The 218,833-nt window shown below is 47.0% G+C and overlaps 2 protein-coding genes, 1 long non-coding RNA gene, 1 other non-coding gene and 2 pseudogenes across 7 annotated transcripts; 2 read left to right on the top strand and 4 right to left on the bottom strand.

Moving 5' to 3' along the window:
• The first annotated feature begins 72,698 nt into the window (after window positions 1-72,698).
• EFR3B (EFR3 homolog B) lies at window positions 72,699-187,816 on the top strand. 4 transcript variants are annotated; one of them, XM_065527340.1, is made up of 23 exons: window positions 72,699-72,962; window positions 122,081-122,157; window positions 123,751-123,878; window positions 134,408-134,558; window positions 153,911-154,032; window positions 157,791-157,940; window positions 159,545-159,679; window positions 160,112-160,190; window positions 160,910-161,045; window positions 161,284-161,445; window positions 162,364-162,475; window positions 162,848-162,899; window positions 164,919-165,091; window positions 165,957-166,032; window positions 166,717-166,878; window positions 168,427-168,558; window positions 170,643-170,710; window positions 172,415-172,542; window positions 173,649-173,740; window positions 178,828-178,876; window positions 181,066-181,172; window positions 182,859-182,908; window positions 183,387-187,816. In XM_065527340.1, exons 3-23 carry the CDS (start codon window positions 123,772-123,774, stop codon window positions 183,490-183,492), a joined length of 2,349 nt encoding a protein of 782 aa, XP_065383412.1. In that variant the 5' UTR covers window positions 72,699-72,962; window positions 122,081-122,157; window positions 123,751-123,771; the 3' UTR covers window positions 183,493-187,816. The 4 variants fall into 4 exon arrangements, with proteins under 4 accessions (XP_065383412.1, XP_073868310.1, XP_045225617.1 ...); XM_045369682.2 differs by lacking the exon at window positions 72,699-72,962 and adding an exon at window positions 73,197-73,441; XM_074012209.1 differs by lacking the exon at window positions 134,408-134,558.
• LOC141408367 (uncharacterized) lies at window positions 74,190-75,379 on the top strand. Its single transcript, XR_012422598.1, has 2 exons — window positions 74,190-74,406; window positions 75,291-75,379. It is a non-coding gene; the product is annotated as an uncharacterized lncRNA (long non-coding RNA).
• On the bottom strand, window positions 110,566-113,677 carry LOC141408366 (succinate--CoA ligase [ADP-forming] subunit beta, mitochondrial pseudogene; annotated as a pseudogene).
• Window positions 187,817-190,414: 2,598 nt separating the features above from the next.
• On the bottom strand, window positions 190,415-197,999 carry POMC (proopiomelanocortin). The gene is made up of 3 exons (XM_005576403.5): window positions 197,915-197,999; window positions 194,009-194,160; window positions 190,415-191,248 (listed from the first exon to the last, which is right to left on the bottom strand). The coding sequence occupies exons 2-3, from the start codon at window positions 194,138-194,140 to the stop codon at window positions 190,583-190,585; spliced, it is 798 nt and encodes a 265-aa protein (XP_005576460.2). The 5' UTR covers window positions 194,141-194,160; window positions 197,915-197,999; the 3' UTR covers window positions 190,415-190,582.
• A 12,490-nt stretch (window positions 198,000-210,489) lies between these two features.
• Window positions 210,490-215,510, bottom strand: LOC141408365 (peptidyl-prolyl cis-trans isomerase A pseudogene; annotated as a pseudogene).
• LOC123568533 (small nucleolar RNA U13) lies at window positions 210,694-210,796 on the bottom strand. The gene has a single exon (XR_006691904.1). It is a non-coding gene; the product is annotated as a small nucleolar RNA U13 (small nucleolar RNA).
• Window positions 215,511-218,833: the final 3,323 nt, after the last annotated feature.

Genomic DNA, 218,833 nt, shown 5'->3' with positions numbered 1-218,833 from the left:
GAGATGAAGACCATCCTGGCTAACATGGTGAAACCTTATCCCTACTAAAAATACAAAAAATTAGCCAGGCATGGTGGCACGTGCCTATAGTCCCAGCTACTCGGGAGGCTGAGGAAGGAGAATCGCTTGAACCTGGGAGGTGGAGGTTGCAGTGAGCCAAGATCCTGCCTCTGCACTCTAGCCTGGGCAACAGAGTGAAGACTTTGTCTCAAAAATATATATATACCAAAAAACAAAACAAAACAAAAACTGAGAGGCCAGGCGTGGGCACTTACAAATGTAATCCCAGCACTTTGGGAGGCTGAGGTGAGTGGATAACTTGAGGTCAGGAGTTCGAGACCAGCCTGGACAACATGGTGAAACCCCATCTCTACTAAAAATACAAAAATTAGCCAGGCGTGGTGGCAGGCACCTGTAATCCCAACTACTCGGGAGGCTGAGGCAGGAGGATACATTGAACCTGGAAGGTGGAGGTTGCAGTGAGCCAGAGATCGCACCACTGCACTCAGCCTGGGTGACAGAGCAAGACTCCATCTCAAAACAGCAACAACAACAACAGAAACTGAGATGCTAAAAGCACTGTGAACCAAGAAAATTTGGGAAACTTTTATCTAATCCACAGTTAATATTCAAATTTCACCGTTTGTCCCAATTCTTTTTTTTTTTTTGAGACAGAGTCTCGCTCTGTCGCCCAGGCTGGAGTGCAGTGGCCAGATCTCGGCTCACTGCAAGCTCCACCTCCCGGGTTTACGCCATTCTCCTGCCTCAGCCTCCCGAGTAGCTGGGACTAAAGGTGCCCGCCACCTCGCCCGGCTAGTTTTTTGAATTTTTTAGTAGAGACGGGGTTTCACCATGTTAGCCAGGATGGTCTCAATCTCCTGACCTCGTGATCCGCCCGTCTCAGCCTCCCAAAGTGCTGGGATTACAGGCTTGAGCCACCGCACCCGGCCCCAATAATATTCTTTATAGCTATGTCTGACTTGGTCAACTGGTCTAGGATATAATCTAGGATCATTTAGTTATATATCTTTAGTCTTTAAGCTGGAATGGTTCTTCAGCTTTTCTTTTTCTTTCAAAATGACAGTTATGTTTAGAATATTCCTCAATTTGTGTTTGTGTATTCTTGCAATTAGATTCAGTTATGTTATGTTTGGCTGGAAAGCCACAGAAGAGATGTTATGGGCCAGGCGCGGTGGCTCACACCTGTAATCCCAGCACTTTGGGAGGCCAAGGCGGGCAGATTACCTGTGGTCAGGAGTTCGAGATCAGCCTGGCTGAGATGGTAAAACCCTGTCTCTACTAAAAATACAAAAAAATTAGCCGGGCATGGTGGCACGTGTCTGTATTCCCAGCTGCTCAGGAGGCTAAGGCACAAGAATTGCTTGAACCTGGGAGGCAGAGGTTACAGTGAGCTGAGATCATGCTATTGCACTCCAGCCTGGGTGACAGAGCAAGACTCCATCTAAAAAAAACAAAAAAAGATACTATGTCATTTTTTGGGCATCGTATCAGTTGGGATGCCAATTTTTTCCATTTATTAATGATGCTTTAGTTCATTGGTTCAGGTGGGGTTCATGAGGCTGATCTACAGTAAAGTGACTTTTCCCTTTGTAATAAGTAATTTTTTAAGGGATGCTTGGAGATACATGGCTATCCTTTCTTCACTGAACTTTCATCCACAAATTTATAGAATCCGGTGATTACTTATGGCTGAAGAGATTATTACTATGATGGATGCAAAATGCTGATTTTCCAACTCCATCGTTCCATTTATATTTGTTACTTGGTATTCTACCATAAGGGAAAGCTTACCTTTCTCATTCATTCATTTATATCAGTATGGCCTTGTCTATGCTTATTTTACTCCATGAATATTGTTATTTATTTTGATACTCAGGTTGGCTCCTATGTCCTTTTGATGTCTGCACCTTTTTTTTTGTTGTTGTTTCTGTTTGTTTAGCACTTTCTTACTTTTTTTTTTTTTTTTTTTTAAGAGACAGAGTCTTGCTCTGCCATCCAGGCTGGAGTGCAGTGGCTCGATCTTGGCTCACTGCAACCTCTGCCTCCCAGGTTCTAGCAATTCTTCTGCCTCAGCCTCCTGAGTAGCTAGGATTACAGGCGCATGCCACCACGCCCGGCTAATTTTTGGTATTTTAGTAGAGACGGAGTTTCCCATGCTGATCTCAAACTCCTGAGCTCAGGCAATCCACCCGCCTCAGCCTCCCAAAGTGCTAGGATTACAGGCTTGAGCGACCACGCCCAGCCACTTTCTTACTTTCTTAGCACAGCAACAAGCCCTGCTTCCAAGGATCCTTTTAATAGAGGATGGTATTTAGAAACCAAGATCTGGGTGCTAGGTGTGCTCATATCTTATTATGTACTTTAGAAGGTGAAGCTCTTAAAGTACAAACATAAATGAAATCTAACTGGCATACTGTGGTAAGCCAAATTCTAAGATGGCCTCCAAGATTCCTGGCCCCTGGTACACACATACCTTTTCCCAGTTAGTTAATCAAACATGAATTTGGGTGCTGCTACAAAGGGATTTTGGTAATTAAGTTCCCAGATCAGTTGCTTTTACACTAAGGATATTATCCTCCATGGGCCTGACCCAATCAGATGAGTCCTTAAGTAGGATAGGGCTTTTCCTGGCAAGAGATATTAAAAATGTGAGAAGCATTCAATAGGAGGAAGGTTCTCCAGGATGGAAGGGGACACTTGGCAAGGACCTAAGAGTGGCCTCTTGGAGCTAAGAGTAACCCTCAGCCAACAGCAAGAAAATGTGCACCTCAGTCCTACAACCAGAAGTAACTGAATTCTGCCAAAAACCTGAATGAGCTTGGAAAGAGCTCCTGAGCTCTGATGAGAACCCAGCTTTCTGCTACCTTCATTGCAGCCTTGTGAGACTTTTTTTTTTTTTCTTTTTTTTTTTTTTTTGAGACAGGGTATTCCTCTGTTGCTCAGGCTGGAGTGCAGTGGCACAATCTTGGCTCACTGCAACCTCTGCCTCCTGGGTTCGAGTGATTCTCCTGCCTCAGTCTCCCGAGTAGCTGGGATTACAGGCGCCTGTCACCACACGCAGCTAATTTTGTATTTTTAGTACAGATGGTTTCACCATGTTGGCCAGGATGGTCTTGAACTCCTGACCTCAAGTGATCTGCCCACCTCAGCCTCCCAAAGTGCTGGGATTACAGGCGTGAACCACCATGTCCGGCCTACTTTTTTTTTTGTTTGTTTTTTTTGAGCTAGGCTCTCTCTGTTTCCCAGGCTGGAATGCAGTGGCACAATCATAACTCACTGCAGCCTTGACTTCCTGGGCTCAAGTGATCCTTGTATCTCAGTCTTCCTAGTAGCTGTGACTGCAAGTCTGTAGCACCACGCCTGGCTAGTTATTTTTGTAGAGGCAAGCTCTCACTATGTTGCCCAGGCTAGTCTTAAATTCCTGGCCTCAAATGAACCTCCCACCGCGGCCTCCCAAAATGCTGGGATTACAGGCCTGAGCCACCATCCTGGCCCCTTGTGAGATTTCTGGGCTAGAGAACCCAGCCTCTATGCCTCATTTTCTGACCTACAGGACTGCAAGATGTTTAATGTCTATTGTTCAAAACTGTTAAATTTGCAGTAATTTGTTATGCAGCAATAGAAAACTAATATACATACTGAAAAGTTGGTAATAATTCCTCTCAGTGACCAAGTTTTTGTGGGAAAGGTTTTAACTATAAATTCAATTTTTAAAGGAGTTCTGCTTCCAGTATGGTAGTGTAAACCCTTTCAGATAATTCTCCCACTGCTTAAAAAACAGTAACAGGGCTGGGCGTGGTGGCTTATGCCTGTAATTCCAGCACTTTGGGAGGCCAAGACAGGCAGATCTCTTGAGGTCAGGAGTTCGAGACCAGCCTGCACACAACATGACAAAACCACATGTGTACTAAAAATACAAAAATCAGCTGAGTGTGGTGGTGCACACCTGTACTCCTAGCAACTTGGGAGGCCGAGGTGGGAGGAGTGGTTGAATCCAAGAGGCAGAGATTGCAATGAGCCAAGATCATGCCATGGCACTCCAGCCTGGGCAACAGAGTGAGACTCTTCCTCAAAGAGAAAAAGGGAGAGAGAGAGAAAGAAGAAGGAGGAGGGGGGGGAGACAGAGGGAGGGAGGGAAGAAAGGAAAGGAAGGAAAAAAACAACTACTGGGAGATTCTGAAGAGTAATAGAAACCAGGCAGATGGCAGAGGGGAGTAAAAATCTTGGAGAAGCACCTGGCATGGGGACGAGTCTCTCCTGAGCAATGTAAGAACCTTAGAACCCTGACTCTGCTGAGCATTCCTGCCTTCCTTATTAGGGGTAGAGGGTCTTAGTTTTGAGTCTGCGAGCATGGATATTGTGCTTCCATGTACACATCCATGTATTCATCCTACTACAGACTATCCCAAAGAGTGTGTGGTAGTTCATATTTTCCAAAAATGTCTGCGACAACATCTCCCATTCCATATGACCTTTTTTTATATAGTGGCAAAATACACATAACAAAATATATCATTTTAGCCATTTAAAGATGTACAGCTCAGTGGCATTAAGCACATTCACATTGTTGTACAACCATCACTGCCATCTTTCCCAGAACTTTTTCATCTTCCCAAACCGACACTCCATACCACTGAGCACTAACTCTCCATTCTCTCCTCCCCGCAGCCTGTGGGACCCATCATTCTACTTTTGTCTCTATTAATTTGAGTACTCCAGGCACCTCATATGAGTAGAATGGCTGGCTTATTTCACTTAATATCTTCAAGGTTCCCGTATGAAATTCTTACAGTGGGATTGAGACTTCTCTCCATAGGTCTATGTTCCTCTCCCTTGAATCTGGGTGGAATTGTAACTATGGTGTTAGTGACGTTATGCCACCTCCAAAGAAGTCATAAAAGGCAATGCGATTTCCTTCTGGAAATGCTCACTTTTGGAATCCAGCCACCAAACTGTGAAGATTCCAGCTCTTCATGGAGAGGACCATGGAGAGAGAAACGAGCTCCCCACTCACACCCACAACCACAGCTGAGCTCCCATATGACAAGCAGCACCAACTTGCCAGCTATGGGATTGAGCCATCTTGAAAGTGCCAAGACAATGAAGCAAAGATGCCAACAAGCAGTGGAATGTAGCAATAAGGAACACATAACAAGTGATATTCAGTAATATGGACAGGTAGAAAATTGTCATTAACCCCGCCAAGAAATTTGAGCTCAGAGCAAGGTGCCAATTTCTTAGGAGACATCCTGCGGTACCTAGCAGGTTACTAGAAGTGCTCAAATGCTATCTTCCTTCTGTTCTTTGAATGCCAAGTTCACTTGCAGCTCATGGCCTTTGTATATAGGCCTCTGCCTAAAACACCGTTCTCTAGATCTTGAGGTTCTCCAGCCATACTGGTTTGGCTCCTCATGGAGAGGAGATTTTGGCACAAACCAGTATTTCCACCTACATATCTAGTTGCAGTTAATGGCACCCAATTGCCTAATAAAAATGTAGGGCAGGGGAGGGGAGGGAAGGGAAGGAGAGGGAGAAGGGAAAGGAAAGAAAATAAAGGAGGGAAATCTTTAGAGCTATGGCACAGGGCTCTACTTTTTAACCCAGCTCTCTTTAACAATTTGGGTAAATATATAGGAGAGATATATTAAAAAGTTGTGAACTGGCCGGGTGCAATGGCTCACACCTGTAATCCCAGCACTTTGGGAGGCCGAGGTTGGTGTATTGCTTAAGGTCGAGAGTTCAAGACCAGCCTGGGCAACATAATGAGATAATCTCTACCAAAAAATACAAAAATTATCCAAGTGTGGTGGCAGGCACTTGTAGTCCCAGCTGGTCTGGGGACAGAGGTGGGAGGATTCCTTGAACCCGGGGGGCAGAGTTTGCAATGGGCTGGGATCGAGCCATTGCACTCCAGCCTGGGTGAAAGAACGAGACCTTGTCTCAAAAAAAAAGTTGTGGATAACAATTCAAAATTGCGAACAATGTTGGTTTTTGTTTTACCTTTTTAGGCACAGGGTCTTGCTCAGTCACCCAGGGTAGATTGTGGTGGTATGATCACACCTCACTACAGCCTCAACCTCTTAGGCTCAAGGAATCCTCCCAGCTGAGTCTCCCAAGTAGCTGGGACTACAGGCACATGCCACCATGCCAGGCTAATTTTGTTTTATTTTTTGCAGAGACGAGGCCTTGCTATGTTGACCAGGCTGGTCTTGAACTCTTGGCCTCGAGTTGTCCTCCTGCCTCAGCCTCCCAAAGTGCTGGGATTATAGGCATGAGCTACCACATCTAGCCAACAATGTTGCTTATAATGGACAACTGAAATAAGTTGTTGTTGTTGTTTGAGATGGAGTCTTACTCTGTCACCCAGGCTGGAGTGTAGTGGCATGATCTCGGCTCGCTGCAACCTCTGCCTCCCGGGTTCAAGTGATTCTCCTGCCTTAGCCTTCCGAGTAGCTGGGACTACAGGCGTGTGCCACCACACCCGTTTAATTTTTAAATTTTTAATAGAGACTGGGTTTCACTATGTTGGCCAGGCCCGTGTTGGAACTCCTGACCTCTGGTGATCCACCTGCCTTGGCCTCCCAAAGTGCTGGGATTACAGGCATGAGCCACCATGCCAGGCCCTGAAAGAATATTTTAAATGATCAGTCTGCTGCTGATTGATTATGCATATTGGCAGCTTAACTCAATTTTAACATTTTGCAGTAAAAGTCCATCAGCATTACTTATATAGTACTCACATTTCTAAGAGGTATATACCTAGGAGTTGAATTGCTTTGTCATAGAGTACGTCTGTTCAGCTTTGGTTGGTACTGCCAAACAGTGTTCCAAAGTGGCTGTCAATTTACACTCCCACCAACAGTGAATGAGAGTTCCAGCTGTTCCAAATTTTCATTGGCCCCTCAATTTTGCTAGTCTTTTAATTTTAGCCTTCCTTAGACATTTGTAGTAGTATCTAATTGTAGTTTTAATTTGCATTTTCCTGGTGACTAATGAGGTTGAGTGCCTTTTCGTATTTTTAAAGGTCGTTTCTTCTTATATGAATTACCTGTTGCCTGGCACAATAGCTCAAACCTGTAATCCCAGCACTTTGGGAGGCCAAGACGGGCAGGATCACTTGAGCCCAGGAGTTCAAGACCAGCCTGGGCAACATTAGGGAGACCCTGTCTCTACAAAAATTAGCTGGACATGGTGGCGCGGGCCCGTGAGCCCAGCTACTTGGGAGGCTGAGGCGGGAGGATCACCTGAGCCCAGGAGGTTGAGGCTGCAATGAGCCGTGATTCCACCACTGCACCCCAGCCTGGGTGACAGAGACAGACCCTGTCTCAAAAAAAAAAAAAAAAAAAAAGTACCTGTTCAATTATCTAATGTTTTATTGAGTTGCTTATTTTTTCTTATTGATTTGTAAAAATCTTTATGTATTCTACATATATATTCTTTATCTATATTCTTTATCAGATATATACACTTTGCACCAGAATATTTGTAGCACTACTATTAGTAATGGTAAAAAACTGGAAACAACTCATTTGTCCGGCAGTGGAGGAGTGGATAAATAGTGGTATATTCGTCCAGTAGAATACTAAATATGCTATACAATGCTATGCTACTGCTATGAATCTCACAGATGTAATGATGAGTTAAAGAAGCTAGGCACAAAAGAGTATTACTGTATGATTCCAATCATATAAAGTTCAAACCAGATCAAACTAATCAATGAGCAAGGAGTCAGGATTCTGGTTATATTCGGGGATAATGATGGAAGAGGGCTATAAGGAGGGTGTCTGGGTGCAGGTCATGTTCTAGATCTTGATCTGAGTGGGGGTTACATAGGCGTATTCACTTCATGAGAATTCAGAGGGCTGCACATTAATGATCTGTATAATGCTCTTCTATAGTATGTCACACTTCAAAAAAGTTTATAGAAACAGTTCCTTCCTAATTTTCACAGGGCCTAGGAGCTAAATACGCAGCCCCAGCCTGATGTTTTCTCTGCTCAGGGTTTCTTGTGCTGTGCCTGTGATAGCTCTTGGTGTCCATGGAAACCAGACGGAGACAGCATGGTGGGGAAACAAGCCAAAGGGAAACTGGATCCGTGAAGCTTCGCGCATGCGACAGAGGAACAGACCCCCGCTCCCGCACCCCTCACGAGTCTTCCCTTCCTGTACTCTCAGATCTCAGTCGGCTATAGCCAGTTCCCTGCCACCATGACTGTCCACCTAGGACAACTCTGGCTGCTGCTTGTCATAATTTACACCCATAACTGCTTCCAGCCCACCTTCTCCGTCCCTGGCTTTCATATTCCCCAACCCAGCGCGAAAGCTGGCCTGGCAGGGACTGAAAACAAACAAACAAAAAAGGCCTTCCTTGGATCAGGAGACACTAATGCCTCATTAACCTTACTGAGGGCATAAGCCCAAAAAGGCCTTTGAGTATCCATGGTGAATGTTACAGACTCCGTGCGTAAGAGCATAAGCTCTTTACTCACTGTAGTGTTCTCCGTATCCTTGCTCCAAGCTTATGAATCCCTATTTTAAACAGAGTTGTATCACCTTGTTATCTGATTTTTTAGGTCTGCAAAAACACAGGGTAGAAGTGAGTGGGTGAAATTCTCCCAAGGGTGCCCACGTGCCTGGCTTTGTTAAGTTTGGGAATTATTCTGGATATATCTGGGTACAAATGTGCATATGCAAGCATATGTGTGGGGTCTCTGGGTATACTCATGTGTTGGTTATAATGACTGTGTGTGAGAGAGTGTGTGCATTAGCATCTACTGCATCTGTTGGCTTTGTGTGTGCATATTGAATGTGTGCTATATGAGGACGTTTGTGAATGAATTTGTCGTTTTGTGGGTTTATATGTGTATATGTGATCAGATATAAAATATGTAAATGAGAATTTACACTTTTTTGACTCTGTAGGAAATATGACAGAGCATTCGTAGGGCTGCTTATAAGTTTATGTCTTCAAGCTAAACTGTAAGTTTGTATGTGGATTTATATAGGGATAGCTCTAGGGAAAGTTTCCAAGTCATATGGTTGAACCATATGGCATTGCCATTTTTGTGGGCTAAAAATGGTTAAATATTCTATACTTTTTGTATGATTCAAATTAATGGGTGTGTATGTACATGTGTATACACACATACATAAATTCAAATTAGCATAGCCCCTGCACCAATTAGTAATGCTATCAGAGCTAAGAAGATGACCACCATGAGCATGAGATCCGAGAAGAAACTTAACATAGACATTGAGGGAAAGATAAGATACAGAAAGAATAATGAATAATGGAACAGAAAGTTGCAAAAGGGAAATAGTGGGAAACGAGGTTGAACGTTCCTTAGCCGGGAAAGCCTTCTCTGACACTTGTTTTGTATCCACGCACCCCAAGTTTGGCTCTGCCTCGAGCTTGTACAACCCCCATGCAGTGACTCTATGACAACACTTGTCACCCTGAACTGTAATTGTTCATCTAATTGGCTGTCTTCCCCACCAGGCAGCAAGTTCACTGAGAGCAATGACTGTCTCTGTAGTTCACTTATATTCCCAACACTTAGGACAAAGCTTGGTACAGAATGGAAACTTAGCTAGCATTTGTTGAAGAAACGGATGGCTGAAAGCCAGGTCTTCTGATAAAGCAGTACATTGTCAGGCTAAGGAGTGCTACTTGTTCTGGTCAGTGCATGTGACTGTCAGTTCTTTGGCAACCGACAGACATTTTGGAGAGTCAATTAACATGCACAAAACATCATTTAAAAATACTAATTTAGGAGTGGTATCAATAATACACAGAAGTAGGTCAGGTGAGGTGGCTCACATCTGTAATCCCAGCATTTTTAGAAGGCTGAGGCAGGATCGCTTGAGACTAGGAGTTCAGGACCAGCTTGGGTAAGATAGAGAGACCCTGTCTCTTAAAAAAATAAAAATTAAAAAAAGGCCAGGTGTGGTGGCTCATACCTATAATCCTGGAACTTTGGAAGGCTGAGGTAGGAGGATCACTTGAGCCCAGGAATTCAAGATCAGCTTGGGCAACACAGGGAGACCCCATCTCTACAAAAAAATAAAAAAATTAGCCTAGGCATGATGGCTCACACCTGTAATCCCAGCACTTTGGGATGCTGAGGTGGGTGGATCACTTGAAGTCAGGAGTTTGAGACTGGCCTGGCCCAAATGACAAAACCGTCTCTACTAAAAAAATAAATACAAAAAGTAGCCAGGTATGGTGGTGGGGCAGAACAAGTCACCCTATCCACTTGTGCATGCCTGTAATCCCAGCTACTCAGGAGGCTGAGGCATGAGAATAGCTTGAACCTGGGAGGTGGATGTTGCAAAGAGCCGAGATCGCACCACTGCACTCCAGCCTGAGCAACAGAGGGAGACTTTGTCTCAAAAAAAAAAAAAAGCCCGGGATGGTGGAACACATGTGTAATCTCAGTCACTGAGGAGGCTGAGGTGGGAGGATCGCTTGAGCCAGGAAGGTTGAGGCTGCAGTGAACTGAGATCACACTACCGCACTCCACCCTGGCTGCCAGAGTGAGACCCTGTCTAAAAAAAAAAAAAAAAAAAAGGAAACAAAACAAAAGAAAAAATGGAATAGAAAGAAGTAGGTTATGGTTAGCCATTAGAAGCCCAGTAGTTCCTAGGCATGTGGTAATAAATACCTAGATGACAATGGCAATAGGAATGGACAGCAAGGGAGAGATGAAAAAACTACAATAGGAACAGCTTCTTGGTGACTGCTAGGTGTGGAGCAAACTGAGAAAGTGGAGTGAAGGCTGACCCCAAGTTCTGGAACCTGAGTGGCTGAAATGATGACAGTCACTCTGACAGAAATAAGGAGACCCCAAAGGAGAGCTATTAAAATAAGATCTGTTTTGAACATGTTGTAATTTTGGATATTGATATGGTTTGGCTGTGTCCCCATCCAAATCTTATCTTGAATTGTAATCCCCATAATCCCCATGTGTTGTGGGAGGGACTCGGTGGGAGGTAATTGAATCATGGGGGCGGTTTTCCCCATGTTGTTCTCGTGATAGTGAGTTATCACAAGATCCTGATCATTTTCCCCTTCTGCAAGATATCACACTGGTCCATTACATTGATGACATTGTGCTGATTGGATCCAGTGAGCAAGAAATAGCAAGCACACTGGACTGATTGGTGGATCATTTGAGTATCCATGGTGAATGTTATAGACTCTGTGCATAAGAGCATAGACTACCACCTGTGGACTCATGGAATGCCTTATCCACCGTCATGGTATTCCACACAGCCCTGCCTCTGACCAAGGCACTTTATGATTGAAGAAATGCAGCGGTGGGCTCATGCTAATGGAATTTGGTGGTCTTACCATGTTACCCATCATCCTGAAGTAGCTGGATTAATAGAGCAGTGGAGTAGCCTTTTGAAGTCACAATTACAACGCCAACTACGTGACAATACTTTGCAGGGCTGGGGCAAAGTTCCCCAGAAGGCTGTATACGTCCCAAATCAGCTTCCAATATGTGGTACTGTTTTTCCCATAGCCAGGATTCGTGGGTCCAGGAATCAAGGGGTAGAAGTGGAAGTGGCACCACTCACCATCACCCCTAGTGACCTACTAGCAAAATTTTTGCTTCCTGTTGCAGCTATATTACGTTCTGCTGGCCTAGAGGTCTTAGTTCCAGTGGGAGGAATGCTGCCACCAGGAGACACAGCAATTATTCCATTAAACTGGAAGTTAAGATTGCCACTGGCCACTTTGGGCTCCTCCTGCCTCTTAACAGGCTAAGAAGGGAGTTACAGTGCTGGCTAAGGTGATTGACCCAAACTATCAAGATGAAATCAGTCTGCTACTCCACAATGGAAGTAAGGAAGAGTATGCATGGAATACAGGAGATCCCTTAGGGTGTCTCTTAGTATTACCATGCCCTATGATTAAGGTCAATCAGAAACTACAACAACCCAATCCAGGCGGGACTACAAATGGCCCAGACCCTTCAGGAATGAAAGTTTGAGTCACTCCATCAGGTAAAAAACCATGACCGCCTGAGGTGCTTGCTGAAGGCAAAGGTAATAGAGAAGGGGTAGTAGAAGAAGGTAGTTATCAATACCAGCTATGCCCACATGACCAGTTGCAATAATGAAGAGCCAAATGTTAATCACCAAGATAGTGGAGAAAATGTCTCCAGGACATGTCAGAGGTCTTCATGGCAGCTCCTCCCATCACAGATCTGAAGGTTTAGGAGGGAAAAAATGGTTTTATGGGCCAGGCCTGGGGCTTTGCTGCTTTGTGCAGTCTCCAGACTTGGTGCCCTATGTCCTAGCCATGGATAAAAGGGGCTAATGTACAGCTCAGTTTCTAAACATTGGTTTAGAGGGTGCAATCCCCAAGCCCTGTGGCTTCCACATGGTGTTGGGCCTGTGGGTGCACAGAAGTCAAGAATTGAGGTTTGGGAACCTCCGCCTAGATTTCAGAGGATGTATGGAAAGGCCTGGATGTCCAGGCAGAAGTTTGCTGCAGGGATGGAGCCCCCATGGAGAACCTCTGCTAGGGCAGTGCAGAAGGGAAATCTGGGGTTGGAGACCCCACACAGAGTCCCCACCAGGGCATTGCCTAGTGGAGCTGTGAGAAGAGGGCTACTGTCCTCCAGACCCCAGAATGGTAGATCCACCAAGGCTTGCACCATGCACCTGGAAAAGCTGCAGACACTCACTGCTAGCCTGTGAAAGCAGCTGGGAAGGGGGCTGTACCCTGCAAAGCCACAGTGTCAGAGCTTCCCAAGGCCATGGGAGCCCACCTCTTGCATCAGCCTGACTTGGATGTGAGACATGGAGTCACAGGAGATCATTTTGGAACTTTAAGGTTTAATGACTGCCCTTATTGGTTTGTGGACTTGCATGGGGCCTGTAGTCCCTTTGTTTTGGCCAATTTCTTCCGTTTGGAATGGGTGTATTTACCCAGTGCCTGTACCCCCATTGTATCTAGGAAGTAACTAACTTGTTTTTTTATTTTACAGGCTCATAGGCAAAAGGGACTTGCCTTGTCTCAAATGAGACTTGGGACTTAGACTTTTGGGTGTATGCTGGAATGAGTTAAGACTTTTGGGGACTGTTGGTAAGGCATGATTATGTTTTGAAATGTGAGGACATGAGATTTGGGAGGGTCCAGGAGTAGGATGGTATGGTTTGGCTGTGTCCCTACCCAAATCTCATCTTGAATTGTAATCTCCATAATCCCCACGTGTCATGAGAGGGACCTGGTGGGATGTAACTGAATCATGGGGGCAGTTTCCCCCATGCTGTTCTCATGATAGTGAGTAAGTTCTCACAAGATCTGATAGTTTTATAAATGTCTGGCATTTCCCCTGCTGGCACTCATTCTGTCTTCTGCCACCCTGTGAAGAACTGCCTTCTACCATGATTGTAAGCTTCCTGAGGCCTCCCCAGCCATACGGAACTGTGAGTCAATTAAACCTCTTTTCTTTCTAAATTATCCAGTCTCAATTATTTCTTCATAGTGATAGTGACAGGAGGCAGACAAATGCCTAAGCAGATAGGGGTGGGTCCCTGGTGAAACCCAACCTTCAAGCCAAAGACAGTTGCAGGTAAATTCTCAGACCAGATCGAAAACCTGTCTTCCCATTTGGTGCACTTTCCTCTGATGGATCCCACCCTTCACCTATTTTACGTATACCTACCCTTCCCTAATTGTTTTTTTTACACTGTCGTGCCCACCTTTGAGTGGTAACTTTGTTTTAATTCTTATTTGCATACTCAGAAACCAATCAGCATGCACTCACCTATTCTGAGCCCATAAAAGCCCTAGACTCAGCCACACTGAGAGAGAAACCAACAGACTACAGGGTTGTGGGACCACCCCACATCCCCTCTTTGCTGAGAGCTGCTCCATCACTCAATAAAATTCTTCTCTGCCCTCCTCATTCTTTGAATCATCAGCATACCCTCATTCTTCTTGATTGCAGGAAAAGAGCTTGGGAACCACCATATGCTGCTACAAGCTATAATGCAGGTGGACCAAATGAGTGGGGCACTCCAGCAGTAGGCCTGGGGCCCAGCAAAGCCCAGGCTGGGGGTGGAGGTTGGGGCATCACTGGCCATGGAGGTCCCTGGGTGGCAGAGTAGCTGAGAAAAATCCTGCGTCATATCTGGGGGCTCATCTGAGATTTGTCAGAAGGGTGAATGAATGTGAACATATAACTTTTTTCTGAGGCTTCTTGTCCTTACACTGTTTTTCTGAAGGTAGACAAAGCATCAAACCTCTGATTAGCTAGTTAAGAGCAAATAGCGTAGCCGGGGGTGGTGGCTCATACCTGTAATCCCAGCACTTTGGGAGGCTGAGGTGGGTGAATCACCTGAGGTCAGGACTTCAAGACCAGCCTGGCCAACATGATGAAATCCCATCTCTGGCCGGGCGTGGTGGCTCAAGCCTGTAATCCCAGCACTTTGGGAGGCCGAGACGGGCGGATCGCAAGGTCAGGAGATCGAGACCATCCTGGCTAACACGGGGAAACCCCGTCTCTACTGAAAAATACAAAAAACTAGCCAGGCGAGGTGGTGGGCGCCTGTAGTCCCAGCTACTTGGGAGGCTGAGGCAGGAGAATGGCATAAACCTGGGAGGCGGAGCTTGCAGTGAGCTGAGATCCGGCCACTGCACTCCAGCCTGGGCGGCAGAGCAGGACTCCGTCTCAAAAAAAAAAAAAAAAAGAAAAAAAAAAAAAAAAAGAAATCCCATCTCTACCAAAAATACATACTTTAAAAAAAATTAACTGGGTGTGGTGGTGCACACCTGTAATCCCAGTTACTTGGGAGACTAAGGCAGGAGAATCACTTGAACCAAGGAGGAGGAGGTTGCAGTGAGTTGAGATTATGCCACTGCACTCCAGCCTGGGTGACAGAGCAAGACTCTGTCTCAAAACAAACAAACCCCAGCAAATGGCACAACTGCAGAGGACAGGATGCTGAAGAGGAACCCTCACCGTCGCTCTCAGGAGTTGAGAATGTTGGCCTTGTTCCAATCCAGTCTTTTCTAGGGCATTTCTCTTCTTTCTGTTGGGGCTGTCATGGCACCCATCTCTGCTTTTACAATGCTGAGAGTGTTGTTGCAAACTACAGAAATTACTGTTAAGAGTGGGCATTTGACCCAGTCATCAAAAATGTAATTCAGAACAATGCAGTTTCTGCCTTCTTAGAAGAGGGGAGGAAGCAGTGATTAGGAGTTTCTCTCTCTGTTGGAGGAACCTATTTGCAGAAGATCAAGAGGCTTTTTCCCCCAGGCACCTTCCCCTCCCTGCACTTAAGATGCTTTTTTTTTTTTTCTTTTCTCCACGATGTCAGGAGTTAACACAGCCCTGTGAATACAGGGAGCTTTTCTATGCAAGAGTGTTTTTTGTGTTTTTGTTTGTTTGTTTGTTTTTCTGGAAGGGGGAAGGCATCTTACTAGGCCAGGACACCAATTCACAGAACTCCTTTTTCACCGCTTTGTTTGAGGAGGACCCAATTCCATAGCTTCACCTTAGCATTTGGCTTATGATAAGGAAGCACCAAAGGAGCGGCCCTGCCATCTCCTGGCTACAGTCTAGCAAGGGTCTCCTGGGACTTAATGCAAGAGTCCATGTACCCTTCTGAGGTACCTTTTTGTCCCAAACTCAATTCCAAGCTTTTGGTTGAAGTCCTAGAAAGGAAAACTGGATCTAAGGGATCCAGAGACAGATGACAACAGAAGTCAAGGGGCACAGCACAGCTGAGTATGACTAATTCTTGCTGATTAGGTCTCCCTCTATTTCATGGATGAGGGTCATACCTGTATCCGTGGCATAGATGAGGTTACCGACAGCAGGGAGGACAGACCAGCGTGTAGGTTAGTGTGGATAGTTCCTACGCTCTAGACCTTCCTGTTACATGGGTGAAAGCCATGTTGGCACTCATGGGTGGCACTCTGCCGAGGTTGCTGGAACTTGGGGATATAAGGATGGAAGAAAAAAGGGGATGTCTTTTCTTTCTCTCCCTTACATGCCCCACATATTCACTGGGAAAAGAAAGGAAAAAAGGGACTCGTTTTTCCCCTCTTTCCAGATGGGTAACCAACCATCTTCAGTCTGTATTTCTCTCTAATGCATCCTGAATCACTGGGACTCCTTTGGGGGAAAAAAAAATGCTTTCTTTTTTCTTTTTCCTCCTCTGTCCTCTCTTCACGGATGGGTAATTGTGTCCCCATACCGCAGGACACTCCACTCGGATGCATCTCCCAAATTGGAAAAAGTTTAATTTCCCCAAACCTTAAACTGTTTGGTTTAAAAATAAACCAGGGAGAAATTACAGATCAAGCAGAGCAAATCTCCTGAGTAGGGACTACTTTTACAGTATGCAAAAAACTCTTTATCTGCTACCCCATTAGGGGACTCCAGGGTCAAAAGGGCACCATAGCTCAGGGGAAGGGAACCAAGAAGCCTGACTTGCCAGCAAAAGGGTGAAGTTTTTTACCAGTCAGACTTTTGACCTCTCTTTCTCTGTGCAGACCAGTTGAATGAATGATAAAAATCATTGTTTATATCCTCTGCAAAGTTTTGATTAGTGGAAAAAAGTATTTGTGAGGCTAGTCTTAAGCTGTATTAAGCTAGTTAAGAGAACACACAAAGAACTTCGTGTGTTTTCCAGTATGGTTCTGTCATAAGGAGGAGTACCTCAGGATAAAACATGGGTTAACTGCTCATGCCAGCCCATCAAACTGATCAGTAACAAACTTTGCTGCAGGTCTCTTAAGAAAAAAAACAAAAAGCTGAATGAGGTCTCTATCTTGTTTTACATCCTTGGAAACGACCTTGTAACCATGTGGCAGTACTTTCTTTTGATCTCTGATCTCTGCCATTTTACAGTGGTGACGTGAGTTCAATCCTGGCTTAGAGAATGAGTACTTTCTGATTAATATTTGTGTGACTTTTACCATTTGCTGATTCTCTTTTCCTCCATGAGCAACTTCTAGCTTCCTTTCTTAAATCTTCCTTTCTCTGAGCTACCTTTAAAGATTCTAAATTTCATAAAAACTGCTTACTACCTGTTTGACAATACCTCGTACACTCAGTTAAATCATAACCTTAATTGAGGCTTGTTGGTTTCATCTGTGAGGTTACTTTTGGTAAAGTTCAAAAGCCAGAAATATTGGCTGTTTGGCATGGTTAAAGTCAGGTAATAAGGGATTTACAAGGATTTTTTTTTAAGAGCACAGTGGTTAAAAGTCAGCTTAATTGAAAGTGGATATCCAAGCTATAGGTTTATCTGAAAGGCCTTTATGGGGTTTTTTTGTTTGTTTTTTTGTTTTTTTTCTCGGATCTTGTTTTGCTGGAAAAGGGTTTTTTTGTTTGTTTGTTTGTTTGTTTGTTTGTTTTCTCGGATCTTGTTTTGCTGGAAAAGGGTTTTTTGGTTTTTTTTTCTCAGTTGACTGAATTAATTTTCCCATTCTGCCTTGCCACTCTTAATGCATATATGAGAGGCCCTAAGATAACTTCTGATAGTCTGGGACTGCTTGGGGAAAACTGTTTTCCTCATGGAACCCCAGGAATTAAAAGTGAATAACTCCATTTCAAAATCTGTTTTTGTCTTCCAGCTATATCTGCTTATTAGGCCCTAGAAACTGCATGATTTTCTAGACCTGCTTCTTGAAGTGCTCCACCCTGAGGCCAGTAACCCAATTAAGAAACCAGCAGATGACAAATCTTACAACTACTGGATCTTCTTCTGTTTGTCTGTGTAGTTATATATGTGTATATATGTGATGTTTATATAAAAAAGAGCTCTAATTAATCGGCTTCTAAGAAAAATAAGTACTTAGATCAAATATTTTTTGAAGAAAAAAAAGCTGTAATGCCTTTTAGTTCATGTGACTTTAATCTTTGAGAAATAAAAACAGTTTTAAAGAGTATTGGCAAAATACAAACGTCTTGAAAATGTAGACATGTAGTCTAAATTATATTCACATATTAGGTTTGCTAAATGCTTTAAGATCATGAATTACTTCTTTGGCTTTTGAAAATTGTTTGAGTTGCTTGCTTTACAACTTGGTGAGGCCTGGGGACATATGGAATTAACCACACCCTTAACTATTCTGGAAAGGGCCAGGCCTTATCTGCACCTAGCACGTAATTAAAATAACTTGCTAGGTTTTACATTAAAATTAAAAATTGCTAACAGTCACCATTATAACATGCAATTGAGACTACTGAAAATAGATTTACATGCAAGGTATGTAAGGGAAGTAAAATGTGTTTTTAGTAAAAGACTATAAGAAGGCATGGGAATGTAAGTTTTTGCCTAGTTTAGAGGGTTAAAGGACTGTTTCTGATTAAATAAGATAAAGCTAAAGGTCTAAACAAGTTGTGAGAGGTTTGTAAAAATTAATCTTACAAAAGAAATTTTATGTGAACATATTGACTAAATTCAAAAGGGTATTATATGGTTTTTCCATAAATTGAGCATTGGAATAAAAGCACAACAAGGATTTCTTAAGGCACTGATCTGCTCTTTAACAAAAATTCATACAGGGTTATAAAAGGTTTTTAAGAATCTCACGTCACAGTCAAACTGGTTAAGATTGGACAGAATTATCTATGAGGACTCATTAAAAAAATTGAGGTTGTCATTAATAGTAGACTAATGCAAGGATGAAATTTGACTTTCTCTCCCTTGAACAAGGTTTTCATGTAATGGTAACACATAATGAAAGATTTTTATTGGCCTTGTGAATAAACTACCCAAAAAAAGAAGGAGAAGACAGGAGGCAGATTGTTTGGAAAGCTAAGTCTTCTCTCTTAATGAGTAAAGATTTTTGCCTTGTAATTTTTGAGTCATTGTTTTAGCTAAATAAAATGACTTACGGTGATCTGGAATTCTGTTCCATAATATCAAGTGTTTTAAACCTCTAATGTATTTAACATGCTTTCTAAAATCAAATTTCAGCTTCAAAAATTGTCTTTTTTGACCTCTATCTTTTGAGTACTACAGAAAGCCCCTGGAGCATCCAAAAGAGAGGTAAACAGGATTATTTGACATGCTTAGTTACATGGAATTGCCAAAATAAAAATAAGATTCAATCCTCTTCAGGTCATATGTTAATGAATAATATTAATATATGTTCCAAAATTGTATGGGATTTCTATAATTCTAATGTCTGAGTATATGTGATCAATCATAATTAAGGTTATTATGTTAAGTTGTTGTAAACCACAGAAATAACCAAATTTATTTGTCAATCGTGTTTTTGACTGTGACTACCTGAAGACATCTTGTCATTCACAGACAATTGTTGTAATCTTGTTTTGATCCTCTTCGAAAGATGGTTTATAATCAGCTATAGGACTTTGACAGGCGCTCTTAATTGCAGGTTTCTGATAACTTTGGAGATTTGGAATGGAGGAAAACATACAGGACTCATGAAGAGCTGAAATGTTCATGAATATCAAGCAGAACAAGAGTTGATGGAATGGCTGAACTAATAGAAAACTGAAGTAATCTTTTATAAATTTTTGCTTAATATATTGCTGATCCTGCCGGGTGCGGTGGCTCAAGCCTGTAATCCCAGCACTTTGGGAGGCCGAGACGGGCGGATCACAAGGTCAGGAGATCGAGACCATCCTGGCTAACACGGTGAAACCCCGTCTCTACTAAAAAAATACAACAAAAAAAAAAAACTAGCCGGGCGAGGTGGCGGGCGCCTGTAGTCCCAGCTACTCGGGAGGCTGAGGCAGGAGAATGGCATGAACCTGGGAGGTGGAGCTTGCAGTGAGCTGAGATCCGGCCACTGCACTCCAGCCTGGGCGACAGAGCGAGACTCCGTCTCAAAAAAAAAAAAAAAAATATTGCTGATCCTTGTTCTGTTTTTCAAAGTCAGGAAAACTTATTTTGAACTATTTATAGCTTTTAACAATTGAGTAAGGTATACTCCTGTGAACAAAATTTGCTTCTGTAATGGCTGGTTTCTCCAGAATTTGCAAACAAGCTGTAAGGTTGTTTTTTTGTTTGTTTGTTTTTTGTTTTTTGGCAGAATTTTGCTCTGTCACCAAGAGTGCAGTGCAATGGCATGATCATGATCTTGGCTCACTGCAACTTCCATCTCCTGGGTTCAAGCAATTCTGCCTCAGCCTCCTGAGTAGCTGAGATTACAGGCACCCACTACCACACCTGGCTAATTTTTTGTATTTTTATTAGAGATGGGGTTTCTTTGTTTTTGTTTTTTTTTTTTTGAGATGGAGTCTCGCTCTGTCGCCCAGGCTGGAGTGCAGTGGCTGGATCTCGGCTCACTGCAAGCTCTGCCTCCTAGGTTTATGCCATTCTCCGGCCTCAGCCTCCTGAGTAGCTGGGACTACAGGCACCCACTACCTCGCCCGGCTAGTTTTTTTGTATTTTTTAGTAGAGACAGGGTTTCACTGTGTTAGCCAGGATGGTCTCAATCTCCTGACCTCATGATCCACCCATCTCGGCCTCCCAAAGTGCTGGGATTACAGGCTTAAGCCACCGCGCCCGGCCGAGATGGGGTTTCACCACGTTGGCCAGGCTAGTCTTGAACTTCTTACATCAGGTGATCTGCCTGCCTTGGCCTCCCAAAGTGTTGGGATTACAGGCATGAGCCACAATACCCAGCCTATTTGTGAGTTTTTTTTAACTTATGGCAATATACTTATTTGCATCAGTGCAATAAGAATCCATTTTATTTTGCAACGCGATGCAATTGGAGAAGCTAGTTGTTTTACCAAGGCTTTGACCGGAAGGGTGTGCTCCCCTTTACAGAATCAAGCTTGACTTGTAGAGTCAATAAAAGCCCTTGGGAAATCTGGCCTAATACCTTGTCTACACAGTCCCTGTACAGGGTTCCTAACCTGTGGTGAGTAAAAGTTGTCACTTTCTAACAGGCCCAGGATCCCCGAGTTATCTTGGCACCTCAAGAGGAGAGAAATTTACCCAACTCATAGGTATTTGAGGGTACAAACCCATGGCTGAGCTCAGATTTAAAAAGTCTTATCTGAGATTCCATGTGGAACAGAGTTCCATCAAAGCCAATTTTAAAAGCCTATGTGACAAATAATTATTCTTGTACTTTATGCAAATCATCAGGCCAAGTACAATACTAAAGTTTATTTTGCAAATAACTCAGTCCTATTATGATTTGTTTTTAACAAAAATGAAGACTGGAGAGGGAAAACATCATACACTTGTCATTAAATTATAGTCTCATTAGTCATTTTTATGTTTTGCCAGGTTGGGTGCCTGCCAGATTACAGGCACATGCCTGTAATCATAGCACTTTGGGAGGTGAAGCAGGCAATCACTTGAGGTCAGGAGTTCAAGAACAGCCTGGTCAACATGGTGAAACCCCATCTCTACTAAAAATACAAAAATTAGCTGGGCATGGTGGCAGGCACTGGTAATCCCAGCTACTTAGGAGGCTGAGGCAGGAGAATTGCTTGAAACTTGGGAGGCTGAGGTTGCGGTGAGCTGAGATCATGCCACTGCACTCCAGCCTGGGCAACAGAGTGAGACTCCCTCTCAAAAAAAAAAAATAGTTTTTGCCTACATTTTAGACTAACCCTGCTTATTCCTGCAAACCAACCAGTGATCTCCAGCTGCAGCTCAGAAGAAACAAAAGGGCTGGGTAATGTAAAAATCTGGATCAATATTCTAGTTCTGGGCAATTATCCTTCAAATTGTGCCAGGTGATAGGAGTAAATAGGTTGCCCATAACCCAGGGATTTCTTTGTTTGGGAATATAAGACCAAGGGAGCTAACCAAACCAAGCATCATGCACCCAAATCTTAACAGGCATAACTATAGCCACCAGTTATCTGGGCATGTTGGCAGCCTTGGGACATTTTAGCTGTTCTTACCCCCTTGTTTCGTTTTGGTACACATTTGGTACAAGTCTTCTAATAACTGGTTTGTCTCTTCTTGCCTTCAGGCCATCAAACTCCAAACAGTCATGCAACCGGAGCCTCAGATGATGGCTCCATTTTACCAGGGACCCTCAGATAGGCTCTGAGAGAGATCTGACTCTGTCTTTCAAAAACAGCACTCCCTGTCAGCAGGAAGCAGTTAAGATCAGTCACCATCCTTATCCTAGTGGCAGTCAGATGTACCTCTTCAGAGTGGGGAATTGATAGTGATGGGAGGCAGACAAATGCTTAGGCAGATAGGGGCCAGTCCCCAGTGAAACCTGACCTTCAAGCCAAAGATAGTCCTGGGTAAATCCTCAGACCAGATTGAGAACCTGCACACTTTCCTCTGATTGATCCCCCCCCTTCACCTATTGTACCCTTCCTTAGTTGGTTTTTTACACTGTCATGCCCACCTTTGGTGCCCTTGTTTTAACTGTTTTTTTGGGTTTTTTTTTTGCATACTCATAAACCAATTAGCATATACTCCCCTATTCTGAGCCCATAAAAGCCCCAGACTCAGCCACACTGGGAGAGAAACCACCCCCACATCCCCTCTCTGCTGAGATCTGTTCCATCGCTCAATAAAATTCGTCTCTGCCCTCCTCACCCTTTGAATTGTCAGTGTATCCTCATTCTTCTTGGATACAGGACAAGAGCTCAGGAACCACCAAATACAGGTACAAGCCATAACACAGATGGGCTGAGTGGGTGGGGTGCCTCCAGTAGCAGGTCTGGGTCCCCAGTTGGCAAAGTGGCTGAGAAAAATTCTGTGTCAATAGCAGCATGAGAACAGACAAATACAGTAAATGTTAGATAGGAATTGAAGTTAGCAAACAAAAGGACATCCTAATAAAGATGACCAATAGGCAGTTAGATATGTGAGATGAGCACAGGCAGGAGGCCTCAGGTGCAGATATTCAGTCACTCCCTCAAACTTACTGTGTGTTCAACAATGGTCTAGGTACTGGGCATATACCAGTGAACAAAACCAAGTTTCTATCAACTTTTAGAGTTTCCTCATCTCTGAAAATATTTTTCAGCTATTCCTTTACTTACTTACATATAGTAAGCATAGTTATGTTATGATCTGCATCTAAAGAAAAGTTTTATATCTGAAGTCTTTGCTGGTCTGTTTCTACTGTCTGTTGTTTCTGCTGCACCTCACTCATATGATCTTATTTCTTTGCATGCTTGGTTATCTTTGAGTTTAGATTTACATTTTACTCATAGGGATCTCCTGAGAATTAAAATGAAGCTATCTTTCTCTAGAAAAGATTTACTTGTTTTTGTATATGGCAGTTTAGATAGTATACCTTTAATTCCAAGGCTTGTGGTTACTTGGCCTACCCTAAAGATGTGAATTAGGCTTCAAGTCTATGTAAGGACTGGCTCATGGTTTCAACCAATCAGAGATGATTTTCTTTTTTATCTTCCCCTGCTGTCTTCAGCATGCAGGCAACTCATCCTATAGGATGTGAGAGGGAGAAGGCAGTTTACTTCTATACATTTATCCTAATGGTGTACCCCTTTTGGGGTCCAGCTTTATATGTGGGTCTATTAGGTTGCATTGGGCTTTGATTTTTTTGTCCTCTCCCTTGTGAGTCTGTCAAAATTGCCATTTGGTTTCACAGTTTATATAAACAAATACTCTCAAAGTATAAAATGGCTGCTTGCTTCTTTGGGTTCTACCTGTCTCTTAGATTTTTTGCTTAATGAATTATTTCTAGATTTCGATATCTTTGGTGCTTTTATGAAGATATTTAAATTGTTTTATTTAGCATTTTTGTTGTTTTCAGCAGGAATACTGGCCAAATAATCCAGTCCATGGTTATCAGAAATCAGAAATCTTCCCAATGTGATTTAATTTCTGTCCTGAGATGAATTTATGTTACACTTTTATTTGGAACCGAGTCATGTGGGGAGAGAGGCAGGGAGCATGGCATTCGTTTTCCTGGTATAAATTATGAAAGAACTGACATGGTTCTGGAGCTAGCTGCTGTCATGGTGATTTTCTGAGGCAGTGTCTTCTGGGGCCAGCATTTGTAGCAGCAGCTTTCTGTTTCTGCAGTTTCCTGATCATGGAGGAAGTAGCAGCCCATTTCAGTGGTATTGTTTTGGAAGTTGTTTGTGTGAAACCTCAGGATGCTCTTTATTTCTTCATCCTACCCATTGATTCCATGAGCTATTGCCCTTAATAAATTTCTTCCATTTAAAAATGATTATAGTTTTAATGCAATAATTTAATTGCATATGCCAACATTATACATTTTAATTGCACATGCCAAAATTATACATTTTTTTGTATAATTTGTTTGAGAAAATAAGACTAAGGGAGCTAACCAAACCAAGCATGCATTTTGGCATATGCAATTAAAAACTGTAACCAAAGTAGCAATCTATTAAAAACTTTTAACAAGCACCATTCTTAATGATAAAACATTTTAAAACATTTCCTTTAAAAAAGACAATGGTATCCAATATTGCCACTTCTGTTTAACATTGTCTTGAAGAACCCAGCCAGTTCAGGAAACTGTGGAAAAGAAAAAGAAAAAAATGTATAAGGATTGAAAATGAATGTACAAGAGTATCATTATTTTCAGATCATATGATTCTCTACATAGGAACCCCCCAAAGTCTATAGATAAATTTATTAGATATAAAATCAATATTTACAAATTGATTCTAAAATAGCGATAGACAGAAAATATAATTTGAAAATATCATTTACAGTAGCAACAAACTACAACAAATATACAAAACATTAGTAAAACCTCTAAGAGAAAATAAACTTTATTTAGAGCTGTTAAAGAATACCTAAGCCGGCCTGACACAGTGGCTCTCGCCTGTAATCCCAGCACTTTAGGAGTACGAGGCTGGTGGATCATTTGAGGTCAGGAGTTCAAGACTAGCCTGGCCAACATGGTGAAACCCTCTCTCTACTAAAAATACAAAAATTATCTGGGTGTGGTGGTGCAGGTCTGTAATTCTAGCTACTCAGGAAACTGAGGCTGGAGAATTGCTTGAACCCGGGAGACGGAGGTTGCAGTGAGCTGAGATTGTGCCACTGCACTCCAGCCTAGGTGACAGAGTGAGACTCTTGTCTCAAAACAAAACAAAACAAAAAAAAAACCTAAACTGGGTGCAGTGGCTCACACCTGTAATCCCAGCACTTTGGGAGGCTGAGGCAGGAGGATTGCTTGACCCCAGGAGTTCAAGACCAGCTGTGGCAACATAGTGAGACCCTGACTCTACAAAAAATAAACACAATCAGCCAGGCATGAAGGCATGTGCCTGTGGTCCCAGCTACTTGGGAAGCTGAGGCGGAAGGATCATTTGAGCCTGGGAGGTTGAGGCTGCAGTGAGCTGAGCTCATACCACTATACTCCAGCCTGGGCAACAGAGCGAGACCTTGTCTTAAAAAAAAAAAAAAAAAAAAAAAAAAAAGTAAGTAAATGAGAAGATATACCATGTTCATTGTTAGGTAAAAGTGTAAAAATGTCAATTCCCCTTAAATTAATCTATAGAACCAATGCTATTACAGGTACAATCCCAAAGAGAATCTAACAAGATGATTCTAAATTTTATGTGGAAGAACAAAGAATCAATAATAAGTTAAGGCACTCCTGAAAGAGAACAATTTGGGAATACCAGATATCCAGACTTATCTTAGACCCTCTAAGAGTAAATATAAGCTTGCCATCCATGTATTCAGATCCTCCGGAATCACACTCCGCCTTGTCTATCCTACCTCATCTGCCTCTGCTCCTCAGCATGAAATGTTTGTTCCAGTCTGCTTGATCTCATGGTCTGCTAAATTTGAACGGTGGCCACCTCCCTTTGCCTTTGCGCCTTCTGTTTTCCTTGCCTTTAATTTACTAACTCCTCCTTTCTATCAACCCCTGGCCTGGCCCTACTCAAATATTACCTCCAATATATTTATATATTTTTGGTTCTCCAGTTTACATAAGTCTCTTTCCTCCAAACTCTTATACCACTTTTTGTCTTTGCTATTTATTCTTGTATTTTTTCATATATAGCATAGAAAGAGAGGAGAAAAGGGAGAGGGGAACACAGAGCTGGGCATTCAGAATTAGCCATATGTATGCCTGATACAGCTGATTAGGAGCTGAGCATGAATCCAAGATCTGACAGAAAGCTTGCCAAGAGCCATTGAACACTCACCAGCTGACTTATATGGGAAGTGTCTTACAGCCTGACAGGATCTTACAGAATCGATGGTAACCTTGAAGTTGTTTTCAGGACGTAGGAGCTATTTTTACCTCTCTTCATCTGGTTAACAGTTTGTCCATGAAAACAAAAAGGCCAAAAACCCAGACACAACCTGAATGTCCACCAACAGGGGTTCTGGCTACATTACAGAACAACCACGGGCAGCTAGTTTTTTTTTAAAAAAAAAAAAAAAAAAAAAAAAAAAGGAGACAACCCCATGTCACTGACAGGGAATTATCACCAAGAGATAGATAAAGAGAAAAAAATCAAGGTGCAAAACAACATCACCATGTGTGGCTTGTTTGTTTGTTTAATACTCATGGTTTTGAACATACAGAGAGACTTCGGTAATTGTGGGTGCCTAAGAAGAGGGACTGAGAGTTGGAAGATAAGAGTAGGAGACTGGCTTTCCACTGAATATCCTTTTACACCTTTTGTATTTTGTACCCTGTGTAGCTTTGACTACTCAACAAATAAATGTTTAAGAGGAAATAAAAAGAAACAAAGATATTGGAAACAAACCAGCAAATTAGATGGTGTCAAAGGACAGAATTTTGACTTTTGTACTATATCTTAGAAGACCAAAAGCAATGCCTAGCCAGGACAGCATGGTTCCCATTAAAACTAAGATAACCTTCTATCCTGATCGCAAAGACTTTCATCTAAAGTGTGAAGTGAGGAAGCACAGAACTAAGCTACAGCTGCAAAATTCAATACCTCTAAAAAGATACTTTTATCAGAATTACAACTGGGAGAGAATGGGTTGCTTAGCACTGGTTATTCCAGAAAGAGAACCAAATTACAAACCACACCTGTAATCCCAGCACTTTGGGAGGCCAAGGCAGTCGGATCACAAGGTCAGTGACATGGGGTTGTCTCCTTTTTTTTTTTTTTTTTTTTAAACTAGCTGCCCGTGGTTGTTCTGTAATGTAGCCAGAACCCCTGTTGGTGGACATTCAGGTTGTGTCTGGGTTTTTGGTCTTTTTGTTTTCATGGACAAACTGTTAACCAGATGAAGAGAGGTAAAAATAGCTCCTACGTCCTGAAAACAACTTCAAGGTTACCATCGATTCTGTAAGATCCTGTCAGGCTGTAAGACACTTCCCATATAAGTCAGCCAGTGAGTGTTCAATGGCTCTTGGCAACACCAGCCTGGCCAATATGGGGAAACACTGTCTCTACTAAAAATACAAAAAAAAAGTAGCCAGGCATGGTGGTGCGTGCCTGTAATCCCAGCTACTCAGGAGGCTGAGGCAGGAGAATTGCTTGAACCCGGGAGGCGGAGGTTGTGGTGAGCCGAGATTGCGCCACTGCACTTCAGCCTGGGCGACAGAGGGAGACTCTATCTCAAAAAAAAAAAAAGAAAGAAAGAAAGAAAGAAAAAACAAAACAAAACAAAAAACGAAAAGAAAAAGCCAAAAAATAACACTTTGTAGCTGCAAACCACAAGCTAGTTTTTTTGTTTGTTTGTTTGTTTGTTTGTTTCTTCTTGTTGTTAATGGCACAATGAAGTCAGGAACTCAGGTTCTTTTTTTTTTTTTTTTTTTTTTTTTTGAGACTGAGTCTGGCTCTGTCGCCCAGGCTGGAGTGCAGTGGCCGGATCTCAGCTCACTGCAAGCTCCGCCTCCCGGGTTACGCCATTCTCCTGCCTCAGCCTCCGGAGTAGCTGGGACCACAGGCGCCCGCCACCTCGCCCGGCTAGTTTTTTGTATTTTTTAGTAGAGACGGGGTTTCACCGTGTTAGCCAGGATGGTCTCGATCTCCTGACCTTGTGATCCGCCCGTCTCAGCCTCCCAAAGTGCTGGGATTACAGGCTTGAGCCACCGTGCCCGGCTCTTTTTTTTTTTTTTTTTGAGACAGAGTTTCACTCGTTGCCCAGGCTGGAGTGCAGAGGCGCGATCTCAGCAGCTCACTGCAACCTCTGCCACCTGGGTTCAAGCGATTCTCCTGCCTCAGCCTCTCCAGTAGCTCGGATTACAGATGTGCGCCACTACCCCCAGCTAATTTTTTAATGTTTTTGGTAGAGACTGGGTTTCACCATGTTGGCCGGGCTGGTCTCAAACTCCTGACCTCAAGTGATGCGCCCACCTCAGCCTCCCAAAGTGCTGGGATTACAGACGTGGTTTGTAATTTGGTTCTCTTTCTGGAATAACCAGTGCTAATTAACCAGTATTAATGGGCTTCGAAATAGAAAAGCTGTTTGCTGTGAGACTTCTTGTTTCATTTTTTATTTTATTTTATTTATTTATTTATTTTTGAGACAGAGTCTCGCTGTGTCACCCTGGATGGAGTGCAGTGACACAATCTTGGCTCATTGTAACCTCTGCCTCTGCAGGCGATTCTCCTGCCTCAGTCTCCCAAATAGCTGGGATTACAGTCGTGTGCCACCACACCCAGCTAATTTTTGTATTTTTAGTAGAGATGGGATTTCGTCATGTTAACCAGATTGGTCTCCTGACCTCAAGTGATCCACCCACCTCGGCCTCCCGAAGTGCTGGGATTACCGGCATGAGCCACAGCACCTGGCTGAAGCTTCTTTACTCTCTAAGTAAAATATGGCAGGATGGATGGATAATTTTTGGGATTCAAATGTCAGATTCATAACCATATTCTTCAGCAAGGAGAGGAAGCAGATCCACTGATGTGTTCGTGCAAGAGCAGCTATTAACAGGGGTCCATGGAACAAGGTCTGGAGGATCTCGGCACTTAAATCAAGATAAGGATTTTTTATATTAAAAATAGTTAATAAAGACATTATCACAACCTCCACAGTCCCAGTGAATTCTCAGAAGTGGTGAATTATACAGGGCTAAAGAAGAGAAAAAGAAACCAGAATGTCCCTTAGAAAATGAACACATGGCAGAATTAAGGTCTGAAGTAGCAAAACAAATGGTATAGATGGGCCTCTGCCGCTTATCCAGATCTCTGGCCAATGAGTTTCAGTGCCTGGCAGTTGATCTCCAGCCCCAATCAGGGAGCTCTGGTGAGCCAGCTGGGCTCAGATGAGAGCCTTCACAGCCCAATTTGCTTTCAGCGTGTGAGAGTATGTCATAAGCAGTATCACTGTGAATATTTGGCCACTTATTTTTTGGTATTTTTCACACCCCAATTTATTGACCACATTTGAAGCTTGGGGAGATGAGAGATGACCCCATATTTTCTTTTGCAAAGAAGACCATCTAATGGGAGCGTGCAGTCTTGAGGATTTTTGCCCAATGAACGTACCCCTTTTTGTCTGTGACAATGCAACTTCTCTTAGAGAATTTCCCCATTCTTCAACCTTAAGGATTTCAGGCACAAATTATGAATCACTAAGAATCTAGCAAGCAGCTCTAGAAGCCTCCAAAGAGAATTGCACTTCCCCAACAGAGGGACAGGAGGTGGAGTGTAAGTATAAAAGAACAGTGGATGGCCTAAATCAGAATGTGTCCCTCTTTGTAAAGAGCCACAAGTGTTTGACTAGGGGAAAAGAAAAAGAGGCGAGAATAACGAGAAAGAGACACCAAGATCAAGAGGAATGGGGTAAAGGAGATTTCTATGAGGTGCTACTGGATAGGTCTTTATTAATAGACACTGAAGGATATAATAGAATTGGAATTCCTTTTATTTATTTTTTATTTATTTATTTATTTATTTATTTATTTATTTATTTATTGATTGATGGAGTCTCACTCTGCTGCCCAGGCTGCAGTGCAGTGGCACAATCTCGGCTCACTGCAACCTCTGCCTCCCAGGTTCAAGTGATTCTCCTACCTGAGGATTACAGGCGTGGGCCACAAAGCCCGTCTAATTTTTTTATTTTTAGTAGAGATGGGGTTTCACCATGTTGGCCATTCTGGCCTTGAACTCCTGACCTCAGGTTATTCGCCCGTCTCAGCCTCCCAAAGTGCTGGGATTATAGGCGTGGGCCACCGCGCCCAGCCTGGAAATGTTTTTAAATACTTCCTGTTGCTGGCCACTGTTTATTTGACTGTGACATTATGCAGAGACATGGGACCATGGAGCTCAGGCCTCCCTTTGGGTCACACCAGCCTCCTGAAAGGTGACAGTGTTACAGTAGTGTAGCAAATGGGCAAGTGGGTTCATTGTTCTTGGAGAATGAGAGACTGGATTGAAATAAAGAATACAAATGAGCTGGGTGTGGTGGCTCACACCTGTAATCCCAGCACTTTGGGAGGCCAAAGCAGGAGAATCACTTGAGGTCAGGAGTTCAAGACCAGCCTGGTCAACATGCTGAAACCCCATCTCTACTAAAAATACAAAAATTAGCTAAACCTGGTGGTGCATGCCTGTAATCCCAGCTACTTGGGAGGCTGAGGCAGGAGAATCACTTGAACCCAGGAGGCAGAGGTTGCAGTGGTCAGCGATTGCACCACTGCACTCCAGTCTGGGCAACAAAGTGAGATTCCATCTCAAAAAAAAAAAAAAAAAAAAAAGAATAGGAGTGGTTGTGTGGTTTAAAAAAGCAAAGTCCAGGAGTGTGGAACTAGACATGACTTTATGCATAGGCCAGAGAGAATGTCACGAAGGTACTCTCTAAAGGCATAGCTCTGTGTTGGATAACAAAGCATTTGATTCATCCACTCATACATTCATTTATTCAGCAAACCTACTTACTTGGCAGGTATTGTATTAGGTGCTGAAGATTAATTATAAACAAGGCGCACACCCTGACTGTATGAATCTTAAAGACTAAGACCAAGCACAGCAACTACGGCTCATGGGCCAAATCTAGCCTGTGTTTGTAAGTAGTTTTATTGAAACACAGCCACACACATTCATCTACATATTTTCTTTTTCTTTTTCTTCTTCTTTTTTTCTTTTTTTTTTTTTTTTTGAGACAAGATCTCACTCTGTTGCCCAGACTGGAGTTCTATCACAGCTCACTGCAGCCTGGGCCTCCCACACTCAAGTCATCCTCACACTTCCGCCTCCCAAGTAGCTGAACTATAGGTGCTCACCACCACACCCTGCTAATTTTTTGTTTTTCATGGAGATGGGGTCTTGCTATGTTGCCCAGATTGGTCTCAAATTCCTATCCTCAAGTGATCCTCCCACCTTGGCCTCCCAAAGTGCTGGGATTACAGGTGTGAGCCACCGTACCCCACCTTAACCTTTATTTCTAAATGTTAAATACAAAGATAAACGATGAGGCCAGGCACGGTGGCTCACGCCTGTAATCCCAGCACTTTGGGAGGCTGAGGAAGGTGGATCACTTGAGACCAGGAGTTCAAGACCAGCCTGGCCAACATGGTGAAACCCCATCTCTACTAAAAATATAAAAAATTAGCCAGGTGTGGTGGCAGGTGCCTATAATCCCAGCTACTCGGAAGGCTGTGGCACAAAACTCGCTTGAGCCTGGGAGGCAGAGGTTGCAGTGAGCCAGGATCACTCCACTGCACTGCAGCCTGGGCAACATAGTGAGACCCTGTCTCAAAAAAAAAAAAAAAAAGAAAAGAAAAAGAAAAGAAAAAAAAAGATAAACGATAAGTACCTTACTTAAATCCAAACTTATTCATTACAAGTAGGCACGAGCATCTGCCTGTTTATTATGTCTTCTAGTTTAGCTGGACCTTAGCCTTTATGTATTAAAATACAATTGATTTCATTCTAAATTACTCTTCTTTATTTCTCTCTATTTTACTTATTTATTTATTTATTTTGAGACCGAGTCATACTCTGTCACCCAGGCTGGAGTGCAATGGTACGATCTTGGCTCACTGCAACCTCCACCTCCCAGGTTCAAGTGATTCTCCGGCCTCACCCTCCTGAGTAGCTGGGATTATAGGGGAGCTATATGCCCAGTATAAAAATTAGCTATATGCCCAGCTAATTTTTGAATTTTTTGTAGAGACAGGGTTTCACCATATTGACCAGGTTGGTCTCGAACTCCTGACCTCAGGTGATCCGCCCACCTCGGCCTCCCAAAGTGCTGGGATTACAGGCGTGTGAGCCACCATGCCCGGCCTTATTTCTCTTTTATATCACAGGTAAATATGAATTTTAAGAAATCATGTGATTATATAGGCTATATCACTTGTGAATTTCATTTCAGCAAGTTAGAAATGCTTTTTAAAAAAGCTAATGGTGGGTTTTATAGGATTAGAACCCCTGTCTTGGAACATTAAATGAACTTTTTTTTTTTTCTTTTTTGAGACAGAGTCTCACTCTGTCACCCAGGCTGGAGTGCAGTGGCACAATCTCAGCTCACTGTAACCTCTGCCTCCTGGGTTCAAGCGATTCTCCTGCCTCAGTCTCACAAGTAGCTGGGATTACAGGCACGTGCCATCACGCCCGGCTAATTTTTGTATTTTTAGTAGAGACGGGATTTCAACATGTTGGACAGGCTAGTGTTGAACTCCTGACCTCAGATGATCAGCCTACCTCGGCCTCCCAAAGTGCTGGGATTACAGGTGTGAGCCACTGTGCCCAGGCAAATGAACTTTTAAATATAGCTGTAGACCTGTAGTCTACACATATAAACCCCTGTGTGCCCATATATACTGCACATACAAAGCAAATCTCTTTTTATAATATAATTTGTTATTATAAACCATCACATATAATGTATGTCATAACTACCTCCCATGGACATAACAACTTCCTATGGAAAGAGTGAACCTCACTTGTCTTTAAATATCCTTCCTGGCCAGACTCATATTCTTGGAACAGGACCAAACTAAAACAGTTTTGGCATATATTATTACCTTTCTAGTGTGAAAAGATCCATGGTTCTTGTCCTTAAGATTTCACTGTCTATATAAATCTGAATTTGGATATGCAGTATACATGATACTGTATTGCAAGTTTCAGTAGCTGCAATTACGCTAACATCCTCATCTAATGTTCATCCTCTCTTCCCTTGAAGTAACATCCAACAAGACTGCAGGACTGTTGTAGAAGATGTTATCTCATCATTTTAATCACTGCGGAGGCCACAGTGGGGAGGGCAGCTTTGCAGATTTCAAGAATCTGAGGCCTTTCTTCCTTTGCTTTTTCTCTGCCTACTCCCCCTCTTCATCTTTGTTTTCCTCCATGTTCCTCTCTTCGCCCTCCCACTCTTGCATTTGCTGAGCCTCCACAGTTTGAGTCACAGGCTGCATCCCGTCTTGAAGGCGTGATCATTAGTCAGGGATGCAGGATCAGCCTTCCCTGGGCTTTCTATGGACATCTGGGAGGCTGCAGGTCAACCAGGGCTGCTGGCACAGCCCGTGCACCTCCAGGGTTTTTGCTGAGACCAAGGGCAGTGACAGCCCCAGAGCAGAAGGGATGCAGGAGAATCAGTACTGGACATAGACGGAGGCTGTGCAGGTGAAGTGGAGAGGGAGTGTTGCCATCTGGGGACTCGACAGGGGCACAGATGGAGTGGCAGATAGGGCTCAACGTCCCTGCCTGATCTCTGAGGAGAAACCTCTGGCCGAATGGAACCCAGAGTACAGCTATTAAGCTGGTCATCTCCCTGGGGTGTCACTAGGGATAGGCATGACACAGAGTGAGTCCCCCGACCTGTAGCTGCACCTGCACCTGGGACCAGCCTTTAACCTCCCTTGTCTCTCCTCTGCCTCGGTTCTCATCCCTGCTCCCACTCCCTCTAGGCAAACAGCATTCTGGCGCTTCCTAGCATTTGCTATGAGGTAATGCTCTGGAATCCCCAGTTATTCAAATTATATAAACCAGGGGACTCAGAGGAAGAGAGGGTGCTCTAAGAATCCAGTCCTGCAGCCAAGGAGGAAGTCCTTCCTTCCTTCATTTCACCAGGCTGTTTCAAACTGGGTTTGGAAAGGCGCTGGGTTTGTTTTTTTCTGAAACTTATGGTCAGTCCTCTTTCATAGCTTTTCAACTTAGAGTCTGTGTGAGAACCAGGACACCTGTCTTGTTGAAAAGGGAGACACAAAAGCTGAAGATGCCCGGAAGGATATGGCTTCCTGGAACTGCGGGATGTGTAGCTGCGGCTGTGGGGTGGACCATGGAAACAGGTTTGAAGAGAGAAGCTTTGTTCTTCTCCATCTCCTGTCATTGTTCTGAGCCAGGGTTCTGCCTCCTCCCTAGGGATGAAATTTGGTAGCAAGGGCCAGAAAAAGTAAAGTTCAAGGTTGGCACAGGTTCCCAGGGAATGAAGGTGGAAACCACTGTCTACCTTTCTCCAAACTCAAAAACATGAAATAATGGATTCTTTGTGTGTGTGTGTGAGATGGAGTCTTGCTCTGACGTCACCCCGGCTGGAATGCAGTGGCATGATTTCAGCTCACTGCAACCTCCTCCTCCCAGGCTCAAACCATCCTGCCACCTCAGCCTCCTTTGTAGCTGGAACTACAGGCGCCCACCACCATGCCCAGCTAATTTTTGTGGTTTTAGTAGAGATGGTGTTTCACCATGTTGGCCAGGCTGGTCTCAAACTCCTGACCTCAAGTGATCCGCCTGCCTTGACCTCCCAAAGTGTTGGGATTACAGGCGTGAGCCACCGCACCCGGCCAAGATGGTCTCAGTTTTCACCTTGGCATCTCTCGAAAGGGAAAACTTGGGGAAAATCCACACCTCTACCCTTGAGTGAAGATGCCGAGTAATTATTTTATAGTTGGTCTTGAGCATCCTTTTTTTTCTGTGCCTCTCTCATCCCTTCTTGTTGTTCTCTTCTTCCAATTTGTTTCTGTCCAGGGCATTATGTGCTCTATCCAGAAACGCCCCACCCAGGCCTCTGGGGCAGGAGCTCATGCTGTAAGATTACTTCCCCTTCTCCTTCTCCTGCACTTCATCACAACTCTGGTTCCCTGGAGGGTGCAGTTTATCTTAGCTAGTAGTTAGGAGAAAAGCATCTAGTTAAGTTAATTCAAATTAAAACCATGAAAATACTCTTCTTAAAGAGCTTGGCTATTTCCCCTTACTCCTGAAAACAGTCACACAGGATACCCAAGTGGGCTGACATGAGGGAAGCATCTTTAAACCAGGATGCTCCTCTCTCCCTTCCTGTAGTCTATGAGCTCTGTAGGCTCCTTTAAAGAAGGCGGGGCTTGCTTTCTTCCTCTCATGCCTCTGAGACATTTTCCAGAAATTTAAGGTGAAAGATGGAAAATATCCTTGTCAGGCCTCTGAGCCCAAGCTAAGCCATCATATCCCCAGGGACCTGCACGCATACATCCAGATGGCCTGAAGCAACTGAAGATCCACAGAAGTGAAAATAGCCTTAACTGATGACATTCCACCATTGTGATTTATTTCTACCCCACCCTAACTGATCAATGTACTTTATGATCTCCCCCAACCTTAAGAAGTTTCTTTGTAATTCTCCCCACCCTTGAGAATGCACTTGGTGAGTTTCACCCACTGCCCCCAAAACATTGCTCTTAACTCCACCGCCTATCCCAAAACATGCAAGAACTTGTGATAATCCCACCACCTTTGCTGACTCCTTTTTCGGACTCAGCCCGCCTGTACCTAGGTGACATGAACAGCCATGTTGCTGACACAAAGCCTGTTTGGTGATCTCTTCACACGGACGCACGAAACAATCCTCATTAATCGTTCTCTAAAATGCACTTGACTTTTTGTTTGTTTGTCTCACTCTCATCCAGGCTGAAGTGCAGTGGTACGATATCGGCTCACTGCAAGCTCCGCCTCCTGGGTTCAAGTGATTCTCCTGCCTCAGTCTCCTGAGTAGCTGGGATTACAGGCACATGCCATCACTCCTGGCAATTTTTTTTGTTTTTTTAGTAGAGACGGGGTTTCATCATGTTGGCCAGGCTGGTCTCGAACTCCTGACCTCAGGTGATCCGCCTACCTCCGCCTCCCAAAGTGCTGGGATTACAGGTGTGAGACACCATGCCCAACCTGTACTTGACATTTTTAACACCTAGGGTCCTTGGGCAGATATCCACGTCTCTGTCTCAGGAGGCAGTCCTGGTTCTTAGCTCCCCACCCCAGTCCCCTTGAATCCCTGAGAATTGAGAGCTGCCAGGAGCAAAGCGGATTGTTGCTGACCTCAGAAGAACAGAGAGGCAGTTAGCCATTTGTGAGGATGAGGGATTCAGTAACCTGGAACAGAAATAATGAAGATGAGGCCAGTCCTTCATGTGTGGCGTGTTTTCTTGGTGTGCTTTGCTCCTTTGGAAGAGACTTAGGGGACAGGAGCATGAGAATGGGGCCCCCAAATATCCCTGTTCCTTCTGAGGCAGGTGAGAGGCAGCCCAAATGAAAGCCCTCTTCCTGGCTGGTAAGGGCAGCAGAGATGGTGCTGAGACAGCTGTCTCTACATCATTTCTCAAAAAGCAGCAAAGGACTACATGGAGGTGAAATTCTTCCCCATCTCAATTTGCCTGCTTAGCCAAATGTGGAATGTTGTAGAAAGCATATCTTGAATATTAGTCAGGATTTTGTCAGCTTACAAGGCAAGAAGGAAGGGATTCGTTGACTCCAGTACTGGGAAGTTTAAAACATGACTCTTCAGATGTGACTGGGTTTAGGGATTTAAATAATGTCATTAAGGCCGGATGCGGTGACTCATGCCTATAATCCCAGCACTTTGGGAGGCCAAGGTGGGCAGATCACTTGAGGTCAGGAGTTTGAGAGCAGCCTGGCCAAAATGATGAAACCCCATCTCTACTGAAAATACAAAAATTAGCTGGGCGTGGTGGCACGCACCTGTAATCTCAGCTACTGGGGAGGCTGAGGCAGGAGAATCGCTTGAACCCAGGAGGTAGAGGTTGCAGTGAGTTGAGATCATGCCACTGCATTCCAGCCTGGGTGACAGAGTAAGACTCTGTTTCCAAAAATAAATATAAATAAATAAAGTCATTAGTTCCCTCTCTCTCCCTCGGTTGACTTGCCTTAACATTGGCTTTTTTCTCAGGTAGGATCTGCTGAGTGGCAGATGGCCTTTGGGCAGCGATGAGTATTACAGTGTTTTCCCTGCATGTCTTTCCCATCAACTCCATCGAAAGTCCCAGGGAGGACTCTGACAGGCCTGGCCTGGGTAAGGTGTCCTTACCTGAACCAATCATTGCAGCCAGGAGGATGAAGTCCTCTAATTGACTAGCTCACATTATGACCACAACATGTGTGGGGAAGACCAGGCAAGGAATTAGCCATCTTGTTAGGTAGAGGAGGAGCAATTCCCAAAAGAAAAATATACTAAGCAGATAAAAAGTAATACAACTATACACCTTTATAAGTGTCAACTTACTCATTACTAATGCAAATTAACCAGCAATAGGGTGAGAGATGTGAGCAATGCCAAGATTTATAAGACATGGCTTTTGTCCTTAAAGATCATATAATCTGTTTGTTCCAGTAGCTAGTCACATTCTCTAATAATTTGAGGAAACATGAATGAATTCATTGGAAAATATTTGCTAAGTGCTTACTTAATGCCAGACACAGCTCTAGATTCCTGTTATACAAAGATAAAAGGCAGCTTTCTTCCCGTAAAAACCTTACAATCAAGTGAGAGAGACAAGCAAACTAACAAACATTTAAAGTGCAGGACTTGGCTGGGCGCAGTGGCTCGCACCTGTAATCCCAGCACCTTGGGAGGCCGAGGCAGGAGGTTCACTTGAGCCCAGGAATTTGAGACCAACCTGGGAAACATAGGGAGACCCTGTCTCTACAATATTTAAAAATTAGCTGGGCATGGTTGTATGCACCTGTAGTCCCAGCTACTGGGAGGCTGAGGCAGGAAGATCACTTGAGCACAGGTGGTTCAGGCTGCAGTGAGCTATGATTGTGCCACTGCACTCAGCCTGGACAGCAGAGCAAGATCCTGTCTCAAAAATCAATCAATCAATCAATCAATCAATCAATCAATAAAGTTCAAGGCTACAGTTGCAATGACAGAAGTGTGCACAGTTACCATGAAAGCCCCCAAAATGCACCAACAAAACGTTAGGCTCAGAGGAAGTGATTTGTAAGCCAGAGCTTGAAAAACAAGTGGGAGTCAAATGAGATTGGAGGGTGGGGAAGGATCTTCCAGACAGAGGGACTAGTTTGTGCAGAGGTACAGGGTGTGGAGTAGGGTGGTGTGTTTGGAGAACTGTAAATACTGACACGCATCACTTAACAACAGGGTTATGTTGTGAGAAATGCATTATTAGGCAATTTTGCCCTTGTGTGAACATCAGAGTGTACTTAACGCATATCTAAATGGCATAGCCTGCTGCGTACCTGACTATATGGTATAGCCTCCTCCTCCAAGCCTACGTGCCTGTACAGCATGTTCCTGCACTGAATACTGCAGGCAACTGGAATGCAACGGTAAGAGTTTGTGTATCTAAACCTCTAAACATAGAAAAGGCACAGTAAAAATGTGGTATTTTAATCTTATGAGACCACTGTTGTATATGAGGTCTGTTGTTTACCAAAATGTCATTCTGCAGCACACGACTAGTTTGAATGGAGTACATGAGGGAATACTGGGAGAGATGAACCCAAAGCAGTGGGCAGGAGCCAGATCACAAAGGGCCTGGTGTCAAGTGTACAGATGTTAGCTTGCCCCGATTTCGAACAGGGCACAGACGTGTCCAGATTTGCAATAGAGCATGCTCATTCTGGCAGCATGTGAGTGGAGTGAGCCAGACTGGAGGTAGGAAGGAGGTAGGAAGGAGAGTCAGGAGACTGCTTCCTTCTGTGCAGGCAATGTCAGCTGATAAAATAGATAATTAGAAAAGTCACTGTTCTGCAACCCCAATTCAGGCAAGGATTCAGATTATCAGATGCTAAGATATTCACATGTTCTTAAAGAATCACTCCCTAGATTTTTAAAAATAATTTTTTTTTTTTTCGGCCAAGTAAGGTGACTTTACGCCTGTAATCCTAGCACTTTGGGAGGCTGAGGCGGGTGGATCATTTGAGGTCAGGAGTTCAAGACCAGCCTAACCAACACAGCAAAACCGGGTCTCTACTGAAAATACAAAAAAAATTGGCCAGGTGTGGTGGCCTGTAATCTCAGCTACTCAAGAGACTGAGGCAGGAGAATCACTTGAACCTGGGAGGTGGAGGTTGCAGCGAGCCGAGATTGCACCACTGCACTCCAGCCTGGGCAACAGAATGAGACTCTGTCTCAAAAAGAAAAAAGTTTACTTTTAATTTTTGTGTGTACATAGTAGATGTATATATTTATGGGGTATGGGAGATGTTTCTACACAGGCATGCAATGCATAATAATTGCATCATGGAAAATGGGTATCTATCCCCTCAAGTATTTATCCTATGGATTATTATTATTATTTGAGATGGAGTTTTGCTTTTGTTGCCCAGGCTGGAGTGTAATGGCGACATCTCGGCTCATTGCAGCCTCCGCCTCCAGATTCAAGTGATTCTCCTGTCTCAGCCTCCTGAGTACCTGGGATTACAGGCATGTGCCACCACGCCCAAGGATTAATGACAAAATACAAAATTTTGTATTTTTAGTACAGACAGGGTTTTACTACGTTGGTCAGGCTGGTCTCAAACTCCTAACCTCAGGTGATCCACTAGCCTCGGCCTCCCAAAGTGCTGGGATTACAGGCATGAGCCACCACGCCCAGCCATTCCACTGATTATTAACTACACAGTGGAAACTGTACCTTTGCAGTGGAAAGATCTGGTGGACATCATCTTAAGCAAGAGATCAGACTCCACATAGTGGGACAACCTGATGTTATGGACCTTCCAAGGGACGTGATAAGCGATGGGTAACATCTCCTGTACAGTATTCTTTCCAAAGAGCTTCAACCTGAATCTAATAATGAGGAAACAACTAGACAAATCCAAAATGTGGGAGGTTATATAGGAAAACAGGCTGGAACTGTTCAAAAACTCAGTGTCATAAAAAACAAAAATAAAAACAAAATGGGAGGAGAATGTTCTAAATCAAAAGAAGGAGACGCAACAACCACATATAATATGTAACCCCTGATGAGATCCTTGGTCAGACACTTAAAGCAGCCTGAAAGTTGGCTGGGCACAGTGGCTCACGCCTGTAATCCCAGCACTGTCTCAAAACAAAAAACAATAAAAACAGCATGAAAGACACTGGGGGATAATTGGGGACAGTTGAGTTTGAACTAAATATGAGGTATTGGTTTTCTTAGGTGTGATAATGATATCATGGTTATGTAGGAGGATGACTTTATGCTTAGGTGATGCTGCAGAATTGAGGGGTGAAGTGTAATGATGTCGCCAACCTATGTACAAATGACTCAGAAAAATATGCGTGTTATTATGTACCTACATGACATATGGATGTTTTTGCATATATATGATATATGGAAGCTATCATATATATGACAGCTATGGGTGTTCTTACAAATGTGGCAAAATGTTAACAATGTTTCTGTTTACGTGAAGGATCATGGGAATTCTTATATGATTCTTTCAGAGTTTGGGGGGTTTTTTTGGTAGTTTAAATACCATGAAAAAGAATGAAAATAAGAAGCAGAAGGAGGAGAAGGAGAAGAATTAATGACAGTTTGACCCAAGACAGTGGCAGTGGTTTTGGGGAGTGTCCTGGGCTGCTGTAACAAAGTATCCCAGCCTGGGTACTTATAAACGACAGAAATGTACTTCTCACCGTCCTGGATGTTGGAAGTCAGATCAGAGCGCCAGCACTGTTGGGTTCTGGTGAGGATTGTCCTCAGGGTTGCAGACTGCTGACTTTTGGTTGTATCCTCACATGGCAGAAAGAGGGCTAGAGAGCTCTCTGGGGTCCCTCTCTCTCTCTTTTTTCTTTTTCTGAGAGAGGGTCTCACTCTCTTGTCCAGGCTGGATGGAGTGCAGTGGCGTGATCCTGGTTTGCTGTACCTTTAACTTCCCGGGCTCAAGCAATCCTCCCACCTCCCTAGTAGCTGGGAATACAGGTGCACTCCACCATGCCTGGCTAATTTTTGTGTTTTCTGTAGAGATGGGGTCTCACTATGTTGCCCAGGCTGGTCTCAAACTCCTGGGCTCAAGCAGTCTGCCCACCTTGGCCTCCCAAAGTGCTAAGATTACAGGCTCGAGCCCCTACACCCAGCCTGCTTTCTCTCTTTTTTTTTTGGTTTTTAAGGCTAGTCAAGTGAAGCAGTGGGAGTGGAAAAGGAACAAAGAAGTCTGTAACTAGTTGTTATCAATTAGGTGTAAACACCACTGCTCTTGGCCCAGCCTGGAGTCTCTTTTATAAGGCCCTAATCCCATTTATGAGGGCTCCACTCTCATAACCTAATTACCTCCCAAAGGCCCCACCTCCTAATAGTGTCGCACTGGAGGTTAGAATTTCATATATGAGGCTGGGCATGGTGGCTCAAGCCTGTAATCCCAGCACTTTGGGAGGCTGAGGCAGGTGGATCACTTGAGGTCAAGAGTTCAAGACCAGCCTGGCCAACATAGTGTAATCCTGTCTGTCCTAAAAACATAAAAATTAGCCAGGCGTGGTGTTGGGTGCCTGTGGTCCCAGCTACTCAGGTGGCTGAGGTGCGAGAATCGTTGAACCTAGGTGGCAGAGGTGGCTGTGAGCTGAGATCGTGCCACTGCACTCCAGTCTGGGCGACAGAGAGAGACTCTATCAAAAAAAAAAAAAAAAAAAAAAAAAAAAAAGGCCGGGCATGGTGGCTCACGCTCGTAATCCCAGGACTTTGGGAGGCCGAGGCAGGCAGGTCACTTGAGGTCAGGAGTTCGAGACCAGCCTGGCCAACATGGTGAAACCCCGTCTCTACTAAAAATACAAAAATTAGCCAGGCATGGTGGTGCATGGCTGTAATCCCAGCCACTCGGGAGGCTGAGGCACAAGAATCGCTTGAAACCGGGAGGTGGAGGTTAGTGGTGAGCCAAGATCACACCATTGCATTCCAGCCTGGGGGACAAGAGTGAAACTCGGTCTCAAAAAAAAAAATTATGTATGATTTTAGAGGGACATAAACATCCGGTTCAGTTCATTGTAGGGAAGAAGGTTGGAATTAAGAGAAATACAGGAATATTGGGAATCTGTCCTGATGTGGAATAATGTTTGGGGATTCAGCTAGCGTGAAGTTAGGGAAATAAGCCCAGTCAGGGGTTCCAGTCCTGGACATAGATTATATGACATACTTTCCTAATGCAAACAGTGACAAAAACCACCAGGAATCAACAATCTTACCACGCCAAGCAGAGCGCGGTGAACAGCGCTGAATCCGGAGTCAGGATGTTGGAGTTCTGATCCCGGCTCTACCACTGAGCTGCTGTGAGTGAGGTGAGCTCTTCTCGGGCTCTTCCTGTGAAAAATGAGAAGATTGGAGCAGACCTTCCCCGAGGCCCTGTTCAATCTTTCACAAGTACACAGTTGTAGTCACCCTTCCTTATTGACGTTACTGAGTCATCTGAGCTGTTAATGAGATGTTGTCGCGTCTGCCATTTCATTCTCGCGGTCTTCATTTATTTCTCCAACCCTCTTGGCCACCCTCTCATGAGAGCCTGTCCTTGACTAAACCAGGTCCTCACTGAACGCTGTGCCCTACGGGGGAGCTGTAATAGTTACCAGTTCCTCATTCTGTCTGCCCTAGATTTAGTGACGAGGTTTCTTCCTGGACTCTTGGATGTTGCTTTCTATTAATAACACATCTGACTTTGTTATGAAGCTAACACATACTTACGGTTGAAAATTTATAACATTTGGGAAACTCTGTAAAATAAAACTTTTTTTTTTTTTTTGAGACGGAATCTCGCTCTGTTGCCCAGGCTGGAGTTCAGTGGCACAGCCTCAGCTCACTGCAACCTCTGCCTCCCGGGTTCCTGTTATTCTCCTGTCTCAGCCTTCCAAGTAGCAGGGACTACAGGTGCACGCCAACACATCTGGCTAATTTTTTTGTGTGTGTGTATTTTCAGTAGAGATGGGGTTTCGCCATGTTGGCCAGGCTGGTCTTGAACTCCTGATCTCAGGTGATCTGCCTGCCTTGGCCTCCCAACGTGCTGGGATTACAGGCATGAGCTATAGTGCCTGGCCTTGTAAAAGAAAATCTAAGTTACTCACAATTCCAATTTGTCAATAGCCACTATTAAATGTTTTTCCGAATGGTGTGTGTGTGTGTGTGTGTGTTGCATAGTTCGTCTCTTAGCATATACATAATTTTGTATTTTTTTCATTTAATAATATATGTTGCACACTCTTGGGAGGGAATGGGACAGACTCCCATTCTATAATTTCTTTTTCAGAATTTTACAAGCTTGGAGCGTCATCATGGCATCTCATTTTAACAGCCCTCCATATATGAAACAGCTCTCCATATATATGACATTATATACCCAAGAAATGTAATGTTAAAATGTGTTTCTTTATCATATCTTTTTCTATATAATTAAAATATTCAATATTTTCATATAAGAAATTTTCCAGGCCAGGCCAGGCATGGTGGCTCACGCCTGTAATCCCAGCATTTCAGGAGGCCAAGGTGGGCAGATCACTTGAGGACAGGAGTTCAAGACGAGCCTAGCCAACATGACAAAAACCCGTCTCTACTAAAAGTACAAAAATTGGCCAGGCATGGTTGCAAGTGCCTGTAATTCCAGCTACTCAGGTGGCTGAGCCATGAGAATTGCTTGAACCTAGGAGGCAGAGGTTGCAGTGAGCCAAGATCGCACCACTGTACTTCAGCTTGGACAACAGAGCAAGGCTCTGTAAAAAGAAAGAAAGAGAGAGAGAAAGAGGGATAAAGAAAGAGAAAGAGAGAAAGAAAGAGAGAAAGCAAGAAAGAAAGAGGGAAGAAAGGAAGGAGGAAAGGTGGGCAGGAGGGAGGGAGGGAAGAAAAGAAAAGAAAAGAGAAAAGACAAGACAAGACAGGACATTTTCCAGGCGGGGGGGCGGTGGCTCATGCCTGTAATCCCAGCACTTTGGGAGGCCAAGGTGGGAGGATCACTTGAGCCCACGAGTTTGAGACCAGCCTGGGCAACATGTCGAGACCCTGTCTCTACAATGTTAAAAATTAGCCAGGTGTGGTGGTGGTGCCTGTGGTCCCAGCTACTCAGGAGGCTGAGATGAGATGGGAGTATCACTTGAGCCCAGGAGGTTGAGGATCACAGTGAGCTGTGATCGCGTCACTGCACTCTAGCCTGGGTGGCAAAGCAAGACCGCAATTAGAAAAAAAAAAGAGAGAGAATTTTCCAAATAACTGGGCAACTCTTTCCCCACCTTCTCTTGTTTTGATGTAAGGCTGGCCTGTTACATCATCAATACTACTGGGGAAATACCAGGACACAGACAAAACGAAGGGAAGAAATACAGTACAATGTCTTAGTTTATGATACTACATTGTTAATGGTGGATCCATAGAAATACATCTGGGTGGTGGTGGCATTTGGAGGGTGTGTATGCGGTGAGTGGTTGGTAGGGGAGAGGCAAGTAGAGAGAGCAACAAAAAAGAATTAAACCGGATGGGTGTTGAGTGAGGCATGGTAACTACTTTGGGAATTTTTTCTCTTCCTTTGTTACTAATGCCAAATAGCAAAGGCTAATTTTAATGTAATGGGTATATGTGTGTCTAAGTGGAGGGACAGACAGACAGACATCATGGAGGGAATGCATCCTAAAGTCCTTTTAAAATCAAAACCAGCACTAATGAAGAGCATTTTCTAATGTCATTATATTAATTCAAAAGCATCCTAACACTCAACAGATGGATATTCTTAAATGTCTCCAAGGAAGAACCTAAACCATTTGCTCATGCTAGCATCTCATATTTTGATCCGAAAATTTCTAACCACTTAATTCATCCTCATGGCTCTCATGGGAAGCAAGGAGAAAGAAGAAATTACTCTCCACTACCTCTTTTATATGATATATGTCTATATACACTTACATTTTTATTACACACTTAACTTTACAGGAAAGGAAATCCCATAAAGTAGGTGCGTCTCTCTGAAATCACTTTTAACCCTCATTAGCTTGGAGGCATTCAACTGAAACCATTGCTTACATACTCTCTGTCTCTCTGCATTCTTTCCAAATATACACATTTCAGTGACCATCACACTTATTATTATTATTATTAATTGAGATGGAGTCTCGCTCTGTCGCCCAGGCAGGAGTGCAGTGGCACGATCTTGGCTCACTGCAAGCTCCTCCTCCCGGGTTCACACCATTCTCCTACCTCAGCCTCCCGAGTAGCTGGGACTACAGCACCCACCACCACACCTGGCTAATTTTTTTTTTTTTTTTGTATTTTTAGTACAGATGGGGTTTCACCGTGTTAGCCAGGATGGTCTCGATCTCCTGACCTCGTGATCCACCTGCCTCGGCCTCCCAAAGTGCCGGGATTACAGGCGTGAGCCACCGTGCCCGGCCACACTTATTATTATTAATGACTGCATATCATCTTGTTGTATCGGTATATCATTGTTTACACAATTATTTTATTGTGAGAGCTTTTGGGGTTGTCTTTGAATTATTTGAAACATCATAAGTAATATTATGAATGCATCATTGTGCAAAATATTCTTTTTCCTTTTGAATTCTTTGAGTCCCATTGATGCTGGCTTTTATTATTATACACTTTGCTCGCGTGTAATAATAAAAGGCAGATAACAGAACCGCTAAGCTGTTTGTGTTTGTCTAATTTCTATGAATGGTTTAGGTTATGGCTTCTATTTTCCTGTGTATAAAATTGTCTATTCTTATTCTTTTACACTCTGGCTATTTGCCAAGTAGAAGCAGCTAAGGATTAACCGTATACATTTTTATTAAATCTAGATTTTTTAAAGAATCTAAGCTTTTTTTTTTTTTTTTTTTTTTTGAGATGGAGTCTTGTTCTGTGGCCCAGGCTGGAGTGCAGTTGCATGATCTCCGCTCACTGCAACCTCCACCTCCAGGGTTCAAGCATTCTCTGCCTCAGCCTCCGGAGTAGCTGGGATTACATGTACTCACCATCATGTCCGCCTAATTTTTTTTGTATTTTTTTGTAGAGATGGGGTTTCACCGTCTTGGCCAGGCTGGCCTTGAACTCCTGACCTCGTGATCCACCCGCCTCGGACTCCCAAAGTGCTGGGATTACAGGCGTGAGCCACCGTACCTAGCCTGTGCCCTTCTCTTTAAACTTGGTTCCACTGCATTATTTTGTATGATGTAGCTTTAGATGTTATAAAGGGAGTGTAACAGGACTCACTCATGGACTCTTTTCCAAGAATTTCTGCAGCCCTTGGAAACTCCCACATCACCAATGCAAAAACCTAGTACCTGAACCCTCTGGTCTCAGCAAAAGAAAATAGCCTTGGCTTATGGTTGAGATGGGGCCTGGGATATCCTAGGAAATGGCCTCCTTTGTGGGAGTGTGGCGAGAGCTGAGTTGTCAGTCTCCAGGGACACTGCTATCAGTATCCTTTTCCACTTTATTCTTTGTTCCAAAATAATAATTGTAATATCTCAGAATTAAATCTCTGGCTGTCCTTTCAACAGTGTGGTTAGGGCCAGACTGATTATTCCCAGAGCTGCTCATGGGTCATGGCGAAGGCAAGGACCGCGTGTTTCCTTGACTTAAACATGTTTGCTCTGGGCCACTGTGATCACACGGTTGTCTTTCTTCCATTATCCTGGGCCTGAATGCATCACACGTTTTCCTGGCTTGAGGCAAGAGGTGCAAGATAACTGAAGGTTATCTTCATGGTCATCTCGAGTATGAGCATTTGGGGCAGGGGTTGTTTGTGCACGTGCACGTCTGTGCATGTGTGCACGCTGCTTGTCTCTCTAGGTATCTGTTGGGCTACACTTGCTATGCTTGTGCAGCAGCCCCTCTTCTACAGTCCTGGCTGGAGGATGGAGGCGAGATGGCTGGATGATCAACATGGCTGCTGAGCTACGTTCGCAGGCTCAGGCCATTCTGCTCAGCTGTGCACAGTTGGAATACAGTAGGCTATTGTTACTGGAACTGAGCTCCCTGTTCTAAATTCCACCAAAGTGTAAGTAACATGACCCAGGATGAGAAGTCATCATGATTTGGCCAGGCGCGGTGGCTCACACCTGTAATCCCAGCACTTTGGGAGGCCAAGGCCAGAGGATCACTTGAGGGCAGGAATTCAAGACCAGTCTGACCAACATGGTGAAACACTGTCTCCACTAAAAATACAAAAATTAGTCAGGTGTGGTGGTGCATGCCTGTAATCCCAGCTACTTGGGAGGCTGAGGCAGGAGAATTGCTTGAACCTGGAAGGCAAAGGTTGCCGTGAGCCAAGATTACGCTACTGCACTCCAGCCTGGACAACAGAGTGAGACTCTGTCTCAAAAAAGAAAAGAAAGAAAAGAAAATGCCACTAGGATCTCTGAAACTCCTATTACACAGAAGACTGCAAAAGCCAGTATTGAGGAGATGGTGAGAGAAAGCTGTTCATGTGTAGGCAGAGTGAGAAAATTCAAAAACGAGACAAAGAAGGAAAAGAGTGCAGCAAACATGGTGTAAAGAAAGGGCTGAAGAGGAGAGGGTAAAAGGAAGGAGAGGGTCTGTTGTTACCAGCAGGGCTAATCCCGGGCAGTGCTGTGTGCCCGGCAATCTTCTAGCCCAGCTTCCTACTGGTAAGTCTCTAAGTACAATGCCACCAGTATATAATGTGCTAAATATTTTTAATCAACTTTCTTTTCAAAACAAGTATCTAATTAATCTTAAATAATACCATGTGGGAAACAATAAGTTTGATATCTAGTTATATGTTTTCCAATACATGTTAGGATAAACACACAATTAGTAACAGTATCTGTCCATCTATCCACATATGAAGCGCCAAAAACAATCCCAGTTGCTGCGCAGTGGTGTGCACACAATCCCATGGAAAGTCCATTCCCTCCTCACCCCATAATCCATTCCTTAGCCATCATCATCTCTTACTGGAATTATCCAAACAGCCGTCTCATAGATGTCCCAGCCTTCAGTATTGGCCCCACTCCAATCCTGACTGTGACCACAAACTAAAGCCAGGGTGATAAATTCTAAGGTGAAAATTATATTATAATTAAAGATGGTTGATGAAATGCATATATTGAGCACTGTTCTCTTCTAATACTGTTAAAACCACAATAAAGAATTTTATTGAGGTGTGAAGTTGCAAGAACAAAGAGAACAGGGGAAGCTACCAGAACCCACTTGGAAGAAGCCAGCAATCAGATGCCGAAGTGGTCCTAGAGAACGTGGGCCTCAGAAATAAGAAGTACACCAAGATGGGAAGAAGATGTGGGACTCAGGAAACAAGAATCCAACCCATGAGACAGCATGATGGGCAAAGGAGATGCCAAGATCACAGCTGCTGGTCCAGACTGGAGCAGGTGAGCAGGTTCAGGAGAGATTCCAACACAACAGGAAACTGAGAGAATCCCTGAGGTGTCTGAAGACATTGAGACACCTGGAAGTGGTGGTTCACACCTGTAATCCCAACACTTTGGGAGGCCAAAGTGGGAGGAGTTCAAGACCAACTTGGGCAATATAGTGAGATCCCATCTCTACAAAACATTTTATTTTATTTTATTTTATTTTATTTTATGAGACAGAGCCTCTCTTTGTCACCTAGCCTGGAGTGCAGTGGTGCGATCTCCACTCACTGCAGCCTCTGCCTCCTGGTTTCAAGTGATTCTCCTGCCTCAGCCTCCTGAGCAGCTGGAACTATGGGTTCGCGCCACCATGCCCGGCTAATTTTTTTGTATTTTTAATAGAGACGGGGTTTCACCGTGTTGGCCAGGCTGGTCTCAAACTCCTGACCTCAAGTGATTACCCTGCCTTGGCCTCCCAAAGTGCTGGAATTACAGGCATGAGCCACCATACCCGGCCTCTACTAAACATTTAAAAAAAATTAGCCAGGCATGGGCGTGCATACCTGTGGTCCCAGCTACTCAGGAGGCTAAGGTAGGAGGACCACTTGAACCCAGGAGGTCGAGGCTCCAGTAAGCTGTGATCGCACCACCGCACTCTAGCCTGGGCAACAGAGTGAGACCCTGTCTCAAAACAAACCGAACACACATTGAGAGGAGCTTTACACAACTAGAGGGGACTCAAATTTGTGATAGCACATAGAAAAGTGGACAACCAATGAAACAACAGTCATTAACTCTAGACAGAATGCTGCATAGGAAACGTGATTCCAATGCATGACACGGCTCCACTGTGAATAGGTCCCGGAGGATGTGGGACTGACTGTAGTTCTATAGACCAGCATGTGAAGAGAATGGGATAGCAAGTGAGAACAGCACAGAGGCAGTAAGGGGCCAGTGCTCATCCTCCCTGGCAGGAGTGGATGGATAATGAGGAAACTGGAAAACCACGTTTGAGATACCTGAAACTGAAAAGCTGAAGTATTTGAAAGTGGCTGGCTGTGGGGAGGAAGTAAGGATATGAAACAATTTGCCTCTTTTTTTTTTTTTTTTTTAAATGAGATGGAGTCTTACTCTGTCACCCAGGCTGGAGTGCAGTGGTGCAATCTCAGCTCACTACAACCTTTGCCTCCCAGGTTCAAGTGATTCTCCTGCATCAACCCACAGCCCACCCACACACCCCCCACCCATCTCCAACACTCACCCCCGGCCCCCACCTCCAGTAGAGGCTAATTTTTGTATTTTTAGTGGAGATGGGATTTCACCATGTTGGCCAGGCTGGTCTCAAACTCACTGACTCAAGTGATCTTCCCGCCTTAGCCTCCCAGAGTGCTGGGATTATAGGCAGGAGCCACTGGCCACAATTTGCCCCTTGAAACTGTAAACAGTGCATATATTTGAATTTAAAACACCATATCATGTTACCTCCCTGCTTAAAACCTTGTAAGCAATCCTTGACTTACAATGGTTGGACTTAGGACTTTTCAACTTTACGATGGTGCAAAAGTGATATACACTCCATTGTATTACACATTCCGGAAATTCCTCTACACATTCAGTAGAAACCGTTCTTTGAATTTTGATCTTTTCCTCCTGGCAAAATGTGGTATGATGAGATTCTGGGAAGAATGGTGAGCGATTCTGGTTTTTACTTTCAGTGCAATATTTGATAAATTACATGAGACATGCAACACTTTATTGTAAAGTCGGCTTTGTGCTAAATGGTTTTGCCTAACTGTAGGCTACTGTAAGGGTTCTGATGTTAGGAGTACTAAATGCATTTTCAACTTAATGATATTCACAACTTACAATGAGTTTATCAGAATGCAACCCTTTCATAAGTCAAGGAACATCTGTAATAGCCTCTGTAAAATTGCTTTCGAAGCCTCTTCTGGGTAAGTCCTTCCTACTGCCAGGGCCTCACCTTTCCCTGGTCCATATTGCACACTTCATGTCAAGATACACTTTGCCCCTAGAGCCAGCCATATCCTCTCATCTCGCATATCTAGAATTTTGAACATATGCCCCCAGACCCTCCCCCTCCTCTCCATTCCCTTCTCTGGGCAAACTCTGATTCCACTTCAAGTTTCCATTTGGCCTTCACTTTTGAAGGAAATGCACCTCCACCCCCTAAACTCCCACCCTGCTAGACTGGGGAAGATTTCCCTCCCATCTGATTCCGTAATTCCCCTTCTTTCCTTATTCACTTCCCAAACTTACTGCTATTGCTTCCTTAATTATTTTCAACCCTCCACTGGAGAACTCTGCCAGGGCAAAGAAAAGAGTCTTTTTCATCATTATATTATCAGGGTCTAGCACTATACCAAGGACATTGTCAAACTCGACATAGAGTTGTTGAATGAATGAATCCCACTGTCTAGACTCTGGGGCAATTTTTTATCAAAATCTCTGTTATAAAAATGTTTTCTCAGCTGACTTTTTTTTTTTTTTTTTGAGACTGAATCTCAGTCTGTCACCCAGGGTGGAGTGCAGTGGCACGATCTTGGCTCACTGTAACCTCTGCCTCCCAGGTTCAAGCAATTCTCCTGCTTTAGCCTCCCGAGTAGCTGGGATTACAGATGTGTGCCACCATGCCCAGCTAATATTTGTATTTTTGGTAGAGAGGGCGTTTCACCATGTTGACCAGGCTGGTCTCGAACTCTTGACCTCAGGTAATCTGCCTGCCTCAGCCTCCCAAAGTGCTGGGATTACAGGCGTGAGCCGCCACGCCTGTACTGACTTTCAATTAGAAGAGTATTAGGCATCTAGATATGAATGAACCATATAAAGCCAAATGCATAATTGTCCTGTTTGTATGGTCCAGCTAGCCAGTGAGATATTTCTCTGTAGAGGATCCTTTCAGAGTCCCTCAAATCACACTCAGGTGGTGAAGTCACCTGTTTGGCTTCATATTACTCAGACAAGCAATGTTGTGTGGTGGTTGACCAGGTAGTCGGTAGGACTTTCTTATCCCAGCTTTCTTACTTATACCTTAGCAAGTGATTTAGCTTCCCGTGACTCAAGTTCTCTATCTGTAAAATTGGTATAAAATAAATAATGCTTACTTCATAGTTTTTGTTCCTTTTTGTGTTTTTTTGTTTGTTTGTTTGTTTGAGACAAAGTGTTGATCTGTCGCCCTGGCTGGAGTGCAGCGGCGTGATCTCGGCTCACTGCAATCTCTGCCTCCTGGATTCAAGAGATTCTCCTGCCTCAGCCTCCTGAGTAGCTGGGATTACAGGCACGCGCCACCAAACCCAGCTAATTTTTGTATTTTCAGTAGAGACAGGATTTCTCCCTGTTGGCCAGGCTGGTCTTGAATTCCTGACACCAGTTGATCCGCCCACCTTGGCCTCCCAAAGTGCTGGGATTACAGGTGTGAGCCACTGCACCCGGCCCTTCATAGGTGTTTTTACAGTGTTTTCAGCATGGTGCCTGGCACATAGTGAGCTCTCAGTATATTATCGTTATAGCTTCCAGATACCTTTCTCTATATGCACTCCAGTTTGTTAATTTTTTTTTTTTAAGTGTAACTGGTCAAAATTAAACCCAAAACTGTTTTGTCTGACCGGGGCAAAAGGTACAGGGTGCTAGCACTGTCCTAGATCTACACATTTTACTTCTTTTAGTGCAGCCTAAAATTATACTAGCTTTTTTTTTTCTAAGCAGCCATATCATACTGTGGAGTCATATCACCCTTGCATTTAATAAACCTCTCAGACCTTTTAGTGTGAATCTCTCTGTCCAAATAGCACTTACCCTTCCTGTATCTGGGTAATCAATTTTAAAAAATATTTTAATTTTATTTCTTAAGATGGAGTCTCCCTTTGTGGCCCAGGCTGGAGTGCAGTGGTGTGATCTCAGCTCACTGGAACCTCTACCTCCTGGGTTCAAGTGATTCTCCTGCCTCAGCCTCCCAAGTACCTGGCATTACAGGCACCCACCACCAAGCCCGGCTAATTTTTGTATTTTTAGTAGAGACGGGGTTTTACGATGTTGGCTAGGCTGGTCTTGAACTCCTGACCTCAAATGATCTACCCGCTTCGGCCTCCCAAAGTGCTGGGATTACAGGTGTAAACCACCACACCCGGCCTAACTCATCCATAAAGTTGCTGGACAGGAGGCCAAGGGCAAAATCAGCGTAACTCTAGCAAAGCTCTTCAAGTCAACAGCAGTCAATAGTCCAGCAACATTCTTCACATGCAGTCTTTCAGCCTGCAATTCCTCATCTCCGTCTGTAAGGATGTCATGACGAACGTCCCAAATGACCATTTCTTAAAGATGTCTGCAAAATATGGGCTCTGAGGGTGTTTGTTTATAACAGCAAAAAACAGAAAACAACCTTAATGTCCAACAAGAAGAGATGGATTGCATCCATGTTTGTACCTATTTTCAGTGGACAGCTTTTGCATTACAAAAAATTTAAAATTCTGCGCATTCATGTGGCCTAAACTTATTTTTAACCGTAGATAGTTGTGGCTATTTGGGGTTTAGCTCCTCCCTAGTTTTCTTTCCCTCTTCTGGTAGTATCACTCTGACTTTCTTCGGGTGGAGGGAATTTCCCTTTCCCACTGGGTTCCTTTTAGTGAAACTGTCTAATAAAGCAACTCTTGCTTCCCTAACCAGAGGGAGGATACCTGACCCAAGCTAGGACATTGAACTGGAACTGTCTCTTCAAGGACTTTAGGGACTAAGAAAAATTGGAACTGATGTGTCACAGCAATTGTGCCGTGATCCAACTGGCTATTAATTCCTACTGCCAGAAGCCCAGAGCTGCCCCGGCTCCTGCTCTTTCTGATTCTGATTTTCTATCTCTCCCTTTGATGTGGTGAACTCCCCATAACTCCCAATGAATGGCATTTTGCTTAAATTGTCCAGTGTTAGTTTCTGTTGCTTACGATAACAAACTTTAATTGGTTCTGTCAAGTCCCTTAAAATATTTTAGAACTGTTTTTAAAATCCCAGTACATAAAACAGAGTGCAGGCTGAGTGCAATGGCTCACATCTGTAATCCCCAGCATTTTGGGGGACTGAGACAGGTGGATTGCTTGAGACTGAGGCAGGCGGATTGCCTGGGCAACACAGTGAGACCTCATATCTACCAAAAAAAAAAAAAAAAATACACACAAACAAAAATTAGCCAGGTGTGATGGCACATGCCTGTAGTCCCAGTTACTCCAGAGAATGAGGTGGGAGAATCGCTTGAGCCCGGGAGGCAGAGGTTGCACTGAGCCAAGATCATGCCACTGCACTCCAGCCCGGGTGACAGTGAGACCCTGACTCCAAAAACAATCATACAGGCCAGGCGCGGCGGCTCACACCTGTAATCCCAGCCCTTTGGGAGGTCAAAGTGGGCAGATCACGAGGTCAGGAGTTCGAGACCAGCTTGGCCAACACGGTGAAACCCCGTTGCTACTAAAAAGACAAAAATTAGCTGGGTGTGGTGGTGCGCACCTGTAATCCCAGCTACTCAGCAGGCTGAGGCAGAGGAATTGGTTGAACCCGGGAGGCAGAGGTTGCAGTGAGCTGAGACCATGCCACTCTAGCCTGGGTGACAGAGTAAGACTCTGTCTTGAGAAAACAAACAAAACAAAACAAAAACATACAAACAAAAAACCCAAACAGAAAAACAAGAAAAAACCAGAGGGCTCTTGGACGTGGGTGGTCTGTCCATTTGGCTAATTCTTACCTGTACAGTAAACTCCCAGAGCTCTACGAATGCAGTGTAAAGTAGAAGTCATCTTTTGAGAATGGAGTGTCTCCTCTTCTCTCTGTGGTGATATTAAAGGTATTCACTTGTTATTTCCTACAAATCTTAATGTTGGTTTTGTGTGTTGTCCTGTCTTTCATGTTAGAAGCTTTTCCCAAATGTCTGATGATTTTTGGCTGTCAGTTTCTATTTAAAACCAACCCAGTAAAATGATGACCAGAAATGTACAAGGGCAGGGCTTGTACCCAATTCTCCTGTTTTCAACTCCACTCCTTGCTTCTGAGGTCCTCGGTGCTTCGGATTCCTAAGACTTCCTGGTGTTCTGTTGCCCAAATTGTCTTCCTTCGTTGGCGTCTCCTTTTGGAGTCATTTGCTTCCAGCTTTCTCTGTTCTGCCAAGTCAGTTACCACTCATCCATTTATTTTCCACCTTCCAAAAATGCGTTGTCATTGCTGGTCCCGTCGTTTCCTCTCCTAATCTCTTTATCTGCGGATTTTTATCTTTCTTATTCCTTTCATATAATTTTAGTGTTTTTTAGTGAGAAGGAAGTAGAGATAATTTCATTATTGGGTTCATTATTTCAGTAGAAATCTCTACCTTTTCTGAAGTTACCCATTTTATTTTTATACTAAATATAAACAAGAGTATTTTTAACTTTATAAAGACACAGTCCTATAACATTTGTTTGTTGTCTACCAGTAGTCTACAAATCTATTAGTCAAATCAAAAAGGAAATAAAGACAGTTACCATGATTTGTCCTTAATAAATTCATTGTGGCTCCAAGTATTGACTTAATTATTTTCTGAGTGTTCACAACAAGCAACCCTGTTTAACCAGGTGATCCTATTAATTGTCAATATTCAACACCAAGGTGGTGATTAGCAGAACCCACTATTTTCCTACTCAATTGCAATTCCTTTCTAGTTTCTCATGAAATTTTAAAGCTTATTGATACTTTACTTTGCAATCCCTTTCCCAAGTCCCCTTAGCGTGTTATAAATAAATGTGTCTAGACATGAAGTTTTTATTTATTAAAATAATTACTTTAAATAAATTACTTCAACTACCGTAGACTTTAATCCTCTTTTTGCAATGTTTGCCTTAAATCTTTTTAGTTTGAGGGCTGTACTCGATTTTTTCTGGGAGAAGTGGGACTGCCTAGCATCTAAACGCCCTTCTTATCTGGGGGAATCCAAATGTGTGGAGAAAGGGATCCACTGTGAAAACCAAAGGGGTAGAAATTCTCTCTCCTGTCCTCTAGCACGAGAGCATGTGATCTAGGCTCAGTGAATCAGGATTTTGAATACTGGGGGAACGATGTAAAGACACAGAAGGTGGGAGTTTTTTCGCTGCAGTGGTAGAGGAGTGAAGAGTAGGCATGTGTGGGAGTGGGCACCCTTTGCCAGTGATGCCTAGAGTGGAAGCACCAAGTAGCCACTGGTGGCAGTTCCAGCCATGGTGGTCCTATTCTAGTGGCAGGACCTCGATAGAATTTGGCTGCCCAACCTCTCTTTGTCTCTGGATGGGTTTTTTTGTTTTGTTTTGTTTTGTTTTTGAGAAAGAGTTTCACTCTGTTGCCTAGGCTGGAGTACAATGGTGCGATCTTGGCTCACTACAACCTCCACCCCCTGGGTTCGAGTGATTCTCCTGCCTCAGCCTCCCAAGTAGGTAGAATTATAGGCCCCCGCCACCACACTCAGCTAATTTTTGTATTTTTAGTAGAGACTGGTTTCACCACGTTGATCAGGCTGGTCTTGAACTCTTGATCTCAGGTGATCTGCCCGCCTTGGCCTCCCAAGTGCTGGGATTACAGGCATGAGCCTCCACGCCCGGCCTCTGGCTGGGTTTTGATCTTGGTGTTGTGGACTTCCCCTTGATTCTGTGAACTGTCTTACACCATTCCAGCAAATTTCTTCTCTGCAGAAGTTAGCAAGAGTCAGTTTCTGATATCTGGACGAAGAACCTTGACTGGTACAGAGAAATTGCTACAAGGAGATGGTTGCAGATGACAGAACCCTGGAGAAATGGATGAGGGAGGGAATATGAGCTGTCTACCTAGTTACTTAGGACTGAGAGCAGTAAAAATTCCGTTAGTATGTAGGGATAATATGTGCTTAATATTGTATAGTGGCAGAAAAAATTAAAAGATAAATATTTTCCAGATCACTACTTATTAGCAATTATTTGCCCCTGCAAACTATAGGAAAGTCAAAAGAAATTCAAGGACTCGAGAGTGGTGTTCACTTCTTTTCTTGGCTCTAGTCTGCTTCAACAAAAACAGATGACAAGCTCAGCTCCTTAAATTCTCAGATCATAACACAGATTGACACACAGGCACTTTCTAAGACCGTACTAAAAAGGATCTCATTTATCACAATCACAGGACAGAGGTAACTGAAAGCCAAACTCCAGGAATTACCAAACTACAAAGTCAGTTGAATTTTTAGCCTCACTAGGACCCGTATGTGAAAGAGCATTGATCAGGACCGTGTTGCCGCCAAAGAACTGGAATGAGAAAATATGGGGATATCTGAAAAACTCAGGGAACTCTGTACCTCCAAGCCTCACTAAACCTTCATCACCAGCCAAAACAGAGCCTGCGCCTATGTGTAATGAGGCTATTATTGCTTTACATGAAGACGCACCTAAGAGAGTTATCTTGTAAAAGGAAGCCAATTATTTTCCTGTTCTACTCCCCTCACTCCTCATTATCTCCAAACATATAACTAGAACTAGGTACCAGCATGTCCAAGAGGGCCAATTATAAAGTACAACCGGAGAGTTAATGATTAGCACACACTGGACAAGACGTGCGCACACACACACACCCACACACACACCCCCCAAGATTTGCTAATTTACAGTAATGTGGAGGAACATACATAAGAATGGATTTTCTGAGGAGGAAAAAAAAATTTTTGATTCTGGCTGAATTTATCAATGCAGATATACTTTCTAGAAATTCAGATTTAGTAGATTGACTCGAGTAGCTGGAAATGTTTCTAAATATTTTCTTGGTTGGTTGCCTGAAACCTAGTCACCATGAAGGACAATGCCAAATGAAGTGGAGGCACAAAGTGCTGTCACGTTGAGGAAGGAATTCAGAAACGCTGGAAGACAGAAATACTGGAGGGCATTCATATGTCCTCTTTTTATGTCCCCAAGGTGGCCCAGAAAGCCAGTGAAGAAAATATCCGCATCTTTGAGAATGCTTTAGTGACTGTCTAAGTAGGCCAGGAATGCCTATGGGAGAAGCTGCAGCTGCCGTGGCTTCCCTTATTTTAATGGCAATGGATAGATCCCGGGTCAGCAGAAGCCAAATGGTGGCACTTAACTGCCAGTGGTATGGGGACACGACTTTCATCTTAGGCAGCAAGGCCAGCGTGATGATCAGAAGCTTCAGACCTTCAAAACTCTTTGTTTTTTGTTTTTGGGGGTTTTTTTTGGTTGGTTGGTTGGTTGGTTGGTTTTTGAGACAGGATCTTGCCATGTTGCCCAGGCTAGAGTGCAGTGGCACAGTCATGGCTCACTGCAGCTTCCACCTCCCAGGCTCAAGCAATCCTCTTACCTCAGCCTCCAGAGAGTAGCTGGGACTACAGGCTCAAGCCACCATGCCTGGCTAATTTTCATATTTTTTGGTGGAGACGGGGCTTTGGCCTGTTGCCCAGGCTGTCTCAAGCTCCTGGGCTCAAGCTCTCCACCCACCTCAGTCTCCCGAAGTGCTGGGATTACAGGCATGAACCAGCATGCCCAGCCCCTTCAAGGCTTTTTGATCATAGGTCCTCAGTACTAAAACAAGTGATTAGCCGTTAGACATCCTCAGATTCACAGAAATGGCCTCCTGACCTGTGGAATAAGGCCTATATGTAAACAGGGTCATTTGGAAGTACCTGCACTTCCCCTTACCCATCCAAAATCAGTCAAAATCAAAACAACCCTACATCCCCAGGGAAGTCATCACCAGGATCTCGTTAGGCACAAGGTGCAGTTATATTACATTTCCATTAACGATTTAGTTTAGTACAGAAACTGGCTGGATCTTGAAAAATCACATGGGTCCTCAGTGCTCTTGTATCTGCTGTTCCAGATGGGGTCTCCTAATATAGCAGTGGCACCTGGAAGACTGCAATGATCCCTAATGCCTTTGTTCGCTATCCCAGGAATTAGAAAACACCAGGAAAAGGGTTGTTTCCACCTGGAAGAGAAATGCTAGAGCAACACGCCATCTTCCTCCGCATTATCATCTGTCTCTGGACAACAATGAAATTCACAGGACACTGATTGTCTTTTTATCCCATTGGACATCATGCTAGTCTACAATACTGATAACGCCACGATGATAGGATCTGAAGACCTGGAAGCTGCAGGTACCCAAAGTACCTTGATAAAACACATGCCAGAGTATGGGAAGGAGGATGGGAAGGAGAGAGATTCTAAGAAGATGCAACAGTTGGCCGGGCACTATGGCTCATGCCTATAATCCCAGCACTTTGGGAGGCTGAGGTGGGTGGATCACCTGGGTCAGGAGTTCGAGACCAGCCTGGCCAACATGGTGAAACTCCGTCTCTATTAAAAATACAAAGATTAGCTGGGCGTGGTGGCAGGTGCCTGTAATCCCAGCTACTCAGGAGGCTGAGGCCGGAGAATCACTTGAAACTGGGAGGCGGAGGTTGCAGTGAGCCAAGATCATGCCACTGCACTCCAGCCTGGGCGACAGAGCAAGACTCCATCTCAAAAAAAAAAAAAAAAGACAACGCAGGAGTCTGTCACCTCAGCGACGTTTCTAGAGGTTGGTGGGGGGTCTAACTCCCATCAGAATAGCCCATACAAAATGAAGACTAGGTTGAGCACCTTTTACTCTCATCACTAAGAAAGAGGCACTAGTGGCCAGGTGCAGTGGTTCACGTCCATAATCCTAGCACTTTGGGAGGCCGAGGTGAGTGGATTACCTGGGGTCAGGAGTTCGAGACCAGTCTGACCAACATAGTAAAACCTTGTCTCTACTAGAAATACAAAAAAAATTTAGTCAGGCATGGTGGCACGTGCCTATAACCCCAGCTACTCAGGAGGCTGAGGCAGGGAGAATTGCTTTGACCTGGAAGGCAGAGGTTGTAGCCAAGATCATGCCACTGCACTCCCGCCTGGGCGACAGAGCAAAACTCCATCTCCAAAAAAATAAATTAATTAATTAAATAAAGAGGCACAAGCTTTGCTGCTTTGCTGGCCTTTTTAGACTTTTTTTTTTTTTCTTTCCCGAGACAAGGTCTCCCTCTGTCACCCAGTCTGGAGGGCCGTGGTGTGATCTCGGCTCACTGTAGCCTCAACCTCCCAGGCTCAGGCAATTCTCCCACCTCACCTCCCAAATAGCTGGAACCACAGGCATGTGCCACCATGTCTGGCTAATTTTTGTATTTTTTGTAGAGACAGGGTTTCACCATGTTGCCCAGACTGGTCTCGAACTGGGCTCAAGCAATCCTTCTGCCTTGGCCTGCCAAAGAGCTGGGATTACTGGCATGAGTCATGGAGTCCCGCCCTATTTATTTATTTATTTATTTTTGAATTCTCTTGCCCAGACTGAAGTGGCACCATCTCGGCTCACTGCAACCCCCACCTCCCAGGCTCAAGCAATTCTCCTGTCTCAGCCTCCCAATTAGCTGGCATTACAGGCACGTGCCACTACCACTCAGCTAATTTTTGTATTTTTAGTAGAGATGGGGTTTCACTTTGTTGACCAGGCTGGTCTCGAACTCCTGACCTGAAATGATCCACTGCCTTGGCCTCCCAAAGTTTTGGGATTGCAGGTGTGAGCCACCGCACCCGGCCCGGCCTTTTAGACTGTCCAGGTAACACATACCACAGTTTGCTGTGCATCTCCAGTCCCTTTACCAAGTGACTTGAAAGGCTTCCCAGTGTTCAGCAGGGGCCAGGTTGCAGCATGTGTGATTTGGCCACTTAACCTTAACAACCCAGTGGATCTAAATGGTGCTTGAATTATCAGTGGCAAACTGGGTTGCAGCATGTAGCTTGTGGCAAGCCTGATTAAGAGAATCACTGTAGAGACCTTTATTGTTCTGCATCAATCCGTGACCTCTTCAGTAAGTGGCTGTTCCCTTTGTAAGAGATACTCTTGGCCTGCTACTGAGCCTTAAAAAAGACAGAATGTTGCCCATGGAACATTCCATGGAACATTGCCCATGGAACAGTGAGATCTTGAGTTATCCATCGTGAATTTGGTAATGTCTGAGCCACAGTGCCATAAAGTTGGGTGTGGTTAGCAGCTTACTAGAAAGTAGTGAGAACAGGTTCAAGTGGGTCCTGGAGGCACAATAAAAGAGAATTTGTTCACACATCTAGTACACCAACTCCTGACACATTGCTGCCCCTTCCTCAGCCCACATCTGTGGTCTCATGTGGAGCACCCTACCAGCCGTATCTACTAACAACCTCTAAAAGGACATGAGAGATAGGACATCCTCTCAGTAGGCAGAACATATAGCATATCTCACTGTCCATTTTGTCTTGAAGAATTGATAACTTGAGGTAAGAGTTTACAATGAGTGTCTGGCAATGTCTGGTGTTTTGGTTGTATAACAAGGCACTTGGAACAAGATTGCAGAATAGTTTTAGGGAAGAAGTACTTTTAATGACCTGTTGGTCAGAAATGATGTTGTCGTTTCAGAGCAAGACATTTGGGGAAGGAGAAAGTGAAATGAGCCAGGCACGGTGGCTCACACCTGCAATCCTAGCACTTTGGGAGGCCGAGGTGGGCAGACGACCTGAGGTTAGGAGATAGACACCAGCCTGGCCAACATGGTGAAACCCCATTGCTACTAAAAATGCAAAAATTAGCCGGATGTGATGGCTCTCGCCTATAATCCCAGCTACTTGGAGGTTGAGGCAGGAGAATCACTTGAACCTGAGATGTGGAGGTTACAGTGAGCCAAGATCATTCTACTGCACTCCAGCCTGGGCAACAGAGTGACTCTGTCTCCAAAAACAAAAAGAAAAGAAAAGAAAAATGAAATGACCCAGTAGAATGAACCCAGTTAATCAGATGAACAGATGGTTACCTACTCTGCCATTCAACTTCCTTCCCAAACTACCCTAATGTTTGTCCAATGGGATGAAGCAAAATAGAAGCTCTGCATTAACACAACTACAGGGAAATTCCTGCTACTGAGTCCATTTTATCTGTGTTTCCTTTCTTGGTATGCTAAATACTTTTATATTTCTACTTTAAAAAGAAAAGAATTGTAGGCTGGGGGCAGTGGCTCACACCTGTAATCCCAGCACTTTGGGAGGCCAAGGTGGTTGGATCACCTGAGGTCAGGAATTCAAGACCAGCCTGACCAACATGGTGAAACCCTGTCTCTTCTAAAAATACAAAAATTAGCTGGGCATGGTGGCGCGCACATGTAATCCCAGCTACTTGAGAGGCTGAGGCAGGAGAATCAATTGAATCCGGGGATGGAGGTTGCAATGAGCCAAGATTATGCCACTGCACTCCAGCCTGGGCAACAGAGCAAGACTCCATCTCCAAAAAAAAAAAAAAAAAAAAAAGACTACATTCCTTTGCTGCTTCTACTTTTTGAAGAGTTTACATCATAAGGCAAGTAAGGAATCCCTCATATGATTTGCTTTAAGTTGAATTACACTCATATCTCAAGATCCCTTTTTGAAATTATTGCTTCTCTACAGAGAGAGAAACAGGAAATAGAGGAAATAGAGTTGAATATTTGAAAGGCAGGACATCCTCAGGGGGTAGGCCTCAGTAAAGTCAGCAATGGACAGATGTGACTATGCTCTTGGGGATATATCATGCTAAGCAGATTCATAAGAAATGGATGTTTCCAGAGTGCCCACTTACGGTTAGAAATGTAAGTACATAGAGGACTGAAATGTTCAAATCGGCTGATTTGCCAGCCTCGGAGATAAGCTAAAATATAACCAGAAGATCGTGGTGAACCAGGGAAAAGAACAAAGGGAATCAGCACGGTATTAAGCTTGATCATCGGATGCATCCATCTTCCCTATGGGAATATACCTGCCAATGGACCTGAAATATCTGGGTCTGCTGGTCAGGGATGCCCATCCCCCAGAGAGGCATTTGCTTCAGGTCCACTGCCAAAGTCAGGCTCCCTGAGCACGCCTTTCCCAGGCTTCCGTCTGATCGTCTGCATTATTTTCATACACATCTGCTTTTAGGGTACAGGTCTGGCACAGTGGCTCAAACCTACAATCTTTGCACTTTGGGAGGCCAAGGCAGGAGGATCACTTAAGCCCAGGAGTTCAAGACCAGCATGGGCAACATAGTGAGACCTCATGTCTACAAAATAAAAAATAAAAAAGATTAGCTGGGAGTGGTGGTGTGTGCCTGTAGTCCCAGCTACTCGGGAGGCTGAGGCATAAGAATCACTTGAATCTGGGAGGTGGACGTTGCAGTGAGACAAGATTGTGCCACTGGACTGCAGCCTGGGTGACAGAGCAACACCCTGCCTCAAAAAAACACAACAACAACAACAAAGCAAAAAAGAGGGAGTACAACATAGTAGATGAGGGCAGAGCCTGAGATATGTTAATACTGTCCTCTGAAAGTGTGACAACACCCACACACTCTGTCCCTGGTATTCCCCAATGCCTGGGACTCCCATTGTGAATAGTTACCTCCCCCATTGGCTTCTCTCATTGACAGTTACTGTGTTAATTGAAGTTGTGAATTACTTTGCCCTTACACACACCCACCATTATATTCAGTTGTACTGCTAGTTCCATCTCTTTATTACAAAACCAGCTCCTTTTCTAGAGTTTCATGTTGCACGCATTTCTGTTTCCCCTTAGCGGTGTCCCCTTTTCACCACCACTAAAGGAAACTCCACATCTTTATCCTGTGACAGCCTCCTCCTTGCTCTATGATCTGGGGCTCTTACGCTGCCTGCTGTCAACTCCTTGCAGTCACGTCCACCAGTTCCCGCTACCTGTGGAACCCAGGCTTCTTCCATGAGTCTGGAGTGGAGCTCAAGAATCTGCCTTGTAGAAAGCTCCCCAGGGGCTGCTGGTGCAAGCTGAAGGGAAGCCTGCTGTGAATCACCTCCTTCAGTTCCCCAGCGAGCTTCCTAGAAGAGTGACATTGGCCAGACCCATCTGCTACCTCATCTGTTGCCACATCACAAACCTGCGGCTTAGCTACTTGCAATCTGGTGAGAAACAGAAGATAACAGAGCTTGGAGAAAGGCAGACCGAGACTGGAATCCTGCTTGTACCATTTATTCTTTTTGTTGTTGTTGTTGTTGTTGTTGTTGTTGTTGAGATGAAGTCTTGCTCTGTTGCCCAAGCTAGAGTGCAATGGCATGATCTCGGCTCACTGCAACCTCCGCCTCTCGGGTTCAAGTGATTCTCCTGGCTCAGCCTCCCAAGTAGCTGGGATTACAGGCACCTGCCACCATGCCCAGCTAATTTTTGTATTTTTTGTAGAGACGGGTTTTCACCATGTTGGCCAGGCTAGTCTCGAACTCCTGACCTCCGGTGATCCACTCGCCTTGGCCTCCCAAATGTTGGGATTACAGGCGTGAGCCACCATGCCTGGCTGCTTCTACCATTCATTGTGTGACTCTGGGAATGGCTCTTTTAAAAATGCATTTCCTAATTCTAATCTAGTTCCCAGGGTTGTTGTGAGGCTTAGAGGGAGAAAGATGCTTCCTTCAATGAGTATGTGTTGAGCCCCTCCTACGCGCCAGGCATTGGGTACTGAGCTAGGTGTGGTGCCTAACACCGAGCAGGAGCTTGGCAAATACTCATTCCTTGCTTCTTCCGTCTCCTTCTCATTGCCCTGAAACCTGAAGGTCACCACTGGAGTTCTCCCCTCTCTTGGCTGGCCTTGTATCTCGTCCAGCTGCCTCCTGCCACGCTTACATTCCTGAGAGGTGACACAGGGCACATTGCTGATGAATTCCTTGTCTTGATTCCTGATCAAGGCATTTCTGTCTCCAGTCTCTGGATGGGAAACCCAGTATGCCAAGCTAGGCAATGTGGAAACCAGTATAGACCCATTTCCCCCTTACCAATGCAGTTGAGAGCCAGAAGAATCTTCCTCACTGAATAGAGGCCAAAGTCCTTAGGTACCCAAGGCCTTTTGTGACTGTGCCAAAGCCCGCCTTTCTTACTGCATGTCTCCCCGTATCCCTTCAGTTAGCATATGTTCCTCTCAAATGTGCCGTTTGCTTTTCTTTATACATAGCTGTGACTTCCCAACACCTGCCTTTGCTCAAGTTACGTTCTCTCTCCATGTCTGGCTCCTTCCCTAACTCCCTCCCAGTCCACCCAGGTGGAGCCTCTCTCCTAGGCTTCTGCCAGGACTCCATTTTTCTCTCTCTCTGAGACGTCTCTCTATCCTGACTTGTCTTCTCGACTGGACCATGAGTTTTCTGGATGGCAGGGACTTTTTACTCTCTCCCCACCGTGTCTTGCATGTAGTAGGCTCTCAATAAACGCATGTGCCATAATTTAGAACATGAGTGAGTCCTAACCTACCAGACATCAGATACAGACTCAAACTTCAACTCGACTTTGTCTGCCACCTGCATGTTGGCGTGTAGACGTCTGAGCTTCTCTATCATGTTCACTGAGAATTAATGAACATCCTCTTCCTTGGGCCATCGTCATGAGACTGAAGTCAGCTGTCATCCTTGAGCCAGAAAAGTGGGGGTTGGGCTAGAGATTTGGAAGCTGAGGATTGGGGCTGAGTATCAAAGAGGAGTCCTGTAGCCAAGAAGAGTCCAGAAAAGGGAAAGCGGGCATGGCCAGGGATCCTTAACTGCAGAGCTGCCAAACCCTGAGGGGGCTCGGGTGAACGTAAAAAGCAGCATGCTGGCCGGGCGCGGTGGCTCAAGCCTGTAATCCCAGCACTTTGGGAGGCCGAGACGGGCGGATCACGAGGTCAGGAGATCGAGACCATCCTGGCTAACACGGTGAAACCCCGTCTCTACTACAAAATACAAAAAAACTAGCCGGGCGAGGTGGCGGGTGCCTGTAGTCCCAGCTACTTGGGAGGCTGAGGCAGGAGAATGGCATAAACCTCGGAGACAGAGCTTGCAGTGAGCTGAGATCCGGCCACTGTACTCCAGCCTGGGTGACAGAGCAAGACTCCGTCTCAAAAAAAAAAAAAAAAAAGCAGCATGCTTTATTGGGAAAGGGGTGATTTCAGGGTCCAAAGCCCATATAAGGCAGTGGCTCTACAAGGCCTGGAGGGCAGGGTTTGGCTTAGGTGGGCGAGGGTGACTTCCCCAGAGAGGTTCCATCTGGCCCTATGGAAGAGCTGGGGCTCTTCCCACACCAGTAACAATTTTCAGGTCTTAGGGGTTCAGCATCTCACATGTTCTTTTTGTATTCTTATCTATTAGCCAGGTTTACAATTTCCTGGAGGCATTTTTCTTTTTACATATTTAGTTTTTTGAGACAGGGTTTTACTCTGTTGCCCAGGTTGAAGTACGGTGGCGCAACCATGAGTCACTGCAGCCTCAACCTCCCAGGCTCAAGTGATTCCCCTAACCTCAGTCTCCCCAATAGCTGGGACTATAGGCATGTGATACCATGCTTGGTTAATCTTTTATTTTTTATTTTTTGCAGAGACGGGGTCTTACTGTGTTTCCAGGGCTGGTCACGAACTCCTGGGCTCACGCAATCCTCTTGTCTCGGTTTCCCAAAGTGCTGGGATTACAGGTGTGAGCCACCACGTCTGGCCCTGGAGGCATTTTTCTCCCTGTCCTTTCATTTTGTTTAAACCATTCTTTGATTGGGCTGGCCAGTTTCTGGGCAAGCCTATTTCTTGGCTGTGGTGAGATGCAGGTTTCCTCAGCTATGGCGAGGAGAGCCACATCTGACTTTTTGAGATCACCGGTGTGACCAGCTATTCATTTCCTATCTCTCCTTTTCTCTTGCGTGTCATGTAGATCAGCAGGAAGAAGAGATGGAAGCAACGCCATGGACTTTCGTGTTCTTCAGAGTGTGGGTGGGCTTGGGCCTTGCAGTGAGAACAAGTATCACCCAGGATGGAGATGGGAGATAATGGGTGGGCGACAGGTGCCTCCTACTGCTGGCAGCAAGGAGAGAGTGAAGAAGCAGAATTTCCCTGGTCTAGACTAGAGTCTGGGTCATGGGCATGGCAGTGCTTGAGCTTTTGACCAGAAGCAAGTGGACGTGGATTTGAGCTTCGGGTAAGAAAGGAGACTTCTCTCCAGGGGCCATAGGGGCTGGCAGCTGAAGAAGGTGACTTGGCCCCTGTCTAGAGGGTGAATATAGGGTCAACCCAAGGCCATGAACTAGATGGAGCTGGGAGAGCCTGCTTGGTACTTTTAAATCTCAACATGTCAACCACAAATACCTCAAACACTGCTCACACCGTCATAAAATCTAGTTGCGAAATTTGTCCTGCGGCAGCCTTCTCCATCCCAGGCGCCCAGGCCCCATCTCCTGGCAGCAGGCAGCTCTCCCCATCCCCCGTCATGTCCCTCCTACAGCCCAAGGCAACAAGGCAACTCCCAGCAACCTTGGTGAACGAAGCACATCCTGCTGCCTGGGCTCCTGAGCTGTTTGCCGTGCTGTGGAGATGCAGCCTTCAGCCTTGGATACCCACCCACTCCTCTACTTGGGCGTTGTTTTCACAGGCTGCTCTTCCCTGTAGCTTCAGAGAAGTAGGTCAAGTAGGTTAACTTGCTTTGAGGGAGAAGTGCCAGGGGTTCAAGTCACGTAGCCTGGAGGCAGGAATCCTGGGTTCTATTTCTGACTTCACAGCTAATCCTCCGTGTGACAATCGTTAGGGGCCCATTCTCCCCTCTGGGTCTCCCTGGGCCCTTCTCTAGGTCCCACAATTTTTTTTTTTTTTTTTTTTTCTGAAACTGTATTCCCTGGACTGTCATCTTCTTCCCTCTTCCCTCCCTCTGGGAGTTGCTCTAAAGCCGTTGGCTGCTCAAGGCTGGCGCCCTGGGCAAGAGGGGCTGCAGTTGTTGTAGTTGATGAGGAGGAGATAAGAGGTTTTTGTGTAGACACAGTTGAGCTGATGGGGCCGTGTGAGGCTGGAGTGTCAAGAAGCCAGACTCCTATAACTACAGGACAGGCCCTGGTGATGTGATCACGAGGATGTGACGGGGATGCTGAAGCCCGGAATGCGAATGAGAGTTCCTGGGTTTTATGCAATGGATGTAGATTCCCTCCCACTTCTAAGCCTCCCTTTCTGTGTCATGCAGGGAAATTCAGTCTCTGGTTCATATGGAAACTTGGGACCTCACTGTGCTGCTTGCTCTTGGCAGAGGATATCATTTGAGCTGTCACAGCAGAGGACCACGTTTACCAGGGTGCACTTTGGCCAAAGAATAATAACCTTTCTAAGGTTTAGTTCCTCTGGCCTGACCAAACCAGTCCCAGGAGGCCCCTGGGTTCCAGTCAAGGTCACGAGGGAGGCCCACCATGGATGAGGCCTGGGGGAGCAGGGTGGAAATTAAGTGTCCAGGTGTGGTATGGATAGCCTGCAGCCCTCTCCAATCCCTACCCTCCAAACCCAGTGATGGGGGACATGAAACAGGTGAGGCAGAGGAGCAAATGCGGGTCAAGGGCGGGAAGGGGCATGAGGCTTTAGACTGCCAGGAACTCCGAACTGTACTTGACTTACAGCGCAGTTGTGATGGGCACATCAGTGTGTGCCACAAGACAGCATGGTGTGCTGGAAAGAAAATGGATTTTGGACGGAGCGTCCTGGGTTTGAATCTCTGCTTGCCCATGTACTAGAGAGTTGTCTGACCTCTCTGGGCTTCACTTTCCCAGATGTAAAATGGGAATGATAGTACTTACCTTGCACAGGTGCTGAGAGAATTCCATGAGACAGACAACCTGTGTAAAGTGCCTGGCATAGACCTACCATATTAGGACACTCAGTAAATGTGATGTCCTTTCCACTTGCCTGCCTGTCATACCCATCACCATGTTTTGGATTTCTGCAGCTAAAGTTAAGACCCTTTTTAAGATAGGAATCCCAATTCTCACTTTGCCTCCTTCTCATAGTTCACCTAAATGGCTGACTTTTGTTCAGTGCCTCTTCATGGGCGCACTATTCTGGAGAGCGGGACCCTAGAGTTCCGCCCTTCGGGTTTTTTGTTTTTGTTTTTTGTTTTTGGTTTGTTTGTTTTTGAGACAGAGTCTCGCTCTGTCACCCAGGCTGGATTGCAATGGTGTGATCATGGTTCACTGCAACCTCCGCCTCCCAGTTTCAAGCGATTCTCCTGCCTCAGCCTCCCGAGTAGCTGGGACTATGGGCGCCCGCCACCACACCCAGCTAATTTTTGTATTTTTAGTAGAGAAGGGGTTTCATCATATTAGCCAAGCTGGTCTTGAACTCCTGACCTTGTGATCTACCCACGTCGGCCTCCCAAAGTGCTGGGATTACAGGCGTGAGCCACCGTGCCTGGCCAGCCCTTCTGTTTTAGACTGTGAGCCCGAAGACTGTGCTCTTTCCCAGGCTCAGTTTCCTCATATACATAAAGCCACCATCGTCAACTTCTACAGCACTATTTCCTGCAAATATTTTGTCTAAACACCTTGACTGCACCTCAGAGAAGCTGGGTATGGGCCGGATTCCTTTGCCACTGAATACGTAGAGCCCAGAAAACAATGTTGGCTGCTGAGCCCCGGGGGGAGAACAGAGAATCAGAGCCTCTTTTCATGGTTCTCACAGGCCATATGACACACAGATGGGAGAAGCTGGCATCTGCAGGGCCAAAGGCCTCTGGCCAAGGCACCCATACCAAAGGGGACAGACTGGCCAAAGTGGCCTTATCCCTGTCTCCTTAGGAGCCACATTCTAGTGGGATCTGTTTGGTGGCACAGGTTGGGAGCATGGATGTGGAGGCCTGCTCCAGGCCTGGTTCAGTCATGAGGATCCGGGAGCACCCTCCAATGGCTGGTGCTAACTACAGTTGCCAGATAAAACACAGGTGGAATCTGAGTTTCAGAAAACAAACAAAAAATGTTTTTAGTATGTCTCACATACTGCCTGGGGCGTACATTAGAAATCAGTCCTTATATATTTGAAATTCAAATTACATTGGGCATCTTGTATTTTTATTTTTTTGAGACAGAGTCTTACACTGTTGCCCCGGCTGGAGTGCAGTGGCGCGATCTTGGCTCATTGCAACCTCTGCCTCCTGGGTTCAAGTGATTCTCCTACCTCAGCCTCCTGAGTAGCTGGGATTACAGGCACCTGCCATCATGCCTGGTTAATTTTGTATTTTTAGTAGAGACGCGGTTTTGCCATGTTGGCTAAGCTCATCCGCCAACCCTAGAGCTGACAGGAAGGCTTTTGGGTTGGGCGGTTTTACAGGGAAAATTTTCTCTAACAGCATTTTTCCTTTACTCTCACATCACAACAATCAACGCAGAAGAGTTGAGACCAAATGTGTGGGGGGTTTTCTCCACACACCAAGCAGCTGGGTGTCCTCTAATGCCGTTCTGACACTGAAAGATACTGTCAGATCCCACAGTTGAGGGCTCCGTCCCCAAGACTGTTCCCCCTAACACCAGTTGTAAGTCCAGACCTCCAGAACTTCTGACAAACTGGCTTCAAGTTGGGGTTCCCGTGACCCCCTCTTCGGGTTCAATTAATTTGCTGAAGGGGTTCGGAGGTACTGAAATTTGCAAAGGTCAGAGATGGTAGAGGAAAGAGTATGGTAAGTGTGGTGTGCAAGCCCATCTGGTGGGAGCACAGTTGAGGAGGGAACGGGAGGTGGAAGCCAGGTAGGAAAGGAAGTCTGGGGCCCTGTTGGGAGGACCTTGAGTGCTGTGCTGTTATGATAGACAGTTTTCCTCCACGATTCCTGGCTCATAACTCCCATAGACCTTGTTACAGTCTTTTGTTGTAATATTGAGTGTGTTAGGCCACAGGAAACAAAATCTTTCCTTCTCCTGCCCTCCTTTCAACTGCCCCAAGGCAGGACTCTAATCTTTCCTGGACTTTCCAATGGTCGTTCTTAAGATAATTCCCGGCCGGGCGCGGTGGCTCACGCCTGTAATCCCAGCACTTTGGGAGGCCGAGGCGGGCGGATCACAAGGTCAGGAGATCGAGACCACGGTGAAACCCCGTCTCTACTAAAAATACAAAAAATTAGCCGGGCGCGGTGGCGGGCGCCTGTAGTCCCAGCTACTCAGGAGGCTGAGGCAGGAGAATGGCGTAAACCCAGGAGGTGGAGCTTGCAGTGAGCTGAGATCGCGCCACTGCACTCCAGCCTGGGCGACAGAGCGAGACTCCGTCTCAAAAAAAAAAAAAAAAAAAAAAAAAAGATAATTCCCAGAGAGGTTCCCACCCTATACCCTGGGGGAAGGAATGTTGACGTTATGAAGCTTTCATAATAACCCAAGAGGACAGGGTTCAGGGAGCTTTTGGATACCTGAACATATCGAGGTTCCTGGACGGTGGCGCCTGGGGGAGGGCCTGGAAGCCCTGTGCCCCTCCCCCCACACCTGAATGGTTGTTTTTTCTCTTTCCCTTCACGAAACTCTTCCCTGCTCCTTATTTGAGCCTCCATAGTCATTATAAGATTTTATGATAATTTTGACATGTCTCCCCGCTCCTAAGTACCTTCTACAGTGTCTAGCGCGTCATAGGGAGTGATCGGTAAATGACTGATAGAAAGAACAAATTAAACCATCAGCCTTATAAGTCATCTAAACAGAGATCTATACTTCTCATGCAGAATTGACCATGTTTTTTTCTTGCCCAGTTATTTTTCTTTTTTTCTTTTCTTTTTTTTTTTTGAGTTGGTGTCTCGCTTTGTCACCCAGGCTGGAGTGCAGAGGCACAATCTCAGCTCACTGAAATCTCTGCCTCCCAGGCTCAAGGGTTTCCCCTGCCTCAGGTTCCCAAGCTGCTGGGACTACAGGCATGCACCACCATGCCCGACTAATTTTTGTATTTTTAGTAGAGATAGGGTTTCACCATGTTGGCTAGGCTGGTCTTGAACTCCTGATCGCAGGTGATCCTGCCTTGACCTCCCAAAGTGCTCAGATTACAGGTGTGAGCCACCACGTCTGGCCTCAAGTAATGTTTTTATCAGTATTCGTCTGGAATTCCTTGCTAGACCTTTCATTCTTTGAAGACAGACACTGCATTTCCTTCTGTACTGCAGACACCAATGTTTCATGAGTATATTTTGTGTTGAGCAGAATTGTGGGAAGGGAGTGTCTCTGGGTGATCATATCAAGTTAGAGCCGAGATTATTCTTCCTACTCCGGTTCAAGTCTGACTCTCAGTCAACCTCAAAGCCACCTGGCCTGGTCCTGGAACTGAAGAACAGAGACAGAGCTTATTTGTGAGATGCAGTGAGTGTGTGCCCAGGGGCGGGGGTCTAGACTAAATGTGTGTTCCAGGAACCATCCCAGGGTTTCCCTTGGGGCTGGCATGCTGCTAAGAGAGTCAAAGAGGTCAAGGAACAAGAAGAAAACCTGGAAACAGCAAGCGAGTGGGGCACGGGCAGGAGGTGGAGGCCCAGACCAGAGAAAAATAGGAAACATAAGTTTTGAGGGCAACAGACTGAGCACTGTTTCAAGAGTCTAGCAACCTGGATTCTTTCTCTGGCTCTGTCCCTGCCTTGAGCCATGAAGGAAGGAAAAAAATATTCATGAGTGCCCACTGTATCATTTCATGTAGATTTTATTCCAGTTTCCCAACAGTCCTGCAGGAAGCTGGGGTTGAGAGAGTAGATCACTGGCCTACAGACACACAGCCCAGCATAACAACATAAATTAACCTCTCAACATTAAAAGAAGTAAAATGAAGTTAAGTTCAGTTCTTAAATATCTTTAAGTTCCTTTCTTCTCTAACTTCTACTAGTATAATATTTCTACCAGTAGAAAAAACAAAACCAAACCCAAACAACTCTCAACCATGGGGCAAGAAGAACTAAGAAATCGATGTTGAAAGGCCAGGAGGGTCAGGAGAAGTGTCTCAGGCCTGTAATCCCAGCACTTTGGGAGGACGAGGCGGGCGGATCACTTGAGGTCAGGAGTTCCAGACCAGCCTGACCAACATGTTGAAATCCCTTCTCTACCAAAAAATACAAAAATTAACTGGGCGTGGTGGCATGCACCTGTAGTCCCAGCTACTCTGGAGGCTGAGGTGGAAGAATCGCTTGAACCCGGGAGGCGGAGGTTGCAGGGAGCCGAGATCGCTCCACTGTACTCCACCCTGGGCGAGAGTGAGACTCTAGGTCGAAAAAAAAAAAAAAAGACAGGGGAACGTGTTCAATGTAGAGAAGGCTGGATGAGAAGCCCAGGAAAGTCCTGAGCTAGCTTAGGAGAGATCTTCAGGTGTGGGGCGTAAGCATGAGCCCCTGCCTCTCTGTGCCTCTTCCTCACAGGGTCACGGCAGGTGCAGAGCTGGAATTCAAGTCGGCCCTGGGGCTCAGCTAGAGAGGATCCTGGCGGCAAAGCTTGCGAATTACACATATAAATCGGGGAGAGGAAAAGCAAGCGGACTTCCTGCAGCCCTTGGGGGTTGGGAGTGGGGTGCGTTTCCTGCGTCCCTGACCCAGGAAGGACGCTGTTTGGTGGTAGCAAGCACCTAGCCAGAGTGGCTGGGCACCTAGCAAGAGAGTAGCTCGTAGGGCGCAGCTGAGGGCTGGAGGGCTTCATCAGAGAATGGCGCTCAGCTAAGGTAGCCAGGAGAGGGTGGAGGTTATCCCCCAATTCCCATCCTTGCACCCCCGGCTTAGCCCACGCAGCCTGGACAGAACTGGAGGAGGGGTGCACCTGCAGCTCCCAGCGCCCCGGCTGACCTCGAGGACCCCAGGTTAGGGAGAGCTTCCGAGCGCTCCGACAGGAGCAGGGAGTTGGGATGGGTAGCTCCGCAGGTGCACGCCGCAGCCCTTAGGGCGACAGCCTCGGAAAACGCGCATCTCAGGCTGTGGGTTTCTGGGGGGCGGGGCGCAGGGGCGGGGCGGGGCGAGGGGCTCGCAGCGGCCGCGGGTTGGCCGAGCCGGGAGGGAGGGGCATTATATTAGCATAGCCCCCGCCCCCTGCGCGCAGCCGGGCCCAGCAACCCGAGCGGAGGCGGCCGCGGCCAGCCCGGCGCTGAATGGGCTGGCTGTGCCCGGCTCCGTCCCGCCCGCGGCCGGCCCCCGCGTCTGCTCCCTCCCCTCCCGGGCTCCTGTCGGCCGCCGCCAGCCCCCGCCCCGACTGTGAATGAAAGGCGGGCGCCGCAGAGGGCTGGCTGGGAACGCCGCTGCGACGCCGGCCTCCCGGGAGGCGCGCGCCCCGCCGAGATGTACGGTAAGGAGGGCTCCGCGCCCGGGCCCGAGCCCGCGGGGGCGACTCCGCAAACTTCCCGGGCGCGAACCATTGTCCCCCTGCGCGGCCCCGGCGCGGGGCCAGGCAGCCGACCCGGTGCCCGGCGGGGCTGTTGCGGTTGCTCTCTGCGCGCGCGTCTGCGCTGCGAGGACAAAGATGCCTCGGGCCGGGGACCCTGGGGTCCTCTCCAGGCCCGGCGCGTGTTGGTGCTGGGCGGTGGTCCTTCGGGGGGCGGAGGCTCAGGGGAAAGCGGGTCTCCCGAGCCGAGCAGACCGGGAGTGCTGGAGGAGGTGGTCGTGTGGCAGCATTTGCGAAATTAACAAAAGCGGTTTGTGCCTGGTAGTTTTCTGCGGGAAGCCGGTCCAGGGCTGAGGGAGACGCCCGCGGCCGGTCGTCTGCGCGGCTCAGAGAAGGCGGGAGGCGGCGCCGAGGCCCGGGAAGCAGTCAGTGGCCGAGTCTCGTCTCGCCGGCCTGAATGGACTCGGCCTCTGCCTGCCCCTGCCGCCCTGCGGGATCCAGGTTCCCCAACTTCCAGATTTGTCCTCCGCAGTGATGAAGGGAGGAGACGCTGCTGAGAGTGCAGCACAGCCCTGACCTCTCCCCGCCTCCACTGCCATCCCCTCAACTGCCGTGCAACAGTTAGCCAGACCCTCACGATGCACGGCTCTGCTTGATCATTTGCCAGGAATCCTTCTGGTTTTGCAGGCAGTGTGGGTGAAGAAGAGAGAGGGCGTTGGGTCCCACAGTGCAGCTCTGATGAATGGAGCACTGGAGACCTAGACCAGTCTCAGAATGGACTGCATTCCCGAACCTGCAGCCCATCAAGGGCTGTGCGTGAGTGTGTGATCCCAGTAGACGTAAGTCCATTGAAAACCCAGGTCTCTGGCAGCTCTTCTAGGGCCAGCAAAAGAATTGAAGCTGTGCTCACCTCCCACCCCCACTGCAAGGTATGGGCTCAGGCTGCACTTGAGGGGTCAGTGTTTGGAGAAGATTGCTTTCCCAATTTAACCCATCATTGAGGCTGCTCGGCTGCTCAGCTGCCTCGCTCCTGGAACAGACTGTGAGTCACAAAGTTTGTTAGAGGCAGAGGAAACTGAGAGCCTGGTGGAAAGGCTCAGCAATTGGTGGGCCCCCCTACTGAGAGAGAGAGAGAGAGAGAGAGAGAGAGAGAGAGAGAGAGAAAGAAAGAGAAAGAAAGAGACTGACTCAACTTTTTCATCAGTCTCCTTCCCTGCCCAGTTGCTCAAAAATACATTTGCATTTCTGATCCAGGGTGAGACATCAGCAGGTCCCCTCAGCAAGTACCATTTCTCTTGGACCAAGTGGGGGGAGGGGGAGGTTGGCCTGAGAGGCTGTGCTGCTGACCACTGGGGACTCTGGGGAAAGGTAACAAGGCGGTTGTGCTTTATAAGCCAGAGGTTGTGAGCTATATATATATATATATATAGATAGATAGATAGATAGATAGATATATTTTTTACTCTCTCTGTTTTACCCCTATTCTTTTCTGCAGAGGGAGCAGCCTGAAGCTGCAGATCATTTGACAAAAGCATGTGACTGCAGGGGCACCTGCAGTGGGGAAGGAGTTAGGACAGGCTCATCAGAATGGGTCAGAATTAGGAACTGGGTTCTGCTGGACTGCCTCATTGTACTTAGCCCCAGATAATTTGAGATATCTGAAGGTGGGGGTCCCAGGCTGCCTCTGTTGTATGAAGCAAGACAAGGAAGAGCTGGATAGTCAGAAAGGTGAACTGGGGAGCCAATGCATCTGGGTGCTATTTTCAGACACATCACAGATTTTCATTTTTCTTTTATATTTTTATTTCCCCAGATGCAAACAGAGATGGTATTTACCCTGAATGATTCATAGAAAGATTGTAATGGAGGAATCCTCTGGGCAGTTGCCTGCGGCAAAGGAAAGTCACACCAAGCTTGGGTGGGAAATTATTACTGAGTTGCTGGGTGCAGAGTCTGATCTTAGGAGGTGTGGGAGGGAGCCCACTCCCCCGGTGAGGACTCAGCTGCCTGGATTTTAACATATTCCTGACTTTCATGAAAAGAAAGGGTTTGTGTGATATTTAAAGTCATTTTCTCACCAGAAATCAATAGTGATGAAAAAAAGTGAGTAAGGAGGTCGAGGGGGAGCATGGAATTACGGACTTCTTATAATTGCTATTTTCTTCTTGTTTTACAAGTTATTTTTCCAGAGTGACACAGATGGAACAGGGCAGAATGAAAACAGGGGCCTCCTGGCACTGTGCTTCTCCCCCTCCCACCTCCTAGCCTCCCCCATGTGTCCTATAAAGGCTCATTAGAAAAATACCACCAGGGGTTTTATTAACTGATGGGCAGAGAGGCCCCCCTGTGGAGCCAAAAGTCACCTAAGAGCTTTAGGTAAAGGTGTCCCTTGTCCACCCACCTTGGTGACTTGTGCCACTATAAATTTGTCTTCCCATCTTTCCAGCTCTGGAGGATCTCCCATCCTTCCTCCTCCTCACCCTGCCTCTGCCCTCCACAGCTCAGCCTTCTTCATTCTGCTTATGGGAGACTGGGAGCCCCATGTCTTTGCTGAAGGACACAGTGCTATCCAGGATAGAAGGAATCCTTGTTCTGGGGTCATCCCATCTTAATCCAGGAGCCCTTTGATGGCTGGGTGACTTTAGGCAAGTGGGATTGTCATTCAGAATTAAATCCCTGTATACAAAAGTGAAATGCATGTCTGTCTACCTTCCAGGTCCGTTGTGAGCATCACAAGAGGTTCCGAGCTCCTGAAACTGGTTGCTCAAGAGCCTGTCCCCTTTGGGCCCCCTTGGACCTGTTCCCTCCTCTCTTCTCTGCCAACTCGGGCACAGGCCTGTTTGTATCACCTGCCACCCCCGCTTACACTCGCACATCACCTCGACTGTGCCAGTGCCAGGCCGCTGAGCCACTTCTCTTTCTCAGACTCACCCCAGCTGTCTCCTCACCACTCAGTCATCCCTAAACCCATCGCTTTCTGGAAATGGCTCTCCAAAAGGACACAGTGACTGCCCACAGTTTTGTGTGGGAATCCTATGAAGGCAGATTGACAAGGGACATGAAAAAATGAAAGCATTTTTACTGGGGTGGGAAGATCATTAGCAAATTCTCTGCAAAAATGGATTCCCATGAGCTTTTCCTTTTGTTAGTATTATACAGCTAAGGCTGGGCGCGGTGGCTCACGCCCGTTATCCCAGCACTTTGGAAGGCTGAGGTGGGCAGATCACCTGAGGTCAGGAGGTCAAGACCAGTCTGGCCAACATGGCGAAACCACGTCTCTACCAAAAGTACAGAAATTAGCCGGGCATGGTGGCAGGCACCTATAATCCCAGCTACTCAGGAGGCTGAGGCAGGAGAATCCCTTGAACCCGGGAGGCGGAGGTTGCAGTGAGCTGAGATTAGCGCCATTGCACTCCAGCCTGGGAGACAAGAGCGAGACTCTGTCTCAAAAAAAAAAAAAAAAAAAATTATACAGCTAAGAGTTTCCCTGTTGCTCTCATGTGGGCTGGAGAATCCCATTTCCCCACTGAGGTGAGACAGAGCTCTGAGAAATGCCACCCTCTGAATTAGGGCAGCCAGCTAGGAGGGACATTTGGAAAGGATTTCCCCAACCACAGTCTGCGCACCCCGATCCCACTAACACCAAAGCTGCCCTAATTCTTCCTCACCGCTGAGTGCTGCCTCATCCTCAGCAAATGCCTCTCGTCCCGCTTAGTGGTTGAGAATGCTGACTGTAAGGAAATAGCAACAGCAAACAACTTTTTGAAAATGTGCTTGGGCTGGGCACAGTGGATCAGGCCTGTAATCCCAGCACTTTGGAAGGCCAGGGTGGGTGGATCACCTGAGGTCAGGAATTTGAGACCAGCCTGGCCAACATGGTGAAACCCCATCCCTGCTAAAAACACAAAATTAGTCAGGCATGGTGGCACACACCTGTAATTCCAGCTACTGGGGAGGCTGAGGCAGGAAAATTGCTTGAACCTGGGAGGCGGAGGTTGCAGTGAGCGGAGATAGCATCACTGCCCTCCAGCCTGGTCAACAGAGCAAGACTCCATATCAAAACAAAACAAAACAAAACAAAAAACCACACCAAAAATGTGCTTGACGGAATCCTGTTTGGTGAGTGAGACTGATGCCAGAAGGGTGGAGAAACTACAGGGCAAGGCAGGCTCCCCCTGAGGGGCAAAGTCTTACCTCTGCAGAAATCTCCATGGATGCCCTGCTCCTCCTCACGGGCGATCCCACAGCACATGTGCGCATGTGCACACACATGCATCAGCCTCCTCCCCCAGATCCTGAGGTTTCTGCAGCCCCAAGATGCCAGGTATGGTCTGTGCATGTGGGAGCTGTGTGCCCTTCCCCCTCCTACCCACCACTCCAACTCTTTTATTCCCCGTGAGAAGGGGGCCAGGTGAGCCTGTTTTCTCTCTTGCTGCTCACAGTTCAGTGAATACAAGTGGTCACAGTTTTTTCTTGTACATAAATAAAAATAAAAAAGGTAATATTATATTACAGAAAATCTGGAAAAGAGTGGAGAAAAAAAATCATCCACAATTTACCCATTTAAAGCAAACTTCTATATATGACATCAATTACCGCTCTGGTTTTATGTTCACCTCCTCCAGCCCTTTCCTTGCTATTTCTTTTTGATCCTGGCTTCAAGGAGCACCAAGAACCCCACAGCCTAGGTCTGAACCCTAGCTCCGACCCTCGGGTAATCTTGAACTCGAGCATTTCTGAGCCTCTTTCCTGCCTCTGGAAAGATGACAGCAGTGTTTATCTCATGGCAGAGATGAATTAGGATAAGAGAGCTGCCCCCACTTTCCCTGCCCCTTTTCTTAACTCTCCTTTCTCTGTTTCCTAGTTAGTTTTTTTAAAATTTTTTAATTATTTATTTATTTGAGACAGTCTTGCTCTGTTGCCCAGGCTGGAGTGCAGTGGCGTGGTCTTGACTCACTGCAACCTCCACCTCCCAGGTTCAAGCAGTTCTCCTGCCTCAGCCTCCCGAGTAGCTGGGATTACAGGCGCGTGCCACCACGCCTGGCTAATTTTTGTATTTTTAGTAGAGATGGGGTTTCACCACATTGGCCAGGCTGGTCTCGAACTCCTGACCTCACACTGATACGCTCACCTTGGCCTCCCAAAGTGCTGGGATTACAGGTGTGAGCCACCATGCCTGGCCCTTAATTTTTCTTTTAAAGGCAAAAATAAAACAAATAAGAATTTTTGTTCCATAAGATTAAGAACAGTACTGTGATACCGTTCCTTGTATCAAACAAAGGAAAAATGTAAACAATCATCTAATCCCTCCAGAAAATCTAGAAAATACAGTAAACTATAAACATAACGTTTACTCTTCTAGTATCTTTCTTTCCATGCGTTTGTTTAGGTGGTTGGAACCATTCATTATTTTAGAGACAGGATCTTACTCTCCCCCAGGCTGGAGTGCAGTGACACTATCATGGCTTACTATAGCCTTAACCTCCTGAGCTTAATTGATCCTCCTGCTTCAGCCTCCTGAGTAGCTGGGACTACTCAGGAGCATGTTCAACCATGCCCAGCTAATTTTTTGTTTTTTGTAGAGATGGGGTCCCACTATATTGCCCAGGCTGGTCTTGATCTCCTGGCCTTAAGCATTTCTCCCACCTCAGCCTCCCAAAGTGCTGGAATTACAGGCATGAACCACCACACCTGGCCTGAAATCATTCATTTTAAAACGTTTCGTATCCTTTTTTTTTTTTTCCACTTGGCACTAGAATATAAGCATGCCCCACAAGTTAGTATGCTCGTTGGCTATCATTTTTAATGTCTATGTAATGGTGCACTGAAAGGATGTATAATTTTGTTATTGTACATTTAGGGGTGTTTCTGTATTACTGCCCCTGGAGAAGTACTTGGTACTCAAAGCTTTCTGTGAACTTTGGAATTTTTCCCTAGACTGTAGCCCTTCTAATGGATTGGTCAAGGTATATAAACATTTTAAGACTAGTTACATATTGTCCAATTATTTTCACTTTGTATCCATTATACTTCTCCTAGCAGTTATAAAATCACCTATCTCCCTGTACTCTCAAGAGCATTCAAGATTAAGATTTTTTTCCCCAGTACTTGCTAATTTGATAGAAAATGTATATCACTTTAACTTGCATTCTTTATTATTAGTGAAACACTTCTTTATCTTCTAACTATTTGCGTGTTAGTGAATTGTCATGGGAGTATGAGTTATTAACTACTTGCTTGTCTTTTGCTGTCTGCTCTGTGTTTGGAAGGGATATAGACTAGGGATATAAGCTATCAAGTATTTATGGAATAGCAGCTATGTATGATACTACAGAGGCCATCATGAGGGATGGAAGAATATGCAAAAGTAGTTTCTGTCAAGAACATTAGAATTTAACTGGGCAAACAAGTTATAAAACATGCAAACAATTAAATGATACAAAGTTCGGTAAAATTGTACTGTTCTGCAAAGCGGAATGGAGTTACTCATCAGGTGTTCAGCCAGCAGTATCTTGAAGTGGAAGAGACCCGTGCTAGGTGGAGTCATCTGGGCAGGCTTCAGAAGCAACAGCCATTTCTCCTCTACCGAGGAGTAGAGGAGAAGGGAGGTGGGTGTGGCTGGTGGAGGCACCAATGTGAGGAAGTGTGTGTGGAGGTGGGGATGGAGAAGACCTGTCCAGGGAGAGTCGGGGGGCTCGCTGGGTTTGAGCAGAGTTTAAGGGGAGAATTATGTGATAGATGAAGAGATAGGCCAGTTGCGGTGGGTCACACCTGCAATCCCAGCACTTTGGGAGGCCAAGGCAGGCAGATTACCTGAGGCCAGGAGTTCGAGACCAGTCTGACCAACCTTGTGAAACCACATCTCTACTAAAAAAAAAATACAGAGGCCGGGCGCGGTGGCTCAAGCCTGTAATCCCAGCACTTTGGGAGGCCGAGACGGGCGGATCACGAGGTCAGGAGATCGAGACCATCCTGGCTAACACGGTGAAACCCCGTCTCTACTAAAAAAAATACAAAAAAAAACTAGCCGGGCGAGGTGGCGGGCGCCTGTAGTCCCAGCTACTCGGGAGGCTGAGGCAGGAGAATGGCGTAAACCCGGGAGGTGGAGCTTGCAGTGAGCTGAGATCCGGCCACTGCACTCCAGCCTGGGCGACAGAGCAGACTCCGTCTCAAAAACAAAAACAAAAACAAAAACAAAAAACAAAATTAGCGGGGTGTGGTGGTGCATGCCTGTAATCCCAGCTACTTGGGAGGCTGAGGTAGGAGAATCACTTCAACCTGGGAGGTGGAGGTTACTGTGAGCCGAGATTGTGCCACTGCATTCCAGCCTGGGCAACAAGAGTGAAACTCTGTCTCAAAAAAAAAAAAAAAAAGATAAGGCGATAATGTCAAGATAAGGAGTTTGCACTTATTCCTGTGAGCAGTGGGAGCCATTGATGGTTTGAAACTGTCGAAGGACTGATTTGCTCAAGTGATGTGAAGTGAAATCAAGCTGGGGGCAGCTGTGCAGGGTGGTGGGAGGTGATATGAAAATGAAGAGAAGCAGAGGAGGAGACAGTTATTGCAGCCACAGGTGGTGGCCTAAGGAGCAAGAAAGCTTTGGACCACAAGTTTCTGTGCATATGCAAAGGATGATGTTGGCTCCTTTAAAAAAAAAGCTCTTTGTGGGGGTGCAGGGGTAAGGGTGAGGAAAAGGTGAACTGAAACTTAAAAAAATTTTTTTCCATGGTACCTAAAATGGGGGTTATATAAGCAGTTATTTTTAAAAAGTTGATTTTAAAATAGAAAATAAATTACCTAGAGTTATACATTTATTCTGAAGAAGATTTGGGGCATATGTTTTACACACACATGACAATACATAAAGAGATCAAAGCAAAGAAAATCTTAGACAAAAAAAAAAGCCAGGAATAAAGTCATTTCAGAGAAAAAAATGCATATAAGCAGGCCATGTTGCAAATTCCATTTTGAGCTTACTGTAGGCCAAAATTAAGAAGGGGAAAGTCATTTACAAGATTCATTAGCATTGTAAAATTAATGAGATTGCCTAGGACGAATACAGCTTTTTTGGGATGCTAAGATTTGAGAGGAATTCATCCTAGAAGAGGAGATACTGCCTAAACCTTGGTCTAAATTAGATATTTCTTTTGAAAATATAGTCATCTTAATCTGCTCTTTATCTATTTGCATGGTATTAGGATTGGTCCAAATGCGAGTTTGTGGAGAGGTTGAGTGACTGATTTCCCTCGGTGGAATTGCCACTGACCCTGCTCTCGGCTGCCTCCTGGTTTGCTCACAGAGGCTCCAGCCCCTTTGCAATTGTGGATATGATTTCTCTTTTTTTCCTTCTTTTTTTTTTGAGACCGAGTCTCACTCTGTTGCCCAGGCTGGAGTGCAGTGGCGCGATCTCAGCTCACTGCAACCTCTGCCTCCTGGGTTCAAACGATTCTCATGCCTCAGCCTCCCAAGTAGCTAGGACTACAGGCGTGAGCCGGCATGCCTGGCTAATTTTTTTGTATTTTTAGTAGAGACAGGGTTTCACCTGTTGGTCAGGCTGGTCTTGAACTCCTGACCTTAGGTGATCCACCCCCCTCAGCCTCCCAAAGTACTGGGATTACAGGCGTGAGCCACCGTGCCTGGCCTGATTTTTCTTTTGATAGATGATGTGATCTTCTGAGATCTCTCACTGAGAAGCTGTTCTTGCTTTCACCATCTCAGGAGGCCATCTGGTCACACTCCTTTGCATACCATATTTTAATTCACCGTATGGCCATTCATCACTAATATTTCTCTTGTTTGTTTCCCCTAGTAAACTGTAAGCTCCATGAAAGCAGAGAATACATTTCTCTTTTGTGGTTTTTTTTGAGACACAGTCTCGCTGTGTCACCCAGGCTGGAGTGCAGTGGCGCAATCTCAGCTCACTGCAACCTCTGCCGCCCGGGTTCAAGTGATTCTCCTGCCTCAGCCTCCCAAGTAGCTGGGATTACAGGCGCGCACCACCATACCTGGCTAGTTTTTGTATTTTTAGTGGAGACGGAGTTTCACCATGTTGGCCAGGCTGGTCTTGAACTCCTGACCTCAGGTCATCCGCCCACCTCGGCCTCCCAAAGTGCTGGGATTGGCTGGGTTTGGCGGCTCATTCCTGTAATCCCAGCCCTTTGGGAGGCTGAGGTGGGTGGATCACCTGAGGTCAGGAGTTCGGGACCAACCTGGCCAACATGGTGAAACCCTGTCTCCACTAAAAATACAAAAATTAGCTGGGTGCGGTGGCACATATCTGTAATCCCAGCTACTCAGAAGGCTGAGGCAGGAGAATCGCTTGAACCTGGGAGGCAGAGGTTGCAGTGAGCCAAGATCACACCACTGCACTCCAGCCAGGGCAACAAGAGTGAAACTTAGTCTCCAAAAAAAAAAAAGAAAAGAAAAGAAAAGAAAGTGCTGGGATTATAGGCATGAGCCACTGCACCTGGCAGAGAACACATTTCTCTTGTTCTCTACTGCATCTTTAGGGCACAGAACACTGCCTGGTCCTCAAAAACCATGTTGAATGGTCCTCAAAAACCATGTTGAATGAATGCATTCTGAGCGAGGCATCATCGTTTTCATTTGCTTCTTTGTAACTTCTGACTCACTGTATATATTTCAGCCTCAGGTGGGTTCTGAATAACAGCACGGTTTCTGTTAATGTGGCTTCCATTCATTGGGCACCACTGTGTGCCAGGCAGAGTTCTTTTTTTTTTTTTTTGAGACGGAGTCTCGCTCTGTCACCCAGGCTGAAGTGCAGTGGTGTGATCTCTGCTCACCACAACCCCTGCCTCCTGGGTTCAAGCGATTCTCCTGCCTCAGCCTCCTGAGTAGCTGGGATTAACAGGTGCACGCCACCCTGCCCGGCTAACGTTTTTGTAGTTTTAGTCGAGACAGGGTTTCACCATGTTGGTCAGGCTAGTCTTGAATTCTTGACCTCATGATCTGCCCGCCTTGGCCTCCCAAAGTGCTGGGATTACAGGCATGAGCCACTTTGCCCGGCCTGTGCCAGGCAGAATTCTAAGCACTTTTTTATGGGGATAAACTTGTCTGTACTAAGCAGTTTTTATGTCTTATATAATCTTCCCCAAACTCTATGATGAAGGATTAGTATTCCCATTTTAGAAATGAGAAAACTGAGGTGTTGAGAGGTTTAATCACTTCTCCATGGCCACCCAGTTATGTGAAAAGTCTGGGATTTGGACCTCAGCATTCCAGCTCCGGAGTGTGGACTCAGCCTCCTGTCACACTGTCCCTAGAACATTCTGAATAGTCCAGAGAACACAGGTCTTTCTCTGTGGAGCTCACTGCACTTCAGACTCATGCATTATTAATAATTTGGGAAGGGCAAGAGAATGTAAGACGCAGGGCTGAAGGTCCCAGGCCAGTCAACAGCGAGGCTGCGAGCTCTCACTTCTGGATCACTTCTCTCACTTCTCACTCTTGGCACCTTTCCCACCTCCCTTTACTTTGTCAAAGAGAAAGAAGGGCCCCAGGAAGAGCTTTGGGGACCATAGTGAGGATAGGTCCTGAGAGACAGGCCAGAGGGCAGGCTGAGGAGGGCGGAAGACAACGCAAGCACCGACAATGGCCTGGAAAGAAAGCGTGGGCATGCCTTTCAGAGACAGGCAGACTGCAGAATGGGGTGTCACCACCAAGGCTGGGTCACACACACCTGATGGGCAGTGTTCTTAGAGATGGGTTCCATGGTCAGTCAGTGCTTGGCCTGGAGAAGAGCAGAAACCGGGAACCTGGCATTGCAGGAGGAGCTTCTGCTCTTCTGATGGTTTGGGTGTGAATTAAAACTCCTTCCCTGGCCAGGCGCAGTGGCTCACGCCTGTAATCCCAGCACTTTGGGAGGCTGAGGTGGGCAGATCATGAGGTCAAGAGATTGAGACCATCCTGGCCAACATGGTGAAACCCCATCTCTACTAAAAATACAAAAATTAGCTGGGCATGGTGGTGTGTGCCTGTAGTCCCAGCTATTCAGGAGGCTAAGGCAGGAGAATCGCTTGAATCCGGGAGACAGAGGTTGCAGTGAGCTGAGATTGCACACTGCACTCTAGCCTGGTGACAGAGCGAGACTCTGTCTCCAAAAAAAAAAAGAACCAAAAAACACACAAATGAAAAATTCCTTCCCTTCATCTTCAGGTCCAGGCAGCAACTGGTGCTTCTAAGAGGTGGAGCTGGGACCGGGCTGTGTGGTGCAGGCCCAGTCCTGTGCAGATCCCTTATCCCTAGACAGCAAAGCTGTGCAGTCCATGGGTTAGGCTGGAATTGATGGACACATGGTGGTCCAAGTCCCAGATGACCATCTTCCAGCCAGAGGGCCCTGGACATTTAGTTCGTCTTTGTCTGAGCTCATTCTTCCCCCTGGAGAGGTGGGATAATTAGTCTGCCCCACTCGTGAGGGTGTATGAGGGGGATCAAATGAGATAATGTCTATGTACATGGACTTATATTGCAGGACACCATACCTGTGAAAGGTGACATTATTACCATGCAAGTAATTCTTTTTTTTTTTTTGGAGATGGAGTCTCCCTCTGTCACTCAGGCTGGAGTACAGTGGTGTGATCTCGCCTCACTGCAACCTCTGCCTCCGAGGTTCAAGCGATTCTCCTGCCCCAGACTCCCAAGTAGCTGAGATTACAGGTGGCTGCCACCATGCCTGGCTAGTTTTTTGTATTTTTAGTAGAGACGGGGTTTCGCCATGTTGGCCAGGCTGGTCTCAAACACCTGATCTCAGGTGATCCGCCTGCCTCGGCCTCTCAAAGTGTTGGGATTACAGGCATGAGCCACTGCACCCGACCCATGCAGGTAATTTTTATGGATGCTTCTGGAATATAGCCATACCCTTTCCAGAAAGTGACAGTCCCTGCATACAAGGATGAGTGTGTCATATATAGGCTGTATTTGTTAATGAAAATCCTTAGAAGGGTCTGGGTAGTAAGAACATAGAAACAGGGCTCCTGAGATACTAAGGAGCCTGCCTCAGTGCTGTCTATCCACCCTGAGAGGGGACAACCATGAACTGATTACCTTGAATACGTCCTCATCCTCTAGAGGGCTGCCCGCAGGTCAGCAGTCCATGACTGTGTCCCTCTCATCTCTGCACTGGAAAGACAAGAAAATCTCTTAAGCCACAAAGAGGACAGAGGTGACATCTTTATCTAAATCCTTATGCAATTCTAAATTCGTATGCATGACTAAAATTTTGCAATGTTTATTCCATGCCATTCTATTCATTATCTCAATTCAGAAGAACTCTCTGGAGGTGGATGTCATCATCATTTCTGTGGTTGGGTGGAGAATGCTGAGATTCAGGAGTTCAATAACATGCCCAAGGTCATGCAGCTGGTTCAAGTCTGTTCACTCCATTGCCTCCTAAGCAAGCATTCACAGAGCTTCACGTGACATTAAAACACTGCTTTGTGCCTGACGGCAACTGCACATGTCTTATGCCAAACAGCAAATTTTACTATTAGAGAACTCCAAATTGAATATTTTCATAGATTTTACATAGATAACTTATGGCCTTACGTCTAGGACTTGGGTTATACAAGTCCCTCATTGGGGACCCACAGGGCCTTTTAAGCTCGGTGCTCTGTAGTACGTCCTTTATCCTGACAAAGTGGTTTGTCTATAATCTGAGAATTAGGATTCCTAGATTCAAATGCTAACTGTCTTATTACCATGCAGAAGGTCCCAGATAAACTCAAGCATTCAGAAGCCAGGAGTCTTGAATCTTAGCTTGGCCGAGCTCCCATCCCACCCTTGTCATAGCTATTCATAAAGACTTCTTTCCATTTCCTCACTTTCTTTTTAGCTGGGTAAAAAGAAATACTGTTTGTGCATTGCATGAAGGATAATCCCTAAATTACGAGAACATTTATGAAGACCTTGCCTGAAGATCTCATAGAAATGAACGACTTACAGTGAAGGGATGCATCCCTAGCACCGTATAGCTGCTCACAGCGTGTGCAGGAGGGATGCTTCTAGAGCAGAAGCATACAGGGTGGATGCTGGGAAAATCTGGAGCTCTGCAGGCTCCCTCCAGGTCTCCTCTACTGTATCTTAGAGTTTACTATTGTCATTTATTTCTTTACACAACAGATCAGTGAACCTCTTGAGGACACTAGCTTAATCAGCTTTGTTTTTCCTAGCATCTGACAGGGAACTTTGGTATGTAGTAGTAAGAGTCCAAATGTTTGCATCTGACTATAAAATAATGATACATATCATCCATTAGTCTACACCTACATAGCAGCCGGTGTTTCCAGGGTATCAATGAACATGGGCTGGGGATTTCTCTAAGGTCAGAGAGAGTCCTGTAGTGACAGCAATCATATTTTGTCATCTCAACATGTCTTTTCATGGATTTTTGTTCCAAATAAATAAAGAATGTATTAGAATACAGCCGTTTGAGTTTTCCTCCATACTTGGAGGTGTTGGTTGCCGACACAGCCCCTCGGCCTTCCTGCTGAAACGGTTAAGGCTGTTAGAAGGACTTCTCATGGATTTCCTCCTTGGTTTGTGGCACTCAGGATAAATGTCACAGTCTTTTCTTCTGAAAGGAAGGTCATTTAATGGTATAATTATGGATAAGTCTCTATTTTGATTTCCATTCATATTACTTGTGCTTTTTTTTCTTTACAAAAAAGAATGATGAAAAGGCCCTTTGAGGCAGAGGCAGTAAATGTCTGTATCTCGTTGCCTGGAAGCAGCCAGCTGGAGTGTTCCTGATAAACCACTAAGCAGCCTTGTGCACCTTCAGCTTGTGTGCAGTAGCAGGTCTTCAGGTCATATACAGACAAAGCAGAAGAGGGAAAAACAGCAGGGTCTTCCCATTGCTGTCATCCAGCTCCTAAAAGTGCGTGATCCTACAGGCAGGCCTGGGCCCAGCAGCTGGCAAATACAGTAAGCACGTCTGACTGTCCAAAAGCTTTTCCACAGGGCTGCTCAAAACGTCCTCCTCTCCCCCAGACAGCACTCTCAGAGAGTGGGCTGAGCGTTCTGGAGAGGCATGGGTGGCACTGGGAGGCGCCAGCACCGTCCTTCTATTTTATCAAGGACATTTCTGGACAAGGGGGAGAGTTGGCCATTAGAGGTGATTGCTGTGTAAATTTGGGCAAGATTCTCAACCTCTTTCAGCTTCAGTTTCATCATCCGTAAACTCAGAGAGCTGGAATGAACGGGCTGGAAGGGTTTTCCAGCTCTTCTGTTCTGCAGCTGAGGCACCCGGGGCTGGTGGTACAGCCAGAGTAGAAGTTTTCAGAAGATCCCAGAGGGAATGCAGGTGCTGCCATCTCAGGTTCTTTATGTAACCTGGCTATGCGTAAATTTCCTCATTGGTAAGACAGGGATAATGCTCCCTTTGTGAATTCAGTGTCTGTCTGTCTAATGGCATGACCCCCACTGGTGTAGCGGTAGGTAGGAGCCGTGTCCCTTCCAAGTGCTGGTGCTACAATTCTTGCTCTGCATGCATTCTGGTTTCACAAAACTTCTGCATGGTGGGTATGCCTTTCCCTGCTTCCTCTGCCATTTTCGGATAAGTTAAATGCCTTGTGCAAGTCACCCAGATCGTTAAGTGGCATGGCTAAGAAAAAAAAAAAAAAAAAACAGGTCTGTTTTATTCCAACGCTCTTCTCTTATATCCCACATAGATTCTTATTGAAAACACCATTATCAGGTTAGACATGGTGGCTCACGCCTATAATCCCAGCACTTTGGGAGGCTGAGGCAGGTGGGCCACCTGAGGTCGGGAATTTGAAACCAGCCTGACCAACATGGAGAAACCCCATCTCTACTAAAAATACAAAAATTAGCTGGGCACGGTGGCACATGCCTGTAATCCCAGCTACTCAGGAGGCTGAGGGAGGAGAATCACTTGAACCCGGGAGGTAGAGGTTGTAGTGAGCCGAGATTGCACCATTGCACTCCAGCCTGAGCAACAAGAGCGAAACTCCGTTTATTTAAAAAAAAAAAAAAAAGAGACCATTATCAATTGAGCTACAGTAAAATTAAAAACTTTTGTGCATCAAATGATGCTTTTCAACAGTGAAAGGCAACCTACAGAATGGGAGAAAATATTTACAAATAAATATTTACAAATAATATCCTGGATAATAGGTTAACCTCCAGAATATATAAAGAAAAGAGCACCTAAAGCTCAACAAAAACAAGCAACTTTGATTAAAAATGAGCAAAGGATTTGACTAGGCATTTCTTCATAAAAGATCTATAGCTGGGCATGGTGACATGTGCCTGTAGTCCCAGCTACTCCAGATGCTGAGGCGGGAGGATCACTGGAGCCCAGGAGTTCTGGGCTGTAGTTCACTATACCAGTCTGGTGTCTGCATTAAGTTTGGCATCAATATGGTAACCTCCAGAGAGCAGGGGACCACCAGGTTACCTAAAGAGGAGTAAGCCAGCCCAGGATGAAAACGGAACAGGTCAAAACTCTCATGCTGATTAGTAGCGAGCTTGAGCCTGTGAATAGCCACTGCACTCCAGCCTGGGCAACAGCGTGAGACCCTGTCTCTTTTAAAAAAGAAGTGGCCGAGAAGCATATGAAAGACTCCCAACATCACTCATCATTAGGGAAATAGGAATCAAAACCACAGTGAGATACTACTTCACACCCATTAGGATGGCTATTATCAAAAAAAGCAGAAAATAAGCAAGTGTTGGCCAGGCGTGGTGGCTCACGCCTGTAATCTCAGCACTTTGAGAGGCCGAGGCAAGCAGATCACCTGAGGTCAGGAGTTCGAGACAAGCCTGGCCAACATTATAAAACCTCGTCTCTTCTAAAAATATAAAAATTAGCCAGGCATGGTGGTAAGTGCCTGTAATTCCAGCTACTTAGTAGGGTGAGGCACAATAATTGCTTGAACCCTGGAGGCGGAGGTTGCATTGAGCCGAAATTGCGCCACTGCACCCCAGCCTAGGCGACAGAGTGAGACTCTGTCTCAAAAACAAAACAAAACAAAACAAAAAAACAATAACCAAGTGTTGGTGAGGATGTGGGGAAATTGGAACCATCACTGTGTACGGGTAGTGGGAAAAAAAGGTGCAACCACTATGGGAAAACAGTATGGTGACTCCTCAAAGAGTGAAAAATATAATTACCATATGATCCAGCAATCCCACCAATAGACATAAACCCCAAAGAAATGAAAGCAGAGATTTAAGACATCTTTACACCCATGTTCACAGCAGCATTATTCACAATGGCCTAACCATAGAAGCAACCCGGGTGTCCATCGACAGACGAACGGATAAACAAAAATGCAGTATCTACGTATTATTCAGTGTCTTTTTTTTTTTTTTGAGATGGAATCTTGCTGTGTCTCCCAGGCTGGAATGCAATGGCGTGATCTCGGCTCACTGCAGCCTCCGCCTCCTGGGGCCAAGCCATTCTCTTGCCTCAGCCTCCCGAGTAGATGGGATTATAAGCATGCTAATTTTGTATTTTTAGTAGAGACGGGGTTTCACCATGTTGGTCAGGCTGGTCTCAATCTCCTGACCTCAGGTGATCCACCTGCCTGGGCTTCCCAAAGTGCTGGGATTACAGGCATGAACCACCACACCCGGCCAACATTCGGTCTTAAAAAAGAAGAAAATCTTGACACATGGTACAACATGGTTGAACCTTGAAGATATTATGGTGAGGGAAATAAGCCAGTCACTCAAGGACAAGTAGTGTATGATTCCACTAGTATGAGGAAGCTAGAGTAGTCAAATTCATAGAGACAGAAAGTAGAATAGAGGTTACCAGGAAATGGGGGGAGGGAGAATGGGGAATTGTTGTTTACTGGTTAGAGTTTCAGTTTTGCAAGATGAAAAGAATTTTGGAGATAGATGATGGTGATGGTTGTGCAACAGTGTGAATGGACTTCATGCCACTGAACTGTACATTTAAAAATGGCTAAAATGCCAGGCGTGGTGGCACATTCCTGTAATCCCAGCTACTTGGGAGACTGAGGCAGGAGAATCGCTTGAACCCAGGAGGTGGAGGTTGTGGTGAGCTAAGATCGTGCCATTGTGCTCCAGCCTGGGCAAGAAGAGTGAAACTCTGTCTCAAAAAAAAAAAAAAAAAAAAAAAGTCTAAAATGGGCCAGGTGCAATGGCTCACACCTGTAATCCCAGCACTTTAAGAGGCCGAGATGGGCAGATCACAAGGTCAGAAGTTAGATACCAGCCTGGCCAACATGGCGAAACCCCATCTCTACTAAAAATACAAAAATTAGCCAGGCATGGTGGCGCATGCCTATAGTCCCAACTACTCAGGAGGCTGAGGCAGGAGAATTGCTTGAACCTGGGAAACGGAAGTTGCAGTGAACTGAGATCACACAATTGCACTCCAACCTAGGTTACAGAGCGAGACTCTGTCTCAAAATAAATAAATAAATAAAAAAGGCTAAAATGGCAAATTGTATATTGTGTATATTTTACCACAATTTTTTTAAAAAAGGTTTTCATACACACATTATCAGAGTTCATCATACCCTTTGCCAATGGCATGGATCAGACCACGTTGATGGCTTTGTGTAGTCACCTTATTGCTCAGGGGTGTCTATAAAAGGAGACTCAGAAGCTGGCATCTTCATATTCTTTGGATCTCTGGAAAACTCTTCCAACTCAAATTAAGACTATCATTAAAGTGCCATTTTTTTTCAGTAAAGAAAGTTTAAATAAAATTAAGAGAATGTCTGCTACTGTGTTTTGTGAAAGTGGCTGGAGGAATAATTGTCAAAATTGGAGTACCTGTTAGGGGTGGTCTGAGTTAATGGCAAATGGACTATTCACCTTGGGGAGGGGGCAATATCAAAAAACTAGCTGCTGTCTGCTGGGCGCAGTGGCTCACGCCTGTAATCCCAGCACTTTGGGAGGCCAAGGTGGGCAGATCATGAGGTCAAGAGATCAAGACCATTCTGGCTAACACGGTGAAACCCCATCTCTACTAAAGATACAAAAAATTAGCCCAGTGTGGTGGTGGGCGCCTGTAGTCCCAGCCACCCAGGAGGCTGAGGGAGGAGAATAGCGTGAACCCAGGAAGAGGAGCTTGCAGTGAGCTGAGATCATGCCACCGCACTCCAGCCTGGGTGACAGAGCGAGACTCTATCTCAAAAACCAAACAAACAACAACAAAAAACCCCAAAAATCTAGCCACTCTCCTTCTGAGTGACAAAACCGAGGTACTGCGAGAGACCCATGGTGACTGCTGATGGAAAGAAGAGAGCCAAGCATATTCCACAGAAGAGAATAAATGTGAATTCCGATGTTGGCTCCAACTCAGCCACAGGGGTTGACACCTTGAATTGGAGGATTTTTTTTTTTTTTTTTTTTTGAGATAGTCTGACAGTCTCACTTTGTTGCCCAGGCTGGAATGCAATGGTGCAATCTTGGCTCACTGCAACCTCTGCCTCCTGGGTTCAAGTGATTCTCATGCCTCAGCCTCCCAAGTAGCTGGGACTACAGGCGTGTGCCACCACACCCAGCTAATTTCTGTATTTTTGGTAGAGACAGAGTTTCACCATATTGGCCAGGCGGGTCTTGAACTCCTGAGCTCAAGTGATCCCCTTGCCTCAGCCTTCCAAAGTGCTGGGATTACAGGTGGGACACTGTGCCCAACCTGGAGGTTGATTTTTGCTCAAGCTGCCTCTCACACGGGCAATGTAGATGGCCTACTCAGAAGTGAACAGCAACGAGCTTTATTTACTTACTTATTTATTTATTTATTTATTTATTTATTTATTTATTTATTTATTCTTGAGACAGAGTCTTGCTCTGTCCCCCAGGCTGGAGTGCAGTGGTGTGATCTCAGCTCACTGCAAGCTCTGCCTCCTGGGTTCATGCCATTCTTCTGCCTCAGCCTCCTGAGTAGCTGGGACTACAGGCACCTGCCACTACGACCGGCTAATTTTTTTGTATTTTTAGTAGAGATGGGGTTTCACCATGTTAGCCAGGATGGTCTCAATCTTCTGACCTCGTGATCCACCCGTCTTGGCCTCCCAAAGTGCTGGGATTACAGGCTTGAGCCACCGCACCTGGCCCTTACTTTTTTTTTTTTTTTTTTTTGGAGACGGAGTCTTGCTCTGTTGCCCAGGCTGGAGTGTTGTGGTGTGATCTGGGCTCACTGCAGCCTCCACCTCCCAGGTTCAAGTGATTCTCCTGTGTTAGCCTCCCAAGCAGCTGGGATTACAGGTGCGCACCACCACGCCTGGCTAGTTTTTTTGTATTTTTAGTAGAGACGGGGTTTCACCATGTTGGCCGGGCTATTCTCAAACTCCTGACCTCAGGTGATCCACCCGCCTTGGCCTCCAACTGCTGGGATTATAGGCATGAGCCATCCTGCCCAGCCTACTTATTTTTTTAAAAAAAAATCTAATGCCACACCGAGGAGCCACCCTGTAATAATTGCGGATGTACTGGCCCTGAAAGAAACCCACTAGAACACAAACAGTGGTTATTTCTAGGTGGAAGGATCATGGGTGATTTAAATTTTCTTTTAATTTTTTTTTCTTTTTTCTTTCTTTCTTTTTTTTTTTTTACTGTTCCTTGAGGAGCAGGGCCACCTCATAGGCCATAGGCAGTGTATGCAATGGTTTCAACTTTCTTTTAAAACGTATTTTGTATTTTCTACACTTCATGTAGTGAGTGCGTATTTTTAATTTTTAATTTTTTTCCCTACAACTTAATGCTCAGAAGTGAGCATGTATTTTTAATGGCAGAACGTAAATATAATTAAAAGTGTTCTTCATCACCAAGGGCCTTGTGGGTAGCTGTCTAGACTCTTCTAATTACGTTTCAGAAATCATTATGTAAGAATATATGCAAAAACAAATCTATGATAATAGAAATCAGATAGTTGGGCCAGTGGGTTGACTGGAAAGGGGGACTTTGTGAGGGGATTAGCAATGTCCCACCTCTTGTTTGGGCGATGGTTACACAAGTGTAAAAGCAGTTGTCGAAACTCAAGGTACTGAATGCTTAAATGTGTGCATCTTACTGCATGTTAATTATATTGCAGTAAAACAGGAAACCCTGAAAGAGAAGAAAACATCCGTGCAAACAATCCCAGGGCTGTTTTGCAGTGCTGGCAGTGGGTATACTAGGAGACGGATGGTCAAGGGCCTGTGCCAGCCCGCACCAGGACTCTTACCAGCAGCCCAGCACCAGTGAAAGGGCTTATTGAGAACTGCTGGTCGGGGCTGCAGGCTGGGGCTGCAGGCTACAAGACAACTTATGTGCAGAGTAGCAAGCAGTGGAAGCTAACCCGGGAAGTCCATCCAGTTGGCAGCTGGGAGGCTGATGGTGCCGGCAGGGCAGTGGGTGGAGGCCTTTACAGCAGGACCATCTGGGTGTCAGACCTGCCTTTTGGACACTGCCATTAGCATTGCTGACTCTCAGGGGACCTTCAATGACAAAACCTGACTCTCCTAGGCCTCTGGCACTGTCTCAGCACAATCACAGACATAGCTGAGCAGATCTGGATATGGATTGATTTTTCTTTTTTTCTTTCTTTCTTTTTTTTTTTTTGAGACAAATCTTGCCCTATCGCCCAAGCTGGCATGTAGTGGCATGACCTCGGCTCACGTAACCTCTGCTTCCCATGTTCAAGTGATTCTCCTGCCTCAGCCTCCCGAGTAGCTGGGATTACAGGTGCCCCCCAACCTGCCCCACCCACCAGCCTCGGCTAATTTTTTTGTATTTTTAGTAGAGATGGGGTTTCACTGTGTTGGCCAGGCTGGTTTTGAACTCCTGACCTCAAGTGATCCACCCGCCTCAGCCTCCCGAAGTGCTGGGATTACAGGCGTGAGCCACCACGCCTGGCTGAAGGATTGATTTTTCCATTTCCTCCTTGGGGCTTTTGTGACCTCACAGCTCACAGTAATGTCATTCTCCTAAGAACACAGAGGCTTTAATGACCTTATTCACCTGTTCCTTAATGTGCTGGCTTGTGACACCTCTGTGTAAGGACCTATACTCCCTGGCTAGGAATAGTATATTTTTTTCTAATGGCACACTGAAATGGATTAATCTCAGTGTGTCCTTTGCGGGCCGGGGGTTAAGTGTGAAGACCCTGCAGTCAGACAGCCCTGGGTTTGAATCCAGCTACCCCGTGTAGCAGTTAATGTGACTTTGGAAATGTTACTTAACTGCCCTAAGCCTCATTCTGCTCATCTGTAAAATGGAGATAGACCCCACCTCAGTGTTGTTGGGAGGATTAGGTAAAAAATGCATTCAAACCTCCTAACAGTTCCTGACCGATTGTGAGAGCTTTATAGATGTTAGCTGATGCTCTGATGCTGATGTTAATTACAGAGCTTGTAATACATATTTTACCATCAACCGATCCTTTTAATGACGGTGTGGCAGTAACAGGGTCACCCTCTCCAGGGGCCTGAGGGTCTGCATTGGAGGAAGGGTTTTCCACTCCTCATTTAGAGCTTTTCAGGAGCTGTCTCTTTCCAGCTGCGTTCTCACTCTGTCTGCTCCTGGCTTCTTGCGGTGGGCAGAATCTGCTTGAGGGACTTCCTTCCTCATGCAGGTGTTCCCAGAAGGCCCATGCGCGTTAGAGCTGCTTCATTAAAAATGGGTCTTGGCTCTGCTTGGCCTGCTGCTTACTTGGCATTTTTAGTAGGGCTCAACCTAGTACTTGTTTTGCATTTTTGCAGAATTCTGGTGCTTGCTTCTGATTCTGTTTTGCATTTCAAAAGTGTTGCTTCTGAAATTTCTCTTTGGCACCATGACCACCCTGGCCCTGGCTCTACGTTTCGGAGGCTCTGGGCATGGCGCCTGTCTTGTGTTCTGGCACTACGTGCATGCTGCAACAGTCTCTCTGATGATATATTTGGGCGTTTGAATGATTGATCTTGGATCTTTAGCTTTTTCAGAATCTGCGTCTTAAATCTGTGAGTTCGTCTGTATATTTAAAGCACTTACACTTGATCTCAATCAGTTTGGCTCCATAACAATAAAGCTTCCTCTGTTTCTATATTTGACACTGTGTGTTCATTGAGAAAGCTGAAGGTGAGTAACCCTGCTTTTTATAGGCTGCCTGCTGACCACAATAGGAAACTGGGCATATTTTGGGAAAGGGGAAAGCATAAATGTGTTGTAAAGCCCAAATCCTGATTTCTAACACTATTGTCTTCATGTGATAGATTCTACTCGCTATGATGCAAGCTCTTTGAGAGTACGAGTTATTTATTGGAATGCTTCTTACCCCCAGAGTCCACATGCACTTGAAAAAATCAAATGCCTCGAGGTGCCAAATAGTAGGTATTCAGATGAATGAATTTCCATGAGGAGCTTAGATCACCTTAAAGAAAGCTGTATACGGAAGCATTAACTTTTTTCCCTTTGCTCCCATTTATTGGGATTGCTGGAGCTTAAAAGGCTTACAAAGCACTTCCTTCCAAAAAATGTAACCAATACATTACTTACACTGATAAATAACATTTTTAAAGTGAATACCAATCAAGTTATAAAATACCAACAATAAATTAACAGTAATTTTATCATCAAAGCTACAAAACACATTTTGGATTCTAAGGACACAACTGGAGTCAGGTGTCAGGACCACCTTAGCAGTTCACCCCTAGCCTGGGGTCACTGGTTCCCAAAGACCTGCACTGCTGGTGTTAGAAGCAGCCTGCATCCCTCAATTGTTCCCATCTAGGGGTTGGGGGGGCACACCAAGGTGGCACATCTGCCCCGATCTATTCAGAGACAAAGCAACAACAGCTCCCGTTGTTATTGTTGTTAAATAAATTATTCCTATAACATTTATTTATTTATTTTGAGACAAGGTCTCGCTCTGTCACCCCAGTTGGAATTCAGTGGCACAATCATAGCTCATTGCAGCCTTGAACTCCCTGGCTCAAATGATCCTCCCGCTTCAGCCTCCCGAGCAGCTGGGACAACAGGTGTGCATCACTATACCCAGCTATTTTTTTTTTTTTTTGGTTCAGATGAGGTCTCACTGTGTTGCCCAGGCTGATCTCAAACTCCTGTGCTCAAGCCAGCCTCCTACCTCGGCCTCCCAAAGTGCTGAGATTACAGGTGTCAGCCACCGTGCTCAGCTGATTATATAATATTTTACAGTGCTCTTGAGCCCGCAGTCATTGAAGCTGAGATTGTACCTTTCCCCCTTTCATAGTCATTATTCACTTCATGCTATTTGAAATTCGAATGTCACCTCCCCACTGACAACTTCTCGGGAAGGTCACCAGTGCCAGGCCCTGTGCCTTCACCTGCTTCTCAGTTTTCACTGCTTCTTCCTCTCTCAGCCATTTTTTCTTCTCGAAATTCACCTCCCCTAAGCTGTCAGGACCCAGTGCCCTGGGGTCCTTGTCTCCTTTTGTGATGATGGCCTCTGCTCTGGGCTGTTCCCAGCCCACCCATGTCACACACTCACCCGGTGTGAACGGGCAGGTGCTGGGAGGCTCTTCCTGAAGCCCTCTGCTGTCCTCTGCCTCTGAATGTCTCCTTGGAAACCCCTCCCACATGAAGGGAGGGAGAGCAGCAGATGTAGCCTGTGTTCCACCCACCTCATCTCTGGTCCTCTACTCCGATCCCACATGTAACCATTTGGCTATGGGGCAGGTGGACGCCAGTCAGAAGCCTCTGCTTTCTTTCTGACTTTCTTTTATAATTCCCTAGCACTTCACTGCAGGCTGGAGACCAGATATCCCCCGACCTCCCCACGTCACACACTAGCCCAGTATGACGCCCCCAAGTTTGTCACACTTCCAGCTGGACATTTATAGTTCAGGGCCTTGTCTTGCTCTTCTTCCAGGAGAGAGACATTCTTAGTGGCCTCCTGGGAGGTTCAGAGCTTGCTCCATTTGTTTATCCACTGGAAGTAGATTCCTTACGCATTCTAAGAGCACCATAGAAGGTGATAGTGGCTGTTATTTAGTCATAATGACAGCACTCCCCTCTTGGCCTGGCATTTAAGGGCCTTTCACCATCAGTCCCCTCCCTGACACCTGCAGCTTCACCAGTGCTACTCTAGACAGGCTGGCTAGCTGATATCTCTCAGAACATTCCCTTGTGCTTGGCACCCCCACACTTTTACTGATGCTGTTCCCCCTGCCTGGAATGCCTTCCTTTCTTGTCTTTGTCCACCTGTTACTGATACTTCATCTCCATGGGGAGGCATCTAAACCAAAACAATGTCTCCACCCTCTGAAGGAAGTCCTAGCACGCTGGCTGTCTGACCTCAGTGACGCTTGTGCTTCCTTTCATTATGGCCTCATGCTGTCACTCTAAGGGGACAGGGACTTGTGCATTCTATTTCTTTTCACCTTCTATGTCTAAAGGACTTGATGCATTTTGTGTTGCATGCCATGTGTGCATGAATAAACAAAATGACTTCTAGATCTTCAATCAGCTCCTTTGGTTCAAAATTCCAGCAAGAACAGAGCCGAGCAAGTTTAGAAAACAGTTCCTGTATGTATACGTGTGTGCATGCGTGCTTTAACTCCAAGATTCCAAATCTTTAAAAGACAACTTTTGCTCATCAGATTTGTAAGGAGTTTTATCCTGAAGAGAAAATGGGAGAAATAGTAAAAATTACATTTATTTTAAATTACATGAGTAATACTCCTGCAATGATGTCAGTGCTCTGTGTCTGCACTGTCCAGTGTGGTAGCCATCAGCCACAGGTGGCTAGTAAGCACATAAAATGTGGCTAGTTTGCTGGAGGAACTGAATTTTTTAATTTAATTTAATTTAAGTAGCCACAAGTGACTAGTGGCTACCATATTGGGTAGTGCAGTTTAACTCGTTCCTCACCCCTCCATCCCTAGGCGCCCCCACCCAGCTCTACGCGGTAACCAGCGTTAACACTGTGCTGTATATCTATTACAGATCTTTCTTTGTTCATAACAGCATATTTCACGCACATAGTTACATACACACCCCGTTGGTTTGGCCTGTGAGGGTGCACACAAACGGAATCATATCATAGGTGTTTTACAGCCTCCTTTTTAGTTTTTGTTTTTTTGTTGTTTTTTGTTTGTTTTTTTTGTTTTGTTTTTGAGATAGACTCTCGCTCTGTCACCCAGGCTGGAGTGCAGTGGCATGATCTTAGCTTACTGCAACCTCCGCCTCCTGGGTTCAAGCAATTCTCCTGCCTCAGCCTCCCGAGTGGCTGGGACTACAGGAGCCCGCCACCATGCCTGGCTAATTTTTTTGTATTTTTAGTAGAAACGGGGTTTCACCGTGTTAACCAGGATGGTCTTGATGTCCTGACCTCGTGATCAGCCTGCCTCGGCCTCCCAAAGTGCTGGGATTACAGGCGTGAGCCACCGCGTCCAGCCGCAGCCTCCTTTTGAATTAACAGTATGTTTGAGAGCTGTCTGGGGCGGTGCTCAGAGCTCTGCTTCATTCAGTTCAGCTGCTGCCTAGTGTGCATTGCATGACTGTTTCCTTCCTTATTTAGTCAGGCCTCTGTCTTCTTTTTAATATTAAAACATTTTTTTTCTTTTGGAAAAACAATAGAGATGGAGATATTGCCATGTTGCTCAGGCTGGTCTCAAACTCCTGGGCTTAAATGATCCACCCACCTTGGCCCCCAAAGTGCTGGGATTACAGGTGTGAGCCACTGCACCTGGCCTATGCAGTCCTCTATTGATGAGCATTGTAGGTTGTTTCCAAACAAAGGCACCAGATCCATCTCTTACCTGCTTCTCTGTGCATACGAGCAGGTGCAGATACCCAGACACGGGCTTTCTGAGCCAAGGGGAGGAAAAGCGTCCATATTTCTCCTGTGGTGCTCTCACCCCTGGTTCTCCTGGACCGTGTATGCAGGGTCAGGGCTGACGTGTGTATGAGCCGTAAGTCTGAGATGCGGCTGGGGAGCCGTTATTTATTTAGTTTTTTTAAGGAAACTGACAGTTGTGTCCTACTCTGATCTGTTTCCACTCCCCACACTGAGGAGCTGAAACTTAGATTTTATCAAACAGGCTGTGATGGGCCCTAAAAATACTGAGACATTAATAACAATTTGAAGCTGACAGACACAGACAGCAGGCATCTGCAAGCTGAGTCAGTGCAGACTTGAGCAAGATCAGGAAGGCTCCACGCCTCGTTTTCTAAGTTACATTTCTCAAGCCTCGTTCATTAAGCTTATCCTGGGGCACAAGCGTAAGATAACTGGGTTTAAGGACCTATGTGTTGGCTAGCATTTGAATATTAGGTGTCGAGCAATGAATAAGACAAAGATTCACCATATGATCTGTACCAGAGTCACTTTTCCTTTTTTTTTGAGACGGAGTCTCGCTCTGTCGCCCTGGCTGGAGTGCAGTGGCATGATCTCGGCTCACTGCAAGCTCCGCCTCCCGGGTTCACGCCATTTTTCTGCCTCAGCCTCCCAAGTAGCTGGGACTACAGGCGCCCGCCACCGCGCCCAGCTAATTTTTTGTATTTTTAGTAGAGACAGGGTTTCACCATGTTAGCCAGGATGGTCTCGATCTCCTGACCTCGTGATCTGCCTGCCTTGGCCTCCTAAAGTGCTGGGATTAGGGATGAGCCACCGTGCCCAGCCTCTTTTTTTTTTTCCTTTTTGAGACAGAGTCTCACTCTGTCACTCAGGCTGGAGTACAGTGGCATGTTCTCGGCTCACTGCAACCTCCGCCTCCCGGATTCAAGTGATTCTCCTGCCTCAGCCTTGCCACCCCACCCAGCTAATTTTTGTATTTTTAGTAGAGATGGGGTTTCACCATGTTGGCCAGGCTTGTCTTGAACTCCTGACCTCAGGTGATCCGCCCGCTTTGGCCTCCCAAAGTGTTAGAATTACAGGCGTGAGTCGCTGTGCCTGGCCTGTACTGGAGTCACTTTCTAAGTAAGCAAAGGAGGCCAGACTTTGGGCACGGCAGAAAAGCCAGGGTCAATTAAAGCGAGGTGAGAAGCCATCACTTGTCTCTGGTGGCCACAATGTATCTTGTCTGATGCTTTTTTTTCCCCTCTTTCTGATTTCAAACCATGCTAAAAAGAAGATTATTAAAGATTCAATACTAATGTAGGCTAGGCGAGCCCCAAAGTGAGGCTTAGTCTGTGAGGGTTCTTGGCTTTGCCCAGGAAAGAATTCAGGGGCAAGCTAGTGATAGAGTAGAAGAAAACAGCTTTATTGAAGTGGCAGCATTACAGCTCCAGTGGTGTTCCAGCTCCATGACTGCTCCTGCAAGGCAGGGCTACCGCGTAGACAATCTGTCTGAGAATGGTGGCTCAGGGCAGCTTTGCAGCGGTATTTATACCTACTTTTAATTATATGCAGATTAAGAGGCAGTATGTGCAGAAATCTCTAAGGAAGGGGTAGTAACTTTTGATTCATCAGGTCATTGCTGTGGAAAGGGACAGTGACTCCTGGCTGTTGCCATGGCAGTAGTAAACTGACATAGCACACTGGTGGGTGTGGCTTATGAAAAGATGCTTCTGCCTTACCTTGTTTTAGCTAGTCCTCAATTTGGTCCGGTGTTCAAGGCCCCCCCACCCCCAGAGTCAAGTCCTGCCTCCTACCTCGTTACACAATATTTTTCCTGTGATTATTGGGGGCTTCTAATGAATTTATTTATTTATTTATTTTGAGACTCTGTCACCCAGGCTGGACTGCAGTGGTGCAATCTTGGCTCACTGCAACCTCTTCCTCCCGGGTTCAAGCAATTCTCCTATCTCAACCTCCTGAGTAGCTGGGATTACAGGCACGCGCCACCATGCCTGGCTAATATTTATATTTTTAGTAGAGATGGGGGTTTCACCATGTTGGCCAGGCTAGTCTCGAACTCCTGGCCTCAAGTGATCCGCCTGCCTCAGTCTCCCAAAGTGCTGGGATTACAGGCGTGAGCTACCGCATCCAGCCGGCTTCTGATGATTTTAAAATTCCACTCTGGAGGAGCTAGTGATGGCTGATAAGAAAATGAAGGAGGAAAGCAGTACACAGCAAGTGACAGCCTTTCCATTTGAAACGTCCCTCCAGCAGTCGGGAGTGGGAGATATTTGGCAGGAGTGGGCCACTGTCAATGAAGAGCTGAGGAAGGGAGAAAGGTGGAGTGGACGTGGGAAGAGATGGAGGGCGCAGAGGCTCAGAGGGACAGACTCTGTTCATCTGCTCATCTGACAAGCTGTGAAGGCACACACACAACATTGGAAGGGTGAAGATATCCATTCGGATTAAGGCAGAGATCCACACGTGTTAATGGAAATGAAAACAAAGGAGAAAATTCACTGATGTTTAATCCTCCACAGGCCAAGCTTTTTTTTTCTTTCTTTTTTTTTTTTTTCTGAGACAGTCTCGCTCTGTCGCCCAGGCTAGAGTGCAGTGGCGTGATCTCGGATTCAAGCGATTCTCTTGCCTCAGCCTCCTGAGTAGCTGGGATTACAGGTGCATACAACCACACCTGGCTATTTTTTGTATTTTTAGTAGAGACGGGGTTTCACTATGTTGGCCAGGCTGGTCTTGAACTCCTGACCTCGCGATCCACCCATCTCGGCCTCCAAAAGTGCTGGGATTACAGGTGTGAGCCTCCACGCCCGGCCAGCCAAGCTCTTTTCTTTTCTGCACATCCCCTGTCCTAATGTAGTCGTAACTTTCATAGTTTTGGTCCTACTTTGGATGCAGTTGAGTATATATCTTCCTCATTAAATGCTCTAGCCTAGGAATGTTTCCATGTGGTTGCCTAAATTATGTCTTGTTTATTGCTGAAATTATTTTGTTGTCTTCCAAATTATGTCATGGAGGTTTGTACTTACTTAATCGATACCTTTCAGCCAGCTGGCTAAGATCCCCTCAGAGTTCCTTTGTTTACAAACATCCTGGTGAAGTATGTCCTGTGCCTGTGATTGGCAGGTGTGAGAGAAATAGATGCTGGTTCTGGAAGGCTCCTGCCTGTGGCTTTCCCCCCTGAGTTTTCATCAGCTTTTCAATGTATCTGTTTTACTGGGCAGTCTTCAGACTCTGGCCCCAGTTCCTCTTGTTTCTTATGGCTGGTATCAAACCTCGCACATCACCCTGGTGGTGTGGTTTTATTGGTGCCAACCTTCCTTAGTGGTGGGATGAGTTTCTAATCCAGTTTGCATTGCCAGTGTGGCTATGAAGCTCCGGGGGTGGGGTCCCCGCTTTCGTCATCAGTTCCAGGCGCTCAGCTTCTCCCTCTGGGTGCTGGCAGTTGTGGATGTGGGTGGCTGTTACTCAGTGCTTGGGCCATCTGGCCCTTCCTTTCTGTTCTCTTTTCCCCACCACCCAGGCTCCGGCCGTTATTTTCTCTTCTTATCTTTATTTTTTTTGAGACAGGGTTTTGCTCTGACACCCAGGCTGGAGTGCAGTGGTGTGATCTCGGCTCACTGCAACCTCCGCCTCCCGAGTTCAAATAATTCTTCCACCTCAGCCTTCTGAATAGCTGGAATTACAGGCACATGCCACTGCACTGGGCTAATTTTTGCATTTTTTGGTAGAGACGCAGTTTTGCTATGTTGCCTGGACTGGTCTTGAACTCCTGGGTCCAAGCGATCCTCCCACCTCAGCCTCCCAAAGTGCTAGGATTACAGGCGTGAGCCCCTGCACCCGGCATCCTTATTTTCTTATGCCTTGACTTCTGCTTCTTCTCTAGATGTTCTCCCTTCTTCTGAGCTCTTTAAACTCAAATTCAACCATAGCCAGACCCATGGCTACCCATCCTAATACACCATTCTCATCCTCCAGTACCTCCTCTTCAGAAAGACATCAAATGACTCCCCGCAGCTGCAGAATGCCACCGAGTTCCTCACCTGGGCAGTCAGAGCTTCTTGCAGCCTTGGGGCCCACAGGACTGCTGCTTGAAATCTGCCCTCTAGCTACTCTCAGGCCTTTCCTGCTCCCGAAGAGACCATTGAAATTGTTGAGTCTTAAAAATATGTGTACCTTTTGACTCCATTGCTGGAAATCCAGTCTAAGGAAATAATCCACAAAATGGAAACAGCTATAATGTTTACACACTCTTTCCAGCATTGTTTTAAATAGCACGAAAGTGTAAACAAGATATACGTCAAACAATATGGAAAAGATTTGATGCATTATTGTGGATCTTCTCACTGGAATTTGAAGCACACATTCAAAATGATAATTATGATGACAATTCAACACCAGGATAAACACTTAAGAAACAGAATGAAGAGGACTAGGGAGCTGCCAGCTACAGAGCCCAGTGTGTGTCCCAGCACATATTCGGTGTTTTGCTCACCTCCCACAGACAAGGAAACCCACAGAGGGTGTGGCACACCTGCCTGAGGTCACATAGCTCATGGTCCCAGTTTTGCTGAATTCCAAGGCATGTTCTTCTTATGCTATAAAATACAAAACTGTGTATGTAATTTAAGCTATTTAATACTTTATTTTTAGACAGAGTCTCGCTCTGCTTCCCAGTCTGGAGTACAGTGGTGCAATCTCAGCTCACTGCAACCTCCACCTCCCAGGCTCAAGTGATCCTCCCACCTCAGCCTCCCAAATAGCTGGACTACAGGTGTGTGACACCGTGCCTGGCTAATTTTTGTACTTTTTGTAGAGATGGAGTTTTGCCATGTTTCCCAGGCTGGTCTCGGACTCCTAAGCTCAAGTAATCCACCTGCCTCAGTCTTTATTGTGCCTTTTGTCTCCAACTAGACTGTAAGAGCCTCCAAACCAGTCCTGTCTTGGCAGTGTCTCATATTGCCAGGTAGCTCTTGGCACAGTGGGAGGACCCGTAATGGATACTCAATATATGAGTCAGCAAATCTTATTCTCCCTCCAGTTGTGACCAACCTGGTGTGGGGCTGGTTGGTCACTCTAGGGGGTGGCAGGAGAGGCTCTGGCATGATGCTGGGATGCTCTTGTGCTCCCATGGCTCATCAGGCTCCTGAGCCAGAATCCTCCACCAGTTACCACCTCTACTCAAAGGAAGCATCTTTGGCTGAGCACAGTGGCTCATGCCTGTAAACCCAGCACTTTGGGAGGCCGAGGAGGGTGGATCACTTGAGGTCAGGAGTTCAAGACCAGCCTGACCAACATGGCGAAATCCCATCTCTACTAAAATACAAAAGTTAGCCAGGCATGGTGGCGTATGCCTGTAATCGCAGCTACTCAGGAGGCTGAGGCAGGAGAATTGCTTGAACCCGGGAGGCAGAGGTTGCAGTGAGCCAAGTTCGCACCACTACACTCCAGTCTGGTTGACAGAGTGAGACTCCATCTCAAAAAAAAAAAGAAAGAAGCATCTTTGCCTTCACTATCTGCCAACTTTTTTTTTTGAGACAGAATCTTTCTGTGTCGCCCAGGCTGGAGTACCATGGCACGATCTAGGCTCACTGCAACCTCCATCTCCCAGGTTCAAGTGATTCTCCTGCCTCAGCCTCTTGAGTAGCTGGGACTACAGGCGTATGTGCCACATTAGGCTAATTCTTGTATTTTTAGTAGAGATGGAGTTTTACCATGTTGGCCAGGCTGGTCTCGAACTCCTGACCTCAAGTGATCCTCCTGTCTCCACCTCCTAAAGTGCTGGAATTACAGGCATGAGCCACCATGCCTGGCCTATCTGCCAATTTTTTAAAAACTTTTTATTTTGAAATATGGATTCATGGGCAGTTGCAAAAAAAGGCACAGAGAGGTCCTGTGTACCCTTCACCCAGCCTCCCCCAGTGTGAACATCTGCATAACTATAGTTCAGTATCCACACTAGGAACTTGATGGTGGTACCATCCACAGAGCCCATTCAGATTACATCAGTTACACATGACTTTTCAAGAATAATCTGTTCTGGAAATTGTCCTTTCCTACTTGAGCACATTTTCTTCATATCCCCACCTGGAATATTTACTCTTAGTTCAAATCTCCCACATCTCCGAAGTCAGAGGGCCTCCCTGGCTCTGTTCCTGACTCTGTTCCTCACTTCCTGTGTGATCGTGGGCGAATCAGGCAACCTCTCTGAGCCCTGGTTTTCTCTTCTGAAGACGGACAATACTAACCTCATGGTATTTTATTTTTTTAACAAAGTGCTCAAGTTAGGCAGTTAAAATAATAGGCAGTCAGGAAATGTCTGTTTTCTTTTCACCCTTTCTGACATGGAAAACCCTCTTTCTCACCAAACAATGGAATCCTTCTCTTTTAAATAATGTTCAAAATTAGTCTCCTCTGACACCTTCTGTCCCATCTCTAGTTTCCTCAGCAACCCTGCTCTGTGTGTGTGTGACAGTTAATTCGTATGATCCTGATTATATGTTCCATGTTCCTGGTGAATGTATTTTCAATTCTATTTTTTACCTACCAACAATACAAGGTATTTGCAGGCAAAGACCTCAGTTCTTTAATTTTACAAGTCAACATATGAGATAAGAGCCTAGGTTTAGTGCCATCTGTAAAACAAGGATAACTGTATCAACCTCATAGGCTTTTTGTAAAGATTAAAATGAAAGAATGCATAATGCCTGGAACAGACAAGCTCAAAACACGTTAGCTGTTGCTGACGGTCATCATGACGCCCTTTCACTTGTGTTTCCTCATGGAGCTTTGTCCTTGGGCAGGGTCTCATTCTGTCACTCAGGCTAGAGTGTAGTGGTATGCAGTGCAGTGGTATGATCACGGCTCACTGCAGCCTTGACCTCCTAGTCTCAAGCAATCCTCCCACCTCAGCCTCCTAAGTAGCTGGGACTACAGGCATGCGCCACCATGCCTGGCTGATTTTATTTTTATTTTTAGAGATGAGGTCTCACTTTGTTGCCCTGGCTGGTCTCAAACTCCTGGGCTCAAGTGATCCTCCCACCTTGACCTCCCAAAGTATTGAGATTACAGATGTGAGCCACCATGCCTGGCCTTGGATTTAGATGTCTTAACCGTGATTGGTACTTCACATCCAAGAATAAAATAAAGATAAAGGACATTAAGGGCTATCGTTGCTCCAGCATTCCATTTTTTTCTACCCTGCCTTTTTTCTCCTAAGTTGGGAAAAAGATTTTAATAATAATTATCATAGTAATACTGATGATGATGATGATGGTGAAAGCTAACAATTACTGAGTTCTTATTGTGTGCCGGGAATAGTTGTAAGAACTTCACCGTGTTAACTTATCTAGTCTTCACCACAACCCTATTAAGTAGATTCCCTTCCTCCCATTTTGCAGATAAGTAGACCAAGGCACACAAGATTGTACAGCTTGCCAAAGCTGGAACTGTATTTGAAACCAGGCTTTCTATTTCCCCAAAATGGTTGGGATAAAATTTTCCTGCTGTTAGTGGTCCCGAGAGACAGAGAATGGAAAAACATTCTGTTTATTTTCATCTATTCTTTGCTTGAAGAGCATATCGAAGCCGAAAGAAGCCTGTAGTTCGTGAAGAATTGAAGCCCTGACATTAAATCAATCAGACACTTTTCTCTCCTTTTAAATTCCCATCCTCAATTAAGGTGGCAATCAGATTAACCAAGATTGGCCGGAAACGGGTGAGCATCTCGGAAGCTCCAGAGCTCCAAAAGGTCAGGCCACTGACAGCTACTGATTTGTCTGTTACTTCAGGCAAGTCTCACCCACACTGTCTCCCCAGGGAGAATTCAGCTGCTGTTTAATTCTACTCCCAGTAAGATCTGTTTGGAAACTCAAATCCTGCCTCCTTCCCCAAATTCATTTTCATCAGCATTTCTTCTTGATCTCTTCAATCCTGAATCTTTCCCAGACGAGATATAGGTCCCGGCCCCTGCAGATGTGCCCCTCTGCTGCACACCAGTCCTGCAGCCACGTGGTGCTGTTTGATTTCCTTATCACCAATAAAACAAAACCAGGCTCTGCCTGTATGATTCCTGGCTTTAATAACCAAAGGCAAATTGCTGCGTCACTCAGAATAATGAAAAACTGGAAACAACAGAGAATGATTAAATAAATCAGGATCCAGTCAAAAGATGAAATAATAAGTAGCCATTAAAATTAAGTTTAGAAACATTTTCTTTTCTTTTCTTTTCTTTTTTTTTTTTTTGAGATGGAGTCTTGCTGTTGTCGCCTAGGCTGGAGTGCAATGGCACGATCTCGGCTCGTTGCAACCTCTGCCTCCTGGGTTCAAGCGATTCTCCTGCCTCAGCCTCCTGAGTAGCTGGGATTATAGGCGCCCGCCACCATGCCCAGCTAATTTTTTTGTGTATTTTTAGTAGAGACAGGGTTTTGCCATGTTGGCCAGGCTAGTCTTGAACTCCTGACCTCCTGATCCACCTGCCTTGGCCTCCCAAAGTGTTGGAATTACAGGCATGAGCCACCATGCCTGGCCAAAAAATCTTCAGTAAGAAAGTAAGTGCTCACAATATAAGAAGAAATTAGGTTTTAACACTATCCTGTAGGATCCCTATTTTATGCATATATATTTAAAAATATACATAAACATGGACACAAAAACTAGAACAAATACACTGAAATTCTAATAGTTATCTTTGAATTACATGATTCTAAGTGATGTTCATTTTCTTTTTTCCCCCGTTTTATAAATTTATACCTGTGAGCATCTATTCCTTTTAAATTCAGAAGCAAGGAAAAAGGGAAAAGAAAAGAGGGAACATTTTTGTTTTTCTTAAAATTGTCCCTATTGGAGGGTTATTGATTTTTTGTTTCATGGATTCACCAGTACTTACCAGCTGTCTCCACCCCTCACATCTCACATGTCACCTCTTCCAGGAAGCCTTCCTAGATTCATTAAACTCAGAGATTTCTTCAGTTTTATGGACTCCTTAGTCTCATTGTGACATATCCTTGACCTTAAATGTGTGCAGGTTTTGTGTCCCCAGCTAGAGAGTAAGTTCCTCGATGGCAGAACCTGTCTATTTTAAACTTCCTTCTCTTCCCCACGCTACCCAGCAAGTGCCCTGCAAACTGCTGGGGTCCATTAATGTCAGTGAACACAAGTGCCTCGTGGAAGGCACTTGAATGAGACGCACCTCTCTCTCTGAGCTTTGTTCCATTTCCTCCAATTCATTTGAAGGGGGTGTCCATGCCATTAGCCCTGGGTCAGATTTTATTGTAAATTGTTTAAAAAGAATTCCATTTGCTTTGGTAGGAATGATCAAGTCCAGCCCTTGTCTTTACAAGAAGATTATAAAGCTGAGAAAATAAATACAAACTATATCGAGCAAAAAGGCATTTTTCTTGGTGAATGGGGATGAAGGAGTTGATGTTTATAAGAAGGAAAGGAAAGGCCAGGAGGGGAGGTGACTTCCCCGAGTCTCACGCTGATCAAAGGCAGGTGAAGTCACACATCACGCCAGCTTTCCTCCAGCCCTGCTGGGCTCAGGATACTGTATTGAGGTCAGAAGAAAATGAGACCTAGGAATTTACAGTTTATCTTGGGAGAAGAAACGATGAGTCACTGAAATAACTTCGCCTGAACAAGCAGTGGGAGAAGATTATATAAGGTGATACAGTGCGAAGGATGCACAGAGGTTGAGCTGGCAGAGAGCACGCTGTGCCTGTGGTCGGAGGGTGTTCTTCATGGAAGGCTTCCAGGGAGCTCAGCAGGTGTCAGGATCCGCCAGGTGTCAGGTCCGTGGCGCTGACTCTCCTGCTCTTTCAACATCTCCAGCTTGTGACCGGTCCCCGTCACCCAAACATCCTCTCATTCACAGCTACGGGGCTGTGTGGCTCCCCCAATCTGCTTCTCTTCCAGCCTCCCAGACCTTCTCACTGTGGATTCTGGCTGCTGGACACAGAGTATTCCAGGAGGCAGGGCATGGGTGAGAGGACCCCCTACAGTGGAGGAAGGACTTGAAGATGAAGCAACTGTCCCCACCTCTATTGGGGCATCCCTTGTTAAATCCTAAGTTGAAGGGTTGACATTTAATGCAGCACAGGCCATGCTACCTGCTTGACCATGAAGCAAACTAAATTAAATATTTGCCTTAGAGCTACATAAAGAATGAATTGAAGCGATGAGACTGGCCAGGTGCCCGGGACTGAGTGGCAGGTGTTAAGGAGGCTTCCAGCAAGGTGGCTGTGGCAAAGGAGAGCACAAGATAAACTTGGGAAATTGTTAGAGATATGTTTTTTCGAAAGTGATGGAAGAATTAGGGAAGTTTCATGGCAGAGAAGAACATGCTATGTGACCTTGGGCAGGGCACTTAACCTCTCTGATCCTGCCTTTTTATGTGTAAAATGAGAATAATAGTATCTACTTTATGGGGTTGTTACAAGTCTTATATAAAATATTTGTAAAGTGCTTGTCCTAGTGCTTAGTGCAGAGCTGGTGGTAAACCCTGGAATTTTTTAAAATTTATTTTATTTGTAGGACTCTTATCAATGAAGAACTTTGTATCCAACAATAATAAACAGACATATTGCAAGTTACATTTTGTAGAAGAAGCAAATAAGACTGGCTGCAACAAAAGAAATTAGATACCTGCATTCTAGATTCTTTATACAAACAGTCCGTTCTATAAATAGTAGAATTAAATGCAAACCAAATGCTTTTAAAAGTTTGTATACCTACATGGCAATTACAATCTCCACATGCTAAAAAGAACAATAACACAGAACACAGCATTCTTAATGATTATAGCGCATTTAACACCTTCAGCCATCCTCTGGGTTTTCAGATCATATTGGCAACTGAAATTTCACATCCACATGCGCTTGCTTGGCTAAGGTCACTGTTTCAGAGAGCCTTCTGACCATTCTAGCAGCTTCCTCCAAGTGGTCACAAGCAAGAATTTTAAGCCCACTGTCTACTCTCGGTGCCTTAGCATCATCAACTCGTGTACCTTGTAACCCCCACAACAGGTATTTTAATTTCCACATCTTTTACTGCCGTGACTGTACCCTGTGCAAAAACACCACACTGCATGATTCCTCCAAAAATGTTGACCAGAATAGCCAGTACCTTTTTATCTGAAGTGATATGCTTAAGTGCTTTTGTTACTTGATGGACTGTAGCACCACCACCAACATCAAGGAAGTTGGCTGGAGTCTCTCCCCAAAGCTTTTTTTTTTTTTTTTTTTTTTTTTTTTTTGAGACGGAGTTTTGTTCTTGTTGTCCAGGCTGGAGTGCAGTGGCACTATCTTGGCTCACTGCAACCTCCGCCTCCCGGGTTCAAGCGATTCTGCTGCCTCAGCCTCCTGAGTAGCTGGGATTACAGGTGCCCGCCATCACACCTGGCTAACTTTTGTATTTTTTGTAGATACGGGTTTCACCATGTTGGCCAGGCTGTTCTCGACCTCCTGACCTCAGGTGATGTGCCCACTTCGGCCTCCTAAAGTGCTGGGATTACAGGCATGAGCCACCACGCCCAGCCCCTGAAGTTTTATTACATCCATTGTGGCCATGGCCAAACCAGCACCATTTGCTAGACAGTCTATATTTCCACTGAGGTCAATGTAGTTGAGATCTGCCTTAGCAGCATCTTTGTCACTTTCATCTTCCTGGGTTCAGTTCTATAAATCAAAGATTTTCTTTTGGTGATAGGCTGAATTAGAGTCAAAATTGATCTTTGCATCCATCACAGCACAACTCCATCTGAATCTTCCACTGTTGGATTTATTTCTTATCATGGTTGCATCATATTTCAGAAAAAGGCTGTAAAGCTTGACCGTGTTTTCTGCTGCAGAATCCACAGTATTAGGTGGAAATCCCATCTTCTGTTCAAGCCGGAGAGCTTGTTCCTTTTTGATGCCTTCTACGATATCAACAGGTTCTTTAATTGCATCAGGAGTCTCAGCAGCAACATCTGCCATGTTGACATCACCATGTGAACTTCCTATTAATACAGGACCTTGAAATGACCTTTCCATCACTATTGCAGAGTAGTCTTCTCCCCTGGGGTACTTTCACTCCAATGCTTGATTGCATATTCTGCCCTTTTCTCCCATTTGCTTTTTGAACAACTTTTTCCCAATCATTTGTGAGGAAACATCTTTTGCTTCTTCTGGAGAGAAAACTGTCTTCACTCCTCCTTTGAGGCCACTATCAAATGTTCCTTTTCCTCTACCATCCACTAAAACCTGCGCCTTCATCTCAACATCTTTTGAACCTGCTTCTTACTACTTGTGAGTCCCAGAGAACTTGCCAGCAGTACTCATAGTTACAGTTTATCCTGCACATGTTATTTCTTTCTTCCGTACCTACTTTTTTGGCAATTGCATAAGCTTCATCTGGTGACTTTGCCACACATATCCTTTGGGAACAGAGATGCCAGCTTCTTGCAATAATTCCATACTCATGTATTCATGTAGTGAGAGATTCCTGTGCTGTTTTTGCTGTACTTGGAGTCCATGGTTATTCAACAATCCAGAACCTCCTAGAGCTTGAGCAGTGGCCCACAGGGCCATCCAGAGCAGGTGGCTCCGAAGGGTGGCTGTAGCCAACAGCCGCCTGTAGAACATGGAGGCTGCCATTTCTGAGTCAGACCCATCCCTTCGGTGCCTTCTGCAGCCATACAGGCCCCTGGAATTTTTTTAGATTTTAAAATCAGCATGAGAGAGACCAGAGTGGCAATGAAGAAGAGGAAATAAATCAAAGGAAATAATGTATCTCAGTGGGCCTGGCAGGTGATGCTGGTGGGAGTTTGGGGGAAGGGACCTAGATTTTGAAAAGTATGATGTAGTGTTTGAGACTTTGTTTGTTTCAAACCACCAATCGCCCTGAGTAGGGGGTTGCTGTGATCAAGGGGACAGCTCAGTCAGGCAAACAGGATCCAGCAAGCAGGCCAAAGAAGAAACAGGGCTGCGACACCTAGGGGTCATGGGGACCCAGATGCTGCTGGTGGCCCAGGTGAGGGTCCTGCGTCCTCTGTGGTGAGGCTGCCAGCAGCTGCAGGATCTGCTCTCACATGTTGGACAGACAAGGAGCTGGTGGCATCTCACCCTGGCTGTGTGCCGGAATTGTGTTGGAGCATTTTAAACACCTCTGGGTCCTCTTCACAGCACAGGGGTCATTCTGATGAGCAGCCAGGATTACTGCCACAGGCCAAGCCAGGAGCCAGCTAAGGGGGTTGGGGGAGTGAGGACAAAGCAGTCTAGAGGCCTTGGGCGGACAGGAGGAACTCTGACCCAGGCTCCCTGATGTCCGGCATGTCTGCCTGGAGAGAGACTGGTGCCAGTGAGCCAGGCCTCAGGAGCTACAGGTGTTGGCAGCCCTAGAAGATGGACTGGGCACCAAGTTCAGGAACAGGAGCCAACTGTTCTATAACAGGAACTTTTCCCCAGAGCTACCCTGGGAGCACTATCTTGCAAGCACCCGGAGATCCTTTGCTAAGTGCCTCATAGACTTTGACTTACTGACTTTGAAATTACTGACCTTGAAATTCATCATTGCTTTTCTGCTCAATCACACCGTCGTCCCTTCATTTGACAAACCTGTATGAGCACCCCCCGCCGCCACCACCCGTGGGTTGGACCCTATTCCAGCCCTGGGACACAGTGGGGACAAATGGACAAAGGTCCCATACTTGAGGAGCTTACCTTCTAGTGGGGAGATGGAGTGTAGACACGATGAACTGTGTCCATTGGTAAAAAGCACTATGAAAAGGAATAAATCAGGACAGAAAATTAAAGTGGAATGCTGGTCAGGGAAGCTCTTTCCAGCTCGGTGACATTTGGGCAGAGACCTTAGGGACATGAGAGTGGGAGGCCAGAGGACATGGGAAAGAACATTCCAGACAGGGGGTTTGGGGCAAAATGAGCCATTGAGGGAGGTCTCACCATTCTTATGGTTTTAAAGGAGGAAGGTGCCAAAATCATGTCATTGAACATTTGGTTTATTCCTACCGATTTGCCTTTTCAGTGGCAGTGCAGCTACATACTAGGGAATTGGCCATATCACGTTTCCCTCTCTTCCTTAAAATAGGTATGAAAATATCAGGTAAGACAGCTCCTAGTGACAGAAGAGGATCCTTCATAAATTTACCTTCGGCTACTGTGGTTGGATCTGCCAGACACGATCCCCAGAGAGTGAAAGACGACCCGTTGGAAAGTGCTTCTGTCTTAGAAATAAAATGGCTCAGAATTAAATGATTCTTTTATAAGCATATAGTTGTGAGTTAAACTCCACAATTTGTATTATGAATACTAACATTAAGAATAAATACCTTGGCCGGGCGCGGTGGCTCACGCCTGTAATCCCAGCACTTTGGGAGGCCGAGGCGGGCGGATCACAAGGTCAGGAGATCGAGACCACGGTGAAACCCTGTCTCTACTAAAAATACAAAAAATTAGCCGGGCGCGGTTGTGGGCGCCTGTAGTCCCAGCTACTCGGGAGGCTGAGGCAGGAGAATGGCGTGAACCCGGGAGGCGGAGCTTGCAGTGAGCTGAGATCGCGCCACTGCACTCCAGCCTGGGCGACAGAGCGAGACTCCGTCTCAAAAAAAAAAAAAAAAAAAAAAAAAAAAAAAAAAAGAATAAATACCATCAGAGTAAGATTGAAGAAATATATAAAAACATATTACTTAGTGTCTAGTTACAATGAACTGTTTTTAGTTTCTTTTTAATGTCTATTATTTGTTTCTTTCCTAGCTGGGTTTTGTGGCTACTTAGAATTCACCATTGTTGGGTTGGAAGCTTTCTAGGGGTGCTTGTGCTTGTGGGTTCCCAGCGCCCCCAAGCTGCTTTGGGACCCAGAGGCTGGGCACTCCTGACCAAAGCTCCCCCAGCTGTCCTCTTGGAGAGGAGAACTGGGAATCTCCTGCCGTCAGCTTCGATTACCTACCCAGGAAGTGTGGACTATTGCACAGGGCCAGAGAGTAAGAAATGAGAAGAGCTAGGATTTCATCCTAAGCCTGTCTGACCTCCAAGCCCAGATTCTTAACCACCATGCTCTGGTGGTTTGCAGACTCAAAGAGTGGTCCTAGGACCAGGGGCATCAGCATCCCCTGGGAACCTCAAAGAAATGCAGAGTCTCAGGCCTCACCCCAGAGTCTAATCGGAGCTTGCATTTTAACCAGATCCCCAAGGGACTCGTGCACTCTACAGCCTGAGATGCACTGGCCTAGTGGTTCTCTTTCCACATAGGCCTCAGTTTCCCTAGCTCTGTGACAATGGTAACGCATCGCTTCCCTGGTTTTATATTTCAGAACATGGACTCTGAAGGTAGATTTTTGGGGTTCAGATTCTAGTCTGCCATTTATTAGCTGTGTGGCTCTAGGCAGGTAACTTAACCACTTAATGACTCAGTTTTCTCATCTATAAAATGGTGATAAAAATAGTACCTATGCTGGGGCTGGGCGCGGTGGCTCACGCCTGTAATCCCAGCACTTTGGGAGGCCGAAGCGGATGGATCACGAGGTCAGGAGATCGAGACCATCCTGGCTAACACGGTGAAACCCCGTCTCTACTAAAAATACAAAAAAATTAGCCGGGCGTGGTGGCGGGTGCCTGTAGTCCCAGCTACTCTGGAGGCTGAGGCAGGAGAATAGCATGAATCCGGGAGGCAGAACTTGCAGTGAGCAGAGATTGTGCCACTGCACTCCAGGCTGGGCGACAGAGCAAGACTCTGTCTAAAAAAAACAAATAGTACCTATGCCCTGGGTTTGTGAACCCAGAACATCTGAGACAGGTCTCAGTAAATTAATTTATTTATTTATTTTTACTTTTTATTTATTTATCTTTTTGAGAAGGAGTCTCACTCTGTCATCCAGGCTGGAGTGCAGTGGCGTGATTTCGGCTCACTGCAACCTCTGCCTCCCAGATTCAAGCGATTCTTGTGCCTCCGCCTCCTGAATAGCTGGGATTACAGGAGCACGCTGCCATGCCATTCTACTTTTTTTGTATTTTTAGTAGAGACGGGGTTTCACCATGTTGGCCAGGCTGATCTCGAACTCCTGACCTCAAGTGATCCACCTGTCTTGACCTCCCAAAGTGTTGGGATTACAGGCGTGAGCCACCATGCCTGGCCAGTCTCAGTGAAATTAGAAAGTTTATTTTGCCAGGCTGAGGACGCTCTCATGACACAGCCTCAGGAGGTCCTGACGACATGTGCCCAAGGTGGTCGGGGTACAGCTTGGTTTTATCCATTTTAGGGAGATATGAGACATCAATCAATATATGTAAGATGTACATTGGTTCAGTTCAGAAAGGTGGGACAACTTGAGGCGAAGGCAGGACAACTCAAAGTGGAGAGGGGGCTTCCAGGCCATAGGTAGATAAAAGAGAAATGGTTGCATTTTTTTGAGTTTCTGATTAGCCTCTTCAAATGAGGCCATCAGATATACATTTATCTCAGTGAGTGGAGGGGTGACTTAGAATAGAATGGGAGGCAGGTTGGCCCTAAGCAGTTCCCAGCTTGACTTTTCCCTTCAGCTTAGTGATTTGGGGGCCCCAAGATTTATTTTCCTTTCACAGGTTGTTGTAAGGATTACAAAAGTTGGTGCTTGTGAAGTATTTTAGAGCTGTGCCTGACTCACAAGGAATAGGACCCACTGTCTTTTTCACTGCCATGAACCCTACCCCCTGTCTTCTTGTACCTCTCTTCTGAGAAGCCTTCCCCAACCATCAGAGCTCAAGATAAGTTCTCTCTTTTTAGATTCTATGGCAAATGATCTGGGATTTCCATCATAAAACTGTAACTTAGGGAAAATCTGTTATTGTATTAATAAGGAAACTTAAGGTCGAATGACGGAATTGGGCCTGGAACTCAAAGGTCGAGTGACTGAAGCAGGACTTAAACACCACTACGCTTTAAACTCTAAAATTAGGGCTGTTCCTAATGTGATACATTTATGGTATTATATTCCTTACTATTTCCCACCTGTTTTTAAAGTAGGTAATAAATGTCTTGAAAAAAGCATAATAAAAATATTCATCACAATGATTTGATTGATTGATTGATTGATTGATTGAGACGGAATCTCCTTCTGTTGCCTAGGCTGGAGTGCAGTAGCACAATCTCAGCTCGCTCCGTCCTCCACCTCCCCGGCTCAAGCGATTCTCCTGCCTGTCTTCCGAGTAGCTGGGACTACAGGCCTGTGCCACCACACCTGACTAATTATTATATTTTTAGAAGAAACAGGATTTCACCATGTTGACCAGGCTGGTCTAGAACTTGTGACCTCAAGTAATTCGCCTGCCTCAGCCTCCCAAAGTGCTGGGATTACAGGCATGAGTCACTGCACTTGGCCAAAAGGAGGGTGCTGGTGGCTGTTGACTTTTCAGAATATATTTGTTTGTGCTACGAATCTGGTATAGGGGGATTTAGTATGCCTGGCTTCATATATTTATTTGTCCTTGGAGCCTTTTTCTGGGAAATGCTTGTTAGCATCACACAGCTAGTGTTTCATGGAACACAGTTTGGGGACTGTGGCTCTGCTCTCCAGAGCATCTGCTCTCCTACCCCATGTACTTTTTCTTTTGAAGACTCTATTTTTTAGAGTATACAGTATGTAGCTTTTTCAGATTGGCTTCTTTCCCTTAGTAATATACATTTAAGTTTCCTCCATGTCTTTTCATGGCTTGATAGCTCATTTCTTTTTAGTGCTAGATAATATTCCATTGTCTGGATGTACCACAGTTTATTCACCCACTGCAGGACATCTTGGTTGCTTCCAAGTTTTGGCAATTCTAAATAAAGCTGCGGTAAACATCCATGTGCAGGTTTTTGTGTAGACATAGTTTTCATTTCCTTTGGGTAAATACCAAGGGGTGCGATTGCTGGATCGTATGGAAAGAGTTTATTTAATTTTGTAGGAAGCTGCCAAACTGTCTTCCAAAGTGGCTGTACCAGTTTGCATTCCCACCAGCAATGAATGAGGGTTCCTGCTGCTCCACATCCCTGCCAGCATGCACTGTTGTCAGTGTTCTGGATCTGGGCCATTCTAATAGGTGTGGAGTGGTATCTCATTGTTCTAATTTACATTTCCTGGATGATATATGATATGGAGCATCTTTTCATAGGCTTATTTGCCATCTGCATATCTCCTTTGGTCTATTAAGGTTTCAGGCCATTGACGGATGGATTGATTGATTGATTGAGACAGAGTCTTGCTCTGTCTCCCAGGCTGGAGTGCAATGACGTGATCTTGGCTCACTGCAACCTCTGCCTCCTGGGTTCAAATGATTCTGCTACCTCAGCCTCCCGAGTAGCTGGGATTACAAGCATACACCACCACACCTGGCTAATTTTTGTATCTTTAGTAGAGACAGGGTTTTGCCATGTTGGCCAGGCTGGTCTCGAACTCCTGACCTCAAGTGATCCGCCTGCCTCAGCCTCCCAAAGTGCTGAGATTACAGGCATGAGCCACCCTGCCTGGTCCCATTTTTAATTGGGTTATTTTCTTATTGTTTAGTTTTAAGTGTTTGTATTAGTCCATTCTCATGCTGTTAAGGAAGACATACCTGAGACTGGGTAATTTATAAAGGAAAGAGCTTTAATTGACTCACAGTTCAGCATGGCTGGGGAGGCCTCAGGAAACTTACAATTATGGCAGAAGGGGAAGCAAACACGTCCTTCACATGGCAGCAGCAAGGAGAAGTGCAGAGTGAAGCGGGGAAAAGCCCCTCATAAAACCATCAGATCTCACGAGAACTCACTCACTATCACAAGAATAGCATGAGGGTAACTGTCCCCATGATTAAATTACCTCCCCCCAGGTCCCTCCCATGACACGTGGGGATTATGGGAACTACAAGATGAGATTTGGGTAGAGACACAGCCAAACCATGTCCAGAGTTCCTTATGTTTTGAAGACCACATACACACACACACACACACACACACACACACACACACACACACACACACATTCTTTATTAGCTGTCTTCTACAAATACTTTCTCCCAGTCTATGACTTTTTATTCTCTTGATAGCACCTTTTGAAGAACAGGAATTTTTTTTTTTTTTTTTTTTTTGAGATGGAGTCTCGCTCTGTTGCCCAGGCTGGAGTGCAGTGGCGTGATCTCAGCTCACTGCAACCTCCGTCTCCCGGGTTCAAGTGATTCTCCTGCCTCAGCCTCCCAAGTAGCTGGGACTACAGGCGCCCACCACCATGCCCAGCTAGTTTTTGTATTTTTAGTAGAGATGGGGTTTCACCGTGTTGGCCAGGCTGGTCTCGAACTCCTGACCTCAAGTGATCCACCTACATCCGCCTCCCAAAGTGCTGGAATTACAGGCTTGAGCCACCACACCCAGCCAAAGAGCAGGAATTTTTAAACTTCATGAATTCCATTTTATCAGTTCTTTCTGTCATGGATTGTGCCCTTGGTTTTTTATCTAAGAAGTCATCGGAGAAAGCAAAGGTCATCTAGGCTTTTTCCTATGTTATCTTCAAGAAGTTTGATAGCTTTGTGTTTGACATTCAGGTGAATGATCCATTTTGAGTAAGCTTCTGTGCAGGGTGTAAGGGCTGTGTCTACATTCATTTTTTTGCATGTGGATGTCCAACTGATCCACCTGTCAGTTCTTTCACTAGAAGCACGCTGCCTTGATTGCTGTAGCTTCCTCATGCACTCGTCAGTCCCTTAAGGTTCACCTCCTCTTCCCCTACCATACAGCAGCCACTCCACTAGTGGCCTTCCAATGGCAAGTCCCATGGATTCTCTGCAGCATGCCTCTTGTTTGTGACTCCATTCTGTTGTGTGACCTCATGTTGTGTCACCTTTGCATTGGGGTTTGTAGAGTTGGTGCTGAGGTTCTGGCTTTGGGAAGGTGGCCAGACAGGAATGCAGGTTGGGGTCAAGGTATCATTACTTGCAAGTGCACAGGGCTGCCTTGGGGAAGTGGCACGTGTTTCAGACCCACAGTATTCTGAAGGGGTGTACTGTGATTCTCACTTCTTACGCCTTTGGATGGGCCTTGGTCACTGTGGCCAAGCAAGTGGTCAATGGGATAGCCCTGCTAAGATGTACCAAGCCTGCATGGACCAGCTGGCATGGATGGAAGGGCTCAATGGCACTGGGCCTGGGGGAAAGCAGAAAGGGGTGGGCAGCTTCCAGAACCTTCCTGAGGCCTGACAGTCCTGGCCCTGCTGTAAGTGCTTTGTAGCCCTGGACTGGCTCTGGACTCCTACCAGCCCTGTGGGATAGCCCTAGCCCTGTTATAGAGATAGGACACCCATGCACAGACAATGTTGTTACTTGCTCCAAGTCACAGTTTAGGAAGTGGCAGTGCCAGGATGTGACCTGAGAGCCCATGCTGTTGGCCACACTGCCTCCCTAGCCCCTACCCTCAGAGGGTCTGACGAGGTTAGGAAGAAAGGAAAGACAAGAAGGAGGTGTTGGGGAGTAAGCCGGGAAGACCTCACCTTCCCCTCTTGTTCTTTAGGCCTTCTTACCTCCTCTCTACTGGTCCAGAAGGGCCCTGGGACTGGTTCCCACCATGGGCCCTGTGTGGTGGCAGCTCCTGGAGGCCTCTGTGCTGGAAAAGGTGCCTTCCCTGGAGGGCCTGTGGACCAGAGAGGAAGGATGTAGCAAGGAGGGGCCTGAGGAGCTCCCCTTCTGGAATACAAGAGAGCAGGAGGCAGCAGCCTATCTGGTTTTCATTTGAGAAGAACAGAGTTGCTGTCCCCAGACCAGGACTGTCCTGGCCTGATGCCTCAGGGAACCCTGTCCAGCTGGACTAGCTGCACTGACAACCCCACAGCCCCCTTGGGGCGCTATGTGGAAGTTTCTATTGTGAGAACCCAGGATGGTATTGAGCTTTCTCCTTGACAAGCCTGGGTTCTAGAAGCTGTGAGCTTGGCCTCTGTCCAGTGCAGGCCTTGGCTCACAGGCCCTTCAGAAAGTTTCAAGGGAGGAACTAACACTACAATTTTTTTAGTCCTAACTTCCCCATGTTCCTATTTCCTCACCCCTTGAAAATGCAAAGGGCCAGTGTTCCTGGTTTAGGGACTGTGACAAGGGAGGCTGCTGGGAAAGCGTGGAGCATGTGCTACCTGGGCACCTTGGAAAGACGCATCCTGGCAACTGCGCCAGGCAGAAGACTGGGCAGCTGCAGGTTTAAACCCTGGGCTTCCAGGCCCGAGAAGGGGGACTGGGCCCCGGGGAGCTGTCCCATCACAAGAAATAACCCTGGATGCCAACCACCCAGAACCCTAACACCTTTTCTCAGGCAGGGGCAGGGAGGGGTGAGGAGATGCCAGGAATGAGGTCGGGCAAGGAGGCTAAGCCTGGTCCCTTCCATGCTGGGGTGGGCAGAGGCTGAGGGTGGTGGAGGGGATCACAAATAAGTTATCTGCCCCTGGGCTCTTGCCATCCTCTTGGTGCCCCATGGCTACTCCAAGGACGTGCCCATCCCCAAACCCAAATCACCCCAGAGCAGAAACTGCTGCTCTTTCCTCCTGAGTGGCACCCACCCCACCCCCTCCCAATCAGAACTCCCAAAGAACTCTTTTCTCTGCCCTGTGTAAACCTCTTTTGTGATTAAAGTAATTCCCAATGAAGGAACACATTCTTTTCTGAATGATCTGTAGGCTTAATCTTCCCAGGGCGTATTTGCATTTCAAGTGGTGTGCTTGTACAGATAGAATTCATCTGTAATTGGCAGAATGAAGGGGTGCTTACTGCGGGGGGAGGGAGGAGGTGGACTTTCCCAGGCCCCCAGGCCCCTCCCTGAAGTCCTCCTCTCTCCTCCTCCACGCCCGCCCCCTCAGTGAGGGGTGGAGCTGGGTGGATTTGGAGGTTGACTGAAGAAGCGCAATGGCTATTATTCCTTTACTAATTGAAACTTTTTATGGTGAGACCTAGAGTTGCCAACTTCTAATTTTGCGGGTTTGTTTTTATCACTGGTTTCCTAACACCATCACTTCACAGCAGCAAAACATGAAGGAGGAGGTCACTTCAGTCTTCTCAATGGAGTAAATTTAGCTTTACACAAATATACCACAGGGTTGTCAGATTTTTCATGTTGCTACAGATTGGTGCAAACCTCACTGGGGTCCGGCATTTGAGAACCACAAACTGGATGGCCCTCAAGGCCCTGCCCAACTCTAAAAGGCTGCAGTTTTCAAATTCCACCGTCACACTGCGTTAAAGATGCATCGTCAAATATGAATCATTGATAATGATGTCAATTTATCATAGTTGCACATAACTTTCTATAATGGAAATGGCTCCAGGAGATAGGACAATAGAGGGAGACTGAAGAGCAGGGAATAAAGAAAGTTAGGAGCAAACGAGGGGGCAGATAGGAAAGAACACCTGTCCCCCAAACCTGTGTCCATCTTCCCAGGATGCTCTGTTAGATTCTTGAGCTGCAGAAGGCACTTTCATATTCCTGTCCCGGAAACGTGTGTGTGTGTGTGTGTGTGTGTGTGTGTGTCTGTGTGTGTGTGTGTAACAGCACAGTAGGTGGGCACAGCACCTGACCTTTATGTAAGTTCCCACCCACGAAGCCTCACCCCTGAAAATGCTCCCTGTGGCCTGGCCTTGCATTTGACACTGTGCCCAACCCCCAAGCAAAAGACATGAAGATGCCAGAATGGCACATGGCAGATGTCTTAGAATGTGGGGACGGGGGACAATGAGAGATGCCAACTCTGAGAGGACAAGGTCCCGAGCCCTCCAAGGAAGGGGCCTGTTTCCAGCCTTGGTTTGTTTCCTCACAGGCCGCCCTGGCCCTGGCTCCCAGCTTTTCTGGACCTGACCAGGAGGCTTTGCTCACAGTTTTTCCTGTTCTCATTCCAGGTGTGTGTGGCTGCTGCGGTGCCCTACGCCCCAGGTACAAAAGGCTGGTTGACAACATCTTCCCTGAGGATCCCGAGGTGGGTCACGTCTCTGGCAGGCGTCGTGGCTCTCACGGTCCAGGCAGGGCCTCTGACGGAGGCAGCTTGGAAGCCAGGCCTCCTGCCGGGGGGGAAGGCAGGCCCTCTCAGGGTCCCCGGGCGCTGAGCCTTCCCAGAGAAACTGGAACCTGGGCCACACCACCTGGGCAGTGGTGAGAGGCTGCTAGGGACATGAAGGATGAGGGCATTTGGATCCACGGAAGGCAGCTGAAAGTGCATCTCGGTATGCTTGTGGCCATCACTGTCCAACCCAGACATCTTTCTCCTGCATGTCTCTGCGTGATTGCCCCTGGAGCTGCTAACTCTGAGTGATCGTAGCTCCCTGCTGCTCAGTGTGAGGACTCCCCTGTCTTGGGTTGGGCTCAGGAACCCAGGTCTTTCCCCCTGGCTGCCACCCTCTGTGTCTGCTAGGTGTCTAGGGGCGTACACACACAGGGCCTGGCCTCCAAGCCACCTCTCCACCCGTCAGGCTGCTTTGTGAGTTATGGTCTGGGAAACATTGGGATCTGATGTACTTGACTTGCTCTCTGGGAACCAATGGCCTGTCTTGATGGGAGCATCCTCTGTAGAGTTCCCTAAGAGCTGCAGAGCTGCCTTCATCCTGTGTGTGCCTTGGTGCCGGCTCTCCAACATGTTTTAATTTGGGGTGTTTTTTGTTTGTTTGTTTGTTTGTTTGTTTTTTGGGGGGAAGGAGTCTTGCTCTGTCACCAGGCTGGAGTGCAGTAGCACGATCTTGGCTCACTGCAATCTCTGACTCCCTGGTTTAAGAGATTCTCCTGCCTCAGCCTCCTAAGTAGCTGGGATTACAGGCACGTGTCACCATGCCCAGCTAATTTTTTGTACTTTAAGTAGAGATGGGATTTCACCATGTTGGCCAGGATGGTCTCGATCTCGTGACCTTGTGATCCGCCTGCCTTAGGCTCCCAAAGTGCTGGGATTACAGGCGTGAGCCACCGCGCCCGGCTTGGATGGCTTTTAATGACGCTGTATCATCCATTCCTAGACACATACACACACGGTGTATATATATATACACCCCCATACGCACATACACATATGCATTCATGTATATATATCCATACACATGCACACACATATATACATTTTATACATTTGTATCACTTGCTATTCTTTTTCTCCCCACCTCTGAGGTGGAGTCTCGCTCTGTCGCCCAGGCTAGAATGCAATGGCGCGATCTCAGCTCACTGTAACCTCCACTCCCCAGGTTCAAGCAATTCTCCTGCCTCAGCCTCCTGAGTAGCTGAGATTACAGGCACTCGCCACCATGCCTGGCTGATTTTCAAATTTTTAGTAAAGACAGGGTTTCACCATGTTGGCCAGGCTGGTCTCAAACTCATGATCTGCCCACCTCAGCCTCCCAAAGTGCTGGGATTGTAGGCGTGAGCCTATAACTAAAACTATGTTTTAATCATCTGCCTGTCACTGAAACCCACATGTGGCCCGGCACATCCATAAAGGGCACTCTGTAAATGCTGATTCAGTCGAATGATTATTTTTCTCTAGACTCGAACTCGTCTAGCCGTAGTGAGCACAAGTTGTTTTCTCCTGCAGGATGGGCTGGTGAAGACCAACATGGAGAAGCTGACCTTCTATGCCCTCTCAGCTCCAGAAAAGCTTGATCGTATTGGCGCCTACCTCTCTGAGAGGCTCATCCGTGACGTGGGTCGCCATCGATATGGGTAAGTAGTTTGGAAGGGAGAGAGGGAGAATGTCAGGAACTATATTGTTAGGCTAAATATAGGGTCCTTTTAAGAAAATGATGGCCAGGCAGAGTGGCTCACACCTGTAATCCCAGCACTTCGGGAGGTCAAGGTGGGAGGATCACTAAGTTCAAGACTAGCCTGGGCAACATAGCGAGATTCCATCTCTACAAAAAAATTAAAAATTAGCCAGGTGTGGTGGTGCACACCTGTAGTGCCAGCTACTTGGGAGGCTGAGGCAGAAGGATCACTTGAGCTCAGAAGGTCGAGGCTGCAGGGAACCATGATTGTGCCACTGCATTCCAACCTGGGTGACTCTCAGAGTAAGGCTTTGTCTCAAAAAAAGAAAAAAAAAAAAAAGAAATAGATTATCAAACAGACCAAGAAAACTGGGGACTGGGGCTAAGGAGTGTATCCCATGTGATCTTCCAAAGGCAGGTGATGCTGCTGCCGAGGTTTGGGAAGAAGAAGGTGTTGGCTTCCTACAGCACCTCTTCCAGCATCCATTCTCTCTTGTGTTTCCATACAGAAGCCCTCATACAGTCTGGGGCCTTAATAAAAATTGAGGCTATGATTGCACCACCATCCTCATCCAACCTATCCTACCTTATCCCACTTACTGTCCTGAAAACTAAGGAGGAGTCATCTACATTCTAATAAGAAGACAGAGTTAAGGGCAATTTGTCCATTAAAAATACACTTAGGTGAAATATTTATCAACCTTCTGAAAGAGAAGGGCTTTCTATGTGTAAAGAGAGAAGAACTCTTAAAGCAAGTGACTGATCAATAGACTTAACTGTTGAAAAATTTAAATATTTTGATGTCAATAAAGAAACACTCAGACCAGGCACGGTGGCTCACGCCTATAATCCCAGCACTTTGGGAGGCCGAGGGGGGAGGATCACTGAGTCCAGGAGTTCAAAACCAGCCTGGGCAACATACTGCCCATCTCTACAAAAAATAAACAAAAATGAGCTGGGCGTGGTGGTATGCACCTGTAGTCCCAGCTACTCGGAAAGCTGAGATGGGAGCATGGCTTGAGCCTGGAGGTCAAGGCTGCCGTGAGCTGTGTGTGCGCCACTGCACTTTAGCCTGGGCGACAGATAGAGACTCTGTCTCAAAAAATAAAAAAGAAAGAAAAGAAAAAAGAAACACTCAAAGTTTAAGAGACAAACAACAAAAAAGTATATTTGAAAATTAAGACAGGCCGGGCGCGGTGGCTCAAGCCTGTAATCCCAGCACTTTGGGAGGCCGAGACGGGTGGATCACGAGGTCAGGAGATCGAGACCATCCTGGCGAACACGGTGAAACCCCGTCTCTACTAAAAAATACAAAAAACTAGCCAGGCGAGGTGGCGGGCGCCTGTAGTCCCAGCTACTCGGGAGGCTGAGGCAGGAGAATGGCGTGAACCCGGGAGGCGGAGCTTGCAGTGAGCTGAGATCCGGCCACTGCACTCCAGCCTGGGTGACAGAGCAAGACTCCGTCTCAAAAAAAAAAAAAAAAGAAAAAAAGAAAATTAAGACAAAGGATTCAAACTTATATATTAGTAGCTCATACCAAATAGTGGGTGGAGTGGAGAAACTGAGACACTAAGAGATTTGAGGCAAGGGCCACAGACAAGCGACTTACAGGAAAGGAGAGAGAGCTTGCCACACATGTGGGATGACATCCAACAGACTTGTGATCAAAGGTGCATAATGAAATACTAAGATGCTAACTTATTAAATTCATCACAAAGGAAATATAATTACCAGTATTAAGCAATAGATGGCAAAATGGGAGGCATTTTCATTCTTTTCTAGAAAGAGTACAAATTGGTTGAAACTCTCTAGAAAGTAATTTTGAAATAATGTGTCAAGAGCTTTAAAAACACTTAGGCCCTTTGACTCAGTAATTCCATTTCTATTTGTTGATCCCAAAGAATCCTTTTTTTTTTTTTTTTTTGAGACAAGGTCTTGCTGTGTCACCCAGACTGGAGTGCAGTGGCATGATCTTGGCTCACTGCAACCTCAGCCTTCTGGGCTCAAGCCATCCTCCCACCTCAGCCTCCCACATAGCTGGGACCACAGGCGAATGCTACTATGCCCGGCTCATTTTTGTATTTTTTGTAGAAATCGGGTTTTACCATGTTGCCCAGGCTGGTCTGGAACTCCCAGGCTCAAGCAATCCTCCCGCCTCGGCCTCCCAAAGTGTTGGGATTACAGGCATGAGCTACTGCGCCAGGCCCCAAGGAATCAATCTTAAATACAGTCTACCTTCACACACAGAGATGTTCGTTATCTTGTTATTTATAAAAATGAAAAAGTGGAAATGAAATGTCCAGCCGGAGGAGAATAGTTCAGTGAATCATGGTGTGTGTCATTTGATAAAATGTTATCTAGTCAATAAAATTGGTGTTTATAAAGATGCTTTCCATATAATTTGGAAAATGCTTTAAGTAAATGAAAACCAGAATCCATAATTATGTAGACAGTATCTGCAATCAAGTTAAAAAATCAACAACAACAACAACAAATCTAAATGGCTAGAAAATATAGTAAAAACGAACATACTGGCCAGGTGCGGTGGCTCATGCCTGTAGTCCCAGCACTTTTGGAGGGCTGAGGCGGGTGGATCACTTGAGGTCAGGAATTCAAGACCAGCCTGGTCAATATGGTGAAACCTCATCTCTATCAAAAATACAAAAATTAGCTGGGTGTGGGGGCATGTACCTATAGTCCCAGCTACTCAGGAGGCTAAGATGGGATAATCGCTTGAACCCAGGAGGCAGAGTTTGCAGTGAGCTGAGATCACACCACTGCACTCCAGCCTGGGTGAGAGAGCAAGCCCCTATCTCAACAACAACAACAACAACAACAACAACAACAAAGAACATACCAATATGTTAGGAGTATTCATTTTATGAACAGTGTGACTGGGGATTTTTGGTTTGTTTTGTTTTGTATCTATTTTTTCTACGTTTTTCCTAAATATTCTTTATGTGGATGTGTTACTTCTACAATAAAAAACATGAATTGCAGGGCACATTGTGTTGCTGCCCAGACATCATGCCACAATTCAGAGACTGAATGTCAGGAGAACGCTCAGATATTCCTGGTGGCGTTGCTCATGGGGCTGAGGGTTGGGTGGATTCAGGATTCAGGCCGTGGTTCTCAGTCCTGTTGGTTCCATTCTCCACTGAGTCTTTTTTTTTTTTTTTTTTTTTTTTTGAGATGGAGTCTCACTCTGTCGCCCAGGCTGGAGTGCATTGGCGTGATCTTGGCTCACTGCAACCTCTGCCTCCTGGGTTCAAGCGATTCTCCTGCCTCAGCCTCCTGAATAGCTGGGACTACAGATTCGTGCCACCATGCCCGGCTAATTTTTGTGTTTTTAGTAGAGACGGTGTTGCACCATGTTGGTTAGGCTGGTCTCGAACTCCTGACCTCGTGATCCACCTGCTTCAGCCTCCCAAAGTGCTGGGATTACAGATGCGAGCCACCACACCTGGCCTCCACGGAGTCTTTTATAGCCATCCTCTACTTTCATCGACTCTAGCCTTTCTCCTGGTCCAGGCTCTTCTCTTTTCATTCAGATGATGGCAGTAGCCTTGGACATAGTCTTCCTGCTCCCCATCCTGCTCTTGTCCTTCCGGGTTAATACTGCTATGTATGATCTTCAACACGCAGACCCCAAGCTGTGCTTTCCTAGCTCTTTGAGAAAAAAATCCAGCATCCTCAGCTTGACTTCTGGGGTCTTCCACAACCTGCCTGTAACCCAGCCAAGCCCACCACCCCCGCCACACCTGCTGTAGACCCACTCCACATGGACTGGCTGACCACCCGGCTGGCTCTGTGGGTCTTTCTGGTGCTCTCCCTCACTTTGATCTCTTTGATGGGCCTCCCCCTGCAGCTGCCCATCAGCCCCACTGCCATCCAAGGCCCCTTCCTCCTGGCAGGAGAAGACAGAGCCAGTCTTGAACTACAGTGAAATGTGCATGGTGCTGATGGGGTGGAGAAGTCTAGAAAGCACAGGCCTCGCCAGCGAATCTTAAATCAAGCCACCCTTGGTGTAAAAAGCAGGATCCAAATCAATATGTTTCTGTAATCATTTTATATAATAAAATGAGGTTACATCCTGAATAAGAGCAAATCTACCATACATGCTGATTATATTAAGGGCCTTGACATATTGTAAATTATACTCAAGCAAGTAAAAATGACTTTATCCTAGGTTGAACCTAAAACTAATATGCTAGCTCTAACATTAAACACTTAATACTAATTTCACCGGCTCTCTCTTCAGTGATGGTTCTCTCAGTAAAAAATGTCCTAGAGCCAGCAGAGCCACTTAGAATCATTCTGCTGCCCTTACAACTGCAATTCAAATTTAGTACCATTCTGTTAAAAATAGCCATTGTAGCCTCTAAGTATTTAAAACCTGAAGGCCTCACTGACGGCTTTGTTCATAAACATTTGGAGAAGAAAAATCTGTTAGATTTGATCTCTTATTCTGTCTCTCTTTGCCCTCCCCGTCTTTTTGTACCCAATGCCACATACATCATCATTATCTTCCTCATCACTGATGGCAGCTTTGGAAGAGTAAAATATTCCCATGCAGACAGGGTGAGGGGCTGTGTCTTCCTGCCGTGATGCAGGTGTCTGTATTTGGCGTTTGACCATACGGACATGAACCTTGGATGCTGGACCCAGGGGCAGAACCACCCTCATCTGCCCCACTGCCTCCCCACATTGTCACCCCATTTCAGTTGTGTGTGGACTCTGGCTCATAGGTGTTTAGCATAGGGATGGTGGTGGGCAGCCAAATGTGAACAGAGAGAGGATGAGATGTGAATTTCAAGGCATTGTTCATGGGCATGCAGTATGATGGGCAGTGATGTGCAGAGCAGCGAAAACCGAGCAGTCCTTCTATTTTCCCTTCTCTTTACATTTCCCTTCCAGTTCAACTCTAATGTCAGCACATCCCCTAGAAACTAAGGGAGAGCAGGGGAGGGAACAGCAGTGCTGGGTAAGACTCACTCAGTCGACAGTGACCCCTGAGCATTGACAGATACAGAATGCCATGTGAGACACCGTCAGGATCCCCAGTGCCTGGAGCTCTCACCCAGCCAGGACCAAGCCCTGGTGGATGGAGATGGCCACGCCAGAGGGTTGGGCTTCTCTAATCTGAGGACCCTGCCCCTGGAGCTGACCCGGAGGCACTCCTAAGAGATACACATTCACCAGGAGGACCCTGAACCTGGTTGGAGGATGGCTGACCTTGAGATAGGGATACCGCAGACCCTTACTAGATGAGGAGGGTCATCCCTCCCTTCCTTAGCTGAGGTCAGCCCTCTCTCCCTACTTCTGGACTCCTAAAACCCAGAAGGTTCTGTCTAGGAGTGGGCTGACCAAATGCACTCAAACCACCTGGAACAAGAGGTTCTTTGTCCAGGCCACTGCTCTTGAGCAATTCTTGCACAATGTCTGGCCCTACTAAAGCTCATCCTGCCTGCTGACCCTAATCCCTGACCCTGGATCTGCCTTTCCTCGCCAACTAACCCTGGTTCCCAGACTTTACTCCCCACTCCTCCTTTCTTAGGCCAGTTCAGATTCTCAGACCTGTTTTGACTTTGGACCCCTTCAAGGACACCCACCCCAGATCAGATCTCTGCTGGTAGTAACCTTCTGACCTGGGGATCCCAGGTTCTGTTCCTTTTGAGTGTGTAACAGATTAGACGTTTACAATAAAATAGCACAAACACGGAGAGCATTGGACTCGGGGCTTCCAAGGTCCCATTGACTTTGAATTATCTAAGATGCTTTGAAAAGCTCCAGTTCATAATTATAAACATTCCATCCTTACTATTGGATCAGAGATGAGGAACAAAGGATCATGTGTTCAGAGAACTGGGCCTTGTACTCCTTTACTTTTCAGTTTCACTTCTACCATAATTTTCGCCTTCTACCAAAATGGAAATTTTCCACTTTCCACTGTTGGTAAGTAGCCAATTTATTTTTTTATTTATTTATTTTTTTTCATAGCAGATGGTTTTTCCATATCAGGAATTTCTGGAATTTTTTGCAGGAAGAGGAAAAGCAGTAATCTAAGCCCTGGGGCTCGCGAGGCCTTGAGTTTCTTCTCTTGCCCAACCCCACCCCTTCCTTTACGTCATTTAAACACCGTAATAATGGTGAAATGCCGCAGATCCCTTCATACAGAAGGATGCTGGGATGATTCATAAGGGAAGAGATTCCCAAGCTGACTGCCCTCATTTCCTACCCGCCATGCTTGGCTGCCTGAAGGTGTCCAGGTCTCTCTGCAGGGAAAGCCTGTCCCCTTTGGAAGGGCTCCAGCCCAGTCTGCTTCCCCAACCCTGTGCAGAATTGAGTCTCTACACAGTGGACCTGAAACATACTGGGACTGGGTCTGCAAGGCACGGCAGGTTTCCTGGATGGTGATTGTGATGGCCTCTGAAGGGTGAGGCTGCAGAGCCAGGAATGGCTGTCCCGGGAGCAAGGAGGAATGGTAGGCGTGGCTCCCGCTCACCAGAGGAGCTCAAAGAGCCAAGGCTGCCTTTGTATTTGAAAAACACTCTGTGGATAGAGCATGCCTTGATCCCTTTGTGAGTGGACCCAGAAAACTATTCAATAATACTTTTATTTAATATCATTAAAGAATCATTTAATAATAGTTGACTCAGCTATTCTAGATAAAAGAAATAAACATTTTGTAAAAGTGGAAAAGAACATTTCAGCATTTAAAGGCTGTTTTATTTTCTGGTTGCTTGGTATAGAAGTTAGCTCAAGGGTACGTAAGAAGTAGCTGATGTCTTTTTAAAAATTTAGAAGTCATGACTGCTGTTAATTTTTTTTTTTTTTATGTTTGAATTTGCAAAGCTAGCTTAAGTATGAGGCAGTCTGACTGCAATATCTGAAACTGGGTAGCTGTCCCAGGAGGTATTGTGGAGCCTTGTGTTGTAGCCTTGAAACAGCTCCTGAAATTGTCCTATTGTCATTCTCCCTATGCTTTTTGTTCACCCAAACTTTGTTAAAAAAAAAAAAAAAAAAAAAAAAAAAAGACAAAGACTAGCTAATCAAGAATTTTTAAATAGGCCAGGTGTGGTGGCTCACACCTGTAATCCCAGCACTTTGGGAGGCCGAGGCGGGAGGATCATCTGAGGTCAGGAGTTAAAGACCAGCCTGGCCAACATGGTGAAACCCCATCTCTACAAAAAACACAAAAAAATTAGCCAGGCATGGTGGTGGGCACCTGTAATCCCAGCTACCTAGGAGGCTAAGGCAGGAGAATCGTTTGAACCTGGGAGGCAGAGGTTTCAGTGAGCCAAGATTGCGCCATTGCACTGCAGCCTAAGCAGCAAGAGCAAAACTCCGTCTCAAAAAAAAAGAAATTTTTTGTTTTTAAATATCTGCCTAACATTCAATGATGGATATGATTTGGGTCAAGACATAAAGAAGAACGAATCTTTTAATTCATCCTTTATTACATTTATAGCATGTGAACCTGACTTTAGAGTTTCAGGCACCTTTAACATTTTAAAGTCCTGTGGTGGCAGCTTTGCTGCGATCTTGCAGGAGAGGCCTTTTGCTACTTTATTTTGACTTAGGGAACATCAACCTGATTCCTGGGCACCTCAAGTAGGCTTTACAGTTTTCTGCTTACTTTACCTCCCCTGTATTTTCTTTGTATCAGGAGGTACTTTTCCATTCCACATGATTTGACATTACAAGTAGAAGGATCACCATCCTGTAATGGGCACATGAGCCCAAACTCTGAGTTCATGAAGCCTTGCAATGGTCTCCCATTTAGCAGGATAGGAAACATTTCTAGCTCTTGCTTCCCTTTCCAATGAGGCCAGTCTTTTGGTTTGCTTTGGATTGCTCAGAATTCACCTTTATTGGTGCCATCCGGTTTCTAAAGCACTCCCAAACCTGATTATTAGGTGCCTGTGCTATTTAGAGTATAAAGAAACTCAAAAGACAGTGGCTCCAGCAATATGGAAGTGCTTTTCCTCTCTCTCACATCAGTCTGGAGTGGGCCAGTGGGCTCTGCTCCATGAGGTCATTCAGAGATCTTCAACACATGGCTTTCCTCTCTGGGTCTCCAGTTGTTTCCACTTCCCAGCTGGTAGGAAGAGGGAGAGAGAGAGGACACAGAGGGCAATCGTGTCTTATAATCAACAGATGCTGATGTTGTTCACATCACTTTCTCTTAATTAATTAATTAATTTGTTTGTTTATTTTTGAGACAGGATCTCACCCTGTCCCCCAGGCTGGAGTGCAGTGGCTTAATCATGGCTCACTGCAGCCTCGACCTCTCAGGCTCAAGTGATCCTCCCACTTCAGCCTTTGAGTAGCTGGGATTACAGGCATACACCACCACGCCTGGCTAATTTTTGTATTTATCATAAAGAAGGGGTCTCGCCATGTTGCCCAGGCTCTCTTGAACCCCTGGCTCAAGCAGTCTACCCACCTCAGCTTCCCAAAGTGTTGGGATTCCAGGTGTGAGCCACCATATCCTGGCCACTTCCCCTCATTTTAATGGCAGTGTTTTAGTCATGTGGTCTCACCTCATAGCGAGAGAGACTGGGAAATGGAGTCCCAAGTGAACAGCCACATGCACAGCTAAAATTCTGAATTTCTAGGGAAAGGCAAAGGGACATATTTTAGGGGAGACATCTAGCATTCTGCCTGGGAAATTTAACTCCAAAAATGTAAAGGTTTTAACCAGAATAATTTCTGAAAGGTTTGCAGCAGCTTCCTTGTTAGAAGTTCAAAACAAAACAAAACAAAAGCAAAAACAAAAAACAAAACCTCTCTTTCTTTAGAATGCAAATGCTTTGTAAGTGAAGGATGTATGTTTTATGATGTAGACATTACTAGTTATGTGACACTCTTGGAACAAATATGGAGTTTGAGCTTAGAGGTGCCATTCTCCTTCTCATTAGGAATTTGATTCTTGGCATTTTTCTTGGGATTTATGAGAAGCATTGAAGAAGACGACTAAGATAATCGGGGGTTGTCCTGTGAAGGCTAGTTTGGGAGAGCTTGGGTATATTTAGCACAGAGGAGAGAACAGCAAGAATAACAAATGAGACTGTTATTTTCAGGGGTTGAGGAGCTGGAGGTAGGAGATGGCATGTCCCTCTTTTTTGCTTCTTCTGAGAGTAGAATTGTGAATAGAGAGTAGAGGATATTAGGCTTTAGGCTGACATTTTATTTCGTTACATTAGTCCATTCTCAGGCTGCTATAAAGAAATACCCAAGACTGGGTAATTTATAAAGAGTTTTAATTGACACACACAGTTCTGGAGGGCTGGGGAGGCCTCAGGAAACTTACAATCATGGCAGACGTCACCTCTTCACATTGCGGCAGGGGAGAGAATGAGCCGAGCAAAGAGGAAGCCCCTTATAAAACCATCAGATCTCATGAGAACACACTCACTATCACAAGAACAGTATGGGGAAAACCGCCCCCATGATTCAATTCTCTCCACTTGGTGCCCCCCTCAACACGTGGGGATTACTACAATTCAAGGTGAGATTCAGGTGGGGACGTGGAGCCAAACCATACTAGTTGTCAGTCATCTAGTGAGAGGACTTGGCTCTTTGCCATTGGATGTTGCGTATTCCTGGTTTCTGACGTTGTTCACTCAGTCTTTAGACTTCAGAGGAATTGTTTAAGTAGTTTAAAGACTGAGTTGACATAGGGAACATTCCTCATGGGAAAAAAGTTTATTCTGTGTCCATTTTGTCTGTCTTATTCCCTAGGTAGGGAGTATCATCCAAACATAGTAATGCTGCTAACCATATTGCTTGCATAGTACTTTATCATGGAACTTCTGAGGCTTCCAGACACAACACCTACAAATTTTCTATTCCATAAAGCTGGTCCTCAGGCCTGTCTTAGATTCTTCATAAAGATCTTGACTTCTTCCCCACTCGAGCCATCTCTCTCCATCCTTGGAAACCTCATGGGACATCATGCATGATTTTCTTGTAGGATTTATTTTCCCTTTAAAGGAATATCTGTGTATTTATCTCAGCTCGTTAAGTTGAAGGACTGCCTTCTTCATCCTTATGCCCCCTGCACTGTCTAGGACAGAGCCTTTCCACAGTGGGCACTCAATAAACACTTCTTGACTTCAATTGGATAATTCCCCAACCTCACAGAGTTTAGACTTAGAGTTTGCTATTGGGAGCATCAATCTTGCTCTTTGTGTTGACTCATGAAATGCTCTATCTCATCTGTCCTCCTGTTCTTAATCTGTAAAATGAGGGGCTGGATGAGTTGGTCCCTAGGCTTCCTTCCAGCCCTGATTCATTCTGACTCAGTTCTGGGCTGGAGCAGACACTTGTTGGAAAGGCTATCCAGACGTTGGCAGCCTGTGGGGGAGCCTCATAACCCAGATGCTGCATTGCCCAGGTCACTGCACTGACACCTTTCATGCCCCGGTCGGGCCATGGGGTGGCAGGGCCACAGCCGGTGACGGCGTGTGCTGCCCTTCCCAGGTACGTGTGCATTGCCATGGAGGCTTTGGACCAGCTGCTCATGGCCTGCCACTGCCAGAGCATCAACCTCTTCGTGGAGAGCTTCCTCAAGATGGTGGCCAAGCTGCTGGAGTCGGAGAAGCCCAACCTGCAGATCCTCGGCACCAACTCGGTAAGGAGTGGCCCAGGGGGCTCCAGGTCTCCCAGCCGCATCCTGGGGATTGGCAGGGGAGAGGGAGACCTTGGGGTCGTCACTGTCATGTTCTGTTTCTATTTGGTTCCCAACCCTAAGTGTGACACACTGCTTGTTTTAGGGTCTCCCTTTGTGTGAACAAAGGGCCCTTTCATTTTTTAATTTAAACAAGTATATAATTTATATAGATATATAATAAAATAATTTTTAAAAATAAAATTCACCACTTTCAAGCATCCTATTTTAAACCCTGTGGTGGCCGGGCGCAGTGGCTCACACCTGTAATACCAGCACTTTGGGAGGCCAAGGCAGGTGGATCACTTGAGGTAAGGAGTTTGAGACCAGCCTGACCAACATGGCAAAACCCCCATCTCTACTAAAAATACAAAAAAAAAAAAAAATTAGCTGGGTGTCATGGTGCACACCTGTAATCCGATCCCAGCTACTTGGGAGGCTGAGGCAGGAAAATCACTTGAACCCGGAAGCAGAGACTGCAGTGAGTCGAGATCGCGCCACTGCCCTCCAACCTGGGCAACAGAGACTCCATCTCAAAAAACAAACAACAACAACAACAAAAATGTGGTTTTAGTGTATTCACAAAGTTGTGCAACCATTATCTCCATCTAATGTGTTTAGCGCTAGATTGATGATCTCCAAACTTTTTACTAATAGAATTTTTTCCCCTCAAATAATTTTAAGTGGGGCCCCAAATGGATATAAAAATCGATGGAAACAGAGGCTTTCTTTGGAGGGCAGGAAGAGCCCAGGGCCCCCACCACTCAGCACTCTATGGGGGCATATCTTGAAAGCTATCCAGGTTATGCCTCTTTCAAAGATAGAGCAAAGTGATGTCCCCAGGACAAAGGTACCAGATCAGTGGAAAGACCACGGGGAAGCAGGACACAGGGCTTCTGGCTTAGTTTTGCCCTTTCCTCACTGTGAAGCGTCGAGGAGGTTACCTTTTATAGGCCTCAGTCTTTTCATCAGGGCCATGAGCAGCTTCAGCTTGGTCTCTGTTAGTCCTCCAAGCTAATGCTGGTCTCAGTGGAAGTGGCTGCGGTCGTGGGAGAGTATGATATTGTTAGAGAAGAGCTATCAGATATGTCAGAAACTCCCTGCTTCATGTGTGCGTTTAAACATACTCCCACACCCTGGTTGTCTTTAATATCTTGCCATCTTTCTCATTCCTTCCCCTTCAGGGCATACTTTAAGCTCCAGGTCTTCATGCAGCTTAGATATGACTATTTTACAGATCTTAAGTGAAGCCTTTATCTATCTGCAGATATCACAAAAGTTTAAGGTTTGCCCCTTAGCCTCCCAACCTGAATTTTTATTTTTTTATTTTATTTTATATTTTTAGACTGAGCCTCTTTCTGTCACCCAGGCTGGAGTGCAGTGGCACGATCTTGGCTCACTGCAACCTCTGCCTCCTGGGTTCAAGTGATTCTCCTGCCTCAGCCTCCTGAGTAGCTGGGACTACAGGTGCGAACTACCACACTCAGCTAATTTTTCTTTTTCTTTTTTTTATGTTTTTAGTAGAGATGGGGTTTTTGCCATGTTGGCCAGGCTGGTCTTGAACGCCTGACCTTAACTGATCCACCCACCCCAGCCTCCCAAAGTGCTGGAGTGCAGTGGCACGATGTCGGCAAAACCCCATCTCTACTAAAAATACAGAAACCCTGTCTCTTGTAAAAACACAAGTATTAGCCAGGTGTGGTGGCACATGCGCCATGTTGTCCAGGCTGGTCTCAAACTCCTGGGCTCAAGTGATTCACCCACCTCAGCCTCCCAAAGTGCTGGGATTACAGGCGTAAGCCACCACGCCCTGCCCCCAGCCTGAATTTTTATGGCATGGGTGAGAGCTGCGTTCCTGTTCTATATAAGTTGATTTAACCAGAAGAGAGTCTTCCAGCTTTCCTTCCAAGGACCAAGAGTGGCAACCTATACAGATTCCCTTCTCTTTCCTCTCCCTGGGAGCCAGCTGCCTTCGACACATTACACATATTATAGCTGAGGGGAAAGTCCTTTGTCAAGTTGCCCTGGCAACGGCTTCAGATACTGTTTTAGTTGTCCTGTTTAAGATAACTCCAGAGAACATCTGAATGGAAAATGAACCAGCCACCATGCATCTGTGGGGGCCACTGGAAGCAGGTGGCCGCCAGCTCTAGCTTTGCCCACAGGAAATCCTAGCCCAGGGTAGGTGTTTTGTTGGCTACGGCCTGGAAAATTCAGTGTCCTGCAAATTCCCCATCGCAGTGAATCATCGCATCAGCCAGAGCAAGTTAACTAATGATTGCTGTACTGCAGACAATGATGATGATATAAGGACAAGCTCTTGTCAGTGAGTTAAGTCAAATATTTGCAGTAGCTCCAGAGTGCAACTTGGAAGGCAGCCTTTTCTCTTGCTGTCCCTGTCTGATGCTCTTTCCGGCTCTCCGAGCCCAGACCTTCTTGAACCTTCCTGAGAAGAGTGTTCTTTTGCTCCTCATCATTTTAGACCTGCCAGCGTGCTAGTGTGTGACATTATCTTAGAGTCTAGCCCAGGAGTTCCAAACAGGTCTTCACAGGGATTCAGGGCTTTGTCGGGGGAAAGGGGAACTGAGGGAAGAGGAACAGAGTCTCTAAGCCCTTTACTGCTACTTCATCCAGTAGCCACCTCTGGGGTTTTGTTTGTTTGTTTGTGTTTTGTTTTACTGAGGCAGAGCCTTGCTCTGTCACCCAGGCTGGAGTGCACTGGCGTGACCTCGGCTCACTGCAACCTCTACCTCTGAGGTTCAAGTGATTCTCCTACTTCAGCCTCTCCAGTAGCTAGGATTAGCTGGCCAAATGCCCAGCTAATTTTCTTTTTCTTTTCTGAGATGGAGTCTTGCTCTGTTGCCCAGGCTGGAGTGCACTGGCATGACCTCAGCTCACTGAAACCTCTACCTCCGAGGTTCAAGTGATTCTCCTACTTCAGCCTCTCCAGTAGCTAGGATTAGCTGGCCACATGCCCAGCTAATTTTCTTTTTCTTTTCTGAGATGGAGTCTCGCTCTGTTGCCCAGGCTGGAATGCAGTGGCACGATCTCGGCTCACTGCAACCTCTGTCTCCTGGATTCAAGTGATTCTCCTGCCAAAGCCTTCCAAGTAGCTGGAGCTACAGGCACCGGCCACCATGCCCAACTAATTTTTAGTAGAGATAGGGTTTCACCATGTTGGCCAGGCTGGTCTCAAACTCCTGATGTCAAGTGATCCGCCCGCCTCGGCCTCCCAAAGTGCTGGGATTACAGGCGTGAGCTACAGCGTCTGGCTCCAGTTAATGTTTGTATTTTTGGTAGAGACAGGGTTTTGCTGTGTTGGCCAGGCTGGTCTCAAACTCCTGACCTCAAGTGATCCACCTGCCTTGGCCTCCCAAAGTGCTGAGATTACAGGTGTGAGCTACCACGCCCAGACCTTTTCATTGTTTGTATGGAAGTTTGCAGCATTTTATTTGGATAAAAGGTTTTGCTGCCAGGAAATCAAAAGAAAGGGAAGGAGAGAAAGAAGGAGAAAAGGAAAAGAAAGCAAAATGAATCAAGCTCATCTAACCCCTCATTTTGTTGGATTTCTCAGTGTAGAGATGGGATCCCAAGAAGTGAGATGGTTTGTCTGTGCTCACACAGCTAGAGTGCTGGCTTTAGACAGTGATTCTTTTGGCCCCTGTGCATGTATTAATATTCTCCCTAGAATCTGAGGGGTGGCAAGGTCAAAAGCCCCTCACTGAGCCCTAGATTCCAAAGCGTGGCACCCAGCCTCTGTGCAGATGCCCCCCATGACCAGACTTAGTCTAGCACAAGGCAGCCCCTGGCCTTGTGGGTGAGAAGCCAAGAAAAAAACTTAACCTGAGCCCACTCTTCCTCCCTGTAGCTTTTCCCTCAGACCTGGTTTTGCTCCCTGAATCGGCATAGCACAAATCGCCCCTCTGTAGAGTGTCTCTTCGGAAACCATATGCCCTTCAAGGTTCCCAACTCAGACCAATGAGCTTTGGAAACCTACCGATTCCCAGGGCTCAACCAGACCCGCATCTCTGGAGAGGAGACCTGGGAGTCTGTATATTTTTGCTTCCCATATGATGCCATTTAGGTCTGGGAACCACTGACCCATTCTAGTCTTAAGCCTGTGTAGGATTCCTTCCCTCCTTTCCTTCTTTTATTCTTTCTTCTCTCCCTCTCCATGTCCCTCCCTTGCTTCCCTCATCCCAGGTAGATATTCATACAGCTTGTGCTTGATCACCCCAAGGATGAAATTGTCCAGAGACTTGTCACAAAATCCAAATTTGCTAATACCACTCCTGTACATTACATCCAGTAAAGTACAATTTAAAAAATGTAAGTGATGCTTTTTTTTTTTTTTTTTTTTTTTGAGACAGGGTCTCCCTCTGTTGCCCAGTCAGGAGTGCAGTGGTGTGATCTTGGCTCGCTGCAACCTCCGCCTCCTGGGTTCAAGCGATTCTCCTGCCTCAGCCTCCCAAGTAGCTGGGATTACAGGCACCTGCCACCATGCCTGGCTAATTTTTGTATTTTTAGTAGAGACGGGGTTTCACCATGTTGGCCAGGCTCTTCTCAAACTCCTGACCTCAAGTGATCCACCTGCCTCTGCCTCCCAAAGTGCTGGGATTACAGGTGTGAGCCACCGTGCCCAGCGAAAATTTAAATGATGCTTTCCAGCCCTTAATGAGAATACCTGGGCTTTGGATCATGATGAGGGACTGGAAAAGCCAGGAGAAGGTGGGGAGGCAGGGCCAGCTAAGCTCCTTACTCGCTGGGAATTCACTTCTGCACACCTGCCTCATTGCATGATGGGTGCAGATGCATGTCTTGGGGACAGTGTTAATCACTACATGTCCTGACTTTTTAAGGGCACTTACTAATGATAAACTAAAAATATTAAATCTGATGATGCCGAGATCCTCTACATAAACAATCTAATATATTAGCCTAGTGTATACAAATGGTAAAATATTATGAAGATTCATAGATTGAAAGTTTATACTTTCACTTCTATCTCACACCACACACAAAAATTAACTCAAAATAGATCAAAGCCTTAAATGTAAGAGCTAAAACTATAAGACTCTTAGAAGAAACTATAGGGATAAGTCTTTATGGTCTTGGACTTGGCAATGGATTCTTAGATATGATATCAAAAGCAAAAGCAACTATAGAAACAACATAGATAAATTGGACTTCATCAAAATTTAAAACTTTGTCTGGGCACAGTGGCTTACACTTATAATCCCAGCACTTTGGGAGGCCAGGATGGGTGGATCACTTGAGGTCAAGAGTTCCAGACCAGCCTGGCCAACATTATGAAACGCCATCTCTACTAAAAATACAAAATTCAGCTGAGGTGTGGTGGTGCATGCCTATAATCCCAGCTACTTGGGAGGCTGAGGTGAGAGAATTGCTTGAACCGAGGAGGCAAAGGTTGCAGTGAGCCAAGATCACTCCACTGCACTCCAGCCTGGATGACAAAGTGAGACTTTGTCTCAAAAAAAAGAAATTAAAACTTATATGCACCAAAGGACACAATCAAGACAGTAAAAAGATAACCCACAGAATGGGAGAAAATATTTACCAATCATATATTTAATAAGGGTTCAATAACCAGAATATACAAATAATTATTAAGACTTAACAACAACAACAACAAAAAAAAAATTAAAAATGGACAAAGAACTCTCATAGACATTTTCCCAAAAAAAGATATACAAATGGCAAGAAGCACATGAAAAGATGCTTAACATCACTAATCATTAAGGAAATACAAATCAAAACCGCAACAAGACACCACTTCACACCCACTAAGATGGCGATTAAAAACACAGTCCCACACACAAAAGATGGCAAATGTTGGCAAGGATGTGTGGAAACCGGAACCCTCAATGCACTGCTGGTAGAAATGTAAAATGGTGCAGCACCTATGGAAAATAGTTTGGTGCTTCCTCAAAAAGTTAAACATATGGAATTATATGGCCCAGCAATTCCGCCGGGTATATACCCAAAATAATTAACAACAGGTTCTCAAACAAATAGTTGTACACAATTGTTCATAGCAACACTATTCACAAGAGCTGAAAGGTAGAAACAACCAAAAGGTCACATATTTATCATCCCACTTACATGAGATATTCAATTAGGTAAATCCGTAGAGACAGGAAGTAGACGTGTGTTTGCCAGGTGAAGGGGGAGAGAGGAATGGAGAGGGACTGCTGAATGGATATAGGATTTCCTTTTGGGTTGAGGAAAATGTTTTGGTTGCAAAACATTGTGAATGACTTAAATGCCGCTGAATTGGGTGCTTTAAAATGGCTAATTTTATGATATGTGAATTTTACCTCAATTTTTAAAATGTTGGACTCTGAGTAACCCAGAGTCAATGGCACACAGGCATTTATGCTGTTACTGTGCCACAACCTCAAACCAAGCCCACTCGGAGGCTGGTGCAAAGCGAGTCACCCAGCAGGTGAGGGGGAGAGCGGCTCCCCTGCAGCAGGCCAGGGTTATGGGGATCCTGGAGACGTCCCTCCTTGTGGCTCAGGCTGTGCAGCACCCTGTTCCCCCTACCCTAATGCCCCCACCTCAGAAAACCACACGGCCTGTGGGTTGGGGCCTCTACGCATATGTGCATTAGGAGTTTACTGGGCTTTCAAGCAGCCTCCTCTCACGTCCTCCAAGTGGTCCTTACAAACCTTCCATTTCCCCCTAAACTCCCCTCCGAAATCAGCTTCTTCAGTCTCAAATTGCCTTTGCCTTCTTCTCCCACTCAGGAAATGGGGGCTGTCCCAGGGCGCTTCTTCCACTTCCTATGCCCATCTTGTTCCTCTCCAAAGGGTCCCCAGCCCCTCCGGAGCCTCCCTGGATCCATTCTTTCTGCCCCCTCCCCATCTCCACTCTTTGCCTTGCTTTGATCTCTTCCCTCAATCTAAACACAAGTTCAAGTCTCTTGCAGCGTAGTAATAAATTAAATTAATAAACAAGAGAAAAACAAAAAAAAAATTACATTCTCCTGCATAACTACAAAATGCCATTAGCTTGCCTGACAAAATCAACCATCATTCCTGATCTTATTTTAATATGTCGTCCAAATCCAGATTTCCCTAATTGTCCCCCGTTGTCTACATTGCTATCCTTTTTCAAATCAGAACTTAGTAAAGACTATTTCTTTGTTTTCTACATCCCTTACCTCTCTTAGCAGCTTCCCAACCTCTCTCTGCCCCTCTTTTATTCGTGATGTTGACGTTTTGGAGGGCAGGTCAGTTGCTTTGTAGAATGCTCCCCATTCTGGATTTGTCTGGTTCTTTGCTGTGGTGCCACTTATCTGACTCTCCTGTCTCTTGTATTTCCTGCAAACTGGAATTAGATCTGAAGGTTTGATTGGATGCAGGTAACTACTTTTGGCTATAATACTTCATGGGGGTTTTGGGTTGCTATACCGGGTATCACAGCAGGAGGCACAAATGTCTGTGTCCCACCTTTACAGATGCCCAGTGTGATCCCGGTCTAGGGTGTGGGAGCCACTCCTCTCCACTGTAAGATTACATTTTTATCTTTGCAATTAGAATCTGTGGAAACCATGAAAATAACCCACTCCCCACCCACCTTGCCCCTCATGTTTTTATCTTTTGGTGGCATTTCTCCCTGGGGTTGCACCCATTTCTCCCTGAATTCACGCCCATTTCTCCCTGGGATCGCACCCATTTCTCCCTGGGGATCACGCCCATTTCTCCCTGGGATTGTGCCCCTTTCTCCCTGAATTCACACCCATTTCTCCCTGGGATCGCGCCCATTTCTCCCTGGGGATCGCGCCCATTTCTCCCTGGGGATCGCGCCCGTTTCTCCCTGGGGATCGCGCCCATTTCTCCCTGGGATCACACTCATTCCTCCCTGGGATCACACCCATTCCTCCCTGGGGATCGCGCCCATTTCTCCCTGGGATCACACTCATTCCTCCCTGGGATCACACCCATTCCTCCCTGGGGATCGCGCCCATTTCTCCCTGGGGATCGCGCCCGTTTCTCCCTGGGATCGCGCCCATTTCTCCCTGGGGATTGCGCCCATTTCTCCCTGGGATCACACCCATTCCTCCCTGGGATCACACCCATTCCTCCCTGGGGATCGCGCCCATTTCTCCCTGGGATCACACTCATTCCTCCCTGGGATCACACCCATTCCTCCCTGGGGATCGCGCCCATTTCTCCCTGGGATCACACCCATTCCTCCCTGGGGATCACACCCATTCCTCCCTGGGGATCGCGCCCACCTCTCCCTGGGATCGCGCCCATTCCTCCCTGGGATCACACCCATTCCTCCCTGGGGATCGTGCCCATTGCTCCCTGGGGATCGCGCCCGTTTCTCCCTGGGATCACGCCCATTCCTCCCTGGGATCGCACCTATTTCTCCCTGGGATCGTGCCCATTGCTCCCTGGGGATCGTGCCCATTTCTCCCTGGGGATCGTGCCCATTGCTCCCTGGGGATTGTGCCCATTTCTCCCTGGGGATCACTCCCATTTCTCTCTGGGGATTGTGCCCGTTTCTCCCTGGGATCACGCCCATTCCTCCCTGGGATCGCACCCATTCCTCCCTGGGATCGTGCCCATTTCTCCCTGGGATCGTGCCCATTCCTCCCTGGGGATTGTGCCCGTTTCTCCCTGGGATCGCACCCATTTCTCCCTGTGGATCTCACCCATTTCTCCCTGGGATCTCACCCTTCTTCACACTCCCTGGGCTTCTTCAGGCCTGTCACTCCAACTGTTCCCACTGGACTTGCCCTGCTTAGTTTCTGTGGTAGGCTGAATGATGCCCCCACCCCACCGTTGCCTATGTCCTAATCCCTGGAACCTGTGAATGCCACCTTATATGACAAAAGGGACTTCGCAGATGTGATCAGTTTAAGAATCTTGAGCTGGGGGAGATTATCCTGGATAATCCAGGTGTGCCTGATGTAATCTCAAGGGTCATTATAAGAGGGACACAGGAGGATCAGAGTTGGACCGAAGGGGACGTGATGATGGAAGCGGAGGGACAGAGACAAAGAGATCTGAAGATGCCCTGCTGCTGGCTTTGAAGATGGAGAAGGGGGCACAAGCCAAAGGATGTAGGTGGCTTCTGGAAGCTGGAAAGCCTGAGAAAATGGATGCTCCCTGGAGCCCCCAGAAGGAATGCAGCCATGCAGACCTATTGTAGACTTCTGAGCTCCAGAACTCAGATAATAAGTGTGTGCTGTTTTAAGTCACTAAATTGTGGTAACTTGTTACAGCAGCCACAGGAAGCCAAGACAGTGTCCTTCAAATAATTCTCTTTTTCCTCATCCCCCTGAGTGTCTGTGGTCTCCAAGGCTCTGTGCTCTACCCTCTTCTCGCTGGATATACTGCTCCTGGACAATTTCATCAACTCTTGTGGTTTTAGCTGTCATCTGTGGACTAGATATGCCCCAATCTTCAGCACTTTGGTTCAAAACTCAGCACTGCTGGAGACCAGCAGGCCGGAGGTGGGTTCTGTGAAGTCAGGTGAGGTCAGAACTGCAAGGCCAGTGGAATGGCCCAAGGCATGGGCTCAGCCCCAGCTAGGGACAGGCTCTGAGAGCAGAGGCAGCAGCTGGTGCTCCCCAAGGTCTGTGTTTCCTGAGTGCAGGCCTTGGAGTCCAGCAGATGGGGCTACCCAGGGCCAGCAGGGATGGTGTCCTGGGGCCAGCAAGGACTAGACTTCCCCAGGAGTCCTTCAAACCACAGCCAGTTTTGCAAAGAGTCTTGAAGGAGGGACTGTGTAATGTGGATGGACAGGAGAGTATGTCATAGATCTGGGGAGTTACTATGCTTTGGCTGGTAGTCAGGAGGTTGGCAGGACATGATCAAGTTAAGATGGGATAGACTGTGCCTCTGGCTACAGTGAAAACTGCCCCAGGGAATTGCTATAAACAAGGGCAGTGGCAAGAAAGGGACAGGCAGTGGTAAACTCAAAACCATGTTTTGATTTGCTTTCCAGCTAGGACTTATCTTAAATTTGGGCAACGTTTTTTGGTGCTGATTTTTCTACCCAGGTTAAGTCTAGTGAAGCAAAGAAGCAGTTCTCCTTTCTCTTTGTGTAGGTAAATGCAGCAAAAAGGCCTTCAGTCCTTGAGCTGTGAGAGAGTTGGGTTTTGTATATGCCCGTATTTTTAACTATAGTTCTGTCACTGACAGCAGGAAGTTAGTTGGTTCAGAAGGCCCACCTATGGAAGAGGGAATGGCTATGTTCTGTTTGGAGAGACTTGGCCTGTGATAAGACCAGGGGAGAGCTATTCCTGCAAGGCCAGTCTTTGGAGCTTTCGCTCTCTATTGACCCTTAGTAACCCTCAGTTTTCACACCATTTTACCTCCTGGCTGCCTGTACCACAGGGTGGGTGATCACTCCAGCAAGCTTGGCACCCTTTGTTGTATATGAAGAGCTGAAACTTTGATCTTGAAAGGGTGGCCCTAGCAGTGCCCCTGGCCTTTGAAATGTCACATGTTCAAAATCTTCAGTTTGTTGCTATGGCGACTTTCCTCATCATTGCTGTATCTTAAAACAAACAAACAAAAAACCATGATCTTTCATGATCTCATGCATTAGAAGTCACATTTTAATAAAAGTCATCTGTAAAGTATGAATTCACAATTGTAGGGGTGAAACATTTAGGAAGTTCTCGCTGTAGTATGCATTTAAAGAAATAGTGACCAGTCACGCAGGTAAACGAGCCCAGTGGAAACTCATGGAGTGTTGATGACGGGCCAAAAATGCACTGGGGGAGAAAATGAGGAGGCAGTGCATAACTGTGACAGGCGAGGCAGGTAGAGTTCTGGTCAAACCAAGTCTACAAGGCAGGTGCTTGGGTTACCCCTACTTGATAGGGAAACTGAGGCACAGGGAGCTTCAAGTAAGCTGGGACAAGTAAGCTTGTCCCAGATCACCCTACTAATAATTAGGATTCAAATATGTGGTCTGGCTCCAAACCCCTTCTTGTAGTCATAACACTACACTGCCTGTTTAAGAGGGAAAAGGCCTTACTCACTCTAAAACCTGAGAGTCCCAACCTCATCTCAGCCAGACACTGGCACATTCTGAGGTGGACTTCCGCAATAGGTGTGGTCCTTTGACCAGGGTCCCCGGGAAAAACCCCATCAGACCCTCTGAATCACTGTCACCAAAATTTCCAGCTTGGCCCCCTCATGTCAACCCCTGGAAGATTCAGGAGCCACATAGGGAGCTGCCCCTACAGGGACCCATGACCAGCGCTCCCTGACCAGGTGACCTAGCTGGGCTGCTGGGACTGTGCTTTCATACTTCCAGCCTCAGGGAAGGGAAGCGCCTCCCCACAAGCTATCACACCAAGGGATCCTAAGGAGGCTCAAGATCCTGGTACCAAAAAGGTGCTTTTTTTCTTAGATAGCCCTGTTGCACATACCTTCTCCATGGGAGATCAGGGACTGGCATTAAGTGCAGTCTCACTAGAATATCTAACAGAGCAAGAGTCCTGGCAGCCCGAGGGAATGGAATGGTCAACAGCCCGAGACTCAAGGCTACAGCCTCCTAGGCAGTCCTGGGCCCCGGAGGGCAAACTGTGCTCCAGAGATGGAGCCATGCTACCCTTGGTTCAAGCCCGAAACACCCCAGTTCTCCCCTTCAAAGGAAGTGGCTGTCCATCCATCCAGCCTTGATGGACCTCCATGACCAAGAACATACTTCCCTAGCTTTTCTCAAGGTTCTGCGAGAGCTTTCTTCCCCCCACCCTGCCTCAGAACATTCCTATAGTTGTGGGACGAGTTTTCCCTGGGCCAAGTACATGTGACCTGTAGACCCCCTGCCCTAGAATAGGGGGAGCGGGCACTTAAGGATGCAGATACCTGGCCAGGCGCAGTGGCTCACGCCTGTAATCCCAGCACTTTGGGAAGCCAAGGTGGGTGGATCACTTGAGCCCAGGAATATGAGACCAGCCTGGGCAACACTGAAACCCCATCTGTACAAAATAAAAAATTAGCCAGGCATTGTGGCACACACCTGTAGTTCCAGCTACTCGGGAGGCAGAGGTGGGAGAATCGCCTGAGCCCAGAAAGTCAAGCCTGCAGTGAGCCGTGATCACGCCTCTGCACTCCAGCCTGCGTGGCAGGAGTGAGATACTGTCTCAAAATAAAATAAAATAAAATAAAATAAAATAAAATAAAATAAAATAAAATAAAATAAAATGAGATGCAGATACTTAAGCCCTACCCCTAGAGAGTCTGTTCAGTAGGATAGCAGTAGGCTGGAGTGGCTCAGAAATCTGTATTTTAAACAACCTCCCTAGGTAGTTCTGATACACATTAAAATGTAAAGAGCTAAGATCATGGGACCCAGTGTGAGAATTCCCAAGCCTGAGGCTCAGCTCCACCTGTCACAAGTGGGCTGAGCTGAAATAATTCACTTGCTCCCTTAATAAGCCTCAGTTTTTTCATCTCTCTAATGGGAGCAACACATGTTCTGCTAAACTCACAAGACTGCTGAAAATTGTATCAGATAAAGGATGTTGTGATCAGCTGGAAAATGATGCATCAATAGATGGCTCCATCTTAATCCCTGGAACCTCTGCATGTGACCTTATATGGAAACAGGGTCTTAGCAGCTGTGATTAAATTAAGGACTATCTTAATTTGAGATTGGGAGATTATCGTGGATTTTCCAGGTGGGTCTAAATGCAATCACAAGCATTTTATTAGAGAGAAGCAGAGGGAGATTTGACACACAGGGGATAAGACGGTCAAGACTGAGGCAGAGACAACACAGTCACAGACAGTTAACACTGATATGTTAAGCAATGAGTGCCACAGAAATATTTACTGTTGTTATTACTTAGACTGTAGGTGTTAACTGGGCCTGGCCTGGCCATTCCTGATGAAAACTCCTATGTCTATGAATAACCTCTTCTAGAACTTGGGCTTTGTGATGTCTTTTAGATATTTTGAAGGCTTCCAACAGAACAAGGCATGGGTTAAATGAAAGCAAATAAGCTTTACTACAACCATATCTGAAATTTGTTTTTCTGATCAAGTGGGATGGGAAACAACAGTGGGTGGAGTTCCGGGCATGTTAAGAATGGCGTGTTGTTTTTTAAGTGGTGAGTGGAATGTATTTGTTCATTGCCCCAGCAAACACTGCTATTCAATGATTGTGTGGTGTTGAATCCTGTAGGGTCATAAAAAGTCTAAGCCTCTTAGAATAAGAACCTTACTAATAATATGCCTTGAGTTCACACAGTTCTTGTTACTCCAGGAGCTCAGGGAGCTTTTCTGAATCTTCTCTACTTTATTCATGTTCCTAGGAGGTGATAGATACATTTTAAAGAAAAGAAAACAGGCCAGGTGCTGTGGCTCACGCCTGTAATCCCAGCACTTTGGGAGGCCGAGGCAGGCAGATTGCTTGAGACCAAGAGTTCAAGACCAGCCTGGCCAACATGGCAAAACACCATCTACTAAAAATACAAAAATTAGCCAGGAGTGGTGGTGGGTGCCTGTAATCCTAGCTTTTGGGAGGCTGAGGCACAGGTTACTTGAACCTGGGAGGCAGAGGTTGTAGCGAGCCAAGATGGTGCCACTGTACTCCCTCCTGGGCAACAGGGCGAGACTATTTCAAAAAAAAAAGAAAAAAAAAATTTTTTTTTTTAAGACTCAAAACTAATATGTCAGGGAAGAAGAGCACCGAAGAACACACATCCAGGGACTCACGGAGCCGCAGAAGGAGAGAACAAGGGAGTTTTCCAGTGAGGTTAGCAGCTATGGCTGACCCGCTTGGGACAGATTCAGGAGAAACTGCTGACCTGGTCTGGAATGAGGCCTTCTGTGGTTTTAGGAAAGGGAGTCCCACTTACGTTTTCTACCTCGCACCACCTCAGGGGTAACTGCAGAACTTTCATTTTAAAAAAAATTGATTTTAATGTCAATTCTGACCTTACAGCCAGGGATAATGATTGAAATATTTAACAGCATAGACAGCAGGGATAATGAGGACAGATGCTGGCCGTGAGCAGCTGTGTGGCCTGAGTGGCCTCAGTCCTATGGCGCCACGGCTCCCTGAGAAAGAGGAGAGTCAAAGTTGAACGTGGAGGGGTCTTGGTGTCCCAGTTCCACCAGGATCAGGAATGGGTTCCCAGGGGCATGGGTGTGGGGAGGGGAGAGGAGGAGAGAAGGCGGGACTGCCCGTCAGCCCCTGCCTGCGGCTCCCAGGCGTGGCTTCCCAGGTGTAGGCCTCAGACTGGCCCACTGAGATTCCCGGGGCCTCTTCCAGGACAGAGTCAGCATGTCTCGGGGGGGGGAGGGGGGGGGCAGAAACCAGTGTGGTCAGCAGTGCCCCATGGCTCTGCTGTCTGGCAGTGTTTGAAAAGCCGAGTCCTCCCACCTCCAGCCCTACCCTACCTGTCCCCCACCCTCTTAATAAAACAATACTAAGGTGCCTGTTGCCCACTTTCTCATCCACCTCTTGTTCTTCCCTAACAATATCATCCCCCCTCCCCAGCAGCAATGTTCCTGTGTCATCTGGCCTGAGGCCGGAGGAAGCAGAAGGCAGGAATAAAAACTGGAGAAAGTTTGTACCCTTTGACCAACGTCTCCCTATTTCCACTACCCCAGCCCCTGGCAATCACCCTTCTACTCTGCTTCTGTGAACTTGACATTTTATTTTATTTCACATTTAATTTAAATTTAATTTTATTTTGAGATGGAGTCTTGCTCTGTCGCCCGGGCTAGAGTGCAGTGGTGTGATCTTGGCTTACTACAACCTCTGCCTCCCGGGTTCAAGCAATTCTCCTGCCTCAGCCTCCCAAGTAACTGGGATTACAGGCACACACCACCATGCCTGGCAAATTTTTTGTATTTTTAGTAGAGACGGGGTTTCACCATGTTGGCCAGGCTGATCTCAAACTCCTGACCTCAAGTGATCTGCCCGCCTCGGCCTCCCAAAGTGCTGGGATTAGAGGCGGGAGCCACTGCGCCCGGCTGAGATTAACCATTTTAGATTCCACATATGAGTGAGATCAGGCAGCGTTTGTCTTTCTGTGTCTGATTTGTTTTACCAAGCATAATGTCTTCCAGGTTCATCCATTTTGTTGCAGCCGGCAGGATTCCCTTCTTTAAGGCCGAATAATATTCCACTGTGTGTGTGTGTGTATACACAGATGACACAAATGGATACGCAAATGGATTTTCGATATCCATTTATTTGTCAGACATTTAGGTTGTTTCCACATCTTACCTATCTTAAATGTTCTTACCACAGAAAGGAAGGAGGGAAGAGGAAAGAAAATGGCAGTTATATGAGGTGATATGTTAACTGGCTTAACCATGGTGACTATTTCACAGTGTATGTCAGAAACATCAAGTTGGAGGCCTAGGAGGGAGGATTACTTGATCCCAGGAGTTTGAGACCAGCCTGGGCAACATAATGAGACCCTGTCTCTACAAAAAAAAAAAGCCAGGTGTGGTGACTCACGCCTGTAATCCCAGCACTTTGGGAGGCCGAGGTGGGCAGATCACGAGGTCAGGAGATCAAGACCATCCTGGCTAACATGGTGAAACCCCGTCTCTACTAAAAATACAAAAAAATTAGCTGGTTGTGATGGTGGGTGCCTGTAGTCCCAGCTACTCAGGAGGCTGAGGCAGGAGAATTGCTTGAACCCAGGAGGCGGCGCTTGCAATGAGCCAAGATCACGCCAGTGCACTCCAGCCTGGGCGATAGAGTGAGACTCCGTCTAAAAAATAAAACAATTTAAAAAAAAAAAATTAGCCAGGCATGGTGGTGCACAACTGTAGTCCTAGCTACTCAGGAAGCAGGAGGATCACTTGAGCCCAGGAGTTCCAGGCTGCGGTGAGCCATGATTACACCACTGCACTCCAGCCTGGGTGACAGAGTAAGACTCTGTCTCTATAAATGAGTGAATAAATAACTAAAACATCAAGTTGTACACCTTAAATATATAGATATGATTTCTATTTGTCCATTATACCTAAATAAAGCTGAAAAATAAAAATAAAACAAAACAACCAAAAAGCCAACGTTTTCAGTGAGGAAGTCCTGCTGGAGACAGGCAGCAGGATGTGGGGGACCGGGCCCCTCCTGCAGGGCCTTGGGCAAGTTGCCTAACTGTTGTGGATGTCAGTCTCTTTGTCTATAAAATGAGAATAGAAACCACTCTAACTTAGAATCATTTTAAGAAATAAAAGAGATGACGTGTGTACAAGTCTTAGGGTAGTACCAGACATTATATAAGCTTCTAGGCCAGGCGGGGTGGCTCACGACTGTAATCCCAGCACTTTGGGAGGCCAAGGCAAGAGGATCACTTGAGGTCAGGAGTTCAAGACCAGCCTGGCCAGCATGGCAAAACCCCATCTCTACTAAAAATACAAAATTAGTCAGGCATCGTGGCTGTAGTCCCAGCTATTAGGGAGGCTGAGTGGGGAGAACCACTTGAACCCAGGAGGCAGAGGTTGCAGTGAGCCAAGATCACACCACTGCACTCCAGCCTGGGTAACAGAGCGAGACCCTGTCTCAAAAAAAAAAAAAAAAATTGCTTCTAAAATGTTCATAGCCATTAGCTCACAAACTCCCAAACCAGTGAACATAAAGTTTGGCCATTCATTCTCCTGAGGTACATCTGAGTCTACACAGTCACTACATCCTGGGGACAAAGTCTGTGTTTGTTTCTTTCTCTTTGTTATTGGCTTCTTTTTTTCACTGTTTCTTTTATTCTAAAATGCAGGCACTCTTACACACACAGGGAGTCTTAATCTGCCTCATCATATTCGAAGTAGACATAGTACAGATTTTTGAAACTTTAAAAGAACCTTAGTGACAACCGGGCTGCTTACTTTGCACATGGGAAAACCAAAACATAAAAAGAAGTTAAATGTCTCATTCAAAATCCACACCTCCAGTTAAGAGCTAGATCTGCATTTAGAACCTGCTAGAGCTGTGTGTCTGCTCTGAGTGGACAGACATCCTGACTGGACCAGACTTTGCCTGTGTCGGTGGCTAAGGGCAGTGATGCACCCAACCTTAACTTCGGCCAAACCTGGTTCATGGCTTCAGCACCTCAAGTCTGTGTTCCAGCCTTGGGGGCTTATGAAGGCCAGGCAGCCGAAGGCCGACTTCAGCCTTCTTTCTGGAACTCTCCTGAATTTGCACGTAATCGATGATCTTCTGATCGCATGGATTACCATTGGATCCACCATTGTGTCTCTTCTGCATCACCACATCAGGAATGCCAGCAATGTCACTTAGATTTATTGCTGATATCAGAATATTCTCTCCCAAATATATGAATCCATTTTAGATGTAGCTTGGAAGGAAAGATCTCCTTATTTGCTTATATGTTGGGATTCTCTCAGTCAACAGAAAATAGCTGTAGTATTTATTATTGTAAGAATAAAACACTACAATAATTAATGATGTTTGTGGAAGCTGCTAATTTTCATTCAGAAAAAGTTATTGACAACTTTTAAGTCGTTAAATACAGATACAAATTGACAATACTAAATATTATGAGAGTCCACTAACTAGATACTTTTGGGAAGAATACCATATCCTTTTTGATGCAACACATTTTTATAAAAATTAAATAATAATACAGGGCAGAATAATGGAGACTATATTGTATAGTAAATCTAACCTTTTTAGTTGTTTGGGGGTACTAGATTAATAACAGTAAACAAAACAACCTATACAGGCTGGGCGCGATGGCTGATGCCTATAATCCTAGCACTATGGGAGGCCAAGGTGGGTGGATCACCTGAGGGCAGGAGTTCAAGACCAGCCTGACCAACATAGTGAAACCCCATCTCTACAAAAAATAAAAATTAGCTGGGCATGATGGCAGGTGCCTGTAATCCTAGCTAGTTAGGAGGCTGAGGCAGGAGAATCGCTTGAAACCGAGAGGAGGAAGTTGCAGTGAGCCGAGATTGTGCCATTGCATGCCAGCCTGGGCAACAGAGTAAGACTTCATCTCAAAAAAAAAAAAAAAAAAAAAAAAAAAGCCCTGGCCAGGCACAGTGGCTCACACCTATAATCCCAGCACTTTGGGAGGCTGAGGTGGGCAGATCACGAGGTTAAGAGATCAAGACCATCCTGGCCAACATGGTGAAACCCCATCTCTACGAAAAATACAAAAATTAGCTGGGCGTGGTGGCGCACTCCTGTAGACCCAGCTACCCGGGAGACTGAGGCAAGAGAATCGCTTGAACCCGGGAGGTAGAGGTTGTAGTGAGCCAAGATCGCGCCACAGCATTCCAGTCTGGCGACAGAGCAAGACTCCGTCTCAAAAACAGCAACAACAACAACAACAAAAACCCCATAAGAATCATATTAAATATTTAGTAATTTAACTTCATTTAGTTCATGATTGTTGTTTCTCTGCAGGACTCAGTTGAAATTAAGTCCCTATTTAGAATTGCAAATGTGCAGCATCCTGGTGCAGAAGGAATCTAGCTGCCCAGGATGCCTATCAAGACCTACTGAACTGAAATGGCAAACTCAAAAAATGGACTCCATTTTTGTTGTTATTGTTGTTTTTGTTTGTTTTTGTCTGAGATGGAGTCTTGCTCTATCGCCCAGGCTGGGGTGCAGTGGTGCGATCTCGGCTCACTACAACCTCCACCTCCCAGGTTCAAGTGATTCTCTTGCCTCAGCCTCCCAAAGTAGCTGGGACTACAGGCATCTGCCACCGTGCCTGGGTAATTTTGTATTTTTAGTAGAGACAGGGTCTCACCATGTTGGCCAGGTGGTCTTGAACTCCTGACCTCAAATGATCCACCCACCTCAGCCTCCCAAAGTGCTGGGATTACAGACATGAGCCACTGTACCTGACCAAATTCCAATTTCTAACAATAAAGTGTAATTACATTTTTAAGTCAAATTTTAGATTTGTTCTTGTGTCCTCGAATTCATTGAGGGTGGTGCTGCTGCTTCATCGCTGGCTTTCACTCAGGTTCCGTGTTATTCCTAACAGCCTCCCTACCCCGTTGTGTTTGCGCAGTTCTGGATGGAGGGGTGAGGGCAGGTGCTTCCGTGAACCCCTTCATGTTCCCTTCTCTTCCATCCTCTGCTCCCACAGCAGGGTAGGCCTGAGAAGGGCCATGGTTTCCAATCTTGTTGTGCAACGGGAGAGGTGAGCAGGATTGGGAACTCATTTCCCCAGCGTGCTCTGCGAGGCTGGCCGAGCTGGCTCCAGGATGCGTGGTTCCCATGGCTTGACCATGGCAGGGGGTCTGGGGATGCCCAGCAGTGAGGAGCACAGTGGGTCACCTCTCTCGTGTATTTATCTGCTTCCTCCCTGATAGTTTGTGAAGTTTGCCAACATCGAGGAGGACACCCCATCCTATCACCGGAGCTATGACTTCTTTGTGTCCCGATTCAGTGAAATGTGCCACTCAAGCCACGATGACTTAGAAATCAAGACTAAGTGAGTAGGGGAAGGCAAGGGTGGGTGGTTCAGCTCACAGCAGAAGCAAAGGTGGGTCCTGTAGATAACTTCCAACCTGCTATTGCGTGTCTGCTTTTGTTAGTGTCTGTGTCTGCTCTGATGTTGCTGGGCAGACAGGCAGCACCCAGCTCCCTACATGTGGTTTCTCCTTTTTTTTTTTAAGACCGAGTTTCACTCTGTTGCCCAGGCTGGAGTGCAGTGGCGCAGTCTTGGCTAACTGCAACCTCCGCCTCCCAGGTTCAAGTGATTCAGAGACTTCATGGGGCTCTTGGTCATGGGTAGATCTCCACTGTGCCCATTAAGAGGAGTAGTAAGGGCCAGGTGTGGTGGCTCATGCCTGTATTCCCAGCACTTTGGGAGACTGAGGCAGGTGGATTACTTGAGGTCAGGAGTTCAAGACCAGCCTGGCCAACATGGCGAAACCCCATCTCTATTAAAAATACAAAAAACTAGCCAGGCATGGTGGCACGCAACTGTCATCCCAGCTACTCGGGTGGCTGAGGCACAAGAATTGCTTGAATCCGGGAGGTGGAAGTTGCAGTGAGCTGAGATTGCGCCACTGCACTCCAGCCTGGGCAACAGAGTGAGACTCTGTCTCGAAAAATAAGTAAATAAATAAATAGGAAGAGTAAGAAGTTCCTCCTCCCCCAGGCCTGATCTTTCTGAACTTCTTTTGAAAGGCATGGTCAGCTCTGGGTGTCACAGAATGAATCATGTGCATTTGTGGAAGGGATTCTGAGGAGACTGAAAGAGTGCAAAGTAGGAAAAGAAGAAAAATTAATTCACATGTACACATAAGGGAGCCCTGGGTAGAATTTTTTCTGCCAACCAGGCCTTGTTTCCTGCCAGCCAGGCCCCCTTGGGTGGGACAAACGAGTCCAGCACGCCGGGGATATGTTGTCCTTTGGGGAGTGCCTTTTTAAACTGAAACCAAGAAAAGTCAGCAGGACAGTATTCCTGGTCGTTCATTCCCAAGTCCAGACAGCTGCCAGCTCAGGGTCTTGAACGTGGTCAGGGTCAGGTCAGCGTGGCCAGGTACTTCCGGGGAATCCTTGCCCATTGCCAGTGGCCCTAAAGGCTTCTGGGCCAGGGTATCCTGGTGTTCGTAGGCTCCTGCCACCTCCAGTCACAGTTCCTTGGTAAGGCCCAGGGTAGCACCCTGGCAACCCCAGTTAAAACTGAAGTTAAAAATGCAACTGGCAACTCAACCTTGAGAAAAACTGCTCATCTCCAATAATCACAAAAGGATGTGAATTGAAATAGCTACAAAATGTGAGGATTTTTTGGACTCATAAAATTAGAACAGATGTTTAAAATAAGATCCTCAATACCGCCGCAGGCACCGTGAGAGTGGCATTCTCCTGCGGCTTGCGCATGGGCAGGGGGTGGGGCAGGTTTTTTGGCAAATCGGGAGCCTTTTGTTTTTTTTTTTGAGACAGAGTCTCACTCTTTCATCCAGGCTGGAGTGCGGTGGCATGATCTCACATAATCTCAGCTCACTGCAACCTTCGCCTCCCAGGCTCAATCTGTCCTTCCACCCCAGCCTCCTAAGTATCTGTGACTACAGGTGCACACCACCACACCTGGCTAATTTCTTTTTTTTTTTTTCCCCTCTTTTTTTTTTTTTTTTTGAGACAGGATCTTACTCTGTCGCCTAGGCAGGAGTGCAGTGGCACGATCTCAGCTCCTGCAACCTCTGCCTCCTGGGTTCAAGTGATTCTTTCATCTCAACCTCTCGAGTAAATGGGATTACAGGGGCCTGCCACCATGCCCGGCCAATTTTGTATTTTTAGTATAGATGGGGTTTCACCATGTTGACCAGGCTGGTCTCGAACTCCCGACCTCAGGTGATCCACCCGCCTCAGCCTCCCAAAGTGCTGGGATTACAGGTGTGAACCACCGCGCCCGGCCTAATGTTTTAATTTTTTGTAGAGATGAGGTTTTGCCATGTTGCCCACGCTGGTCTCGAACTCCTGAGCTCAAGCTATATACACTGGCCTCGGCCTCCCAAAGTGCTGGGGTTACAGGTGTGAGCCACTGTATCTGGCTGCCTTTTATTTCTTACCTTTTGACTCAGTGATTCCAGTCATGGCAATGACTTGAAATGTAGTAAAATATTTTATACAATGATGCCCATCACAGCATTATTATAAAAGTGAAACGTTTGGCCAGGCACGGTGACTCATGCCTGTAATCCTAGCATTTTGGGAGGCCGAGGCGGGTGGATCACGAGGTAAGGAGTTCGAGACCAACCTGATCAACATGGTGAAACCCTGTGTCTACTAGAAATACAAAAATTAGCCAGGCGTGGTGGCACATGCCTGTAATCCCAGCTACTCAGGAGGCCGAGGCAGAAGAATCCATTGAACCTGAGAGGCAGAGGTTGCAGTGAGCCGAGATCGCGCCACTGCACTCCAGCCTGAGACAGAGCCAGACTCCATCTCAAAAAAAAAAAAAAAGCAAAACGTTTGGAAACAACTTAAATGACTACTAGTCACTAGTTGAGAAAGGCCTTATGATAGTGTATCAGGCAACCATTCGACATGTTTATGAAGAGTTAATGACACAGGAAAATGCACAGAATGTATGTAAAAAAAGCCGTTACAGATCAAATATGCAATAGGTTCTTAATTCTGTTATCTATTATGCACAGAAGAAAGGAATTACATCAAAATGCCAGTAACAGTTATCTCTGATAACAAAGATAACAGTGGTAGTGGTGGTGGAAGTGGTAAATCTTCTCTTCTCTCTACTTTTCTATGATTAGCATGTATTATTTTATAACCAGAAAAAAGGCTTTATAAAAAAGAAAGGAAGAAAGAAACTTCAGGCTGAAAAAAATGGCCAGTAAAGAGGGCTCCCTCCCACAGGGCTGTGCTGACCCTGGGTTAGCGTAGCAGAGACTGGGGGTGTACAAAAGGGGCTCCTGGCCGGGCGCGGTGGCTCAAGCCTGTAATCCCAGCACTTTGGGAGGCCGAGGCGGGCGGATCACAAGGTCAGGAGATCGAGACCACGGTGAAACCCCGTCTCTACTAAAAAATACAAAAAATTAGCCGGGCGCGGTGGCGGGCGCCTGTAGTCCCAGCTACTCAGGAGGCTGAGGCAGGAGAATGGCGGGAACCCGGGAGGCGGAGCTTGCAGTGAGCCGAGATCTCGCCACTGCACTCCAGCCTGGGCAACAGCGTGAGACTCCGTCTCCAAAAAAAAAAAAAAAAAAAAAAAAAAAGGGGCTCCTGCTGTGCTGTTACTCAGTTTCCCCTCTGGTTAAGCCTAGCCCCAAGCTGAAACCCCTTTGTGCCCCAGAGAGCCTGCAGCTCTGTGCCTCGCCTTCTGGATCCGCCTCCCACTGCCCCCGCAAATTGCTCACAGTCTTGGATTCTGCTTCATCAGTTCTTGGTAGCATTTTGAGCTTTCACATCTTGGGCCCAAGCTGGAACAACCCCAGCTAAGTACTAAAGACGGGGAGCTGGAGCACCCAGCACCCTAGGGCTGGAGCCCAGACGGTACCAAGGCAAGGGCAGCCTGGGAGTCTCCAAGATGAATCAAAAGACATGGCTTCCTGGGCTCACGTCTGCCAGCACCAGGAGGTCCCATGAGAGTAGCAGGTGATCTCCATTCTGCCTTCTGATGGACAAATGTATCCCTGACCCCCAAGCTGCGCTCCTCTCTTAACCACCGAAGCTGGACTTCTCAGGACTAGAGGACTTCCGAGTCCCACTTCACCCTTTTCCTTACAGAATTCGAATGTCAGGCATCAAAGGCCTACAAGGGGTGGTGAGGAAGACGGTGAATGATGAACTGCAGGCCAATATCTGGGACCCACAGCACATGGACAAGATTGTCCCATCGCTGCTTTTCAATCTGCAGCATGTAGAGGAGGCAGAGAGGTAAGCAGGCCGGGCTGGGGCAGGACAGTTGGATATGATCAGCCCTTCAAGGGCTGCTTGGGAACCACATGGTTTGGGTTGGTCAGTAAAACTCAGCTACAAGGCCAGGGACATGGCTTTGTGGCTTGTTCTGCAGTGAGTCCAAAGCTGACTCCCTAGGAGCCATGGGTCTGGCTTTGTGCCAGCCCACAGCGTCCCTTAACATCTGCATTACCGAAGGAGGACAGTGTTGGTGCTGGGCTCCCTGGGGGTAAGTCTGTTGGTAGTAACACACAGAACCAAGAGTCTAGTTACCTTTGTCTCCCTGGAAACAGGGCCAAGGAGGCTTTAAGGTGCCTTTCGTGGGCCAGGTGCGGTGGCTCATGCCTGTAATCCCAGCACTTTGGGAAGCTGAGGCAGGCGGATCATGAGGTCAGGAGATTGAGACCGTCCTGGCTAACACGGGGAAACCGTGTCTCTACTAACAAAAAAATACAAAAAAATTAGCCGGGCGTGGTGGCAGGCGCCTGTAGTCCCAGCTACTTGGGAGGCTGAGGCAGGAGAATGGGAGCCCGGGAGGCGGAGCTTGCAGTGAGCTGAGATCGTGCCACTGCACTTATACAGCCTGGGTGACAGAGCCAGACTCTGTCTAAAAAAAAAAAAAAAGAAAGATGCCTTTCGTGGCTTCAATCACTGTGGACTTTCCATCTGGACCTTCCTTCCTCTGTTGCTTCCTGATGCTATTTCAGGCCCTGAAAACGTGCATGCTTGACCAGCCCATAGCCACTCAGCAAGAGCTTGCAGACACTGGGTTTTAATCCTGGATCCCCTAAGCATGGGATTCATCCCTGTCCCTGCCCCCTCATTTTTCCCCTCGGTGAAATGGAATGGGGAGAAAGGTCCACGTTGCTGTCCCACCTGGGCTATCTGTTCACTAGGCTGGTTAAGTCTGTTGAGCCCAGGCTACTAGAGCTAGACTTGGGTGGACGGGGGCAGGGGCGGGGGGTGGGGTGGGGTGGGATTCGTATGCCCTCCGCCCTCTGGTGGCTATTTCTGGAATAGCATCTCACTGACAATACGGTCTCTGGTGGTCTCTGGGCTGGGAGTCCTCGGGCTCCTCTTCTGTCCAGATGTGGGCCGACTCCCTATGACTTGAGGATCATTGACTCTTGCCTGAGCCAACCACTGTGGCTTTCCTTTTCCCTCCCTCTCTCTCCTCTCCTTTCTTCCACTTCTGTTTTGTTTTTTGCCTCCCTTCCCTATCTTCATCTCCCATCTCCTCTTCCTTCTGAAGCCTTAGGTGCATCAAGACACACATGTTCTACAGCTCACCTGGCCCATGGTGCTCAGAGCCTCCTTCACACAGTGGCACATCTGGAAATCTTTAAGGATTTCCAGAAAAAGAACTTTATCTTTTCTTCCCCAATCTTCCCTCACTTCCCCCAGTGGGGGCTTTTTTACCCCCATTTAATTTCTGACAGCTGTGACACCTCCCCTATTGCCTAGTACAACCCATGCCAAATTCCTGTGTGTCCTGCGTGGATGAAGAACAGAAAGGCAGGACTGCACAGAGCCTGACCCCAGCCTGCATGCCACCCTCTACCCGTGTGCCTCTGTCTCCCCAGCCGGTCTCCCTCACCCCTCCAAGCACCTGAGAAGGAGAAAGAGAGCCCTGCGGAGCTGGCTGAGAGGTGCCTTCGGGAGCTGCTGGGCCGGGCTGCCTTTGGCAACATCAAAAACGCCATCAAGCCTGTTCTCATGTGAGTGCCCCCACCCACTGCCTTGGCCCCAGCCTTCAGCCTGGACATGTTTCGGGTCCCTGGCATCTCCTGGCTGGCTGGGGGGAAGGGGATATTACAGTGGTAGTGCCGCAGCCAAGTCAATCCCTTCCCTCTGCCTGTGTTCCCTGCACTGTGACAGCAAAAGCTGCCACAGGGTGGCCAAGTGCTGCGCAGTAGGAAGGCACCCAATGCTAAAGGAAGGTGCCCAGCTTCACACCACTGCAGAGCGCTGTCCTTGGCCTCTCTCCAGCGCTGGACTGGGACTACCCCAAGGCCCTTCAGGCTTCACTTCTTCACCCAGGAACTGTGCGAGGGGCTCTGAGGAGGTGTCCCTCTCCCTCCAAGCTAATCTCTTCTCCCTGACACCGCCGGGAGTTTCACAGTTGTTCCCCCACGTTTTCTCCCTCACAGACATCTGGATAACCATTCTCTTTGGGAACCCAAGGTGTTCGCCATCCGTTGCTTTAAAATCATCATGTACTCAATTCAGGTATGGTGGCTCCCCTGGGCCAGCATGATCCCGGGACAAAGGCCCCTCTGGGAGCCGGACGGGCACTAAAGTGGAAAGCCAGAAGTCCCCTGTGACTCCTCCGAAGCCCCCGGTTGCCTAAACCAGTGCTGCTTAAGCTAGCTGTGGAGAAGGGCCGGCTGCTTTTATTTCCAGTACATCACAGACCAACACTTTTATAAAATACAATTAAAACAAATAATTTCTAGAAAAATAAAATTAAAAACTCATGCAAAATGCAAGCCTACAGATCACACCCTTGGCTGCTACAGCATTGACAAATTGTTTACTAAACACTGACTCTCCATCCCGTCCTTATCTCAGTGTAAACCAGTATCAGAGCCATCTTGAATGGGCACCGGCCCAGGGGCCCCACTTTAGGCAGCATGTGACCTCCCATGGCCCTTGCGGAAAGACCTGAGGCACCGGAAGTGAAAGGAAGACCCTATTTAAAAATGGTCTTTTGACCCATTTTGAAGTAAAAGGGCCCTGGAACACTGTCAGCCGAAGCCTCCACTGGGATTTGGCTCTTTGTTGGAGGGAGGAGGGAAGGATGCAGGAAAGGGCACAAGGTGTCAGTGCCACCTGCAGTGCCCGGGGCCCTGGGACGTCCCTTTAGTTTACCCCCGCCTTTGGGTGCCAGGAGAGGGCTGCGGCCCCGTGGGGTTACTGTCCAGGCCCAGCTCATCTTCCTCCCGCAGCCGCAGCACTCCCACCTGGTCATCCAGCAGCTCCTGGGCCACCTGGACGCCAACAGCCGCAGCGCTGCGACGGTGCGCGCAGGCATCGTGGAGGTCCTGTCGGAAGCGGCGGTCATCGCCGCCACGGGCTCTGTGGGTAAGGGGCATGGCGAGGGCCTGAGGGCCGGGGACCCCGCGGAGGCTGCCGCCTCTTCCAGAGAGATGCAAGGGGCAACAGGGAGGGGTCGTTTTCCTCGGGAGAAGTCCGCCGAGAAGTTGGAGGCGCAGAGGAAGCCCAGGCCGGAAGGGTGCGTGGGCCTGCCCTGCCTGCTCGCGGTGCAGGGAGGAGGAGGGTGCCAGCCCTAATCTCGGGCGCCCCGCCCCGCCCCTCTCAGGGCCCACGGTGCTGGAGATGTTCAACACGCTGCTGAGGCAGCTGCGGCTCAGCATCGACTACGCGCTGACCGGGAGCTACGACGGGGCGGTCAGCCTCGGCACCAAGATCATCAAGGAGCACGAGGAGCGCATGTTCCAGGAGGCCGTTATCAAGACCGTTGGTGCGGCTCGGGGTCGAGGCTCGGGGAGGGTTGGGGCGGGGCGGGGCCAGGGGCGGGGCGGGGCCGAGGGGAGGAAAGAGGGACCCTGGAAAGGGGCGGGGCCCCGGGGGCGGCCTGGGGATGTGATTGGAGAGGGAGGGACCGCACTGGGGCGAAAGGCATCCATCGGGGCTCTGTAGGATCGTCCAGCACCCACATGCTATTCGCGGACCTCGGAGAAAATGAAGTCGGTCATGGTGCGCTGGCTGGGCAGGGCCCGAGCGACAGCGCCAAACAGTGGGATGGGTTTCCCAGATCTGAAGTCTCAGGCGAACCTTCCTTAGTCCCAGTCTCCATCAGACCTGCCTGATGCTTCCAGGTTAGGGCTTCCAGGAGGGAGAGGTGGGGACTAAGAGGAAAGAATGAGGAAGGGGGCAGGCCGTGGAGAAAATGGGTGTGCTTCTGGGAGCGGAGATGATAAAGCCGCTTTCACAGCCTGCCTGCCCTAGCCATGCGAGCTTCGCCTCAGCCTGGAGTAGGCAGGTTAGGAATCCAGAAGCATCTTTTTCTCTTAGTTCGTGGGAGGAGGATTTACCCTAGGGCAGCCCAACGAGAACTTGGGCTCCCTCCGCCCTGGTCCCAGGGCCCAGCATTCACCATCCCCACCCCCTAGCCAAGGAGCCAAGACCTTAACCACAGCCTCAGGAACAAGTGAAAACACGGAGCCTGGAAGAGTCCTCCAGAACCGCCTGATGCCTCCCCTTCCTGGAGAGGAAGAATCACACACGGGCTATCCTGAGTTCCTTTCTCTGGTCCTGGATTGACTCTGGAGAGCGGCAACCCTCGCTCTCTGCAGGGGTTTGTGCAGCTGAGAGGCTGAACCAGGAGGGGCCCTGCAGCCTGTGCCTCACTGGGCACCCTCTCCGCCACCTCCTGCAGGCTCTTTTGCCAGCACGCTGCCCACCTACCAGCGCTCCGAGGTGATCCTCTTCATCATGAGCAAGGTGCCGCGGCCATCCTTGCACCAGGCGGTGGACACGGGCAGGACGGGGTGAGCCACCAATCTCCCCCAGCCTGGAGTCCTCCTCTCCCCTAGCTGCATTTTCTGACTCCCTCCTTTATCCCTCTTAACTTTCTTGGCTCTGCCCTCTCCTCTCTTTTTACTCCCAAATCCCGCAGCAGCCTTTAGTGGGGCTCTTGGATCCCACAACAGTTTCTCAGGCTGCCCCATCAATAACCACCTCCCAACGTGGGGGGAGCCAGTCACCCCTTGGTCAGCTTCCTGGGTCCGGAAGCCACTGTCCTGGGTAACTCAACACCATAAGCCTCATGGAGAAACGAATCAGGGGTAGAACTAAGCTGGCAAGTGTGTGATCTCCGCCCCATTACCATCCTGGTGAGTATTTGTGTCTCTGGTCTACAGGGAGAATAGGAACCGTCTGACCCAGATTATGCTGCTAAAATCCCTCCTGCAGGTGAGCCCCATCTATCCCTATTCCTGCTCTTCCTCTGCAGGAGACAGCTCCTTCCAAGGGACCAAGTGAAGGCCTCCACATACAGTCGTGCACATTGCATACTGCACAAATACACCCAGTCAGTTGAGTCGGGGCTGAAATCTAGCCTGTGTTCCACTCACTAGCCAGGCTGGGCACCCACAGAGCTGGGTCAGCCACAGCAAATGGGGAACCTGTTTCTAATTTTCACAAAGGTTCCTTATTGGCTACTGATAGCCTTGTCACTTAGACATGATCTGTCTCAAGATGGAATCTGTTGGTTCCCACCCTGGTTCCCTCCAGGTACCCCCTATTTCCCTTTCCCCTCTGTTTCCCCTGTTTTGCCAGCACATGTTCTTGGCACATGTACCCACCTCAGTCTCCCAGCCCCCATCCTTCCCATTCTGTAACTCTTATATGTAACTCTTCTTTACATCTTTGCAGCCATCACTGGAGTCTAGATCCATTGCTCTCAAATACCATTCTGATGACAATCTTGTGATAAATATATGATTCCCAGAGGTTTTGAGCTGTTAGCCCGAGTGAGGTCCTGGAATCTGTATTTGTAACACATTCCCCAGGTATTCTGAAGTACAACCCTCGGCCTAAACCTGACATCTCACAACCACCTCTCCCCACCTGTCAGGAACTCAGCTATAAGAATAATTGTCTAGAAATGCTGTTCTCTACCAGGTGCCTCTTATTTCAGAGTAGGTCTCATATTATAATTTTTTTTTTTTGCTCTTGTTGCTCAGGCTGGAGTGCAGTGGTGCAATCTTGGCTCACTGCAACCTTCGCCTCCCAGGTTCAAGCGATTCTCCTGCCTCAGCCTCCCGAGTAGCTGGGATTACAGGCATGTGCCATCAGCTAATTTTTTTTTGTAGTTTTAGTAGAGATGGGGTTTTACCAGGTTGGTCAGGCTGGTCTTGAACTCCTGACCTCAAGTGATCCACCTGCCTTGGCCTCCCAAAGCGCTGGGATTATAGGCGTGAGCCACTGTGCCCGGCCTCAGTTTATAATTGATGTACAACCAGATTTCAAACTTCTCAGACTGTTGGGAGGTCCCCAGGCCCCTCTCCCTCCCTAGACCTCCCATCTCGTCTCTCAGTCTCTGTCTCCGTTCCAGTCATGCCAGTCTAAACAGACCCCCCCACCCCCGCCGCCACCTCACGCCTTCCCTCCCCTCCTCTCCAGTCCATACTCTTCATGGCACTAGGTTTTTATAAACCCTTTGTGCTCCAACACTGCCCTCGTATAGTTATCACCTTGGTCTCCATATTCCTGCCATTTCTTTGCTGAGTTTACCCTCATTAATTTGTACCCAGCATCTTCTTAAGATGACAGTTTGGGGTACATCCTCAGGGACCTTCTGAATCATCAAAGGCATTGTTTTGCAATATGGATTTAACAGTAAAGGTGCTTTGCTGCAGTTGAATGCTCTGACAACAGCATATATGGCATGTCTATTTATGCCAAACTGGCTTTAGTCACAAAGCGCCATTATTGCCAGGCTAACAGACCTGTTACCAAATGCTTCCTATGTGTGCTATTTGGTGGTTGCCATGTATGTGAGTTCTGATCCTTCAGCCCAGCTGTGAGTTCTTCCACTGTCTCGTTCTTTTTGATGATCATTCTCTTAATAAGGCATTATGTTCCTTGTGGCTATTCATCAGTTGTGCCCTAACTGGCTGGAATGTTAGGCTCAGAGATTGCCTGGCTCCCGCCTCCCTCCAGGGCTCATCCCTTGCTTGCTTTTTAACACCCGAATGTCCCTGAATGCTGTCCGCATCCATTCACATGTCTACTGAGCTCGCTGTCATCTAGGTGGATGTTGGAGTGTTCAAAAAGTTGCCTGGGCTGCAGGGTAGGGGAGGCTGGATTGGGTAATGTCTGGAGAGCATGTGTACATCAGACGTCACTTCCGCTGGCTGCTCCTCCGCCGCCTCCTGCACCTGAGAGGGACAGCATTCCTAGGCATACTTGTCCATACCTCCCTTGCAGGTATCCACAGGTTTCCAGTGCAACAACATGATGTCAGCCCTGCCCAGCAACTTCCTGGACCGCCTTCTCTCCACTGCCCTCATGGAGGATGCAGAAATTCGACTCTTTGTTCTAGAGATTCTCATCAGTTTCATTGATCGTCATGGCAACCGCCACAAGTTCTCTACGATCAGGTGAACTTGGGGTGTTTCCTCCAGGTGATGCAAGATGGGGAAAGGACTCTCCTTTAGGTCCTGTCCTTTGGTCCTGTCCTCACACCCAGGTGGGAGGACAATTCAGATACTCAGTGAGACTCGCCAGAGAGCTGATCACCAACATTGACCCTGGGTTCCTGCAAGAGGAGGCGAGACCAAACGGCACTTGTGTCTGAGAGAGGAGGAGGGTGAACTGAAGATCTGGAAGATAGAGAGTAGGCATTAAAGGGAGTTGCAAGTGTGAGAAGGAAGGGGATGCAGGTTATCGGACTGAAGGGGATGCAGGTTATCAGACTGAAGGGATTTGTGGGGAATAAGAGGAGGAAGAAAATAATCAGGATGAAGATTTAAGACAAAAGGGGTCAGGGGTGGTGGCTCACGCCTATAATCTCAGCACTTTGAGAGGCCAAGGTGGGAGGATCACTTGAGCCCAAGAGTTCAAGACTGGCCAGGGCAACATAGTGAGACCCCCATCTCTACAAGAAAATTTAAAAATTAGCCGAGCGTGGTGGCTCACACCTGTGGTCCCAGCTCCTTGGGAGGCTGAGTTGGGAGGATTGCTTGAGCCCTGGATGTTGAAGCTGTAGAGAGCTGTGATCACTGAGCCACTGCACTCCAGCCTAGGTGACAGAATGAGAGCCTGTCTCAAAAAGGAAACAAAGAGAGAGAAAAGGACAAATTCTTGAGAACTTGGGAGAAGAAGGTAATTGGGCTAAGAACCAGGGCCAGGGGAGCACTGGAGGCTTTCTACCAACTAACAATGTTGGGGTAAAGCCCAGTGACCCGTGTGAGCTCAGGCTGGCCTCATATAAGGGCTAAGGAGGCCCTTTGCATCCTTTCCCAGTACGCTCAGTGACATCTCTGTCCTGAAGCTGAAAGTGGACAAGTGCTCCCGACAGGACACTGTCTTCATGAAGAAGGTAAGCAAGCATGACCTCCAGACACAGTGAAGAGCGGGCGCGATGGCTCATGCCTGCAATCCCAGCACTTTGGGAGGCCGAGGGGGGTGGATAGATCACGTGAGGTGGGGACCTCGAGACCAGCCTGACCAACATGGTAAAATCCCATCTTTACTAAAACTACAAAAATTAGCCAGGCGTGGTGGTGGGCACCTGTAATCTCAGCTACTCGGGAGGCTGAGGCCAGAAAATCGCTTGAACCCAGGAGGAGGAGGTTGCAGTAAACTGAGATTGCACCAATGTACTCCAGCCTGGGTGACAGAGCAAAAGTCACTGCTGACCTCTGCCTTGGTCAGAGGCCTGCCTCCTCCCTCTGCGGCTATGCGTCAAGCTGACTTCTCTGAGGAGTCAAGCCCAGAGTGATGAGCCAGTCCAGGGCCAGTGACTGTGTTCTGCTCCTATACCTGGATTTGGGCAGCAGCCTCTGGTGCTGGTTTCACTGGAGCCCATCCCTCTCTATGCGAGCCTACCTGTCTGTGTCCGCTTCTGCCAGAGCCTGCTTTAAAGGCATCCCCTCCGCAACAGAGGAGGGGGCACACACAGCCATCCTGCCCCCCTTCAGATTGGTCTTCCTGCCTGTTTTCCTTGCCCCTCCTGTCCCCACCCTACTGACCCTGGCCTTCTCCTGCCCGCTCCTGTCCCCAGCACTCCCAGCAGCTCTACAGACACATCTACCTGAGCTGCAAGGAGGAAACAAACGTGCAGAAACACTACGAGGCGCTCTATGGCTTGTTGGCTCTCATCAGCATCGAGCTGGCTAACGAGGAGGTGGTGGTGGACCTCATCCGTCTGGTGCTGGCTGTTCAGGTGGGGCCTGGTGTGCGCAGGGCATGGGGCTTGGGATCGGGGAGAGACCTGTTTTGGGCAAGCCCTGATAAGAATATTGAGTAGCAACTGCTTAACACTGTTTTGGAGCCCAGGAATATTGCACGCGTGGTTGGCCACTCCTCCCTGAAGACCCCAAACCATGGTCCTGTTTGGGGAACCCCAAAGAACGCTTCATTCATGGCCTTGCCCCATCCTCAAGCTAAAGAAGACCCAGAGAACGGGGTCATTCAGAAACATCCCTTAGCTACTATATATCAAATCTCTCTCAGAGTCTGAGTGAGACTCCAGGGATTCCTAAGAGGATGCTCTTAAGCCCTGAGTGATCCCAGACAAACTCGTTTGTCCAGAGAATCTCTGGTTCCCTTGGCCAGGCGTGGTGGCTCACGCCTGTAATCCCAGCACTTTGGGAGGCTGAGGTGGGTGGACCACTTGAGGTCAGGAGTTCAAGACCAGCCTAGCCAACATGGTGAAACCCCGTCTCCACTAAAAATACAAAAATTAGCCAGACATGGTGGTGCACACCTGTAGTCTCAGCTACTTGGGAGACTGAGGTAGGAGAAGCACTTGAACCCGGGAGGTGGAGGTTGCAGTGAGCCAAGATCTTCCCACGGCATGCCAGTCTAGGCAACAGAGCAAGACTCCATCTAAAAATTTTTAAAAAATTAAAAATTAAAAAAAAAAAAGATTCTCTGGTTCCCAAACAGAGCTGTGCTTCAGAATTGCTTTGAGTACTTGTTTAAAATATATATTTCCTGGAAAGGTAAGTCAGAGTCTCAAAGTCTGGGGACCGGTCTACCAAGCCTCCTTTGTGATGCATAGACAGCCAGTGTGGCACCGGACAGGGCTTGAGACTTTCATGGTGTTCCTGGGTGCGTGTGTGCACCCAAGGCTACTGGGAGTCAGGGTGGGTCCTTTGGACCTCAAAGGCTGGGTCTCCAGGGTCCTGAAGCCAGGCAGGCATCATATTCCTGAATCAGGGCAAACCTGGGTGTTCAGTCACAGAGTCTCACCTGTCTAATGGTGCTAAATCCTGCAGGACCAGCCTAGATGCTACAATTTTAAAATTCTATTTACCCTCAAGAGCTAGAACTTGGGGTTCCTTTATATCCCAATCCCCTGGTAACTCCCACAGCTCATTTAGCTTAACATATGAACCCAGTTTAGCAAGCCAATCCAGTCCTCTAAGGATCCGCTAGAGTGAAGGAGACAGTGCCCTGGCAGTGGGATTAATGATAAGGGTTTGGGCAGTTGCCACAGCTGGAACTGCAGAGTGGGGAGTTGAGGTCATTGCCTCTCTAGTCTGTGAATACTCAAGAGCCTCCTAGTTCATGGACTGTTCTACCCCTCCCTTCAGCTTTAATGAAGGTGACTTTTTTCCCCAGGAAGTTGTGGGTCAAATGCTGAGCAAGACTTAGTCTAGGAAAGCAAGCATTTCTGAAGAAGACCGGGAAGAGTTCGGATGGAGGGTTGGCACCCAGTGTAGTCTGTCAGTGAAAGACTCTGGAGGCCTTGTCTCTGTTGCTGCAGGACGTGGCCCAAGTCAATGAGGAGAACTTGCCTGTCTACAACCGCTGTGCCCTCTACGCTCTGGGCGCAGCTTACCTGAACCTCATCAGTCAGCTCACAACAGTGCCTGCCTTCTGCCAGCACATCCATGAGGTTGGTGTCCTCACGACCAAGAGCTCAGAGGCCCTCAACTTGGGGTTTCCTGGGAATGGCTTTTCCTTAATTGCATTAGTCCTGTACCTCCTCTTAGGCAGTGAAGACAGGGTTGAAGTAAGAGCCGCTAATAGTGAGAAGTTACTCACGGCATCTTTCCCTCCTGTAGGACTTGACGGAGCAGGGTGGGGTTAGGCACAGGGGTTGGGGGGTCTTCTGTACCTGTTTCTAATACTGTCTGCCCCTCCACTTCCTGCCCCTCTGTCTTTCCCCTACTCATGGGAGCACATCTGCACACATGCCTCAGATCATGCAGACGACAGCTATGAAATACGGCAAAAGTGGCCTGAGTAGAATGGTGAACGAATGTCTGTTCACGCCCACTCAGAGGAAATGAAGAGCTACGAAAATTTCTCCCCATTTGCTTCATGTATCTCCCTTTCCTTTGCTGAAAAAATTTTAAATACTTTAAAACAAATCCCAGCTATCCTGTCCTTTCACTTTACATATATCCGTCTACATGCCTGAAACAGCATGAGCACCTCCCTACATGACTGCCACACCCTTAACACAGCTCATTAAGTGATCAGTAATTCCTTGGTATTATCTGACATCCATTCTGTAGTCAAATGTGTTCTCAATTGTTGCATAAAGATGTTTTAAAACACATGAAAGTGTTTGGAAGTTGAATGATACCAACATATAGGATTAACTTTAAAATATAGTAGCAGGCCGGGTGCGGTGGCTCATGCCTATAATCCCAGCACTTTGGGAGGCCAAGGTGAGTGGATCACTTGAGGTCAGAAGTTTGAGGCCAGCCTGGGCAACATGGTGAAACCCCATCTCTAATGAAAATACAAAAATTAGCGGGGCATTGGCGCACGCCTGTAATCCCAGCTACTCGGGAAGGTGAGGCAGGAGAATCGCTTGAACCTGGGAGATGGAGGTTGCAGTGAGCCAAGATTGTGCCACTACACTCCAGCTTGGGTGACAGAGCGAGACTCCATCTCAAAAGTAAAATAAAATAAAATATACTAGCAAAACAAAATAAAACAAAACAAGAAATTTTAGGTCTCAACTAGCCTGGGTTGACTGGGAATCACAGGGGAGGCTGCCATGACACTGTGACAGAGACCACCCCAAGGGAAGCAGGACTCTTCCAGCTTCTGGACTGATAAGGGAGTGCAAGAAAGGCAATGCCCAGACATCCTCCACCTGACAATTGTGGGACCTTTACCTCCTCACCCACCACACACACCTGTATGCTGACCATCCCTCCACTTCTCACCACTTAGTAACTTTCACTTTTCTTGTCAAAAATTTGCAAAGAATACTGAGTAAAGCTCAGGATGTCACTGTCCATCAGGGTGTTTTTGCAATGCACTTGGGTACTGCAGTACCGAGGTTTGGGACATGGTATTAGCTACATTCCTTTGTACCTGTTTAAATAAAAAACACAGGAATGAGGCCAGGTGCAGTGGTTCAGCCTTAATCCCAACACTTTGGGAGGCCAAGGCAGGTGGATCACTTGGGGTCAGGAGTTCAAGACCAGCCTGGGCAACATGGTGAAACCCCGTCTCTACTAAAAATACAAAAATTTGCCAGGCGTGCTGGCATGCACCTGCAATCTCAGTTACTCAGGAGGCTGAGGCAGGAGAATTGCTTGAAACTGGCAGGTGGAGGCTGCCATGATCTAAGATTGTGCCACTCCTCTCCAGCCTAGAAAAGAGAGCAAGACTCTGTCTCTAAGAAAAAAAAAAAAAAAAAAAAAAGGGCATAGGAATGAGGAATGAGGCACCAGAGCCAGCAGCTGCAGTCTCTTAAGAGTTAAGTTCCCTGCACTGGAGGACACTTAGTGCACATGTGTCATTGATGGCCATGGCCTGAGCAGGCAGCTTGAGCTTCTCCAGCTGCCCTGAGGGTCCCTGTTGATGGGAGTTTCCACTGAAGAAGCTCAGCTGAGGACACTGTGCTGAGGAGGCTGCGGGAGGGAGGAAGTGCCAAGCCGGGAGCTCTTTCATTGCCTGTGAGCTCCCTCTCCCTGCTGAACCAGCTCTTATCATCTGATTCCTCCCAACCACCAGGTGATAGAGACCAGGAAGAAAGAGGCTCCATACATGCTCCCCGAGGATGTGTTTGTGGAGAGGCCCAGGTGAGGAGAGGACGGGGGATGTGGTCAGGGATCCCCAGGGCAGCTAAGTAAGCAGGCGGGTGGTCTGAGGTCAGGAGGGGTCAATGCCAGGAGGCTCGGGCATCTGTGGACTCAAGGGCAGAAGGTGGGCTCTGTCTGTGGTCCAGGAGTCCTGGGTAAAGTTAAACCCCATCACATTACTGCAGTCCATGCCTCGAGCATGCCATGCTGAGCCGTGTTTGCAGGTGAGACACAGCCTCCAGGGGCTTTGGCCAAGCGCATGCTAAATGCATCCTGGAGGAGTCATTCCTGACAAGACGTTCCTATCAATCCAAGTGATGTTTTCGAGTGTCATTTCAACATCAGAGGAACTCAAGGGAAATATGTTTTGCAAACCCAAAATGTCTAACAGTAGGGGATGACTTATAAAGTATGGCCCATCCATATAATAGACAATCATGACATTCATTTAGAAGAATATTTAATGTAAAATACCCACTACATAATAGGTCAATAAAATAGATGACAGAACAGCGGGTGTGGAAGGGGATATCTATGTGTATATGTAAAAATACGGGACTAAGCTGGGTGCGGTGGCTCACGCCTACAGGCCCAGCAACTCAGAAGACTGAGCAGGAGGATCTCTTGAGCCCATGGTTTCGAGACAACCATGGGCCACAAAGCAAGAACCCATCTACGAAAAATTTTTAAACAATTTGCCTGGGCTGGGCACAGTGGCTCATGCCTGTAATCCCAGCACTTTGGGAGGCTGAGGTGAGCAGATCACTTGAGGTCAGAAGTTCGAGACCATCCTGGCCAACATGATAAAAACCTGTATCTTCTAAAAATACAAAAATTAGCCGGTTGTGGTGGTGCACACCTGTAGTCCCAGCTACTCTATTCGGGAGGCTTAGGCAGGAGAATCTACTTGAATCTGGGAGGCAAAGGTTGCAGTGAGCTGAGATCATGCTACTGCACTCCGGCCTGGGCGACAGGGAGAGACTTGGTCTAAGAAATAATAATAATTAATAAATAAATAAAATTAGCTGGGTGTGGTGGAGCATACCTGTTGGAAGGCTGAGCAGGAAGATCACTTTAGCCCAGCGGGTCAAGGCTGTAGTGCGCTGTGATGGCACCTGTGAATAGCCACTGCACTCCAGCCTGGGCAACACAGTGAGGACCCTGTCTTAAAACAAAAAAAAAAAAAAAGTGACTGAGGGATGTGATTGCTGTACATAAGAATATATTATAACGTGAATAGTGGTTATCTCTGGAAATGGGACTGGGGGTGACCCTTTTCCTTTTGCTTCTCTGTCATCTTGCATAGTGAAGATGTTACTTTTGTAATAAGAAAAGTTGGCCGGGCATGGTGACTCACGCCTGTAATCCTAGCATTTTGGGAGGCTGAAGAGGGTGGATCACCTGAGGTCAGAAGTTCAAGACCAGCCTGGCCAACATGATGAAACCCCATCTCTACTAAAAATACAAAAAATTAGCTGGGCGTGGTGGTGGGCACCTTTACTCCCAGCTACTCGGGAGGCTGAGGCAGGAGAATCGCTTGAACCTGGAAGGCGGAGGTTGCAATGAGCCGAGATCGCACCACTGCACTCCAGCCTGGGCGACAAGAGCAAAACCCTGTCTAAAAAACAAAAACAAAAACAGTTATTCAGAAGTCATTCTAGATACCGCGGTTCTAACGAGCTTCCTCCCTCCTTCATCTTCCAGGCTGTCTCAGAATCTTGATGGGGTGGTGATTGAGCTCCTCTTCCGCCAGAGCAAGATTAGTGAAGTCCTGGGAGGCAGCGGCTACAATTCAGACCGGCTTTGCCTGCCCTACATCCCTCAACTGACAGGTATGAGCTCTGTGCAGGGATGCCTGGGCCTGCCTCTGTCTTTCCTTGGCCAGGTAAGGGCCTGAGCGTAAGGGACTTAGGGCCCTTTGATTGCCTGTGAGGCACCTTGGATATCGTGAGAGCTGAAAGACACAGTGGAAATTTATGGTGAGGTCCTCTTGATTGTCCCATCTCTCCTCCTCAGGGCAGGGTCCTTGAAAGTACCCGGCCCATGAGATGGCCCGGCCTGAGGATGGGAGAGGCTCCATTGTGCTAGAAAAAGCATACATGGCTACAGAACCAGAGACCCAGTTCGAGTCCCCTGCGCAACTCACTGCCTGAAAGATCTTAGACAAGTGCTTTGCGTCCCTGAATTTCAGTTTCCTTGACTGTAAAACAGAATGTGAACAATAGCGGCCCGCTGGGGGCAGTGGCTCACGCCTGTAATCCTAGCACTTTGGGAGGCCGAGGCGGATGGACTGCCTGAGTTCCAGGGTTCAAGACCAGCCTGGGTAACACAGTGAAAGCCCGTCTCTACTAAAAATACAAAAAAAAGTTAGCTGGGCGTGGTGGTGTGTGCCTGTAGTCCTAGCTACTCTGGAGGCTGAAACAAGAGAATTGCTCGAACCCGGGAGGTGGAGATTGCAGTGAGCCAAGATCGCACCGTTGCACACCAGCCTGGGCAACAGAGCAAGACTGCGTCTCAAAAAAAAAAAAAAAAAAAATAGCTGCCTTAGAGGGCTGGCATGATAAGGTACCTGTATTAATGCAAATGCGCTTAGTAAATACTTCATGAAATGCTTCATGAAGAGCTACTGGTGCTCTTAGCAGATGATGCTTACACATAAGGTGAGATATGTATTCTGGTCATAAGCACCTTCTTTGTGTTCTCATTGACAATTTCAAAATTTTAGCCCCAAAGAGCAAAACTGACCAGCCTAAGATGGACAGAGAAGGCCCACAGCAATTGGAAGCTTCTGGAAACTCCAGGTGTAGCCTGAGTGTGCACTGAGCCTTAGAGGACTGTGGACCAAGCAGAGGCAGAGGGGTTGGGAGGTGGGACTAGCGGCTCAGTCCTGGATCTCCGAGGGCTGGGAACTAAAGCCTCCAGGCTGCTTCTTCCCCAGATGAGGATCGCTTATCCAAGAGGAGGAGCATTGGAGAGACCATCTCCCTGCAGGTGGAGGTAGAATCGAGGAACAGCCCAGAGAAGGAGGAGGTGAGTGTCTCTGCCACCGTCCTGGGGCAGCCCCACCTCCTGTAGATTGGATGCCGGACTCCAGGCTCCCCTGCCCACACAGTGTGCTTAAGGCTGCATGGAAAGCAAGTTTCTCGAGTAATTCCACACTCGCACTGACACTCCCCATGTATGTGTCATAGATACTTCCCTTTGGAAAAATGTTTAGGGTCCTCCCTGCTCCCATGAGGATATCATAAAACTCACCCTTGAAAGGCCTGGCTGGGGATGGTGGCTCACACCTGTGATCCCAACATTTTGGAGGCTGAGGCAGGAGGATTGCTTGAGCCCAGGAGTTCGAGATGATCTGGGGCAACATAAGGAGACCCCATCTCTACAAAAAATAATTTGAAAAATCAGCCAGGCATGGTGACATGCACCTGTGGTCCCAGGTACTCAGGATGCTGAGGTGGGAGAATCACCTGAGCCTGGGAGGTGGAGGCTGCAGTAAGCCATCATGGCACCACGGCACTTCAGCCTAGGTGACAGAGTGAGACCTTGTCTCAAAAAATTAAAAAGAGGCCGGGCGCGGTGGCTCAAGCCTGTAATCCCATCACTTTGGGAGGCCGAGACGGGCGGATCACGAGGTCAGGAGATCGAGACCATCCTGGCTAACACGGTGAAACCCCGTCTCTACTAAAAAATACAAAAAACTAGCCGGGCGCGGTGGCAGGCGCCTGTAGTCCCAACTACTCGGGAGGCTGAGGCAGGAGAATGGCGTGAACCCGGGAGGCGGAGCTTGCAGTGAGCTGAGATCCGGCCACTGCACTCCAGCCTGGGCGGCAGAGCGAGACTCCATCTCAAAAAAAAAAAAAAAAAAATTAAAAAGAAAGGTGTGCTGGTCATCATTCCCCACTCACAGGGGGACCGACATGCTCTGGGTTGGAAACTCGAAGACTTAACTGGAGAGAGAAGGGTGAGAACAGCTTTCATAGTGTTGCTTCCGTATGTATCAATAAAGAATCTTTTTTTCTTTTTTTAAATTTAGACTATTTTTAAAGCAATTTTAGGTTATAGCAAAATTGAGAGGAAGGTACAGAGATCGCCCTTTGCCCCCTCCCCTCCCCCGACACATGCACAGCCTCCCCTCCTAGCCACATCCCCCAGCAGAGTGGTACATTTCTTACAGTTCCGCCTGCCTTAATGCAACGTTATCATCTGAAGTCCATCGTTTACACTGGGGTTCACTCTCAGCGTTGTACATTCTGTGGGTTTGGACAAATGCATAATGGCATGCATCCCCCACTAGAGTACCATGCAGAGTCGTTTCCTGCCCTAAAACCCCTCTGTGTTCCACCTCTTCATCTCTCCCCTAACCACTGACAGCCAAGATTTTTTTTTTTTTTTTTGAGATGGAGTCTCGCTCTGTTGCCCAGGCTGGAGTGCAGTGGCATGATCTCAGCTCACTGCAAACTCTACCTCCCGGTTTCAAGCAATTCTCCTGCCTGAGTCTCCCGAGTAGCTGGGACTACAGACATATGCCACCATGCCTGGCTAGTTTTTGTATTTTTAGTAGAGACGGGGTTTCACCGTGTTAGCCAGGATGACCTCTATCTCCTGACCTTGTGATCCGCCAGCCTCGGCCTCCCAAAGTGCTGGGATTACAGGCGTGAGCCACCATGCCTGACCCCAAGATTCTTTTTTTTAAGAGAAAGCTGCCACAGTGCCTTAAAGACCTCTCTTCCTTCTCTCCTCTCTTGAGGACTGTAAACATTGAATTTTTGTTCAAATTTACATGTGATATCTCCCCTGCCATTATCTCATTTCTTCCACCTCAGTGAATGAAGCAGATGTACCCATGAGTAGGGAAGAATAAGGAATCATAGTGGAAATACAAAGCTTACTATCCCAAATGAGAAAGAAATGGAGGTGGAGGGCAGAGAGGAGGAGGAAGGAGACATGAGGGAACTGAAGCCACGGATGCAATATGCCTTTTTTTTTTTTTTTTTTTTGAGACAGGGTCTCACTCTGTCACCTTGGCTGGGGTGCATTGGCTTGACCTCAGTTCACTGCAACCTCCACCTCCTCAAGCGATCCTCCCACCTGAACCTCCCGAGTAGCTGGGACTACAGACACGCACCACCATGCCCAGCTAATGTTTGTATTTTTTGTAGAGATGGGGTTTCGCCATGTTGCTCAGGCTGGTCTCAAACTCCTGGGCTCAAGTGATCTGCCCACCTCAGCCACCTCATAGTGCTGGGATTACAGCCATGAGCCACCACACCCCGCCTTTTTTTTTTTTTTTTTTTTTTTAATGCTGACTGTCCCAGTTCACAAGGAGTATAGAGGACACACATCTGGATGGGACCAGGACAGAAAGACTTACATGGTCCTTGGGCATGGACAGGCTGTCATTCCCGAGCTTCTATGCCCATTAGGGCTAATATAGACATGGAGGACAGCTTTGACATCAAGCCTTTCCCCAGATGCAATCAGAGGTAGGAGAAGTCTCAAGGGGTCAGGATCAAGCCTCCCCCTAACGGTGCCCTTGACCACTTCATTTATTAGGGCAGATCTCCACATCAGGGCCCTCAAAGCTTGTCTAGAACCTTCCCACAGAAGGAAGCTGTGACTTGGGCTAATTAGACAAGTAAAATGAGGTTGAATGAGGCATCCTCCATGGCCCTTCCAGCTCCAAGGACTGGGAACCTCCAATGCATTAGGCATCGGGATGAGCTGGCTGCTCTCTCCCCATAGTGGCGATTCTCCCTTCCCAAGAGGTAAGAGACTCTCGGGAATTGAGGAGTGAACTGACACAGAATTGGGAGGCAAAATGCTTACGCAGCTACAGAGCCACCTCCACTCGTGGCCTCCTGGGCCACCAGTATCAGTTCCTTCCTCCCTTCGAGAGTCAGCTTAGCCCAGAGGTGGCTTGGTGGCAAAGCAGGTGTGCAGGGGCCTTCATCCTGTGCCCTTCTGCCATGCCACAGCTCTCTCCACTCTCAGCCATCAGTGCTAGTCCAGAGTCCCATAGTGGTTCCTAGGACTGTACTGCCCAGGCTTGCTGCAGGGGTGAATAAATGCTGGTTTGGTCAAATCTGAATCCTGGTGCCTGGCATTCCCAGCCCTGCATAGTCTGGGCTCTGCCATTTCATTTTCCCCCACCTGCTCTGGCCTGTATCCACTGTCCCACTCTGGCAGGGCTGCTCTCGGTCTCTCCCGTGCTGTGCTCAGCCATCTGCAGGCCTTTGTTAGTGTAGAATGCCACATCTAAAACACCCTTCCCCTCCACACTGGTGCAGCTGAGGACCTGTGAACTGTCTGTTCTCTGGTGCCCGGCCCCTGTTCGGTTTCCTAAACTTCTCTCCCCCTGCTCTTGCCCAGGGAGTATCCCTTCTCTCTTGCCCAGAGAGCGGCCTTTTCTTTGACTGTTGCCACCACACAGTTCCCTAGCACCCTGCAGGTGAATATCCAATGTTGCTCAGTGCTGACAGTGGATGAATGGATGGACGTACAGAGCATAAGTCCTCAGAGCGAGTTAAAGCCGAGCACAGCTCTCTCTTGCATGTAATTCCTATGCTAACAAATTGTGCAGTTTCTATGGACTCACCTACAGTCCTGTATGTAGTTGGTACTCACTTAATGTTTGTTAAATGACTTTATAGCATACCTATTCTTCCGTCCTCTCCTACTCAAACAAAAATGCCAAACAAATCAAAAAGTGCACAACTCAGTGAATTTTCGTAAAGTGTATATGCCCATGCAATCACTCCTGGATGAGAGAGTGGAACACTGTCATTGCCCAGGGGCCCTGCCCCGTGTCCCTTCCCCTAAGGGAGCTCCTAGCCTGAGTTGCATTACTTCTGGAACTTTATATCATTGAAATCATTCTGTGTCTGCGCTTTTGCTTAAGATTAAGTTTAAATGATAGAGCATCAGGCAGGGCGTGGTGGCTCACGCCTGTAATCTCAGAACTTTGGGAGGCTGAGGCAGGAGGATCACCTGAGGTCAGGAGTTCGAGACCAGCCTGATCAACATGGTGAAACCCCGTCTTTACCAAAAATACAAAAACTTGGCCGGGCCTGGTGGCGGCCACCTGTAACCCAGCTACTGGGGAGGCTGAGGCAGGAAAATCACTTGAAACCAACTGGGAGGTGGAGGTTGTAGTGAGCAAAGATCGTGCCATTACACTCCAGCCTGGGTGATGAGAGCAAAACTCCATCTCAAAAAAAAAAAAAAGATAAAGCATGGGTAAATCATAGGTCTAATAGTTCATTGTCTACTGAGTAATTTCTGGAATTTAGTCCAAATTCCTTCACTATTTTCAGCATCTGTGGAGCTCCCTTCTTTGAGTGTTATTATTTTCCATCTCCTTTTACAGGCTTTGCAGACGACTGAGTGGGGCAACTCCTTGGAACCTCAGCAGTCTGTGGGGGCCCGGTCACCTCTTTTTTTTTTTTTTTTAAGACAGAGTCTCCTTCTGTTGCCCAGGCTGGAGTGCAGTGGTGTGATCTCGGCTCACCGCTATCTCCACCTCCCAGTTTCAAGCGATTCTCTTGAGAATCGCTTACCAACATGGTAAAACCCGTCTCTACTAAAAATATAAAAATTAGCCAGGCGTGGTGGTGCACGCCTGTAATCCCAGCTACTTGGAAGGCTGAGGCAGGAGAATCACTTGAACCCAGGAGGCAGAGGTTGCAGTGAGCGGTGATTGCGCCACTACGCTCCAGCCTGGGCAACAGAGTAAGACTCTGTCTAAAATAAAATAAAATAAAATAAAATAAAATAAAATAAGATAAGATAAGATAGCAGTATTTTCCTCTTATGGTGCTTGATGGACAGGCTTGGGGAGGAGGCAGGGGACAGTGCGTTCTTTTACATGAGACTCAGGACTCTGTTCTGAGTCTGAATCTGATGAGGAATGAGCTTCCCCGCTGCATGTCACTGTCCTCTGTGCCAGCTTAGGGAGCTTCCGAGACCCTGATGGGGCTGGGGGTATCCTGAGGGACTTCCTGCCCATTGGGACTTTCTTCTAAGAAGCAAGGGGCTGCCAGAGAGCTGGGGGTGCCAGGGCTGCCTCCTTTCTCTGCCCCCTGACTTTCTGAGCACCTCTGTCCCTTCTCCTTCAGCGAGTGCCTGCCGAGGAGATCACCTATGAGACACTGAAGAAAGCCATTGGTAAGTCAGGCCAAGGGACTCTGGTTAGAAGGCAAAATGGGGTGGGGTCCTTGGGCCTGTTCCTACAGATGCAGCAGGACCTACCACCCTCCGCAGTGGGATCTAGCACCTGCATGAAGGGAGAGGCTGGTGGCTTTTGACCAACTCATCACAGCCACCAAAGCTGCCACTGAATGTCCCTTCTCTCCTGACGGGGGTCAGTAGTGGGGCCCTGTGTGGCCCACAGTGGGCAACGCTTTTGCCACTAAGGACAGCTGACTTTAAAAGTAATCAGTTGGCTGGGCGCAGTGGCTTACGCCAGCATATAATCCCAGCACTTTGGGAGGCCGAGGTGGGCAGATCTCAAAGTCAGGAGTTGGAGACCAGCCTGGCTAATATGGTAAAACCCTGTCTCTACTGAAAAAATGCAAAAATTAGCCAGGCATGGTGGCATGCACCTGTAATCACAGCTACTCGGGAGGCTGAGGCAGGAGAATTGCTTGAACCTAGGAGGCAGAGGTTGCAGTGAGCTGAGATTGCACCACTGCACTCCAGCCTAGGCGACAAAGCAAGACTCCATCTCAAAAAAAAAAAAAAAAAAAAAAAAAAAGTCATCAGTTGACAGCTGTAGGTAGAAAGCAATTCAGAGTAAATTTTTTTTTTTTTTTTTTTTTTTTTTTTGGTGAATTGTGATACAAAAGAACAAGCTGGCCAATGGAAGATATTAAGAATGAATCATATGAATGTCTATTTAATAAGGGCAGATGATTTTAAAATGCATTGTTACCCCTCTATCTGGATCATTGGACAACAACAGATTTTTTCTAACTGTTGACAAATTATGCCGTAAATGCCAAACTTTTAACTTTTTGTCATCATTAATGGTAGTCTCTCTGAATGTACACATTTCTTGCCCTTTTTTTTTTTTTTCTGAGACAGTCTTGCCCTGTCACCCAGGTTGGAGTGCAGTGACACCATCTTGGCTCACTACAACCTCTGCCTCCTGGGTTCAAGCAATTCTCCTGCCTCAGCCTCCCAAGTAACTGGGATTACAGGCGCCTGCCACCACACCTGGCTAATTTTTGTATTTTTAGTAGAAACAGGGTTTCACCATGTTGGCCAGGCTGGTCTCGAACTCCTGACCTTAGGTAGTCAGCCCTCCTTAGCCTCCCAAAGTGCTGGGATTACAGGCATAACCCACTGCACCTGGCCATTTCTTGCCTTCTGAAACTGAGTCTGGGCCAGGCATAGTGGCTCACACCTGTAATCCCAGCACTTTGGGAGGCCAAGATAGGAGGATCCTTTGAGCCCAGAAGTTTGAGACCAGCCTGGGCAACATAGTGAGACCTCATCTCTATTTTAAAAAACCCAACAGTATGATGGACATGTGTGACACACACCCCTTTTTCTTCTTGGTGCTAACTCGTCTTGGATACCAAGCAGCATGTGTAGAAGCCTTAAACTAAATGGCCTCGGGCTGCCCTGCCACAGGTGTTGCGTGTTGGCTTTCGTGGTCTGTGCGGCTTTACCATTGTCAATGTCCCTTTTCTTTTTTTGTTTATTTATTTTTGAGATGGAGTCTCATTCTGTCACCAGGCTAGAGTACAATGGCGCAATCTTAGCTCACTGCAACTTCCACCTCCCTGGTTCAAGCAATCCTCCTGCCTCAGCCTCCCAAGTAGCTGAGACTACAGGCATGTGCCACCACGCCTGGCTAATTTTTATATTTTTATTAGAGAGGGGGTTTCACCATGATGGCCAGGCTGGTCTCAAACTCCTGACCTCAAGGTATCCTCCCACCTCGGCCTCCCAAAATGCTGGGATTACAAGTGTGAGCCACCACACCCAGCCTCGATGTCCCTTTACAAAATACCCACAGAGTACTCGAAGGACCAACTGTTCAGGACCTTCAATTTAAGAGTCCTGGTGGGAGAGCAGCTACTTGGGGCTATAAGAGCCCCGCTGAAATGTCCTCCCATATAGTTCTCAAATTCTTACATGAGGAAGAAGGCTGAGCCCTCAGACAGAATCAGGAAGTGGTCCTGCCTTCCAGGGCTGAGTGAGGGCACCACACCTCTACACCACTGTCCCCTACTCTTCAGACGAGGGGAGAGCCCAAGCAATGCTCATGGACAGTGCTCCCCGGAGGAGTCCCTCCCCTTCCCCTCAGTGAGCAGGGCCTGGCACTAACCCAGCTCTCTGCGTCGCAGTGGACAGTGTAGCAGTGGAGGAGCAGGAGCGTGAGCGGCGGCGGCAGGTGGTGGAGAAGTTCCAGAAGGCACCCTTCGAGGAGATTGCCGCACACTGCGGGGCCCGGGTAAGTGAAGCGTGACATGGGCGAGTCCTAGGGAGCCGAGTCAAAACTGAATTTGGGTCCAGGACAGGATTAAGTTCCCAGGAGATCTTGGCTCTTTGACCACCCCACCTCCATCCCCTGGCAGACATTAGGGCTTGTATTCCAACGCAGGGAGCTCTGCTGTTGCCCCACCAGGCTTTCCCCAACGCCCCGATGCTGCATTGCTCCCCTATGAACGAAAAGACTTGGGTGTTTGTCTTGGGTCTCTCTGAGATCTCACACTTTTCACTTAAAGAAGAAGTCCTGAGCTGAGGCACCTGTCTGGCAGTCAGATCATGCTCACTGTGGTCCTGACAGCAGGCACACGAACAGCACTCACTGCGGACAACAGCTTCTTCTATTCATGAGCCACTTTCATTCTCATGATAACTCCATGAAGTTGGTGCCATTATGATCCCCACGTTATGGAGTGATGGGGGAGGGGTGTGTGGCAAAGGAAGATGGTCAATGTTGGCAGCAGGACCCTCTTCCAACCAGGGTACCTTAGCAGGGGGATGGAACAGCCAGGCCTTGGCAAAGAGACCAGAGAGAGAGGCAGCTGGACACATAGAAACGAGGAGCCATGTTTAGACTGGAGGGAGGAGCTCAGACAGTTCTGAAATTGATTCTACGCCGGGATTTATTAGCCCCTAATGTCAAGCTTAGTAACAATGAAACTTAACTGTAAACATTCAAAATCTACAAATAACCTATTCTCCCAACAAAATATAATATGTATAATTTTCTGTTTTATATATTTCATATATAATATTCATATATGAGTACATATATAACATGTAGATTTTCACGGGCCTGTGTTGTCCTAACCTCTCGTCCCACTTTGAGAGGGATGCCCATTTCATGAGCTAGGAATTAGGGCCCAGTCACGGAACACGTGCAGTCCCACTCTGCATCATTGACCTCATTACAGCCAGAAGTAATCAGAGATCATCTCTAAGCCACCAGTTTTGCAGCGCTGCCCCTTGCAAGTTAGAAAAGAGCTGGCACAGGCTGGGCACAGTGGCCCATGCCTGTACTCCCAGCACTTTGGGAGGCTGAAGCAGACGGATCACCTGAGATCAGGAGTTCAAGACCGGACTGGCCAACATAGCAAAACCCCATTTCTACTAAAAATACAAAAATTAGCCGGGCATGGTGGCAGGCGCCTGTAATCCCAGTCACTCAGGAGGAGTTGGGAGACTTGCTTGAACCCAGGAGGCAGAGGTTGCAGTGAGCTGAGGTCATGCCACTGCACTCCAGCCTGGGTGACAGAGCAAGACTCCTTCTCAATTAAAAAAAAAAATTAAATTAAATTAAAAAAAAGAAAGAAAAGAGCTGGCACTAGGGCAGTCTCCTGACTCCATGCCCAGCAGCCCTTACTGCCCCATCTTAAGGAGAAGGACCTTCCAGAGCTGCCTGCTGACATCCTCCCTGGTGATTCTGAGCCTCTGTCCTATCCCCAGCCAGCCTTCAGTAGGTGGCTTTCCCTGATCCGAATCTGCAGTCAGGGTCCAGTGGATAAGTGCTGGAGCGTGTTCACCTCTGCCTGCCTTCCTAAGGCTGTGGCTGCCCTGTACCTCCAGCGTATACTCTGGACACCCTGAGCCAGCTGGCAAAGGTTCTGAGCCCCCCACCCCTGCCAGCTCACTTCCCCCTGTTTGTGTCTAGGCATCGCTGCTCCAGAGCAAACTCAATCAGATCTTTGAAATCACCATCCGGTAAGTGGCAACCCTGGGCAGGGGACCTTGACCTCTGTGACCCAGTATTGGGGTTCCTCATCCTGAGTCCTTCTCTCACCCCTGTCTTCCCTCCTCCCCTCCCCAACTCCTCCTACCCCACCGCAATCTCTATCCCCTGGGCTGGAGGCGGCCACCAACTCTAACCCTCCCTATACAAGGAAATAGAGACCAGAGAGGGAAAGAGGCCGCCTCAATGAAACCTGGAAAGACCCAAGAGTCCTAGTGTCCCAGGCTGGCACTTTCTAAAGCAGCAGTGTCACTGCGGAGCCTGCAGAGAAGCTTGACTCCAAGCTGTAGATTCTAGTAAAATCTGGAATCCTGGGAACCTGTGGAATGAAGGGGTCACTGGTCCCTGTGCAAAAAGAAACCCAAGTCACCTACTCTGTTTGGTTGCACAAAGGTGGGATCCTGAAATTCTCTTTTCATGCCTTTCTCCCCATGTGTTCCTGCCGCCTAGGCCCCCACCAAGCCCATCGGGAACCATCACTGCAGCCTACGGTCAGCCGCAGAACCACTCCATCCCTGTCTACGAAATGAAGTTTCCCGATCTGTGTGTATACTGAATTCTAAGAGCCGGAGCCCCTCTAGGGGACGGGGTCTGAGGAGGGGCTCACTTCATGCCCACCCGACCACATGGAGATCTGGCTGGGATCTCTGAGAAAATGTCACCTTGGATGGCAGCGCCTCCCAGGCTAAGCCAAAGTGGAGACTCTCTGGTCCTTCTTGGCCCTCCTACCTCCTCCTCGTCTTCCCAGAGGGAGATCTCACCAATCAGCGTCTCACCTGCGCCCTCTTCGTCTTCTCTTATGTCAGCAGGGGCAGAGAATCGTGGGGTGTCTCTCGAGAGAAGCCGGGGGAAAGGGGCTTAGAAGCTCCTGCTTGGTGTTTTGAGTGAAGGGCTTCCACAGGGGGTGCATGTCCTCCCCAGAGGAGTGAGCTGGATGGAGACTTGGTTGGTGAGAGGAAGCTAAGGACTCTACTCCCCTGCGGAAGGAAGGCTGAGAGGGGGATGGCTCTCTCCTCCCCAGCACTGCCCCTGCTCCCCGCCTGTGTCCCTGCTGTGTCTCTCAGTCTCTTGCTCATCTCCCATTTGTCTGTGTTTCTACCATTAATGAATGCTGAGCCCTTGTAATGGAGCTGGGGTGGAGACAAAGGCAGCAAAGGGTAGGAAGCAGGATGCAAGGCTGGCAGGAGGCGGGCCTGTGGCATCAGCAGTCCCAGCGGGCAAGTGTGGTCCCTGTAGCAGCTTCTTACCTCCTTTGTTCTTGAGGAGCTTGTGTTGGGCTTCCACGGTCCTGTCTGCTGGATGTTTTCCAGAGTTGGCTTCTCTCTCTGTGATGTCTTTCTTCTGAGGGTCCCAAGGTGTTCCTGGCACCTCTGGGTTGAGGAAAGGCCGAACAAGATAATCTCGGAGGGGAACTGCAGGGTCCTCAAGATTTGCCCATATCACCTCCTATGGAAAAGGTTCCCAGCCTGACCTGGGTTGTAGGAGAGTGGGGAGGGTGGGATGAGTGGCGTTTTGGGGCTCAAGGATATCAGAAGCCAACTCTTTAGATGTTCCGTTTGAAGAAAGAAGGATCTAACACCTAATATTAGGATGATTTCTTCACTCTCTGGACAAAGTCTGGGACATTGGCACCACCTGGCAACGCCTGTGGCTTGGGAGAGGCCATGGAGACCCCTTTGGGTTCCGGGTTCCTGTTTTCCTGGTGTGCCGTCTATGTCTGTGTAATGAGGGTGTGCGGAGAGGAGCTAACACGGAGCCGGGCGGAGCCGCCCAGGAGGCAGTTTGCTACCTTCTTTGCCAATTCCCCTTTCTGGCCCCTTCTCCAGGAGCCTTTGTGTCTCCCGGGGTGCCACTGACAGAACCTCACCTGGGGCTCCGCCCATGGCAGTGCCGTGTGGTCCAAAATCTTCCTTTCCTTCTCTGTTAGTCACATTTCCTGTAACTCCTCTGAGCCGACATAACCTACAGTAAGATGTGAGTGTCAGATGTTCTCTCCCTGGAGTCTGCTTTCTAAAGGAGGCAGGGTGAGTAGATTTCTTGATCCAAAGGAATCTATTTTTATTTTTTTTTCTAGAGATGGGGGTCTCACTATGTTGCCCAGGCTGGCCTCGAACTCCTGAGTTTAAGTGATTCTCCCGCCTCAGCCTCCTGAGTAGCTGGGATTACAGGCATATGCCACCATGCCTGGCGAATTTTGTGTTTTTAGTAGAAATGGGGTTTCACCGTGTTGGCCAGGCTGGTCTCGAACTCCTGACCTCGAGGGATCCGCCCGCCTCAGCCTCTCAAAGTGCTGGGATTACAGGCGTGAGCCACTGCACCCGGCTTGGCACGCGGCTTCTGAATGGCCTGAGGGCAGGGCCCAGGCATGGAGGCTCCTGCACCCCCAAGGCTTTTTGGCTGTGTTTTGTGGTCTCTGGCTTATGCTCAACCCAATTTTACAAGCATGAACTTAGACTTCTCTTTAATATTTCTGTATTTAAAAACCACCTTTAAATTAACTCAAACTTGACAGCAACTAACCTTTGAAAGAAACTTTAAAGAAAATTGAAATCTTGATTCACAAACATGTTCTTTCCTCACTGGCTCCTCCCAGGTTTTATCCTGTGCCCAGCTTGGGTGAGAGACCCACTGTTTCTTGGGCCTACTTGACATTACAGTTCCCCAGTGGCAGCTTCATCCTGAGCACTGCCTGTGAACGCTGGTTCTGTGACTTGGCAGTCGCCTCCCTGGAGCATCTTTCCAGAGCCAGCATTAGAACCAGAGACCCCCAGGTCCACTCAGATGTTTCTGCCCCTCATCCCCATCCTGTGAATAGAGAGACAGAAAAGGCGCAGGTTCCTGCTGCTTAGACTCTGCTGTTACCTCTCCATCTGTCCCAGGCAGCTTTTCCTTTCCATCACTGCTGCTTGGCAAAAAAAGTGCTTCTTTTGAAGAACTGGTCATTTTTTGAGTGCCCTCTTCTCAGTTTCATTTAAACTTACACTCAGGAGAGTGTTGGGTTGTCTGCTGACATGGAGTAGAACCTGGATTCTGGCCAAATAGGCCAGAATCAGAAAGATGAAGGTGAGTGTGATCGTAGGTAATCTCCTCACCCTAGCACAGGCCCTGAGAGAGAGGCAAAGCAGTTTGACGGGATCCGGAGGGGAGGGAGGCACCCCGGCCCTTGGCCTGGCATCAGTGAGTCCTGCGTTCCAAGCCCCCGGAGGCTGGTGGCACTGCATTGTGCCCCTTTTTGCCACCCTTCTCTGCTGTGATTTTGAGCAAAGAGGAGTCAGTAAGCCCATTGAGACCAGCTGCTCCCAAAGCCCAAAGACTGCGGCTCTGTGGGGAAGGGCTAGCGTTGGTCAGGACTCTGCTGACAGCACTGAGAAGGCAGGAATGTATTTGAGATTTGGAAGTTCTGTTAATTTGGTGGAGTCAGGTGAATGGATAAGAAGCAGATCAGCAGAAAGCACCAGTGTGGTCCCGAGGCTCCCTCTGTTTTCCTTGCAATGGAGTCCCCAGCGCCTTGTGCCTGTTTCCATTTCCCTCTTTGAAAAGTAGAAATCAGTGGTTTCTTAACTCCTGAACAACCTTCTCACTGTAGAAGGAGCCTGAGCAGGTCAGAAGACCTAGAAAAGTCCTCAGATACCCCACTCTGTCCAACCCACTTTCTCATGTACAAATATAAATGAATGAGCAGGAAAAGAGGAGGTCTGGACCCACTAAAGTACTTGAAGAAGCACAAGTGTCTTAGATATGCCGCCTTTTGCCCTGGGTGTTCTAGATCCCATAGAACACGTTTCAGCTGGACTAAGAATCAGACTAGCCAGGGGTTCTTCTGAACAGCTCAGGCCAGACCTCTGGGCTCCTCTGGGGACCCTGGGATGTGAGGCCTTGCAGTTTCCATTCCATTGTCCCCAGGCCTTCTGACCTGGTGACAGAGAATGTCTGGGAAATGTGAGTCTGTTTTTCCCAGTTCCTCTTCATGACCAGGAAATGGCAGCTGGCCGGTTGGGGTCCTGTGGGAAAGGGCTAACCTGGGCTGTTAGGTAGATACTAGGTTTAAAGGTAGACAGGGAGATGGCATCATCAGGGCAGACCAGGCCTACTTCCTGTGACCCCAGACCTTGGCAGGCAGGTCTTGCTGAAACCAGGCATCTCCCTCACACCTGGGGAAAGGTTTAGGGCAACGTGTTGCCTCTTCATCCCGTTAACCCTAGAAATATTCTGGTTAGAGTGGCCCCTTACCCCAAATCTGGCCTAGGTCTGAAGACTGCAGAAGGATAGTCATGATGGGCCCATCCTAGAGCCTAGCTGGCTGGGTATGGCGGAGACAGGAGGGCGGGGGTACAGGAGGGCGGGGACAGGAGGGTGTCGGGAAGGGCCTGAGGCCAAAGCCAGTTTTCTGTGCTCCCTTTAGCCCCAGCCTGGTTGGCCAGATCTCCTCTCCTTCAGGGGACCGTGGGGCCACCCAAGCCAGTCACCTTCCTCTTCCAAGCTCTACCCCCATGACTGTTGATTTCTGGCACGTGGAGGCAGAGTTATGAATCCACAAATGCTGCAGCCCATACCTCGTAATGTGTCTGTGTCCACTTAGAGCCTCACAACCTGGCTGAGTGTGTGTGTGCATGTGTGTGTAGTATAGTTTGTAGTTGACAATATGTGTATATAATAGCTTGTGTATTTATATGTGAGTACAGAATTAGTGCCCGTGGCGGTTTTCTGTATTTTAAACCCATTGAATTGATTAGTTTTATTTTCGGGAAGTGGGAAAGGGGGAGTGGGGGGAAGTGTAGGAAGAAGGACTCTTAGCCAAATCATTCTCTAGGACTATTAGTCGCGATCTCCCAGTGAGCCATCATGATGCCCTTTTCAAATAAATGTTAATGTTGTCACCACATGGCTGTTTGATTTCTTTAAAGCAAATGGTTTTTTTTGAGAAGCAAATGCGATCTGAAAATACCAACAGTGTACTACTGACATTTAGCCACCTCCACTAACCATGACTTTACCTGTCTTAGAGGGAGAAGGTGCGGGGGAAAGGAGGCTACCAAGATGGAAACCTTAGGCCCAGCATGTCCAGCATGGGAGCATCCTGTTAGGAAGGCCTAGGCCATTATTCATTCTAGCACATTCCATGTAAGCCATATTGGGGAACACCTTGTCTTAAGAATCTGGCTTCCTGGCCAGGTGCAGTGGCTCATGCCTATAATCCCAGCACTTTGGAAGGCCAAAATGGGTGGATCACTTGAGGCCAGGAGTTCGAGACCAGCCTGGCCAACATGGTAAAACTCCGTCTCTACTAAAAATACAAAAATTAGCCAGGTGTGGTGGCGGACGCCTGTACTCCCAGGTACTCGGGAGGTTGAGGTGAGGAAATCACTTGAACCCAGGAGGCAGAGGTTGCAGTGAGCCGAGATTGCACCACTGCACTGCAGCCTGGGAGACAGAGCGAGACCCTGTCTCAAAAACAAAAAAAGAATCTGGCTTTCTGACTCACCGCATATCAAAACTTCACAGGGAGAATTCCCAATTATTTTTTCATTGTGAACTCCCAGAGCATCAAAATAACATGGGGTGCATATGTCAGCGCCACACACAGAGGCTTCCCAGCTGGCTTTGCTCTATACTGCACTGGTCTATCTAGTGCATTTGACATATATGTGTGCATCTCTATGTGGTAAGTCTCATGTGAATTGTAAATGCATGTAAATGTGCAAACCTGTGGTCCCAGCATTGTGACAGCACTATGGGGAGATACAAAAGAAACACACACCTGGCTTCTGCCCTTGCAAAGCTTGGAATTTTCCTGAGAGAAGATAGGCATGGATGCAGCAAGGAACTTGCCATCCAAGCCGGACAGCATGCCCTCTAGTGTGAAAGGGGCTGATGGCAGATACACTGAAAATGAACAGGGCACCTGGCAAAGGGCATCACTTGCCCCACAAAGGTGGACATGAGCCTGAGTTCATACTGAAAAGAGAGTTGCATTCAAAATGGTAGGGGAGCCAGGGGTGGTGGCTCACCCCTGTAATCCCAGCACTTTGCGAGACCGAAGTGGGCAGATCACCTGAGGTCAGGAGTTCCAGACCAGTCTGGCCAATATGGTGAAACCCTGTCTCTACTAAAAATACAAAAATTAGCTGGGCGTGGTGGCACATGCCTGTAATCCCAGCTATTTGGGAGGTTGAGGCAGGAGAATCGCTTGAACCCGGGAGACAAAGGTTACAGTGAGCTGAGATAGCGCCATGCACTCCAGCCTGGGTGACAGAGCGAGACTTTGTCTTGAAAACAACAACAAAATTGCAGGGGAGGGTGGGGGATTCCAGGCAGAGGGTATAGGAGGATGCGAGGCCTGTGAGGAGACCAGCAACTGTGAGGCAGCGCCTTCATCCAGGGAAACTTGGGAAGCAGGGTTTGGTAAACAGAGAGTGCCCATCTACAAGGGTCCTGCCCACCATGCTTAGTAGTTTGGAATTGACAGAAATTGGGGTGGGGGCACTGTTTTGACTCTTGAGCCTGGGACTGTTGGGGGGGGGGGAAAGCAAGATTTTGTATACACTAATACGAAGAATTCATATATGATGGGCTGGGGAGAGGGCTGGAGTCTAGGAGACCGGTTGGTTAGGAAGCTGTTATCAGAGAGGCCTGGGGGAAGTACTAAGGATGAGAAGGGTTGGAGCTGAAACATGTGGGGAGGGAGGAGCTTGGGCATAGCAGGAGAGATCAGAGGGCCTCAATCAGGGCTTAAGCCCTAGGGGCTGGAAGAAGCAACTGTGTAGAGTATGTTGTATTAAAACAGACGTGTGTCTCCATGAGTGTGAGAGAGACCGTATGTTTGAGCGTATCTGTGAGTAGCCTGGGAGTGCAAATTGGAACTGATACCAACTCTCAGCTCTCACACTTAGCTTCTGTGATGAAAAGATTATGTCCATTTTGTCCTTTAATCTTCACAATAACCCTCATACTGGGAAGGGAGGGATAGATGACAGAACTAAATTTTGGAGAAGTTCAGAGACTTGCCTAAGGTCCTATGGATTGCCAGGAGCAGTCAGGACTCAGTTCCCCGGAGACATTACCAAGACTTCTCACGTGACAGTCCAGAGCCCTCCCAGGCGTGGGTAGGCCTCAACCTGTACAACTGGCTTTTGGAGGTGGACAGGAGCCGGGGAGCCCCTGAGCACCCGGGGTCACTCTTGCAGGAATCCTGCCTTTGCACGTGTGCTAGCTGAGCAGTCTTCCACTCAGTGGAGTGTGTGGAAAATACGGCCATCCTAGAGGTGTTGGAGCCACCCTGAGCCTTCACCCAAACTATCTGATCCCTTGAAGATCCATTTGGGGGTAGGGGGAGGAAGCACATTTTCCTTACATGCTCACTACGTCCCGGGAAATAGCTTACCGCATGGAAACCACGGTGCTCCTCCGATCCATGCTGCTGTTATTTGACGGCTACGTATTTTTATTTCATTCACACAGTTTACATTCAAAGTCAGAGGTGGATGTGAAATTTGAAAGGTTTTATTTCCTGACTACAGACAGCTTTAAGAGGCTGAATATCTGCCGCGACCACCGCCCCCAGGCTGGGAGGCAGCAGGGCAGGGGAGAGCAAGGGGCTTTGGGGTCGACCTCCCTGGGGAGGGTAGCCCCAGGGCCCTGATGTGCCCTCACTGGCCCTTCTTGTAGGCGTTCTTGATGATGGCGTTTTTGAACAGTGTCACCAGGGGAGTCTGGCTCTTCTCGGAGGTCATGAAGCCGCCGTAGCGCTTGTCCTTGGGCGGGCTGCCCCAGCGGAAGTGCTCCATCCTGTAGGGGCCCTCATCCTTCTTCTCGGCCGCCACCAGCAGGCTGTGCTCCAGGTCGGCCCGGGGCCCCGCGCTGTCGTCGGCAGGGCCATCGGGGCCATCCCCCGCCCGGGGCCGCTGGCCGGTCAGCTCCCTCTTGAACTCCAGGGGGAAGGCCTCGGCCGACTCGTCCTCGGCCCCATTGGGGTACACCTTCACCGGGCGCCGCTTCTTGCCCACCGGCTTGCCCCAGCGGAAGTGCTCCATGGAGTAGGAGCGCTTGCCCTCGCGCGGGCCCGGCTCGGCGCCATCGCCACGGGGCTTGGGGCCGCCCTCAGGTAGCAGGCCGCTGTCTTCGCCAGCCGCGACGTCCTCGCGCTTCTGCGCTGCGCCGCTGCCGCTGCTACTGTTGCGGCGGCCGAATCGGTCCCAGCGGAAGTGGCCCATGACGTACTTCCGGGGGTTCTCGGTCAGAGGCTGCTCGTCGCCATTGCCCGGAAACACCGGAGTCTCGGCCGAGAGGTCGGGCTTGCAGGCCCGGATGCACTCCTGGGGGAAGACGCGAGGGCATGAGGGCAGCCCGTGCCCTGCACCCCGGCCCGGCCACTGCGCGCGTCACTGCGCCTAGGCCCTGGCTGCCCTCGCCACGTGCCGGGGACACAGGGCGCAATGTCGGGCGTGTCAAGCGTCGAGGCTTCCCTACAGAGCAGGTCTGCCCACCTGCTTTCTTGGCACTCGTGGGCATCTAAGATCTTGCCACCGACTCTTTTGTTCCATCCCCTGCATGCTTCTGCCTGGCAACTGCAACAAACTCCCCATCCCATTCCATGGTTTGTCTAGCCATCTAGCCATTCCTAGCTTTTGTGACTAGGACCAAAGTCTTATTGTTATATGCCTGACATAAAGGAGTGACTCCAGGAAAGGCAGACAGGTGGTAGTTATTGGCACTTAATGAATATTGAGGGCAGGGCGCAGTGGTTCATGCCTATAATCCCAACACTGTGGGAGGCCAGGGCAGGCAGATCACCTGAAGTCAGGAGTTCAAGACCAGCATGGCCAATTTATGGTGAAATACCATCTCTAGCATAAATAAATAAATAAGCTGGGTGTGGTGGTGGGCGCCTGTAATCCCAGGTATCAGGAGCCTGAGTCAGGAGAACCACTTGAACCCGGGAGGTAGAGGCTGCAGTGAGGCAAGATCATACCACTGCACTCCATACACCAGCCTGGGCAACAGAGCAAGACTCCATCTCATAAATATATATATATAATAAATACATATGGTTTAATTCAAGTCCAGGAGGGGAGTGGGGCTGAAATTTGGGGGACAATCTCTCCATGTGATGGAAGTCTGGCTACTAGGGCCCATATTTTTAAACATATTTTAAATAATGCCCCAACCTTACCTCAGTGATGGAAAACCTACTTTATGCCCTACCCCAGCTTCATCTCTGCACTAAGCCTCCAAAACTGCACCTTGGTTCTTTCACGACTTCTAAGCTGATCTCTGAGAGATCCCCCAGTGAGCTCTGGGGCAAGCTCATTTCCCTGTAATCTCATTCTGGCTGGAGGGAGGGGTGGAAAGCCAGGGTTATTTCCATTGCACCATCTGTGGAACCTGTGTCTCTGCTCCTTGTCCCTGGAGGACTCAGTTGTGGTACATATTTGCTTAGGAAAATGGCTGCGTAGGTTGCAGCCTTGAGTTTTCAGTGATAAAAAGATGAAAAGCTCACTGGCTGCTCTCTTACTTGAGAATAGCAAAGGAGAAAATAAAAGGATTCTACCCACTCTGTTGAGCTGGACATTGCCGACTCCAGGTGTTTAGAATTACAGCTCTGTGGAATGTTAACAATGGAAAAAACTAACTTACACTCCCCTCCCCTGGATGGATAATGAAACAGGAGACTCAGAGAGGTGATAGGACCTGGTCAAGGTCCCACAGCTCACGACTGGGACTAGAACCCATGTGTCCTGACTGTGTCCAGTGCGCCCTCCCTGGTGAGCTGTGCAGTGGGTGTCTCAAGTCAAGAGACTCTTGGGTCTTTCTGAACTGGAACTCACAGAATTCCCTGGACTCTTCGTTTCTATTTTATATTACACATGAAAATTGGTCTGTGTCTTTGAGGACCTCATTCTATCTTCACCTTAACTCAGCTTCTGCACTGACAAAATACACAGAATGTAATTATGTACATTCCACCCTCAGCACCTGCCAGGTGATGGTAACAGGATTAAAATCCCAGTCACTGATAATAACAGTGTGGGTTTTTTGTTTGCTTGTTTGTTTTGTTTTGTTTTGAGACAAGGTCCCATTCTGTTACCCAAACTGAAGTACGATGGCATAATCATAGCTTACTGTGACCTCAAACTCTTGGCCTCAAGTGAACCTCCCAAGTAGCCGGGACTACAGGCACATGCCACCACACCTGGCTAACGTTTTTATTTTTTGTAGAAATGGGGGTCTCACTATGTTGCCCAGGCTAGTCTTGAATCCCTGGGCTCAAGCAATCCTCCCATCTTAGCATCCAAAAGTGCTGGGATTACAGCCATAAGCCATCTTGCCTGGTCTCAGTGTGCCTTTTAATCTCTGGATTTGGCATCATTACTCATTTATGCCCCCCAACACACACACACACACACACACACACACACACACACCCCACACACATGCAGATACATACACCCTGTGGTGACCTGGAGGGAGCTCCTATCTGACACAAAGGGCCTTCACATGCTCTGGAAAGACTGCAGAGGGACATGGGGGAAGGCCAGTCCTCCAGAAGTAGCATGAGACATTTGGCACCAATTACAGGAGAAAAAAAAAAAAAAAGTCCCCTGGTTTTTCCTTCTTCCAGAGATGATTTGAAGAACTACCTGGCTGGTTTTGCAACTGGTAGTAAAGAAAAGGGTAAGAAATATGGAATGAAAATGGCAAGTGATATGAGCTTCTTAAAAAGGAATAGTTTGGGAAGCTAAAGATTTAAAGTACAGAACAGATTGAGGGGGCAATTATTGTTCTTATAGCACCATCTCTAGCTTAAGGGTTTCAAGGTCTCCATAGAAGATGGGGCAGGAAGTAAGGATAACTAAACAGAAATTGTGGACTCAACCCCTCTCCCTGAAGCTGCTTCCTTCCCTCATTCCTTCTCCCATTTCTTACTTCACTGCAAAGTTTCGCTCCTGCCCTGGGTTGAATCATGCCTATCACTGGGAATGAATTTCCCTTTCCCCACACCCCTTTCTTTTGAGCTTTCCCAGCTCCGGTCCCATCTGATGTCTAAGCCAAGATGGCAGTCATGGCCCACGTACCAGCAGGTTGCTTTCCGTGGTGAGGTCCTGACACTGGCTGCTCTCCAGGCACCAGCCACGCACTTCCATGGAGGCCTGAAGCAGCAAGGCCAGCAACAGGGCCCCCGAGCGGCTGCAGCACGATCTCGGCATCTTCCAGGCAGGCTGAGGCACTGCAGAAGCAAACAAGATTGGTGGGACCCCTGCAAGGAGCAAAACAATGTTGGCCACTCATCAGGAAGGACTTTGAGCCAACATTAACAACACGCTCTCTTGTGGAGTTAAAGGCATTTTAAGGACAGGAGCAATGCTGAGAAAGGAGGTGTGTAGTAGGGTGGTGGTATAAGTTGTGGTAAGGAGGAAGAAATGGACCTGGGGAAACTGTGGCCATTTCCCTGTTGTCTTCTATTAAAATGAGACACCTAAAAAGGTTAAGGCTGTAGGCTATTTTGGGGATTGCTTGGTTCTGCCCCTCCCATGAGAGATGGGAAAATTGAAGCCCAAAGAGAGACAATTACTCTAATGTTCGTGACAAGGTAAGGCTAAGCTCCTAACAGAGAACTCTCCTGTTTCACTACATGAAGCTGTAGCTCTGACATGCCAGATCTAAGGGGTGAAAGTAACTTGGGAAAAACAGAGGACCCTGAAATTCCTGCTCAAGATGGTCTTTTCCCCTTTTATTCCACCAGGATCCTATCATTCCTCTGAAACTCTATTTCCTATGAATATTGGGTTGACAGCAAAGCAAATAAAACCACTGGCCAATTTAGGCAGCATTTCAAGCAACCTGATTTAATGTCCTGCACACAAATTACTCTGGTGATCACTATTATCCAGACTCTAGTAACTTTGGAGAGCTTCATTTATAAAGCAGATTTCAGTTCTTTTAAATCTGGCTCATCTTCTGAATACATCACATGTCAGATGTCTTGTTCTCTAGATCTCTGAAATGTGGTCTGAAATGGCAGGATTTGTAGAGGATGCAGGTGTGGAGGTGAAAGAGACAGACCAGAAGGGAATTACCTCCTGGTGGAACAGCCACTGCAGATACTTTTGAAGAATCCAGAAAGTGCCTGTGGGCAGAAGCTGAGGTCAAGACACCAGGGGACAGTAAAGAGGGGTCATCCATGATGCCTCTAGTCCCTTGCGCCCACCCCTTTCTCCAGCACTACCCTCACACTGCCAGATTTCCCTTAACCAGGTGGACCCCCTGAAGCCATCTCGAGGACTGAGATCAGCTCACCACCAACCCGACAATCATTTTGGATTTCAGAAGATCTTCTCAGCCAGCTGCTAGAAAGAAATGTAATTAGATGAGAAAAGTGATTCACATTAAAGTGTGGATGACTAAGTGTCTTGTCACTCCTAATGAACGCTGGCATTTTAAAATAAGTTTGCCTAAAAGAAATCTCTCATTTGGGGAGGCGTTGGCCAAATCTTTTTTATATAGGGGAGGCTTTGGAAGTGAAAGTCCTCCGAAGTGCTCATTGTCTACTTCAGGAGGCCACTTCCTTCTCTCTGCCCCACCCTTGCCCTATTCCCCAGGCGCTGGGCCAGCGCAGGGCTCGCTTCTGAAGCGTTGCCTGGCAAGGCTGAGCATTTTCAGAGCAGCCATTAGATGGCGCTGGCAGCCAGTGACTGGCCCAGGGGCGCTTCTGCCAAAGGGGCAACTGAATGAGCTTTGGTCATCTCCTGGCTCCAAGAGACAGGCTGTTCCCATTGTAGCCTGCCAGTGATCCAGTTAAAGTACACAGTCCGAACTTGGTGGACCAGGCAATTAGATTAAAGCTCCAAGTTGACTGTAGCACATTTAGCTCTGAAAAATGCCCAGATGTTACAGTCACAGAAAAATGGTAGTTACATATGTCACCAAATGCAAATGTAAAGTAACATATTAGTAGAGGAAAAAAATAAAATCATACAGGTCTAATGGTTCCCTCAACTATATTTCAATTGTCATCAAAGATAACTACTCTGGAGTGATTTCCATTTGCTAGAAGCAATGACTTCAGGCCTTCCTGGAAAGCCCCAGAGAGCATTTCCCCTCCTTATGCCCTGTGGGCTGTGTTGTACAATTTGGTAACATATTCACTCCCACCCTCTCAGAGCTTATATTCTGATGCTCAACCGTTAGATGGCGGCTATTGCTAAAGTTTCAGATTCCTTCCTGAAAGATGATTTTGTGTTTGCATTGTATATTTTGCTTATGTATATGTGTATTTGCTTATGTGTATTTTCAGTTTTCTACAATGAACAAATATTACCTTTTTGTGTCATTTTCTTAAAGCAACAAATTATTGGGGAAATATCAAATGTTGTACTTTTTAAAGTAGGGCAAGTATTATAATCCAAAAATGGAAAGCTCTGGAAAAATAGAAACTTGCAATTTGCTTATCCAAAGATAAACTTTTTAGTAGAACTACACTTATTCGAACTTCATAGGTGTGAGCTCAACAAATCATTTTGTTTGTTACTCTAAAACTGCACGCTAGCCTTGCCCTTCTGTAAAGATTAGAGGAGCACAGGGGCGGAATTTTGTCCTCACACCGTGACATACAGGCATCGAATCCTAAAACAAAAGTTTCAAAGGAATATTAAGTCATTAAAGTGGCCATAATCTGTGCATAACTTATAAACTGACAAAAAAAAAATCCACACACACTTTTGTTTTCCTTGGCTCCTTCCAGCCATTCTGTAAGAACCCTTCCTGCCCCATTTAAACATGAAGAATTTGGGGAATCCAAATGCCAAATGGACTGTCTCTCCTTCACTGGGAACGCCCCTTACCTGAGCCTTGATCATTCCAAATGGCTGCCTGCGCCCTGAACCCAGGGTTTGCGCCATAAACGGTCCGCCCCTGGTTCTGTTGAGGGCATCCGAAACTGGACAGTGCATTTCAGGACCTGGGACAGCTCCCGCCCGGCCACCTGTTTTTAACCCCAGCTAGGTCTTGGAGAGAAGAGACCCAACTATTCTGTATTGTAATTGACCCAGGAATTTATCATAGCGCGGCCACCTCGGGTGCGCTAAGGTGGGCAGGGAAACAAGGATTCAGGGGTCTGAATCCAAAAAAATCTGGAAGGTAGGGCGTTCACTATGACTTTTATCCTTTTCTTTGCTGCCCCGTTTCCAACATTAAATTGTGAGAGCGTGTATGAAATTTGACTTTCAAGAAGTGACATCTATCCTGGAAATTGGGAGCAAGAGATACTAAAAGACCGGGCTGGCCGGGTGCTGTGGCTCACGCCTGTAATCCCAGAACTTTGGGAGGCCAAGGCGGGCGGATCACCTGAGGTCGGGAGTTTGAGATCAGCCTGATCAACATGGAGAAACTCCGTCTCTACTAAAAATACAAAAACTAGCCGGATGTGGTGGCGCATGTCTGTAATCCCAGCTACTCGGGAGGCTGAGGCGGGAGAATCGCTTGAACCCGGGAGGCGGAGGTTGCGGTGAGCGGAGATCGCCCCTTTGCTTTCCAGCCTGGGCGACAAGAGCGAAACTCCGTCTCAAAAAAAAAAAAAAAAAAAAAAAAAAAAAAAAAAAAAAAGACCGGGCTGTCCCAAGACCTCCTAGCAGGCGCTCGGAGCCTCCGGGGCCCTAGCAGCCTGCGGTCCCGGTTTCCCCACATGAGCGCCGTGAACCCAGACCGCGACGAGCCCTTGGGGGATCGGAGGCCGCCGGCTCTCTGGAGGCAGCGCCTGCAGCTCCGCGGCCGTTCGCCCAGGGGCCGGACGTGGGCCCTCCAGCTCAGCTGCCGGCGGCTTCTCACGCCGCAGTCGGCACAGAAAGTTTGCCGAGAACTCGGGACCGCGGAGAGCCGGAGGCGCTCAGGTCCGCCTTCGGAGCCGGAGCCGGCAGACTGCATCGCGAGGACGCGGACAGGGAATCCCGGGGAAAGAGCGCGGTTCCCCCCGGCTGCGCCCTTACCTGTGCCGGGAGGCTGCTCTCTGAGGGCGGGGACGTTCGGCGGCCTCTCTCGGTCGCTGCTCTTCTATCCCTCCTTCGCCGTCTCTTGGTCCCGCGCTCCTCTGTCCTTATATACTTACCGAGCTCTCCTGGCGGGCGCGGGACCTTGACCTTCCCGGCAGCGCACGAGCAACAACCCGGGCCCGAGGAAGGGGGGCCGCGGGGCGTGGGAGGGGGGCTTCCAGACGGGGGAAGAGCGCAGGGGAGACGCGCCCGGAAAGTGGCTGGAATTAGCACTGTCCTGCCGAAGGCGCACCTGAAGCCCGCCCTCAGGAAGAACTTAATTATGGATGGCGCTGGGTCTCCGCTTAGGACGGGCGGGAGGCTTAGCACCCCGGTGTGGGGCAGGCCGGGCAGCCTCTGAGGTCTTCGAGGCGAGGGTGAAGTTACCCGCGTGCGTGCTGGGGCTGGCATCTGCCTGGTTCTCATTCGGCGGTAAATATCACCGCAGACGGAATGTGTCCGTCCGCACTCGGGGAGGCCTCCGATTTCCCCATTGTTTGGAAACCGTGATGTGGAAGTTGTGGGGAATCATATTTTCTCTGTTCCACTTTGGGAGGGGAGGAGGGAGCAGAGGTCAGGAGCCGTCTTGGGGGTGTGAAAGTGAACTACACTGCTCCCCCGGGGCCTGCTCTCCAAGGGCCTAGTTTCGGGGAGGCTTCCTTCTGTGCTCCAAGCCTCAAGGAAAAAGTCCTGTTAACCTTAAACCATTAAATAGAGAGAGGGTGATGCTGTGAAGAGCAGCTGAAGTGCTGACAGGGCGGTCTGGGGACTCAGACAATTTTCAACATCCCCCTTGGCCCTGGAGTTCTGGCTTGGCTTTTGTTCCAAATGTCAGACCAGAGAGAAGAGGACAGCACTCAAACCAAGCGTAAGAGACTCTACCTTAACCTGGAGTAAATACAGAAAACCAAATGTGCGATGTGGTGGGTGTGAGAGGGAGTATTGGGACTAAACTGTACTTCAAATGAAGACACTTGCTTAATCTGCCAAATGCCAGAACTTTCCTGATTCCCCATGAGATGCTCTTTTAGACTCCAGGACTCTCTTGTGGATTCAACTTTTCTGGTGACATTGGCTTTACATTCAGCAATCCTTTCCTTTTGGACCACAAGAGAGATCCAAGCTCCTCCACGGTAGACAAGGCGCTTCATCACCCAGCCTTGGCCCCTTTCCAGGGCCATTTCCCAGTTCTCCACCTTTCATCCTGGCACTTCAGCATGCACAAACATTCACACTGCTAGAACGTGGCTTTCCTGGGTCTCCATTGTCCAAACTGTTTCCCTAACTAGAACATCCTTCCTCTCTCCAGCCATCCAGGAGCTTGACTGACATCAGGATGTAGCCCATCCATCGGTCCCTGTTCTCTGAAGCTCTCTTTGGCCACTTTTCCTACCAGGGGCATGAGGTATGACCTCCTCTGACTTCCACAAAAGTCCATCCCCATCTTGTCAGTGCATGTGGCTGTTTTAGTCAGATATGTATTTCTTGGAATTTGTCTATTTCATCGAAATTATTTAATTTATTGGCTTAAAATTATTTATTATATCTTTTAAGCATCTGGGATCTATAGTTTTGTCCCTTTTCATCTCTGATATTGGTTATTTGTGTGTCCTCTTATTTCTTGACTATTTATCTTGTTTTGTTTTGTTTTGTTTTTTTGAGACAGAGTTTCACTTTTGTTGCCCAGGCGGGAGTGCAATGGCGCCATCTCGGCTCACCACAACTTCCGCCTCCCGGGTTCAAGCAATTCTCCTGCTTCAGCCTCACAAGTAGCTGGGATTACAGGCATGTGCCAACACACCCGACTAATTTTTTGTATTTTTAGTAGAGATGAGGTTTCTCCATGTTGGTCATGCTGGTCTCAAACTCCCGACCTCAGGTGATCCACCTGCCTCAGCCTCCCAAAGTGCTGGGATTACAGGCATGAGCCACCATGCCTGGACTCTTGATTAGTTTTCTTAGGGGGTTATCCACTTTATTAGTCTTTTTAATAATGCATTTTGTTCTGTTAATTTTCTGTACTATATGTACACTTTTTCATATTTCTGAAATTTTTACTCTTATTATTTCTTGCCTTCTATGTCTACGGGTTTAATTAGCTATTCTTTTTCTGTACTCATGAGTTGGAAATTAAATAAATACTTTTACTTAGATAATTGATACTGAACCATTTTTTCCCCTCTTTTTTTTTTTTTTTTTTTTTTTTTTTTTACATTTCCTGGGCTGGTCTTCAACTCTTGGGCTCAAGTGATCCCCCTGAGCCTCCCTAGTAGCTGGGACTGTAGATGCATGCCACTGTGCCCGGCTCCTTTCTTCTTTCTTTTACATATGTATTTATGGCCATATTTTCTAAGTACAGCTTTATATGCATCCCACAACTTTTGATATGTCACATTTCGATTACCATTTGTTTAAAATATCTTTTTATTTTCATTGAGATGTCTTCTTTGACCTATAGGTTATTAAAATATATTCTGCTTAACTTCTAACGCTTCCAATTCATACCACCAACTTAGAAAAAAAGAAAAAACTTCTAAACCTTGGGGATGTTCCAGTCATGTTTTTAAACTAATTTTTTGCTTAATTCCCTAGTAGTCAGAGAACATGCTCTGTTTGATTTCAGATCTTGAAAATTTTTTGAGGCTTGCTTAACAGATAAACAGAGGGTTCATTTTGATTAGGGCTTCGTGTGCACTCCAAAAGAAGTGTCTCACTGCGCTGTATTCTGTGACTCTGTATATTCGCAAATATTCTATATCCTTGCTCTACCTATATCCTTGCCAACTATTTGTCATCTTATTATGTTAGTTACTGAGAAAAGCATGCTTTTGAAATCTCTCCACTATTTTTGTGGATTTTTCTATTTGGTCCTGGCATAAAAACAACACAACTCAGCCAGGCACAGGGGCTCACGCCTGTAATCCCAGCACTTTGGGAGGCCGAGGTAGGCAGATGACCTGAGGTCAGGAGTTTCAGACCAGTCTGGTCAACATGGTGAAAACCCGTCTCTACTAAAAATACAAAAGTTAGCCAGGCATGATGGCACGTGCCTATAGTCTTAGCTACTCCGGAAGCTGAGGCAGGAGAATTGCTTGAACCCGGGAGGCGGAGGTTGCAGTGAGCCAAGATCGTGCCACCGCACTCCAGCTCGGGTGACAAGAGCAAGACTCCGTTTCAAACAAAAACAAAACTCTATGAATTAAATGGTGAATGTGGGTGGAGGGTAATGTAGGATTAAGGATAAAGATGGCAGAAAGGGCCAGGTGTGGTGGCTCATACCTATAATCCCAGCACTTTGGGAGGCTGACGTGAGCAGATCATGAGGTCAGGAGTTCGAGACCAGCCTGATCAACATGGTGAAACCCCATGTCTACTAAAAATACAAAAATTAGCCAGGCATGGTGGTGCGTGCCTGTAATCCCAGCAACTTGGGAGGCTGAGGCAGGAAAATCACTTCAACCTGGGAGGCGGAGGTTGCAGTGAGACAAGATTGCGCCTCTGCACTCCAGCCTGGGCAACAGAGCAAGGCTCCATCTCAAAAAAGAAGAAGGAGAAGGAGAAGAAGAAAAAGAGAAAAAAAGAAATTCTGAAATCCAGCCTGGCACACGTGACCACGTGACCAGTTCCTTCAGGATGCAGTTCCACTGCCTAGAATGATTCTCCGAAGCTCTTGGTTCCATCCTCTGGGCTCTTGGTCTGTTCTCTGTGTTAGCATTCCTTTTGCATAATAGCCAAGATTTGCACCTGAGTAATTTTCTTGTTTTTTTCCTGCCTATGATATTTCAGGGGTTCAAAAGCTTCTTTTTGTTTGTCCAGCTTGACCACTGCCTGTCATATGGATTAAAGGGGACAATTCCTATAAAGCTCTTAGAGCAGGGCCTGACCCCTAGTTAGTCCTGTACAACTGCTAGCCCTTAGCCTTAATACTATGGGAGTGCTGGTGAGAAGGGAGGAGGGAAGAGGAAGGAAGGAAAGAAGGAAGGAAGGAAGGAAGGAAGGAAGGAAGGAAGGAAGGAAGGAAGGAAGGAAAAAGGAAGGAAGGAAAAAGGAAGGAAGGGAGGGAAGGAAGAAATGAAGGGAGGAGGGAAGGAGGAAGAAAGGGAGGAAGAAGCAAGGAAGGGAGGGAAGGAAGAAATAAAGGAAGGGAGGAGGGAAGGAACGAAGGAAGCAAGGAAGATAAGGAAGGAGAGAGGGAGGGAGGGAGGGAAGAAAGGAAGGAAGGAAGAAATGAAAGAAGGAAGGAGGGAAGAAAGGAAGGAGGAAAGGAAGTAAGACAGGAGCAGACACAGGGTCTTTTGGACAGGGTAGCTGATGGGCTCGTTGGGAGACCCTGCTTGTGAGGACTCCTGGGGCCAGGGCGATTCACCTGCACCTGGCTGCGGGCATGCCAGGTGGCCGTAGACGTAGGGCTGGGGCTGCTCTCATCATCCCAGCTTTTCACCTTTGAGGTTTTAATTGGAAAAGAGATGTCACCAGCCTGTGAGTGCGTTACAAGGGCAGGTGCAGGGGAGGCTGATGACTGAGAGGACAGCAACAAGGACAGGGTGGCAGAGAGCCCAACATGGGGCAATGGGTGAGGAGGTACAAGGAGGGTGACCTTGCTGTCAGCCTCCAGGTACTGGGGCTGGTAATGGGGGACATTACACTGGAAGAAGAGAAGACTTAGGGATGAAGCTGCCTCGTGTCTGTGTTTTGGGGACCTTGCTGGAGCAAGCACCAATTCATGCTTTGAGGATCTGAGCGAGGAGCCCCAACTCCTCCCTGGCACGCCCTTCTTCACTCTCTCTCCATAGTCTCCATGGACAAGCTGGGGGCAGCTGCCATCCCTGCCTCATGGAATAACAAGTGTCCCTTCTCGGTGATCCTTAGGCTCAGCCAGGGCCTCTTCATTCCTGCTGTTGTTTGGTCCAGAGGGGCCCTTGGGGCTGCTCAGCTGGTGCCCGTTGCCTGCAAGGACACAGCTACCATTATCAGTGCCTGGTAGAGAGTTGGTGCTTGAAAAATATTTGTAGAGCGAGGGTAGAAGGGGATGAATGAGGAAGGGAGACCCTCTCCCTCTTAACCCTCAGTTTGCAGAAACTCATAATTCTCTAAAACCCTCTTTGTCAGAGGCATTTGAACCAGAGCAACTCCATCTTGAATAGGGGCTGGGTAACATGAGGCCGAGACCTACTTGGCTGTATTCCCAATGTTTAAGGCATTCTAAGTCACAGGATGAGATAGGAGGTCGGCACAAGATACAGGTTATAAAGAACTTGCTGATAAAACAGGTTGCAGTAAAGAAGCTGGCTAAAACCCACCAAAACAAAGACGGCCACTGAGAGTGACCTCTGGTCCTCCTCACTGCTACACTCCCACCAGTGCCATGACAGTTTACAGATGCCATGGCAATGTCAGGAAGTTACCCTATATGGTCTAAAAAGGGGAGGGATAAATAATCCACCCCTGTCTAGCATACCATCAAGAAATAACCACAAAAATAGTTAACCAGGCCAGGTGTGGTGGCTCAGGCCTGTAATCCCAGCACTTTGGGAGGTCGTGGTGGGTGGATCATGAGGTCAGGAGTTCAAGACCAGCCTGGCCAAGATGGTGAAACCCCATCTCTACTAAAAATACAAAAATTAGCCGGGCATGGTGGCAGACGCCTGTAATCCCAGCTATTCAGGAGGCTGAGGCAGAGAATTGCTTGAGCCTGGGAGGTGGAGGCTGCAGTGAGCCAAGATCGCGCCACTGCACCCCAACCTGGGCGACAGAGTGAGACTCTGTCTCAAAAAAAAAAAAAAAAAAAAAAAGTTAACCAGCAGCCCTCCAGGCTGCTCTGCCCATGGAGTAGCCATTCTTTCATTCCTTTCCTTTCCTAATGAATAAACTTGCTTTCACTTTACTCTATGGACTTGCCCAGAATTCTTTTTTGTGTGAAATCCAAGGACCCTCTCTTGGGGTCCAGATTGGGGTTCCTTTCCAGCAACATTTCCGTACTCCCTCTGTAGGACACATGAACCTGAAACAGGGAAGTGTCTCCTCTTCATTGTGTCTGAATGAGAAATAGTCCGGTATCTTCCCCTTTATGTGCACATTCAAGAAATCCTGACTACTGCTAAAATTGCACTGGGGTTCAGAAAATGATACCCCAAAATATGGAACTAAAGAAGCAGCTTCAGTTCTTCGAAGAACCTTCAAAATCTTGCCCTGACCTTCCCCTCACTCCCTGTCTTTCTGATTTTTTCCAAAACACCAGAAGGTACTGTCTTTGGCATTTCCATATCTGACTAAGGAAACTTCTTCCCAAAAGAAATGCAATTGTCTGAAGGCTCCCTTCATAGGAATCTCATCAAATAGCCAGGAAAGAAAGATTAACCACCTGAGAAGAGACTGGGAGTATCACCACCTCCAGACAGAATTTTCATCCGTTTTTCTGAGGGCAACTCCCAGAGATAGCCTGGGGGGTTACCTGTGTAATAAGACAGGCTGCTTTCACAGTGATTTTTCTGTTTCTCACCTTCACACCAACTACCCAAAGAATAGAGAGGAACTTTGTCCCAGGCCATTGTTCCTTGGACGCATTCACTTTCCTAGAAAATCATTTACTCAAATGCCCCTCATTTTCCCTTCCCCTATCAAGAAATACATGCAGGCATCTAGACCTCACTGAGTTACTGGGTAATCATTCTCCCGCCATTCTGCCGTGCTATACACATGAAATTAATTTGTTTATCTTGTTCCCCTATTAATCTGTCTATTAGCAGTTGATTTTCAACAAAACTTCAGAGGCAGAGTGAAGGGAGGAAACGTTCTCTGGGCACCCACAATTGTCAACAGAAACCCTAATTAAGAATCTCTCTGAGGGAAGCCCGATGGGGTTTGCAGGGCAGACATGGAACTGCCTCCAGAAAAGGACCTGAAGCCTGAAGCACAGCAGAGGAGAGGGTTATTGGTGCCCCAGATGGCCCGACAATTCAGGCGGATCCCACTGCCCCGCTTCATCCCTGCAACATGCCCTCCCCAGTCTCAGCCTTTTCATTGAGCTTCTCCCATTCAGCGCTGCAGCTGGGCCACTTCACCAGCCTTCGGTTTGACCTCAAGGGCAAAGAGGAATCAATTTGTGCAGAGAACTGGAATGAAAGAGATTTCAATTGACCTTTGAATGGGGTTTTAATTTGCTTTATTCCAGCCAAAGGGGCCTCGTGAAGAGACCCTTGAGACTGCTTTTATCCACTAATGCGCGCATTAGTGCAGCAGTCTGGGCCAAGGTCTGCTTGGTCTGGGTGCCGCAGAGCACAGGGAGAGGGCCAGAGTCCATGCCCCTCCCTAGAGCAGGTTTTCAGCACCCTCAGGGCCCAAAGCAGAGTCAAGAGTGGAGGAAGGGCCTGGGTAATACGGTGGAACCCCATTTCTACAAGCATATATATATATATATACAAAAAAAAAAATTAGCCAGGTGTGGTGACGCACGCCTGTAGTCCCAGCTCCTTGGGAGGCTGAGGTGGGAGGATCCCTTGAACCCAGGAGGTAGAGGCCACAGTGAGCCGTGATCATGCCATTGCACTCCAATCTAGGCAACAGAGCCAAAGCCTGTCTCAAAAAAAAAAAAAAAAAAAAAAAAAAGAGTGGAGGAAGAAGCAGTGGGAGGGGGTGAGGTGACCTGGGTTCTGCCCCAGCTCTGTGGCCAGCAAACTCAGGGACCTGGGCCAGTCACCCCCCTCACCTGCACTCCCACCCCACCTCCAGGCCTCTCAGCCTCCTCATCTGAACAATGGGGGTGGGGAGGATGTGGTCCCTTTCAGGTCTGTCATTCTATGATTTTAGGCTCAGATCTAGAGTCAAGCTCTGTGATTAAAAAACAAACAAGGAATAGTCTTCCAGAAAGTGGCCCCTATTGGGCACAGCAGAGTCCTCTGGGCTGAGGAGCTAAGCTCTGTCCTTCTCTCTCTCTGGCCTTTCTTGTGTCCTGTTTCTCTCTGAGAATCTGCTCCAGTCTCCACATGTGGGTGGGCCAGTTCACTGCTCTGTTCACTCTGAATCCCAGAAGAAACCAATGGGGCCACTAATTACCAGCACTCCTGCTATAGGCAGCCACCCACGGGGTCCAAGTGACCTGTGGAAAGCCAGCCCTGGTCAAAGAGCCCTCTGAAGCCGCTCCTCACACAGGGCCGGTTCCGTGGGACACCCCAGTAGAGAGCCTGTAAGTTTGTGTGCACAGTCCTGCATCAGCAATGGCAGGTGCTCTCTTACCCTGAGCTTATTACACCTGGGTGTATTGCCATGTGGAGCCACATGTATTCTTTTAGAACCACTCCCTTATCCCAAGCCCTTTTTTCACACTGAAGGCTTGCTCCTCTGCAATCCAAGTAGACTTCCTGGAAGTGGTGTCTTTGCTGAAGATGTTGTGGACACTGTTAACAGACATACCAGCCCCTGCTAGATGACGTCCCTGCTGCCGCTCTTTCCAGACAGAGCTCAGGTGCCAGCGGCCACCACTCTGACTCAGTGGTGATCATAATGGTCCTTTTGTGGGGGACAGGCCTTTGTTAGAGCCTTGAGCACGACTGCTGCTTTTCCAGAAGAATGCAGAGTTCTCCAGCGAGCAGTTGAGGTAGGGAGACTGACGTGGTGGCCAGGAAGGACGCCACTAATGCACATCCATTAGTGAGCGCATCACAGGGTGGCAATCAGAAGCTTCTGAGCGGTCCTCCTTCCTCCAGACCCAACAATGGCTGTGTGGAGGGGGCTTGAAGTGGCCTTTTTACAGGCACTCAGCTTAGTCCCCCTCTCAAGCCCCCGCCCCTGTTAGGTGCCCGTCTTCCATTTCCGTGCCTGCTGCTCAAAGGAATGGAGCAGCCAGGACGGCGAATGTAAGCAGCCCACCTGCGGCCCAAAGAGCCCTCACTGTGCCCTCAGTCCCATTGCCCCAGGAGAGGGACACCAGGCTGGGCAGAGCCGGTGCACAGTGACCTGCTATGCAGCAGCTCAAAGAGCCCATGACTCTGCATGCGTCTGTGCGTGTGCACGCACGTGTATGTGTGTGTGCGTGTGTATGTCTGATGGCAATGGCGCAAGGACCCCTGAAATGGGTTTGAAAGGTAGTTGGTTTGTTTTTAACACACTGTCCAAAACCTTTATGTGCAGTTGAAAGTGATTCCTTTCCCAACATCCTCGTAGGCAGCTGTCCTTGGTGCCATTGAGGGGCTGGGGCTGGAGCCTTTGGCAGACTCCTTGGGGGAAACCCTTCCAGGCCAGGTCTAATCCGCCTGGAAGGCCAGTCTCTGACTTCAACATCTCATTTCAAAAAACATGTATTGGCTGGGTGTGGTGGCTCACACCTATAATCCCAAAAGTTTCGGATGTTAAGGTGGGTGGATCTCTTGAGGTCAGGAGTTCAAGACCAGCCTGTCCAACATGGCAAAACCCCGTCTCTACTAAAAATACAAAAAATTAGCAGGATATGATGGTGCGTGCCTGTAATCCCAACTGCTTGGGAGGCTGAGGCAGGAGAATCTCTTGAACCCGGGAGGCAGAAGTTGCAGTGAGCTGAGATTGTGCCTCTGCACTCCATCCTGGGCAACAGAGTGAGTGAGACTCTGTCTCAAAAAACAAAACAAAAACATGTATAAATTATGTTCCTTTAATTTATCCTTTATATTATAGTTCAACCTTCAGGTCGAAGTTATTTTTCTGTGTATTATGAACACAAGAAGGTTATATTATCAATGAATTTCATTTAAAGATAATAAATAAGATCTCACTACTTACTTATTTACTCTTAAAAGGTTATTTTGCTGCCAATGGGAATGTAAAATATTACCACTTTGGCAAAGAGTTTGGCAGTTCCTCAAAATGTTAAGCATAGAGTTACCATATGACCCACGAATTCCCTTCCTAGGTGTATACTCAAACATTTTTTCACAAATTTTGATAAAATTTGTATGCTCACAGATGCATTATTCATAAGAGCCAAAAAGTGGTAGCAACCCAAATGTCTACCTACTGATGAATGGATAAATAAAAAGTGACAAATCCTTATAATGAAATATTATTTGAGAACAAAAAAATGAAATACTGGCCGGGTGTGGTGGCTCACGTCTGTAATCCCAGCACTTTGGGAGGCCGAGGTGGGCAGATCACCTGAGGTCGGGAGTTCGAGACCAGCCTGACCAACATGGAGAAATCCCGTCTCTACTAAAAATACAAAATTAGCCGGGCATGGTGGTACACACCTGTAATCCCAGCTATTCAGTAGTCTGAGGCAGGAGACTCGCTTGAACCCGGGAGGCAAAGGTTGCAGTGAGCCAAGATCGTGCCATTGCACTCCAGCCTGGGCAACAAGAGCAAAACTCTGTCTCAAAAAAAAAAAAAAAAAGAAAGAAAGAAAGAAAGAAATGAAATACTGATATATACTACAACATGTATGCATATTTAAAACAACATGACGCTAATTGGAAGAAGTCAGACACCAAAGGTCACACGTTGTATGATTCTACTTATATGAAATACCCAGAATAGGCAAATCCATAGAGCCAGGAAGTAGATTAGTGGTTGCTCAGAGTTGGGAGTGTCAATGGGAAATGGAGAGTGACTGCAAATGGATACAGGTTTCTTTTTTTTTTTTTTTTTTTTAATTTCAATAGTTTTTGCTTTGTTTGTTTTTTGAGATGGAGTCTCACTCTGTCGCCCAGGCTGGGGTGCAGTGGCACGACCTCAGCTCACTGTAACATATGCCTCCCAGGTTCAAGCAATTCTCCAGCCTCAGCTTCCTGAGTAGCTAGGATTACAGGCATGTGCCACCACACCCGGTTAATTTTTGTGTTTTTAGTAGAGATGGTGTTTCACCATGTTGGCCAGGCTGATCCTGACCACAAGTGATCCTCCTGCCTCAGCCTCCCAAAGTGCTGGGATTATAGTCGTGAGTGACTGCCCCAACCTATTTTAATAGTTTTTGAGGTACATGTGGTTTTTGGTTACATGGATGAGTTCTTCAGCAGTGAAATCTGAGTTTTTAGTGTAGCAGTCACTTAAGAAGTGCACACGGGTACAGGTGTCTTTATTGTACTGATGAAAATGTTCTAAAATTGATGATAGTTACACAGCTTGGTAAATATACTAAAAAGCCATTTTATTGTATACTTTAAGGTCAATTGAATGGGTATTAATTATATCTCAAAACTGTTGTTATTATTATTATTATTTGAGACGGAGTTTTGCTCTTGTCATCCCAGGCTGGGGTGCAGTGGTTCAATCTTGGCTCACGGCAACCTCCGCCTCCCAGGTTCAAGCAATTCTCCTGCCTCAGCCTCCCAAGTTGCTGGGATTACAGGCACACACCACCATGCCTGGCTAATTTCTGTATTTTTAGTAGAGATGGGGTTTCACCATGTTGGTCAGGCTGGTCTCGAACTCCTGACCTCAGGTGATCTGCCCACCTCGGCCTCCCAAAGTGCGGGGATTATAGGTGTGAGCCACCATGCCTGGCCTCAAAACTGTTATTTTAAAAGTTATGATTTTGGAGGAAAATGGGTAAACAAATTGTGGTGTATTCATAGGCTGGAATACTACTCAGCAATAGAAAGGAGCTACTGATACGTGTGACACCATGAATGAATCTCAAACCATTATGTTGCATAAAAGAATCCAGACAAAAGACAACTTACCTTGTGATTCCATTTTCATGAAGTGTGAGAACAGGCAAAAGGAAGCTATTCAAATGGGGAGTGGCTAGAAAAGTTCCCAGGAACTTTCTGCGGTGATGGAAATGTTCTGTATCTTGCCTGGTGAATCGACTTTCGCTGAACTGTGAACTTTGTTCACACAATGCACAGTGTGCATTATAATGTATGTTATTACACACCGGAGGAATATGTAATAAAGCTGAGAATCTCTGTTTTAGACACTTCATTCAAAAAATATAAAAAAACAGCTTCTCTCTTAAGAAATCAAATTCCCCTTTTGAGTAGTTGCCCTTTCCTTTTTTTTTTTTTTTTTTTTTTTTTTGCTTCTTAGGGAATTTTCAAACACACAAAATATAGAGAGAACCCACATACAGTGAACCCATGTGCCCACCAGTCATCAACCTTTTGTTATTCTTGCTTTAAATATTCCCTCCAAGATTTTTTTTGAAAGTTGTAAGACAAATCCCAACCATCATGTCATCATCTCTATAAATACTTTGCATGGATTGCTGAGAGACAGAACTTTCAAAAACAACCCAAAGACTCAAGAGCAAACTCAAAGAAGTCAACAAAACCTTCATCTCATCTTACATCTTCTTTCTTCACTTACATCTGGACTGTGTTCAACTTTCTCACTTTTTTTTTTTCAGACAGAGTCTTGCTCTGTCATCTGTTCTAGAGTGCAGTGGCATGATCTCAGCTCATTGCAACCTCGGGTTCAAGCGATTCTCCTGCCTCAGCCTCCCTAGTAGCTGGGACTAGAGGTAGCCACCCCTACGCCCAGCTAATTTTTGTATTTTTAGTAAAGATGAGGTTTCACCATGTTGACCAAGTCACCTCGGGGGATCTGCCAACCTGGGCCTCCCAAAGTGCTGGGATTACAGGTGTGAGCCGCCGCACCCAGACTTCCCGCTTGTTTTAAGTGCCCTGTTACTTTTTTTTTGTTCCAATCTGGATCCAGGCAAGGTCCATATATTGCATTTGATTGATGTGTTTCTGAAGTCTTTCTAGATCTGTAACAATTTCCCTTCTTTCTTTTATGTCATTTATTTTTGAGGGAGCATTTTTTTTTCACATCAGCCAGGTAATGTGCTGATGTGGTAGCAAGGTTTGAGGAGGCACATTTCACACCGTAGCATGAAAACTCAATCACCATGAGTATGAACCACAGGAGGAACTGGGAGCACTATTTAATTGACCTCAGATGATATATTTTTGTTTTATGGGTGTTATTTCATAATCATAAACTTAATTCTGCAATCCAGCTAGATGTGGAAGGGAATAAGGAAAATATGGAACCCAAAGAACTGCAGCGAGAGCACAAAGACCATAAGATACTGTGAGCAAATGGGGAGCAGGGGTGCTTTCCTGAGCTATAGAAGGAATGGTCAGGAGATGAAGATAAAACACAAGTCAAATTTACTGGAGTTGTCCACAGTCAGCAGTGGTGATCTTCTTGCTGGTCTTGCCATTCCTGGACCCAAAACACTCCATGGCCTCCACAATCTTCATGCCTTCTTTCACCTTGCCAAAGACCACATGCTTGCCATCCAACCACTCAGTCTTGGCAGTGCAGATGACAAACTGGGAACTGTTTGTGTTGGGTCCAGCATTTGCCCTGGACAAGATGCCAGGGCCTCTATGCTTCATGATGGAGTTCTCATCATCAAATTTCTCCCTGTAGACAGACTTGCCACCAGTGCCATTATGGTTTGTGAAGTCACCACCCTGACACACAAACCCTGGAATAATTCTATGAACACAAGAACCCTTATAACCAAAGCCTTTCTCTCCAGTGCTCAGAGCATGAAAGTTTTCTGCTATCATTGAAACTTCATCTGCAAACAGCTCAAAGGAAGCACAGTCCAAAGGCTTACTATCAATGGCAATGTTGAAGAACATGGTGGGGTTGACTATGGCTGGTAACAGAGGGCTCCAGGCAGCAGTGGTGTCTGGAGAAGCCAGTATCCTTTACTTACCTCTGCTTCCACTGTCTCCTTTCCTCAGTGTAACTTTGGGCCTTGGCGGGGTTAAGACCTACTCCTGCATGGGCCAGTGACCCTCTGCCTTCAAATTCTAAAAGCTTCCCAGAGCAATAATGGGTCATACTATAATTGCCCAATGGCTTCATCTTGTCTGTTGCCTAGAAAAGCCAATGCACGGAGAACAGCAGGTTTTTGCAACAGAGAAATAGTTTAATCATCACAGGGCTAGCCAAGCAGAAGGACAAGAGTTTGTTATTATTCAAACCAGCCTCCCCCAAAATTTGGAGACTAGGGTTTTTTTTGTTTTTGTTTTTGTTTTGAGACAGAGTTTTCCTCTTGTTGCCCAGGCTGGAGTGCAATGGTGCAATCTCGGCTGACTGCAACCTCCGCCTCCTGGGTTCAAGTGATTCTCCTGTCTCAGCCTCCCAAGTAGCTGGGACTACAGGCATGCACCACCACACCCAGCTAATTTTTTGTGTTTAGTAGAGATGGGGTTTCACCATGTTGGTCAGGCTGGTCTCGAACTCATGACCTCAGGTGATCCGCCCGCCTCAGCCCCCCAAAGTGCTGGGATTACAGGCATAAGCCACCACACCCAGCCGTGGAGACTAGGGTTTCTAAGGATAATTTGGTGGGCAGGAAGCTAGGGAATGAGGAATGCAGATTGGTTGGGTCAGGGATAAACTCATACGGGATTGAAGCTGTCTGTCTTCTTGCTGTCTTTAGTTCCTGGGCAGGATCACAAAAGTAGTTGAGCCAGTTTACCAGTCTGTGGGGTACCAACTGTTTCATCAGAATGCAGGATCTGAAAATACCTTGAACACCAATCTTAGGTTTTATAATAGTGGTGTTATCTATAGGAGCATTTAGGGAGGTTAGGAATCTTGCGGCCTCTGGCTGCATGACCCCTAAAAATGCATAATTTTTAATCTTGTGGCTAATTTGTTAGTTTTCCAAAGGCAGTTTCACTCCCCAAGCAAGGAGGGGATAGTTTTGGGAAGGACTATTATCATCCTTGCTTTAATGTGAAACTACAAACTAAATTCCTCCCAGAGTTAGCTTGGCTTATATCCAGGAATGAACAAGGACAGGTTGGAGGTTAGACGCAAGATCGAATCAGTTAGGTCAGATTTCTTTTACTGTCATAATTTTCCTATGTCAGATTTTTCTGTCATAATTTTTGCACAGTTTCATTATCCCTAAGGGGCCAACACTCTGTGGGCCAGTAGCTCTGTATCCAAACATATACGCACCATTTTGGGGACTTTCAGTGTGGGCTATGCACATATGAGAGGACTGGCCTGGGTGAGACTGGGGAGATCTCTGACCTGAGAATGAAACTGGTCTCAGTAAGTGGAAGATGCATTATGTTAAGATTCTCTCCCAATCATTCAAGTATCCATTCAACAAATACAGGACAGGTGCGGTGGCTCACACCTGTAATCCCAGCACTTTGGAAGGCCAAGGCAGGGGGGACCACCTGAGGTCAGGAATTCCCGACAAGCCTGGCCAACATGGTGAAACTTTGTCTCTACTAAAAATACAAAACATTAGCCAGGTATGGTGGTGCACAGCTATAATCCCAGAAGCCTGGGAGGCCGAGCCACGAGAATCACTTGAACCTGGAAGGTGGAGGTTGCAGTGAGCCGTCTCAAGCCTGGACAACAGAGTGAGACTCCGTCTCCAAAAAACAAAACAAAACAGAACAAAAAAACACAAATCTCCGACTCTGTGCCAGGCACTGACTAGGAGGCAGCATTCAGCAGACGACAAGACACAAGCTCTCTCCTCCTGGGGCTTCCATTCTGGCAAGGGGAGGGAGGGAATAAGCACAGGTGAACATCCGCTAAGTCTGATGGTGATCCACACTTTGGAGAACCATAAAGCAATAGGGATGAGTGGAGCGTGGGGTGGTTAGGGAAGGCCTCTGTGATAAGGTGACACCAGAACAGAGACCTGAAGGAAGTGAGGGAGAAAATCATTCCAATTCTGGAGCAAAGGCACTCCAGTCAGGAGAGACAGCAAGCACAAAGCTCAGAGGTGGTTGCAACTTTTGCGTGTTTGGGCAACATCAAGCATGTGGCTGCTGGACCCAAGGGTGCCGGAGAGGGAGCAGCAGGGGTGCAGAGCTCCGTGGTGCCTCTGAAGGGCCTGGGCTTTTACTCCGAGCAAGATAAGAATAGGCCCTGTCCTCCTGGGGCTTCCATTCTGGCAAGGGGAGAGAGGGAATCAGCACAATGCTTGTGCTATGCTGGACAGAGGAGTGGCCCCATCTGATCATCTTCTCAGGGTCATGTGGCTGCAGGGTTGAGGACAGACTAAGGGAGGGAACACAGCTGGGAGACCACTGCAGACACCCAGGGAGCAGATGTTGGTGACTCGGACCAGGGTGGATGCAGAGGAGGAAGGAGTGGCTAGAGTCAGACACACTGTGAAGGTACAGCCAGCAGAATTTGTTAAGGGATTGGATGACAAGTGTGAAAGAAAGAATCTAGAATGAATCCACATTTTGGGCCTGAGTAACTGGAAAGACAAAGACAAGTTTCCATTTACTGCTGTGAGAAAGACTAAGAGAAAAGCACGTGTGGGGGCAAGATTAGGAGCTTTGTTTTGGACGTGTTGATTTAAGTTAGATAACCAGTGAAGCTCAAGTAGGTAGTGAGATTTCTAAGTCCGGGGTGCAGGAAAGAAAGAGGCTCAAACTGGAAATGTAAGTGTGGCAGTCATCAGTGTATAGATAATATCAGAAGCCAAAAGACAGGAATTCAATGAGGTCTTAAGAAAAATTCCCAAAGGATTTTTTTTTTTTTTTTTTTTTTTTTTTTTTTGAGACAGAGTTTCGCTCGTCACCCAGGCTGGAGTGCAGTGGTGCTATCTTGGCTCACTGCAACCTCCGCCTCCTGGGTTCAAGCTATTCTCCTGCCTCAGCCTCCCGAGTAACTGGGATTACAGACATGTGCATCACACCCAGCTAATTTTTGTATTTTTAGTAGAGACAGGGTTTCTCCATATTGGCCAGGCTGGCCTCAAATTCCTGACCTCAGGTGATCTACCCGCCTTGGCCCCCCAGAGTGCTGGGATTATAGGCGCGAGCCACTGCGCCTGGCCTCAAAGGATTTTTTTTTTAATTGACAAGTTGATTCTAAGATTCATCCAGAATAATACATTTTTTTTAAGCCAAAAAGATTCTGAAAAGGTGACATCTGACCTCCCACTAGATGCCTTGCCTCGAGGGGTTGGGCTTGATGTTCTGTCTCTGGCTCTGCAGCAACGGTCAAAAGAGAAGCCTGGAGTTTCCAGGATCCAGCCGACGCCCTCCCAGTGGGACAAGCTGGTTCACGGCTCACACACCTATTAATGCATAGATTCCTGCTCTCACTTGCATCTTGTTCTTCTCAGATTCCTTATTTTCTTGCCAATTTGGCAATGCTTTTTTTTTTTCTTTTGAGATGGAGTCTTGCTCTGTCGCCAGGCTGGAGTGCTATGGCGTGATCTCGGCTCACTGCAAACTCTGCCTCCCGGGTTCAAGCGATTCTCCTGCCTCAGCCTCCCAAGTTGCTGGGACTACAGGTGCATGCCACAACACTCAGCTCATTTTTGTATTTTTACCAGAGACTAGGGTTCACCATGTTGGCCAGGTGGTCTCAATCTCTTGACCTCATGATCCACGTGCCTTGGCCTCCCAAAGTGCTGGGATTATAGGCATTAGCCACTGCACCTGGCTGCAATGCATTTTTTTTAAATGGTTTAAATATATTGTTTTAGGCTGGGCATGGAGGCTCACACCTGGGAGGCTGAGGAGGGTGGACCACCTGAAGTCAGGAGTTTGAGAACAGCCTGACCAACATGGAGAAACCCCGTCTCTCCTAAAAATACAAAATTAGTCAGGTGTGGTGGTGAATGTCTGTAATCTCAGGTACTCGGGAGGCTGAGGCAGCAGAATCGCTTGAACCCGGGAGGTGGAGGTTGCAGTGAGCCGAGATTGTGCCACTGCACTCCAGCCTGGGCGACAAAGCAAAACTCCATCTCAAAATAAATAAATAAATAAATAATTTTAAGCTTTTTCAGTCATGTTCATTGGGAAGGGACTTCAAGGTACCTTGTCTGCCATACTGATGGACATAGAAGTTTCACATGGAAACTTTCTGGCCAGGATGCATATTCCTTTTCTCACATATGTTTATTGTTTGTTTAGAGGCATTTCTAAACAACTCTTTTTGAGGCTTTTTTTTTTTTTTCTGAGACAAAGTCTCACTCTGTTGCCCAGGCTGGGGTGCAGTGGCATGATCTCGGCTCACTGCAACCTCCGCCTCCTGGGTTCAAGCGATTCTCCTACCTCAGCCTCCCGAGTAGCTGGGACTACAGGCCTGCGCCACCACGCCTGGCTAATTTGTTATATTTTTATTAGAGACAGGATTTCACCATGTTGGCCAGGATGGTCTCAATCTCCTGACCTTGTGATCTGCCTGTCTCAGCCTCCCAAAGTGCTGGGATTACAGGCGTGAGCCGTAGCGCCCAGCTGAAGCTTTTATACTTCTGAACTCCATGTAAAAACTACTCACTTACAGCTGGGCACGATGGCTCATGCCTGTAATCCCAGCACTTTGGGAGGCTTTTGTATTTTTAGTAGAGATGGTGAAATCCCATCTCTACTAAAAATACAAAAAATTAGCTGGGTGTGGTGGCACGCACCTGTAGTCCCAGCTACTTGGGAGGCTGAGGCAGGAGAATCGCTTGAACCCTGGAGGCGGAGGTTGCAGTGAGCCAAGATCGAATCACTACACTCCAGCCTGGGTGACTGGGTGACAGAGCAAGACTCTATCTGGAAAAAAAAAAAAAAAAAAAACCTACTCACTTACAGTATATTTTGGAGACATCACTGATTCCAACAGCACAGGTCTTTTTCAGCCAGGTCAGATCCTTGTCTATACAAGCAAAACGATCTGGTCACATGTGTTATTCTGGAACAATCTTTTTTATTTTTCTTCCCATCAAAGCACACTGTGGCTCCTCTACATTCTTCCTTCAGTGCCACGTCAATTGGGTGGTTACGTCTGCGGGGGCTTCTGCATGCAGGGAAGAATTTCATTTTAGTTTTGATCAATATTCAGTAAAGTACAATCTAGGTTTCTTCAAGCCTTTATAGACAAAAGTTCAAAATCTTAAATTTACCTGTAACTCAAATTATTATTCATTTTCACTTCATCTTGAATGAAGGCTCAACTAGCACATAAATATGGTAAACGAAGTCTCTCAGATATGAACTCAATTTGTGTTTGATTCTGTTTTCTTAGACACTTTAAGCTACATTTACAAATGTGACATATCTGATTCTGTTAAACACTCCACACATGAAGCCTCAGCAAATCTAGCAAGCAAAAGCCTTCTTAACCCTTAAGCAACTCTGAAAAACCAATAAATCAATCATATTAAATTCAACTTCCTTAAGGGTTAGAAAGATCTTTTAAAAACAAAAACAAAAACGTAGTATACATGAAGAAACACACTTGTATAAATAGAACTTTTAAAGAGTATCAATATCATATGTTCCAGTTATCTGGAACTCCTGGCCTGCAGAGATCCTCGCTTCTTTGTCTCCCAAAGCGCTGGGATTCCAGCCATGTTCCAACTATCTACAACTGTTTAACAAACCATCCCAAATTTTTCTTTTTTTTTTTTTTTGAGATGAGTCTTGCTCTGTCACCCAGGCTGGAGTGCCATGGCACAATCTCAGCTCACTGCGACCTCCACCTCCTGGGTTCAAGTGATTCTCCTGTCTCAGCCTCCTGAGTAGCAGGGATTACAGGCGCATGCCACCATGCCCAGCTAATTTTTGTATTTTTAGTAGAAATGAGGTTTCACCATGTTGGTCAGGCTGGCTCATCCCAAACTTAATGGCGTCAAACAATAACCAATGTATGCTGCTCGTGAATTTTCTGGAGATCAGGAATTTAGACAGAACACAGCAGGGATGGTGTGTATTTCCTGCACAACATCTTGGGCCTCAGCTGAGAGTTCTTGAATGACTGGAAATAATTCAAATATCTGAGAACTGGGGCTGGGCACAGTGGCTCACACCTATTATCCCAGCACTTTGGGAGGCTAAGGCGGGAGGATCACTTGAAACCAGGAGTTTGAGGCCAACCTGGGCAATGTGGGGAAACCTCATCTCTACTGAAAATACAAAAATTAGCCAGGTATGGTGGTATGTGCCTGTAATTCCAGCTACTCAGGAGGCTGAGGCAGGAGAATCACTTGAACCAGGGAGATGGAGGTTGCAGTGAACCGAGACCGCTCCACTGCCCTCCAGCCTGGGCGACAGAGCGAGAGTGTTTCAAAAAAAGAAAAGAAAAGAAAAACACTTTAAATGAATAATACATAAACAAAAAGATCCCTCCCTTATATTCTGTCACAGTATCTGAAATTCCCATATCCCAAAACAACCCTTTAGGTTAAGGCCTTGTCTTAAAGAGTACAGGAGCAGGCTTTGAGGGGACCATCCGCATGCAGCCGAATGTCCCATCTGTTCATGCTTTTGACTTTGCCGTGAAGGCCATTCTCCACCAAAGGTACCTCTGTGAACACGTGCCACTACATGAGAAGCATGTGAAGTCATTTACAGGCAACGGGCATGACAGAAAGATCAAAGGCCTTGGCGGAGAAGGGCATGTCTCCTTAAGAATCCTGAACAGTGCGGCGTGTGCAATTACTGGTCCTTGAAAGGTGTCTATCGGTGACCTTGAAGAGAGGCTGCCAAGTGATGTTAGCTTTTAAGGTTGCAGGTGAGACTAAGCCCTGCAGAAGAGCGAGATTCCACGAACAGATGGCCTCGTGAGGAGGCTGGTGGGGCAGAGGGAAAGTCTGAAAGGGGCACCGAGGCAAAGCGCAAGACCACGTGTTTCCCACAGACCGGGCTCTCTGCTAAGCCCCAGCTAGAAAGAGTCAGAAAGACAGTCTGTTCCCTAACAGATCACGTGGTTAGTCTGCCCAGGGAGACCAGAGCACAATAAGGGTATCAGAACAAAAAGCAGAGCCAGGCGCACCCAGCCTCAGGAGCCCCGGCCGGCCGTTGCATCCCACACAAGACACAATGGGAAAACAAGCCCACCACTAGATAACCATTTCTCACCGCTCAGATCAACATAGGTCGTTAACTGTGCTCATATCCAGGGTTCAGCAAGATGCAAAGAAACTGATGCTCCCATTCATGGCTCAGGGAATGTAAAATG

This window comes from Macaca fascicularis, chromosome 13, assembly GCF_037993035.2.
Source record: "Macaca fascicularis isolate 582-1 chromosome 13, T2T-MFA8v1.1".
Classification (NCBI taxonomy): domain Eukaryota; kingdom Metazoa; phylum Chordata; class Mammalia; order Primates; family Cercopithecidae; genus Macaca; species Macaca fascicularis.
This window is presented reverse-complemented; position numbering and strand designations above follow the sequence as displayed.

Bases quoted from the DNA above. Each gene is read 5' to 3' on its own strand.
- EFR3B (XM_045369682.2), top strand. The intron at 154,033-157,790 runs GTGAGTAGGGGA...TTTTCCTTACAG, and splicing joins GACTTAGAAATCAAGACTAA to AATTCGAATGTCAGGCATCA. The intron at 162,476-162,847 runs GTGAGCCACCAA...TCTGGTCTACAG, and splicing joins GTGGACACGGGCAGGACGGG to GGAGAATAGGAACCGTCTGA.
- POMC (XM_005576403.5), bottom strand. From the start codon at position 194,140: ATGCCGAGATCGTGCTGCAGCCGCTCGGGGGCCCTGTTGCTGGCCTTG. The intron at 191,249-194,008 runs GTACGTGGGCCA...GTCTTCCCCCAG, and splicing joins CCACGGAAAGCAACCTGCTG to GAGTGCATCCGGGCCTGCAA.